Genomic DNA, 226,978 nt, shown 5'->3' on the forward strand with positions numbered 1-226,978 from the left:
CAGATGTGCCCCAAGGATGATACAGCTGAGTCTCAAGACACCACACAGGAAGAATTTGAATCATTGCACTGCTGAAAGGTTGCCTGCATGCTCTGTTCCACAAGCCAGGGGACACAGGTAGTCTTGAACAGCGCACTATGCACACCATGTTGCAGGGGATGGGAGGCACAGAAAAAGCATGGAGCAAGTTGGCAAGAGCAGGATCACTAGTGCACAATCCTTACACACTCTGCCAGTAACAAAACCTCCTCCACTATCTGTTCTGCTCCACTGACTCGCATATAAGCCAAGGGGTGATAGCCTTTCAGCACATTTTTTATGCCAAAAATTAGGCTTATACTAGAGTTTGTATAAATATATCAGAATCAGAATCATTTTATTTCGCCAAGTGCGACCGAGGTCGAACCCGGAATTGGTTGTGGTACACATGGCAATGGCAACAGACAATAGACAGTAACATAAGCATAACAAACATAACAAGCGAGACAGTCATAGAGAATAGCAATAATACAAGCAAGACAGGCAATAGTACAGTGAGACAGGCAGTGCCTACACATTTTTAACGGTCTATGGATAAGTAAGTTAGATGAAAGAGTCCAAGAAGAGCACCAGGGTAATAGCTGGTTCTTTACAGGCCCTGGCTCCAGTGTGCCTTGACCAGGCTGATTGGCTAAGTTGGCCTGAGCGACTGGCTTGCCGACGAGAGGCAGGAGTTCAGCAGGAGGGCTGCTTGGGGAAAAAGGTGTCCCTACGCCTGTTAGTCTAAGGGCGGGTGGTCCTGTAGCGTCGACCCGATGGGAAGAGCTTATATATAATTTATTTATTTTAAACAGAGGGAATAGGCCACATAAATCCTGCAGATATATGTCTGTGGTATAAACATATAGGGGATAAACTTTAGAATGAATGAGAACTGCTATAGACTTTGGCAGTGATCATTCAAACCAACAGGCACTCTGATTGGCTTTGGAAACACATGTTCCTATTCGCCAATCACGGACTGGCAGGACAGCAACGGGAATGTGCTGATTGTGCACGCGTGGTGGACACAAACAATCAGACGCTCACATCTATGCCTCTGATCCACAAGTGAATATGACAAAGGTAAAGATATGTGTAGCAGAAATCCAGAAGTGGTTAAAACAGAACAAAAATATATTGTGTTGTAGCCCAATTAACACCAAATTGTGCAAGGCAAATTCTCAAACCTATTAGTTTGATTGGTGGAAATCAAAAGTATAACCTTTGGAAATAAACATTTTAAATAAAAAAAAATGGTGTAACTTTGCTTTCTTGCAGTAATGTACCTATATGATAGTTTCCTCTCAACAGATTGAGGTGTCTTACAGCTGCTCACCACCTAGTTGCTGTTATCTACAAGTCCGACCTATTCATTTTCACACAGAAATTCCTACTGTAATGCAAGGATGCTGGGGAATGTAATCGCTCATCTATTGTTCTTGCTGTTGGGGGTGTCACATGATCACATTTGGTTAATCCTACCCACCAATTAAATTCCAGAAAGGAAAGCAAGGATGCTTTACCACGGTGGCATGTATATTTGGTTAGAGCAAAAGTTAATCTGTTCACACTTTGCTTCTATACACTGTTTATATGTATCCTCCTGATTGCTGTTAGATTTATGAGCAGCGCGGTGGTGTAGTGGCTAGCTCTCTCACCTTACAACGCTGAGTACACGGTTTGAATCCCAGCCATGGCACTATCACAGAGTTTGTACGTTCTCCTCATGTATGCGTGGGTTTCCACGGGGCACTCTGGTTTCCTACAATATCCCAAAAATATAAGTTGATTGGCTTACCCCAAAATTGGCCCTAGAATACAATACATACACTACATGATATAGATATGACTATGGTAGGGATTAGATTGTGAGCCCCTCTGAGGGACAGTTAAGTGAGAAGACAGTATACTCTGTACAGCGCTGCAGAACACATTGGCGTGATATAAATGCATAGTTACATAGTTCTTTGGGTTGAAAAAAGACATACGTCCATAGTTTAACCAGAGAACAAAGTACAACACCAGCCTGCTCCCTCACATATCCCTGATGATCCAGAGGAAGGCAAAAAACCCTTACAAGGCATGGTGCAATTAGCCCCAAAAAGGGAAACCATTCCTTCCCGACTCCATATGGCAAGGAGATAAAATCCCTGGATCAACCCCACTGGGCATTACCTAGGAATTATAGCCATGGATGTCTTTCATACGAAATAATAATAATAATAATTTTGCCTATGTTATGGCTTTTAACGGCAACCTGAAAGTGGTATTCTCGCAGCTGGCCACAAGATGGCACTCTTGTCAGTGTTTTGTTGCTGTGGTTGGGTATTGCAGAATATTGAGAGGCCATGTACAGATCTGATAGAAGTCAGAATACTTCTTGGAATTTAAAGGGATACTTAAGTCAACTGGAAAAAATGAGTTTAACTCACCTGGGGCTTTCCTCAGCCCCCTGAAGCCGATCGGTGCCCTCGCAGCTCCGGTCCGATGCTCCTGGACCCGCCGGCGGCGACTTCCGGCTTTGCCGTCACCGGCCAACAGGCATGGGAACGCGAGTGATTCTTCGCGTTCCCAGCCACAATAGCACCCCCTATGCTGCTATTGCGGTAAGAAGGCCGCAATAGCAGCATAGGGGGTGCTATTGTGGCTGGGAACGCAAAGAATCACTCGCGTTCCCATGCCTGTCGGCCGGTGACGGCAAAACCGGAAGTCGCCGCCGGCGGGTCCAGGAGCGTCGGAGCGGGGCTGCGAGGGCACCGATCGGCTTCAGGGGGCTGAGGAAAGCCCCAGGTGAGTTAAACTCATTTTTTCCAGTTGACTTAAGTATCCCTTTAACATACTTAAAGAGGAACTCCAGTGAAAATAATGTAATGACAAAAGTGCTTCATTTTTACAATAATTATGTAGAAATGATTTAGTCAGTGTTTGCCCATTGTAAAATTCCTGATTTACATTCTGACCTGTATCACATGGTGACATTTTTACTGTTGGCAAGTGATGTAGCTGCTGCATGTTTTTTGGCATTTGTAAACAACTGTAAACAGCTATTTCCCACAATGCAGCAAGGTTCACAGACAGGAAACTGCCAAGAGTACGTACTCAGAATTTCTTTGTGGGAGGGGTTTCATCACAATATCAGCCATACAGCGCCCCCTGATGGTCTGTTTGTGAAAAGGAATAGATTTCTCACGTAAAAGGGGGTATCGGCTACTGATTGGGATAAAGTTCAATTCTTGGTCGGAGTTCCTTCTTAAATTATAAGAAAAAGATACAGAATTCTCATTATTTGGTAATTTATTGTTGGTGCAAGACAGTAAGTATTCTTGAATGGCTGGATTTTGGGGAACAGGTCAAAATCCCCATCCACCCAACAAAACAGAAAAACTCACATTTCACAACAGCAGAAAAGTGCTCTGTGCGCTGCCAGTACAGACTGAGCACATGTAGTAAACTAGTATTGGGCCTGAGGTGGGAAGACATCCATAACCTTACCTTGCAGTAAGGCCCAAAAAGAAGTCCTGAAGTGTAGTCCTATGGAGACCACAACATTTGTGTGGCTACTGATGATGAAATTGGTCGTTAGCAAGTTCACATTAAACATTCTCTGCCTTTTACCTCCCTTTCCAAAGCTTATATATGATATTAAAGTGATTTGGCCCTAACTATGCTACCTGGAGTTTGTTCTGCTGCATAACAAATAGAAATTAAGTTGGATTTGTTTCTTTAAAAGTGAACAAACCCTAATCTTATCTGTGATGACAATATTTTTATCCCCTTACCTGAGCAGGTTACTCCCCATCAATGGAAGTAGGGAATTCAATGGAGATGATGTTGTCCAAGTCATGGTTGTGATGTCACACTACTAGTCCTTAGTGTTGTCCGGATCATGAACGATTCGGATCTTTGATCCAAATCTATTTTGTGAGTCGAATCATCCGAATCATCAAAATGAGTGATTCGGATCGTAAAAGGGGCGGGGCCTGGAGCGACACGCCCCCTCTCAGCGGGCAGCGGGGTCCTGGAAGCAGAGCAGAGATGGATCGCTCTGTTGGAGGGGAGCCAGGGACAGGTAGATGAGAGAGAGGGGACATGGGTGCCACTGCCAGATATGTGTAGAGCACACATACTGGCTGTAATGTGCTGCTCATTATAGGCTGTCTGTTCCGTAGCTGTGCACAGTGAACAAATTGGAAGCTTTTGGCTCAGCTCAGCACAGCTCAGTAACTTTGCAGGCACTGTGATTGCAGGGCAATATGATCCTCCTGCACTGCTCTAAACAGCTGCACTGCACTTCTGGGAATGCTTTGGGGAATGCTTTCTTTCACTGTGCGACCTTTGCATTCAAAGTACACAGATGAGCATATAGGTGAAATATATGTAAAGCATATGATTGCAGCATGTATTGTGTGCAAACAAACATTTCTGCTCTCTGCTCGTCCCTCCTCCCTTCTCTGTCCACTCCCTGCCCTCTGTCCATCTTCTCCCCTTCTCTGTGTGTCCACCCCCCTCCCCTTCTCTGCCCACTGCAGGGAAAGACCTGTCCTGCTATTCATTTCACCCCCGAATGCTTCTGTAGTAAAATGATCCGAGATTCGGATCAAAGATCCGGATCTTTTCAATGATCCGATTCGAATCATCCGGATCATTGAAAAGATACGAACTTCGCATCTCTACTAGTCCTGTTCCCTTTTCTGCAGTTTACCATTCAGCCTCAGACCCTGAGGGAATCCTGAAGGCATTCAGTACTACAGCCAAAGTAACCTTTTGGAATGGTTGTTGAATCCACACACAGCACAATTTCGATTGTATGTAAAATCGATACAATCAGCAAACTCATATAGAGATCGGGTTGTTGCCACCAATTTGCATGCGAATATGCAAATCTAACTCCAGCTAGTCCTGTAAGGAAAGTAACAGTTATCAGGAATCGTTTATTTCGCCAAGTATGACTGGGTCATGCCCGGAATTGGGTTTGGCACAGTACATTTGGCTCAGAAGAGACATTAATCAATAGCATAGAGCAATAGGAGCAGAAATTTACAATTACACATGTTAGTAGCAGACGGTTACATTTGCATTTCAATTTCATTTACATTGTATTACATTTGCATTTCCAGTTAACATACTAGAGCAGCAGTTGGCTCTGTCCGTGACAGTTCTATATGTCGTGGGGGGTGTCCTGATGGGAGTATGTGGAGGGAGTTCAGGAGTCTGACAGCTGAGGGGAAGAAGGAATTACTGTGCCTAGCCGTCTTTGTGTAAATGGCCCGGAGCCTCCGTCCCAATGGCATCGGACTGAAGTAGCAGTGGCCCGGGTGAGAGGGGTCGTTAGCGATCTTCAGGGCCCTCGATCTCAGTCTTTTGTTGTGTAGGAGGGCAAGTGAGGGGAGAGGTCTCCCAATGACCCTCTCCGCCGCCCTGATGACCCTCTGAAGTAAGTGCCTGTCGCTGGCGGTTGCGGCAGCGTACCAGACCAAAATGGATGAGCAGAGGATCGACTCAATGGTAGCGGAGTAGAAATTGGTCAGAATCTCTTGGGCCATGCCGAACTTCCTCAGCTGACGGAGGAAGTACAGTCTCTGCTGGGCTTTTCTCTGTATTGCAGTGATATTGGGCCTCCAGGTGAGGTCACTGGAGATTGTGGTGCCCAGGAGGCGGGCGCAGGGTACTCTTGCCACCTCCGTACCATCGATGTGAATTGGGGGTGGGGTGGAAGTAGACCTTCTGAAGTCAACAATTAGTTCAACAGTTTTTGCGGTGTTAAGCACCAGCCTGTTCTCTCTGGTAACTCTCTCGGTTCTCTCATGAAACTCGGGAGTCTTTGCAAAGCTATTCAGAACAAGCACTTAGACAAACGTTCTTTAATCATTTATTTTATAGGAAAATAATGCGTATGCATTATGCAACAAAAGAATGTGAGTCAGGCCGGGTGCACACCAGAGGAGTCTTTCTGAGCGTTTTGAGTTTTTGAAACCTCCTGCTAATGTTATCCTATGTGTCTGTGCACACTGGAGCAATGAGGTTTTGTAAAAAAAAACCCATAGCATTACATTGGGAAGAGCTTTTGAAACCTCTAGCGTTTGGGGAGCTTTTCTGGTGTGTCTCAGCCCTAAATCTGCTGGAGAATTTATGGCACTCTCTCCAGGGGGAACAAACAACCATTTCCTATGGAGAAGAGGCCTGGGCTGGTAGAAACACTGGTTCGAACCCAAAGTAGTACTCTGAATCAAACCTACAGTATGTGAGCTTATTTCATACACTGGACGCATTTAGCACAGGTGAATCCGTCACAATAGTGCCAACTAGCATGACTTTCACACCAGTGTCTCACAAGCCTGTGTAGGTGCCAAGGGTAACTGGCTGTAAGTTGTCAAGAGTTGGCTCTGACTTCCTGACTCACAGCTCACAGCACAGAAGAATGGTTGTTAGCCGCCTGGCTTGGTGAAGTTGTATGCTTCTGCTCAGAAAAGGTGGTCATGAGGTTTGAAATTCAATTCAAACTTTGAATCCTGTCACATACTTGCTGGACAACCATGAGCCTAGGAGTTCTGGTTCACCAGGAACTTGCTGGGTACTCTGTAACAACAGATGGGAAGGAGTTTATTCTGAGTCCTCCAGGACCTTATGGGTGTCTTCTTTCAGTTGTTTAGTTCACTGCCAGAATTTGGTATTGCTGACCATATCCATGTACGAATCTGCAGGTCCTTTCTCCAATACTTGTATTACAACTCTGTCAATGGATACTTGGCAATAATAGAGTAGGAATTAGTGAGAATGCCTCAGGAAAATGTCCTCAAACTTCGAGAACAACTTTAAAGAGAATCTGAAGTGAAAATAAACTTATGATATGATTTGTATGTGTAGTACATCTAAGAAATTAAACAATAGCAGCAGAGATATGAGTCTAATAATGTTTCCAGTACAGGAAGAGTTAAGAAACTCCAGTTGTTATCTATGCAAAACGAGCTTCACTGAACTCTCCGACTTTCAAAGTCGCAGAGAGCTCTGTCTTCTGAAACTTATTATCCCAAATGTCTGTCACTGTATTTTGTTTTTTCTGCAGAGAAAAGTTCAAAAGTTCATTAGCCTGAAATAATTTAGAATGCTGAGTGTAGTGTGTAATCTGCAAATATTAGAGAATGATGCAATGTTATAAAAAAAGATATTATTGAAAATAAAAATATGAGACTATTTTCTTTGCTACTAATGTTCTATTAATTATCCGTACTACACAACCAATTGATTATATCATAATTTTTTTTCCGCCTTAGCGTCACTTTAAAGGTCAATCAATAGCAAAGCCCCTATACCTATTAGAACCAACACATTTTCTAGGAAAGTGTAGGAGAACAGTGGCAACAAAGGGGGGGGGGGGGGGGAGTTCCAAAAGACCATTTTCCATAAAAATCACAGTTAACGTGTACCTGAGACAATGGGGATAGAAAAGTTTATACTTACCTGGGGCTTGCTCCAGTCCCATTAATTCCTTGTGCTCCCTCACTGTCCTCCTGGGTGGCTCCGTTCATCTGCAATCTTTCCCATTAGTAAGGCTTCATTCTGGCTGTGCTGCTTGCTCCTGTCACCGGGAGCGTTCTGCTTCTGCACAGCTAGCGCTGTGCAAGCTGGAACAGTGCTTTTCAGCGCTGCTACAATTGGGCGCAACCAGTGCTTGCCGCTGGTCTCCTCTGTCTGCACAGCAGCTTAGACACTCTCTACTTCCTGCTAATCAGGAAGTAGAGAGTGTATGAGCGGCTATGCAGACAGAGGAAACCAGCCGCAAGTGACCTTGCTCTGTCAAGAGGGGGGAGCATGGATGGGGGCCCCCGGGGATTGGGAGAGGTCGGGTGCCCCTCCCTGTGGCTCCCCCCTCCATCCACCTATACAGGGGGGGAAACCTATACCTAGCTAATCTATACTGGCTGCAGCTATACCTAGCTACCTATACTGAAGGCACCTATACCTAGCTACCTATATTGGGAGTACCTATACCTAGCTAACCTATACTGGCAGCACCTATAACTAGCTAACCTATACTAGCGGCACCTATTCCTAGCTAACCTATACTTGGTGGTATCTATACCTAGTTAGCCTATACTGGGAGCACCTATAGTTAGCTATCAATACTGGGGGCACCTACAGCTGGCTACCGATAGTAGTATAGATTCACGAGTCTACGGGGCAGGGCGCGCAATTTTTACACCCTCCCCAGGGGTGCAATTTAGCCTAGAAACTGCCCTTGATGAGCATATTGTAATCTGTACTCTGTATTATCAGCATCCGTGATCATATTGTGATCAGTGCTCAGTACTGCCAGCAGACCTGATCATATTGTAGTCAATACTCTACTGCCAGCAGCGGTGGTCAATACACTGTATTGCCATCAGCAGTGATCATATTGTGGTCAGTACTCCGTAATGCCAGTAGCGGTGGTCATATTGTGGTCAATACATTGTATTGTTAGCAGCGGTGATCATATTGCAGACAGTACTCTGTATTGTCAGTAGCGGTGATCATATTGTGGTCAGTACTCTTTATTGCCAGCAGCTGTGATCATATTGTGGTTGGCACTCTGTATTGTCAGCAGCGGTGATGAGTACTCTCTATGTTTAGCAGCGGTGATCATATTGTAGTCAGTAGCCTGTACTGCCCGCAGCCATGATCATACTGTAGTCAGTACTCTATATTGTTAGCAGCGGTGATCATATTGCAGACAGTACTCTGTACTCTCAGCAGCGGTGATCATATTTTGATCAGTACTCTGTATTGCCAGCAGGCATGATCATACTGTGGTCAGTACTCTGCATTGCCAGCAGCCGTGATCATATTGTGGTCAGTACTCTGCATTGCCAGCAGCCGTGATCATATTGTGGTCAGTACTCTGCATTGCCAGCAGCCGTGATCATATTGTGGTCAGTACTCTGTATTGCCAGCAGCTGCCAGCAGTGATTATCATATTGTGTGGTCAGTAGTTTGTGTTGTCAGAAGTAGTGATCATACTGTGGTTAATACTCTGCAATGAGAGGGGTTTATAATAATTGCAGGTCGTAACCAAGTAAACAAGTAATAACAGTAGTGATGGACACTCTGTGACACTCCCCCAGTATGGTGCTCGCTCAGTAGCAGTGTCAGTTTCTGCAGTCACAGTGGTAATATGGCAGGCAGGCTGACGTGCAGTGACGGAGGCTGGTAGCTGTGGAGGGCAGAGCTGGAGCTGCAGACAGACAGGCAGTGGGCAGTGATCAGTGTGGCTGGCACTGGCTGCTGCACTTTGCTCTCCTCCTCCCTTCTCTCCCCCTCCCTGCTCAGAGCTCTCCCTCTCCCCTTCTCACAGTCTCACACTCCCTCCCCTCCAGGAAGGCTCATGGCCCGGAAGAAAACCCAACCCTGCAGGAAGCAGAAGCTTCTCCTCCTCTGTCTGTCTGGGTCCCCCACCCCCCTTCTCCAGAGGTCTGTCTCCCCCCCCAGCATCCCCCACCGTGGAGAGGGGGTGACCCCCCAGCAGTGAGCAGCTGAGGGGAGGTGCCCGGTGGCAGAGCACACAGGTGAGGAGAGGAGGGGAGGGGGGAGTGACAGATACAGACAGATGGGCTCACATGTACATACACAGCCTCAGGGCCACTGGCGGGTAATTATAGACAGCCAGCATTCCAGATTAACCCCCTGCACGCTGACATGCACAGGTGTACCGGGTGACAGCACTGCATATACTCAGAGAGGCATAGAAGTCACACACTGACATCTGCATACACACAGCGTTACACACACTGACATACATATACACACTCACACCTATGCAAACACTCATACAGCTGCAACAGGGAGTAATGCTGTGCATACACCGACACACGTATACACACATAAACGCACACACTGACTTTTATACACACCCACTGACACATGTGCAAATTAGTATTGCTATGTTCACAGTGGTCGTTGCTTTGCGTTTCCTGTGACAGTAGGAACATAACGCAACGGATCGGGACGGCAGAGCTGCACGTTATGCTCGTGTTGCAACGCATACACTGAAGCATAAGTCAATGAAAATTATGCTTCACTGTTAGCCCGCACATTTAGCAGCAACGCAGTGCGTTATAAGGCCGCAACTCATTACACGGCAATGCGCTACAAAGGGGCTGTTGAACCACAACTCACCACTGTGAACGTGGCTTAAATTGTATGCAGTTAGACATATAAATACACACCCTTAGGCCTCGTTCACATTAGGCAACGCGTATTGTGCGTTCGGAACGCAAGCGCACCCGATCGCAAGCCTTCCGCGTTGCACTGCTGATCCCATTCTTTACAGTGGATGGGACCAGTAATGCGGTTCGACAGAAATGTGTGCAGCAGTGCGATAGCGCTAGTTTGAACGTCAGCAATGCTGTCTATGCACTTCTGATGTTCTTGCTGATCGCATACTATATGCGGTGCCGAAATGCGCACGCCAGCACAAAAAGTGAACAAGGCCTTACAGCTGCATTTGGTGACAGCTTTGCAAATACATTGTCAGGTACAAATATATACACAGTACCGACACTGACATCCATACACACTGTAGAGACACATGTAGCTGCATTGGTTAACAATGCTACGCACCCAATCACACACGTACAAATATATACAGTGTAGGCGCTAGTCTACTTTAGGGGACCCAGCAGGAAAACTCATAAGGAACAGTTCTCCAATCACAGCACCCTCCTACAGCACAAAGCGTTAGAATTGGCCGAATAGTGTGACGTAGTTAAAGGGATACTGTAGGGGGGTCGGGGGAAAATGAGTTGAACTTACCCGGGGCTTCTAATGGTCGCCCGCAGACATCCTGTGCCCGCGCAGCCGCTCACCGATGCTCTGGCCCCGCCTCCGGTTCACTTCTAGAATTTCTGACTTTAAAGTCTGAAAACCACTGCGCCTGCGTTGCCGTGTCCTCGATCCTGCTGATGTCAACAGGAGTGTATAGCACAAGCCCAGTATGGTCTGTGCCTGCACAGTATGCTCCTGATGACATCAGTGGGATCGAGTGCATGGCAACGCAGGCGCAGTGGTTTTCAGACTTTAAAGTCTGAAATTCCAGAAGTAAGCCAGAGGTGGGGCCAGAGTATCGGTGAGTGGCTGCGCAGGCACAGGATGTCTGCGGGGGACCGTTAGAAGCCCCGGGTAAGTTCAACTCTTTTTCCCCCGACCCCCCTACAGTATCCCTTTAACTACAACCTAAAACCTAGCAGTTCAAGAGGGTGCCGTCCACTCAATCATGTTGGCAGAATTTCCCTGTGAGGTTTCCTGCTAGGACCCCTAAACTAGACTAGCACCACAGTGTATACAGTCTAATATGCATATACACACACCCACATAGAGGTGTACTGGGTGACAACACTGCACACTGGTTAGTACATACAGTTGCGATCATAACTTTACATACCCTTGCAGAATTTATGATTTCTTAACCCTCCTGGCGGTACGCAGTTTACGTGGCTGCGTCTGCGGGAGGGATTTTTGTAATGAAACTTGTTGTAATAGTTGTAGCTAGCACTAGGCTAGCTACCAGTGTCCCCAAAGTCCCCCACACCTCTCTGATCAAACCGATCGCCGCCGCTTATATTTACCCAGCCGCAATCCTGCGAGTGCTGCAGCCTCTGCAATCAGCTTCAGTCTTTGCTATGGCGACGATCGGACGTGACGTCATGGGCAGTCCCGATCCTCCCCATAGCGAAGCCTGGAGCTGATTGGGAGGCTGCGCCATCCCGGTATCCCTGGGGGGTACTTATATCGGCGGTGATCGTAGGGACTTTGGGGACTAGAGGGACTTTGGGGACACAGTCTAGCTACAGCTACAACTATTACAACAAGTTTTATTACAAAAATCCCTCCCGGGGCCATGCAATCCTCCGCGGCGGCTACCCCGAGTGTAGGTCGGGGTTATCGCCAGGAGGGTTAACCATTTTTCAGAGAATATGAATGATAACTCAAAAATCTTTCTTTCACTCATGGTTAGTGGTTGGCTGAAAGCATTTATTGCCAAACAACAGTGTTTACTCTTTTTAAATCCAAATCACTGCACAAAGTACCCAAATTACCCTAATCAAAAGTTTACATACCCCAGTTCTTACTACCATGTATTGCCCCCTTTAACATCAATGGCCGCTTTAAAGGGAACCTTAACTAAGCGGAATATGGATGTTTCCATTTAAACAATACCAGTTGCTTGGCAGTCCAGCTGATCTCTTTGCTGCTGTAGAGGCTGAATCACACACCTGAAACAAGCATGCAGCTAATCCAGTCTGACTTCAGTCAGAGCACCTGATGTGCATGCTTGTTCAGGTGCTGTGGCTGAAAGTATTAGAGGCAGAGGATCAGCAGGAGAGTCAGGCAACTGGTATTATTTTAAAAGGAAAAATCCATATCCTTCTCAGTTTAGGTTCCTTAAGTATTTTGTAGTAGTTGTGGATGAGGCTCTTTATCTTCTCTGGTGTGGATCGGGTGTCTCGACACCCTAAAGGAAAAGGACACACACACACAAAAAAAAATCACGGGAGCCCAGATAGCCTATGTTTAAGTGGAGGGTTAAATGCCAATGATATAAAAAGACTACCCACAAAGGTAGGATGCAGTGGGGCAACCAACCACAGGAAGCACGTGGAGACAATTAACCAGACTCCTCTCTGGGTGTCCAACCTGGACTGGAAATGGTTGCTGTCTTTGATGGGAAATAAAAACTGCTCTCACAATGGTATCAATCATGTGAGACCAGACAAAACACCTCTCCCCACTGCGTGTGAGGGGCTATTACTCAGCACAATAAGGGAAAAGAGGTGCCCGGGTGTAAATAAAACAAAGTTAAAAACCAAGATAAAATTCAAAAGAAGGAGTGAGGTGGCTTACCTCAAAAACGACTGTCTCGTTAGACAAAAGAAAAGAAAGCAAACTTTTGTTTTTCGTAATATCTTAGTAAGGGGGCTTTTAGGACCATTGTAGTCCCTTACACACTCCAATGAGTTCTGGGTCACCATGAGCTTGCTGGTTAGTCTTTACCTCTCGTTAGACAAAGATATTTATTATAGCACAGGCAACGCATTTCACGGGTCTAAACCAGCTTCCTCAGGCCAGAACATATGAGCCGATAAAGCATTAAATGTCTCTTTCCAGGTGGTAAAGCTGCCTATTCTTCCTGGCAAAAAGTCTTCAGTTCCCGTAAATTCTTGGGCTGTCTTCCATGGACTACATGTTTGAGGACTCCTCAGAGTGGCTTCGTTATAATTTAGCAACTTTATGTTCCTGTAGCCAGTGATCGGTAGACTTTGCGGTAGACTTTGTTTTGGATCATTGTTGTATTGGAATGCCCAGTAAAAATTTTCAGAGTGCAAATTTTCATCCAGTATTTTTTGATAACGTACTGCATTCAGATTGCCATACATTCTGACCACATGTCTTATGCCTTTGAAGCTTATACATCCCCAAAACACCAGTGATCCACCACCTTGTTTGAAAGTAGGAATGGTGTATTTTGCATTATAAGCCTTGGTATCTCAATGTAGCATTTATGGTTGTGGCCACAAAGTCAATTTTAGTCTCATCACTACAAATGACTTTGTGCCAGAAGGTTTGAGGCTTGTTTCTGTGCTATTTGGCATATTGTAGGCAGAATAATTTGTGGCTTTTGCGTAGTAATGGCTTTTTATTGTGCATCTTGAAACTGCCACGCCACATTTTTTCAGAGAGTCCTGTATTTCACCTGAAGTTATTTGTGGGTTTTTCTTTGCATCCCGAACAATTTTTCTGCCAGTTGTGGCTGAAATTTTAGTTGGTCTACCTGACTGTGGTTTGGTTTTAACAAGACCCATCGTTTTTAACATCTTACCGGTAATTAGAGTTTGAACATTGCTGATTGGATATTTTCTTATATACCTTTCCTGTTTTATAGAATTCCGCTACCTTTTCCCGCAGATCCTTTGACATTTCTTTTGCTTTCCCTATGACTTAGGCCTCAATTCACTAAGATCATGCTGGAGATAAGGCAAGAGAAAATTTACCTCCACACAGTGAGTGAGTTATGTTATCTCTTCATTCCTTAAGTTACCTCCTCTGTAGTTAAGTTACCTCCTCTGTAGTTAAGTTACCTCCTCTGTAGTTAAGTTACCTCCTCTGTAGTTATTTTCACACGCAGTTAATTGTCTTTAACGTTAGACTTCTGGAGTTATTTTAAGGATTGAAGAGTTAATTTAAAGACAGAAGAGTTAACTTTAGGTTTGCCTGAGGTAAAATGTTTTCTGAATACTACATGCCTTATCACCATGGTGATAGCTCTAGAAACGTTATTAAAGACAGGAGATAAGCTTAGTGAATTGAGGCCTGAATCCAAAAAACATCAGTGCAGCACTGGATGAAAGATGCAAGTGTCTGTCAGGATTCCAGAAACACCTTGATCTTTTTATACACACCCACTTATTACAAGCAAACGGATCACAGGTGAAGATGGTCACCTTTAATAGCCATTAAAACAAATGTGTGCCAAGTTGTGTGCACGTTATCAGGCCAAATCACCAGGGTATGTAAACTTTTGATCAGGGTAATTTGGGTAGTTTGTGTAGAGACTTAAAGGGAAACTTAAGTCAAGTATAAAAAATGAGATTTACTCACCTGGGGCTTCCCTCAGCCCCCAGCAGCCGATCGGTGCCCTCGCAGCCCGCTCTGATGCTCCAGGACCCGCCTGTCGGCCGGTAACGGCCAAACCGGAAGTGTTCGCCGGCGGGTCCTGGAGCGTCAGAGCGGGGCTGCGAGGGCACCGATCGGCTGCTGGGGGCTGAGGGAAGCCCCAGGTGAGTGAATCTCATTTTTTATACTTGACTTAAGTTTCCATTTAAAAACTGTAAACACAGTTTGGCAATAAATGGCCTCAGCCAACCACTAACCATGAGTGAAAGAAAAGTTTTTGTGTCATTATTCATAGTCTCTGAAAAATGGTTAAGAAATCATAAATTGTGCCAGGGTATGTAAACTAATGAGTACAACTGTATGCACAAACATAAAAACACATGCATACAGGTGCAGTAGGAGGTGACAGTGCGAGACACACATTAACATTTATTATTATTTTTAACTTCTAAAGGGCTAGCATATTCCTTTTTGCTGTAAAGAGTAAGAAACAAACATGGGGTACAAAATGATACAGACAATGGTATACACAAAATATAGACCTTGGTACATATTTAATTATAGCGACAGATGTAACATGATGAACAAAATGTATAGCAAATTGCAAGACACAAGCTTGCAAGCTTACACCCTAAGGCTACTTGCACACCAAGACGTTGCGTTAGGTGCTACGTTAAGGTCGCATAACGTGCACCTAATGCAACGCATGGTGGTGGTGTGGGAGAGGACGGTAGAGTGAGCCGCGCTAGGCGGCTCTATCTGTATAAGGTCTCCCAGAGTGGCGCTGATTGGCCGGCGGGACCACGTGATGCGGAGCGAGACACTTCGCATCACGTGGTCCCGCCGGCCAATCAGCGGCCGCCAGTGCAGTGAATATTAAGAAGCCATGTGCGCGGCTACTGTAGCTGGCTCTCCCCGCCTCCTCTCCGCCCCCCACTGCGCATGTGCAAACAGTCTAACGCGGCTATAGCCGCTCTAACGCCGTAGCATGCTGCACTTTCGGCAGAACATGCAGCGTTACATGTAATGCAACATGGGCTGTGTGAACAGCCCACTTGTGTTACATTGCTGTGCGTTGGGGGAGCGTTACAGGCGCACTAACGTGCGCCTGTAACATCTTAGTGTGTAAGCAGCCTAAAGGTATAAGGAGTAAACAAGAGGTGGGGATAGTATACAGTATGTACACCTAGAGGCAGTGTGTTTTTAAGGTTTATTTGGTAAGAAGTATAAATATGCATGTGGTGCATGCTGGCACACCCATCCATACATGCTAACACTGAATATACATGAATACAAACCTTTATACTGTAACATTCTCTGTATAGTCTCATATATAGATGCACCAGCACTAGACATCTATATGGAATTCTGAACCCATGTTCAACTTATAACAGTACAACGCACACACTGACATCTATATACACACATAGGTACAATGACCTACAGTGATGCAACACACACTGTATACAGACATAGATACACAAATATACAGACATAACACACCTTTATCACAATGTATACACATGTATACAGACTCACACACAGTCAAGGAAGCAGAGGTCTGCTTCTTATTATTATTTTTTTAAATCCTTTTTATTTACATTATTTATCATTTCACCAACTTAAGGGGCCCATACACCTAACGATTTTCACTGTGATCGAATCTGCTGTGAAATCGTCGCGCAAACGTTCCGACCGAAATCGATCGTTCCCATCGTTCCTATCCGTGCAGAAGAATTCGCTCGATCGCCGGCGGTCGGCAGTGCGTCGATAGCGGCGTTCGTATGTCCGATGCAAAACAGCGGCAATGCATTACCTGTTCCGCCGGCGCGTGTCACCGCTGCTCTTTCTCCACTGGGCTCCAAGTCCGGCAGGCTTCACTTCTTCCTGTCCCGGCAGGAAGTTTAAACAGTAGAGCGCCCTCTACTGTTTAAAATTCCACAGACAGGAAGTGAAGCTGGAGCCGAGCGGAGACCGGGGGAATCGCGCCCGCCGGATCAGGTGATGTATGCAGGGGGACGGCGGCAGCGGCAGCTTCACAGATTGTGAATCAATTTCAGCATGAAATCGATTCACCATCTGTTTGCAGTAAAGGCAGCCATACGATCCCTCTCTGATCAGATTCAATCAGAGAGGGATCTATCTGTTGGTCGATCTGATGGCAAATCGACCAGTGTATGGCCACCTTATGACTATTCAGTGCAGATGGATCACATAAAATAAGATGAATAAACATAATATTACATGTTGGAATGTAACAAAATACTGTAGAGTCCCGTTATCCAGAACTCTGCTAACCAGGAGCCTCATCCAATCAGCGCAAATCACCAGCAATTCTTGCGGTGGGCACTAATGATCCCTTACACTGCTACTGCCAATAGAGCGCGCCCTAGTGGCTGCTGCTCTGCTCTGGCGCTTTGAGTCCGCAAGGAGAAAAGCGCAATATAAATGTTATTTGTCTTGTCTTGTCTTGTAATGATCAAAACTTACCATTTCTCCGTAATATAAGGGTCTGCCTATATTAGCCATTCAATATATTCACTCAGTTTACCCTTCTATTACATAGATTTGGTAAAATTGGATGAAATCGAGTGGATCATTAGTGGCCACTTTTACAGTGGTGCAGACCAACTTCTTAAGGTGACTACTAACGATCCAATTTCTAGCGAAAAATCGTTCGAGCGATCAGAAATTCTGATCGGAAGTGAAATCGTTCACTACACCATCAACGAACCAATCTTTGCTGCATCCTATCTATCACAACCAACAAGAAAATGCAAATTTTGGTTCAACGAAGATCCAATCGAACGACTTATTTTATAATCGTATGTAATTGATTGTGCCCGTCAATGGAGATTATTTACAACCAATCTGATCAGAATTTCTGATCGCTCAAACGATTTTTTGCTAGAAAGTTGACTGTTAGTGGCCACCTTTAGGTTGCTTGTGGGGTGGGCTCTGATGTGCTGAAATTCTGGGTTCCATTGCTCTGCCACGCTTAATACAGTTTCAATGACTGTATTTCAACATTTAATACAGAGCTCATGGTATGTATACAGAGTGGGGCACAGTACTGTATTAGCTGGGCCTATAATACAGAGCTCATGGTATGTATATAGAGTGGGGCACAGTACTGTATTAGCTGGGCCTATAATACAGAGCTCGTGGGGCATAGTACTGTATTAGCTGGGCCTATAATACAGAGCTCATGGTATGTATATAGAGTGGGGCATAGTACTGTATTAGCTGGGCCTATAATACAGAGCTCATGGTATGTATATAGAGTGGGGCACAGTACTGTATTAGGTGGGCCTATAATACAGAGCTCATGGTATGTATATAGAGTGGGGCATAGTACTGTATTAGCTGGGCCTATAATACAGAGCTCATGGTATGTATATAGAGTGGGGCATAGTACTGTATTAGCTGGGCCTATAATACAGAGCTCATGGTATGTATATAGAGTGGGGCATAGTACTGTATTAGCTGGGCCTATAATACAGAGCTCATGGTATGTATATAGAGTGGGGCATAGTACTGTATTAGCTGGGCCTATAATACAGAGCTCATGGTATGTATATAGAGTGGGGCATAGTACTGTATTAGCTGGGCCTATAATACAGAGCTCATGGTATGTATATAGAGTGGGGCATAGTACTGTATTAGCTGGGCCTATAATACAGAGCTCATGGTATGTATATAGAGTGGGGCATAGTACTGTATTAGCTGAGCCTATAATACAGAGCTCATGGTATGTATATAGAGTGGGGCACAGTACTGTATTAGCTGGCCTATAATACAGAGCTCATGGTATGTATATAGAGTGGGGCATAGTACTGTATTAGCTGGCCTATAATACAGAGCTCATGGTATGTATATAGAGTGGGGCATAGTACTGTATTAGCTGGGCCTATAGTACTGTATTAGCTGGGCCTATAATACAGAGCTCATGGTATGTATATAGAGTGGGGCATAGTACTGTATTAGCTGGGCCTATAATACAGAGCTCGTGATATGTATATAGAGTGGGGCATAGTACTGTATTAGCTGGGCCTATAATACAGAGCTCATGGTATGTATATAGAGTGGGGCATAGTACTGTATTAGCTGGGCCTATAATACAGAGCTCATGGTATGTACCGGTATATAGAGTGGGGCATAGTACTGTATTAGCTGGGCCTATAATACAGAGCTCGTGGTATGTATATAGAGTGGGGCATAGTACTGTATTAGCTGGGCCCATAATACAGAGCTCATGGTATGTATATAGAGTGGGGCATAGTACTGTATTAGCTGGGCCTATAATACAGAGCTCGTGGTATGTATATAGAGTGGGGCATAGTACTGTATTAGCTGGGCCTATAATACAGAGCTCATGGTATGTATATAGAGTGGGGCATAGTACTGTATTAGCTGGGCCTATAATACGGAGCTCATGGTATGTATATAGAGTGGGGCATAGTACTGTATTAGCTGGGCCTATAATACAGAGCTCGTGGTATGTATACAGAGTGGGGCATAGTACTGTATTAGCTGGGCCTATAATACAGAGCTCGTGGTATGTATATAGAGTGGGGCATAGTACTGTATTAGCTGGGCCTATAATACAGAGCTCGTGGTATGTATATAGAGTGGGGCATAGTACTGTATTAGCTGGGCCTATAATACAGAGCTCATGGTATGTATATAGAGTGGGGCATAGAACTGTATTAGCTGGGCCTATAATACAGAGCTCATGGTATGTATATAGAGTGGGGCATAGAACTGTATTAGCTGGGCCTATAATACAGAGCTCATGGTATGTATACAGAGTGGGGCATAGTACTGTATTAGCTGGGCCTATAATACAGAGCTCATGGTATGTATATAGAGTGGGGCATAGTACTGTATTAGCTGGGCCTATAATACAGAGCTCATGGTATGTATATAGAGTGGGGCACAGTACTGTATTAGCTGGGCCTATAATACAGAGCTCATGGTATGTATATAGAGTGGGGCACAGTACTGTATTAGCTGGGCCTATAATACGGAGCTCATGGTATGTATATAGAGTGGGGCACAGTACTGTATTAGCTGGGCCTATAATACGGAGCTCATGGTATGTATATAGAGTGGGGCATAGTACTGTATTAGCTGGGCCTATAATACAGAGCTCATGGTATGTATACAGAGTGGGGCATAGAACTGTATTAGCTGGGCCTATAATACAGAGATCATGGTATGTATATAGAGTGGGGCATAGAACTGTATTAGCTGGGCCTATAATACAGAGCTCATGGTATGTATACAGAGTGGGGCATAGTACTGTATTAGCTGGGCCTATAATACAGAGCTCATGGTATGTATATAGAGTGGGGCATAGTACTGTATTAGCTGGGCCTATAATACGGAGCTCATGGTATGTATATAGAGTGGGGCACAGTACTGTATTAGCTGGGCCTATAATACGGAGCTCATGGTATGTATATAGAGTGGGGCATAGAACTGTATTAGCTGGGCCTATAATACAGAGCTCATGGTATGTATATAGAGTGGGGCATAGTACTGTATTAGCTGGGCCTATAATACAGAGCTCATGGTATGTATATAGAGTGGGGCACAGTACTGTATTAGCTGGGCCTATAATACAGAGCTCATGGTATGTATATAGAGTGGGGCATAGTACTGTATTAGCTGGGCCTATAATACAGAGCTCATGGTATGTATATAGAGTGGGGCATAGTACTGTATTAGCTGGGCCTATAATACAGAGCTCATGGTATGTATATAGAGTGGGGCATAGTACTGTATTAGCTGGGCCTATAATACAGAGCTCATGGTATGTATATAGAGTGGGGCATAGTACTGTATTAGCTGGGCCTATAATACAGAGCTCATGGTATGTATATAGAGTGGGGCATAGTACTGTATTAGCTGGGCCTATAATACAGAGCTCATGGTATGTATATAGAGTGGGGCATAGTACTGTATTAGCTGGGCCTATAATACAGAGCTCATGGTATGTATATAGAGTGGGGCATAGTACTGTATTAGCTGGGCCTATAATACAGAGCTCATGGTATGTATATAGAGTGGGGCATAGTACTGTATTAGCTGGGCCTATAATACAGAGCTCATGGTATGTATACAGAGTGGGGCATAGTACTGTATTAGCTGGGCCTATTTGTAACAATGGGCTTGATCCACTAAGCCCATCGTGCTGTAACTGAGCAAGGTAAACCTTCGTACACTCGTTATTTAACCTCCCTGGCGGTAAGCCCGTGCTGAGCACGGGCTATGCCGCCGGGAGGCACTGCTCAGGCCCCGCTGGGCCGATTTGCATAATTTTTTTTTCGCTACACGCAGCTAGCACTTTGCTAGCTGCGTGTAGCATCCGATCGCCGCCGATCCGCCGCTATTCGTCGCGCTACATGAATTTTTTTTTTTAAAAAACACTACTTTGCTGCCCCCTGGCGGATTTTTTTAAACCGCCAGGAGGGTTAAACTAGTGCCACTTCCTGACGTGTCGCATTGACTGGCGGCCTCTTTAATCAGCAGCCAAAAACTCTCTTACAATTTCATGGGGGGGGGGGGGGGGGGGGGGCTCTGTCCATCATCCATGCCAAGCACTAGCAAGTGTCCACCTGGTGAACAATAGCAGCTGACAGGTGGTGAGTTCACCACTTTCAGCTGCTTGTGGAAAAGAGGCTTTAGGGCCCTTTTCCACTTCAAGAAAACCTGTAACTAAAAAACAAAGTTCCCCTGGGGGGTACTCACCTTGGGTGGGGGAAGCCTCTGGATCCTATTGAGGCTTTCCCCGTCCTCCTGTGTCCCACGTCAGTCTCGCTGTGCCCCTCCGAACAGCGGGGATGTAAATATTCACCTTCCCGGCTCCAGTGCAGGCGCAGTATCGGCTCTCCGCTCGGAGATAGGCGGAAATAACCGATCGCTGTCAGTCCGCTCTACTGCACAGGCGCATGTCTCCTGCGCCTGCGTAGTAGAGCTGACCCAACAGAGATCGGCTATTTCAGCCTATTTCCGTGCTGAGAGCTGCAACAGCACCCCCGCTGGAGCCAGGGCAGGTAAATATATCAAGCCTGGTCAGGTTTGTTGAGCCAGGATTGCGGGATGCTTTCGGGGAGCCAGCGCTGGACTGCCTGCAGCTACAGGGATGGGGGAAGCCTCATTATTCCCTCCACGAGTTAGTTTTTTTTTAAACTCCCATGGACTTGCGTTAAAATCTGGGCAAAATTGCCACGTTTGGGTTTTTTCAGAAAACTGCAATCGCAATCTATTTTGCAGTGATTTTAATACATTGGAAGCGCTTATTAAAAATGAAAACTGTTCATAAACTAGCAGCTGCACAGAAGAAAAGTTCAAACCTAGCAACTTGATGATTTTATGTGGACGGCGATGATGGTTATTATTATTATTATTATTGGTGTAATTTGCCTTCTTAAAACTGAAGGAAACTTGCAATAATTCAGCTTTTATGTGAACATTTTTGTTTCCCCAAATGCACCACTACTGAATACGCAAATTCTCTCTTTATGCCCCAAGCATCCAGAACCGCTGGTGTATAGCAAGCCTATAGCTTCAAATTTTACACAGCCACATCAACCCCACATATAGAAAGCCTGTTTCGGACTTTTGGTCCTCCTCAGTACATGGCAGGGATTGACATTATTACTTTTGTTTTAAAATGTTGCAAATGATCCCTCCTAGGTGCATGTTATGTTTTTTAATAAGTACAGCAAGGCACATTGGGCATCTTATTATCAAAAGTGAGAACCTAACACACTTAAAGAGAACCCGAGGCGGTTTTGTGAAATCCTATTAGGACACAGAGCCATATTCTGTATACAATGACCAGCCTCAGTGTTCTTCTATTGTGTGTTCAGCCCCCCCCCATTGGGGGAGCAGTGGGGTGGTGAGTGGCAGGGTAGAGGTAAAAAACAGGCTAGCGACAATCTGAGTGTCTGCTAGCCTGATGTTTTTTTAATGGGGGACAGCAGAGCCGGGGGAGGGGGGGGATATCTAGATGCACTATAGAAGATTACAGAGGCTGGTCATTGTATGCAGAATATACCTTTGTGTCCTAATAGGATTTCACAAACCCACCTTGGGATCCGAGATGAAAAACTAAAGGTAGCCATACACTGGTCGATTTGCCATCAGATTCGACCAACAGACAGATCCCTATCTGATCGAATCTGATCAGAGAGGGATCGTATGGCTACCTTTACTGCAAACAGATTGTGAACCGATTTCAGCCTGAAACCGTTCACAATCTGTGGTGGCGGGTCTCCGCTCTTCTTCTCCGCTCTGTCTGCTCTGGTCTCCGGCATGCTTCCCTTCTTCCTGTTTGGGGGAAGTTTAAACAGTAGAGGGCCCTCTACTGTTTAAACTTCCTGCCGGGACAGGAAGAAGGGAAGCATGCCGGAGACCAGACCAGAGCGGAGACGGAGAAAAAGAGCGGACACCCGGGAGTCGCGCCGGCGGAGCAGGTGATGTATGCGGCTCTATTGCGTCGGTCGTCGGGCACTCGAACGCCGCTAGCGATGCGCTCTTTACCCGCGGGCGATCGACGGTTATTTTCCGCACGGCGCGATCGACGGGATCGGACGGAATGGATCGAAATTCGGCGTGTAGCGTGAACGATTGGCAGCAGATTCGATCCCAGTGATCGAATCTGCTGTCGAAACGGCGGCAAATCGGGCCAGTGTATGGCCAGCTTAACTGTAACAAGTGACTTGTCTATCTATCTTATCTAAAGTTTAGATAAGCTTTAATAGTTTGATTATTTATTCCTGTAATACAATGAGGGCAGCCATGTTCTGTTTGTCACAGGCTGAGGGCTGGAGATGCTATCAGCTTGCCTGTGTGTAATGTGAAAAATTCAGTCCCCTCTCCTCCTCCCCTCTGCCTCTGAAATCTCTGGCTAGTAACCTCCTCCTCCTCCTGCTCAGACTGAGTTCCCATAAGCCCTTGCTACGGTGCTAAGGCACTGTAAAAAGCTGTGGGCGACGCTTGTTTAGTTTATAGGGAATTACGAGAATAAAAAAAAAGTATTTGGCTTGAGGAATGCCCTATAAACTATACGAAAGGAACACAATTATGCAATGAGTAAAAGTTTATCTCGGAACTGTAGTGAAAATAACATAATTAATAAAATAACTTTTCGTTAACAATATTAATTTATAGATTATTTAGTCAATGTTTGCCCACTGTAATATCTTTCCTGTCCCTGATTTACATTCTGAAACTTATCACTGGTGGTGACATATTTAGTTCTGCCAGGTGATCTGTATGGAACGTTCATTACTGAGAGTTCTATGCACAGAGGGAGGTATTGCTTACCGGGCAGTTGGAAAAAGCTGTTATTTCCTACAATGCAACAAGGTTAAGGCAGGGAACACACTTGACTGTTTTCGTGCGTGTTTTCTGCACAGAAAAACTGAAAATTCATGTTAATCAATGGGCTAGTTCATACTTAATATGTTGTTCATGCGCAGAAAAAAAACTGACATTCTGCATGACGACTCTGCACATTTTGTCAGTTTTCTCTATCAATTACATCAGCTGCTGTGAAAAAAATGCACGCGTTTTCCTGCATCAAAACACACTTGGTGTGCAGAAAAAGTATGCAGAAAACAGAAAGACAAGTGTGTTCCCTGCCTCAAAGACAGCAAACTGTCAGGACCTTGGTTATGACCTCACACTGTGGGAGGGGTTTCTACACAATATCAGCCATACAGACCCCCCTGATGATCTATTTGAGAAAAGGTAAAGATTTATCATGGGAAAGCGGGTATCAGCTACTGATTGGGATGAAGTTCAATCCTTCGTTAAAGTTCCTCTTTAATTTAGCTTTAAATAGCAATAGCTGACTCCAAAACAAGTGTGTGATATTACCAGACTGACACCAGCAGGCCTGCTGTATGTCAGAGAAGGTTCCGAGCATATGAAACATCACCACATGAGCGTCATGTAAGAGAGAGGACCAGGTGCACATTCTGGTCTTATTCCAGATCCAACAGGAGGAGTAGCCAAGCTACTCGCCAATACAGAGGCACAGCAAGACTTTCTCCTTTGTAGCTATCTACAAACCTCCACAGATCAGGAGCTTCAGGGACTCACAGAGCTGCTTCTCAGCCACACAGATCATGAACTCCCGCATTTCCATCTCTGCAGCCCAGCTCAAGGCTTCATAGAGCTTACCCCCCCCCCCCCCCACGCACCCAACACCACAACTCATAGTTGTTCACCTCCTCCATTCACTCTAAAGCAGATCTGAACTCAGAACTTCCTCTCTGCTCTAAAAATAAGCAACAGCATAATAACCTTTAAAGGAAAACATTTCTTTATTACAGCTGATACACACCCTGCAATAAATGTGCAGCCAGTTAAATCCCAAGAAAAGAGTAATGTAGATTGGCACAAGATGCTAAGGACTGTAGACAGGTAGGGGGTAACAGGTCACTCCAGCTGTGCCTCCAGACAATTAGAGTCGTAATCCATAAACTTTAGAACAGAAAGTATCCGGGCACCAGCAGCAGCAGTATGCTTAGTAAACCTTTAATGCATCCCCAAACCGCATGACATACAAAGTGAAATGCCTAACGTCGTTTCACAGGACAAAACCTGCTTCTTCAGAGGCAACCAGTAACTTAGTTAGGTAAGTAAGTTACTGGTTGCCTCTGAAGAAGCAGGTTTTGTCCTGTAAAACGACGCCAGGCATTTCACTTTGTATGTCATGCGGTTTGGGGATGCATTAAAGGTTTACTAAGCATACTGCTGCTGCTGGTGCCCGGATACTTTCTTTTCTAAAGTTTATGAATAAATGTGCAGCGTGTCCACTTCCTGCTTTCATGGAAGCAGACATAGGGTTAAGATCCTGTGTTTACTAATTACTGCCCTGCCGAGGCAGCCAACTGACACAGCTGAGAAATCAAATTACGTTTGTGATTAGTCACAAATGAAGGGGAATTAGGGCTCGTTCACATTGCGTTCCGCTCTCGTTAAGCTCAACACACACCATACAATCTTGGTTGTACAGATTTACCAAATCTATGTAGTAGAAGGGCTAACAGATTGAAAATACATTGAATGATTGATTGGATTAACTCTAAAGCCGCATCTACACGCGTAGATGCGGCCGCGATGTTCCTTATCAATCGAGCCGCTGATGCGGCTCGATTGATAAGATCCGACAGGACGGATCTTGCTTCCGCCGATTCCCTGCTCGCTCCCCGTGAGGGGACAATGGCAGGGAATCGAGCGGAAGATAAGCGGCGCCAGCGGGAACAAGCGGGGAATCGATCCGGCGCACGCACGGCGAGCGGGGATGCGGCAGGCACGTGCGGGGACGCGGAAGAGGCGAGCTGCCAGATCGCCGCCTCATCTACACGTGTAGATGAGGCTTTATACTACATGAAAGTGGTAAGATTGAACAACCAAGATTGTATGGTGTGTGTTGAGCCTTAGAGTTCGTGTTGGGCGTTTTTTGACACATTTTTTTTCTCCATTCCCGGCGCTTGCGTGGGCGTTCTGTTTTTGTGAAAAGCGCTTTTCTAAGCACTTTTCCCAAGCGTTTTTTTTTTTATTCACTCCCTGGCGCAAGTCAGGAAGTGAGCTCTTTGACCCGGAAAATAATACAGTGTATTTATTCTTTGAAGCGCGAACGCAATCGCCCCACAAAGCGATTTTGTGAGTGTTTAGCACCCTTCCTATACCTTCCATTGAGGCGGAATCGCCTCAAAAATGGTACAGGCATCGCTTTGCCGACCGCAAAGCGAGCGCAACGCACTGATATGAACCTTCATAGAGAATCATTGCACAAGCATTTTGGGGGCGATTTTGAAAATCACTTGCGCTCGAAAAAGGGCAAAAACGCCCCTAGTGTGAACGAGCTCTTAGACAGTAATGTAAGAGTGAACAGAGGCGCCAGCAGGATAAAAGGTTCTAAAAGGCTTAACGTCCCTCAGGAGTTGGTGGTGGACTCGCCTTCCCGAAGCAGACAAGATACCGTGAGTTTTATGACAACAGGTTTATTAATATACTCCAAAACAAACCGTGCAACGCGTTTCACGGGTATGTTCCCGCTTCCTCAGGCAATAAACAGATAGGAGTACACAGTATAGTCTCAGGCCCGGTTCACACTTGCGTTTTGATGAAATACTTACCGGTGGCACGGGTCCGTTCCGGTCTGGTCCGTTCTGAGAACTTCCGTTCGCCATCAGGAGGCCATCAGGATCCGGTCAGGTCACGTTCAGTTTTCATCCGGATCTTCTTCCGTTCTTCATGCGTCCTGGATCCGTTTCTGTTTTCAAAGAGGGGCCTGGAAGGTCTGGAAAAGCGCTGGAGTCCTTCTTGGGGAGAGCCTGCTGTGCAGACATCATCCTCCTCGCCCCTCAGGGCCCTGCGTCTGGATGGTCGGGTCCTTCCCTGTCCTCCGCTGTGTTCTGGGGTGGCTGTGGAGAGGCTGGGGGCTCTCCGGCGCTGGGTACATCCACATGGCCGCCTGTACCATAGAGAACCCCACAGGAAGTGGGGTAGGACGTCCGGATTTCATCCGTTTCCTCTCAAAACTCTTGTGCTGGATTTCTTATCCGGTCCGGCGGCGGTGGACGGAGGACCGGTCTGGAAAATTAAAGCAGGTTGGAAAATTCCGGACCGCAGACCGCGTCCAGAGGAACGGACGAGTGCGCACGGGTCCATTGATTAACATTGGTCCCTTAATCGTCCGTTCCGTTTGCGGACCTTGCGGTCCGCAAAACAATGCGAGTGTGAACCAAGCCTCAAGGTCACGAATAGCGCCTCTATTCAAGACCTTGAGGCAGCGGGAACATACCCGTGAAATGCGTTGCACTGTTTGTTTTGGAGTATATTAATAAACCTGTTGTCATAAAACTGACGGTATCTTGTCTGCTTCGGGGAGGCGAGTCCACCACCACCTCCTGAGGGATTTTAAGCCTTTTAGAACCTTTTATCCTGCTGGCGCCTCTGTTCACTCTTACATTATCAATATCCACCCCTGGTGGAGGGGTCAATCTCCACCTTTTTCCTTGATCTACAGAGAGTGACTTTTAATCCTGAGTGAGGACAGGTCTAATCTCCTCACCTGCCTATACATGTATATACTCACGTTTGTGAGTATATACAATATATACTTTTCATTTCCAACTCCTTGTTTTGCATACTACACTATATTGGGCTCTCGGTATTTCTTTTGTCTTTACCGAGCTCTTAGACAGGCTAAACTCTCCAAACACTTACAGGGTTCATTTCTCTATGTTTGCCTTCTGTCCTGTGTGAGAGTTCAGGTACACTTTAAGGACTCCACAAAGTCTTTGGAGATCTCACCTGTCCCAGGGTCACAACAGCAGCCCCAGCCATGGTCATGAAGGCCACATTCATCTCCCAAAAAGTATAGCAAAGTCCAGATCAAGTAAGCTCTTCTGGTTGGTCCTCTTAAAGTTACAAACTGAGCATAAAAAGGTTAAAAGATCCCACTGTAGGGTTATTTAATTTGTTTTCATAAAGACAGAGTGAGTGGAAGGTCTTACCTTATCGGTGAGGTTTAGTATGCAAGGTCCCTTGCAGGCAGTCTGTGAGCTGCGGTGCTAGAAGTTATTGGGCCTCTATGCAAGCAGTCTGTGGGGCCATAATGTAAGCAGTCAGGTGGGTCTCAGTGCAGTCTCTCTGTACACCCATGTGCAGGCAATCTTTAGGGTCACTTGCAGGCAGTCTGTGAGCTGCGGTGCTAGAAGTTATTGGGCCTCTGTGCAGGCAATCTTTAGGGTCACTTGCAGGTAGTCTGTGAGCCTCTGTGCAGCCATGCTGTTCAGATGTGTGCAAGCTAGTCTGAGGGCTCCTTATGTCAGGCAGGCTCTAAGCCCCAGCAAGTTGTCCTGTGCAGGTGGCATGTGAGACAATATGTTATAATAAATGTGGTGCCTGGCTGTAAGCAGTCTTGGGGCCTGTGTGGAGGTAATCTGCTGTCCTCTGTACCGACAGTGTGTGGAACTGTGATGTGGGCTTCTGTGTAGGCAGTCTGTGATCTGCTCTGTACAATGTGTGAAACCATGGTGTGGGCCTCTGTACGGACAATGTGTGGGACCATGGTGTAGTCTTAGCGCTCTTGTGTAGGCAGTCTGTGGGGCCCTCTACAGTGTGTAGGCAGTCTGTGGGGCCCTCTACAGTGTGTGGGCAGTCTGTGGGCTCTTTTACAGTTTATGGGACCATGGTGTAGGCAATATGTGGTCCCCCCATGTAGAGACAGTGTGTGGGGCCATGGCAATCTGTGGTCCACCCTGTACAGTGTGAGGAACCATGATGTAAGCAATCTATGGGCCCCTGTGTAGGCAGTCTGTAGGCCCCTTAGATTTCTGAGTAGGACAAGGAAAAGTGGGAAACGGGAAATAGTAGGTCTAGTTATTTGTTTACCATTATAGACCCTCTAATGATCTGTTTTCTTCCTCAGCTCCAAAATGGCGTCAGACCTGGGCAGCAGCCTGACCTCCATAGACTGGCTGCCTCAGCTGACCATCCAGGCTTGTGTGAAGGGCTCTCAGCAGGCCACTGGAGGACGGAAAGGGCCCGGCTCCCCTACAGACTCTAATGCCATGCTGAGTAAGGAGGAGGCCGCCGCCCATCGTGATGGAAAACCGCCTTACAGCTATGCCAACCTCATTCAGTACGCCATCAACTCAGCTCCTGCCAGACGTATGACCCTCAGCGAGATCTACCGATGGATCTGCGACAACTTCCCGTATTACCGTAACGCCGGGGTAGGATGGAAGGTGAGGAGGGCTGTGGATATGGTAATACGGTTATCTCTGCTGCATATATCCACCACACAGGGCTCTAGATGTAAAACATGGCTGATTCCAGCAACTTGACCCAACCAGCCTGACAGCCATGTTCACCAGACTATATAAGCACACCTAACAAATTCTTATCGACAGTCTTATGGAAACCGCCACAACCTGGAACAATTATTTTTACATGGGTTACACAGAACATACATTTCAAAATCTGGTCCTCGGGCCAAATCTGGCCTACAGAGACATCAAAATTGGCCGCCAGGTGGTTTCCCCACTTTACATCTAGATCACCAGGGAAGCCAGATAGGGGAGGGAGGTGGATAGAACTAGACACTAGGGAACTGTTTAGGGGTGACCACTAGATACCAGGAAACTTTATTGGGGATGGAGGACCACTCAACACAAGGGAACTGTATAAGGGAGGGAGGAGGGCCACTAGACACGGGGGAACTGCATAGGGGAGGAACACTAGACACCGGGGAACTGCAAAGGGAAGGGAGGAGGGCCACTAGACACCAGGGAACTGTATGGGGGAGGAGGGCCATTAGACACCAAGTGGCTACTAAACATTAAAGGACAACGAAAGCAAAAGAGCAAGAGAGATATAAAGGCTGCCATATTTATTTCCTTTGAGGGCCGTTTCCACTAGTGCGGCGCGATTTAAATGGGAAAATCGCGGCAACGAATCCGCATGCGGTTTCGTTGCCTTTTCTATGCGGATTTTCACACGGAATCGCTCGCGGTTTGCACGACGTGATTTTAACCATGTCAATGCCGGCAAGCATTGACATGGGTTTTTAAGCGGAAACGCACGCAGAAACACCGGGAAAACTGCAAGACTAAAATGCTTGCGGTTTTCCTATTACATTACATTACCGACGAATCGCGTGCAGGTGTGGCGTGCAAATTCTGATAGGTCTGCCGTGCAGATTTTTTCTGCACGACAAACCGCACAGAATCCCACACAAGTGGAAACGGGCCCATCCACTTGTATTGTCTATGCGAATCTGCATGCAGGAAACGCATGCAGATTCGCTCTAGTGGAAAAGGGGCCCTAAAGCATTACCAGTTGCCTGGCTATCCTGCTGATCCTCTGTCTCTAAGGGCCCTTTTCCACCAGCGCGTTTGCGCTGGCTGAATCTCAAAAACGCAAACCGCTAGCGATTTTACAATCGCTACGGTTTGCTTTTTAACATAGGAATCGCGGTAGGTCATTTCCACTACCGCGATTCGTTTTTGCCAGGAACGCGAACGCGCGGCGGAGCGATATTTGCCGCGATTTTGCTATGCAGTGCATAGCATAGCAAAATCGCGGCCGCGAACGTCGGGGAATCGCCGGTAATTGCGATTCAGCAATCGCTAGCGTTCAGCGTGAGCGCTAGCGATTGCTAGTGGAAAAGGGCCCTAATACTTTCAGTCAAGCATGCAGCAGATCAGATGTTTTATTGTCAGATCTGACAAGATTAGCCACATGCTTGTTTCTGGTGTTACTCAGACACTGCTGCAGCCAAATAGATCTGCAGGGCTGCCAGGCAACTGGTATTGTTTAAAAGGAAATGAATGTCAGCTTCCATATTCTTCTCACTTCAGTTGTCCTTTAGGGTTGGTCCGTGACTTGGTCCCAGTGTTCAATTTCGGCCCATTTTGTTTGTTTGGCACCCTTGACATAGTGCATTACTTTAAATTAATTATGCATTTAAAAAAAAAAAAAAAAAAAAAAAAAAAAGGTTGTAGAAAGAAATGACATTTTTGTAGGGGAAGCCCCATGAATTGTATACACACCCCTGTACCATTGCACTGATAGTTGGATATGAGCTAGTCTGAGTGGCGGTACTGGGAATTGTTACCTTGGACCCCTGTGTAACGCACAGCCTGACTCTTCATACTTTGTGCTTTGCAGAATTCAATCCGCCACAACCTGTCCCTGAACAAGTGTTTCAGAAAAGTGCCGCGGCCCAGAGACGACCCCGGAAAGGTCAGTATCTGCTCCTGGGGTGGTGGGGCTGGGAAATCTGAAAATGGGTGCATCACAGCTGACTGCTTAAAGGAAAACAATAGCGAAAGGGAAATGCAAACCACTTTATTCCCCAGTAAAAATGCTGTGATTTTCAGCCGTAACTTATACAGAGATCAGGTGACACCACTGATTGCATGCCTGTCCCAGGAGTGACTCCACTGGCTGCATGCTTGTTCCAGGTGTGACTGCACCTGCTGCATGCTTGTTCCAGGTGTGACTCCACTGGCTGCATGCTTGCTTCAAGTGTGACTCCACTGGCTGCATGCTTGCTTCAAGTGTGACTCCACTGGCTGCATGCTTGCTTCAAGTGTGACTCCACTGGCTGCATGCTTGCTTCAAGTGTGACTCCACTGGCTGCATGCTTGTCCCAGGTGTGAAGGACTGGCAGCATGCCTGTTCCAGGTGTGACTCCACTGGCTGCATGCCTGTCCCAGGAGTGGCTCCACTGGCTGCATGCCTGTTCCGGGTGTGACTCCACTGGCTGCATGCCTGTTCCAGGTGGGACTCCACTGACTGTATGCTTGCTTCAAGTGTGACTCCACTGGCTGCATGCCTGTTCCGGGTGTGGCTCCACTGGCTGCATGCTTGTTCCAGGTGTGACTCCACTGGCAGCATGCTTGTTCCAGGTGTGACTCCACTGGCTGCATGCCTGTTCCAGGTGTGACTCCACTGGCTGCATGCCTGTTCCAGGTGTGACTCCACTGGTTGCATGCCTGTTCCAGGTGTGACTCCACTGGCTGCATGCCTGTTCCAGGTGGGACTCCACTGACTGTATGCTTGCTTCAAGTGTGGCTCCACTGGCTGCATGCCTGTTCTGGGTGTGGCTCCACTGGCTGCATGCTTGTTCCAGGTGTGACTCCACTGGCTGCATGCCTGTTCCAGGTGTGACCCCACTGGCTGCATGCCTGTTCCAGGTGTGGCTCTATTGGCTGCATGCCTGTTCCAGGTGTGGTTTCACTGACTGCATGCTTGTTCCAGGTGTGACTACTGACTGCATGCTTGTTCCAGGTGTGACTCCACTGGCTGCATGCCTGTTCCAGGTGTGACCCCACTGACTGCATGCTTGTCCCAGGTGTGACTCCACTGACTGCATGCTTGCTTCAAGTGTGACTCCACTGGCTGCATGCTTGTCCCAGGTGTGACTACTGACTGCATGCTTGTTCCAGGTGTGATTCCACTGGCTGCATGCCTGTTCCAGGTGTGACTCCATTGGCTGCATGCTTGTCCCAGGTGTGACTACTGACTGCATGCTTGTTCCAGGTGTGATTCCACTGGCTGCATGCCTGTTCCAGGTGAGACTCCACTGGCTGCATGCTTGTTCCAGGTGTGACTCCACTGGCTGCATGCTTGTTCCAGGTGGGGCTCCACTGGCTGCATGCTTGTTCTAGGTGGGGCTCCACTGGCTGCATGCTTGTTCCAGGTGTGACTCAACTGGCTGCATGCCTGTTCCAGGTGTGACTCCATTGGCTGCATGCCTGTTCCAGGTGCGACTCCACTGGCTGCATGCCTGTTCCAGGTGCGACTCCACTGGCTGCATGCCTGTTCCAGGTGTGACCCCGCTGGCTGCATGCCTGTTCCAGGTGTGACTCCACTGGCTGCATGCCTGTTCCAGGTGTGACTCCATTGGCTGCATGCCTGTTCCAGGTGCGACTCCACTGGCTGCATGCCTGTTCCAGGTGCGACTCCACTGGCTGCATGCCTGTTCCAGGTGTGACTCCACTGGCTGCATGCCTGTTCCAGGTGTGACTCCATTGACTGAATGCTTGTTCCAGGTGTGATTCCACTGGCTGCATGCCTGTTCCAGGTGTGACCCCGCTGGCTGTATGCTTGTTCCAGGTGTGACTCCACTGGCTGCATGCCTGTTCCAGGTGTGATTCCGCTGGCTGCATGCTTGTTCCAGGTGTGATTCCGCTGGCTGCATGCCTGTTCCAGGTGTGACTCCGCTGGCTGCATGCCTGTTCCAGGTGTGACTCCACTGGCTGCATGCCTGTTTCAGGTGTGACTCCATTGGCTGCATGCCTGTTCCAGGTGTGACTCCACTGGCTGCATGCCTGTTCCAGGTGTGACCCCACTGGCTGCATGCCTGTTCCAGGTGTGACTCCATTGACTGCATGCTTGTTCCAGGTGTGATTCCACTGGCTGCATGCCTGTTCCAGGTGTGACCCCACTGGCTGCATGCTTGTTCCAGGTGTGACTCCACTGGCTGCATGCCTGTTCCAGGTGTGACCCCACTGGCTGCATGCCTGTTCCAGGTGTGACCCCACTGGCTGCATGCCTGTTCCAGGTGTGACCCCACTGGCTGCATGCCTGTTCCAGGTGTGACCCCACTGGCTGCATGCTTGTTCCAGGTGTGACTCCACTGGCTGCATGCTTGTTCCAGGTGTGATTCCACTGGCTGCATGCCTGTTCCAGGTGTGACCCCACTGGCTGCATGCTTGTTCCAGGTGTGACCCCACTGGCTGCATGCTTGTTCCAGGTGTGATTCCACTGGCTGCATGCTTGTTCCAGGTGTGACTCCACTGGCTGCATGCTTGTTCCAGGTGTGACTCCACTGGCTGCATGCTTGTTCCAGGTGTGATTCCGCTGGCTGCATGCCTGTTCCAGGTGGGACTCCATCCAGGCACTGGATAGAAACGATGCTCATAGTTTATATCTATTATTATTTTCTTTTAATGCTTTAAAAGTAATTAGCAGCAAAACCTAATCTGCATGCAAACTGCAACCAGTTTTGCATCAAATTAGAAACATTTGCAGTTCAGTGATCCTAAAGGGAACCTTAACTGAGAGGGATATGGATGTCTCCTTTTAAACCATACCAGTTGCCTGGCAGTCCTGCTGATCTCTTTGGCTACAGTATTGGCTGAATCACACACCTGAAACAAGCATGCAGCTAATCCAGTCTGAGTGCAGTCAGAGCACCTGATCTGCATGCTTGTTCAGGGGCTGTGTATAAAAGTATTAGAGACACAGAGTCAGGTAACTGGTATTATTTTAAAAGGAAAAATCCATATCCTTATCAGTTTAGGTTCCCTATAAATACCATAACTGGGCTCTGCCTGGGAGAACTGGCTGATCTTTATCAGTACAGCAGGAGCTGTAGAAACCCCTTCTGAAAGTGCCTTTAAATTTGAACTCTGTAACATTTTAGGGACAGTGGATGCACTTTTACTGATCTCGGGAATTTTAAGCTAGAAAAAAGGTGCTCAAACATAAACTGCATGAAAGTGATATAACTTCAGGGATTTTGTAACTCCTACAGGACCGCGTCATGCCGATGGGCGTGGCAGCCCCAGGACCGCCTAGCTCCGATCGGTGTAAGGTCCTGGGCTGGCTTTTGCAGGAGATCTCGCGCACGTTGCACGAGCATCTCCTGCTTGCGGCGATCGCTGCTAGGAGACTGTTAGACGGCCAAACCGCCATCTATTTACTCAGTACAGCGCTGCGCTCTAAGAGGGACAAAAGCTGCGATCTAAGAGGGACAAAAGCGATTTGCTGTGATAGGCTGAAGCCTATCACAGCCGATCACGCCAATTGGCTGGCGTGGGGAGGGAGGGGGGAATAGGAAATATATTTAAAAAATTACAAATATTTAAAAAATAATGCAATACATATTTAATTAAAAAAAAAAAAACACCTGGGGTGTGATCTGACCCCACCAACAGAGAGCTCTGTTGGTGGGCAGAAAAGGGGGGGGGAATCACTTGTGTGCCAAGTTGTGCAGCCCTGCAGCTTGGCCTTAAAGCTGCAGTGGCCATTTTTGTGAAAAATAGCCTGGTCTTTAGGGAGGGTAAAGCCTGTGGTCCTAAAGTGGTTAAAGGAGAACTGTAGCGAGAGGTATGTGAAGGCTGACATATTTATTTCCTTTTACGCAGTACCAGTTGCCTGGCTGTTCTGCTGATCCTCTGCCTCCAATGCTGGGAATACACAATGCGTTTTTGAGGCAGATAGATTATTATTATTATTATTATTATTATTATTTAGTATTTATATAGCGCCGACATATTACGCAGCGCTGTACAGTATATATATATATATATATATATATATATATATATATATATATATATATATATATATATATATATCTCTTGCCACTAACTGTCCCTCAAAGGAGCTCACAATCTAATCCCTACCATTGCCATATGTCTATATTATGTAGTGTAAGTACTGTAGTCTAGGGCCAATTTTTAGGGGCAGCCAATTAACTTATCTGTATGTTTTTGGAATGTGGGAGGAAACCGGAGTGCCCGGAGGAAACCCACGCAGACACGGAGAGAACATACAAACTCTTTGCAGATAGTGCCCTGGCTGGGATTCGAACCAGGGACCCAGCGCTGCAAGGCGAGAGAGCTAACCACTACGCCACCGTGCTGCCCACAGATAGATTGTTCGATAGATAATTTCCAACATGTCCGATCTCGCTTTCGATCGTTTTACCGCTCAATTTCTGATAGAAGTGAATGGAAATTGATAAGTGAATCGATCGGGAAATCGAGCGGAAAAACGAATCGAAACACGATCGAACGGAAATTCAACTGCATTGTGTATTCCCAGCATAATACTTTTAGCCATAGCCCCTGAACAAGCATGCAGCAGCTCAGGCGTTTCTGGCGTTATTGTCAGATATGACAAGATTAGCTGCATGCTTGTTTCAGGTGCGATTCACCAGGGCTGTGGAGTCGGAGTCGAGGCAATTTTGGGTAGCTGGAGTTGGAGTCTGAGTCGGAGGTTTCATAAACTGAGCAGTCGGGAGTCGGATGATTTTTATAAAACATCCACAGCCCTGATAAGTCGTAGACTAAGGAGGCGGAGCCATTTGGGTACCTGGAGTTTGAGTCGGTAGTTTCATACACTGAGGATTTTAAGTGGGATGATTTTTGTACAGACTTCACAGCCTCCTTCTGACTCGGGTGACTATTGGTTGCTCTATGTGTTCCCAGCATCATATCGCTGCCTTGCACGATTTCCAGCATCCTTAGCTAATGTGTGGGTTATTATTTTCCTGATTAATTGCGTGTTTTGCACATTATGTAAACAGTGTTTTTCATTTGATTCACTGACAATTATTGATGCTGATGTGTATGGTCTCATGCACTACTTTCTGCACTTTTATTGTGCTTTTCTCCTGGCGGACTCAAAGCGCCAGAGCTGCAGCCCGTAGGACGCGCTCTATAGGCAGTAGCAGTGTTAGGGAGACTTGCCTAAGGTCTCCTACTGAATAGGTGGTGGCTTACTGAACAGGCAGAGCTGAGATTCGAACCCAGGTCTCCTGTGTCAGAGGCAGAGCCCTTAACCAGTACACTATCCAGCCGCCAGCGTCGTGTTAAACCCGGGTTCAATCCCCGAGGGTGCTCTTTTATTGAGTGCCTCAGGTGATCATTCATACCAGGTTACCCTTCTATTATCTTCATGTAATATTATTCATATATCATTGTTGGCTTATATATTGCCTGAGAAGTCTGACATGTTTTTAGATGGTTTTATTCATATATAGTGTAATGACGTACAATAAATTGTTTATACGTTTTGCATACTATTTAAACGTGTAGTGCTGTTTTATGGGCCATATTCTCTCCTTGTTAGCCTCCACATACCTGTCGCTACAGTTGTCCTTTAAATTAGGGCGAGAGGCAGGAGATCTGGAGAACAACACTATTTGTGACCTTTTGTGACTTCTAGGGATCTTACTGGATGATTGACAGCTGCCCAAAAGAAGATGTAGCTCTGCCCCGCAGGAAGAGGCCACACCCTGACGATGAGGTAGGCAGGACATTGCGTGTGTGTGTGTGTGTGTGTGTGTGGATGGTGCTGAGGTGGGCTTGGTTGTGTGTGTGGGGGTGATTGTCACGTGGGTGAGATTGTGTGGAGGGGGAGATGGGGAGGGTGGTAAGGTGGGCCTGGTTGTGGGGGGATGAGACATGGGCAAGGGCTACCTTGTGTGTGGAGATGGGGAGGGTGGTAGAGTGGGCCTGGTTGTGTGTGGGGGTGAGGAGTGAGGTTGGTAAGGTGGGGCTGGGTGTCGACTGAGTCTGTGAGGGAAGAGTGGTGAGGTGAAAGTTCCGGTTTCTTTGCCTCTCTCTGCATGTGATTGGATGTTTTAAGTAAACCCGGCTTCCCATCCCCAAACACCCCAGAAAATCCCCTCTGTGTGTTTCTTGCAGCTCTCCCAGGATTCACCGGAACAGGAAGTGAATAAGAGCCCTCTGAGTACCACCAGCGAGGTGTCTGTCCCCCCAGAGACAACCCAGGGGCACCACATGGAGAACAGCTCCCCCCTCCCCAGCTACAGCCAGGTGAGCATCAACTTTCTAAACTTAAAATAAAATATCATTACCGCTATCTCCACTGAAAGCACTGCATGGTAATGTGTACATATAGGGACAACACCATTCAGAACCCGACGTTCCCTACGCAGAGATCAGGGCTGTGGAGTTGGAGTTGGGGCAATTTTGGGTGCCTGGAGTCGGGGAAAAATACTCCGACTCCTAATGAATTTAAACTATAATTAAAATAGAAAATATGATAAAATGTTCTATTTCTCAGATAATAGTCATAAATGATTTATATATACAGTAATAGCTGTGTTCAGTCCACAAAAATGAACTAAACCAATCAAAATGAGTTACTTGTGCTGCTTCAATGAAGCAGTTCCCGGTATTTTTAAAGTCATATATACACATCTGATTGTGACTGTAAATATGATGTGTACACAGGAATCTCTTATATATACTAAATAACATCTATGCTGTAAGTATAAAGCCTGATGTGTAGCCGTGTCACTAATAGAGATGGTCAATGAGATGGAAATAATTCTGCGTTGATTTTGATTTATGCAAATGTTTGCTTTGCTCATGAAATCAAATAATTTGATATGTTGGTAAAATTTGGTTTGGTGACTACGAATTAAATGGTACCTGCTGCGATGGATGAAAAGAAAAGTTTTATACATACCTGGGGCTTCTTCCAGCCCCCTTCAGGCCAATCAGTCCCTCGCTGTCCACCTCCACCACCTGGATCTTCTGCTATGAGTCCCGGTAATTCAGCTAGTCAGCGCAGTCCAGCCACGTGCCGCTCCTACAGCCAGGATCATTCTGCACCTGCACAATAGTGCTGCGCAGGTGTAGTACGCTCCCGGCGGCGGAGTGTGTGCATGCGCACTATGCCAGACTGGCTCAAGTACCTGGAGCAGAAGGTCCAGGTGGTGGAGGAGGACAGCGAGGGACTGATTAGCCTGAAGGGGGCTGGAGGAAGCCCCAGGTATGTATAAAACTTTAATTTCATCTGTCCCAGGTTTAACTTTGTTACACAGTAGTACTATACTCTACATATACACTCCCCACAGAGCTGCAGGGAATTCACTGAGAATGTTGTGCACATTGAACACAGAGGTGTTGTCTATCACCCATTAACCTGGTTCAGATTGTGCATGAAGAATGTGTAATAGAGGAAGAATCTCCTTATTCCCCTGCAGAGTACCTGCACATCACTCTTACATGTACCCACAGTTACATTGCCTAGGGCCTGATAGATGTTCTTTGTTCCTGTCTGTACCTTTTACAAGTACTCTGACCAAGGACTAGTTTTAGTCTATGACTAAAGGGAATAAATATGGCAGTCTCCATATCCTTCTCACTTCAGTTGTCTTTTAAAATTCCTAAGCTTTTGGCAGTTGAGACGAATTTCATGTTACATACTTTCAATCAACAAGTTTGTAATATGCAAATTAGAAGAGTCGGAGTCGGTGGAGTCCTAAACTGAGGAGTCGGTGGATTTTTGTACCGACTCCACAGCCCTGGCAGAGATGCAGTGATTTCAGTGTAGGATGCAGTGACCTCTGCATAAGGTGCAGTTATCTCTGTGTAGGATGTGCAGTGATCTCCGTTTAGGGTCAGGTGATCTCAGTGTAGGATGCAGTGATCTCTGTTTAGAGTGAAGTGAACTTATTCTAGGATCCAGTGAAGTATTCTCAATGCAGGATGCAGTGATCTCAGTTTAGGATCTGGTGATCTCAGTGTAAGATACAGTGATCTCTGTGCAATGATTTCTGTGTACGATGCAGTGGTCTCTGCACAATGTGCAGTGGTCTTAGTGTAGGATGCAGTGGTCTCAATGCAGGCTGCAGTGGTCTCATTGGAGTGTGTGGTGGTCTCATTGGAGCGTGCGGTGGTCCCGATGTAGGATGGAGTGGTCTCACTGCAGTGGTCTCAATTTAGGATGCAGCGGTCTCACTGCAGTGGTCTCAGTGTAGGATGCAGAGGTCTCATTGCAGGCTGCAGTGATCTCTTTGCAGTGTGCAGCAGTCTCAGTGGAGGGTGTCGTGGTCTCATTGCAGGAAGCAGTGATCTCAGTGTAGGATGCAGCGGTCTCATTGCAAGCTGCAAAGGCATCATTGCAATCTGGAGTGGTCTCATTGCAGTGGTCTCAGTGTAGGATGCAGTGGTCACATTGGAGGATGCAGTGGTCTAATTGCAGCATGCAGTGGTCTCATTGCAGGCCGCAGTGGTCTTATTGCAGGAAGCCATGGTCTCATTGCAATGTGCAGTGGTCTCAGTGAAGGATGCCGTGGTCTCAGTGTAGTATGCAGTGGTCTCATTGCAAGCTGCAAAGGTCTCACTGCAAGCTGCAGTAGTCTCTGTAGGATGCAGTGGTCTCATAGGAGGATGTAGTGGTCTTATTGCAGTGGGAAGTGGTCTCAGTGTAGGATGCAGTGGTCTCATTGCAAACTGCAGCAGTCTCAGTCAGTGGTCTCATTGTAGGATGCAGTGGTCTCACTGCAGTGATCTTATTGCAGGCTGCAGTGGTCTCAGAGTAGGATGCATTGGTCTCATTGCAGGATGCAGTGGTCTCATTGCTGGCGGCAGTGGTCTCATTAGAGGATGCAGTGATATCACTGCAGTGTGCAGTGGTATCTGTAGGATGCAGTGGTCTCATTGCAGTGTGCAGTGGTCTCATTTGAGGCTGCAGTGCTCTCATGTATGGTGCAATGATTTCTGTGGAGGATGCAGTAGTCTCAGTGCAGGATGCAGTGAACTCCATGTATGGTGCAATGATTTCTGTGCAGGCTGCAGTGGTCTCATTGCAGGATGCAGTGGTCTTATTGCAGTGTGAAGTGGTCTCAGTGTAGGGTGCAGTGGTCTCATTGTAGTGTGAAGTCGTCTCAGTGTAGGATGCTTGTGGTCTCATTGCAGTATGCAGTGGTCTCAGTGAAGCATGAAGTGGTCTCAGTGTAGGATGGAATGATCTAATTGCAGCATGCAGTGGTCTCATGTATGGCGCATTGATTTCTGTGCAGGATGCAGTGGTCTCATTGCAGTATGCAGTGGTCTCATTTGAGGATGTAGGATGGAATGATCTAATTGCAGCATGCAGTGGTCTTATGTATGGTGCATTGATTTCTGTGCAGGATGCAGTGGTCTTATGTATGGTGCATTGATTTCTGTGCAGGATGCAGTGGTCTCATTGCAGTGTGCAGTGGTCTCATTTGAGGCTGCAGTGCTCTCATGTATGGTGCAATGATTTCTGTGGAGGATGCAGTAGTCTCAGTGCAGGATGCAGTGAACTCCATGTATGGTGCAATGATTTCTGTGCCGGCTGCAGTGGTCTCATTGCAAGATGCAGTGGTCTTATTGCAGCGTGAAGTGGTCTCAGTGTAGGGTGCAGTGGTCTCATTGTAGTGTAAAGTCGTCTCAGGGTAGGATGCTTGTGGTCTCATTGCAGTATGCAGTGGTCTCAGTGAAGCATGAAGTGGTCTCAGTGTAGGATGGAATGATCTAATTTCAGCATGCAGTGGTCTCATGTATGGTGCATTGATTTCTGTGCAGGATGCAGTGGTCTAATTGCAGTATGCAGTGGTCTCATTTGAGGATGTAGGATGGAATGATCTAATTGCAGCATGCAGTGGTTTCATGTATGGTGCAATGATTTCTCTGCAGGATGCAATGAACTCCATGTATGGTGCAATGATTTCTGTACGGGCTGCAGTGGTCTCATTGCAGGATGCAGTGGTTGTATTGCAGTGTGAAGTGGTCTCAGTGTAGGATGCAGTGGTCTCATTGCAGGCTGCAAAGCTCTCATTGCAAGCTGCAGCAGTCTCAGTGTAAGATGCAGTGGTCTCATTGCAGGCTGCAGAGGTCTCATTGCAGGCTGCAGTGGTCTCATTACAGCATGCAGTGGTCTCATGTGTGGTGCATTGATTTTTGTGCAGTCTGCAGTGGTCGCATTGCAGGATGCAGTGGTTTTATTGCAGTGTGCAGTGGTCTCAGTGTAGGATGCAGTGATCTCATTGCAGCCGCAGTGGTCTCAGTGCAGGATGCAGTGAACTCCATGTATGGTTTTATTGCATTATGAACTGGTCTCAGTGTACGATGCAGTGATCTCATTGCAGGCTGCAGTGGTCTCAGAGGATGCAGTGGTCTCATGTATGGTGCAGTGATTTCTGTGGAGGATGCAGTGGTCTTATTGCGGTGTGAAGTGGTCTCAGTGTAGGGTGCAGTGGTCCCATTGCAAGCTGCAGTGGTCTCATTGCAGTCTGTAGTGGTTTTATTGCAGTGTGAAGTCATCTCAGTGTAGGATGCAATGATCTCATTGCAGAATGCAGTGGTCTCAGTGTAGGATGCAGTGGGCTCACTGCAGTGGGCTCAACGAAGCATGAAGTGGTCTCATTGCAGTGTGCAGTGGTCTCATGTATGGTGCATTGATTTCTGTGCAGGATGCAGTGGTCTCAGTGTAGGATGCAGTGGTCTCATTTGAGGCTGCAGTGGTTTAATCATTAATGTATGGTGCAATGATTTCTGTGCAGGATGCAGTGGCCTCAGTGCAGGATACAGTGAACTCCATGTATGGTGCAATGATTTCTGTACAGGCTGCAGAGGTCTCATTGCAGGATGCAGTGGTTGTACTGCAGTGTCAAGTGGTCTTAGTGTAGGATGCAGTGGTCTCTTTGCAGGATGCAGTGGTCTCATTGCAGGCTGCCGTGGTCTCATTGCAGGCTGCAGTGAACTTCATGTATGGTGCAATGATTTCTGTGCAGGCTGCAGTGAACTTCATGTATGGTGCAATGATTTCTGTGCAGGATGCAGTGGCCTCAGTGCAGGATGCAGTGAACTCCATGTATGGTGCAAAGATTTCTGTGCAGGATGCAGTGGCCTCAGTGCAGGATGCAGTGAACTCCATGTATGATGTAATGATTTCTGTGCAGGGATCTCATTGTAGGATGGTTTGATCTCGGTGTGGGGTCCAATAATCTCACCACATGGTCCAGTGATCTTGGCATTTGGGATTTCAGCACTGGTCTTATGGGTTTTTTTTTTTTTTTTTGTTGGTCTTTTTGCACATTGTTGGGGGAGGTTAAGTATGAATCATGAAATTTAGGGGTTGGAGCGCACTGGAAGTGTGTGTGTGTGTGTGTGTGTGTGTGTGTGTGTGTGTGTGTGTGTGTGTGTGTGTGTGTGTGTGTGTGTGTGTGTGTTTTTAAGGTTAGGGATGGGGCAGGGAAGACAGTTAAGATTAGGCAGTGAAGGGTGAGGGTGGTTATGGTTTGGCATCGGTAGAGGTTCTGTGTGAGAATAGGGTTAGGTTTCCGGACGCCCTTTTTGCATGCACACGGTTAAAGGGAACCTAAACTGAGAAGGATATGGATTTTTCTTTTTAAAATAATACCTGTTGCCTGAATCGCCTGCTGATCCTGTGTCTCTTAATACTTTTAGCCACAGCCCCTCAACAAGAATGCAGATCAGGTGCTCTGACTGAAGTCAGACTGGATTAGCTCCATGCTTGTTTCAGGTGTGTGATTCAGCCACTACTGCAACCGCAGAGATCAGCAGAGTAATCAGGCAACTGGTATTGCTTAACCCTCCTGGCGGTTGATTTTTTCTGCCATCCGTTTTTCTTTTGTTTCATGTAAAGCTACCAGAGTGGTAGCTACATGAAACAACACTAGAGGGCGCATGTGTCCCTCTAGTGCGATCGTTGCCGGCATCAATAGCAAACAGGGGAACGCGTATATAACGCATTACCCTGTTTGGCTTCTCCTGTCGCCATGGCGATGATCGGAATGACGTCATGGACGTCAGCCGACGTCCTGACGTCAGACGCCACCGATCCAGCCCATAGCGCTGCCTGGAACTCATTGGTCCGGGCAGCGCAGGGCTCTGGCGGGGTGGGGCTCTTACGCCGCTGCGTGCGGGCGATCGCCGCAAAGCGGCGGTGATCAAGCTGTGCGCGCGGCTAGCAAAGTGCTAGCTGCGCGCACAGCACTTTAAATGGGGCGAATCGGCCCACCAGGGGCTGAGATATCCTCCTGCGCGGCATAGCCTGAGCTCAGCTCGGGCTTACCGCCAGGAAGGTTAAAAGGAAACATCCATTTCCCGCACAGTTAAGGTTCCCTTTAAGTTTAGATAGTGGCAGGGTATGTTGGTGTGACATTGAGGAGGAATAGGCTTTTTTACGTCGGCAGTGATTAGGGATGGTCAATGAGATGCAATTAATGCTGAGTTGATGCAGGATTATGCAATTGCTGCATGCAAATGTATGCGTATAAAATTGTATTTGTATCTGTAAAATTGTTTTGCTTAAAGCGAACCTGAACTCTTGCACAGGACAGAATGACAACACAATGTATGTATTTAGAGAGTTTAGCCTGTCTAATTCCCCATCATGTGACTAATCACAACTGTAATTTAATCTCTCAGCTGCGTCAGCTGGCTGCCTTGGCAAAGCAGCTAATTTGTAAACACAGGATGGTAACACGATGTCTACTTCCATGAAAGAAGGAAGTAGACACACTGCATATTTATTGTAGGATTTGTATCAGCTGTAACAAATAAATGTTTTCCTTTAAAGATTATTATGCTGTTGCTCATCTTTTAGAGCAGAGAGGAAGTTCTGAGTTCAGGTGCGCTTTAAAGATGTATTGAATGACGACCCCCATAATGTGCTCTCTCTCGCCCTCCGCAGGCCACCCCAGCTCACCTGCCGCCGGACTCCCGTGCCGCCTCCTACAACAACGACTGCTACAAGTTTTCCTTTTCGGAGATCCCAGACCTCAGCTGCTCCTTCCGCAGCTTGTACCGCACATTGCAGGGTAAACAGGGTGAGGATGGGGGAGTAGTGTAGGGAGGAGCCCCCTGCTGGATGGGGCTGGTGAGGGGACAATAAGGTTGCTACACAAAAGCTTCTCAGTCGAATTATCTCACCTTACATATTCACTCAAAAATGATCTTTCCTTTAACAACTTAAAGCGGATCTGAGATGAAAAACTAACTATAACAAGTAACTTGTCTATATATCTTATCTAAAGTTTAGATAGTTTACACAGCAAATCTAGCTGCAAACAGCTTCAACAGTTTGATTCCTGTGATGCAATGAGGGCAGCCATGTTCTGTTTGTCACATTGTCACAGGCTGAGGGCTGGAGATGCTATCAGCCTGCCTGTGTGTAAATTCAGTCCCCTCTCCACTTCCCCCTCTACCTCTGAAATCAGTGGCTAGTAACCTCCTCCGCCTCCTGCCCAGACTGAGCTCCCATAAGACCGCGCTACAGTGCCAAGGCTCTGTGAAAAGCTGTGGGCGAGGCTTGTTTAGTTTATAGGGAATTAGAGTATTAAAACAAAACAAAAAAAGTATTTGGCTTGAGGAATTCCCTATAAACTATATGAAAGGAACACAACTATGCAACGAGTAAAAGTTTATCTCGGATCCATAACTGAGTTATGGTTTATCTCTCCTTATTTGCTTATCTACTGCATTAACTCTTTTTATGCTAGGTACACACCTTACGGTTTTCCTTTCAATAAATGCGTTCGATTGATAAATTCCGTCATTTCCGATATTCCTCTTAATCGTTTTACTGCTCGATTTCTCATAGAAGTGAATGGAAAAAGATAAGAGAATCGAGCGGGAAAAAAAACAATTGAGCGGAGAATGGAACGGGAAAAACGTATTGTGTGTACCCAGCATTACAGTTAAGGAGACAGATAAGTAAGCTTTGTGACTCAACCCCAATGTTGGGTAACTGAAATAAGCACAAAAGGTCTCCGCGCATCTAATTCACATCAAGGACTGTAAAGTACAGTATTAGGAAGCAAAATGCTATGTAAGTCATCCGTGGCTTCTCTATAAAAAGAAGAGCTAAATTAAGGGTCAATATAAAAAAGAAGCACAGTAATGAAAAAACAGTATGTTAGTGAGGCAGTATAATAAAGAGCCCTGTAGTAAGGGAGCGCTATAATTGTGGGAGTTATAATTAGCAACACTGGCTACTATAATATAGAGCACTATAGAGGAGAAACATGGATTGGGGGCTAAACAAAGAGGCTATTACCGTTACAAAACGTTTTTCGCCACACAAAATAAATCCACACTCCCTCCACTAATGCAGGGGTTCCCTGAGATCCAAAAGTTATATGAAAGCTTCCTCCACGGTGAAAAGTGTGAGTAAGACTGGAATAGAGACTGAGGAGGGAACCCAGTCTGGCCTAATAAGTGCAGGGATTAGCCAAGGTCCCCGGTTTCCCTCTCGCTCAGATCCAAAAGCAACTTTAAATTACAAAACATACTGTACACCCTTTAAGTGTCCTACGTGTTTCACCTCCTAGTGGAGGCTTTGTCAGGGCTGCTAGTGAAAACACGTGTCCAAGTGCCAGTGCATAAATATACAACCCTCCTCCCCCACAAAATTGATAAATGTAGCAACACCGTATCAGCCAGCATGGCCAGAAGCATCTCAAAGAAAGTGCGTAATGTTGCTTTATCAAAGTTCAAAACCTGACAAGAATCCATCCATGGAAGGCTAGTTGAGCTTGTGGAAATCAGTAAGCATTTGTTGTCTATTAACAACTGTTGGGAGGGGTAGGTGGTGTTATATGAAGGCTTATTTTCCATAGTGCAACTCTCTTCCTCTCTTCCCAGGGCTCTCTCCTCTCCCCACCGATATACAACCCCCTCCCCCACCATCCTCCAGCTGCTGCATGTACCAGCAGAATTCAGGGGAGTCCTCCTCGCTGCACCCCCACAGTGTCCCCAACATGAGCAGCCCCTCATGCTCTCACCACCACAGCCAGCACCAGCAGCCGCCCTATTTACCTTCCCAGCAGATGCCCAGGCCTGCCGCTCCCAGCATGCCTTTGGGTGAGTATGGAGTGACATCCCCCCCATCTGCAGCCTAATCCGTGAAATGGACTGCTTGCCTGACGCTCTACTGTTTATCCCACCTAGGACTGCCCAGCGATTGGTGCTCCAACCTCGACTCTCTGAAGGAGAGCTTCAAGATTGTCAGCAATCTGGATTGGTCCACTGTGGATCTCTCCCAATTCTCAGGTGAGGGAAAGCAAAGTCCTTCTTGCTCTATTCTATTTGTGTTTGTAAAGTTTATAGGTCAGTCAGGGAAGTATTGATTGTTTGCTACACTGAGCATACATTTTATATAGTGTATGTCTGCCTTTAGTTATTAATGTGGTTGAATCTAATCTCCATAACACACGGCTGGTAAAATAAATTTGCAATGTTATATGTTAATTTAGTTTATGTATCTTATAAGGTTCAGTACTAGAACTGCATTTTTTGTGTAAGGATGGATCCAAAAAGCACAATATATTCTATCCACAAACTTGCCATATAAGATCATTTTATCGACCCCTCTGCCTGTTTCTTCATCTTCCTGTTGTGCTGCTACATTTACTTTGGTTGATGCTTACTTTGGACACAGCTAAGCCTATAGTGGGAATACCGGTAACACTTAGAGGACACCTGAAGTGAGGGATATGCAGGCTGCCATATTTGTCCTCTTTAAGGGACCCTGAGCAGGTGATAAAAACAGAATTTACACTTACCTGGGGCTTCCTCCAGCCTATCGTAGGCCACGAGGTGCCCCGGCGTCGTCCTGGCTCCTTCCCTGGTCCCAGGATGACTTCAGCATTATGAAGCCGATTGTGGCATTACGCCAGCCAGCGTGAGAGTCTTGCTCATGCGCGATTCAATCGTAGAGAATGACACGTAGGCGGCCGGCGTAATGCCGCAATCATCAGCGTGCTTTATATTCAGTCCAACTTCGAACATCTGATCTGCATGCTTGTTCAGGCTCTACGACTAAAATCATTAGAGGCAGTGGATCAGTACTACAGCCAGGCAATGTGCATTGTTTAAAAGGGGAGTGTCACCATACAAATCAACAGCAACTGGTCTGAGTGTATTAATTAAGTTATAAAGATGCTAACCCTACATTCAAAACTTTTTCTGCTTTTATGGTTTGGAGTTATCACATACGGTACTTTAGCACTGACAATGAAAGGGCAAGTGCTCCTAGACAGTTGCATGCTGGGTAGTTCTTTTTATCTATAATATATTCCTCCTCTTCCATTTATTTCCCTGCCTAGCTGGAACACGATTCTCTGCTCACTTATGTTTACAAGCAAGGCTGAGGTGACTCAGGGATTGGAGGAGAAAAGAAAAAAGTTAAGGGCAGAAATGACATCAGTATTTAGCCTCAAACTGTGGGCAAAAGACATGGTTCCCACCAGGAACAGAATTCTCTCCATTTACTATATAAAATTCACTGAAATCAAAATGTGGACAGTACAATACATGTTATGTAAGTAGATCTTATATATATGTTTTTTTCCCTGGCATAGTATGGCTAATCCCACTGTTTTAAAAGGAACTAAAATGGCAGCCTTCATATCCTTCTCACTTCAGGTTTTCTTTAGTTACAGATATTTTTGTTTTGGTTTATCTCCATTGATCAGCTATCCTTGAATGATCATTTCATCTTCCAATGCCCAACTCTAATACATTATAATCTAGTTATAGTAAACTTCTGTATAGTAAACATTCGAGTATAGTAAACTACCTCCCCAGGTCCCGGACAGTCTCCATTATAAGTCTATGGGAGCAACATCTGGTATAGTAAACTCAGATATAATTAAGTTATGTAGGATAGCGCTGCGCCTACACCTGTAGCTGCAAACGCTGTTGAAGGATCCCAATCCCTTACTAAAAAGATACAATAATTAAGTAACAGATTGCGCTACTGTGGAAAAAAGTGGATGCTATATTAATTTTTTTTATTTGAATTGCATTAAAAATCAACCGAAGGTTGATAAAGGGCTATTGAGACCCTCTAGTGGCTGTGCAAATAGCAAACAATGAACAATAAAAAATAAAATATTAAAATGGATGTACTGGACACAATATATGTACATATATTAAAAATCAAAAGATATAAATTGGATAAGTGCACTTCATTTTGTTGCATAGCAGTTCCGGATGATGGCCCATTAATAGTTTCCAATTCATATATGGAAGCCCGAGAACATATAGAGGTTGTAGCAGTCACAAATCACACTTATAAAGTGAAGTATAGTTGATCCCTCAGCAAATGATGAATGATGAGGTTCCTGATACACCAAGGTGGATTCAGCACAAAAGCATAGGTAAGTAATTGGATCGATCTCACCCATAATGAACTTCCGGATAGCACAGCAGTGGTCTTCGCGGGAGCCACTCGATCTCACCCGCCCCGGCCGGCGGCAAGGGGAGAGAGACTAGACGGAAGGATCACGTCGGGCAAGTGTGCCCGGCTCCCCTGGAGGGCGGAGGGTGTCCGGATGGTAACGACCTGGCGCTGGTCAAGCTTCCGTCTTCAAAGTTGTTGTGTGCAGCCGCGAAGCTCCAGCTAACCTCCTTCCCCTCTAGGTGTGACGTCACAGAGGCAGCCAGTGGCTATGCAACAAAATTAAGTGCACTTATATTAAAAATCAAAAGATATAAATTGGATAAGTGCACTTAATTTTGTTGCATAGCCACTGGCTGCCTCTGTGACGTCACACCTAGAGGGGAAGGAGGTTAGCTGGAGCTTCGCGGCTGCACACAACAACTTTGAAGACGGAAGCTTGACCAGCGCCAGGTCGTTACCATCCGGACACCCTCCGCCCTCCAGGGGAGCCGGGCACACTTGCCCGACGTGATCCTTCCGTCTAGTCTCTCTCACCTTGCCGCCGGCCGGGGCGGGTGAGATCGAGTGGCTCCCGCGAAGACCACTGCTGTGCTATCCGGAAGTTCATTATGGGTGAGATCGATCCAATTACTTACCTATGCTTTTGTGCTGAATCCACCTTGGTGTATCAGGAACCTCATCATTCATCATTTGCTGAGGGATCAACTATACTTCACTTTATAAGTGTGATTTGTGACTGCTACAACCTCTATATGTTCTCGGGCTTCCATATATGAATTGGAAACTATTAATGGGCCATCATCCGGAACTGCTATGCAACAAAATGAAGTGCACTTATCCAATTTATATCTTTTGATTTTTAATATATGTACATATATTGTGTCCAGTACATCCATTTTAATATTTTATTTTTTATTGTTCATTGTTTGCTATTTGCACAGCCACTAGAGGGTCTCCATAGCCCTTTATCAACCTTCGGTTGATTTTTAATGCAATTCAAATAAAAAAAATTAAGCATCCACTTTTTTCCACCATTATAGCATCCACTTTTTTCCACAGTAGCGCAATCTGTTACTTAATTATCAGATATAATTAAACTTCTGTTATAGTAAACATGTTTTTATGCCCCAGCTGACTCTGGATATAGTAAAAAGAAAAAAAAAAGTGGGTGGTGCATGCGTCATATGTCAGTGTGAAACCCGCCTGCAGAGGTGTCAGAGCCACTCGCATTACAGATACAAGTGGCTTATCATGATTGGCAGCATTTTGAAGAGAGACTTCATGATTGGCTCATGTGTGAGCAGAAAATTTAGCAGGACACGTGCTGCAAGTCCCGCCCACGGAGGTATCAGAGCCACTCACAGGAAGCAGGAGGTTGCCTCTTCAGTGATGGCTGCAATTTTTAAGGAGCCCTGTATATTTGACCAGAAATTTGTCCACCCTGGCTATGTAGCCCTAAGGCAGTGATCTGCAAACTTGGCTCTCCAGCTGTTAAGGAACTACAAGTCCCACAATGCATTTTCCTTTATGAATCAGGACTGTGGCAATGCATTGTGGGGCTTTAGTTCCTTAAAGAGAACCCGAGGTGTGTTTAAAGAATGTTATCTGCATACAGAGGCTGGATCTGCCTATACAGCCCAGCCTCTGTTGCTATCCCAAACCCCACTAAGGTCCCCCTGCACTCTGCAATCCCTCATAAATCACAGCTGTGCTGTGCGGCTGTGTTTACATCTGTAGTGTCAGTCTCAGCTGCTCCCCCGCCTCCTGCAGAGCTCTGGTCCCTGCCCCCGTCCCATCCCTCCAATCAGCAGGGAGGGAAGGGATGCAGGCGGAGACTGCAGGAGGCGGGGAGAGCAGCAGACTGACACTGTAGAGATAAACACAGCCAGCTCTGACAAGCTGTTTGTCAGCAGCGTGGCTGTGATTTATGAGGGATTGCAGAGTGCAGGGGGACCTTAGGGGGGTTTGGGATAGCAACAGAGGCTGGGCTGTATAGGCAGATCCAGCCTCTGTATGCAGATAATATTGTTCAAACCCACCTCAGGTTCTCTATAAAGGGCATCCGAGGTGAAAATAAACTGATGAGAATTATATCTGTCCTCCTCCTAAAATGACTTTTTTTTTTAGATATCCCAGTTTTATTTTATATTTAAATATAGTTTTTAAGCTTTTACTGTTTCATTGTCTCTGCTCAATGACACCATCATTGAAGTATACCAGAGCTTAACCTCCTTGCCGGTCTAATTAATCCGGCAAGGAGGCAGCGCAGCACTTTTTTTTTTAATCATGTAGCAAGCCCAGGGCTCGCTACATGATAGCCGCTGAGCGGCGGCATCCCCCCACCCACTCCGATCGCCTTCGGCGATCAGAGTAAGCAGGAAATCCCGTTCAGAATGGGATTTCCTGCAGGGCTTCCCCGGTCATGGCGGCTTCCCCGGTCCCGGGCGGGATGACTCGGCGCGGCGAATCAGCGGCGATCGCATACTACACGCAGCTAGCAAAGTGCTGGCTGCGTGTAGGAAAAAAAAATTATGCAAATCGGCCCAGCGGGGCCTGAGAAATCCTCCTGCGCAGGTTACCCCGAACTGAGTTCGGGATAACCAGCAAGGAGGTTAAATCTCAAATCATCAAATCAATCTTAAATCAAATTTTTGACCCTTTTTTATCTCTTTCCTGCTCTGAGAAGCCATTTACTGACAGGAAAGTGTTTTATGGCTGTATTTACTTATCGGTGAGGTTTATACTGTAGTCTGACCCAGTCACGAATTGGACAGAAACTGTCACTTGCATACCTGATGTTTAACTCTTTCAGGCAGAGAAAGAAAAAAAAAACCAGCCTAGTTATTTGTGTGCTTAGCACTGTACATACCCATGTCTATCTCATCATGTCACCTCGGTTGTCATTTAACTACTTTAGGACCGAGGTGATTGAAATCTACGCCCTGTTGTGGTGTGCTCCTGGCTGGCAGGGCATAGATTTCAATCACTGCCCGCAGCGCACATCCGCCGTTTCAGTCGTTCCCTGCGGCCCGCCACTCAAACGCGACATCTCTCGCCGCAGCTCACAGGCTCTGCTTGTCTCTATGACGGCAGAGCCATGTGAGCAGGTCAGGAGCCGATTTTATTGGCTCCTGGTCATGTCCATCAATGTAAGCCGCTCCCATTGGCTTACATTGATAGACATGGTCAGGAGCCAATGAAAGTGGCTCCTGACCGGCTCACATGACTGCCGTCATAGAAACGGCAGAGTCTACTGTATGTCAGGAGAATCAACGTCTCCCTGTGTGCATATACTTCGGACAGCGGTGGGGGATGAGCAAGTGAGACAGGTCTGTGCGCATTGCTGGTGGTAGCAGCCGTGGCCTAGCGCCCATTTTTTTGGGCGGGCCTTTTTACTAGTAAAGAATAAAAGCCTTGGTGAGAATTCCCTATAAAGAGATGGGCTAGTCCAATGATGGCTAACCTTGGCACTCCAGCTGTGACAAAACTACAAATCCCATCATGCCTCTGCCTTCCAAGTTATGCTTAGAGCTGTCAGAGTATTGCAATGCCTCATGGGACTTGTAGTTCCACCACAGCTGGAGTGCCAAGGTTAGCCATCACTGGGCTAGTCCAAAACCTGTCGCTTCTGTCAGATTTCTACTACCAACTGTAAGTGACGGCAACGTAAGAGAAAATTAATTTATGGCTCATTTTACTCTGGAAAAAACGTACTTCTTATTTGTCTGTTTGCACATATTTTTGAATTTTACAATATATCGCCATAGTGCCGCATTAAGTAAAACACTGAGCCATATATAGTAATGTACTATATACACTAATGTGGCTTGCTATGGTGGTGGCCCAAACCATCACGAGGGAATTTCCCTTCTGGGCATGGAACCACGTCATGGAAGTTATTTTTTTTGTGATGGCAGAGGAACTATATGCTTGATCAGGGTTGGGTCATGTGATGAGAATGTCACCTGACACATTACACCTTTATGAAAAAAGATCCCATATCCTAATGTGAAAGCCTCCACTGTACTGCCAAATTACTTAGAAGAGTTTTTGGCTGTAGCAGCAGATTGATTGCTTGTGAGAATAATATTTTTTATAATAGCCTCTCTCAGGTAGAGGCCAGCTGCTCCATTGTCCTTGCAGATAACACTATCCTGCTTGCAGGGCCGTTTTTAGGCAAATTGCCTGGAATGCATCCCTGTCCCCCTCTGGCTCTTTCAGTCCCCCTGTGCCTCCGTCTGCCCCCCATGCCATCTTCTGTCCCTTGTACTACCTCTGGTCCCCTTTGCATCCCTGTTCCACTGTGCCTAGGCTCCTTCTGTCCCCCCTTGTGCTTCCTTATGGTACTATGTTCCCGTCCCCCTCCTGCACTCCCCCAGCTCAATATGTAAATGCAGAGTATAGCGCAGCAGAAGCTGTGCTCTCACCTCCCTGCCAGAGTGCAGCGCTGTGCCTATTTGACTATCCTGTCTGTCTCCTGCTCCCTCTAGTGCTGGCACCTCACTCTCCTCATGTAGCGTTTAATCATGCTACATGCAGTAGGAGATGCTGGGCACGAGGTCGAGCAGACAGACGGACGCACTGCACTGGACTCCAGCGGAGAGGTGAGAGAGCACAGCTTTCGCTGCGCTATACTCTGCAGTTACACACTAAGCTGGGGGACAAGATTGGTGGGTTGTTTGTATCTCGACTCCCTGTATTAAAGAGACTCTGAAGCGAGTCTAAATCCACTTTTTTATGTTTATTAATGTTAAGCACTATAAGCCCTGCTAAACCACCGCATCCCGCGGTAAAACAAGGGGTTTATAACCCCCAAATCCCCCCTGCAAAATCCACGACTTTCCTGCCCATGGATTTTGCTGTTCATGGAGGCAGAGCTTTGAGCGGCAGCTCTGCCTCCATGCGTGTCAATCTGCCTGTGGATCTCCGCCTCTCCCTGCCCCTCTCAGTGAAGGAAGATTGAGAGGGGCGGGGAGAGGCGGCGATCAGCTGGGATTGACGCGTGAAGAGGCAGAGCTGCAACCCTAAGCTCTGCCTCAAGCAGGAAGCTCTTCCCGGACTCAGCAGGGGGATTTAGGGGTATAAATCCCTCGTATTGGCGCTGGGATGCGGCGGTTTAGGAGGGCTTACAGTGTTTAACATAAAAAAGTGGATTTAGACTCGCTTCAGAGTCTCTTTAAGCGTCGACCTTATACACCACATATTTCTTAGTGTGTTTTTTGTATAGGACTCAGATACTGTAGGCGAGTCAGCCAAATAGTTATAAAGAGTGTATAAAGCTTACTGTATGTTGTTGTTAACTTTTGAAGGATAAACCATTCTATAAAGGTGTAAGTTGCAACTGTTAACCCTATTGAGTGCCCAATCCAATGACATTTCATGGAGTTCTCCTTTAAGGAATATGAAGCAAGAAAAGAAGAAATTGAATGTGTTAAAAATGAAGCAGTATAAACTAAGTTTTGTTATTGGTCACCAGACCTCATGGAGAGCCTGCGCCAGGCGGAGCTGAAGAACTGGAGCCTGGATCAGCACCACATCGCCAGCCTATGCGACTCACTGTCCCACCTGTTAAGCCACACCGGACTCCTGCCGCCGTCACACGGCCAGACATCCTCCTGCCAAACTCCCTGCATGCCCCCCACCACCAGCAGCTCCTGCGCATTGCAGGGAGCCAAGCCTGGACACACTATGGCAGGTGGGTGGTAGAGGAGAGAGGGGGGCTGGACATAGGGAACTAGGAAAGAGAATAGCAATAAGGCATGGAAGACAGCTAGGATGAGAAAAGGAGTGGGGAAATAGTTATCATGAAATGGACTTTGGAGAAAGGGGGGGGGGGGGGGGGTGTAGAGAGAAAAGAGGAAAGAGAGAGAAATAGAAATGAAAGTAGACGTGGACAATATTACCAAGACAGAGAGGAAGGAAGGAAAGAATGACAAAGTGTACCAGGGGTAAAACAAAAAAAAGTTTTGTACAGACCTGGTGCTTCTTCTAGCCTCATGCGCACGGGTCGCTCCCACACCGCCGTCCTCCGCTGCCTGCAGCTCCGGTATCGGGGCCTGTTAGTTCTGCCAGTCGCGGCCAGTCTGACACTAGAGCTCTCTACGTATCCCTCCGGCGATAGAGGGCGCACTTCTCTTGTGTAGACTGGCAGAAATGATGGGACCCGATACCACAGCTGCAGTAAGCGGAGGACTGTGGCGTGGGAACGATCCGTGCTCATGGGACTGGAGAAAGCCCCAGGTATGTATAAAAAAGTTTTTTTTTTTTTTTTTTTTTTTTTGGTCTCTGGTTTCCTTTACAGGGAATGTCCAAGCACAATAAAAAAATGAGTTTCACTTACCTGGGGCTTCTACCAGCCCCATGCAGCCATCCTGTGCCCTCGTAGTCATTCACTGCTGCTCCAGTCCCCCGCTGGCAGCTTGCCGTCCTCGGAGGTCGGCGGGACGCATTGCGTACATTTTTACGCATTCCCGCTAGTGCAGGAACATTAACACATACATTTTTACGCATTACTGGTTCAATGCATAAAAATTTACGCATTGAGCCAGTAACACGTAAAAATGTATGTGTTACTTTTCCTTGACCAACGGGAATGCGTAAAAATGTACGCAATGCGTCCCGCCGACCTCGGCAAGCTGCCAGCGGGGGACTGGAGCAGCAGTGAGTGACTACAAGGGCACAGGATGGCTGCATGGGGCTGGCAGAAGCCCCAGGTAAGTGAAACTCATTTTTTTATTTTGCTTGAACCTTCCCTTTAAAAGACAACTGTAGTGAGAAGAAAATAGTGGCTGCCATATGTATTTCATTTTAAACCAGTTGCCTGGCAGCCCTGCTGATCTATTTGGCTGCAGTAGTGTCTGAATCACTGAGGTTGATATGAGGATCTCTAAATTGGTAAAGCAGATATTTTCTGTTGTAAAAAAAACTGTAATGGAAAAAAAAAACCTTTATTCATAATTAATTGAAACAGTTACCTTAAAGGGACACTTAAGTCAAACAAAACAAATGAGTTTTACTCACCTAGGGCTTCCAATAGCCCCCTGCAGCTGTCCGGTGCCCTCGCCGTCTCCCTCCGATCCTCCTGGCCCCGCCGGCAGCCACTTCCTGTTTTGGTGACAGGAGCTGACAGGCGTCCCGCGAGTGATTCTTCGCGTTCCCAGAGACGTTTGCACCCTCTATGCTGCTATGTGGTATATGATATTTGCTATAGCAGCATAGATGGCGCTATTGTGGCCAGGAACGCGAAGAATCACTCGCGTCCCCAGCCTGTCAGCTCCTGTTACCGAAACAGGAAGTGGCTGCCGGCAGGGCCAGGAGGATCGGAGGGAGACGGCGAGGGCACCGGACAGCTGCAGGGGGCTATTGGAAGCCTCAGATGAGTAAAACTCATTTTTTTTGTTTGACTTAAGTGTCCCTTTAAGTCAAACAAAAAAAAATGAGTTTTACTCACCTGGGGCTTCCAATATCTCACTGCAGCTGTCCGGTGCCCTCGCCGTCTCCCTCCGATCCTCCTGGCCCCGCCGGCAGCCACTTCCTGTTTCGGTAACAGGAGCTGACAGGCTGGGGACGCGAGTGATTCTTCGCATTCCTGGCCACAATAGCACCACCTATGCTGCTATAGCATATATCCTATACCATATAGCAGCATAGAGGGTGCTAATGTGTCTGGAAACGCGAAGAATCACTCGCGGGACGCCTGTCAGCTCCTGTCACCAAAACAGGAAGTGGCTGCCGGCGGGGCCAGGAGGATCGGAGGGAGACAACGAGGGCACCGGAAAGCTGCAGGGGGCTATTGGAAGCCCTAGGTGAGTAAAACTTTTTTTTTGTTTGACTTAAGTGTCCCTTTAAATGCATTTAAAATCTTTGCCTTACCTGGGGATTTAAATGAAACATTGGGAAGTATTTATTTAGGGTGTTCAGCTAATAAATGTATGTTAGGGGACACTTGTAATGGTGACAGTACTAAGGGCATTTGGTAAACTGCAGCGCTTAAAAAGGATTACGGTACTTCAATGACGTCTAACTCAATGACTTTTTCAAATATGTTGTGTATCCTCAGTGGCCTCCTACGGACAGAACCAGCCCACGCCAGCCTCCTGTGCCCATAACTTTACTGCACCCCCTGGATACCCCATCCACACCCAAGCCCCACCAACCTACAGCCAGCAAGGTGAGAACTGCGGAGTGAGTGTTGTCTGATCATACAGGCCTGATTAAGCTGGCCATACACAACAGCCGAACATCTTACACTTAGGAAAATTGGCATGTACTACAGGTAGTCCCTGTTTATCAAAAGCGATAAGGAACGGTAGGTTTGTTCTTAACCTGAATTTGGTCTTAAATAGGAACTGTCGCACAAATCTTAAAATTTAAAACACATACAAATAAGAAGTACATTTCTCCCAGAGTAAAATGAGCCATAAATTACTTTTCTCCTATGTTGCTGTCACTTACAGTATGTAGTAGAAATCTGACAGAAGCAACCGGTTTTAGGCTAGTCCATCTCTCCATAGGGGAGTCCATCTCTCCAAAGGGGATTCTCAGCATGGCCTTTATTCTTTATAAAGACATTCCCCGAAAATCATTACTACAAAGATGCTGACCAGCCTCCCTGCTCGCTGCATGCTATTTTGGCAGTTGGATGGAGCAACTGCCATTCACTAAGTGCTTTTAAAAATAAAGAAAACCCTGAGAACCCCCCATGAGAAGATGGGCTAGTCCAAAATCTGTCAGATTTCTACTACTTACTGTAAGTGACAGCAACATAGGAGAAAAGTAATTTATGGCTTATTTTACTCTGGGAGAAATGTACTTCTTATTTGTATGAGTCTTAAAATTTTAAGATTTCTGCGACCGTTCCTCTTTAAGTCAGAACACTGTGCCATCTCTGTCCCTTGTACTTCCAGTGTCCCTCTCTTTGTCATCTCTAACCTCACTATGCCTCTCCAACCCCCTTTGTGCCTTATGTCCTCCTTGTACCTGTTTGTGTAACCCTCCCCTCCTGTGCTTCCTCAGCCCTGTTTGGCCTGCAGTGTATAATGCGTAGCATAGTCAGTAGCGCGTCTCTCCTGCTTTGGGCGCTTCCACGCAATGCATGAGCTCCGCTCTGTAATGAGGGAGAGTGGCTTGCTCATCGTAGGAGGCGCCCCTGGAGCAGGTGAGACGCACAAAACTGCTTCCGCTGTGGATCATACACCGCAAGCCAAACAGGCCTGGGAGAGCGCAGGGCAGGGAGTCTCCAGCGATGGTGTCATTGCAACGGGTCAGCAGCCATTCGTATAGGCCGGTCATTAGTAAGTCAGGTGTTCTTAAGTTGGGGACTCCCTGTATTCAGTTTGAGGTACATAAGGGTAACCGAGCAGCTCGGGGTGACCCAAACCACTAGGAATGTATAGGGCAGGGGTCCCCAAACTTTTTCGGTCAAGGGCCAGGCCAACATACTTCAGACTGCTGAGGGGCCGGAACATACATAAAATGATGTTGAAAAACATTACATTGAATCTAGATATGGATTCCTCCCAATCATGCCTGGAGGAGACCTCCCAGCAGCAGCCATTCAGTCATGTGGCGCCCGAAGAACGTCTTTGTGCACCAGACAGTGAAGCATACCTAGGTGACAACCTGCCGTCCAGTTGGACAGCAGTGTCACCTGATGCAAAATTAGATTGGAAGCCAACGAATGACTGCTTGCTGGCTTCTACTGTATGTGGATGAGTGGGGCCTGAACTGCTATTCTGTATGTGGGCCACATCTATAAGTTATACATTTTGTGTTTGGGGGGCCAGTAAAAAAAGCCTCGGAGGGCCGCATTCGGCTCACGGGCCATAGTTTGAGGACCACTGGTATAGGGGGGATAAAATAGACCGAAAAGCCCTCCTACTAATAAGCAATGCTTGGTGAAATTTGCCTCCTTAAAACAGAAGGAAATTTGCAATCATTCAGCTAGAAGTGAAAATTTGTGGTTACCCACAATGCACCACTACTGAATATGCAAATTATCCTTTTTCACCCCCGTAAGCAAGGCAAGCATCCAGAACCGCTGGTGTGTAGCAAGCCTATAGCTTTAAATATTATACAGCCACACCAAACTCACATGTATACAGCCTGTTTCGGGCTTTTGGCCCTCATCAGTACATGGCAGGGATTGATATGGCTGTATGGTACATAAGGGAAACCCTTTGTTTTCCAGGCATTGATCCTTTGTACTACCACTCTGCACTGCACTGTGTAATTAAATATTAGACATGATTTCAGCAAAAATCTTGTATAATATTGATGTTGCTGCTGCAACTGCTAGAGTTGTATTATTATTTCTGAGTTTTCAGCCATTATAGTTTTAAAATAATACATACTGTAATAAAAATACATTTCATTTGCCCAATTTTCCCCATTATTACACCTTTTAAATGATGTCCCTATCGCAATGTATGGCGACAATATTTTATTTGACGAAGGCCTTTGTTTTTTAGTTTTGATTCCATCACTAATTACAAGCACTTATTTGCAAAAGTAACAGTAATATCATGACATACATATTAACCACTAGAAAAAAAATTAGAAAAGCGCTTCACCATGTAACAAAAAGGTGCTGTATGCAATCAATGGGTAGGAGCTGCCCCTTCTATTTAAATAAACCAGTCCATACAGAAGGTAGCGCATACACATCCATAAACAAGTGGGCAATATAAAAGTTCATAGGTCTTCACACAGTTCAAATCTGCTGGTAGTTACTGCACAGCCTTCACTTGCTAAATCTTCCTACTACCTCCACCAACACCCTGTGAGCAGACACTTACCCAATTGACAGACCTCCACTCAGGTCTATTCACGCCTTGGAACACTTCAGGCCGTCCCCCACCACGCCAGGACAATGTATCACCAACACTCCTCCTCCTTTGCTCACAGCAGATAAGTCCCCATGCATATAAAACCTCAAAACAAATGCCTCACATAGTGTAAAACCGCAAACATTTATTGTGCTATAAAATCAGATTGCACTCACAAATTGCCTTCTTGTAGTTACAGCGTAGAGTTTGATTACGGGTTCTCCCAGTTTAGCTGGGCCCCGGCTGGCACTAGAAACCCTGCGAATGGAATGGCGTGCACATCCACTACCGCCGCAGGTTAAGACACCGCTCGTCCACCCTCGTGTATCTCCGCTTTCACTTCCACATCTCAAACCCCGGCGCTGGAAGACTGAAAGCTCTGCTCCGCCTACCAAGCAGGAGATGCGCGCACAGCCTGCGTGCAATCTCCTGCAAGCTGCAGCCCCTGGACTACGCCGATCGGCGTTAGACGGTCCTGGCTGGGGCTGCCGCCACGGTCATGCCCGCCGGCATGGGTAGTTAAAAAAAAGTTGAGTCCCTAAGGTAACTATTTATGTTTTTTTGTGTTTTTTTTTTTCAATTTCACTTTTTTTTAAAGGGTTTTATTTTGGTTACTATGGGAGGGCAGGTACAGTGTTAATGGGGTATTTTATGTATTTTTATTTAATTGAAGGTGTGTGGGTGCCATTTTACTGTTTGGCCGCTAGATGTCCCCACACACACTTTATTTACAGTGTGTATAGTTTACTGCATACACACATTACAGGATGTAACACATGTATACTTTACTTTCACTTTTCTCAATAACCACAAGCATCTGAATAATGCATGTAAAGGTTAATTTGTTTTAACCAATATTATGTATTCATTTGTATGCATATGAAGGAAGACTGTCCAACTTAAACCTCATTGTTTTGTATGTACAGGGTGGGCCATTTATATGGATACACCTTAATAAAATGGGAATGGTTGGTGATATTACGGTAACTTCCTGTTTGTGGCACATTAGTATATGTGAGGGGGGAAACTTTTCAAGATGAGTGGTGCTATCAGGCTTCCAGTGTCCGTAGTTTCAGGTGCTGCACATCCCGTATCTTCACAGCATAGACAATTGCCTTCAGATGCCATCAGTGTGTGAAGAGTGGGAGAAGAGGGTTGCATTGACAATCCAACACAATGGCCAGCACATTGAACACATTTTATAAGTGGTCAGAAACTTGTAAATAACTCATGAAAGAATAAAGTTGCGTTAAAACCAAGCACACCATTGTTTTTATTGCGAAATTGCTAATAAGTTTGATGTGTCACATGACCCTCTTTCTATTGAAAAACAAAATTTGGATTCAAAATGGCTGACTTCAAAATGGCCGCCATGGTCACCACCCATCTTAAAAGTTTCCCCCCTCACATATACTAATGTGCCACAAACAGGAAGTTAATATCGCCAACCATTCCAATTTTATTAAGGTGTATCCATATAAATGGCCCACCCTGTATATCATTTCATACAAAACTTGTACATCCCTTGTATACACTAAAGGGGCCCATACACTGGTCAATTTCAGCCATCCAGATCATCAAAATCGTTTTTTTCTGATAGATTCTATGATCTATCTGACAGGATGGAAAATCTGCTCCTGGAAGCAGATCGATGGCCCATTGAGTTGCATTGGATCTAATGGTCCAATAACGCATTTAGATCGATTACCAATAGATTTAATTCTGAAATCTATTGGAAATCTGTTCCTAGTGTGTGGCGCACATCAGATAGATTCCTATCAGATTTGACTTGACAGGCATCTGACAGAAATCTATCTGATGGTCGAATCTGCTGCAAATCTATAAGTGTATGGCCACCTTAAGTTTTCCAATCCTCTCTGTTTTCACAGGACGCCTCCCCCAGCGAGCTCTGTACCCACCCCCTCGCCCACAGCTCCGCCACCCGCACAGCAACGATGAAATTGAAGAAGACACCTTTGACTGGGACTCTATTGCTTAGAACCTCTGCACTCCGGCTCCCACAGGAGGCTACTAGAGGGTACTACAATCCTCCATGTGTATAGACCTATATAATTCTATAAATATATAAATATATATATATATCTTCGCCCGACAATCAGGGACAGAATGCCCCTCTCTGTGGACAAGGAGGGAAGAAAGAATGAAGAGAAGTACCCCCCTTCTCCCAGGCACAGCCATTTCAACCTCTCCCACCGCAACACCAATGAGATGACCTCGAGGACAGCAAGCGTTCCATGTGCTTCAATGAACTGGGCCTGAAAGGGGCCTTCTGGTGCCAAGGACTTGTGGTGTAGCGGTGGGGGAGGGCCCTCACAGTGCCTGCGGGGAAGGTGGGAAGATGCGGCTGACAGGAGCCAATGGGAATTATTTATAAAGCATACTCTTATTGCACAGCACAAAGTGTTATGGGGCATTATCGGCCATCTTGGATCTCTGACACTGGCGAGATCGCGCAACGACTCGGCCAGCATATTAACGGACCTGCAGATTCCAGGAACAGCACTTTTCAGACCGGCTGGATTGTCCATCCTCTGTCACCTTGTTTGGGTTTCACTGTGGATGTCTGTTAGGCGTACAAACCTTGTTGTGAAATTCATTCTTGTACTATCTGGCACTTGTATTGGCAAAGCTATTACATAAATGCTCTCTTGGTATATCTCAAACTCAGACCAATTAAATTTGAGGATGAGAGGGTAGGAGGTTCTAGGGATGGGTGGGGAACCTCCTGATAGCATTGTCACCTATGGGCTTTGAATAACATTTGATGTGTGTTGCATTTCTTTGAGTATGGTGTGTACTATTATATTGCATTGGAAGTACTTTTGTAATTCTAGTGGGTTCAATGGGAATGCAGCTCAGATGTGATTTATAGCAAAGCTGAGACGAACGCATGAAAAACATATAAACTTACCTGAGGCTCCTTCACTGTGTCACCGGGCCGCTCCAGTCGTCCCTGTGCTACTGTTAGTCGCGCTCCGTTGTGCATGCGCTCCGTTGTGCATGCGCTTGCTTGTGCTTGCTCCCATGGGCAGGAGCATTCTGGTCCTGCGTAGTACTACTGTGTAAGACAGCCTCAGGCAGAGCATGCACGACGGTGTGCTATTGACAGAAGTACCGGGACGACTAGTGGATGACCAAAAGCGACCCAGAGAGACTGAGGAAGCTCACTGCCATTCGTTTAAGGGGGCACTATGGCGAAAATTATGCTGTTCCATTATCCCCAGAATCAGTTGTTTAATAGGGACAGCATAATTTTCTCCATAGGGCCTGTGTTAAAAAAAATAAATAATAACTTCTAACACCAAATCTGCTTTTGTACACAGCTGACCTGCATCATTACATCAGCACTACATGACAAGGGATGTGACCGGGAACTGCTATCAGCCTTCCGCATCTTTGACACAGCTGATTTATTACTCGGCTTACACACTGCAGGCTCGCGTAACTAAATAAAAAGGCTGCAAATATTGTGAAGCTGGCAGGAATAGAACCTGTTTATTTAGTTTCTACATGGAAGGCTGATAGCGGGTAGGAGAGAGTATATAACAATCAGTCAGTCGGCCATCGCTCAGGAAGAACTGATGTAATGACGCAGGTATGCTGTGTAAAAGAGCAGATTTAGTGTTAGGAGCTTTTTTTTTTCTTTAAAACAATCTGTATGGAGAAAGTTATACTGTCCCTATTAAATTACTGATGCTGGGGATAATGAAACAGCATCATTTTCGCCATAGTTCCCCTTAAACTAGAAACTCAGTCACACTGAGCTGCATTTGCTCCAGATTTCACTAAGACTGGTCAATGAGATGTTAATAATTCTAGCTTGCATGCAAATTGTTATGCTGCATGGACCAATCAAATTGACTTCCTGTCGATTGTGATTGGCCCAGTTTTACGCTACATACAGTTTGCATGCAGGCTGGAATTAGCATCTCACTGACCATCACTAACAGACACATTGCACTTACCAATTATGGTAAGTGTTCACCTTCCTGGGGTGAGGTGACCTGATCAGTAGAGGACTCAGCCTGGCACAAGGTGGTCATTTTGTATTAAGTGGAATAAAAGTAAAAAGACAAGACAAATAACATTTATATCGCGCTTTTCTCCTGGCGGACTTAAAGCGCCAGAGCTGCAGTCACTAGGACGCGCTCTATAGGCAGTAGCAGTGTTCGGGAGACTGGCCCAAGGTCTCCTACTGAATAGGTGCTGGCTTACTGAACAGGCAGAGCCGAGATTCGAACCCTGGTCTCCCATGTCAGAGGCAGAGCCTTTAACCACTACACCATCCAGCCACTAAAAATATATATAAAATATAAAAATATATATATCTCAGCAGTGAGAAATCTGTAAGTCAATGATCCTCAAACTAAGGCCTGCGGGCCGAATGTGGCCCCCTGAGGCTTTTTTTTTATCGGCTCCCCACACAGAAAGACTCCGATTAGACCTACCGGTAATGGAGTTTCTGGTTGTCATCCGGGACAACCCGAGATCCGGTCCCGCCCAGGATCTGGGGAAACACCAAATCAAGAAGTTTAAAAGCCCCCGCCCTCCCTCAATCCTCAGTGCGTCTGAAAGTAAGTAGCCTAGAAACACCAAGGTGAAGGAAGAACTAGACACCCCTAGTGCCTAAAGATTCCCTATGCTCCTAAATAGCAGAAAGGTGCCGGATAGGAAAGGGAAGGGTTATAGACGTTGTCCCGGATGACAACCAGAAACTCCATTACCGGTAGGTCTAATCGGAGTCTTTCTCTAATTGTCATCCGGGACAACCCGAGAGATAGACAAGAAGTCTTTACTAAAGACTCACCTTAGGGAGGGACCACCGCCTGAAGCACCTTTCTGCCAAACGACTGGTCTTGTTGTGATAAAACATCCACTCTGTAATGCTTGATAAAGGTAGATGCATTTGACCATGTTGCCGCTTGACAAATCTGGTGAATGGTGGCTCCTGCCCTCTCCGTCCATGATGTGGATAAAGAGCGAGTTGAGTGAGCTTTAATGTTACTAGGAACGGGACTATCACTACTCTCATATGCTAAGGTAATGGTTTGTCTGATCCATCTGGCGATTGTTTGTCTGGACGCCTGCTGACCTGTATTCTTCCCTGAAAATAGGACCAATAGACTACTGGATTTCCTAAAGTCTCTAGATCTAGAAAGATAAACTAATAAAGATCTCCTAACGTCCAGACAGTGAAAAGATTCCTCTTTAACCCCCGCTGGCCTATCACAAAATGAGGGAAGAATGATCTCCTGAGACCTATGGAATTCAGATGTTACCTTAGGTAAATAAGAAGGGTCTAACCTGAGTCTTACACTATCAGGACAAATAATGAGGAATGGATCCTTGATGGATAATGCCTGAAGATCACCTAAACGTCTTGCCGACGTTATAGCAATCAAAAAAGCCAATTTCAGTGTTAGAAATTTTATATCAATCTTCTCTATGGGTTCAAAAGGATCTACTGTCAGTCTGTTCAGTACTAAAGACAGATCCCATTGAGGAAACATTTTTGACTTGGCTGGAGTTGACCTCTGTAAAGCTTTGAAAAAGTTCTTTACTAACTCCTCCTGCGCCAAATGTCTATCTAACAATATGGATAGGGCCGAGCACTGGACCTTGAGAGTGCTGGGAGCTAACTTCATTTCAAAACCGTCCTGGAGAAACTCCAGTACTGAACTGGTTAAATGCTGATGCCTCGCTTTAGCTTCACACCATGCTAAATAGACCCTCCAGACTTTGCGATAAATGCTTTGAGTTACAGGCTTCCTACATTTCATTAGAGTCTCGATAACTTTTTCTGACAGGCCCTTCTGTCTTAAGATTACCCTCTCAGGATCCAGGCTGCCAGTTTGAACAAATCTGGATTGGGATGGATTAGAGGCCCCTGGATCAATAGATCCGGACGGAGTGGGAGGGGCCATGGAGGTTGTGTTGTCATTTTCAATAATGTCGCATACCAAGGCCTTTTTGGCCATTGGGGTGCTATGAGAATTAGGCTCCCCCCTTCTCTTTGAAGTTTTAGAAGAGCTTGAGGAATTAAGACTGTGGGAGGGAAGGCATACCCCAGAACAAACCCCCAAGGAAGATTTAGCGCATCCAATCCCAGAGACTTGCTGCTTCTGTGAAGGGAGAAAAATCTTTCCACCTTCGCATTCTTTGGGGATGCGAAAAGATCTATCTCTGGTACACCGAATTTCTCCACCAGACTCTGAAAAACTTCTGGATGGAGTTCCCATTCGGCCTGGTTTACTTGCTGGCGGCTTAAAAAGTCCGCCTCCACATTGAGAGACCCCTTTATGTGGATCGCTGATAAGGACAGAACGCGAGGTTCTGCCCAGGTCAGAATCTCTGAACAGAGAGCCATGAGATCGACTGACCTCGTTCCCCCCCTGTTTTGCCAGATAAGCCACAGTTGTGACGTTGTCTGAAAATACTAGGACATGATTCCCCTGTATAAGCGACTGGAATGAAAGAAGGGCCTTCTGAACTGCCATCAACTCTCTGAAATTGGATGATTTTCTGCTGACCGCCTGAGGCCAACTCCCCTGAGCATGATTCCCCCTGGCTGTTGCGCCCCAACCCCAAGAACTTGCATCCGTAAAGATCTTTACTGGATCTATCTGTCTCCAGAATCGACCCTCGGTGAGATTGTGATTGTCCAACCACCAGAGTAGGCTGGATTTCACTGAGTCGGGAATAGGAATGAGTAGATCCAGGGAATCCTCTGATTTGTCCCAATTGGAAAGTAACAGGGATTGTAGCACTCTGCCGTGAGACTGAGCCCACGTCACTGCAGGGATCGACGCTGAAAATAGACCGAGGACTCTCATGATGTGGCGAAGAGAAGATCTCTCCTGAACCATCAGAGAATTTACCTCCGATTGGATTTTCAGGACTTTCTCTGGAGGGAGAAAGATCTTTCTTTCGATCGAATCTATTTTGTAGCCCAGAAACGTAATCTGCTGAACCGGCTGGAGCGCTGACTTGTCGTAATTGACAATCCATCCAGCCTGAGTCAGAGTCCTGATAACAATGTCCCGGTGTGAACACACCAGATCTATTGTCTCCGCAAAAACCAAAAGATCGTCTAGATATGGGACTATCGAGATTCCCTGGATCCTTAATTCCTTCATAATCTCTGCCAGGACCTTTGTGAATACTCGAGGGGCTGATGCTATGCCAAATGGGAGTGCCTGAAACTGAAAGTGTTGAACATGGGAGGGAGTTCGAATTGCAAACCTTAGATACTTCTGATGTCTGCAAAAAATCGGAATGTGCAGGTAGGCGTCCTGGAGGTCTATTGAGACGAAGAATTCTTTCCCCTGCAATAGACCCCTCACTGAATAAATACTCTCCATCCTGAATTTCTTGTAAATCAGAAAAGGATTGAGAGATTTTAGATTCAGAATAAATCGAAAATCTCCGCTGGCTTTCTTCACCAGAAAGACATGGGAGTAGTACCCCTGGAATTTCTCTTCCTGTGGAACTGGAATGATAACTCTTTTTTCCCGAAGTTTTCGAATTTCCCTTTCCAGGCCCCCGGCTTTCTCCGGGTCCCTTGGGAATGAATTTACAAATCTTCTCCGCGGGGGTTCGACTGAAAACTGAAGACGATAGCCTTCTTTTATAATACGAAAAACAAAAGGATTGGGATTTAGCTTCTCCCATTCTAACCGAAAATAAATCAGCCTCCCCCCTACTGGTAAAACGTCATTTATTCTGCTTGGGAGGATCTGTCCTACCAAGGACAAACCCTCCTTTTCCCTTTCCTTTAGGAAAGGACCATTTCCTCTGCACATTCCTATTTCTTACCTGCTCCTCTCCCTGTTTCTTAGGAACAAAAGGTCTTTTAGGCCTGGGATTCCTCTTTTTATTAGGGAATTGTTTCCCTTTCTCTGCCGAACGGGCTAAAATATCCTCCAGACCTGATCCAAATAAAAGATTACCCTCGAAAGGTATAGAACAGAGTCTATTTCTGGATGTCTGGTCCCCCTCCCAGGTTTTCAGCCATATTGCCCGCCGAGCCGAGTTAATTAATGCTGTGGTACGCGCAGAAACTCGAATGAGTTCCGTGACTGCGTCGGCCAAAAAGGCCACCGCCTTAAGCACCACCGGCAAAGAGGCTGCATAATCTTTAAGAGGAACCCCCTTAGAGATTTGCTCAATGAGGTTATCCATCCAAATTTTCAAATTGCGCGAAATGCAAGTGGCTGAAATACCTGGAATGAAGCCAAAGGCTGCTGATTCCCAGGCCTTTTTAAGTAGGGAATCTACCTTCTTGTCCATTACATCCTTGAGGACACCCGAATCCTCAAACGATAAATCGGAATCTTTGGAGTATTTAGATAAGGAGGCATCTAGCTTAGGACATTTTGTCCATTTATCAATCTCTGATTGAGAAAAAGGAAACTTTCTTTTAGATGATTTGGGTATAAATAAAGGTTTTTCTGGGTTCTGCCATTGGGAGATAATAATTTCCTGCAGAGTTCTATGAATGGGGAATACTCTCCCTGTAGCCTGGCCCAGACCTGAGTATACCTGATCCTGAGGTGTAATCTCTGGAACCGCCTCTTTGATCTGTTCCGTGGAGTATACAGCCTTTAATAGTTCGGAAGATTCCTCAGGAGAAAAGAGAAATCTAGGAGCTCTTACTAAATCCTCTTTCCCCGAATCCCCGGAACCGGGTTGCTCCCCTTCCTCTAAAGAGACTGACCCCGAACCATCCTCCCCCTCCTCCTCTTCTTCTTCCTCCTCAGCCCCCAAAATATCCACTACGGATGTGGGCTGTAACCCAACCCCAGAGGGTACAGTAGAAGGGCCTGGCAGGGGATCAGAGGGGGGAGGAACAAAGGATTCCTTAAATTTATCTAAGGTTTCCTGCATATTCTTATTGACTACCTCCATGACTCCCTTCAACAAGTTAGAGGTCTCTGATGCCACAATAGAGTCTGTGCACGCCTGGCAAACATTTCTAGGGGCATCCGGAGGGATCTTAGTGTTACACAACCCACATCTTTTATACTTGGGCGGAACATTAGATTTAGGATCAGTCTTTGCCTGAAATAAAACATACAAAGAAACAGGCATATAACTGAAAAGTCATCCAAGGTGATATAGATATGCATACGAAACACATCACCCTCCACTGGAGGACTTACCACCCCTGACCCGGATGGCTGCGTCTGTGAGGAGGACTTGGCTGCCGGTACTGCCACCTCCGATTGCTGCTGCTGTTGTGGCGGCTGCGGCTGCTGATGCGACATGCTTCCTCTGCTACAGAACGCTCGGGGAGACGCCAGGAACACGCTGTTTTTCCCTTCCTGGTTCCCCGTGATCCTGCCCTCTAGTGGTCACCTGACGTCAGTGCGCGCTCCGCCTCCCTTGCGCCTGACGTCATCGCGGAAGTTGCCGAAGCCCGACGCCGGATACGCCTTGCAGAGCCGGCGTCAGGCGAGGAGAGGAAAGGCACGCCGACCTCCAAACACCACTCGGTCGCTGCCTTCTATGCGCAGAAGGGATTGCAGTTGAGCACCCACCTCCGCAAGCGCTTTCCACTGCCCGTCCCTCTGCTTTCAATAAAACACCCTCTGGTGAGTAATACAAAAATAACAAACTAACGGAGCTTGCTTCCAACAGGTGTTTCCGCTGCGGAAACACAGATGAACTGAGGATTGAGGGAGGGCGGGGGCTTTTAAACTTCTTGATTTGGTGTTTCCCCAGATCCTGGGCGGGACCGGATCTCGGGTTGTCCCGGATGACAATTAGAGAAAATGTATTACTTACAGATGCGGTCAGCTACATCTTTAAATATTAGTGGTCCGCATATGGAATAGCAGTGGTGTCAACACCCATCCACATGGAAGCCAGAAAGCAGTAATTTCACTGTTTTACAATCAAATTCCACATCAGGTGACACTGATATCCAATTGGACTGCAGGTTGTCACTTGTGTATACTTCACTGTCTGCCCCATAAAGACTTCTACATCTTATGTATACTCTGGCCCTCCAGCAGTCTGAAGTATGTTGATCCGGCCCTCGACCCAAAACGTATGGGGACCCCTGCTCTAAGTAGTCCAGAGGCTTCCCCACCCTTGCACTATTACATCTGTACTGGGCATGCATGAGTACAGATGTCTCCTCCCTGGACGAGCAGCTTTGTTCTACTGGGCATGCCCGGACGGTCTTTGTGCATGTGCAGTACAGATGCACTCGTACACGGAAGAGAGCATTGCCATAAAGAAGAAGTTGTCTCAGGCAGCAGCAGTGGGGGTCAAGGAAAATCCAAAGTCATCCCACTAGAAGTACCAAAATCTTACCTCCTCCCCCCTCCCCACACACTTTTCCCCTTCTTTGCATTTGCTTTCGCATGCTATAATATGCAAGGTCTAAAACTAATTTACGGCAAAACGGTTGCCCTGTGGTATTTAGTTTGGGCAACATTTAGTATTATCCAGGGGGGCCACGGAGAGATGCCCCCATCAACCAGGGAACCACAGAGCTCCAAAGCCCTCTCACTGCTCGGAAACCCTGTAGCAGCACCCCGGAGGGGGAGGCTGGGAAGTGCAGGCGACCCCTCCAAGCGTGGCCAGTGGCGGTAAGAGCCACTCACACCCTCCTCCCAAAAAACAGGCACCTACCTTACAACATCCATGTGTATTTTTACCCTCGACCATATAAGCACGACTTGGGAGCAACACATGAAAGGGGAGTGAAGCATGGGCCACCCCAAGCTTGTGGAGCTCAGGGGTGGCTTCCACGCAACACATCCCGGGGAGGGGGGGGGGGGAAGAGGGAGGGAGGAGGACAGGCGCAGACAGCTCGCTCTGGGGCTCACACCACCTGCCTCCAAAGAAGAGAAATGTGGTAACAGCAGCAGCAGAGGAATGTGTGCATCAAACACCAAGTTCAAATCTGATATGTCTGGTGTGCAAATCTCTATCTTCTCAATGTTAAGCCTAGTACACGCCTTCAGTTTTTATTGCATTCAGTAGAAGAGCTTACCTACATAATCTGTTTATAGTATTCAAAGACTGTTGAACCTCACACTACATGGAGGTTGTAAAATTGGCTAAACAAAAGTGAAAGGGACTCTCCTATAGCAAAAGTATCTACTGTATATCTCACCTCCAGGACATAGCTGGCCACACATCCGATTTTGGTCTTCAGACTAGAAGTAGGATGGCAACTGTCTAGGACCAGCCTCCTATCTGCAGAGTAGACCATAAGTCAGGGATTCCTTAACAGTGTGCCGCAACATATGCCCCAGCTATGTTCCCCACTCTGTCTCCTCCCCACTTCTGAGATCAACCTCGTCCTCCGCTCCGTCTATTTAGAGCAGGGCTACAAGAAAATGGCCGCCGATGTCCACAAATGCTTACATTGGCAAACATTTTTTTTGTAGGCCTGCTCTAACTATACCCCAAGCAGAGGTAGAGAAGTGGGGAGGGAGACATTGCTGGAACGCATGGAGCTGGTAAGTGACCTGCTGTCAGCACATGCTACTGGGGGCACCTATAGCTTGCTACCTATACTGAGGACACCTACACCTGGCTACTTATACTGGAGGCACTTATGCTTGGCTACCTATACTGACAGCACATACACCTGACTTTCTGTACTGGGGGCCCCTATACCTAGTTATCTACCTACCTGTACCAAGTGGCTATATCGCGCGATGCAAGTTGTCATTGCTGTGTGATCATTCCAAATCGGGAAACGGGGTGGGGGGGGGGGGTGGAGGGGGAATGTATCGGATCAAACCGGGGAGCAACTGCTTGATGAATCAGGCCTTGAATGGCTAGCATTAGTGGTCATGGTTAATCAATGGTAGCCGACTAAATTCTATAGACATACCTCCTGTGCATACACTCAAGATTACTGCTGACAAATTTTGGTGCAGGGTGAAGCCAAAAGACAGCTCATCCTGCAGCTGGAAAACTCCCAGGTGGCGTTAACCACTTGAGTACCGCGGTGTTAAACCCCCCTAGTGACCAGGCCATTTTTTACTCATTGGGCCATTGCAGCTTTAAGGCCTAGCTGCAGGGCCGCACAACACAGCACAAAAGTGATTCCCCCTTCCTTTTTCTCCCCTCCAAAAGAGCTCTCTGTTGGTGGGGTCTGATCGCTCCCCAGTTGTTGTTTTTTTATGAATATTTTTTTAATTAATTTTTGAATAAATGTTACCTTTTTTCTTATTTATTTTATATCCCTCCCTCCCCCTGCCAGCCAATCAGCATGACCGGCTGTCATAGGCTTCAGCCGCTGGGAGACAGAAGGCATTGAAAGCCATTCACGCCAATTGGTGTGGCGTGGAGTGGTTCTGGGGCTGCCGGCACATTCACGCCAATCGGCACGGGGCGGTCAACAAGTAGTTAAAGCTATACCCACCGAGTTGTCGCAACTCGGGGTGGGGGGGGGGCAGTTAGATGCGTAATTCAGGCACTGGCTACTGCCTATTGGGCTGCCTGTGAACATGCTCTCTGAGGACCAGCATGAGGATGTACCCGGCGTGCATGCATTCCACTGGCAAGCGCCGTGACAGGCAGCCCAATAGGACATACTGCGCACGTGCAGTATGTCCAGGTCGATGGGTGCTGACCAGGAAATAGGGAAGGGCTGGAATAGCGGTCAAACCGATGAAGACACATGGCCACGGGAGGTGCGGTAAGCCTATGCGCACCTCCCAGCACACACGGTATCATTTTGAAATTTAAATGAGCGCCAAGGTATCATTTAAAGGGAACCTAAACTGAGAGGGATATGGATGTTTCCTTTTAAACAATTCCATCTGCCTGGCAGTCCTGCTGATCTCTATGCCTGCAGTAGTGGCTGAATCACACACCTGAAACAAGCATGCAGCTAATCCACTCTGACTCCAGTCAGAGCACCTGATTTGCATGCTTGTTCAGGGGCTGTGGCTAAAAGTATTAGAGACACAGGATCAGCAGGAGAGTCAGGCAACTGGTATTATTTTAAAAGGAACAATCCATCTCCTCAGTTTAGGTTCCCTTTAAACAAGACCAGTTGCCTGCCTATCCTACTGATCTCTAGCTGCAGTAGTGGCTGAATCACACTCTTGAATCAAGCATGCAGCGTATCCAGTCTGACTTCAGTCAGAGCACCTGATCTGAATGCTTGTTCAGGGTCTATGGATAAAAGTATTAGAGGCATATGATCAGCAGGACATCCAGGAAATGTGCATTGTGTAAAAGGAAATATGTCTGCCTCCATGTCTCTTACCTCTGGTCCCTTCTGATCATTTAAAAAAGAACAACTATGGAATAAGATCATTTACACTCCTAACAGCTCTGGCCCTAAATTGGTTTTGGGAGAAAAAATGCAGAATTGCAGCAGCATAGTAAAGCAACGTACAGATGCCAGATTAGACTTAACTGAGGCCGCCGTTAACTTGTGTGCCAATCTGTTGGCTCTCCTCCCCCACCATAGTAACAGAATGCTAGAAATGCTTCTGTATAGCCTCAGCCAGCACTGTTGCCTGCCAGGCAGCACTCCTCATAGGCGTATACGAGGCATTACTGATGTCTCTACATCAGGGGTCCCCAAACTTTTTCGGTCAAGGGCCAGGTCAACATTCTTCAGACTGCTGGGGGGCCGGAACATACATAAAATGATGTTGAAAAACATTACATTGAATTTAGGTATTGATTCTCCCCAATCTTGCCCAGAGGAGAACTCCCAGCAGCAGCCATTCAGTCATGTGCGCCTGAAGAACGCCTTTGTGCACCAGACAGTGAAGCATACCAAGGTTACAACCTGCCATCCAGTTGGACAGCAGTGTCACTTGATGCAAAATTGGATTGGAAGCCAACGAATGACTGCCTGCTGGCTTCTACAGTATGTGGATGGGTGGGGCCAGAACTGCTATCCTATATGCGGGCTGCTGATATTTAATGGTGCAGTAGGCCACATCTATAAGTTATACATTTTGTGTTTGCGGGGGGGGGGGGGGGGGTTGGGTGAATGCTATAGGTTATTGTAATTTCCAAATTGGCTGCAGTAGTGCCTTCCACTTCTGCTGTGGCTTAACAGACCAAAAAAAAAACAGTGCTTAAATAGAACCAGAGGTGGGTTCTAAGAATCCAATTAGCACACTGAGACCCATATGCAATTAACTTTTTCTCCTAACTTTTCTTCTACGTGATATTTTTACAACTTGTCATAAAATGCCTTTTAAGTCACCAACAAGCAAGAAAATACTCAAAGCACATTTGATAGTACTTTTACACCAACTTGTGGGTACTTTTACGATTGTAAAATGCTGAAAGTTTAGTTTACAAAGAAAATGAAAATTATCTCCTAGGAGATAACTCAGGTGAAAAAATGAATTGCATATAGGCCTGAGGCTGGGTCTGCATATAATACCCAGCCTCTGTTGCTATACTGTTTTCCCCCAGCCCCCCTCTGCGCTCTGCTGTCCCCCATAAATCAATCGCCGTACTGACGACAGCCGGCTGTTTACATGTGAAGTGCCAGTCTGCCGCTCCCCCGACTTCTCCATAGCGCCGGTCCCCGCCCGCGTCCCTTCCCTCCAATCAGCGGGGAGGGAAGGGAAGTGGGCGGGGACTGGCGCTATGGAGAAGTCAGGGGAGCGGCAGACTGGCACTTCACATGTAAACAGCCGTCGCCAGCACGGCGATTGATTTATGGGGCATAGCAGAGCGCAGGGGGTGACTGTGGGGGAGACGGTATAGCAAGAGGCTGGGCATTATATGCAGACCCAGCCTCTGTATGCTAATTGGATACTTAGAACCCACCTCGGGTTCTCTTTAAAGGATACCACAACTGAAATGTGACATAATGAGATAGACATGTGTATGTACAGTGCCTAGCACACAGATAACTATGCTGTGTTCCTTTTTTTCTTTCTCTGCCTGAAAGAGTTAAATATCAGGTATGTAAGTGGCTGACTCAGACAGGAAGTGACTACAGTGTGACCCTCACTGATAAGAAATTCCCCTTTTTTACCTCTTTCTTGCTCCCAGAAGCCATTTTCTGCTAGGAAAGTGTTTTATAGTTGGAATTTCTTATCAGTGAGGGTCACACTGTAGTCACTTCCTGTCTGAGTCAGGACTGAGTCAGCCACTTACATACCTGATATTTAACTCTTTCAGGCAGAGAAAGAAAAAAAGGAACACAGCATAGTTATCTGTGTGCTAGGCACTGTACATACACATGTCTATCTCATTATGTCACATTTCAGTTGTGGTATCCTTTAAGTGACTATAACTAAGGAGTAGAAACAAAGTGCTGAATACAGTTTTATAAGCCAAATGAGCTGCCACTGCAGTACAGCGTGCTTCCTCTCCTCTCTAGATTCAATTTAGCTGGTGGGAGGTGGGTCAATAAAGTTGACTACCTGATACCCAATGTAGGAAGAAGAAGAATAGATGCCAGACTACATTTCCCAGAATACCTGCATTACTGTATAAACCCCGTGTCTACATGAGGCAGTGGACTCATAGTTCAGGAAGTAGGTGGTGAGCAACTGTAAGACCTCTATTAACTGGAAAATACCGGTAGCTAGGTGCTAGATGGACAGGTTTCTATCTATAGCAAGCAGATCTACACAACGGGGTTTCTGAATTTGGAAAAATTTAGCTCCAAAGGTGATTCTGAGGTCTGGGTCCCATTAGCAGTGCTTAACAGGAGATAGCATAATGCTTGCGAATTGTGTAGGCTTCACGACTTTAAAAACAATCACCAGAGTGATCACGATTTGGCTCTGCAGCCATTAATGCGATTGCTCTGGGTTCACTCCCAAAATGCTGCATGCAGAGCTTTGCAATTGCAATGCTAAAAGAGGAAACATCCTAACAACAAGCACTGCAAACTTTCTGTCAGAGGGTCCCAGGCCTCTAAGTTTAAACTAATCAACATGATACTAGCTGTAGAATCTGCCTTTTTTGGTTTAGTCAGGCTTTAAAACACACATTCTTTAATTATAATCAACTTTGAAAAGTCATTTAAAAATGTGTTTTACTAAGGCCAGTGTCTGAATTATGGACACTGAATGCACAAAACAAAACAAAAAAACAACCTGCATTCGATGCGACAGATTATTGAAAGTCATTGGACTATTTCCACCTAATTCGAGAAATTGTGCACTCCTGGGCCCATATTATTATTATTTATTATTATTATGTATTTATATAGCGCCGACATATTACGCAGCGCTGTACAGTGTATATATGTATATTGTCTTGTCGCACTTTTTCTCCTGAGTTTTTTCCTGAGTGATACTTTCAAAAGTTGTGAATACAATACCTTTTATACCACCAGCAAGCAAGAAAATATGAAAAATAATTTTGATAGTACTTTTCTATTAACTTTTTGGTACTTTTTCCAATTGCAAAGTGCTGAAAAGTTACCGTATTTTAAAAAGAGGTTGAAAAAATTATCTCCTAGTAGAAAACTAAAAAAAAAAATGAAGCTAGATTTTATGTCCTGGGGCCATATGCAATTCACTTTTTCTTCTTAGAGGACATGTGCTTTCCTCCACAGAGAAACACAGCACCAACCCACCCTTGGAAACATAGGTGTGCATTATCCAGAAAGCCACATTGTATCTAGACCTACTGACTCCTAATGGTAACAAGCTCTAGAAGTCTGCATGTCTCTGCTCCCTCCCAGGCTAAAGCTTTGTACACAAGTATGTGGACTGTCACCAGGGATACAATCTCGATCCCTCGGGCGACAGTTTGGGGCTTGTGTTCTGTACAGATGCTTTGCTAGCCTGCAGGCTAGCGACCTATTTCATTGCAATAAAGGGGGCAGAGAGACAGTGGCATGATAAATGGGATGGGTTAAGGAGGAGTTGAACCAGCAAGCAGTAGAGATGAGCTTCTCTATTACGATTTCAAATTCTGAACTAAACGGTATTTTTACACTTGTGTGCCCTGTGTGTTAACTCACCCTTGTCGCTGCACTCCACATTGCATTTCATCATTCCAATACTTCCTCCTGCAAAGCCAGAAAGAGGAAGTATTGGAGTGCTGGAATGTGACGTGGAGTGCAGCGGCCAAAGGGGACGACAAGGATGAGTTAACCCCCTGCAGCAGCACATAAGTGTAACGCCTCAGTTTTGTTCGGAGTCCAAATTGCATAGTTCCTGCCTAGCGTCTGATACAGCACATCAGGGCCACCATACACATGCTAGATTCTCGGCAGAGGCAGCCAGGAACCATCTACCAAGTGTATGAAGCCTAAACCGATCAAGGCTGCCTCTGAAGCGGATCCAGTGTGTGTACATCAGCTCCAAATGCTGTGTTGAGGTGGCTCAGCTGAGCCAAGGATGTTGTTTTCCTACTCACCTCACTTGCTGTGCCGTCACTCCTCTGCTGCCTCCACAGCAACAGAACATGTTGCTAGCCGATCGGTAGATATGTCTGACTAGGCATACACAATGCAATCAAGAGATTAATGAATTACTTGGTCCATCACTCACACTAGTAGATATTAGACAATATCAATTGCACCACTGGAGCGTCTAGCTGTGTACTGCCCAATGTAGTACAAAGCTATGTCACCGTTGGTTGCATGCCTCTCCTGTCTGTACTGGATGAGAATACAGACAGTAGAAACAGGAGGTTTACTATTTTAAGTTCTATATCTACTTGGGCACCTCCCCAAATTTCTCACCCAGTGTAACCCTACACCTCTACGAGGTGCTGTTACCCACTACTTGTTGACCCAGTCCACCAGTAGACAGGACCACAGGAGGAGAGCGACCACCCAGATCCAGAAGGTGCCGGGATACCGAGCCAAAATGTTTTTTTCCCGCATGCACATACGGTGGTTACAGGACTGCAACCCATCTCTGTGAGTATAAATACCCACAATAATGACGATACTGCACCATAAGGGCTCCCGGTCTCAAACACAAGAAATCCAGCACAGGAGAATTGGGTGCAGCCGACGCCACCATAGACCATAATAGGAATCATGGCTATAGCGGCGCACAGAGTGTAACTTTGGCGCTGTCAGAAGACGGAGCTGAAGTTACATTTAAAACACTGTAATTCGGCTTCCAGCTAATGACATCATTCTCCATCATCCACGTCGACCTGGAGGGGGGAATAGTAATTAACACGGCCGGGACTTGTGCAGCAGCAGGGTCAGCCATATACCAGCTGTATCCTGCGCCCAAGTCTCCTGACGGCCACTTATCTCGTACGTTCCCGGTCTTCCTTTCTCCGTAGGTAAACAGTTATAGATTCCAATGTGAAGGGATCTCCTGTCACCTGTACCAATACGATACTCTCCTGTCTGTGCCCTTTCCCCCCCACAATGACATTCATTGGGAAATAACGGGCAAGATCAATCCACATTCGACTGATACTGATTGCAAAACACTTGTGCCCACTAGATGACATGTTTGCTTTGCAGCTGCATCTTTTTGTTCACAACAAAGCTTTGCTGGATACTCGCTAAACTCATCAACAGGAAGTGGTTATGTGGGCAACACCTAAAGCACAATAACCACACACAGAGATATAGATATAAATAATATATTTAGTCATAAAAACAATTATATACAGCACAAAGATATATACAGGCTAACAAACACTTTCTAATAAGGCAAGAATTCACCCTGCTGTATGTGTCACTGGCTTAAAGGAATACTATCGATTCACATATTTTTTCCAATTGACACAGGAATTGTTTGGGAAGTGCTGCTAAGTACTGGTGTATACATTTTAGTAGCAACTTCTTTGTTTACGGTTCTCAAAATACATTCAAACTTTACTGACGCCAAAACTGATGGCTGACTGAGCCATGAGGAGAGTGGAAATTCCCCTCACACTTGATCAGTTAACTCTATGTGTAGCTCTGTGTGTGACAGAGAGAGAGCTGCAGCTCCTGTGTCCTGTGTTTCTGACTGACCTGTCTGAAGAGAGCAGAGGAAATGTAACTAATTCTCACAGCTTTTTCATACTGTTTTTGCTTTCAGGGTTTGATATTTGCTTTCTGTAGTCTGATATGCAACTCTGGCTGTGCATTGAAGCAGACACCCCTTCTGCAATTGATTTGTCCCAATATAGCTAAATCCTACCCTCAATAAATTACAGTTTTTGCCTCTGATATTTAACACGAAAAGTAGGAAAATGTTTACACAGCGACTTAGACATTATTTGCACACTGTCATTTTAGAACACTTGGGTATCGATAGTATTCCTTTAAAGGGAGCGTGAAGTGAAACATAACATGACTATATAAACACACGTATCTACAGTCCTACTTATAAGTAAGAACTAGACTGTTGCTTCTTTTTTTTCTAAGAATCCACGACTGTAAAAGGCATTTTCTCTGCAGTCCAGGAAGTCTTAACGGCAGTGCAAGTCTTGTTGACTAGTTAGAGGTCATAAAACTCCTGTAGAGTTTAGAAAAAGAAAAAACACTTCTGAGTGCTAAGAACACGACAAGTTCAACAGTCTGAGATATGTCCATATTGGAACTGAAAAAAAAAAACCATTAAGAATTTGCTGTTCTGTTCTTGAGTCAGTCAAAATGTTAAAGAGGAACTGTAACAACAAATCAAAACCAGCCCCTGGTAGGCACTTACCTCAGGAGGGGAACCTTCTGGATCCTAATGAGGCTTCTCCCATTCTCCTTAGGCCCCTTTTACACTTAATCAGTTGCTCTCGGTTATAAGTGAAATAAAACTGATTTTCAAAGTAATGCCCATGTTTTCCTATGGCACAGTTCACACAATATTTACCTTCTCCGCTTCAGCGCAGTAGCGGCTTTCCGATGGACTCCAGCGGAAATAGCCGAGCCTGATCGGGTCCACTCTACTGCATAGACGAGAGTTGCCTGCGCAGCTAAGCGGACCGATCGGGCTCAGCTATTGCCACCAGAACCCGCCGGAAAGCCACCGCTGAGCCTGCGCTGGAGCTGGAAAGGTAAATATTTAAATGGCGGCTGTTCCGGGGCTGCCAGTGCTGGAGGGTGAAGAGGACGGGGGGAAACCTCATTAGGATCCAGAGGCTTCCGCCTCCCGAGGTGAGTACCCTGCAGTGGAAGTTTTCTTTATTACTGATTCTCTTTAAACTTCGATTTTTTACTTTTAAAACAAGAAGACGACTGTAGGATTCCAGGATAACAACAACAACAACAACAAATAACATTTGTAAAGCGCTTTTCTCCCGTGGGACTCAAAGCGCATAAGCATGGCTCCGACCATCGTGGTACAGGGGAAGAATTTTATAAATCTGGAAATGCCAGGCTAAACAGGTGGCTTTTCAGTCTGGATTTGAATAGCTCCAGGGATGGTGCTGTCTTTACTGGGTGTGGTAGGGAGTTCCAAAGAGTAGGGGCAGCATGACAGAAGGCTCTGTCTCCAGATTTTTTGAGGTGCACTCTGGGAGTGACCAAGTTTATAGAACTTGCTGATCTGAGGTTGTGAGAGGTGTGGTGCAGCTTCAGCAAGTCCTTCATGTATCCAGGGCCCAGATTGTGCAGGGATTTGAATGTCAGCAGTCCAATCTTGAAGAGTATTCTCCATTCTACTGGTAGCCAGTGCAGTGAGCGAAGGATCGGTGTGATGTGACAGTGGCGAGGCTGGTTTGTTAGCAATCTGGCAGCAGCATTCTGGATAGACTTCTTTAGGATAAAGACTATAGATACAACTGTTTATCCGTTTTGTTTTCACTTCAGGATTGCTTTCAATATAGGGCTACATAAAAAAATACAGCTTATTAAAATATAATATAATACAATATGGTTATAATAACAGTACAAAATAAAATGACTATTATTAGTAACAGCCGGTTGTGAGAAAAAACCCCTCTACATAACTGACACTCATACTCGGCTACACACACACTATGCGTTTCACCACACGGAACTAGCATGTTACATACTCACTCTTGCACCACTGGTATCTTTGCGCAGCACTTCCACACAGATGTATTTTTCAGACCCGCACACAGCCCATACCCGACCTGCTACTTGTTTCATTTGTGGGTTCTTCAACTTCCCCTGACCAGAGTCGAAGAAGGTTGGACTGGCTAACTAGGGAGAAATGGCAGCACATCCTAAGACCAGACTGTATCTGAATGACCAACAGAGGCGTTCAGAGCCCCCTAGAGGCAACATACACACCTTGTATTGTAAACATCCCCCATTAATGTTGATGTGCATCTGTTTTGAATGCAAGATGTGTACTCAGCCTATAACTAGGCTCTGCACATCTATGCTGGTAGTCACGCTTTGGGAAGCGCTGCCACCTCTCCCTGCCGGCTACCCAACTAGTTACCGTGCGCATTCCATATAGCTACCTGATCCGACTGAGGAGTCATTCAGCTCTGCCATCTCCTCATTCGTTCTGCTCTCTACATGGACGCACGCCTCTACCAAACGTACGATACCACAACCTAATCTACACACACCCTAATTTATCCCAGTGCTGCACATGATGTGACCCTGAACTGCAGGTAACTACCGGTACTTGTATCTTGCAAACTGGGTGCAATAGATGTCTTAGTATGAAATCTCCATTTATAAAAATAACATTACATTACTATAAATTAAAAAGTGACCTAAGTGGCCCGTACACATTAAAACACAAATACAACTGAGGAAAGACTTGGCATACTTTTCCCGTAAAATTAATAGGTAGATTGCATTCCACATACATGTAAGCCTGAGCTGCCATTCATCCCTATAGGAGGTGTTCTTGCAGGTGAGAACACTGTAACATGCCATTGCTAAATGTGACCGGAGTCTAAGGTAGTTAGCCACAGTCACATGACCGGTTGGGATGACAGGGTACACACATGACAGGTCAGTAGATTTGGCTATATTGTCTGTTATTGACAGCACCCAGCCAGGGTACACAATATAAAGGTAGTATAGCCATACATCCAGACCTGTCTTGTGACAGCACACGGCCAGGGTACACAATATAAGGTAGTATAGCCATACATCCAGACCTGTCTTGTGACGGCACCCGGCCAGGGTACACAATATAAGGTAGTATAGCCATACATCCAGACCGGTCTTGTGACAGCACCCGGCCATGGTACACAATATAAGGTAGTATAGCCATACATCCAGACCTGTCTTGTGACGGCACCCGGCCAGGGTACACAATATAAGGTAGTATAGCCATACATCCAGACCGGTCTTGTGACAGCACACGGCCAGGGTACACAATATAAGGTAGATTAGCCATACATCCAGACCGGTCTTGTGACAGCACACGGCCAGGGTACACAATATAAGGTAGTATAGCCATACATCCAGACCGGTCTTGTGACAGCACACGGCCAGGGTACACAATATAAGGTAGTATAGCCATACATCCAGACCGGTCTTGTGACAGCACACGGCCAGGGTACACAATATAAGGTAGTATAGCCATACATCCAGACCTGTCTTGTGACGGCACCCGGCCAGGGTACACAATATAAGGTAGTATAGCCAGACCGGTCACAATATAAGATAGTACAGCCACATAGCCAAACCGGTCATGTGACTGCACCCTGCCAGGGTACACAATATAAGGTAGTATAGCCACATATCCAGACCGGTCATGTGACAGCACCTTTCCAGGGTACACAATATAAAGGTAGTACAGCCACATAGCCAAACCGGTCATGTGACTGCACCCTCCCAGGGTACACAATATAAGGTAGCATAGTCACATCTACTGACCTGCCATGTGACTGAAACAATACAAGGTAGCATAGCCACATCTACTGACCTGCCATGTGACTGAAACAATACAAGGTAGCATAGCCACATCCTGACCTGCCATGTGACTGAACCTCGCCAGGGTACACAATACAGTATCAGGTTGTATAGCCACATACTGTATTTTGACCTATCATGACTGAACCCTATTACAGTACACAGTACAAGGTAACACAGACACATATATTGTTCCTGTCAAAATACTGGACTCTACTGGGGCATACAACAAAAGGTAGTACAAAAAACCTATACAAATGTCTCATGTGACTAGACCCTATCAGGGTATACAATTTTAGGTAGTATAGTCACACATATTGACCTGTCATGTGACTGGACCGTGCCAGGGTATATGATAAAAGGTAGCATAGCACGTAGAACTTTTCACAGTTTAGTCAGAATAAGTTTTGAGATTAAATAATAGATTACATGTAACCAAATCTGAATACTTATTCAAAGCAAAATGGAAGAGGGTACTAGAGATGATGTAAGCCCAACAAGGGCTAACTGGCAAATACTATCACTCTTAAAGGGGTACACACTGTAACAATGCTGACAACCACTGGTCTAGCAGACCCTGACTGTTCATCTGAACTCAGGAACTGCACACCACACACTGGCCAAATGCAGCAACCTTCATCCTCTGCTGCACACACCGTATAGAGGAACTTACAGTATACAACGTACACACCAACTGCACATCCTCTGCAGATGCACACACACTACGCAATATACACACACATTGCACATCCTCTCGGACGGTTCAAGGTAACATGGGGCCCTGGGCAAAATTAACCTGGGGGGCCCTGACAGACTCTGCCTTCCCTACCACAGGAGTGCAAGGAGCCACATACTGACAGACGAGTATAATGTCCGGACAGGTGAGTCACTACAGTGCAGAAGACTTTGCGGCAGGGCTGTGGAGCTGGTACACAAATCATCCCACTCTTCAGTTTATGAAACCACCTACACTGACTCCAGGTAACCAAAATTGCTCCAACTCCTTAGTCTAACACTTACGAGGGCTGTGAAGTTGGTACAAAAGTCACCCGAATCTGACCCCGTTTATGAAACCACCGACTCAGAGTACCCAAAAATTGCTCAGACTCCACATCGCTGTATTGCGGGTGCTCTGGGGACCACAATTAAGTTGTGGGGTGACATGGGGGGGGGGGGGGCTCTAACAGCACCCAGCTCAGGGCCCTGGGGTAATTGCCCAGGTTGCTCTAATGGTAGTGCCAGCCCTGCATCCTCTGCAGATGCACAAACACACATTACACAATATACACACAAACTGCACATCCCCTGTAGACGTACGGACACACGTTATTCAATATACGGACACACACTACACAACATGTAACACACACACAACACACACACACAGTAGAGAGTCTCGCACACTGTACACACACACCAATCTGTAACAATAACTTCCACTAACAGAGTACTAATGCTCTTCACAGACTGTTCATAAACAGAGATCATCATGTCAACATAATTTCTCCTCAGTGAAAATGTACAAAGATGCATATACTGAATATAAACAGGTGACTGACTGAAGTCTGATTGGCTGGTTGCGATCATGTGATTGTGCCTTTCTTCTCCTTCCCGTTCACGCCTATGCAGGACCACAATCAACCAATCAGATCATATGCTCCTTCCTGGATTTTCCTAAATGAGAATGTATGCAGACTGAGCTGATCACTGATGTACATTATTGGTCCATGTAACATATGCATTGATTGTCTTCACAAATGATGTGTCTCAGCAAATAAGTCTCCTATGTGAAGATTGGGAGGATCGGAGGTGGGGTTCCAGCTTCCACCAATCACAGGACTTCGGGCAACAGCAACGCCGCCATCTTGTTACTTGTCCTCTATGTACCGAGTCAGGTAGTGGGGAGGCCAAGACTGCGGTTCAGAGTGTCATCCAATCGGATTGTTTCTCTCTCAAGAACCTGAATGCGAGTGTCGGCAGTCACTGCAGCCAAGGAGCGAGTCAGATTGTGTCTGAGGGTCAGCAGGTCGTCGGTGGTGCGTGAGCAGCGCTGGATGTAGCGGGAGCGGACGTTGCGTTCAGCGTGTAGCTGAGATTTCAGCAGAGAGACCTGTGAGGAGACATTGTATCATGTAATATTCATTACTGTACATTGGTATCATATTGGGCTTACAGAGGCTCTACCACAAGTGGCTTCAGAGAAGAGGGGAGTCTACGTGCTGCACCAAATCCATAAACACAAACGCTACTATGTCTGCATTCTAAAAAGGTTACATCACTCGTAATAAGCAACTACTTCAGTTTTAAAGGATACCGGAAGTGACGTGACAGGGGCTGATGAGCTGCTTAGCAACGAAACACGTTGGGCGGAGCTACGTGCTAGTGTGTGACGTCATCGGACGCAGAACGTTTGTACTCGCGATTTCGGAACTATCTACAGCGGCTACATAGTGGCGGTAAGGCTGGTGCTTAATACAGCTTTGGACTTATAACACATACCGCTGTGTACTGGATATACCGATGTGTATTTTTTAGTTGGTTTTAATATTTGGCTCATACGTGCCATATGGCATTAAAGTGCAATTTATGAAGCAATCAGTTTTTATAAATAAATTAGATATTTTTACGCGATTGTTTCTTGTTTTTTTGGGGTGCTACAAGCTCATTACTGCTGGAGACTGGATTAGATTGGGAAGTGGAGGTGCTTAACCCATACACGTATCATGGAGATCTGACAAATCTGGTGAGTGGGGACAAGAAGGGGGGTATTGATCAGTAGCAGTGAATGTCCCAGATTGATGAAGTGAACTTACTTGTGTCTATGGGATCAGCAATAATTTGGCAATAGCACCTGTTATGAACTTTTAAACTATTTCTATGCAGCGCTTTAAACCTATATACAATACTGAATATTTGGCTTGTACATAGCAGGGTAGCGCTCTACATTATCTTTTATAAAATTCTTTGGATATTGGTTTATGTACATTATCTGGTCGAGCGCCAATCTAATTGTGATTATTATTCTTTATAAAGACATTCCCTGAAAAAGATTTATACAAAGATGCTGGCCAGCCTCCCTACTCACTGTACGTTTTTTTGGCAGTTGGACGAGGCAACTGCCATTCACTAAGTGCTTTTAAGAATAAAGAAAACCCTTAGAACCCCCCTTGAGAAGATGGGCTAGTCCAAAATCTGCCGGTAATGTCAGATTTCTACTACCTACTGTAAGTGACAGCAACATAGGAGAAAAGTAATTTATGGCTCATTTTAGTCTGGAGGAAACCTACTTCTTATTTTTACAGGTTTACATGTATTTAAAATTTTCGCGACAGAGGTCCTTTAAGGAGGTAAAGGAAACACCCAGACACCTATATGAAAGGCAGGGATGTCAAACTTAATAAGGTAAGGGGACAAAATCTAAAATATAGTCTCAAGTCACGGGCCAAATTGTTCAATGAATGTTAAATATTAATAAACAGTCTAAGACTACGTAAATGTCATAATTATAGAGGCCAAGGGGGACCTGACCCACTCACCCACCCAACATATAGTAGCTCAATGAAACAGTTTAATATTCATCTGCTCCATTGCTGCTTCAGATCTCCTCTGATTACCCTGACAGCCACACGCTCTATGCTACATACCTCAGGCTCCTGAGGCATGTCATGTGATCAGTAGAAGGGGGTGTGGAAGCACAGAGCATGGGGCTGCCAGGAAGAACAGATGAGACGCAACACATCATTGGAGCAGGTAAATATTGCACTTCTCTGCTGAGCTACTCTGCTATGTGGGGAGATGGTGTGAAGGGAAGGAGTAGGAGAGTGTGTGTGTGGTGTGTGGTGTGTGTGTGCGTGCGTGTGTGTGCGTGCGTGCGTGCGTGCGTGCGTCAAGTTAAACGGGGTGGTTGAGCAGGGTTTGGATCCAAGGTGGGAGGCCCATGCTAATTTTGTTGGCAGTTTCCTGTGCATTATTGCTGCATTGTGGCTCAAACTGCCAATGCTTCAATCAGGAACAGTCACCGGTGTGACAGGAAGGCAGCACGCTGTCTTTCTTATGCTATTTATACTGATGGACATTGGGAGCTCTTGAGGGCTACATAAAATGAAATAGAGAGATCCCAACACCACTACCCAAACCTTGATGCACCAGGGAGTCGACTAGCTTATCCCCTCATCCACCACAGGGTAACTTCAACAGAAAGAAAAAAAAATGCTGGGTCTCCACCTTGATTCGGCCTGTTTATTGCAAGTGTCACAGTGCAAAGCACAACGTTTCAACCGCAATGGTCTTTCTCAAGTGCTTACAGAACAGAAGTGCAAAAACCTATTTAAAGGACATACAAATTACATAAAACACACCCAGAAATGGGCGTGCACATCGCTTAAAGAGACAGGACAATAAATGCAAAAACTGAATGGATCATAGGAAACATCTCAAGCTATATGCTTCATTCATACCATTAGGGGTCAAGGTTCCTAACTCACAGATCCATCTGCTTTCTCTGCGCAGTAGTAAGATCTGTGGATCCACCCCTTCAATGTTAAACACTTTTTCCAATCTGAGATCACCCACTTTATGTCTTTTACCCTTTCTGTACACAGTACGGGGTGGGGAAGAGAAAACTTTGGCCAGTAACGGGTCAGACTGTACGATAGACCATGCACTCGTCAGGCATTTCCTAATCTCATTGGCATGGTTGTCGTATGTCAAAATAAACTGCACTCCATTGCCATTCTCCTTCCTATGCTTCTTCTGTCTCAATGCAGCTCTGTCCATTCTCAGTACTTCCAATGCAGTTTTTCTACTTCCTCCCAATAATGATAATTTCCTAAGGCAGTCAAAAAGAATGATAGAAGATTATGTAGAGAGAGGCTATTCTAGGGAGGAAGTAGAAAAAAACTGCATTGGAAGTACTGAGAATGGACAGAGCTGAATTGAGACAGAAGAAGCATAGGAAGGAGAATGGCAATGGAGTGCAGTTTATTTTGACATACGACAACCATGCCAATGAGATCAGGAAATGCCTGACGAGTGCATGGTCTATCGTACAGTCTGACCCGTTACTGGCCAAAGTTTTCTCTTCCCCACCCCGTACTGTGTACAGAAAGGGTAAAAGCATGCGGGACTATTTGGTGAGAGCGGACGTTAGGAAACCAAAAAATACTGTTGAGACGTTTATTCCTCGCCGTAAAGGTACGTTCCCATGTTTGGGGTGCCAGAATTGCTCCTCAATTATAAGGGGCGATTTCGTAAGGCACACCACAAAAGGCACGAAGTTAAAAATCATATAGCATATAGCTTGAGATGTTTCCTATGATCCATTCAGTTTTTGCATTTATTGTCCTGTCTCTTTAAGTGATGTGCCCGCCCACTTCTGGGTGTGTTTTATGTCATTTGTATGTCCTTTAAATAGGTTTTTGCACTTCTGTTCTGTAAGCACTTGAGAAAGACCATTGCGGTCGAAATGTTGTGCTTTGCACTGTGACACTTGCAATAAACAGGCCGACAGGCCTTAAAGGGACACTTGAGCCAGAAAAAAAAATGAGTTTTACTCACCTGGGGCTTCTACCAGCCCCTTGCAGCAGTCCTGTGCCCTCGCAGCCACTCGCTAATCCTCTGGTCCCCCGCTGCCAGCCAGTTTCGACAGGACTGGCCACGCGTAGCTTTCTCCGCATTCCCGACTGTAATTAGCGCTTTTGCGTGCCGCAACACACACAAAAGTTACGCGTTGCCCCATTACCTACGCATAGATATGCAGTAATGCGTACTTTTGTACGCGTTGCAGCCCGCAATAGCGCTAATTACAGTCGGGAAAGCGGAAAAAGCTACTCGTGGCCAGTCCTGTCGGCAAAAGCAAAACTAGCTGGAAGCGGGGGACCAGAGGATTAGTGAGTGGCTCAGGGCACAGGACTGATGCAGGGGGCTGGTAGAAGCCCCAGGTGAGTAAAACTTTTTTTTTCTGGCTTAAGTGTCCCTTTAAATCCAGGTGGAGACCCAGCATTTTTTTCTTTTTTTTCTTTCGGCCACATAAAATGGCAAAGAGGGCCGCATTCACCCTGCGGGCCTTGTGTTTGACACCTGTGATGTAAGGAGTAACTACCTAGGGACACCTTTACCCTCAGTAGAACCAAATAAGTATCTGTGTTGCAGTCACAAAACATTTTCTATAACTCAAACAGATGTCCAGTTGAAGCAGCCTTATTGTCTCTTTGGAGGTTTCATAAGCTGGATAAGTGAAAAATTGACATTTTCTCTGGAAGAGAAGAGCAACCAATCACAAAACACGTCATGCGATTTTTACTTTAGATTCTATTTGAGCGATTGATCAGATCAATATTCAGATCTGACATCGACTGGCTGTAAAAAGAATACCTACATACATGCGTATGCGATTTTTCCAAATTCTGGATTTCTGATAATTTTTCATACATACAGAACGATAGTCACTACTTCGATTGATAGAGCCAGTATTTTGACCAATATTTACCAGCCTGTCGGATCTGCTTCAAATCGAGAAAGATTGATTTCGAGCTGGAATCGGTTGCTGGCAATCAGTAGGCTGTACAATTTTTTGACTGATCCGATTTTTTTTCTCAATCAGAAATTAAATCTGCATGGTTTGAACCAACCATAAAATGTTTACACTGCTCTCATACTTCATCAGCATCTCAAATATTGAGAATACACATGTCTTGCTTTCAGTCTAAAAATGGCTAACAATTACTGCTGCAGACCAATCAGAAACAACTAGGGTAGCAACTAAAGGTGCCTACACAGACCTAGCATCACCTGTAGCTATTGGGGCTTTATCCCCATGGAAACAGTCCTGGACACGAGATTGTACAGATACTTCCCTCGGCTACAGGCCAAGCGATGTGTCCAGTTGCTATGGAGAAGGGGGGGTGGCCATGGAACTGTGCAGCACATGATGGATGTGGCTTCAGATGGGCAGAACAATACACTCAGCTGTTGCTATCGCTTCAAAATCTGGCGTCCTGGAACTTTATGAAATCTCATAGGACATCTGTACACACACTACATTCTCAGCTGAGATGGCTGCAAATGTCTTCCATCGGTTTTTGAGTGGTTGGATGGGCTGGTAAATATTCACCAATCGTACATATGGTGCTGTGTTTATGTGTGATTAATTCACTGACATACTGTACATGATTGCAGAAACTACATTGCTTTCCGAAAAATTACCAATGGATGGATCAATCAGCCACTAGAGTTTCTGGGAATCTGATGGTGTCTCCTCACAGGGTTAATATCTAGCATATATCAGGCTTCCATTGTGTTAAAATATCCCCTACGGGTTTACTGATCACATATGTGTCCTAACCTTTCCTAAATAAACCTCTCCTGCCTCCCCCTTTAGTTTCCCCCACCCTTTCCCCTAGAGGACCCACCTAACAAAGAGTCACTTACCTGTTTCTGTAGCTCTGACACTCTCCGCTGGTAGGTGGAAGAGTCGCTGGCTTCCTGCAGATAGAACATCAGAGTGAAAAAATGGTTAGTAGAGATTCAGAGACAACCCTTTTGCAAAGAGAAGACAGACATCACTATCCACAGGGAAAAGGGTTCCATGATTGGGTCCACAAACAAGTCTGTAGGTGCCTCATAAGCTTTTCCCAAGCTGTGTGAAGGAGGGAGCGCTAACCCTGCTAGTATTGACAGAAGAGACAGAGAGGCGGAGCCTCATCTGCAGCATCACTGATGGGTTTATATCTACAAAAGCGCTCATAATGTAATGTCCTTGCCAAAGTTCTATACAAAAGTACGTAGAGCACATACCATCTGGGATAGTGGAAACCCACACAAACATGAGGAGAACGTCCAAACTGTATACAGATACAATCCTGGTGGGACTGGAGCCCAGACCTGCAACCACTCCACCAGCGGTACTGTTAATATGAGTTGATGCCAGTTGTTCTTCCTGTGTTAGGAATAAGTCATGTGATATAGTGGCAGCCATGCTACTGACCTCTCTAGTCTTGTCTTTAGCGCGGTGAGATGCTTGTGGGCTCATCTTGTTTAGTTCTCTCCGGAGACTCCGCCTCTCGCGCTCCACCTGCATGAGATGAGACATTATCAGGGAGTGGCTCCTTGTGTCGGTATATTCTTGTACGCTGCCATTGCTTTTCCTTTGTAAGCTGTAATCTGCAGCTGCTAAGTCTGAATTTCAGGAGAATCACCCCTTGCTTCCTCCTTATCTCTGAGGTGTGTAGGATTCTGGGGGTTATTGACAGACTCATCCTGAGAGACTTCCCACACAGAATATACCGTGATGAAACTCAAAACAAGTCATATTAGAATGAAAAATGTGCCCTAAAAATATACCAATACCGTATAAATCATTTTACACGGTAACTAAAAAAAAACGTGATTACAGCCTAACATCAAATGCTTTAATTCTTAAAGGACAACCGAGGTGACATGATGTGATAGACAGGTATACACATGTACAGTGCCAAGCACACAAATAACTAGGCTGTGTTCCTTTTTTCCCCATCTGCCTGAAAGAGATAAACATCATGTATGTAAGTGACAGTTTTTGTCCAGGTCGGGACCGGGTCGGACCGGGTCAGACTATAGCATAACCCTTACTGATAAGTAATTACATTTTCCTCTCAGTAAATGGCTTCTGAGAGCAGAAAATAAAAAAATGGTCAATAATTCATAGATTTGAGCTCTGGCATACGTCAATGAAGGTGTCAATGAGCAGAGACAATGAAACAGTAAAAAGTTTAAAACTAGATTTAAATATAAAATAAAACTGAGGGATATCTAAAAAAAAAAAAAAAAGTAATTTTAGAAGGAGGATACAATTGTTTTTCTCATCAGTTTATTTTCACCTCAGATGTCCTTTAAAGTAAAACTATAGGAAAAAAGTGCCCCCATGGGGTACTTACCTCAGGATTAGGGAAGCCTCTAGTCCCTAACGAAGCTTCCCCCGTCCCCCTCAGCCAGCCGGATCCAGTGCTGGCTCCAACAGTCACTCACAATAATATATATATGTGCATGCACTAGCAGCTCTCCGTCCTGGCTTTGGCGGAAATAGCAGAGCTCGATCAGGTCTGTTCTACTGCTCATGTGCAGATGGTTCTCACCTGCACAGTAGATCAGCCCCAATCTGGCTCAGGTATTTCTGCCTGACCCCAAGGGGAAGCTGATACTGCACCTGCGTGAGGCTCCCGACAAGCAGCAAGAGGGCAATTTTCAGAGGACCCAGTGCTGGATCCCTTCTGCTGAGGAAGGGGGAAGCCTCTTTAGGATTCAGAGGCTACCTCACTGCCCCCCCCCCACACACAAGGTTAGTACCCGCTTGGGGCACTATGCCGGGTACGAGCCGATGTGCATCCTGGGGCATTTTTGTTCTATCCCTGTAGCCCAAGAGATGCCAAATACTTCAAGGCTTCCTCCAGCAGTTTTCATTTATGATCTGCAGCTGCTTCTGCATTGTACTGTAGTGATTACTTTAATTATACTTTTATCTTTTTCAGGCAGGGTGTAATAACAAGCTCAGTGGCCTGCAGTCTGCTGACATCACATGACCATGACCTGCAGACCAGTTAGTCTACTAACATCATAAGATGCACAGACCAAAATCTCTCTTGGAACTCTGTTGAGAAACCCAGCAAACCAGTTTCTCTGCTAGAGCAAGGATGTCTTGTTGTTAAACTTAAGTACATCAAATAAAAAAAACTTTTTCTCTCCAGTGACTGAAAAAAATAAGTTAATGTAGATTATACTCTTAGAGGATCCAGTTCTGCTTTCCCGTGTGAAGTGCTGAGGGCACAGCGATGCAGAGAAGCTGGGTGATCAGTACTCACCTCCTGTAAGGTGTTGCTCAGCCTGAAGTTATGATTCTCCAGTGCAGCCTTGTCATTCTCCAGCTGTGCCACTGTTTGGTGCAGCACCTGCAGCCTCCTCTGCAGAATATCACTACTTGCCAAGCTCTCTGTGTCTGCAGGTGAGTGACCCTGTACAATACAGAAACACATCCAAGACAGGCTAATCAGTCATGGGCAACTCACTCCACCTTCCGGTCAACTACCTCATTCATACAGCAAGGAAGTACAAAGATAACAACAATATTTATATCTATACATTACTGAAGCATGTGCGAAAACTAGTATAGGTAAATCCAAGGAGGTGATTCTAGAGGACAAAAGAAGGTCGTGCAGATCTGAGATTGCGGTTGGGTCGGTATCTGGAAACTTGTGAGAAGATGTACAGGGGAGAGAGACTGTGGAGATTTTTGTAGAGTTAAGAGTTTGAACTGGATCCTCTGGTTAATTGGTAGCCAATAAAGAGCTTGACAGAGAGGGGCAGCAGAGAAAGAACAAGAAGAAAGATGAATGAGATGAGCAGCTGAGTTCAGTACAGATTGGAGGGGTGCCAGTCGATTAGTTGGTAGTCCACAAAGTAGTATGTTACAATAGTCCAGACAAGATATTATCAGAGCATGTATTAACATTTTAGTTGTGTCCTGAGTGAGAAAAGGTTGGATGCGAGATATGTTTTTGAGTTGGAAATGACAGGAGCTGGTTAGGAAGTGAATGTGAGGAATAAAAGAGACATTTGATATTAGATGACCAGATGAGTGTGGAAAAGGCTGTGGAGTGCTCTGCAAGGTTTATAGCACTCCATAGCTACAGACTATTTATAATTGACAGTCAAAAACTTATTTGGCAGCCAGGCACCAATCCTCTTTACTACTGTGACTGCTAAAAAGCCTGTTTACTTTGAGGCACACTACACTATGAAAAACCTCATATAGCCATACACTGCTTTATAAGGGTCGGCTCTCATGATCCACAGTGGACTCGGCAGGCGCATGTAGATTATCAAAGATTTCATGCTGAAATTGACTGAAAATCTGTGTAGAGGGATTCAAGCAGATAGATCTCTTTCTGATCAAATAATGAATGGAGAGGGTTCTATCTGTTGGCCATAACGGCCATTGTAAGGCTGCCATGAGCCTTCTTACTAATTTTTAGACATTTTTAATAGCAAGATACTGAAAATGGTATTTTGAAGATAAGCGGCCATATGCAATTAACTTTTTCTCCTGAGTTTTCCGTCTTCTGTTTAATAATTTTTTAGCACTTTGCAATTGAAAACGCATCAAAAAGTGGGTATAAAGGTACTACAGAAATTATTTTGAGTATTTTCTTGCTTTCCGGTGATTCAAAAGGCATTTAATTCACAAGCTGTGAAAATATCACCTAGGAGTAAAGTCAGGTGAAAAAAATGAATTGAATATGGACCAAAATGAGTAAACCTCTCCTCAGAAGAAAGATTTATTGAACTAGGGACAGCTGTGCATGCAGTGGAAGTCGTCGGTTTCTAAGCACTGCCAGTGTTGTGGTGGTTTACAGCAAGTTGTGAAAAGCTAAACCTGTGTTGATTATATGTGTTGATTATATGGTTGTCTCTATTCATCTTCGAGCATTCACCTGAAAATGTTTTTGTTTCCCAAAAATGTAGCAAAAATGCCATCCCACCTTTCTATTCCTCTGCTGAGATTCCGGACCTCGAGTGTTGTGTCTCCAAGAGATTTCATCAGCCTCCATCTTCCTCAGGGCAGCTTCTGTTTTTTCAAGCCTCTTCCTTAGCGCCTCCTCTCTCCTACTAGCTTCTTCTCTCTCTTGATAAAGTACGTTAAGCTCTTCTTCCATCTCCAATATTCTTGCCTCATTCTCTGTGTATGGAAAGTTCATATCTTGGTCTTTCAGATTTTCATACTGGTTGTCCATGGCCTCTCTGTTTTCACCCGTGGATTGTTTTGCTTTGCCAAACCCAACCTGCTCCATCACAAATCCATCCCCAGGAAAATCTTTTGAGACTCTTGGTTCATCATGAAGGCTCACTCTTGTAAATACTTTTTCTTGGTCTACCGGTATATCTATATTTTCTAGCATAGGCTCCTCTCCAAATTCTCTTGTTCCCTCTAAAGGAGCGGTAACAGTTGCCTTCCTTCTGATTTTTTCCTTCATCTCCAGAGTTTCAGAAAGTTCTGCTATCTTTTGTGTCAGATAAATCTTCTCTTCATTACCATTTTTCTCTTTTTGTTCCATCTCTAAATCTTTTTCCATAATATCTTGACTAAGTTCTTCTACCTTCTCTTTAAGTGAGTTTATCTCCTTATTTGCCACCTCTGCCTCCCTCTCCTTCTCTGATATGACCCTTAAAAGATCTGTAATTTTCTGTCTCAGGACCAGCCGATCTTCTTCTTTCTGCATGTCCTGCATGCTCATTTCCTGCTCTTTATCAAACACAAGTTGCCTAAATTCACTTATCTGCTTACCCCTAAATTTCAGCTCTTGTTCCATCATCTCTATGTGTTTCTCCTTTCCTACAAGAGATTGGGAAATCTCTGCAACTTGATGTCTCAGTTCCTTCTTCCCCTCCTCATTACACCTGTCTTTCTCTTCAACCTCCTGTTCTTTTTCCCTGAGAACTGTTCTAATGTCTTCAGTGGCTTCTTTCAAAGATTTCATTTCACCTTCTACCTTCTTGATTTCCTTCACTTTCTCTTCTAGAGTTTGAGAAAGTTCTCTTATCTTTTGCTGCAGGGAGTAATTCTCATTTTCAGTCTGTATTTTTTCCTCAATCTCTTTATCCTTAACGGTCAGAGCTTGTGTTAACATATGTACCTTATGCCTCAAAGACTTCACCTCTCTATCAGTTTCATCAGGGTTTCTTTCTCTCTCTAGTAAAGCTTGTGACAGTTCCTTCATCCTCTGACTCAAGGTTCTTCTTACCTCTTCACTGTCACTTTGTTTCACAAAAACTTCTCTTTCTTTATTCAGCAGTTCTAATCTAAGCTCTCCTACTTTGTCTCGCAGAGCTTTTATCTCAATCGTTGCATCCTCAGCTTCTTGCTCCTTCACAAAAATATCGTGGGACAGATCATTTATCCTTTGTTGCAGGGACCTCTTTTCTCCTTCATTACGTCTCTTTCCATCATCCATCTCACGCTCTTTATCTGCTAGGTTTTTTCTGAGTTCTCCAATTTTTTCACTTAGAGATTTTACCTCTAGTGCATATTGGCTGTTGCCATTCTCCTTCTCGAGCAGAGCCTGGCTTAGCTCTTTCACTCTCTGCTGTAGAGATCTCTTTCCTTCCACATGCAGTCTCTTTTCCTCTTCTAACTCCTTCTCCTTAGCTGCCAGAACTAGTCTAAGTTCTCCAATCTTCTCTCTAAGAGTTAACAATTCTATTTTTGTTTCATCAGTTTCTTGTTCCTTCGCCAAAAGAGCTAGAGAAGCATCTCTCACTTGGTGCTTCAAATAATTATTTTCTTCCTCGTTCTGTTTCCTTTCCACATCTAGTTCTCGTTCTTTATTGCCCAGCACTTGTCTTAGGTCTTCAATTTTCTTTCTCAGGGATTTCATCTGAAGTTCTGATTCCTCTGCATGCTGCTCCTTCTCTACAAGAGCCTTTGAAATGTCTTTTATCTTCTGATTCAGGCTTCTCTTCTCTTCCTCACTCATTTGCGTCTCTCTTTTTAGATCTTGCTCTTTTTCTGCCAGGATAAGTTTGAGTTGTTCTACTGTATCTCTTAGAGAGTTCATCTCAAACGTAACCTCATTCCCTTCTCTCTCCTTATGCGTTAGAGACCAGGAAACTTCCGTTATTCTCTTCTGCAAAGCATTCTTTTCTTCCTCGTTTTGTCTCTCTTGTTCCTTAGCTTCCTCCTCCTTTTCCAGCAAAACTTGCCTCAGCTCTTCAATTTTTTCTTTTAAAATATTCATCCTGAACTCTCTGTCTTCCTCATCCATTTTCTTCTGTAGCAAAGCCTGATTAAGTTCTGTAAATCTCTGTCTTTGAGACATCTGGTCTTCTGACACCTGCCTCTCTCTGTCTTCCAATTCATTATCTTTAACTGACAAATTTTCTTTAAGTTCCACTATTTTCTCCCTTAATGAAGTAACCTCAACATTCTTCACCTCTGCTTCATGCTTCATATCTGTTAAGGTCTGAGAAAGTTCTGCAACTTTTTGCCTTAAAATGTTTATTTCCACTTCGCTTGCTTTTGCTTCCACTTTTATTTCTTGCTCCTTGTTAAGCAACACTTTTCCCAGTTCTCGGATCTTAGCTTGAAGAGATAGTATCTCCAGTTCTTTATCTTCTACTACTCTTTCTTTTTCCATCAAAGACTGGGAAAGTTCAGAAATTGATATTTTGTCTTCATGAATGTTTTTTTCCTTCTCAGTCACGTCCTTTTCCTTGTCCATCAAAGCATGTCTAAGATCTTGCACCTTCTCTCTCAAATCATTCATCTTTATGTCTTTCTCTTCAATTTCCTGAGTCTTCTCCATTAATGACTGGGAAAGTTGAGATACAGTTCGCTTCAGAGAAAACTTTTCTTGCTCATGCTGAAAGACTTTATTTTTAATTTCTTGTTCTTTTTGTACTAGGACTTCACCAATCTCTTTCATCTGCTGTTCAAAAGATTTAATCTTCTTGTCTGCTTCTTCCTGCTCTCTTTCTTTCTCTCTGAAAGATTCAGACAGATGCATAACTCTCTGGGTCAAATTTTGTTTGTTTTGTTTCTCTGTTTCACTTTCCTCTTCCTTTTCTTTTAGTACCTGAGAAAGAGCTGCGATTTTCTGTTTAAGAGTCAAAACCTCTCTGCCATTTTGTACTCTTTCTTCTACGGTCTTTCTGTCCTTGTTTTCTAGATCAAAATTAAGTTTATCTAGTTCTCTCTTCAGTTCCTCTATAAGCCTTTCATTATTTTCTACTTTGTGTTTCAAAGTATTGTTTTCACCTTCAAACTTTGACCTATTTTCATGTAACTCAATCTCCTTGTCCATTAAGGACTGAGAAAGATCTTGTATCTTCTCTCTCAAAGCATTGATGTCTCTCTCTAGATTTTCTTCCAGTTTTTCTCTTTCTTCAAGAGCTTTGGCTAGTTGGGTTTCTAACTCAGTTTTTTCCAACTTACATTCTTTGAACTCCGTTAATAAACTCTCCTTCTCTCTAATAGTTTGTGAAAGCTCATCATTTGTGTCTCGTTGACCCCTTTGCTCTCTCTCAACTTGGTTCTCCAAAATTGCAAGTTCCTCCTCTTTGGCTTTTAAAGCCTGAACACCTTCTAGTATTTTTTCTCTAAGTTGTTGTTCTTCCATCCTAGCTCGTCTCTGCGTGGATTCTATTTGAGATTCCAAGTTTTCTATTTTCATTTGCATTGTGAACCGCTCTTTACGACATTCCTCTATGTTATTTTTCAGGGACATAATCTGTCTATTCTTGTCTTCGATCATTAGTAACTGATTCTCCATCCGTTGCTGTTGGTCTTTGGAAATCTCTTGTAGAGATACGTATGCGGATATCTTCTCTTGCAAAGTTTTCTTGTGCAATTCCAAATCAAGTAGAACAGTTTCCTTTTCCACTTGAGCAGTCAGAACAGTCTCTTTCAGCATTTCTAATTCACTGTCTGTTTCTTTCATCTTCTCAATCTGTGATTGCAATAAGCCAAAACATCTTTCCTTTTCTTTAAAGCAGTCTTGAAACTTTTCATTTAAAGATGCAATGTCCTGTTTATCTAGTTCTCTTTTTAATTCCTCTACAAGCCTTTCATTCCTTTCTACTTGGGTGTCCTTCTCTTTCAAAAGTTCTAAAAGTTCTTTGACTTTTTCTTTCAAAGTATTGTTTTCTCCTTCAAACTTTGACGTATTTTCATGTAACACAATGTCCTTGTCCATTAAGGACTGAGAAAGATCTTGTATCTTCTCTCTCAAAGCACTGATGTCTCTTTCCAGATGTTCTTCCAGTTTTTCTCTTTCTTCAAAAGCTTTGGCTAGTTTGGTTTCTAACTCAATTTTTTCCAACTTACATTCTTTAAACTCAGTTATTAACCTCTCCTTCTCTCTAATAGTTAATGAAAGCTCTTCATTTGTGTCTCGTTGACCCCTTCGCTCTCTCTCAACTTCGTTCTCCAACGTTGCAAGTTCCTCCTCTTTGGATTTTAAAGCCTGAACACCTTCTAGTATTTTTTCTCTAAGTTGTTGTTCTTCCATCCTAGCTTTTCTCTGCATGGATTCTATTTGAGATTCAAAGTTTTCTATTTTTATTTGCATTGTGAACCTCTCTTTACGACATTCCTCTAGTTTATCTTTCAGTAACAGGATCTGTCTATTCTTGTCTTCGATCATCAATCCCTGATTCTCCATCTCTTGCTGTTGGTCTTTGGAAATCTCTTGTAGAGATACGTATGCAGCAATCTTCTCTTGCAAAGTTTTCTTATGCAATTCCAAATCAAGTAGAAGAGTTTCTTTTTCTACTTGAGCAGTTAGTGCAGTTTCTTTCAACATTTTCTTTTCACTGTCTGTTTCTCTCTTCAATTCCTCTACGAGCCTTTCATTCTTTTCTACTTGCATGTCCTTCTCTTTCAAAAGTTGTAAAAGTTCTTTGACTTTCTCTTTCAAAGTATTGTTTTCGCCTTCAAACTTTGACTTATTTTCGTGTAATACAATTTCCTTGTCCATTAAGGACTGAGAAAGATCTTGTATCTTCTCTCTCAAATCAATGATGTCTCTTTGTAGATGTTCTTCCAGTTTTTTTCTTTCTTCCTGAGCTTTGGCTAGTTTGGTTTCTAACTCTGTTTTTTCCAACTTACATTCTTTAAACTCTGTTAATAACCTTTCTTTCTCTCTAATAGTTTGCTGTTGATCTTTGGATATCTCTTGTAGCGATACGTATGCAGCAATCTTCTCTTGCAACGTTTCCTTGTGCAATTCCAAATCAAGTAGAAGATTTTCTTTTTCCACTTGAGCAGACCGAACAGTCTCTTTCAGCATTTCTATTTCACTGTCTGTTTCTTTCATCTTCTCAATCTGTGACTGCAATAAGTCAAAACATCTTTCCTTTTCCTCAAAGCAGTCTTGAAACTTTTCTTTTAGTGATGCAATGTCCTGTTCACATTCTTTTTTCTTTAGCGCAAGTTCGTCTTTTTCAGATTCACAAGCCACAAGTCTAACCCGTAAAGATTCTATTAGAGAGTCTCTTTCTTTTAACAGCTGACTTTGTTGATTTAAGACCTCTGTCATTCTCTCCTCTTCCATTTGACTTTGTTTTATACTCTCTCTTAATGTCTGGATTTCTGTCTCTCGCTCTCCCAATTTTTCCTGTAGAGCGGTCAATGCGGTTTCCTGCTTCATCTGACATTGCCGGAGCTGTTCCAGCAGACCTGAACGTTCTTGGGTTGCCTCCAGCGTCGCTAAAGACAACTGCTCCGAAATTCGCTCTTTTTCTATTTCAATGGATCTCAGTTCCTCATTTAGAGTATGAATTTGCTGATCCTTCTCTTCGGCAAGCAGACAGTAATTTTCTTCCAATTTCAAGGCACCCTCTCTTAAGCTTTCACACTCCTGCAGTCTTCTAGACAAATCAGACAGTCGTTCTTCTGTCTCTCTAACACTCTGAACCTGTTGTTGTAAGGAGGTGGTGGCAGTCTCTTTCTCTTGCTGGATAAGCAGCATGCTGTCTTTTAACACCTTGATCTCTCGATCTCTCTCTTGCACAGCCAAGCGAAGCTGAGCTACTGAAGTCAAAGCATTCTCTTTTTCTTCGCTACACTCCTGAATACTCTCTCTAAGCTCTGTAATCTGCTTGTCTTTCTCGTCTAGAATGCCAGCCTGATGTAACAATGAGGTGAGAGCGCTCTCTTTTTCTTCCTGACACTCTCTTAATGATTGCCTTAATATTTCCATCTCGCGTTCCTGCTCGCTCTTTAGAAGAAACTGACGCTCTAAATTTTCCATGGCGCTCTCTTTATCGCACTGACTTGTTTTCAGACTGTCTCTAAGTTCCGAAGCTTCAGTCTCCAGCTGTCTCAAGGAGGCATTTACTCTCTCCAGCTTGACCTGGAAATGTTCCGCCACCTGTCTCTCATCTTCCATTGTTACAAGTCGTTCCTCAGCAGCTCGTCTTGTGGACTTTTCCTCATCCAGAAGCTTTTTCATGGAGTCCAACTCTTTCTGTAAAAAACAAAGGCTTAAAATGAAACTCAAATTTTTACCAGAACAAAAAATTCTAAACAATAATTATCGTCACACATTTCCCATGTGTTAAACTTTAAAAGTTAACCTCTTCCTGATACAGCCTGTTGACATCTACATCCTGTGTGCTGTATTTGGGTCAGGGGCCCATTCCATAGCCTCCTGACCACGTGATTGCTGTGAACCAATCACAGAGTAAAAAAAAAAAAAAAAAAGGCCCTGACTCTTAAAGGGAACCTGAGGTGAGAGGGAGTGGGAGGCTGCCATATTTATTTCCTTGGAAGACTTGTTCTTCATTGGAAGACTTGTTCCACTTCACTAAATCCACTTCTTTAATAACATTGCTGGTTTGCTGAACAAATTATCAGATTGTCTTGTAGTTAATCACTGAGCAAATAAAGTGGAGAAACGGGATACAGGAGAAGCATTTAACCTCCATGGCGGTATTGACGGATATAGACGTCAATACAAAACATGCTGTGACACATTTTGGGAAGTTACAGGGGGGGGGGGGGGGGGAAAGGTTATGAAAATTTCATTGGATCACTTTTTGGACAGAAATCCTGGGGGAATTGAATGCCGGGGAGGTTAATACATATTTACTCTGCACAGACAACTGAGCACAATTTGATAATTTTAGAATGGCAAGGGCAGTTTTACCAGCTAGCTCTTGAGTGGAAAAGAAGCTTGTATAGTAACTTGGAAACCATTTAAATATTATTTTTCTATTAAGTTGTATGATGTGTTTAGGGTTTTAGACAAAAGATGAAATTTAAGTTTCATACCACTTTAAAGGGAACCTGAGGTGAGAGGGATATGGAGGCTGACAAATGTATTTCCTTTTAAACGATACCAGTTGTCTGGCAGTCAACCTGATCCTGTCTCTCTAATACTTTTAGCCATAGACCCTGAACAAGCATATGTAGATCAGGTACTCTGACTCATCAGACTCAGGCTTACTGGATCAGCCATATGCTTTTTCCAGGGTTTTGACTCAGACACTACTTATGCCAGAGGATCAGCAGGACTGCCAGGTAACTGGCATTGTTTACAAGAAAATATATGTGACAGACTCCATATACCTTGGGTTCCCTTTAAAGAGACACTGAACCGAGACTAAATCTCGCTTCAGCTCTCATATATAGCAGGGGCACGTGTGCCCCTGCTAAAACGCCGCTATCCCGCGGCTAAACGAGGGTCCCTGACCCCCCAACCCACCCCCCGCAAACCTTGGTCGGAAATCTGGTCGCAGATTAGCCCTTCCTAGAGGCAGGGCTAACGGCTGCAGCCCTGACTCACAGCGCGTCTATCAGACGCGCATCGCCGCCTCTCCCCGCCCCTCTCAGTGAAGGAAGACTGAGAGGGGCGGGGGAGAGGCGGAGATACGCGCTGACAGAGGCGCGTGGGGCAGGGCTGCGGCGGTTAGCACTGCCCCAATGCGGAAGCGCTCCCCCGCATTACGGAGGGGATTTGGGGGGACAGGGACCCCCGGTAAGCCGCGCTATAGCGGCGTTTTAGCAGGGACACATGTGCCCCTGCTATATATGAGGTCTGAAGCGAGATCTATTCTCGCTTCAGACTCTCTTTAAAGGACCTCTGTCGTGAAAATCTTAAAATTTAAAATACATGTAAATATACACAAGTAAGAAGTATGTTTCTTGCAGAGTACAATGAGCCATAAATTACACTTCTCCTATTTTGCGGTCACTTACAGTAATTAGTAGAAACCTGACATTACTGACAGATTTTGGACTAGCCCTTTTTCTCATGGGGGGGGGGTTCTCAGGGTTTGCTTTATTTTTAAAAGCACTTAGTAAATGGCAGTTGCTCCGTCCAACTGCCAAAAAAAAGTGTACAGTGAGCAGGGAGGCTGGCCAGTATCATTGTAGAAATCTTTTTCAGGGAGCATCTTTATAAAGAATAAAGGTCATGCTGAGAATCCCCCATAAAGAGATGGACTAAACCACAATCTGTCAGTAATGTCAGATTTCTACTACCTACTGTAAGTGACAGCAAGATGGGAGAAAAGTAATTTATGGCTCATTTTACTCTGGAAGAAATTTACTTCTTATTTGCATGTGTTTTCAATTTTAAGATTTTCGCGACAAGATTTTCTTTAAAGAGGAACATCAGCCTAAACAAACATACTGTCATTAAGTTACATTAGTTATGTTAATTAAAATAGATAGGTAATACAATCTCTTACCCACCCTGTTTTAAAAGAACAGGCAAATGTTTGTGATTTCATGGGGGCAGCCATCTTTTTGATTGAAAGGAGGTGACAGGGAGCATGAGACACAGTTCCAACTGTCCTGTGTCCTGATCATCCCTCCCAGTTGCTAGGCAACGAGAACAACATCATCGGAAATCCCATCATGCTTTGCACAGTATGAGGGGAAAAATGCCCGGGAAGTTTTCTTTGATGGGGTGGAGCTTAGCTTCTATGTAGCAAAAAATTAGGCTTAGGTAAGATAAAGTTCTGATGCTGTGAAACTGTTAAAGAAACACCAAGCCTTTTCAGTTCTGCTGAGTCGATTTTTAGTCAGTTGAAATTGACAGTTAAAGGGGCACTATTGCTAAATTCTTCTTTTTTTGATCCTTAAGTGTACATATGAGTTGTTGTAGGATTGATTTTTTACATTACTTAGTCTTTTACCAATGTATTTGGTTACTGGCAATAAAACATATTGAGGCATGCATTGACGTCAGTACTTTTACCTTTCCGACGCCAATGTAGCCTAAACCATTCTGTAGTAGGGAGGCATCTTTTACTGGATAGTGTGAATTCGTTATCTTACACCCCTCTGGCCATTTCAGTTATTATTCCCCACCTTGTAACTGTACTAACGAACAGTTACTGTACTCACAGCAGCCACCGTAAAGTGAAGAACGCTGCCTCTCCTCCGTGCAGCGTAAGTTGTTGCTGTGTGCGGATGCGTGGGAAAACATAGGCTGCCCGGCCGCCAAGGACCCCCTTTCCCTAAGCTGGCAGTGGAACGGACACCTATTGTTGTCCGTTTCCACGGTAACCTGACCGGCTTTCCGATCTGCGCAATGTAGCGGCGGCATCAAACAGCACTGCACCGAACAGAGCAACACACAGCTGCAGTGCTTTTGTGTGTGCTCTTTGATGCCGCCGCTACATTGCGCAGATCGGAAAGCCGGTCAGGTTACCGTGGAAACGGACAATAGGTGTCCGTTCCACTGCCAGCTTGGGGAAAGGGGGTCCTTGGCGGCCGGGCAGCCTATGTTTTCCCACGCATCCGCACACAGCAACAACTTAAGCTGCACGGAGGAGAGGCAGCGTTCTTCACTTTACGGTGGCTGCTGTGAGTACAGTAACTGTTCATCAGTACAGTTACAAGGTGGGGAATAATAACTGAAATGGCCAGAGGGGTGTAAGATAACGAATTCACACTATCCAGTAAAAGATGCCTCCCTACTACAGAATGGTTTAGGCTGCATTGGCGTCGGAAAGGTAAAAGTACTGACGTCAATGCATGCCTCAATATGTTTTATTGCCAGTAACCAAATACATTGGTAAAAGACTAAGTAATGTAAAAAAATCAATCCTACAACAACTCATATGTACACTTAAGGATCAAAAAAAGAAGAATTTAGCAATAGTGCCCCTTTAAGGTGAATCTCCAGAGGCTTCCAAGTACTGCAGGCCGATTTTAAAATAAAATGTAATTACTTATGCACAATATTTCGCTCTACTCTATCACACATAGGCATGTTGCACATTTAAATCACACATACAGCTGCTCATATAAGGGCCATTCGGGATTTGGGATATTTTTGTACAGCTTTTTTTCTGCATACTGCACATGTAGCTAATTCTATTGCATTTTTTGCACAGTAACGAAATCGCAAAAAAAATGAAATCATGTGCAGAAAACCCAAACAAAAATGAATTGCGATAGTGAATAATAGACCACGATATCACACGGTCAATGTGGCATTTTATTCTTTACTATATTTAATACTTGGACTGTAGCATAAAAAAGCAAAGTTGTACGCTGTTTATAGGGCAACTGTAATATGGTTTTCCCCCACTGGAGGGCAGTATTTGAAGGCAAGACAGAGCACAGAATTTGTGCTATTGATTCCTGTGCAGCCCAAACCATATGCTAGGAAGATCACATAACCGCAAGCGGCTTACAAGCACTAGACTAGTAAACTTGTCTCTGGTGCTGCAGCACTGTCATCTGATCCGAGATATCTCATGCGCAGCACCAAAAATGTTAAACTAAGGTCAGCTGGGTTGCAATGGCCAATAGGGATGGAATTCATGCTGATCACTAATTTTCGTGTATAGGTGGCCCTTAAAGCTAACCTGAAACTACATTTAAATAAAAAAGAAAATATATACATACATACATATACATATACACACACATAACAATAACAATAATATTTATACAGCGCTTTTCTCCCTGGGGACTCAAAGCGCTGTCATGCACATACACACACACACACACACACACACACACACTTATCTATGGAGAGAGAAGGCTCTGGGTCCTATACAGCCTTTACGTTCCTCTTCCTCTCCTGGTCCCCTTTTCTGGAGCTGTCAACACCGTTCAAATCCCCTGCCGTGGGAGGCTTTGGATGTCTTCAGGAGCCCGAGTGCTCCTGAGGACGACCGGCTCTGTAGTGCGCATGCACAAGAGTGTGCGCTTGCACATGCGTAGTACAGAGACTGCAATCTTCGGGAGCACTCAGGCTCCTAAAGACATCCAAAGCCTCCCGTGGTGGCACAGAGCAGTCTTCGACCTTCAGACAAAGGCCTCAATTCACTAAGCTTTATCAAACACTTAAAGGGAACCAGAGAGGAAGCACCCTTGTGTATTTTACCATGTATATCAGTAAGAACATTAGAGAAAACACTTACCATGCTCTCTGTTTCACCCTCACTGCTAAAAGTGTCTGTTAACAGCAGTCACAAGAATCCCAGACTGAGCAATTAAATCTGGCTTTGCTGGGAATGATTATTGCTGAGTCATTATAGCAAAGCCACAAGGGGGCAGGCTTGGGCTTGAAATAACACCACAGAAGACAGACTTTAGCTATAATCTTTCTGTAGCAAAGCTAGACGGAGCAGCCTGACTTCTCAGTCGGGGATTCTTATCAGACGTGATAACAGTCAGATTACACAGAGAACAATGAAACAAAGGGCAGATTAGGTGTTTACTGTCATGTTCCCACTGATTTATAAGGTAAAATACAAGAGGGTGCTTCATCTCTGGTTCTCTTTAATCAAACGTTTGATAATTTACCTCATGGGTAAAATCTAATTTTGAATTCACTAAGATGTTATATATGTATCATATGTTTAATCGATAAAACATTCAATAAATATATAACACCTTAGTGAATTCAAAATTAGATTTTACCCATGAGGTAAATTATCAAACGTTTGATAAAGTGTTTGATAAAGCTTAGTGAATTGAGGCCAAAGACTGCTAATAGGAGTGATGGCGCTGGAATGAGGAGAAAGGTAGACAAACAGGAAGAGACTTCCCTCTCCATAGGCAAGTACAAGTTTTTTTATTTAAATTTGGCTTAAAGTCCAAGGCCGAAATTTCAACCTGCAACCCAAAAGTACAACGGAAATCTACACAAAAGATGTTGGTTACCCGGACATGCTCCAGTTCCTCTCTCATTGCTCTCTCTGCCTGGTACTCCTCATCAAGCTCAGAGAGTCTCTGCGAGAGGACAAGGATTCTCTTTTGTGATGTTTCATTCTCCGTATACAGCAGGTTCAGTTCATCTGGAAACAAATATATAAAAATCACATTGTAGCAAGTCCATACAACAACTTCCTCATTGACCCTAATATCTGCAGCCCTTTATGCTTAAACAGGATACATTTGGGTTAAAGAGATCTGAAGTCTCAAGAAAAACTTCTTTGTATTTGTATTTGCCCTGCCTAAACCGCTGTATTCCCGCCGCTGTAATCTATCTAAATCCCCTCAAACTCCCTGGGGGGGGGGCAATCCGGGCAGCGCTTCCGTGAGAGGCAGAGCTATGAGCCGCAGCTCTGCCTCTCAGTGCGTCTATCAGCCCGGATCGCCGCCTCTCCCCGCCCCTTTCAGTCTTCCTTCACTGAGAGGGGTGGGGGAGAGGCGGAGATACGCGGCTGATTGACGCGTAAGGAGGCAGAGCTGCGGCTCATAGCTCTGCCTCCTATAGCAGCAAAATCCACGACCAAGAAAGTCATGGATTTCGCGGGGGAGAGGGAGGTGGGAGTTAGGGGGAATTTAGATAGATTACAGTGGCGGGGATGTGGCGGTTTAGGTAGGGCTAGCATATTAAACACATTTTTTAAATAAAAAGATGTTTTTTTCGAGACTTCAGTGTCTCTTTAAATGCCTGTAAAGTCATCTACTGCTGAAGACTTTTCTCCCCCTCGCTATGTATCAGTGAATAAAAAACTCAGCTCCCAGCAGCTACAACACAAGATGTAGTCTAATTATGTTATCTTTTACATTTATCTCTTTTTCAACCTATATATAGCATACCAATCCTCTCACCTTGTACCGTCTTCTTGGACTGAGTGATTGTGGCCACTTCCATTTCTAATTGGCTGCACCGAATCTCCAACTGCGAAGTTCTGTCCTGAGCTTCAAAGAGTGAATTGTCAAGCGACTGCTTCATCGACCTGAGAAACAAAGGAAACATGAGGAATATAAAGGGGCAGAGACAGACAGAGATGATGGAGAGGAAATTAGAGGACAGCAGATCACATATTTAAAAAAAAGTATTCAATGGAAATGGGGTTCAGAGTACGTCAAATACTGTGTTCCATATAAAAAAACTAGAACATAAAGAAACTGGTCCTGACTAGCGAAAATAAAGGAAGCTCGTGACAGACGCCTGTAATAGGCTCCGAGACATTTCTACAAAATCACAAGACCACAACCAGCTATCTACAAAGTGCTTGTATATAGGGAATGAAACCAACAATTACAACTAATGCAGGTGTTCAGCACCATTACGAGTAGCCATGTCAGGCTTCATGTGGTTCAGATGTTTCCTTCTTCAAAGGCAGAAGGAGGAAGCATTGGGGTCACGTGAAGAGCAACGTGGAACGCAACCCCGTGACTACTCAAGCAATGGTGCTGTGCTGACCAGATGGCTGGTCTGTGCCTAGGTCTGGCTGGTCTGTGCCTAGGTCACTGAAGACAAACTCAATAGAACATCATCCGAACACCTCAACTTTCCTACTGGAGCATGAAGCCACCAATCACATTACAGAAAACCTGCCAGTAGGTTAACCTAAATACAGAGTTAAATACAGAGATAAGAATGGCTTCTACAGCCAACTCTCAAACTGCAATCAGTGCATGGTATGAAAAGCCTGACACTGCCTTATACTATCCCAAACGCACACATTCCATACCCAAACCGTATTTTTTTTAATTTATAAGATACAGTATTTAAGGACAAACTTAAAGGGACTCCGAGCAGTGCAGAAACTATGGAAAGATGCATATCATTTTGAAGCTCTCTTTCTCCTCTTTCCAATGATATATAAACCACAGCCCTACGCCTTTTAGTTTTCTCTATTTTCGCGATTGAAATCGCGGCCGCTGCAATTTCAATCGCGAAAATAGTGAAAAATAAAAGGCGTAGGGCTGCGGTTTATATATCATTGGAAAGAGGAGAAAGAGAGCTTTAAAATGATATGCATCTTTCCATAGTTTCTGCACTGCTCGGAGTCCCTTTAAGTTTTCGTAATATAACAGCATTATCACCAGGGCTGTGGAGTCGGTACAAAAATCTTCTGACTCCAACTCCGACTCCAGGTACCCAAAATGGCTCTGATTCCTTAGTCTAATACTTAACAGGGCTGTGGATTTTGTACAAAAATCATCCAACTCCGACTCCTCAGTTTATGAAATCAACGACTCCGGGTGCCCAAAATTGCCCAGACTCCGACTCCACAGCCCTGGTTATCACAGTATCAGGTATTGTAAAACTAGCTTTGTGCATCCTGCAAGGCCCGTATTTTCTATCTGGTTGCTCGAGTTTTCGATAATGACTACTACAGTGGTTCTCAATCTTTTTGGGGGTGAGGGTGCCCTTGATGGCTTTTACATTTGTTCAAGGCACCCCTTGGGCAAAAACAAATACCGAAATGCCGTTATGACCCTAATTAGGCAGCTACATCCCCTAAACACTTTATTTTTCAATGAACCTTACCCCGCAAGGGAGGTTTGAAACGCAGTATGCCATTGGGGGCCGGGGGATCGGCATTGGTTACCTACGGGGGCTGCTCATGTAGCCCTCCCGTCCCTGTGAAGGTCGCCGTAACCGGCCGCAGTTCAAACAATCCGCCTGTGCAGTGTGCTCCTGGCCGCAATGCATGCCAGAAGATGCTATGAGCTGTAGTTTGTACCTCTCCCCGGCGGGAGATGTACACACATCTACATACTACAGCTCCCGCCATGCATTGCAGCTGGGAGTGGGTTACACAGGCAGATCCTTTGAAGAGTGGCCAGCTGTAGATAGCGATTGCTACCCCCCCCCCCCCCCCAGGGACTATAGGAACAGCCCCCCGTAGGTAAGCATTGGTGCTCCCCCAACGGCATATAGTGTAACGAACCTCCCTTATATGGTGGATATAGTAAAAAAAATAATAATAATAATAAAAGTGTACTGGGGCTCAGTGCCCTTTAAGGAGCATGAGGAGTGGTGGAGCAAACAGAAGGCCACTCACTGGCTGTCCTGTAGCTTCTCTCTCAGGTCCTGACACTCTCTCTCCGTCACCTCTAGATGCAGGCTGAGAGTTGATTTCTCCCTGCTCAGAGTCTCAGCATCCTTGTGCAGCTTTTCCCCCTCCTCCTCCAGGCGGTCCCTCTCCTGCACACAAAAGAAAGGGTTAAAGGGGAACTGAAGAGAGAGGTATATGGAGGCTGCCATGTTTATTTCCTTTTAAGCAATACCAGTTGCATGGCAGCCCTGCTGATCCTCTGCCTCTAATACTATTAGCCATAGCCCCTGAACAAGCATGCAGCAGATCAGGCGTTTCAAACTTTAAAGTCAGATCTGACAAGACTAGCTGCATGCTTGTTTCTGGTGTTATTCAGATACTACTGCAGAGAAATAGACCAGCAGGGCTGCCAGGCAACTGGTATTGATTAAAAGGAAATAAATATGGCAGCCTCCGTATGCCTCTTACTTCAGTTCCCCTTTAAAAGGTTTAAAGTGAACCCGCAATGAAAGTGATATGGAGGCTGCCATATTCGTTTCCTTTTAAACAATACGTTGCCTGGCAGCCCTGCTGATCTATGGGCTGCAGTAGTGTCTGAAGTACACCAGAAACAAGCATGCAGCTCGTCTTGTCAGTTCTGACTGTGGAATGCCTTAGGTCTGGCATTTATGATCACATACCTTTCCCCTGTACACATCACTATGTACTGATCTGAGACAAGCTTATGTGCTTTGGGTTCTACGGGAGAGAAGCGCTTTACAAATGTTTTGTTGTTGTTGTACTGTCAGAAATACCTGATCTGCATATGCTTAGCCGGTAGCCCGGCGACTGGTATTGTTTAAAAGGAAATAGATATGGCAGCCTCCATATAACACTCACCTTTGGTTCACTTTAATCTAACACAAAGCTATCACAAAACCAGTCACACCTGTATCAGGACAGCCTGCTTTTCTTTCCCCACTCCTATCAGGTCAGCCTGCTTCTCTCTCCCCACTCCTATCAGGTCAGCCTGCTTCTCTCTCCCCACTACTATCAGGTCAGCCTGCTTCTCTCTTCCCACTCCTATCAGATCAGCCAGCTTCTCTCTCCCTACTCCTATAGAGGTCCGCCTGCTTCTCTCTCCCCACTCCTATCAGATCAGCCAGCTTCTCTCTCCCCACTACTATCAGGTCAGCCTGCTTCTCTCTCCCCACTCCTATCAGGTCAGCCTGCTTCTCTCTCCCTACTCCTATCAGGTCAGCCTGCTTCTCTCTCCCCTCTCCTATCAGATCAGCCAGCTTCTCTCTCCCTACTCCTATAGAGGTCCGCCTGCTTCTCTCTCCCCACTCCTATCAGATCAGCCAGCTTCTCTCTCCCCACTACTATCAGGTCAGCCTGCTTTTCTCTTCCCACTCCTATCAGGTCAGCCTGCTTCTCTCTCCCTACTCCTATCAGGTCAGCCTGCTTCTCTCTCCCCTCTCCTATCAGGTCAGCCAGCTTCTCTCTCCCCACTACTATCAGGTCAGCCAGCTTCTCTCTCTCCACTCCCATCAGGTCAGCCTGCTTCTCTCTCCCTACTCCTATCAGGTCAGCCTGCTTCTCTCTCCCCACTCCTATCAGGTCAGCCAGCTTCTCTCTCCCCACTCCTATCAGGTCAGCCTGCTTCTCTCTCCCCTCTCCTATCAGATCAGCCAGCTTCTCTCTCCCCACTACTATCAGGTCAGCCAGCTTCTCTCTCCCCACTCCTATCAGGTCAGCCTGCTTCTCTCTCCCCTCTCCTATCAGATCAGCCAGCTTCTCTCTCCCCACTCCTATCAGGTCAGCCAGCTTCTCTCTCCCCACTCCTATCAGGTCAGCCAGCTTCTCTCTTCCCACTACTATCAGGTCAGCCAGCTTCTCTCTCCCCACTCCTATCAGGTCAGCCTGCTTTTCTTTCCCCACTCCTATCAGGTCAGCCTGCTTCTTTCTCCCCACTCCCATCAGGTCAGCCTGCTTCTCTCTCCCCACTCCCATCATGTCAGCCTGCTTCTCTCTCCCCACTCCCATCAGCTCAGCCTGCTTCCCCCATGGATATCAGGTCAGCCTGCTTCTCTCTCCTGAATGCCATAGCTATTAATATACATATCCAACCTGTCTCAGCTCAGGCTGTAGTCTGTTTCTCTCAGGTCAGTTTGTAACTTGCATGACTCAGTGTCACCACTATACACATCTCAGGTCACCCTATAGTCGGTCTCTGTTTCACCACTACGTACAAGTCTCACCTGTCTGACTTCAGCCTGCAGCCTGTCCCTCTCTCCCCGCACAATCCTCAGCTCCATTTCCAGGCTGTCTCTGGCCACCTCGCTGTCTTGCAGTAGGCGTTGCCTCCTGGCGATCTCTGCCCTCTCCTGGTCACGCTCTGTCTCACACACCTGCAGCAGCTGCTGGGCCATCATCAGCTGCCTCTCCACATCCTGCAGCGTCTCTCTCATAGACTCCACCTCAGCCTCCCTCTGTGTAGAAAAGCAATATGAGTGATGAGAGGGATATTACATCTTTATAACGCGCCGTCATAGAGAAAACTAGCCTGAAAACATGTTTCCTCTACATAGCGCGATCTCAGAGCAAAACTCCTGCGCGCCCCCTGCAGGTAACAAAGAAAGGCAGCAGTGAAATAACATCTTAAAGTGAACCAGAGACGAAGCACCCTCATGTATTTTACCATATATATCAGTGGGAACATTCGAGAAAACACCTACCCTGCTCTGTTTCATTCTTCACTGCTCAGCCTGCTTCTTATCAGCCCTGATAAAATCCAAGACTGAGTATTCAGTCTGGCTTTGCTCAGGAATCATAGCTGAGACTGTCTTCTCTGATGTCTTTTCAAGCCCAAGCCTGCCCCCTTCTGGCTCTGCTACAATGATTCCGCTATAATGATTCCTGAACAAAGCCAGACTGAATGCTCAGTCGGGGATTTTATCAGGGCTGATTAGAAGCAGGCTGAGCAGTGAAGAATGAAACAGAGCAGGGTAGGTGTTTTCTCTACTGTTCCCACTGATATATATGGTAATATACATGAAGGTGCTTCGTCTCTGGTTCACTTTAAGGAGCTGGGCATCTGTTATTTGTGACAGCAGATAATTTATGCATATTGTTTATTGCATCAGAAAATGATGGTAAGCTGAGGCTTTAAAGAGTACCTCCGGTCAAAATTATGTCAATGATGATGGATTGGGTGGGGGGATCTCAGGCTTAAATACTTACCCGATCTGACGCCACCGGGTCACAGGTGATACTCCATCCCCTCTTTGGTAGTGCATGATTCCAAAGACATCTGAAAGCTCTTCGGAAACCTCTGCTTGCATTGCCACGGCCCACCCCCAGCTTGGCAAACACCAATTAGGCAGCGGCTGCAGAGCTGTGGGCGGGCCACTGCAATGCAGATGAGGACGTGACCAGAGCCTCGGCAGCGATTGGCCACACCTCCAAGGGCGGCAGAGTGATCACTTATGCGGAGGGGTGCTGTCAGAACAGGTAAGTATTTAGCCCCAAACCCCCTCATCCTCCATCATTAAGACAGAGCCTCTCATGACAGGCTCTGTCATTTACATTAAGGATCTGCTGAGAACAAAGAAGAAGCACCCATTCCCCGTCCTACAGCATATAGGAATACATTCAGAAATGTGACTTACTAGCTGCAGTTCTCACCTGCTGCAGGAGGCTGTTCAGCTCCACTTTATCCAAAGACAAGGCTCGGTTCAGGTCCCCCATCTTGGCCACAGTGTCCTGCAGATCTTCCTGGTCTTTCCTCAGCTGGTTCTGCTCTACCAGAAGCTCAGCCATCCTCCTTTCTGCCTGCAGAGCAGCAAATTGTCACCATTGTAACTGCGGCTCCAGTGTTTAGCACTGTCAGGTAAGTCATTTTTACACCAACTGGTTAGAAGCCAAGCTACTGACCACTTCCAATGTTCCAGATTGTCATTCCTATAGGCTGAAATCTTCCTATAGGCATTTAGTCTTTGCCCTACCCCCTACAATCTGAGCAGCAAGATGATTTATTGTATTTATAATGCGCCAACATATTACGTAGCGCTGTCCAAACAGCAACTGTTGCCCCACGACAAAGCCGATGACCAAGATCCTGTACTAATCTGTTTCTGGTCATGTGATCAAAATGTCAAAACAAGATATTAAGCAGCAGAAGCCAATGTCACAAAAAAAAGCTAACATTCAAAAGATAATAAAACATTTTTTGCAATAATCCTCATCTTTGATCATTATTAACCACTTCGCATTCAGACCTTGTTTTCAACTTATTGACCAGAGCAGTTTTGACAGTTTAGCTATGTCCCTATTTAATCAGAAATAAAACTTTATCCCTACTTACGACACAGAAATGAAATATATATTGTTTTTTTCAAGACAAACTAGGCGTTCATTGTATGCCATTTTTTTCCCTCAAACAATTTTGTTTTCTATGAATTTTAATTGGAAAACAAAGAAGAAATAGAAAAAACGTGTATTTCCTAGTTTTACCAATTCCAGTTTAAAAATAAAAAAGTGCTACTGTAGATAAAAAACTCAAATTTTGTTTGGCTATTCTTACTGCTTATCACAAAACTTAGATTATGTTCCTGTCACAATTTATGGTGAAGATATTTGATTCTGAAATAATGCAACAGAGTGTGTTTTTCACTATAAAATGAGAAAATACAAGTATTTTTAATAGTAAAAATCAATCTCATTAGCTCAGGAAACTTATATTCCCATTCACCAATTAGTCCTGCATCAGATAGTACCAAAAATGTGCACAGGAGCAAGCCCAATCCTGCACAGCACTGCTTCTGCTACAAGACGTATATCTACTGACCTGTGGCTTAGATGCAGTCCCAGAGGACGTATATCTACTGACCTGTGGACGAAGTGGTTAAAACTACAAATATGTGTAATAATCCTTGCCTGTAATCATCATTACTAATAATCTGTGTCTGTAATCATCATAGGCATTAGCTGCACATATCTGCAATATTTCCTGTCGCTAATCACCATTAAAAATGTTCAGGCATTAACTGTACATATCGGCAATAATCAATGTCTCCAATGATCACTACAATAAAGGCATTAGTTATACATATCCACAATAATGCCTGTCTCTTATATCATTTTATAGACAGGCATTAGTTACAAACCTTTACAATAATACTGCTCTTTAAACACAGGAATTAGTTTCACACATTTTCGCATACACGCTAAGTCATGGGAGTGCGAGTTGAGCCCATGAAAGCAACTCAGACCAGGGACCCGCTTGCAGCACTTTGCCCATCGCTTGCATTTTTAAAAAACGCTTGCATGCAAAGTGATTTTGCCACGATTTTCATTTGAGGCCCCATTCACACTGGGAATAGCAAAACACTAGCAAAATCACTGGCGTTTTTCAATGCGTTTTGTGTTTCTTTAACATTGAAATACAGTTGCTCCAAAAGTGCAAACAAATGCTACATGCACCATGTTTGCAATTTCAGCAAATCTCTGGCAATCGCTACTGTGTGAACACTACCGTGTTTTCAAACTCTGGCGATTTACAGACAAGCTGAAATTGCTAGTAAAATGCGCCAGTGTGAATAAAGGCTCATACACACATCAGACTATAGTCTTTGGAAAATGAAAGATCACAGACCAATCTTACCACCCTTCATGTAGTATGAGAGCCATACTCTACACAGTCTTTTCTATGGAGCTGAACTCCCCATCAGAAAAAATCTTTGCAAGATGCTGCACACACAGATGCTGTACACATTCAAAAGATCAGTATCTGCAAAAGATCTGTTCCTGCCAAAGATCCGTTCCTGCAAATTGCATTCATAGTCTGATATCTGCAGATCGTCATACACACCTGGTTTAACAGACATTCATCTGTAGATCAGACAATCATCAGCAGATCTGAAAATCCATCCTGGTGGATCTGATCTGCAGATGAATGTCAGTTAAACAAGGTGTGTATGGTGATCTGCAGATCTCATAGACTATGAATGCATTTTGCAGGAATAGATCTTTTGCAGATACTGATCTGTTGCATGTGTACAGCATCTTTGTGTGCAGCATCTTGCAAAGATTTCTGTCTGATGGGGAGTTCAGCTCCATAGAAAAGACTGTGTAGGTATGGCTCTCATACTACATAGAAGGGGGTAAAATTGGTCTGTGATCTTTCATTTTCCAAAGACTATGGTCTGATGTGTGTATGAGCCTCAAGAGACTGTTTTTCAAATTGCAAACGCCAGTCAAAACATTCCAAAGCAAAGAAGAAAAGCCAGTTGGGCACCAGTCTCATATGCTTCAGTGAAATTTTAATCCAAGGAGGTACAGCAAGATAAAATTAAGAAATGAACAAAGATGGCCTGACAGCCGTTTCGCAGGTTCCCCCGCTTTGTCAGAGGCCTCTGACGAAGCGGGGGAACCTGCGAAACAGCTGTCAGGCCGTCTTTGTTCATTTCCTAATGTTATCTTGCTGTACCTCCTTGGATTAAAATTTCACTGAAGCATGAGACTGGTGCCCAACTGGCTTTTCTTCTTCGCTTTGTATTGAAGTCTATTCAACAGTGGTGAGCACAGTCCTTGTATCTTTGGTATCCAAGTGCTTTTCCAACGAGCAATGAGTGCCAGTCACCTCTCCTTCTCCTTGTGTATTAATGCCAGTCAAAACATTCCAAGTGGGTCCCAGCCTCATTCCCAGCTTTGGTTATAAATATGTAAGAACTTTGCAAACTTTTTGTTCCATTTACAGGTATTCATCTTCAGTCCAGCAAATTTGGTAAAATTTATACCATCTACCAAAGAATCAATATTTTTATTGCACTGTCTAAAGCCATATAACTGTATATTAGTGGTAAAGGCTCACTGAAGGCCCGGACTCCGATAAACAGTTATTGAAAATGTTTGGCATCTCTTAGGCCTTATCTACACGGTATGCCAAACATTTTCAACAACTGCTTATCATTCTCCTTTAGCGGGTGAAATGCTGGGAATACACGGTTCGTTTTTTAGCAGGTTAGATGGTTAGACAGATAATGGAACACAAAGAAAGAAAGTAGCTCTACAAGCACCACACTGGACCAAAATATAGAGATCAATCAAAAAATCATCTTTATTGTAACATCTCAAGAATAATAAAAGCATTTAAAAACAAGACCATAAGAACCATAAGGCGTTCCGTTCGCCTGGGGTCCCCTCTTCTCTCTCTTGTGCCACACCAACGTGAGTACTCTCGACTCTCTTACTACCCTTTGTTCCTTCTTGCTAGGTTGCACAGTTGTTTTATACTGCTCCAGGTATTCATCTCATTGCTGCTTCTGCACAGAGCGTTTATTCATCAATTCTTTGTTGCACGTTGTCACTTTATATTGTATACCATCCTGGGTATTCATATTACTTGCACTTCATTGTTTTTCTACATTTATACCTATTATATTCATGCATTTTTGGGACATAGATGTATTATTTATTTTTCATGTGGTTCATAGTTGTTGGGCACTTATGAGAGTTGTTCATTATTGCACTATGCACTGCAGTGTTATTGTTGCCAATTATTATCAGTGCTAGTGTACCATTTACCACTCTTGGGGACCCCAGACTTATGGTCTTGTTTTTAAATGCTTTTATTATTCTTGTGATGTTACAATAAAGATGATTTTTTGATTGATCTCTATATTTTGGTCCAGTGTGGTGCTTGTAGAGCTACTTTCTTTCTTTGTGTTCCATGTCACTATTTAGCTCATAGCACGCCTAGACCATATATACCATTATTATCATTATTACTTTTTCAGTGGTGCTTGTTTCTGTTTTTTGATGTACTGGTTAGACAGAATTTCCGACATGTCCGATCACCGTTCGATGGTTTTGCGGCTCGATTTGTCATTGAAGTGAATTGAAAACAATAAGAAAAACGAGCGGATGATAAGAAAATCAAGTGGCAAAAATGATCAGTGTATTCCCAGCATAAAGCCTCACCTACACGGTACAATTTTCCATCAGATCAACCGGTAATCTGATATGAAATTGCATCGTTTCTGATCAATAGATTTTGCATTGATAAGTACTCAAAATCTATTGCAATCCAAACTGACCCCTAAACGAGAAGTAATTAGGAGACTTGACAAAACATTCAACCCACTAAAAGCATCAATGGAACAAAGCAGGTTGATTTGGCACTGAATGACTAAACTGCAGCATTTACCTACAAGCACATTTTTAGATGGAGGGTTAGGATTAGGAAATAATGAAGGGGTAGGTTAACTTCAATTCTTAACTTTAGAAACTAAGGCTAGGTGCTCGTGGCCATGCTGCCCTCTGTGTTTGAGGCCTCTTGCACACTACATGCTATTCAGATTTTTCATACGATCCAATTTTTGATTCCGATTAAAAAACGTACTGCATGCTGCTATGTTTTTTAATTGAAATAAAATAAAAAAATAAAAAAATCGATCGTATAAAAAAAATTGGAATCACAAAGTGTGCAAGAGGTCTGAGTGTGGCCTCTCTCCTGCACCAGAACAGTCCACGCAGGCCCAATACACAAAGCATGAAGGAAAAAGCACTTTTCTCTTTTGTGCATCGCATTCAAAGCGATTTGCACACGATTTGAGGCCCCATTCACACTGGAAATCGCAAAACGCTATCAAAATCACTAGTGTTTTTCAAAGCAATTTCCCTGTGATTTTTCACTGTACAGGAAAGGGATTTTTTGTTTTTTTCCAAAGTACACAAGTGGCTTAGGACTGCTGGGCATGCACAGACCGTACTCGCACAGGTAAAGTGTGGCCACACGTGTACACGGACAGGAGCGCGGCCACAAGAACACATTCAACAATCTCTTTGTTGAACATGTTTAGAGGGTACCAGCGCCGGAACAGTGTGCACCAGGACAATCCGGATTATCCAGAGGCTTCTCTATACTGAGGGAAATATCTATTTTCACTTTGGGCTCCCTTTAAAGAGAACACGAGGTGTGTTTGTCAAATCTTAATAGGACACAGCGGCATGTTCTGTGTATAATGACATGCCTCTGTGTCCTTGTATTGCCAGCCCAACCTCCCCCCCCCCCGGCTCTACTGACCCCCCCCCCCCCCCTTAAAAAAAGCATCGGGCTAGCGACAATCTGCTGGTCACTAGCCTGCTATTTACCTTCAGCCTGTCACTCATTGCCGCTCCCCCGCCTCCTGTATTGCACGGCTCCCCATCTGTGCCCCTTCCCTCCCCGCCGATGTAAGCTTCCTCCAATCGGAAGCTAAGCTGTGACCCTGGGCTTCCGTTTGGAGGAAGCTCACAGAGGCGGGGAGGGAAGGGACACAGGTGGGGGAGCCGTGCAATACAGGAGGCGGGGGAACGGCATGGTGAAGGTAAATAGCAGGCTAGCGACAATCATGTTTAGGCAGCAATAGAATGGCACGGAGGCATGTCATTGTACACTGAACATGCCTCTGTGTCCTAAGATTTGACAAACACACCTCGGGTTCTCTTTAACATTAAAATGGGAGGATTAGGAGTTGGCATCAGAAATGTGGTTTTCATCATGAAGGGGAGGTTTGAGGTTGGGTGTTAGGAAGTGCGTTTCAAATGAGGGGTTCAGGTAAGGTAACAGGCACACAATAAAAATGACTAATATATTACATAATTACTCGGTCCCTCTTGGGTATCAAAAATAGAAAAAAAACTTTATTAAGGATTGGCATATGCTTGGCAACTCAGCTATAAAAACGATTAAAACTGGCCATAATGAGCGCACTTACACACACCCCACATCCTGACGAAGCTCGCAAGGGGCGGGCGCAACACGTCGAGGGGCGGGTGCAAATCCCGCAGCCAGTGAGCGCATCTAACCAGCCGCGGCTGCAACAATATGCATGGTGGTCTGGCGTCAGCTCCTTGTTAAGGCGAATGCGGATCAGGTAGAGTGGACATGCTGACCACTGAATACTGAAGGGTGCCGTTTGCTTATTGGAGGCTCATATACTCATAGGGGACCTGGTCGGCACAGTCTAGATTGCTGGACGGTGGACAGGAAAACACACGTGTGGTGAGATCATAATATGCCGGCATGAAGTATTGTTAACTGCTTGCAAGCTGAAGACTAACACTCACGCTTACTGCTGCAATAATCCTCTCCCCCTCTCTGAAGTTAAAGGACAGTATTGGTACCGGTACTAGAAGGGGTGAATGAGTGGGGTTGTATGCATGTGGGGTGTGTGTAAGTGCGCTCATTATGGCCAGTTTTAATTGTTTTTATAGCTGAATTGCCAAGCATCTGCCAATCCTTAATAAAGTTTGTTTTCTATTTTTGATACGCAAGAGGGACCGAGTAATTATTTAATATATTAGTAATCCCTTTCCACTTGGTCACTCCCTTAAAAGGTGTGGGTACATTTATGAAGGTGGTGGTTGAGATAGGCAGCAACCATATTAGACGTACACAATAAAAATGACACCACATAACCAAAGTATATAATGATCAGCAATGGCATAGCTGATACCCAGTGCTAAGTCCTCCTGTGTTGAAATCACAGATACACCAACCAATACGCCAGATACACCAATCCCCTGCACAGCACACTCACAAGTCATCACAAGAAAGCTCTGAAGACAATGACATTGTGGGTCACACTCAGCTGGTACAGCTCCTCCAGGTGAGGCTACCTTATGAAGTGCATTCTGAAGACCACAGTTCTCATCATGGAAGAGATCAGACTCCAGTCGAGAGCGCAGCAGCTCCTCACGTAGCAGCACAAGATCTTGGAGGAGGTCCGATCGTTCCGATTCCACAGCCTCCAGCGAATGCTGGCTTCATAGATGGGACAGAAAAGAAGGATGCTTGAGATACACTGTTACGGTCACAAATAATCTGTGGACAGCATGAATATCAGGTCAACAGGAGACCCCATTCCAGATGCTTCAAGAGGGCAACATCACTGGGCCGGGCTGCACAGAGATTAGCCTGTACTTTTTTTTTTAACTACATTGCATCATTCTTATGCAGTTTACAAACCACGCACCTTATTTTAAACTATGAAACAGAAGAGCTAATCACCCTTTGAACTTCCCTGCAGTAAAATCTTATCTGAATTCTTTGATGTAAAAGTGCTTCAGAAAAAAGCACTGTAGCTGACCCAAAAAAAAGTTTCACTTACCTGGAGCTTATGCCAGCACCCTGCAGCTGACCTGTGCCCGCTCCATCCTGGAACGATCATCCGGTCCCACGCTGTGGCTCACTTTCGGTGACTGAGCCTGTGGCCGGCCACTGGGCCTGCGGGGGCCTCTGTAACGAGGTTTTCACATACTGCGCAGGACACTCCTGGCGGCGGGAGCATGGACAAGGACATGAGCAGCCAGGACCACGCAGGCGCAGAGGAATGCTGACTTGTAAGTTGGCGAAAGTGAGCTACGACGGGGACTGGAGGATTGTTCAAGGACAGTGCAGGCATAAGTCGACTGCAGGGGGCTAGCAGAAGCCCCAAGTAGGTGAGACTCTTTTCTTTGCTAATAATGTTCTATTTCTTAGCTGTACTATACATACATAATATCAAATATATCGGCGCCAAGGAACAATGGAACCACCGCTGAGAAGAACAATGTCCAAAAGTTCAGAAGTCAGGCATACATCAAAGGTCAGCACAGGTTTAGAAAGTCATTGTATGTAGGGAATGATAAATTCTTCACCACAATCTATCAAATGCTCAGAGGTAGGTATCCGCCAAACATCAAAACAAGAAAAGGCATACCAGCTCCCAACAACCCACATTATAAGGTTGTAAAATGGCTCAGGTCACAGATAACGTCCAGGGAACACCGGACGTCGTGAAGATCCAGTGGACATCCGTATGGAGGTAAAGTTTCAGGAATTTATATAGGAAAACAAAAACTGCAATATCTAAGCGTAACCCGTTTATTTAGATAAAATGTCTTTAAAAGGCAGTAGATATAAAAACAATAACTAACACATAAGGGGCCCATAAACTGGGAACCCCGGAAGACGTCTGATGTTCCCTGGACGTTATCTGTGATCTGAGCCATTTTACAACCTTATAATGTGGAATGTTGGGAGCTGGTAAGCCTTTTCTTGTTTTGATGTTTGGCGGATACCTACCTCTGAGCATTTGATATATTGTGGTGAAAAATGTATCATTGCCTACATACAATGACTTTCTAAACCTGCGCTGACCTTTGATGTGTACTATACATACAACTGATTATCTCATAAGTTTTTCACTTCAGATTCCTTTTAAATAAGAAAATAGTAACTTAAAGATGTATCCTGTCTTCATGGAAGTGCTTCCTATACAGTATAAAAAAAAAATTAAAAAAAATGATGATTTGTCAACATAGATGAACAGATGTAAATTAAACTTATTGCCTTAATTGTGGTACTCACTGACTTTGCAGTAGCTCCTCCTTCATACTGTGAGCGCGAGATTCCTCCTCCATTTCCCTCCTCTGCAGTTGTGACCGCAGAAACTCCGCCTCCAGGGAGCAGCCATCCAGCTCTGACCTTAAAGATAGAACTTCCTGTTCCAGTTCTTCAATGTGGTGCTTATTCAACTCTATTTCCCGCATAGAGGACTCCAGTTTTAACTTTAGGATTTGTGTTTCCTGTTGTGACGTCTCCAGCTGGGACTTCAGAGAGTTAACTTCCTGCCCAGATACGTCAGCAAGGGATGACAATGAAGATAGTTCCAGTTTTGATAGCTCTAACTGGGACCTCAGGGACTCTATTATTTCTGTTGTTGAATTATCTTTCTCTACAGTATCATCCTGTGACTTCATCATGCTCACTTCCTGTGCCGAAGTCTCGTGATGTGACATCATCAATCTTGTTTCCTCTTCCTTTTTCAACTGCGACCTCAGCAAACTTACTTCCCGTTTTGCTTCTTCAAAGCTTGAGCTCATGTTGCTTGCTTCCAGCTTGGCCGTTTCTAGCTGTGACCTCATCATGCTTGCTTCCTGTCCAGTGGTCTCTAGCTGTGACCTCATCAGACTAGCTTCCCTTTCTGCTGCCTCTAGCTGTGACCTCATCAGACTGGCTTCCCGTTCTGTTGTTTCTAGCTGTGACCTCATCAGACTGACTTCCTGTTCTCCTTTTTCGAGTTGTGACCTCATCAGGTTACTTTCCTGATGAGCCCTCTCTAGTTGTGACCTCATTAAGCTTGTTTCCTGCCCCAACTCTTCTAGCTGTGACCTCAATACGTTTACTTCCTGTCCTGATGCCTCTAGATGTGACCTGTGCAAGCTTACTTCCTGTTTTGCAGAGTCAAGCTGTGACTGGAGCGAGGTTAGCACTGTGTCCAATGTCTGTACATTCAGCCTCCTCATAGAATCTTGCAGGGCTTCTCTTTCCAGCCTTATAGGCTGTTCTGTGTGTCTAGATGTCTCCAGTGATGAGAATGTATTAATCTCCATGGAAGTGTTCCTTTCTTGCTCAGACCCCTGTGTTGTTTTCTGCCCATGATCCCAGGTGACAATCAGGTAGCTTGGGGGCTCTGAAGGTCTGTGTGGCCCCTGTGGACGCCAGGAGATGAGTGAGGAACAGGAGGTTTGGAGTAGGCGGGAACATCTCGTCCAGTCAGCACGTACAGCAGATAAATCTCTGTCAGGATAAAACAACAGTTAGCTTGCATAATGTAATGGCCCATCTAATAAAATTATTAATGAGAGTACACCACAGCATTTTAATTTTAAGCCTTTCCAATCCTTTTTCCTGATCACCTATGACCTCCTCCCCCCCACACACACACAATCTTTTTTAGTGCTGTAGACAGACGTGGGTGATCGGGATAAGCTGTGGTGATAGCAATCTGGAGGGTCTGTACCTCCATGCACTAAAGCGATGAGGTGACCCAGCATCAGTGGTGAGGGGCTGGACCAGCACCAGATCCCGTGTTGTAGATCCGCCCCCACTATTGCATGTGGCCCAGCAGAATTGTGTTATAACGCTGCTTTGTGTGCTGCTAGAGAGGACTTTGCCCAACACTTTGATCCATATAAGGTATTGCCGTGACGGAGTAAATCCTGCAGCGACGCCACTAGTGATTTCCCCCCAAATGCGCCCACCTATTATTTATACTACGTGGCGCTGTGGCTGGGCATGGAGTCGGATGGGGATGACACTGATGCAGAACATTATCCAGCAACAGCGCCATCTAGCAACAGCCACTTTTCCTATGTCGGACTATGTCCACCATTGGACCTACAGAGGAAAAAAACACGGTCAGATGCTACGAAATAGGATTGGCAAGGGTGGCAGAGAGGAAACAGGGTAACCCACAGTCTGTGTTCTATCTGGAGAACCTGCTTTGCCAAATCATTTGACTACAATGAGTCTGGAGACTTAGAGGGGATAGAGAGATTTTAATATCCTATGGAACTTCTTTATAAAGTAGCAAGAGTGAAAAGAAACTTTGGCCTGTTTAAAAAAAAAAAAAAAAAAAAAGCTAATAACATTTTGTGATACTAGAATAACACCGAGGAGTAGCAGTGTTCCTTCTTTGGTCATCAGCTCTCATTATTAGACAAAGACACAAGACAAGACAAATAAGACAAATAACATTTATATTGCGCTTTTCTCCTTGCGGACTCAAAGCGCCAGAGCAGAGCAGCAGCCACTAGGGTGCGCTCTATTGGCAGTAGCAGTGTAAGGGAGACTTGCCAAAGGTCTCCTACTGAATAGGTGCTGGCTTACTGAACAGGCAGAGCCGAGATTCGAACCCAGGTCTCCTGTGTCAGAGGCAGAGCCCTTAACCATTACACCATCAGCCAACTGCTATTATTATTATTATTTATTGTATTTATAAAGCACCAACATATTACGCAGCGCTGGACATTAATTTAGGTTACAGACAAATATTTAGGGGTGACAAACAGCAATATGACAATACAGGAATACAAGAAAACCAGATCACACAGCACAGTACGAGTACAAGGTAATGCTTAGTCAGTCACTGGATGGAGCACGGAGATTAGGCAAGTTAGGTTCACTCAGATGCATAGCATGGGTGCACAGTAATGGAGGTGCATGATCAGATAGGACACAAAAGGAGGAGGACCCTGCCCAAATGCTATCTAGAGGGGAGCCGCCCTGGTGGAGTGATGGGAGGAGTGGATAATTCTGGCTGCCGCATTCATGATGGACTGCAGTGGGGCTATTCCGGTCATAGGGACACCAGACAGAAGGGCATTGCAGTAGTCGAGGCGGGAAATTATGAGGGCATGGATGAGGAGTTTGGTGGTGGCAGAGGTCAGGAAAGGGCGAATCTTACAGATGTTACAAAGGTGGAAGTTGCAGGACTTTGTGAGGTTTTTAATGTGGGGAGTGAAGGAGAGTGTGGAGTCCAGGGTGACACCCAGACAGCGGGCTTGAGAGGTAGGGCGAATGGTAGTGTGGTTAACAGTGACCTGCACATCTGGGAGGTCCAGGGATGACCGGGGTGGGAAGATCATAAATTCCGTTTTGTCTAGATTTAGTTTCAGGAACCTAGCGGACATCCAGGAGGAGATGGCAGATAGGCAGGAGGAGACCTTGTCCATGATAGTGGTGGATATGTCAGGGGTGTGGAGGTAGATTTGGGTGTCATCTGCATACAGATGATAGTTAAAACCCATGGAGGAGATAACCTTGCCAATGGAGGATGTGTATAGGGAGAACAGTAGGGGGCCAAGGACCGAGCCTTGGGGGACTCCCACTGAGAGGTGGTTGGGGGTGGACGAGGACTCATTGAAGGAGGTCGTGAAGGAGCGGTTGGAGAGGTAGGATGAAAGCCAGTTCAGGGCGAGATCGTGAATGCCCATGGATTGGAGGGACTGGAGGAGTAGGGGGATGATCTACTGTATCAAAAGCTGCTAAAAGGTCAAGGAGGAGGAGAATGGAGTATGTACCTTCAGCTTTAGCTAAGGCAAGGTCATTGACCACTTTGGTGAGAGCCGTTTAGGTTGAGTGGGCAGGCCGAAATCCAGATTGCAGTGGGTCTAGTAGTGAGTTGGCATTGAGGTACTGGGTCAGGCGTTTGTGAACCAGACGCTCAAGGAGTTTTGAGGCGAAGGGGAGGAGGGAGATCGGGCGGTAGTTGGAGGGTAGCGAGGGGTCGAGGGAGGGTTTCTTGAGCAGAGGCAGTACTGTGGCCTGCTTGAAGTCTGAGGGGAAGGTGCCTGTAGATAGGGAGAGGTTAAACAGGGTAGTCAGGACTGGGGCCAGATCCGTGAAGTGAGACTGAAGTAGATCAGAAGGGATAGGGTCAAGGGGGGAGGTAGTGGTATGGGAAGTCTGCAGTAGGTGGTTGACTTCCTCAGTGGTAGCAGGAGTGAAGGAGGTGAGGGGAGGATAGGGTGGAGGAGGAGTAGGTTGTGAGCGGGTGGGAGGTGAAGATTGAAGATTGGATATTTCCATGACGGCTGGATAGGATGGATAGGGTCACATGACAAATGTAAGTTAGCAAGAGAAAACTCCACTTCCTCACTAAAAGAAATGGTCCATCCGGTAGGTGGGAGGATGTATAGTTAGTGTCAGTAGCGACTGTACCGGCCTTTAAAGCGGGATTGTCACCATAAAAATCAAATTTTAACAGCAACTGGTCTGAGTATATTAAGTGATAAAGATGCTAACCCTGCATTCAAAACTTTTTCTGCTGTTATGGTTTGGCGTTATCACATACCTTAGGAGCACTGGCCCTTTAAGTGCCATTGCCAAACAGTTGCACGCTGGGGGTCCTTTTATCTATAATACATTCCTTATCTTCCTTTTATCTATAATACATTCCTTCTCTTTCCTCCTTCTAATGACTTAAAGAGAACCCGAGGTGGGAATTACTTTTACTATTGGGGCACAGAGGCTGGTTGTGCGCACTAAGACCAGCCTCTGTTGCCCCATCGTGTGTCTCCATGTCCCCCCTGCTCGCCGCTATACCCCCCGCATTGCTGGCGACACGCAGCGTGTCGCCAGCTCAATGTTTACCTTGCGCTGTCAGTCAGCGCTGCTCCCCTGCCTCCTCCGCATCGGCGCACCCGCCCGTGTCCCTTCCCTCCCGCTGATAGGAGGGAAGTGACGCGGCGGGTGGCGCCGATGCGGAGGAGGCGGGGGAGCGGCGCTGACTGACAGCGCAAGGTAAACATTGAGCTGGCGACACAGCCAGCAATGCGGGGGGTATAGCGGCGAGCAGGGGGGACATGGAGGCACACGATGGGGCAACAGAGGCTGGTCTTAGTGCGCACAACCAGCCTCTGTGCCCCAATAGTAAAAGTAATTCCCACCTCGGGTTCTCTTTAAAGGGGAACTGAAGAGAGAGGTATATGGAGGCTGTCATGTTTATTTCCTTTTAGACAATACCAGTTGCCTGGCAGCCCTGCTGATCCTCTGCCTCTAATACTATTAGCCATAGCCCCTGAACAAGCATGCAGCAGATCAGGTGTTTCAGTGGTTCAGACTTATAAGTCTGATCTGACAAGACTAGCTGCATGCTTGTTTCTGGTTTTAATCAGATACTACTGCAGAGAAATAGACCAGCAGGGCTGCCAGGCAACTGGTATTGATTAAAAGGAAATAAACATGACAGCCTCCATATACCTCTCTCTTCAGTTCCCCTTTAAGACAGTGCACTTCCTAGTATAGACCTCAGTGGGAGTGTCTGAAGACTCTGGGAGGAGGGCGTGTAACGAATACACAATTAGCAAGGGGAGAAAAAACTGAGGGAGGAAATGTCAGGAGGTCAAAGGTAACAAAGATGGAAACTGCCTAGAATAGGATGCTCGGCTTTTCCTTTATAAAATTCACAGGAATCATAATGCGGACAGTGCAATACATAAGTTATGTAAGTAGAATTAGTATTTATCTACTTATATATGTGTTTTTTTATTTCTAGGTTAGCATGGGTGTCACTTGTTCCTAAAACTTAATCACTCTACAAATATATACAGTATAATATCGTTATCATAAACGCCAATGGACCAGGAAAAGTGGTTTGCTATATCAGAAATGTACCTAGAAATGGCCCAGCATGCCCTGGTACATTCTCTGCTGCAAAGGAGCAACACTGTCCTCCCATTGGTGGTACAGTACAAGCACTTGCACATTTGGTGGGCTACAAGGTTAAAGAGGAGCCGTCAGCCATACTATCTTGGGGAAAAAAAAAATTATATATATAATATCAGGGAATCTGCTTGGCTCAGTGATTACAGCCTTTGACAGCACAGTCATGGCAACCACTTGGCTCAGTGATTTCCGCCTCTTACAGCCCAGTCAGGGCATCTGCGTGGCTCAGTGATTACAGCCTCTGATAGCACAGCCCAATCAGGGCAACCACTAGGCTCAGCGATTACAGCCTCTGAGGCCTGGTGCACACCAGAGGAGTTTTTCTGAGCGTTTTGAGTTTTTAAATCTGCTGCTAATGTTATCCTATGTGTCTGTGCACACTGGAGCAATGAGGTTTTGTAAAAAAAACCATAGCATTACATTGGGAAGAGCTTTTGAAACCTCTAAAAGCTCTTCCCAATGTAATGCTATGAGGTTTTTTACAAAACCTCATTGCTCCAGTGTGCAGAGACACATAGGATAACATTAGCAGCAGATTTAAAAACTCAAAACGCTCAGAAAAACTCCTCTGGTGTGCACCAGGCCTGACAGCAGTCAGGGAATCTGCTTGGCTCAGTGATTACAGCCTCTGACAGCACAGTCAGGGCAACCACTAGGCTCAGAGATTTCAGCCTCTTACAGTCCAGTCGGGGCTACTGCTTATCTCAGTGATTTTTGTCTCTCACCTTTCTGTCGCAGTTTTCAGTTCCCGAAAAAGGCGTTGAAATGAGACAACCTCAGTCCAGAGACGCAGGAGGCGGGAGTGTTCGCCTTGTATGCGGCTGTTGTACAGCTGGGAGAAGGAAGAGATGAGAGCACAGATCAGACCCAGCAAACTGCTCAGTCAACAAAGTAGACAAAAAAAAGGGGGAGGGATAGCAGTCACTCCATCCCCACGGCTACGCATGTCACAGCAGGGGGGTGGGTTCAGAGATGGGGGAAATAAGAAAATTAGCAGCAATTGTAAGTCTGCAGCAATGAAGCCAGCAGCAACTGGTTGTGGCACCAGTTATTTTACATGTTTTATTTTAGAAATAAACTTAAAGTGTACCTGAATTGGAAAAAAAGAAAAAAAAAAGTGCCCCAAATAAAGCTTTCCCCATCCCCCTCGCCTCCACCGATCCAGCGCATGCTCCCGTCTGTAAATGACTGCGGCTGCACAGGACACCTGCACAGGAGCACTGAGGTGGTCTGGATCGGCTTTTTACGCCGGGTCCAAGTAGCTACAGTGCAGGCACAAGGGCCCATATGCAATTCACTTTCTCACCTGAGATTTCTCCTAGGAGATAATTTTTCGATTTAAAATAATTTTCCAGCACTTTTCAATTTAAAAAGTACCAAAAAGTAGGTAAAAAAGTACTAGCAAAATTATTTTCAGTATGTTCTTGCTTTCTGGTGGCTTAAAAGGCATTTTATGGACAAGTTTAAAATTATCACCTAGGAGAAAACTCTGGTGAAAAAGTGAATTGCATATGGGCCAAGGATTCCTCTGCCTGCACATTGCATCTGCACTTGTTCACAGACAGGAGTGCGGCCACGAACTTCCATCGGGTCCTGCCATCCAGCGGAGGTGTCGAAGAGGATGTGGGAAGCCTATGGAGAATCCAGAGGATTCTCTCTACCGAGGTAAGTATCTAACTTTGTATTTAACTTTTTCCCCTACAGATCTCACAGGTTTGCTTTAACCTCCCTGTTGGTGATTCTTTCCTGATTTTACGGTACAATTTTTTAAATGTGCTTTTAGACTCTAAAAGCAGGAAAAAAAACATACTGCAGAGATCAGTAGCAGCAGCCCCTGCACAGTCTCACCTTCCCAGGATTACCAGTCCCAGCAACTTTTTCCTTTTACTCCGAGTCAGACTCAGGGTTACCGCCAAGGTTAAAGGACTACTGAAGTGCAGAGGATATGGAGGCTACCTTATTTATTTTCTTTTAAGCTGCTGCCGATCCTCTGCCTCTAATACTTTCAGCCACAGCCCGAACAAGCATGAAGCAGATTAGGCGTTTGACATTATTGTCAGATCTGACAAGATTATCTGCATGCTTATTTCTGGCTTTTCAGACACTACTGCAGCCAAATAGATCAGCAGGGCTGCCAGGCAACTAGTATAGCTTAAAAGGAAATAAATATGGCAGCCTCCATATACCACTCACTACAGTAGTCCTTTAAAGGATACATCCAGGCTCCAAAAAAAACAAAATCTACTTACCTGGGCTTCCTCCAGCCCCTGGCAGCTGTCCTGTGCCCTTGCCGCAGCTCCGGTGGCTCCCTGTCTTCTCCACTGCAGAAGCCGACCTCACCAGGTCGCGTTCAGGGTTGGCTTCTTCTGCATTCCACTGCGCGGGTCACGTGGTCTGGCCGACATCATCAGGATTGTACTGCGCAGGCGCAGAATTACTGTGCCTGCACGAAGACCGAGAACCACCGGAGCTGTGACGAGGGCACAGGACGGCTGCCAGGGGCTGGAGGAAGCCCCAGGTAAGTGGGTTTTGTTTTGTTTTTGGAGCCTGGACCTTCAGAGAATCTGTATTGTTAAAATCACACAAAAGTAAACATACCAGTGTGTTAGGGGACATCTCCTATTACCCTCTGTCACAATTTCGCTGCTCCCCGCCGCATTAAAAGTAGTCAAAAACTGTTTTAAAAAGTTTGTTTATAAACAAACAAAATGGCCACCAAAACAGGAAGTAGGTTGATGTACAGTATGTCCACACATAGAAAATACACCCACTTCACCAACAAAATTGTCTCCATCCGCCAAGAAATATCCAATCTCCAATCTTCACCTCCCACCCCCTCCCAACCAGCTCCTCCTCCACCCTATCCTCCCCTCACATCCTTCACCCCTACTACCACCGAGGAAGTCAACCACCTACTGCAGACTTCCCATACCACTACCTCGCCCCTTGACCCCATCCCTTCTGATTTACTCCAGCCTCACTTCACGGAATTGGCCCCAGTCCTCACTACCCTGTTCAACCTCTCCCTATCCACAGGCACCTTCCCATCAGACTTCAAGCAGGCCACTGTACTACCCCTGCTCAAGAAACCCTCCCTCGACCCCTCGCTACCCTCCAACTACCGTCCTATCTCCCTCCTCCCCTTTGCCTCAAAACTCCTGGAGCGTCTGGTTCACAAACGCCTGACCCAGTACCTCAATGCCAACTCACTCCTAGACCCACTGCAATCTGGATTTCGGCCTGCCCACTCAACCGAAACTGCTCTCACCAAAGTGGTCAATGACCTTGCCTTAGCTAAAGCTGAAGGTAAATACTCCATTCTCCTCCTCCTTGACCTTTCAGCAGCTTTTGACACAGTGGATCATCCCCTACTCCTCTAGTCCCTCCAGTCCTTGGGCATTCACGATCTCGCCCTGTCCTGGCTTTCATCCTACCTCTCCAACCGCTCCTTCACGACCGCCTTCAATGAGTCCTCGTCCACCCCCAACCACCTCTCGGTGGGAGTCCCCCAAGGTTCGGTCCTTGGCCCCCTACTGTTCACCCTATACACATCCTCCATTGGCAAGTTTATCTCCTCCATGGGTTTTAACTATCATCTGTATGCAGATGACACCCAGATCTACCTCCACACCCCTGACATATCCACCACTACAATGGACAAGGTCTCCTCCTGCCTATCAGCCATCTCCTCCTGGATGTCCGCTAGGTTCCTGAAACTAAATCTAGACAAAACGGAATTTATGATCTTCCCACCCCGGCCATCCACAAACCTCCCAGATGTGCATGTCACTGTTAACCACACTACCATTCGCCCTACATCTCAAGCCCGTTGTCTGGGTGTCACCCTGGACTCCGCACTCTCCTTCACTTCCCACATCCAAATCCTCACAAAGTCCTGCAACTTCCACCTTCGTAACATCTGTAAGATTCGCCCTTTCCTGACCTCTGCCACCACCAAACTCCTCATCCATGCCCTCATAATTTCCCACCTTGACTACTGCAATGCCCTGCTGTCTGGTCTCCCTATGACTCGAACAGCCCCACTGCAGTCCATCATGAATGCGGCAGCCAGAATTATCCACTGCTCCCATCGCTCCACCACGGCAGATCCCCTCCTAGAATCCCTCCACTGGCTTCCTATCCAGTCCAGAATCAAATTCAAGATACTGTGTCTGACCTACAAATCTGTCCACAAAACCTGTCCAACCTACATTTCCGATCTTACTCAGAGGTACACACCTAGCCGCTCACTCCGCTCTTCCAATGAACTTCGCCTAACCGCCCCCCGCATCACCCAGTCCCATGCACGCCTCCAGGACTTCTCAAGAGCTGCTCCAACACTATGGAACTCCCTACCTCCACCCATTAGGGCAGCCCCCTCCTTCAACATCTTCAAGAAAGCCCTCAAAACTCACCTTTTCACTCTGGCCTACTACCCCTCACAAGTGCTCTAAACCTACAGCTGAACTCTGGTCCCCTACCGTTCGTGTCCTTACCTCTCCCTTTAGATTGTAAGCCTTTGGGCAGGGTCCTCCTCCTTTTGTGTCCTACCTGATCATGCACCTCCATTACTGTGAACCCATGCTATGCATCTGAGTGAACCTAACTTGCCTAATCTCCATGCTCCCCTCCAGTGACTGACTAAGCATTACCTTGTACTCATACTGTGCTGTGTGATCTGGTTTTCTTGTATTCTGTATTGTCGTATTGCTGTATGTCACCCCTAAATATTGTCTGTAACCTAAATTAATGTTCAGCGCTGCGTAATATGTTGGCGCTTTATAAATACAATAAATAATAATAATAATAATAATAATACACAAGCAGGCTGTATACAGCCTTACTTCTGAATCTCAAGAGATCACTTGTGTGTGTTTACCTTCTGTCCCCAGCTTCTCTCATGCACTGAACATTACAGGCTTCCTGCAGACAGCTCTACCTATGTCGTTAATTCCTCAGTATGTGACAGACAAGCTCCTTTCCCAGCCTCCAGAGGAGGATTTTTATCCAGCTCTCTTCTATCACTGATAAGATAGCAGAGAAGCTGCTGGCTTATGTAAATAAAACACACACTGGAGTGTGCATAGAGGAACAGTTCAACACTGAAGAACTTGGCAGCCTTCCAGACACAGGCCGACAAGTCTGACAGGGGAAAGATACATTGATTTATTACAGAGATGGTTATAGTAGAAAGAGCTGCAGCAGGCCAGATCACATTAGAATAGGTTTAGGAACTTGTAGGAAGGTAGAAAAAACGTTGTAATTTTTGTTACAGAGTCACTTTAGGGTTAGGATCATTGAGAGAAAGGCAAGGATGGGTCTATGTTTATGGTTAGGCACAGTCACATAAAAGTTAGGGTTAACGTACAAGGGGACAGGATTTAAGGAAGTGTCTGTGGAAAGGACAGACATCCCAGGCACTCCTTGCAACTAGGTGCTAGGAGGACACTTGATTGTTGATGCTGCAGCCAAAAACCAACCTGAACAGTTGTGCACTGCCAACATTTTCCTCTTACCTCTTTCTCAAGCAGCCATTCTCCTTCCTTCCTTTCCAATTCCTTTATGGCCCCTGACCAATCAGCTGTTAGCTTTTGCAGATCTTCCCCCAGCAGCCTATTGGCTTCTTGCGTGTGTGTCAGATCATCCCTGAGCAGAGCATTGGTGGAAGCAAAACTCTCACACCTGTAGAAGGAATGGGGCGAAACTGTGATGCCGGACAGGCCAAATTCCACCACCGGTCAGAGCTGGGTACTCTGTTTATACAATACTGTAACATATAACGAAAACATGAGGATAACTCTGCATGCATTGAGATATTTGTAACGCAAGTATTTCTAAGTAGGGACTACCTGTACACTGAAATATCCCATATACCATGTGCAGTAAGCACAGTGGCAACTGCTAATCAGTGGCTGTTACTGCTGCTGGCATAGTGGCAGCTGCTAATCAGTGTCTGTTACTGCTGCTGGCATAGTGGCAGCTGCTAATCAGTGTCTGTTACTGCTGCTGGCATAGTGGCAGCTGCTAATCCGTGGCTGTTACTGCTGCTGGCATAGTGGCAGCTGCTAATCAGTGTCTGTTACTGCTGCTGGCATAGTGGCAGCTGCTAATCAGTGGCTGTTACTGCTGCTGGCATAGTGGCAGCTGCTAATCCGTGGCTGTTACTGCTGCTGGCATAGTGGCTGTTGCTAATCAGTGGCTATTACTGCTGCTGGCATAGTGGCAGCTGCTAATCCGTGGCTGTTACTGCTGCTGGCATAGTGGCTGCTGCTAATCAGTGGATATTACTGCTGCTGGCATAGTGGCTGCTGCTAATCAGTGGCTACTAATGCTGCAGTAATGGCTGATAACCTACAGGCGAACAAAGGGGGAGGTAGAGCAGTGACATAAGGTGGCCCCAGCATACCGGCTGCATAGATTTAAAGGGAAGGTTCAAGCAAAAAAAAAAAAATGAGTTTTACTTACCTGGGGCTTCTACCAGCCTCATGTAGCCATCCTGTGCCCTTGTAGTCACTCACTGCTGCTCCAGTCCCCCGCTGGCAGCTTTCTGACCTCGGAGGTCAGGGCCACATTGCATACATTTTTACGCATTCCAGCTAGTGCAGGAACAAAAATTTACGCGTTGCACCACTAACACGTAAAAATGTATGCGTTAATGTTCCTGCACTAGCGGGAATGTGTAAAAATGTACGCAATTCGGCCCTGACCTCCGAGGTCAGAAAGCTCCCAGCGGGGGACTGGAGCAGCAGTGAGTGACTACGAGGGCACAGGATGGCTGCATGGGGCTGGTAGAAGCCCCAGGTAAGTGAAACTCATTTTTTTTTTTGCTTGGACCTTCCCTTTAAAGGAGGCCCAAAGGGGAGGGGGAAAAAAAAGTTTCACTTACCTGGGGCTGCTACCAGCCCCCTGCATCCGTCCTGTGCCCTTCGCCTTTCCTCAACCATCCTCCGCTCCCCTGCTAGTTTTGTTTTTGCGGACTCGGAGGGCCACTGCGCCTGCGCGGCCCTGGCCACAAATATCCTTCTTCCTACTCTTACTATTGCAGAGAACGTAAAGAAGGATATGCGTGGCCAGGGGCACGCAGGCGCAGTGGCCCTCCGAGTCTGCAACGAAACTAGCTGGTGGCGGGGAACGGAGGATCGTTGAGGAAAGGTGAAGAGGGCACAACAGCTGCAGGGGGCTGGTAGAAGGCCCAGGTAAGTGAAACTCATTTTTTTTCCTTCCCTTTCGATTTCCTTTAAAGGGCAACTGAAGCAAGAGGGATATGGAGGCTGACATATTTATTTCCTTTTAAGCAATACCAGTTGCCTGGCTATCCTGCTAATACTCTACCTCTACTACTTTTAGCCATAAACTCTAAACAAGCATGCAGCAGATCAGGTGTTTCTGACATTATTGTCAGATCTGAAAGATTAGCTTCATGCTTGGTTCTGGCATTATTCAGACACTACTGCATCCTAATAGACCAACAGGACTGCCAGGCAACTGGTATTGTATAAAATGAAATAAATATGGCAGCTTCCATATATTTCTCACTTCAGTTGTCATTTAACAACTGTAGAGAGCTTTGGGGCCACAAGAAAAGGCTCAGCGGGCCACATTTGTCCCCCGGGACAGACTTTGTACATGCCTGCTATAGGATGATCGGGGGGCTCTGCTACTCACCTGTGCTGCTCTTCCTCCAGACTCCGCAGAGCTTTCTCCAACTCTAACTCTCCACGGCTCTGAACAACAAACGTGACATCAGCATAAGGAAGAACTCTACTGGGCATGTAACCACAACTCTATTGTATACACAACTTATTTCCATAATACATTCACTTTAAATCAAAGACTTAAAACCTTGTGCAGACTATGAAAAGTAAGTAATCCTAACTAAAACTGAAAAGTAAGACTTAGGGCCCTTTTACACCAGCTGTGCTTCTGGTTGCGTTTGCGATTTTGCAATTGCACTGAGATTACCATGTTGTCCTAGTGACCTTGCAATTGCCACATTGCAGTACCCTTTTTCCACCGATGCGGTTCGAATTTTTGCCAATCGCAAAAGTGTTGCATGCTTCATTTTTCCCCATCAGGAATCATAGTAGCAGACGCGCCTGCTGTAAATAATGGAAATTGTGATTGCCTCACAGCTTGTTTGCTACTTAAGGCCCTTTGCACACTTGCGCGCTGTGTCGCCCCGCGTTACGTTTCCCCGCCGCAAGAGCCATGCAAGTCTATGGAGACTTGCACAGTTCACACGATGGGACGCGGAGCACCGGAAGTATCAAAGTCTCCACATTCGACGCAAAATCTGCAGCCCTTTATTGCAACGGGCGACACAGCAAGTGTGCATGACAGGAGCTCGGTGCATTATAGCACACATGCACGGACCGACAGGAATCCCAGCAGGAAGTATGTCACTAGCTGGGGGATGGCGATATGCATGTGACCCTTTTGCAGCAAGGTGGAGCAGGGTTATATGAAGGCTGGTTTCTAAGGTGTGATGCGGTGGTTGTATCACCACTAATGGGTGTGCAATGGGCCTAAAGGTTTGGTGCACAAATCTATATAGCATATGTCTTCACTTTGAAATTGCAATTTAATATGTTTTGTCAAGTTTAGTCTGTGGTGGCTATAGCATTTTTTTCCAGGTATCTTGATTGAAACACCATGCTACGTTGTGTAACATTACATTTACAGACAGAGCTTCAATTCAAAGGCTGTTCGATAACAAAAAGCAAGCCGTTAAAGTACAGCATTCGGTATTTTAGACTTGTGTGTGTTAATTCATCAATATTTTCACAGGTCCGGTAATTTACGGAAGCCCATTGACAAAATCCTTGTTCGGTAACGGTTCTCCATGCAGTGAGGGCATTACAATAAAAAGAGGCATCCCCAACATCCCTTTAGATGTGCATGTTATACTGCCTCTGCTCGCTCTGAATCTGTTCTGACTCATTAGTCTAAAGCTGGCCATACACTGGCCCGATTTGCCGCCGTTTCGACAGCAGATTCGATCACTGGGATCGAATCTGCTGCCAATTGTTCGCGCTACACGCCGAATTTCGATCCATTTCGTCCGATCCCGTCGATGGCTCCGTGCTGAAAATTACCGTCAATCGGCCGCGGGTAGGGAGCACGTCGCTAGCGGCGTTCGAGTACCCGACGACCGACGCAACAGAGCCGCATACATTACCTGCTCCGCCGGCACGACTACCCCCGGTCACCGCTGCTCCGTGTCCGCGCTGGTCTCCGGCATGCTTCAGTTCCTCCTGCCCGGCAGGAAGTTTAAACAGTAGAGGGCGCTCTACTGTTTAAACTTCCTGCCGGGCAGGAAGAAGTAAAGCATGCTGGACCTGGAGACCAGAGTGGAGTCGGAGCAGCGGTGACCTGGGGACTGGAGTCGCGTCGGCGGAGCAGGTAATGTATGCGGGCGGGCGGGGGGAGCGGCGGCAGCACCACCACCACCACAACAGATTGTGAACGGTTTCAGGCTGAAATCGGTTCACATTCTGTTTGCAGTAAAGGTAGCCATACGATCCCTCTCTGATCAGATTCGATCAGAGAGGGATCTATCTGTTGGTCGAATCTGATGGCAAATCGACCAGTGTATGGCTACCTTTAACCACTTGAGGACCACAATGCTAAACCCCCCTTAAAGATCAGGCCATTTTTACCGAAATGGGCCACTGCAGCTTTAAAGGCCAAGCTGCAGAGCCACACAACACACCACACAAGTGATTCCCCCTTTTCTCCCCACCAACAGAGATTTCTGTTGGTGGGGTCTGATCGCCCACCAGATGTTTATTTTTTTTACTAATATTTATGGTTTTTTTGTTATACATTTTTGTATTTTTCCCACCATCCTTCCCCCGGCCAGCCTATCACAGTGATCGGCTCTCTCTTGAGCCCCAGGGGGACAGCCGTGTCTCACGGCTGTCCCCAGTACAGCACCGCCTTAGACCGCAGCGCTGTACCCAGTAAATAGACGGCATTTCGCCGTCTTACAGTCTCCCGAGTGGTGATCGCTGCTGGGAGACTGAAGGCGGGGCGGAGCTTCGCCTCCCAAGCAGGAGATGCGCACGATCTCCTGCAGTAGCCGGCCCTAGGACTTGAGGCCAATTGGCGTTAGGCAGTCCTGGGGCTGCCGCCACAGTCATGCACATTGGCGTGACGCGGTCTTCAGGTAGTTAAAGGATACCCGAGGTGACATGTGACATGATAAGATAGATATCGGTATGTAGAGTGCCAAGCACACAAATAACTATGCTTTGTTCCTTTTTTCCTTTCTCTGCCTGAAAGAGTTAAGCATCAGGTATGTAAGTGGCTGACTCAGTCCTGACAGGAAGTGACTACAGTGTGACCCTCACTGATAAGAAATTCCAACTATAAAACAGCTAGCAGAAAATGGCTTCTGAGAGCAGGAAAGAGATGAAAAAGGTCAATAGTTCATAGATATTAGCTCTGGCGTACTTCAATGAATGTGTGTTAAAACTTAAAAAGTATATTTAAACATAAAATAAAACTGGAATATCTTAAAGTCATTTTGAGGAGAAGGAAGATAGATACAACTATTTCATTAGTTTATTTTCGCCTCGGGTGTCCTTTTAACATTTTATTCAATTGCCACAGCTTACATGAACTGCCAACAAGCACTACACATGCCCTGCTTACGTGATTTTTCCCACTAGTTCCACTGCAATTGAAGCAGGAACTGAAGGGGTTAACACTGCCGAAAGGTGGAAGGAAAATATCTACTGTCCTTTTCTCTCTGCTCACTGCCTGGGGGGGAGTGAAACTAGACCCTCCTGCCAAGCCTGCTTGAGGAGACAGGGGCTGGCAAAGGAGAGAACTGTCCCTATTGGCTCTCTGAGGTTATCAATCAGAGGGATATCCACACAGAAGGCATTCGAAGCTGGTTACTGACAGAGGAGAGCTGGAGGCAATCACCGCACATGATTCTGTGCGTTACCGCCTGCTGTAACATTGATGAATTGACATTTACTGACATGTTTTGAGGTATTTACCGCACAAGTCGGTAATTTACCTCACTGCTCTGTAATTTGAGCTTTTCATGCGGTAACAGCCTTGATGAATTGACATTTTCTTAAGTGCCCGGTAAAGTCAGCTGTTGATGGTAATGCTTGAAGATTTGAAGCCAGAGTGTGTGTCTCTCTCTGTCTCATATTACCTGGCTCAGTTCCTGACTCAGCTGCAGCTCCTGATAGCGATTCCTGTACTGTACAACCTAGCAGAGGGAACAGAATAATGCAAACACTTACAATTAAAGTATACATAATATCGCAGTGCAACAGAGGCCCCTGCACAATAGAGAAACCTTTATAAACAAATGCAGTACTGACTCAATCAGGAAGATAATAAAATATTGCCATTTTTGTAGTACCACAAGATTACAGATGAAGGGCAAACATTTCAGGCCCTGCCCTTTCCTCTTGTGCCTCAGAAAGCAGACTGCCCTTTCTGCTGAAGCCACGCCTCCATAATAGACAGCCCCATTCGGGACCGGCTGCCTACCCCCCTTAAGGACCAGGCATTTTACATGCAGGGCGGGGGGGGGGGGGGTGTCAGGCAGCCGAATCCCTACTGCGGGCGCGTAGGTTTGGTCCCCCCTGGGTGGCTAGGTGTCCCCCATACTGCTGGCAGACTTTAATCACCTCCCAGGCTCCAGCGATGAGCAGCTGTAGACACCTCCACTCTCTCTGGCTTCCGAACTCGTACTGACACTATGTCCCGAGTTGCGGCTTGATGACGTCATCAAGCCGGGACCCGGCACTTAGCGTCAATACAGCAGGGATGCCGGCTGAGGAGAGCGTTGACCGTCGGGGGAACAGCAGGAAGGTGAATGGATCCTCTTCCCCCCCCCCCCCCCCCGCAGCTCTGTACGTGATCACTATGACCCGTCGGCGATCATAGTGATCACGTGATCAGCAGCCATACGCCATATGGCTGCTGATCACTGAGGGGAGATGTCAGCTGTCATATGACAGCTTAATCTCTCCTCTCCCGTGCACGCGATCACGTCGGGATGGTTCGTTAGTGCAGACGTTGAATCAACGTCCAGTTAGGAAGGCAGCACCCCTTGCTGGACGTATGCTTCAAACTACGTCGGGCCCCAAAAGGTTAAGGGGAACCTGAACTGAGTAAAAATTATTTAAAATAAACACATGATGTAGCTGCAAATGAATATTACATACTTACCTCACCGTCAGTTCCTCTCAGAAGCTCATCATTTTCTTCTTACAGTGAACCCTACCAGTTCTGACAAGATTTTGTCAGAATTGAAATATACGAGTTGCTCTCAGTTACATATCAGCTGCTGTCAGTTACAACTGAATGTGAAACGTAATGTCCATGTTTCCCTACAGCTCAAGTGGGCGATATAACAGTTTAACAGTGTGCTGACCAGAAAGATGTTATGGGGTAATGGCCATTTTCAAAATGGAGGACAGAGAAATGCATTGATTGCAGTGGACAAATGGGATGCAGAAGAGGAGAAAGATTGATGAGCAAGACTACATTTATTTATGGGAGGGAAGTATGACCTGTGCATGTTTATTTTGACTTTTTATTTTCAGTTCAGATTCTCTTTAAATACTCTTGCTGCAAAAAAAAACAACATTTTTTTTGTGTTCTATAAGCATTAGCACTGTAAAATGCATTGCTAGTAAATGCTTTTAGAAAAAAAAATGTCCCTCCTCTTAGGTTTAAATTCTCGTTCAGTCCAGAAGGTTTGCATATTCAGATTATACAGTACAATCCAAAATGCCTTTGTTTGGTGTCAAAGCACAAGCAGTAATTCTGCTCTGGGATTGTTGCTTTTTGTAACACAGGTAGGTACAGAACAGATGAATTCCTTTCAAAATATTCACATTGCTGCTTTGCATCCTGAAATGAATACACACACATCATTTCTAAGCTGTATTCATTTTTGTATGTGATAGACCTGTAAGCCTGGTACCATCTCCCCCCACCACTTACCCACCAGCCGGCCCTGTTGCATGCGTCCTACAGCGCATGACCGCGACCGCTCTGTGCACGACGTCATGCACATGATGCTTTCAGAAGCGCAGTCGGGCCAGCAAAGGCCCGGTGATGCCCCAATCCGATGCCGGAGGGCTTTTAGAAGCAGCGGAAGGGCAGAAAGGAGAACGGGGGGGGGGGGGGGGGGGGAGGGGCGGTGGGCATCAGGACAGCTCACCATACATGCCTGCTCCCTGTTTCTCATGTGTGCTTTCGGCTCTGGTATCCTTTAACCTACTTACAGCAGTTAATACAATAGTAATGTGCATATTGTACATGGAGAAAACTTTATGTATGAAAAAACAGGGCTGTGGAGTCAGAGCAATTTTGGGTACCTGGAGTTGCAGGTTTCATAAACTGAGGAGTCGGATGATGTTTGTACCGACTCCACAGCCCGGGTAAGTATTTGACTAAGGAGTCGGAGTCTTTTAGGGTACCTGTAGTTGGAGTTTTTATAAACTGAGGAGTCGGAGTGGAGTTGGATGATTTCTGTAACGACTCCACAGTCCTGTGAAACATTGTAACAAGTTGTGTGTAAGTAGGGGACTGCCTATATGTACACACACAGTCTGTTAATCACACAGAAGGCTTCTCAGTTTCCAACAATGACTCCGTGATGGTGCTTATTTATGGCACCATGTCTCACATAACACACACATGAAAGTTTTGTGTCAGTCACCTTGGACTGCAGCTTCTCCACCAGCACCGCCTGTCTCTTCTGAGCTTCCAGAGAGTTCTGTAGCTCCTTCTGCAGCGCCAGCCAATCCCGGCCAAGCTCCGCCCCCTGCGTCATCCTTATGTATAGTGTGTCCACCTAAACGTAAGAGCAGATGTGAGTCTGACGTAGAAATAACAGCAAGGTAAACATCATCCCTATATTAAAAGGGGAACTGAAGTGAGAGTGATATGGTGGCTGCCATATTTATCTCCTTTTAACCACTTCAGGACCAAATGAATTTTCACATATCAGCACTGCTCCCATTCATTCGCTAATATCTTTATTACTACTAATCACACCTAAATGATCTATATATTATTTTTTTTTCAGGACAAGTTAAGCTTTAGTGTGCGATAATTTTGTTTAGTAATTACCTTATTTTCAATGCATTTTAAAAGGAAAAGTTGAGAAAAAAAATTACATCCATTATAGCTTCACAATAAACAGTGCTAACTATAAGTTACACCCACTAATTGTATTTGCTTATTCATCCTGGTTATAACAATATTTAGATTATGTTCTTAGCACAATGTATGTTGTATTTGAAAATAAAGGTGTCTTTTTTATCAGGGCTGTGGAGTCGGTCCAAAAATCCACCGACTCCGACTCCTCAGTTTAGGATTCCACCGACTCTGACTCCGACTCCTCTAATTTGCATATTACAATTTTGTTGATTAACAGTATGTAACGTGAAATTCGTTTCTTAAGCTGGCCACTAACGGTCCAATTTCTAGTGAAAAATCGTTCGAGCGATCAGAAATTCTGATCGGACGAAAAATCGTTCACTACACCATCAACTAACCAATCTTTGCTTCCTATCTATCACGACCACCAAGAAAATCCAAATTTTCGTTCGGCGAAATTTTTTTCACTCGTTCATAATCGATTGTGTCCACCAATGGAGATTATTTACAACCAATCCGATCAGAATTTCTGATCGCTCGAACGATTTTTCGCTAGAAATTGGACCGTTAGTGGCCAGCTTTAACTGCCAACGCTTAGGAATTTTACAAGACAATTGAAGTGAGAAGAAAATGGAGACTGCCATATTTATTCCCTTTAGTCATAGACTAAGGCTGCTTACACACTAAGACGTTACAGGCGCACGTTAGTGCGCCTGTAACGCTCCCCCAACGCACAGCAATGTAACACAAGTGGGCTGTTCACACAGCCCACGTTGCGTTACATGTAACGCTGCACGTTTTGCCGAAAGTGCAGCATGCTACAGCGTTAGAGCGGCTATAGCCGCGTTAGACTGTTTGCACATGCTCAGTGGGGGTCGGAGAGGAGGCGGGGAGATGCAGCTACAGTAGCCGCGCACATGGCTACTTAATATTCACTGCACTGGCAGCTGCAGATTGACCGGCGGGACCACGTGATGCGGAGTGTCTTGCTCCGCATCACGTGGTCCCGCCGGCCAATCAGCGCCACTCTGGGAGACCTTATAGGGATAGAGCCGCCTAACGCGGCTCACTCTACCGTCCTCTCTTGCAGCACCATACGTTGCATTAGGTGCACGTTATGCGGCTTTACCGTAGCACCTAACGCAACGTCTTGGTGTGCAAGTAGCCTACAACTACAAAACTAGTCCTTGGTAAGAGTACTTGTAAAAGGTACAGACCGGAACAAAGAACATCTATCAGGCCCTAGGCATTGTAACTGTGGGTATATGTAAGAGTGATGTGCAGGTACTCTGCAGGGGAATAAGGAGATTCTTCTTCTATTACACATTCTTCATGCACAATCTGAACTAGGTTTATGGGTGATAGACAACACCTCTGTGTTCAATGTGCACAGCATTCTCAGTGGATTCCCTGAAGCTCTGTGGAGAGTGCATATGTATAGTACTACTGTGTAACAACGTAAACCTGAGACAGATGAAATTACAGTTTTATACATACCTGGGGCTTCCTCCAGCCCCCTTCAGGCTAATCAGTCCCTCGCTGTCCTCCTCCGCCACCTGGATCTTCTGCTATGAGTCCAGGAACTTGAGCCAGTCTGGTGTAGTGCGCATGCACACACTTCGCCGCCGGGAGCGTACTACACCTGCGCAGCACTATTGCGCAGGTGCAGAATGCTCCTGGCTGTGGAAGCGTCACGTAGCCAGACTGTGCTGATTGGCTGAATTACCAGGACTCATAGCAGAAAATCCAGTTGGTGGAGGTGGACAGCGAGAGACTGATTAGCATTAAGGGGGCTGGAGGAAGCCCCAGGTATGTATAACACTTTTCTTTTCATCTGTCTCAGGTACCCTTTAATTTGTAGTCACCAAACCAAATTTTAACATATCAAATTATTTCATTTCATGAGCAAACAGAGTGCATACATTTGCATAAACCAGCATCAATGCAGAATTATTTCCATCTCATTGACCATCTCTATTAGTGACACGGCTACACATCATGCTTTATACTTACAGCATAGACGTTATTTAGTATATATGTTACGGCCAGAACCCGAAGTTTGGCCACTTCTAGTTCTGGCCGGCCACTTCGGGTTCTGGCCGGCCAATGCGCGAAGTGGCCGCTGCGCTGCGGCCAATGTTAGAAATGGATTGATTCCTCTGAGGTTAATGTATCTTCTGCGCCGCAGCGCAGCGGCCAAACGTATAACAACTTCGTTAATTTATTGCAATTCAGCCGGCGGCAATGTAAAAATTCAAGCCGCCGGCTTTTTCTCTGCCTCTCTCTCCTTCTCCCCCCCCCCCCCCCTCTCTCGCTCTTCTATGGGCAGCCGGCGGGGACACGCGTGGCCCCCCTCCGGAGTCGTTCGTCGCGGCAGGGTTATCCTGCCGTTCTTGCAGAGCGGGTGCTGGCAGAAGCGATGTCTGCAGCCTCCCCGCTCTGCTGCCCTGGCGCCACGAACGACTCTCGGGGGACACGCGTGTCCCCCGCCAGCTGCCCATAAGAGGAGAGAGAGAGAGGCAGAAAAAAAAAAGCCGGCGGCTTGAATTGTTACATTGCCGCCGGCTGAATTGCAATAAATTAGCGCAGAAGATACATTAACCTCAGAGGAATCAATCCATTTCTAACATTGGCCGCAGCGCATAGGCCACTTCGCGCATTGGCCGGCCAGAACCCGAAGTGGCCGGCCAGAACTAGAAGTGGCCAAACTTCGGGTTCTGGCAGTAACATATATATGAGATTCCTGTGTACACATCATATATACAGTCACAATCAGATATGTATATCTGACTTTAAAAATACGGGGACTGCTTTATTGAAGCAGCACAAGTAACTAATTTTGATTGGTTTATTTCATTTTTGTGGACTGAGCACAGCTATTACTGTATACATACATTATTTGTGATGACTATTATCTGAGAAATAGAACATTTTATCATATTTTCTATTTTAATTAGTTACAAATTCATTAGGAGTCGGTGCATTTTTTTCCGACTCCAGGCACCCAAAATTGCTCCGACTCCACGACTCCGACTCCACAGCCCTGCTACTTATCACGGTTAAAATGTTACTACATATGTCTACATATGCCAAATTTGATCATATTATTAGAAAATGACTTTTTTATGTTGGATTGAGTTTGTCCATACCTAGTTTTTATGTGATGTATGCCCAAGCTTTAAGACACACCAAAATGTATTCTACAACTCGTCTCGGTTAAAAATGATACCATATATGCCTCATTTACTAACAAACTGATGGTGCACTCTCCACAAATACACTGGACGTTTATAAAACGTCCAGTTGTCATTGAGTGGTTAAACAATACCAGTTGCCCGGCTGTCCTACTAATCTATTTGGCTACAATAGTGTCTGAATCACTCCAGAAACAAGAATGCAGCTAATCTTCTCAGATCTGACAATAATGTCAGAAACACCTGATCTGCTACATGCTTGTTCAGGAGCTACGGCTTAAAGTATTAGAGGCAGAGGATCAGCAGGGCTGCCAGGCAACTAGTATTGTTTAAAAGGAAATAAATATGACAGCCTCCGCAGGTGTTTTTTTCTATGCGTGGAAACGTGCCCTAAAAGTGCCTTCTTATCTTTTCTGTATGCAAATATCTGGGTGAGAGAACACTTAACAAGAACTTAAGCATTTGTTTACATGTGATAAATACACAGCTCTGGCCTTGTGCATGCAATTTCCCATCAGATAGACAGGTCGATCAGATTATTTCCAACAGGTCCAATCTGAATTTTGAACATTTTTCTGATTGATTTTCCCAGGGCTGTGAAGTCGGTACAAAAATCTTCTGACTCCAACTCCGAATCCTCAGTTTACGAAACCACCGACTTCGGGTAACCAAAATGGCTCCGACTCCACAGCCCTGGATTTTCCAATCACTTCTATACAACATCGCTGGGCCAACACTGCCAGACGCAAAGTTAGCTGTGTAGCTGACAATGCGATCTGTTGCTATACGGGGGAGGGGGGGGGGGCAAGACAATGGGAGTGGCACATACATGACATCACATGGCAGGCAGGAGTGCGTGAGGACAATGGAGTTAACCGCTGCTTGGCGAAGGTGGTTCCTCGGGCTTGAAAAGTCATCAGAGAACACAGACTCCGCTATAGTGATTCCTGAACAAAGCCAGACTGAATGCTCAGTCGGGGATTTTATCAGGGCTGATAAGAAGCAAGCTGAACAGTGAAGAATGAAAGAGAGCAGGGTAGGTGTTTTCTCTAATGTTCCTACTGATATATATGGTAATATACATGAGGGTGCTTCGTCTCTGGTTCCCTTTAAGACAAGTATACCGTATTTTCCGCCGTATAAGATGCACTTTTTCCCCCCCATAAATGGGGAGAAAAATGCCATGTGACATACAGTGAATGCAGGGAATCCCCAAATTACAAGCGCTGACCTGCTGCCATGTCAGGGATTCCCTCATGTAATTAGTGTAGCATAGTGAGTCCCGCTCCCTCTCTGTTCTCTCTCCTAGTGTGTGGGTGCTCAACCACCCACCCCCAACCCAGTGTAATTAGCAGGTCAGCTGCTGTTAATGACCTAATCCAGCGGCTCCCGGTAATCACATATCTGTCTCCTCTCTCGGGGCTCCCCCTAGTGACGTCATCAGTGAGAGAAGAGACAGGTCTGCGATCACCAGGAGCTGCTGGATTAGGTAATCAACACCCGCTGACCTGCTAATTACACCAGGGGGGGAAGGAGTGGAGATACAAGGGGGAGGGGAAGCGAAGAGGGAGCAGCGCTCACTGCGCTACACTAATTACACCAGGGGGGGGGGGGGGGGAAGAGACACCCGCGGGCAGGGATCAGACCACATGGGGGGGGGGGGGCCGTGAACACTTACAGGGCACACTGGGAAGAGAATGGGAAAGGGGACAAAAAGGGTGAACAGAAAGGAAAATACTGGGGACAGAAGGGGACACAGGACGACAGCAATTGGGGGAGAACATCTACAAGACGCTCCTAGAACATGGACTAACCAAGTTTATTAATTAATTTTTTTCCCCGAGTTTTTGCCCTCTCATCCTAGGTGCGTCTTATAGTCCGGAGAGTCTTATACAGCGGCAAATATGGTAACTGCTGTCCTAATATAATTCATTATAGGTGGGAGGAAAAATGTAGCCAGAATGACTAAATCTATATTTGCAGGGCTGTGGAGTCGGTACAAAAATCCACCGACTCCGACTGAGTTTAGGATTCCACCGACTCTGACTCCTCTAATTTGCATATTACAATCTTGTTGATTGAAAGTATGTAACATGAAATTCGTCTATTAACTGCCAACGCTTAGGAAATTTAAAAGACAACTGAAGTGAGAAGGATATGGAGACTGCTATATGTATTCCCTTTAGTCATAGACTAAAACTAGTCCTTGGTAAGAGTACTTGTAAAAGGTACAGACCGGAACAAAGAACATCTATCAGGCCCTAGGCAATGTAACTGTGGGTACATGTAAGAGTGATGTGCAGGTACTCTGCAGGGGAATAAGGGGATTCTTCCTCTATTACACATTCTTCATGCACAATCTGAACCAGGTTTATGGATGATAGACAACACCTCTGTGTTCAATGTGCACAACATTCTCAGTGGATTCCCTGCAGCTCTGTGGGGAGTGCATATGTAGAATCTAGTACTACGGTGTAACAAAGTAAACCTGAAACAGATGAAATTAAAGTTTTAGACCTTTCTCCAGCCCCCTTCAGGCTAATCAGTCCCTCGCTGTCCTCCTTCGCCACCTGGATCTTCTGCTATGAGTCCAGGTACTTGAGCTAGTCTGGCGTAGTGCGCATGCACACACTCCGTCGCCGGGAGCATACTACACCTGCGCAGCACTATTGCGCAGGTGCAGAACGCTCCTGGCTGTGGAAGCAGCATGCGACCGGACTGCGCTGACTGGCTGAATTACCGGGAATCATAGCAGAAGATCCAGGTGGTGGTGAAGACCAGCGAGGGACTGATTAGCCTGAAGGGGGCTGGAGGAAGCCCCAGGTATGTATAAAACTTTTCTTTTCATCCTTCTCAGGTACCATTTAATTCGTAGTCACCAAACCAAATTTTAACAACATATCAAATTATTTGATTTCATGAGCAAACAGAGTGCATACATTTGAATAAATCAGAATCAACGCAGAATTATTTCCATCTCATTGACCATCTCTATTAGTGACACAGCTACACATCAGGCTTTATACTTACAGCATAGATGTTATTTAGTATATATAAGAGATTCCTGTGTACACATCATATATACAGTCACTATCAGATGTGTATATCTGACTTTAAAAATACGGGGACTGCTTTATTAAAGCAGCACCCCGGTGCTAAATGATCAATCCCAGTGGCTTTTAAGCCACACACACACACACACTGCAAACTGGTGTCAGCATTGCGGCTCTCCAGCCGTATTGCCAAAAACAGGGCTTCAGGGAATACTGCATTACTATGTTGATACCCAGTGACGCTCACTTACTGCCAGTCAATCGATGTGCGCAGAAGCGTATCGTAGAAAATACACTTTCACGCATGGGCGACGCGTAAAACCTGCGGCAGGTTTTATACACGCGCCACCATAGACTTACATGACTTCCAGTCTGCCACACGTCGACACAGATCCGCGCAGTAACGTCGTTTTGGAAGTGCGGCATATTGAGGACTTCTGGTGCACCGTGGATAATATGAATTTACCCATAGACTTTCATTAGACTAACGTTAAGCTGCGGCAAACTGCCACAACGCCATAGTGTGAGTGGACCCTGAAAGTCATCCCAAAGCTTCGTTTCAGATAAGAACAATACTGGCAAAAAATTCCCCCGAGTTCCTACCATTTTCACTCTCTTCCTCTTACAGGATGACTACAAGCTGCACAGTGATGGTTATTCTCAGATTTCGGTGTTCTTATCTTGATGGATTACAGTTTCTCAGCTTAACATGTCATGTGTGCAAGTGAAGTCATTGCTGGTACACCCTAGTGTGCGTCACTGTCTAAGTACTGAACATCTATCACCATTAGGGCCGGTTCACACTAGAGCAGATGCAGAACGAAACCGGTAAGCGCATCCACTAGGTGGATGCATACAGTCCTTTAGAATCCACTTGCAACAATTTTCCCATCCACTCCGCGTCAATCACGTCCGCCCATACGCATCACCGCTCACCTGTCCCGCCACCACTGTTAGGTCCATCTATTCAGCCCAGAGGCCAGCAGAAGCATGGGGCTCTCCATAGGCTGCATCAGGCAAATTCTCCCTAACAGGGAGAATTTACATTGGTCCTACATGAACCAATGAGAATTCTACCTGTTGCTGAGAATTCCCATTGGTCTTTTGGAGCCCAATGGAGATCCCCCATACTAATACCAGCCAACGGGCTGTGTACGAGGAACCGAGCGGCAGCAATAGGCAGCGGGACACAAGTGTTATGTCATGGCAGCGATCTAAACGGGCAATGGGGATGCGGCAACTAGCCTAGTGAGAATAGACAGTAACCGTTCCCATAGGCTTTCACTGGACACATTTTCATCTCCGGTCTGGGAAAATGAGCAAAGTTGAGACTCTGCGTTCCATCTAGTGTTCCGCTGCAAGCAGATCTGCGTTTTTCAACAAGTGGAAGCAGATCCTATTTTAAAGTGGATCCGAGATGAACTTTTACTCATTGCATAATTGTGTTCCTTTCCAATTGCTTATAGGGTATTCCTCGAGCCAAATACTTTTTTGTTTTTGTTTTAATACTCTAATTCCCTATAAACTAAACAAGCCACGCCTACAGGTTTTCAGAGAGCCAAGGCACTTTCAGACAGTAGCAAGGGCTCATGGGAGCTCAGTCTGGGCAGGAGGAGGGGGAGGTATTACTAGCCAGAGGGAGGAGGAGGGGGGGGATTAGGTTTTTTTGCTCAAGATGCAGATATTCCAGCCTCTGTGTAATGTTTACAAATAACATGGCTGCTGTCATTGTATCACAGGAAGAAATAATCATATTCTATTAAAGCTGTTTGCAGCTAGGATTTGCTGTGTAAACTATCCAAACTTTAGATAAGATATATAGACAAGTTACTTGTTATAGTTAGTTTTTCATCTCAGATACGCTTTAAAGAGGATCTGTAACCTCGAAAAATCCCCTGGGGGGTACTCACCTCGGGTGGGGGAAGCCTCCGGATCCTAATGAGGCTTCCCACGCCGTCCTCTGTCCCACGGGGGTCTCGCTGCAGCCCTCCGTGCAGCCGTGACGTAATATTTACCTTCCTGGCTCCTGCGCAGGAGCTCTGACGGCTGTCGGCTCCGAACTACACAGAAATACCCGATCGCCGTCGGGTCTGCTCTACTGCGCAGGCGCAAGTTTCCGGCGCCTGCGCAGTAGATCGGACCCGACTGAGATCGGGTATTTCCGTGTAGTTCGGAGAGGAAAGCAGCCACAGCTCCCCCGCTGGAGCCAGCAAAGGTAAATATTGAAATTAGGCAATATATAAAAATTGCGAGCAGATCAGTTTTCCTACACCACTCCGGGTAGGGAGGAGGGCGCGACCAGCCAAATGAGAATTGTAACATATAGAAATCCTGGACGGCCCTTCACGTGTTTGGAAAGCTTTATTAGTACAAAAAATAATTTGATCACACAGCAGCTGGGTTCCCCTATTAAAATCATTAAAACAGATCAAAGACAGAACTGGAGGGAGCGCTCCTTCCTTGTTACACCACCTCTCACTGTCAGGTTATTGCAGCCGAAGGTCGCCCAGCCTGAGCCTATGCCAACCCTGGCTGCCACCGATACAGTGAGTGTATAGGTGGACCCACCACCGACGCACACCCTGAGGCCTCTATGTCACAGCAGCTGCCCTGTTCAACTTATGCTTCAAACTGTCCCTGGATGACTGTCTGCTGGTTTTTCAACCGCTCAATAACCGCCGCCGTCTCTCAATTGCTTATTTCCTCTGTTTCAGCATCAACCCTATGTGTGCACTGCTTCTTCTTCTTGCACTTGAGATGGCAATGATTGTACGTTTACGTGGGAACAGTCCTCCATAACACATTTGTCATATGCAAACCCCGCAAGGCTAAGTGGTGTGACTCACGGCTCCCTGGGTGGGATGTTTCAGGGGAGGGTCTCCTCGTTCCTTGGCCGCTGTCTTGGGTGGTTAATCACGCTGCCGATCAGCACGGCTCCAGCTCCTAAGAGCGAGCCCCTGTGGATGCTAGACCGGCCAATGCGTGCATAGTCCTTTCCGTGTGCGGCGCCTGGTCATGACGCGGAAACCGTCCTCCTAGCGTCCGGGGTCACGTGAGCGCTCACTGCAGTTCTGGCTCCTCCCGCTGACGCGTTTCGCCCCGCCCACGGGGCTTTGTCAAAGCTATGGAGGGTTGTACTGTGTGATTTAGGTAGTCCTTTTATTTAAAAACCTCAGGGGGTTGGGCTTGTCGAAGAGGACATAAATTCTCTGATACCTATCTTCAAGAGGAATTAAATCTTTCCCACATTTTCACAATATCAGTATAAATGCCTCTGCATAGCTATACAGCACTTATTTGTTGCACAGTAAATTGAGACTCCCCATATTTCTAACGCTCCAAACAAAGGGATCACGTTGTTTAAACATAAATATTGGGACTGACTCCACTGTATTTAAAGGGGAACACCGCCGAATACTACAATAGTATTTCATCTTGCCTTTTCAAAGATGTATCAGAGTTCTGTGAGTTTCTATAAGAAATATGCCAAGTTCAAGTCAGTGTTCAAACCCTGAGGGATTCGTGTCCCCAATCTGTATATCCAGGTGGCTTCAATCTTATAAAGATCGTTCTCAATATCTCCACCTCTATTTGAGACTTTCTGTTTAATTATTCCTTTGAAGCGAAGACCCGTGGGTCGTCCCCCGTGGAAATCTTGGAAATGCTGCCCTAGAGGACTTTCCTTATCTGCCTCCTCTATATTGGTCAGATGCTCACCTATACGTTTTCCAAGTTTTCTTTTCGTTTTTCCGATATACATAAGACCACAGGGGCACTCAATACAGTAAACAACTCTTTCAGTTGAACAAGTTATCAAATCCCTGATCTCATACGTTTTAGTATTGTTTGCATTTCTGAAGACTTTTGTTCTTTCGGCATAGCTACAAAGCCTGCAATTGCCACAACTGAACATTCCCCTGCTTTTTGGGTAATCACTCAACCATGTTTCTTTCTTTTTACTATTGTATTCCGACCTTACTAGTTGGTTCTTGAGGTTAGGGGCTTTTTTTGCTGTCATGTATGGTCTTTCTCCTATGATAGAACGTAACCTGCTATCTAGCATCATCACATGCCAATGTTTTTGCAGAAGTTCTTGTAGGCTGGACCAATGTGAACCAAAAGTGGTCACAAATCTTAGTGGTTCCTCCCTCCCCTTATTGGGCATGTCTGATTTGGATCCTGTTCTAATCTTATCCAAAATTTCTCCCCTTGGTTTTGACCTTATCCTCTCTTTTTCTCTTTCTAGGAGGTCCAAGGGATAACCCCTGGCTAATAACCTCTTCTGCAGGTCTTCTGCCTCCACCTCGAAGTCACCATCCGCCGCACAGTTCCGTCTCAATCTGTGGAACTGCCCACCTGGTATGGACCTTTTTTGGCAGGGGAGATGGTGGCTCGAGAAATGGAGCAGAGTGTTGCCCGCAGTGGGTTTTCTAAATGTGCTGGTTGTCAATCTCCCAGCTTCCTTTTTAATGGTCAAGTCAAGGAATGTGATTGCTTCTTCACTCCAGACATAAGTAAACTTCAGATTTCTTTGATTCAGGCCCAATTGGTCAACAAATTTCTCCAGAGTTTTTACCGTTCCCCGCCAGACCAGGACCACGTCATCTATGTACCTCAGCCAGAGCCGTACATGCTCCTGGAAGAGGCACATAGGGTACACATCCTGCCGCTCCCAAAGGCCCAAATGAAGGCATGCATATGCCGGGGCGCAGGATGCCCCCATCGACGTGCCCCTGGCCTGGCGGTAGAACCGCCCGTTAAAGGCAAAGCAGTTGTAGTTCAAAAGCAGTTCGAGGGCTTCAAACAGAAATTGATTATGGAGAGGTGAATCCGGGAAGTGCTCTTTCAGGTAGAAAGCCACCGCTGCAAGTCCAATCTCATGGGGGATTGAAGTATAGAGTGCCTCAACGTCACTGACCAAGAGGTCCTCCTTGCTTACTGCAAAACCGTCCAATGCTGCCAAAACTTCGCCGGTATCTTTAACATATGATGGAAGCTCCTCCACCATTCCTTTCAGTTTTCCATCTAGAAATTTCCCCAAGTTCTCCATTGGTCCCCCTATCCCCGAAACTATCGGTCGACCAGGGGGGGACTCAAGACTTTTATGGACCTTAGGGATAATATAGAAAACCGGTACCCGAAACGTGCTGACTTCACAGAAATTGGCTTCCTCCTTTGTGAGCACTCCCAACATTTTTCCCTCCTTGACTAGACCATTAATTTTCTGTTTGATCATCAGGAAGGGATTTTCGTTTAACTTCTGGTATGTGTTAACATCATTAAGGAGTCTATAACATTCATTTTCATAGTAATCAGCCGACAGGAGGACAACATTGCCCCCCTTGTCACTCTCTCTTATAATGACATCATCCCTTTGTTTTAATCTTTCCAATGCCTCCCTTTCCCCCTGCTTTAAATTATCTTTCCCTCTTAGTGGTGTCCACTTAACTTTATAGAGATCCCGTTGTACCAAATCCCTGAAGGATTTAAGATTGTGGTTCAAGGGTGGCATGTATTTGGACTTTCTCTTTGCATCCGTGGGGTTTGGGTTCAAGATCTCTGATTCTATCACACAAACACCTTCATTGGTACCTTCATCTTTCAAGGATTCCAGGTCTCTCAAAAGAGCCCTGTCATTGAGGTCCATCTGGACCCCCGACATGGTCTGATTTTGGATGGAATTTTGTTTTCTCTGCCCTTCCCCAAACATGAGTTTTAGGGCGGCTCGCCTTAAGAAAAAACAGAGATCCCGATATACTGTAAATTCATCTCCCCCACAAACCGGTGCAAAAGAAAGTCCCTTACTCAACAACGACATTGTATCCTCGTCAAGGGAAATGTTAGCCAAATTAATTACATTACTCCCCATTGCTATTACTTCTCTTTCTGCACCTTCGCCGATTGGGCCCTTGTCTTCCTGTCTGGTTCTCTCACTTTCTCCTTCTCCTTGTCTTTCTGTTTGCTCTTGTCTCTCTGTGTTTTTAGAATCCCTTTCCCGTTGGGCCCTTCCACCTCCCTTTCTGCCTCTTCCTCTTCGTCTATGTCCTCGTCTTCGGTTTCCTGTTCTAAAAAAGACACCCCTTTATCACCCCCCAACTCCTCCGGCCTTTCTTCAGTATGTTTCCGATTTAACAACCTATTTCTGGATCTACTTCTAGGTCTCCCTCTTTTGCACTCATAGAACTCACCTTCATTCCAGGATTTAACGTCCTCATGAAATTTTTGTTGTTTCTCTCTCTTAATTTTCGCTTGATTTTTATCTATTTCCATCTTTAGTTGTTTATTTAATTTGTCAAATTTAGCATGTGTTTGAAAGATATCTAGACTTTTCTTGCTTTCCTCCAGTTCTACCCTAAGTTCCTTAAACTGTATCTTTTCCTCTTCTACTATAATTCTCATAATCTCAATACCTCTCTTAATGCATTTCTCTTTCCAAACGGCCATAAATCTAGGATTATGGAGGTGGCCTGCAGGGATGATCCGTTCTCTCAACCCCCAGGGAACTACTTTTTCCCTGATATAAAACTCCAAGGTTGAAATGTCCCATTTCCTTCTCAAAGATTTCATCATTATTTTTTTGTGTTCTCTAAACAGGGATTCAATTTCTACTACCACTGTACTGTCCCCTTGCTCTTGACTATGCTCTCCAAAGGCAGTTTCAATGTCCTGCTCCAACTCTAAAGTTAAGGTATATGCCATGTTGTTAATCAATACAAAACCAACCGTCCTAATTTAAAACCACCGATGGGGTATTCAAAACCAACCTGCTGTGTTGATCTCAATGAACCTCGTATGAGGGTTAATTGGGGTCTGCTACAAGCAAAAAGTGCGATTAGTTTAGGCAATATATAAAAATTGCGAGCAGATCAGTTTTCCTACACCACTCCGGGTAGGGAGGAGGGCGCGACCAGCCAAATGAGAATTGTAACATATAGAAATCCTGGACGGCCCTTCACGTGTTTGGAAAGCTTTATTAGTACAAAAAATAATTTGATCACACAGCAGCTGGGTTCCCCTATTAAAATCATTAAAACAGATCAAAGACAGAACTGGAGGGAGCGCTCCTTCCTTGTTACACCACCTCTCACTGTCAGGTTATTGCAGCCGAAGGTCGCCCAGCCTGAGCCTATGCCAACCCTGGCTGCCACCGATACAGTGAGTGTATAGGTGGACCCACCACCGACGCACACCCTGAGGCCTCTATGTCACAGCAGCTGCCCTGTTCAACTTATGCTTCAAACTGTCCCTGGATGACTGTCTGCTGGTTTTTCAACCGCTGTAACAAGGAAGGAGCGCTCCCTCCAGTTCTGTCTTTGATCTGTTTTAATGATTTCTATATGTTACAAATATTGAAATTACAGTCGGGCCTGTCGCCGGCTGTTCAGAGGGCTGCAGCGAGACCCCCGTGGGACAGAGGACAGCGTGGGAAGCCTCATTAGGATCCAGAGGCTTCCCCCACCCGAGGTGAGTACCCCCCAGGGAATGTTTTTCATGTTACAGAGTCTCTTTAAAGAGAATCTGTATTGTAAAAAAAAAAAAAAAAAAAAAAAAAAAAAAAAAAAAAAAATCGCACAAAAGTAAACATACCAGTGCGTTAGGGGACATCTATTACTCTCTGTCACAATTTCGCCGCTCCTCGGCGCATTTAAAGTGGTTAAAAACAGTTTTAAAAAGTTTGTTTATAAACAAACAAAATGGCCACCAAACCAGGAAGTAGGTTGATGTACAACATGTCCACACATAGAAAATACATCCATACACAAGCAGGCTGTATACACCCTTCCTTTTGAATCTCAAGAGATCATTTGTGTGTTTCTTTTCCCCTGCAGTTCTCATGCACTGAAGTTTCAGGCTGCTCGTTTCTTCCTGCAAACAGCTTTGCCTTTGTCTGCAATTCCTCACTATGTGAAAGCCCAGCCAGCTCAGAGGACGATTTATCCAGCTTGTAAAAGATAAGAGAGAAGAGAGAAGCTGCCCTAATCTAAATAATACACAGGCAGTGTGCATAGAGGGGCCTGGAAGGGGGAGTTCATAGCAGAACCACAACACGGAAGAACTTGGCAGCCTTCCAGACACAGGCCCACAAGTCTGACAGGGGAAAGATACATTGATTTATTACAGAGACTGTTATAGTAGAAAGTGCTGCAGTAAGCCAGAACACATTAGAATAGCTTTTGGAACTTGTAGGATGATAAAAAAACAGGATGCAATTTTTGTTACGGAGTCTCTTTAAAGTGAACTTTAAGTAAAAAAAAAAAAAAAAATTAGTTTTACTCACCTGGGGCTTCCCTCAGCCCCCTGCAGCTGTTCGGTGCCCTCGCAACCTTGCTCCAATCCTCCTGTCCCCGCCGGCTACTTCCGGTTTCGCCGACAGGCTGGGAACGCAATAGCAGTATAGAGAGTGCAATTGTGGCCGGGAACGCGAAGAATCACTCGCGTTCCCAGCCTGTCGCGCCTATCGCCGAAACCGGAAGTAGCCGCCGGCAGGGACAGGAGGCTTGGAGCGAGGCTGCGAGGGCACTGGACAGCTGCAGGGGGCTGAAGCCCCTGGTGAGTAAAATACTTTTTTTTTTTACTTAAGGTTCACTTTAAACATAGGATCCACTTCCTGCATTTAAGCGGAGTTTAAAAAAAAAAAAAACCTCCCGAATAGGTACATTTTTTTAAGCAAGTGTGAACCGGCCCTTATTCCCACTGCTTTATGAAGGGTAGAAAACTTATTCCATGGTTTTGTTTCAAGCACCAGTATTTATAGTAAAACTGTATTTTCTGTATTTGCATAGAAGCAGCAGACAGAGTGGTGGGGTGAACCAGAGAAGGGATTTGCAGAGATCAATAGAAGATGAGGAACCAGAAAGGAGATTTGCGGTGGTGGGAGGAGCCAGTGTAGAGGTTTGAAGAGGAATTGTACATTCAGAGCGGTGGGAGGAGCCAGTGAAGAGATTTGCAGACAGTAGTAAATGAGGAGTGGTTGGAGCAGCCAGTGTTAAACGCCACTTTGAGTTGCAGGATGTGGACAGGTTTGGCACCCGGGCGATCCATAAGTTGATTCTGCTGCTATTCTAGTAATGGTTCAAGCGACCGACAAGCCCATGTATCCGATGTCAGGCAATCCCTGCCAGTGCCGGATACCACGGACTTTGCTGCTGTTGTGCAAGCCTACAAAACTTTAAAGGGACACCTGAAGTGAGAAGGTTATGTAGGCTGTCATATTTATTTCCTTTTCAACAATACCAGCTGCCTGGCTATCCTACTGGTCCCTCATGCATTAATAAGAATCACACACCTCAAACATGCAGCACATCCAGACAGACTTCAGTCAAAGTGGCAGCACTTAGGACCACTCTTGTACTGCTCACCTCAGTTTGAGATTCTGAAGCTTAGAGCATCCCATAGGTCAGGCACGGACAAACTCGGTCCTCCAGCTGTTACGGAACTACAAGTCCCACAATGCATTGCAAGAGTCTGACAGCCACAGTCATGACTCAAAGGCAAATGCATTGTGGGACTTGTAGTTCCGTAACAGCTGGAGGGCCGAGTTTGCCCATGCCTGCCATAGGTAATGGAGCTCCCAGGTCACATAGCAGTGGGAAGTGACTGCATGCAGTGCGTTCTCATACCACAACACTACCTCTGCCCCATGAACGGTGCATAGGTGGGTGCATTGCAGTGGGGTAAGCCGCATTACAAAGCGGCCGTTATACCACAATGCTTTGAACGGGCCCTTTGGCTAGGTAAAGAGGGTTAGGCATAGGTTTGGGAGCTAATCTAGTTGAGGTTACCCACAGCTGCTTCCTGCTTGCAGTTATTTGGTTCCTTGTTCACACTTCTCTGGGCATGATGTTCCTCCTTGGCGCACACTGCACACTTCACCAAAATGCAGAGAGCAACACTTAACGCCCGATTTGTAATACAAAGATGACCCAACAAGCAATGTTATCCACGCCAGCCAACCAACCAACCAAATAGGTTTTGTAAAGCCGTGTCCGAAGCCTAGTGGCCAAAGTCCATGACAAAGGATCCTGGTGTGCAATTTTAGCAATAGGTTTCCTGCTGGGTCCTCTATTTCTTAACAGTGGTCAATACCAAATTGCTGCAAGCTGGAAGCAGTCGGTCTATGGCAGTTTCCCAGTGGATCACCTCAACTAGACTGGCTCCCAGGTTTATATTAGGAGTTGGTAGAAAGAGGGTTAGTGTCAGGGGAAGGTTATGCAAAATTGATAGAATTATCATTTATTGTATTTATAAAGGGCCAACAAATTATGCAGCGCTGTATAATAGATAAATGGGTTAATACACAAGGTAGGACATACAAGGAGCTCACAACAAAACAAGATCATGGAAACAATTTGATAACAGTAGTTCAGGGTCTTTGATCAAAATAGAGACTGTTCTAGTCCACAAGAGGGGTGACAGACAGTAAGATTGCATCATCAAGCTGGAAACACTTGTGAGGGGGGCCCTGCCAGAGGCTTACAATGTTAGGGCTAGTTCAAACTGGGTGATCGCCAGCAATCAGCAAAGTCCTGCTGCTAATGCAAGTCAATGGTAATGTACACACTAGCGATCATCAGCGAATTTGCTGAAATCTCAAACATGGTGCACGCAGCATTTTTGGATCAATTTTGCAATGTTAAAGAATCACAAAAACACAATCACTCTAAAATCACTTTCCTGTACAGTGAAAAACAGCAATTTTCTGATCACCGGCGATCTGCAAAACACTACCAAAACACCCAGTGTGAACTGGCCTTAAAGCAGATCCGAGATGAAAAACTATAACAAGTTGTCCATATATCTTATCTAGAGTTTAGATAAATTACACAGCATATCTAGCTGCGAACAGCCTACCGTAATTTAATGATTATTTATTCCTGAGATACGAGGGCAGCCATGTTCTGTTTGTCACAGGCTGAGGGCTGGAGATGCTATCCACTTGCCTGTGTGTAAATTCAGTCCCCTCTCCTCCTCCCCTCTGCATCTGAAATCTCTGGGTAGTAACCTCCTCCTCCTGCCCAGACTGAGCTCCCATAAGCCCTTGCTACAGTGCCAAGGCACTGTGAAACGGAGCAGTGCTTTTCAGCGCCGCCATAGACTGTAATGGGAATCAGTCTATAGCGGCGCTCAGTGAGTAACGTCGGCTCCGTCAGAAGACGAAGCTGAAGTTGCTTAAAAAAAACACAATAATTCGGACTCCAGCAATCGCTGAAAGCCGAATTATTTCATTACCCCACTACCCATGGCAGCCTGGAGGGGGAATAGTAATTAATACGGGCCGGACATGTGCAGAAGCAGGATCAGCCATATACCGGCTGAATCCTGCGCCCAAGTCTACCGGCGCCGATTTCAAATGTACGCCAGTGAAAAGGTGTGGGCGAGGCTCGCTTAGTTTATATGTTATTAGAGTATTAAAACAAAAACAAAGAATTTGGCCTGAGGAATGCCCTACAAACTATATGTAAGGAACACAATTATGCAATGCGTAAAAGTTTATCTCGGATCCACTTTAAGGGGTGGAGGTAGAAACAAGAGGTGCGTCTGTTGAGGGTGCCCAGCAGAAAGTATAATACGTTCTGATGTAGGGGGGGGGGGGGTATGCGAGTATGAAAAGCTAAGTCTTGACTTGAGGGCTCATTTGAACAGGGCTGTGGAGTCGGTCCAAAAATCCTCCGACTCCGACTCCTCAGTTTAGGATTCCACCGACTCCGACTCCTCCTCCTCTAATTTGCATATTACAATTTTGTTGATTAAAAGTATGTAACATGAAATTCGTCTCTTAACTGCCAACGCTTAGGAATTTTACAAGACAACTGAAGTGAGAAGGATATGTAGACTACTATATTTATTCCCTTTAGACTAAAACTAGTCCTTGGTAAGAGTACTTGTAAAAGGTACAAACCGGAACAAAGAACACCTATCAGGCCCTAGGCAATGTAAGTGTGGGTACATGTAAGAATGATGTGCAGGTACTCTGCAGGGGAATAAGGAGATTGTAAACAGACAACACCTCTGTGTTCAATGTGCACAGCATTCTCAGTGGATTCCCTGCAGCTCTGTGGGGAGTGCATATGTAGAGTATAGTACGGTACTACTGTGTAACAAAGTAAACCTGAGACAGATGAAATTAAAGTTTTATACATACCTGGGGCTTCCTCCAGCCGCCTTCAGGATAATCAGTCCTTCGTTGTCCTCCTCCACCACCTGGATCTTCTGCTATGAATCCAGGTACTTTAACCAGTCTGGTGTAGTGCGCATGCACACACTCCGCCGCCAGGAGCATACCACACCTGTGCAGCACTATTGCGCAGGTGCAGAATGTTCCTGGCTGTGGGAGCGGCATGCGGCCGGACAGCGCTGACTGGCTGAATTACCAGGACTCATAGCAGAAGATCCGGGTGGTGGAGGACAGCGAGGGACTGATTAGCCTGAAGGTATGTATAAAACTTTACTTTTCATCCGTCTCAGTTACCCTTTAATTTGTAGTTACCAAACCAAATGTTAACAACATATCAAATTATTTGATTTCATCAGCAAAGAGAGTGCATACATTTGCATAAATCAGCATCAATGCAGAATTATTTCCATCTCATTGACCATCTCTATTAGTGACACAGCTACACATCAGGCTTTATTCTTACAGCATAGATGTTATTTAGTATATATAAGAGATTCCTGTGTACACATCATATATACAGTCACAATCAGATATGTATATCTGACCTTAAAAATACGGGGACTGCTTTATTGAAGCAGCACAAGTAACTCATTTTGATTGGTTTATTTCATTTTTGTGGACTAAGCACAGCTATTACTGTATATATACTGTATATATACATTATTTTTAATGACTATTATCTGAGAAATAGAACATTTTATCATATTTTCTATTTTAATTACAGTTACAAATTCATTAGGAGTTGGTGCATTTTTTCCCGACTCCGACTCCAGGCACCCAAAATTGCCCGACTCCACAACTCCGACTCCACAGCCCTGCATTTGAAGGTACTAAAGATGGGGGAAAGAGTCTGAATATTGGTAAAAATTTCTGATTCCATTAACATTAGCCAGTACCCAATCATAGAATATCAGTAATATTATCAACTAGTGACCTAAGCCCCATTAAAAACAGGCTCTACGTCTGTCACCGCCACACACGCACGCCTTGCTGGCCCGCCCCAGTGGCTGTCAGTGCTGGACATGCACAGTAGCGCAAAAGCACTGACGCAGTGACACTTGCCTTTTATTAGGTAGGATATTTGATTTGCGGCTTCACCAGGTGCCCAAATTACCAGACAGGCGCTCTTTTGAGCATACACATCACACAAGAGCTGCAGGCAAATGAAAGCCACAGTCAGCAGTGAGGTGAGTATAGCTGGCAGGGATGGCTAATGAGTATCCACATGTATTTGCCAAATCACTATAATCATTATTATATCAATGCAAAACAATAAAAATACTAGATATTGAAATGATCATGCAACACAGCCTAATGCCAGAGCAGCAGAGGGCACAGCAAGCCAGAGGCACCACAACTCCCAGCATGCTGCCAGCCCTCAGGGACCTGTCACGGCGCACCCAGCCCTGCACGCCATCAGGCACTTTTCTCTCTCACCCCATTTTGAATCTCCCTCCAGCCCGCGCCGCCCGTCCCGGAGCTCCGATCGCTTCTGATCCCACCCCCAACCAACCGCTTCCTGCCCCACTGTCACATGACCCCACTCCTCCCGCTCAACGACCATGTGATGTGATGTGACGACCATGTGATACCCCCTCTTCATAAGGGATTCCAGACTCCTCCCACTTCTCTCGGAGAACCGCTACGCCCCACCTCCTCTGGCTGCGACACATATTAGGCCACGCCTTCTAACAAGTTTGTGTCGCCTCTTATCTCCTTTTGCTCCTCCTCTCGAGGCGTGGCTCTCCCCGTTACTCTCTGTCTGTAGTGGCGTTGCAGTTGCAGAGCTGTCCTCGTGTGTGGTGCTGATGGGCGTGGCTTTCCTGCTGGTTTTCGTTCATCAGCTTTCTGTTGTACATATATAGTTACAAGAAAGCACCTTTCTCTGTCATAATTGCAGGCAGTTTATAATTAGGAATCAGTATAGACTGTCCCTTACTTACGCACAGGGGGTTGTTTGTAAGTCAGATTGCTTTGTATTGTACATATTGGGATGTGTGAATAAGTGATTTACTTTGGTACTTATCCGTTAGCCGGGCGCAATTAGGTGTCGCTAATTCCATTCATACTTACTTCACGTAACAAAAGTGTGAATGTAACCGCCACAGGTAGCGCTAATTGCATTCATAGTTAACGTAACAAAAGTGTGTTAACCTCCCTGGCGGTTTATTAAAATCCGCCAGGGGGCAGCAAATACGTTTTTTAATGTCTCGCTACATGATAGCCGCTGTCTCGCTACATGATAGCCGCTGCTCAGCGGCATCCCCCCAGCCCCTCCGATCGCCGGAGGGCTTCCCCCGTCGCCATGGCGACGGGGCGGCATGACGTCATCGACGTCGTGACGTCAAAGGGGAATCCGATCCACCCCACAGCGCTGCCTGGCACTGATTGGCCAGGCAGCGCACGGGGTCTCGCCTGGGGGGGCCCTGCATCGCGGCGGATCGGCGGCGATCGGGTGAGACACGCAGCAAGCAAAGTGCTTGTTGCGTGTTTTAAAAAAAAATTATTCAAATCGGCCCAGCGGGGCCTGAGCGGCGACCTCCTGCGGTAATGGACGTAACAATGCGTCCATACCGCTAAGGAGGTTAATGTAAACAATGGAATTGTGTTTTAAGTGGCCGTCTCGCTGCGGCCAAATGTATTGTAAGCTGTGAGTTAATGGAATTAAAATGAAGCCGGCGCTCTCCTCCCCCTTTGCCCTCTCTCTTCTATACAATACTGGCAGCCTGCGGGGACATGCATGTCCCCCCAGAGTCGTTTGTCGCGGCAGGGAATCCTGGTTGTTTGCTTGCGACGAACAACTCTGGGGGGACACGGGTGTGTGTCCCCCTCCCCCCGCTGCCAGTGTTCTATAGAAGAGAGAGGGCAAATTCATTGAATTCAATTAACTCACTTTTTGATAATACATTTGGCCGCGGCGAGACGGCCACCCAAAACACAATTCCATCGTTTACATTAACACACTTTTGTTACGTTAACTATGAATGCAATTAGCGCCACCTGCGGCGGTTACATTCACACTTTTGTAAGTATGAATGGAATTAGTGCCACGTGCTGGATGCGCCCGGCTAACGGATAAGTACCTTTACTTATTTTTGACATACAGCTTGAACAATGCTTTCAATTGTTTTCAACAACCTTTAAACCAGTAAGGAGCCGCTCATCTCCCGAAGCCTCTCACGGAGGGGGATTTTAAAGGGGGAGTCAGTGCTGGAATGAGCAGACTGGTGAGAGGAACAGGAAGGCTCTATAGACCCAGAGCCTTCCCTCTCCTTAGGTGAGTATCTGGTTTGTTTGTTTTTCCGCAATTGCTTCAGACTCACTTTGAGGCCCCATTCACACCTAAAATGGAAAATGCAAGCGTTTTGCTTTTTTGTGCACTTTTTTTCCCTCCTCTCGGTGCTCCACTTCGCGCTGCGCTTCTGGTAAAATCGCTTTTCTAAGTGCTTTTCCAGAGCGATTTTATAATTCACTACCTGACGCAAGTCAGGAAGTGAACTCCTTGACCCGGAAAATAATAAATACAATGTATTTATTCTTAAAAATGCTCACACAATCGCTGCACAAAACGATTTTGTGAGCGTGTTTTTCCTATACCTTCCATTGAGGTAAAATCTCCTCAAAGATGGTACAGGCACCGTTTTGCTGATCGTAAAAGAAGCACTCAGCTTTGAACTCTCTCATAGGGAATCATTGCACAAGCGTTTTTAGGGTGATTTTGAAAATCGCCTGCGCTTGAAAAAAGGGCAAAAACGCCCTTAGGGCTCATTCACTCTAGGGGTATTTTTAAGATTTTTTAAGCGCTGGCAATTTTCAAAACCGCCCTGAAAGCGCTTGTGCCATGATTCTCTATGAGAAAGTTCACATCTGAGCGGTTTGTTTCCGATCCGCTCAGATAAGCGGTGCATGGGCCATTTTTGAGGCGACTCCACCTCAATGGAAGGTATAGGAAAAACGCTCACAAAATCGTAAGTGTTTTTAACTTTTCCGGATCAAAGAGTTCACTTCCTGACTGACGTCTGGAAGTGAAAAAATGCAATCGCTCTGCAAAAGCGCTTAGAAAACCGCTTAAAGAGAGTCTGAAGCGAGAATAAATCTCGCTTCAGACCTCAGAGTTAGCAGGGGCATGTGTGCCCCTGCTAAACCGCCGCTATCCCGCGGCTTAACGGGGGTCCCTGATCCCCCAAATCCCCTCCGTAATGCGGGGGAGCGCTTCCTGGTTGGGGCAGGGCCAGGGCCGGATTTACAGCTCAGGAGCCTATAGGCACAGAAGTTCTGGCGCCCTAAACTCCGCCCCTCAGCAAAGGCCACACCCCCAAATGTATGCCGCTTGAAAATGGACCAATCAAGTCTCACCCAGGTTTAAATTGATTGGTTCCTTCTCAAGCTGCATACTTTTACCTAATCATGCATAAACTGAACTATTTGCATCTCATTGATCATCCCTAGTTTGGAAGGTAGCAGGTAACAGATGACAAGTAGTGATAAATTGTGGCCTAGGCAACAAACCTTTTTATAAAGTACAGGGTGGTGCACAAAGCACCGTCCCAGTTGCTTGTCATAAAGGCAAGTATATAGGCAAATGGTGGGCAGCCTATAGCCAAAGGTCGCCCTTTGCACTGGCGAGGACCTCGGGCTGAAAACTGAGTGCAGAGCTGCTGCGTGTCATCTGCAAGGGGCTGGAGGAAGCCCCAGGTAAGTAGAGCGGTAGACCCATATTTTTGCCAGATGACCCCTTTAAAGCCTAGACAAGGACCACCCTTCCCAGATCACTTTGCCCAAACAGCCCCTGGCCTAGGTATTAATACAATCCCCCCCCCCCCCCCAGGCAAACTGCAGCCTGGACAATAGCCATTCCATTAAACCCCCCCCCTTCCCCCACGCAATAAAGCATGCTAGTTTAAAGCAAACTTGAGAGGTTAAATACTGTGGGATATATACTTACCTGGGGCTTCCTCCAGCCCCATGTAGGCCACAGGCTCCATCCCTGTCCTCCGGGGCCGCTCGGTTGTCCCCTGGTCACCTCTGCACGTGTGTCTTCCCCAGGCAGAGAACACTCCCAGCCGCAGGAGTGTGACAGGGGTGCATACACAGCAGGGTTGTACATGCGTTGTGAAGCGCAACTGGCCAATTTACGAGAGGTAACAACGGAGCGACTGGTGAGGGCATCGAGGAAGCTCAAGGCCTACATGGGACTAAAGGAAGCACCACTAAGTATAAAATGCTTCAGTATTAATGCTCTCAATAACACTTAAAAAAAACACACCTTACACACCCACACAAGCTCACAGTATACACACACACACACACAAGCTCACAGTACACCCCCACAAGCTCACAGTATACACACACGCACACACAAGCTCACAGTACACCCACACAAGCTCACAGTATACACACACACACACAAGCTCACAGTACACCCCCACAAGCTCACAGTATACACCCCCACAAGCTCACAGTACACCCCCACAAGCTCACAGTATACACCCCCCAAGCTCACAGTACACCCCCACAAGCTCACAGTACACCCCCACAAGCTCACAGTATACACCCCCACAAGCTCACAGTACACCCCCACAAGCTCACAGTACACCCCCACAAGCTCACAGTACACCCCCACAAGCTCACAGTACACCCCCACAAGCTCACAGTACACACTCCCCAAGCTCACAGTATACACACACACATAGCTCACAGTACACACACAGAGCTCACAGTACACACACAGAGCTCACAGTACACACACAGAGCTCACAGTACACACACAGAGCTCACAGTACACACACAGCTCACAGTACACACACAGCTCACAGTACACACACAGCTCACAGTACACACACACACACACACACACACACACACACACACACACACACAGAGCTTACAATGCACACAGTACACACATACTCACAGTACACAATACACACAGCTCATAGTACACACACATTCTCACCAATGTCAGCAGAGACTGGCTGCATCAGTTTTCTCTGTGTCCCCTCAACTGAGCAGAATGCTGCCACTGGACCTGTTCCTCCATTCCTGCACAGATTCAGCTGAAAGGGGGGAGGGGCGGGGCAGAGTTGATCAGCAGGCTACCATAGCGGTGATCCTTTTTCGGCTCACAGGAATATGCTGCTGAGGCAGCTAAGCAAATGCAGTGCACGCTGGCTGGTCACAATGTACACACACACAGCTCACAATACTCACACAATCACTTACTCCACAACCAGCAGACTGGCTGCATACATTTTTCTCTGTACATCCACCAGGTACCAGGGCACTGTGTCAGTCACACATGCACAGACAGCCTCAAGCCCCCAATAGTATACACACGGCGGCGGGGCGAAGTTGAAACTATAAAGTGCAGGGCTATCTCATGAGTCCTACCTACAGGGTTGTTTCCTCCGCATCCCCTCGCCGCCTGTCACTTGAAAACAACACATGCTGATTGCTGATAGACAGGAGAGGGGTCGGCGGGGCGGAGCTTCTTCCCTACCCGTGCTACTGGATTCATCTTCCTCCTCTCTGTCCCCCTTCCATCGCACCGGCAGGATAATTTTCGCCGGTAAGTGATGATTATTCATGCCCCGCCTCGCCCACCCACGTGCTTTATCAAAGTCCCAGCCAGGAGGACTCCAGGGCAGCAGGGACAGATAATCGCGCAGCCCCCCGCCGCCTATGCACGCAGCAGCTGCTGTTAGTTGCACTTGCAGCGCTGCGTGCAGACATGAATCCGGCGGCCAGTGGGCGGGGAGAGCGGCACATAATTGTGTGTGCGAGTGTCACTAGCCGCCCGCCCCTCACTGTAGCCGCACACGTGGCCGTCGGATCATTATGCAAAGAGAAGGAGGCGGGCGGCGCTGGCATTAGTGTTGCTTTTTCAGCCTTTTCATCTTAAAGGGACATGATTTACACCCGCCCCTTGTCCAATCAGGCGCCTGTAGGCACGTGCCTAGTGTGCCTTATGGTAAATCCGGCCCTGGGCAGGGCTAACCGCCGCAGCCCTGCCCCACGCGCGTCTGTCAGCGCGTATCTCCGCCTCTCCCCCGCCCCTCTCAGTCTTCCTTCACTGAGAGGGGCGGGGGAGAGGCGGCGATGCGCCGCTGATAGACGCGACTGGAGGCAGGGCTGCAGCGGTTAGCCCTGCCTCCAGGAGCGACCAAGTCTGCGACCAAGTGTCGCAGTGGGGGGTTTGGGGGTCAAGGGACCCCCGTTTAGCGGCGCTATAGCGGCGGTTTAGCAGGGGCACACATGCCCCTGCTAACTATGAGCTCTGAAGCGAGATTTATTCTCGCTTCAGAGTCTCTTTAACAAAACCCTCCAATGCACAGAAATCTGGAAAAAAATCGCCTCACAAAACTCCCAACGGACACGCGAGCGGAACGCAATGGGAAGGAGGCCTAAGTGTGAACGAGTCCTGAACCACTTAAAATAGTTTATTTAATACTGTAATCACCCAGCCCTACCATGAAGCTGAGAGAATCAAATGATTCATAGTGCACAATCTAGGGGACCAATGGCCCTATCTGTATGGCGGAGTGCAAATATTCAAACACGCTGCAATTAGTGCAGAAAACTGGATTGGGTGCATTTAGCTGAAAAGAGCCCTAAGCTTTCTCTGCCTTTTTTTTGCTATGTGCATTGCGGTGCCAAGTTATTTTGCGTTTCTCCCAGCCTAATGCAGAGCGGCGCAAGGAGTGCTTGATATTTACCTGATCTGGCTCTCTTCTTCCACCTCTGAGCAGTGGTGCAATGTTGGTATCCTCCTTTGGTCCCTATCACATGTCTTATCATGTGGTCGGAACATGGAGGATGATCTCAGCATTACAGCGCCGCTTGGTGGTGAAAGAGGAGAGACGATCCTGCGTCTGGATTAGGTAGCTATCAGTCGCTCCATGCACCACTCTGCATTTAGGGCCCTATAGGCACACAGGGGCGGATTGCAGCTGCCCAGAATACCCCCTCAGACTAGGGCCAGTGCAGTTTCTTCCAATACGCTCTCGTCTCTCACCTTTCCAGGCCTATAGCAGGACCTCTGTGCCGGTGCCCACCTCCTGCAGGTACACCACCCCTGCACAACCGCAGTAACTAGCACAAATGGAGAAGGCACACAAATGGCTTCAGTATTGCACTGTATTGAAAAGCATGCAGAGGCACGCTCGACATGTTTCGGGTGGAGCCCTTCCTCAGGGCCGGTGCAGTGTCTGGGGACAGCACAAGGTGAGACACCAGAATTACTGCATGTATCCTGCAGCTCACAGCACTGCCCTCTTTCTTTCCATGCTACAGCTGACTTTGTATGGACAGCAGTGTGTGTACAGAGCATGGAGCAGCTCTGGGGAACTTAACAGAGTCAGGTATGAGCAGAGACCTGTGCCCTGCTGTGTGAATGCTTCACTTTCCCCTTCATTGCCATTGTCGACTGTCCTCATTATTATCTGTATCCTTACTGATCCTGATCGATTCAATTGTCGATCGGGAGCAGATCGGACATTTAGGAAATAATTGACAGATCCTGTCAGTCCGACAGAAAATTGCATTATGTGTACCCAGCATGATGTCCTACCATATATTATACTGTATGGTTCTTGGCTGAGAGAGACCTTTCAGGAATCCCCCCACTTGAAAATCCTGGGTTTGCCCCAGGGCCCGTTCACACTAGGGGCGCTTTCCGCCTTTTTTCGAATGCAAGCAATTTTTAAAATCGCCCACAAAATGCTTGTGCAATGATTCCCTACGAGAGAGTTCTCAGCAAACTGGTGGTGCCTGTACCAGTTTTGAGGCGTTTTTGCTACAATGGGAGGTATAGGAAAAATGCTCACAAAATTGCTTTGTACAGTGATTGTGTTCACGTTTTTAAGAATAAATACATTGTATTTATTATTTTCCGGGTCAAAGAGTTCACTTCCTGACTTGCGTCAGGGAGTGAATTACAAAAATTGCTTAGAAAAGCGCTTTCTACAAAAACGCAGTGGGCAGTGGAGCGCCGGGGGAGAACAGCGCACAAAAACGCAAAATGCTTGCATTTGTGTTTTCATTTTTAGGTGTGAATGGGGCCTTACTGTGTGGGATGCAGCCTGAGTACAGCCAGCTGCATTAGCCCTGCCCCAAGTTATCTTACACTAGATAATTCGGGTGGGGCTGCTAAGAGGCTAGGATGCTCAGTATATGATTCTAAAGATTTTTAACAGAGCTATCTGACAGAAAGAGAAATCAACATCAATGAAAGTCAAGGGTAGGTACACACCATACCATTTTCTGTTAGATTTTATGTTATGCTGGGAATACACAGTTCGTTTTTGAGCCATTTAGATGGCTCGATAGATAATTTCCGACATGTACGATCTCCCGTTTGATCGCTTCACTGCTCGATTTCTGATAGAAGTGAATGGAAAAAGATAAGAAAAACAAGCGGAAGGTAAGAGAATTGACTGCAGAATCCGAGCGGCAAAAATAATCGAGCGAAGAATCGAGTGCCAGAAATGAACTGTGTATTCTCAGCATTATGCTGGGAATACAAGGCTCCATTTTGAGCCATTACGATGGCTTGATAGATAATTTCCGACATGTCCGATCTCCCGCCCAATTGTTTCGCCGCTGGATTCCGGCATCCAGCATTAGATTTACCTGCCAGATAGATCATTTCCAACATATTCTAACCATCTATCTGCCTAGCAATTGGGAATTGTTCTACTCAGCAGGAGATAACCAGAAGACAATGCACCAGAGATAATGACCAGTCTCTACAGAAAATAATCTAACGAAAAATCTAACAGAAAATTGTATGGTGTGTACTACTACTAGGCATAAAAGGAAAGGTTTAGCTGGGTACAAAACTTTGCATCAAAGAGAGCACGATTTGACGTAACATCCCACGTGCTGTGCAAATATTGAACTATTTGAAATTCAATCGTATACGCTGGAAAAGGAACAATGCTCAACCCAAAATACACCAACTATAAAACGTGCCATTCTTTCATTAAAGGGATACTGTAGGGTGGGTCGGGGGAAAATGAGCTGAACTTACCCGGGGCTTCTAATGGTCCCCCGCAGACATCCTGTGTTGGCGCAGCCACTCACTGATGCTCCGGCCCCGCCTCCAGTTCACTTCTGGAATTTCTGACTTTAAAGTCAGAAAACCACTGCGCCCGCACGCCCGTGTCCTCGCTCCCGCTGATGTCACCAGGAGTGTACTGCGCAGACACAGACCATACTGGGCCTGCGCTGTGCACTCTTGATGACATCAGCGGGATCGAGGACACGGCAACGCAGGCGCAGTGGTTTTCAGACTTTAAAGTCTGAAATTCCAGAAGTGAACCGGAGGCGGGGCCGGAGCATCGGTGAGTGGCTGCGCCAACACAGTATGTCTGCGGGGGACCGTTAGAATCCCCGGGTAAGTTCAGCTCATTTTCCCCTGACCCCCCCTACAGTATCCCTTTAATAACTACAGCTAAATCAGGGCTATTGTGTAACAACTGACGACAATTATACTTCCCCAGAACTTTATAAGTTTCTTCTGAAAAACAAAACAGATGCCTATGGAAACGTTAAAGCTAACCAGCACAACATGCTGTCAATGTTACGTAGTTTGGTCGAAAAAAGATATCCGTCCATCGAGTCCAACCAGAATAATAAAAGAAAATAAAGGAGAAGGCAACAGTGCGTTACCGGTAAACGTCTGTGTTAACAATAGAAGCAGACATTTCACCTACGCTGGCTTTTATTCATTACAGGCACTGTGTTCGAGTCTGGGAACACCCGTTTCCCTTTCACCAATCACGGAACGGCGGGATTGCGACGAAGGGGAATGAGAGCGGCGATCGCGAACGGCTGCGGTAAGTAAACAATACGCATATCTACACCCTTGATTTACAAGTGAAGTATAAAGGGAGCGTAAATATGCGTAGCAAAGATCCAGAAGTAGTTGAAGCGTACCTGAGACGAAAAAAAATGTATACATACCTGGGGCTTCCTCCAGCCCCCTTCAGGCTGTTCGCTCCTTTGCTGTCCTCCCAGACCAGCTCGATCCTCTACTAGCCGGCCCGGTAATTACTCCAGTCGGGGTGAGCCGGCGCATGCACAGTCCGGCTGACTGAGAGCTCGCCCCCAACGCTGTGAGCATTATGCGTCTGTGCAGTAGTAGTGCACAGGCACAAAACGCTACCGATTACGGTTCGAGTGCAGTACGCTCCGACTGAAAGACTTAACATGCTGGTTAGCGGAGGATAGAGTCAACCCAGAAGGACAGCGAGGGAGCAAACAGCCTGAACGGGGCTGGAGGAAGCCTCAGGTATGTACAATTTTTTTTTCTTTATTAGGTTTCCTTTAAGGCTAAGTTCACAGGGCCAGATTAATCAAAGCATTACCGACAGTTTTGTTCTTCTTAAACTGTCCTTACCAGCAGGGGGAACTGTTCTGCACATTGTTAAAGGACTTACGAGCCCAAACCAGTAAAAAAATGTCTTTACCTGTATGAAGTTGTAAGGCACGGAGGACGCCATCAGCGCCCTCCGTGCAGCTCCGCCGGGTCCCCGCTGCCTTTGCTCCCCCCGGCCGGACCCGACCCCACAGCCCGGGTCGGGCTCTCCTTCCTCCTCAAATATGGCCGCCGGAGGAGGCCGCGGCTGTGCAGTCCGCACCGCCGCGAGTGCAGCTGCGCAGCTCTAGGGCCTCGCTCCCCGATCCACGCTACGTAGCGTGGATTGGGGAGGGAGGCCCTAGAGCTGCGCAGTCGCACTCGCGGCGGTGTAGACTGCGCAGCCGCGGCCTCCTCCGGCGGCCATATTTGAGGAGGAAGGAGAGCCCGACCCGGGCTGTGGGGTCGGGGTCGGGCCGGGGGGAGCAAAGGCAGCGGGGACCCGGCGGAGCTGCACGGAGGGCGCGGATGGCGTCCTCCGTGCCTTACAACTTCATACAGGTAAAGAAATGTTTTTAGTGGTTTGGGCTCGTAAGTCCTTTAAGAAGCTTCCCAATGCTTTCTTAAAGAGACTCTGAAGCCTCTTTAAAATCCTTTTTTTTAACAATCCTGCTTAATACATTAGTCCTATCTAAATCGCCGCATTCCTGCGGATGTAAACTATCCCAATCCCCCCTAAACCCCGGGGTTGATCTGGGCAGCGCTTCCGTGTGAGGCAGGGCTATGAGCTGCAGCCCTGCCTCACACGGGTCTACTAGTACGGATCGCTGCCTCTCCCCCGCCCCTCTCAGTCTTCCTTCGCTGAGAGGGGCGGGGGAGAGGCGGAGATCCGCCGCTGATAGATGCGTGTGAGGCAGGGCTGCGGCTCATAGCCCTGCCTCGCACGGAAGCGCACAGGGGCAGCAAAATCCACGACCAAGAAAGTCGTGGATTTTGCGGGGAGAGGGAGGGCGGGTTAGGGGGGTTTTAGATAGTTTACAGCCGCGGGAATGCGACGGTTTAGGTAGGGCTAATGTATTAAGCAGGATTGTTTTTTAAAAAAAAGGATTTTTAAGAGGCTTCAGAGTCACTTTAAGTGAAGGGAGATTGTGGCAGTTCTGAGAGTTTTCCTTAGATTAAGAACAGTGCAGAACTGTCCCTGATTAAGAAGTGGCTAATACCACTTCTTAACCCCGCAGAGCAGGTTTACGCTGACACCTCATAGCTTCCTTTTTAACCCATTCGCGTTCCGTCGTTTTCACTTGAGAAATGTTCACCTCCCATTCATTAGCCTATAACTTTATCACTACTTATCACAATGAACTGATCTATATCTTGTTTTTTCCGCCACCAATTAGGCTTTCTTTGGGGGGGGGGGGGTACATTTTGCTAAGAGCCACTTTACTGTAAATGCATTTTAACAGGAAGAATAAGAAAAAAATTGAAAAAATTCCTTATTTCTCAGTTTTCAGCCATTATAGTTTTAAAATAATACATGCCTCCATAATTAAAACTCACGTATTGTATTTGCCCATATGTCCCGGTTGTTACACCGTTAAAATTATGTCCCTATCACAATGTATGGCGACAATATTTTATTTGGAAATAAAGGTGCATTTTTTCCGTTTTGCATCTATCACTATTTACAAGTTTAAAATAAAAAAAATATAGAAATATTTCATCTTTACATTGATATTTAAAAAGTTTAGACCGTTAGGTAAATATTTACATGTTTGTTTGTTTTTTATTGTAATGTTTTTTTTTTTTATATTAAACATTTTATTTGGGTAGTTTTGGGAGGGTGGGATGTAAACAATTGGTTTATAATGTAAATCTGTGTTGATTTTTATTTTTTTTTACTTTTAGTTGTAGTATTACTTTTTGGCCACAAGATGGCAGCCATGAGTTTGTTTACATGACGTCACTCTAAGCGTAACACACGCTTAGAGAGACGCATGGGGGAGGTGACAGCCAGAAAAGGTGCAGCTTCCGAGAGAAGCTGTCGCTTTTTCAGCGGGGGAGAGGAATCAGTGATCGGGCACCATACCCCGATTCACTGATTGCCTGGCTAATGAACCTCGGGCTGGGAACCAAAATAGGTTAATTTACTGCCGTCTACCCACATTCATTTGTTACTGAGGTGAACTCCCTTTCACCCTGGTGATGTTTATTTGTTTAAGAGAAGGACGGGAATTGTGGAGGAGTGTGTGGAGAATTGACTGTTTAGAGCATGTTAAAAATGTGTGTAAAAGACAGAGCAGACATGGGGATTATTTGAATGAAAGTTTAGGAGAGTAATTACAGCCTGGGCTGCTCATGTCCCAGATGGATAAACAAACAAGTCATACACTGTTGTGTTCTTTTCTTCTGAGACACTGTACTAGCTCCTCCTCACTTAGAACAGTTTAGGAAGGAAACAGCACCATCTAGTGGCTTCTTAAGGTGCCTGAGACAGTTCTGCACGGAGTTCTACAAACCTACCAGCATTTTGTCTTAGACACTCTTGATAAATCTGGCCCACAGTGCTGTGTTACGGTGCAGCATAAGGCCACATTGTAATGTGCGCTGAGACACTGCAATGCACCACCTATGTGATGTTCAAAGTGCGGAGGGTGCATTGCGCTATAGCACCATGCGGCATCCTAACGCACTGCATGCGTTACCACACAACAGTGACAGTGAGCCATACTTTTTATTGACTGTGTGCTTCATTGTACGTCACTGTATGCGCAACCCGTAGATAATGTACAGTGCCTCTTTGCAGTGCAGTTGCATTGCCTTCCCACTGTTACGGAGAACACAACACCCACTGCGAACCTAGCCAAAGGGTCCTTTCACACTGAAACCATTGCATTTCCTTGCAACTAACTAGTGATGGGAATTCCGGCTCTTCTCAGAGAATCGGCTCTTCTGAATCGGCTCCCATTAAAGAGTCGGCTCTTACGGCTCTGAATCGGCTCTTCATTAAATGTCACCAGACACCACTCAGAATCGGAGTAAAAGCCCCGCCCCCATCTCCATGACTGCTTATCTGACTGGGGCAATCCCTCCTGCTACTGCTCTGCTCCCCCCATACACTCCTACAAGCTGAAAGAGGAGGACTACATCTCCCAGCATGCCTCAGCGCCCTTTATCACAGAGCAAAGCAGAGCTGTGTGGGGCGGCTGAGGCATCGGCTCTTTTAAAACTGAGAACCGGCTCTTGTCTTTCGCAGCAAAGAGCCGGCTCTAGAGCCGGCTCATTCACGAACGACCCATCACTACAACTAACAATATCATCTCAATGCAATGCAATTATATTTCTATGGTATGTTTGCATTGGGTATGGGGCGGTGGGCAGGCACGTGCAGAGGGGGGTGCGCTGGGTGCCCAGGCATCCCCCCTTTTAAAAATCTTCAAAAAAGGCCCCTCTCGCTGTACAAAATAAGCTCCGCCCCTGATCACGATAAGCCCCACCCGTGGGAAGCTCCGCCCCCACCTGGGACACTTTCAAGTGAAGAGGCCCAGACAGGAATCCTAGTGTGGCATACTGACCTCTCCCTCCACCTAGCACCCATACTGACCTCTACCTCCCACAGCACCCATAGTGACCTCTCCCCTCCACCTAGTACCCACAATGACCACTCCCTCCCCTAGCACCCACAGTGACCTCTCCATCCACCTAGCACCCACAGTGACTTCTCCCTCCACCTAGGACCCATACTGACCTCTCCCTCCCCAGTACCCACAGTTATATCTCCCATTACCTAGCACCCACAGTGACCTCTCCCTCCACCTAGCACCTACAGCGACCTCTCCCTTACTCAGCACCCACAGTGACCTCTCCCTCCACCTAGCACCTACAGTGCCCTCTCCCTTACTCGGCACCCACAGTGACCTTTCCCTCCATCTAGCACCCACAGTGACCTCTCCCTTCACCTAGCAACCACAGTAACCTCTCTCTCCCCCAGCACCCACAGTGACCTCTCCATCCACCTAGCACCCACAGTGACCTCTCCCTTACCCAGCACCCACAGTGACCTTTCCCTCCATCTAGCACCCACAGTGACCTCTCCCTCCACCTAGCACCTCCAGTGACCTCTCCCTCCCCCAGCACCCACAGTGATCTTTCCCTCCCCCAGTGACTACCCTCCTGTCCCCTGCAGCACCCACAGGGACCTCCCATCCCAAAAGCAGCACCTACAGTGACCTCTCCCATTGCCAGCGCCCACAATGGCCTCTCCCAATGCCCAGCATCCACTCCCTCCTCCAGTAACCACACTGACTTCTCTCAGCACCCACAGTGACCTCCACTTCCTCCAGCACCCATACTGATCTCTTCCTTCCACAGCACCCACAGTGACCTACCATTCCCCCAGAACCCACACTGACCTCTACCTCCCTTAGCAGCAACTATGCCATTCACAGCAGCACCCATAGTGACCTCCCTTTCCTCCAGCACCCACAGTGACCTCTACCTCCCCCAAGACCCACAGTGACCTCCCACAAAGGACCCACAGTGACCTCCCTTTCCTCCAGCACCCATACTGACATCTACCTTCCACAGCACCCACATTTACTCCCCCCCAGCACCCAAAGTGACCTACCCTTCCCCCAGCACCCACACTGAGCTCTACCTCCCCCAGCAACCACACTAACCTCTACCTAGCAGCAACTATGCTATTCACAGCAGTACCCACTGTGACCTCCCACACCCTGCACCCACAACAATCCCACCAATATTCAGCACCCACATTACACTCAACCAGTAACCCCCACTATGGCAAGCACCCAGTACTTGCACCCTGCACCCAATACTCACATCCGGCCTCAATATGGCACTTAGTACTTGCATCAAACAGCCACATGACACCCAATACCTGCACCCCTTCACCCTATAGCTGGCACCCAGTACTCACACCTACATGGCACAGTACTTGCACCCAGCCCCAACATAGCACTCACTACTCACACCTGCACACACAGCCTCCTCATGGCACCCACTATCTGCACTCACATAACTAATACTAGCACCCAAAGTACCTGCACACAGAACCCACATAACACACAATGCCCACCCATAGCTAGCACCCAGTGTATGCATGGCACCAAGAATTCACACCTATGTGATACCCAGTACCTGCACCCAACACCCACATGGCACAGTACTTGCATCCAGCCCCAACATGGCACTCACTACTCACACCTGCACACTACCTTCACATGGCACCCACTATCTGCACTCACATAACTAGTACTAGCACCCAAAGTACCTGCACTCAGAACCCACATAACACACAATGCCCACCCATAGCTAGCACCCAGTGCATGCATGGCACCAAGTATTTGCACCTATGTGATACCCAGTACCTGCACTCAACACCCACATGCTTCATCTGCAGTAGTTCCAGCTGCACCAAGCCTCCACTTAGTGCCCAGTACAAACACCAAGCACTCACATATCACATCCAGTACTTGCACCCAGAACTCACAAGGAACTGAGTACCTGCAATCAACACCTACATGATGGTTGATACACACCCATACAGCCAGAATCCACATGACACCCTGTGCAGCACCCAGAACCCACATGGCACCCAGCATCTGCCTTTAGCATCCACATGACAACAAAAACCCCACTAGCCAGCACCCATCACCCATATGTCACCATGTACTCACTCCCAGTACCCACTTGGAACTCAGTATTTGCACCTAAGACCCACATACCCCTATAATCAACACCCACATGGCACAGTACTCACATGTCACCAAGTTCCGAAGCCATTATATGCACCTAGTACCCGTCCATGGCCAGCACCCAAATAGCACCCAGTCCCCATCCTTGGTCCGAACCCATATGAGACTCGGTAATCTCCCATGGCACACATCCAGACCACATATGGCACTCCCTACTCACTCATGTCCAACACTCACATGGCTCCCTGTACCAATTAGCACTCACATGGCACCCACTATTGTTTATTACCATCTGCTACTCATTCAGCACCCAATACTGCATAGCACCCACTGCAAATAAAAACCCAATACAAACTGGACCTTGGTACTCACAGCAGCTTGACACAGACTGTACTTTGGCATCTCGGCACCCACTGCAACTTAGCACAAAGTGAACCTTTGCATCTTACCATCTACTGCATCTGGGCACTCACTGCACCTTGGCACTTACTGCAGTTTTGCATCTACTAATGCTTAGCAACCACTGCATATTGGTAACCACTTCTTCTTTGCCTGAAAAGAAGCTTGGGTGCTGATCAAGGGGGACAGAGGTCCCAGTAATGAAAGGCGAGTCCGTGCCTCCACTGTGGGCTCCACTGTGCCCACTCTAACCCACTCTAACAGTGGGCACCTACCGCTGCTGATTTGAGGGTGGTTGCGCCAAAATAGTTGGTTGGAAGGAGACACAAAGTCTGCCTGATACTGCTATAAAGGTGTGTGTGTGTTTGGGGGGGGGGGGGGTGGATTAAGACTGCTTTATGCTTTCTGTAGAGGGGGTATTACATACACAGTTTAGCACGATTTATCGATTTCAAATTTGAGCACCACCCCCTTGAGGATCCTCTGCATGGCCCTGCCTCTTCCTGCAGCACCCACACTGACCTCTACTTTTCCCAGCATCCACCCGTTCCCCTCATAGCTGGCATCCAGTACTCACACTCACATGATTGCAAGTATCTGCACCCAGGCCCAAAATTGCACCCAGTCCTCACACCTGCACACAGCTTCCACATGGCCCCCACTATCTGCACCAAGCACCCACTTAACCAGTACCCGCACCCAAAGTACCTGCATTCAAAACCCACATGACACCCAATGCCCTCCCATAGCCAGCACCCAGTACAGGCATGGCGCCAAGTATTTGCACCCATGTCGCACCCAGTACCTGCACCCAGCACCCACATGACATCCAGTACATGCACCCAGATCTTACATGGCACTAAGTACTTGCAATCAACACCCGCATGACACTTGATAGCCAACCATAGCCAGAACCCACATGAATGACACTCAGTACTTACACCCAGAACCCACATGGCACCCAGCATCTGCATTCAGTACCCACATGAAAACCAATACCCCCCTAGCCAGAAACGAGGAGGGGGGGGGGCATGCGGGGGAAGGCATTGCCAGGCCCCTTTTTTAAATTTGAGCACCCCCCACTTAAGGACCCTCTGCACGGCCCTGGCGGCGGGTTCCAACAGGGTAACGCACTGGTGCTTGCTGACATTTTCTGCTATAACTACTTTGAAATCAGGAACTCCTGCAGCTGAGCTGACGTTCTGTGGAATGCTGTCATAACCTGCTCCTATTCTTCAGAACATAACGTGTCAAAATGGAGAAGTACTGCTTTTTTTTCCTCACATGCATGCTTGTATTTTGTATATAATTTAACCCCACAATGACCACATCCATATTTGCAATTCATAACTCTTTTGTTGTTTACATTCATCTCAATTTGGATTTTTTCCTATGACAAATGGGACTTTCTATTATTAAAAATGACATAAGTATCCGCTTTGTGCATTTTTTTCTCAAAGACCCCATTGATCCATCCAAGCACAAATAACCCAATACTTACCGTATTCAGCTACAAGTGTTTTTAAAGCAGACCTGAACTCAGGACTTCCTTTCTGCCCTAAAAATAAGCAACAGCATAATCACATTTAAAGAAAAGCATTTCTTTGTTACAGCTGATACAACTCCTGCAATAAATCTACAGTGTGTCAGGTCCACTTTACAATATTGTCGCCATACATTGTGACAGGGACATCATTTAAATGGTGTAATAACCGGGATGAATGGGCAGATAAAATATGTGCGTTTTAATTACAGTAGCATGTATTATTTAAAAACTATATGGCTTAATACTGAGAAATTATTTTTTTAAAATGTTTTACTATTATTTTCTTATTATTATAATTGTCTTATTATTTGCTTATTATTCCTGTTAAAATGCATTTAGAATAATTCTTAGCATAATGTACTATCCAAAGAAAGCCTTTGTAAGATCCACTGGCCGCTCATGGCGGCGGAATGCCGAGAGACCCACTTTGAGGCGCAAGCCTCTGGGTCTCGGCTTGTCTCTGACATCACATGGTGCTCAGCTCCCATTGGATAAGCGGCCGACGAGCTCCCAGTACGTGCTCCGCCGCTGTAAACTATAACCACGTGTGCATCGCGTGTCAGCAGCTCTGCTGACACGCTCTCTGTGGATTGGTTACTTTGGATACCTAGTTTCTGATTGGTTTAGTGCTAGTATGAATGTAAGGTGAGCGCCCTCAGTTATCGCCCATGATAGCCTATGCTGGGCTTGTTGCTGAGATTGCGCTCACACCAAGTACTTGTTTTGCTGAGGACTTGTGCCTGTCTCTTGACTAAGCTTCTAGATTGGATTACATGTTACCAACCCGGATTAGACCTAACCACGCTTCTGTATTGGATACCCTGTTACCGACCCGGCTTGTTAAAAGGATTCGCATGAACGCTGCCTGCATTGACCCTGGCCTGATTGACCTTGCATCTGTCTAGTGATATACTTCAGCCATTCCCTGCTACCTTGTCTTTGTCTGGATTGCTTCAGCCTATATGCCTCAGGTGACTATTCAGTATACTGTGTTGCATTGCATTGCTGTGTTTGGTGATTGCTGTCTGCCAGCCTGTATGCTACATCTGCCTGCAGGGTATTGTAGTTTGTATTAGGCAGGAGCTTTCACAGGTGTTAGGGCTGGGTTATATGTCAGTCATATGGGCATACAGTCTGACTCACAGCAGGTGACCAGACAAGCCTGACAGCCTTATTGGTGGTGAAAAAATAACAGCTCACAGAAGAAATACTCAGTTTAGAACTTAAACATAAAAGCTCCCTTGATCCGGAAGTCCTGAAAGACTTGAAGGAGCATAGAATTAAGCTAAACAAATTTCTCCAGGAATATGCCAAACAAGCAGCACGTAGATGCCAAAACCTTTTTTATATCAATGGGAACAAATCTGGCAAAATACTTGCCAAAGCGCTTAAAAACAGATGCAAAGAACATATGTTGCGCAGATAATAGATAATGAGGGAAGGAAGATATTATTCTAAACTATATAACCTAGAAAGCCACTATAGTAAGAAAGAAAAACAGACCCTGATAGAAACAATTAAAGGATATTTACACACAGCAAATCTCCCCAAACTAGAAGATGAGGCAATTACAGAACTTGAATTGCCCATCTCTGAACAGGAGGTTAAAAGTGTCATAGCAGGGATTAAGATAGGTAAAGCACCAGGCCCAGATGGGTTTCCAGCTGATTATTATAAAAAGTTTAAGGACATTCTGGCCCCATACCTATGTAAACTCTTTAATGCATTGGCAGAAGGCAAAAGAGAACTTACATTTCCAGCGCAGTCTTTAGAATCCCACATCTCTGTGATACTAAAGCCAAATAAAAAAACCATCGACATGCGGAAGCTATAGGCCAATTTCCTTATTAAGCCTTGATTTAATAATCTTCTCCAAAATTCTGGTCAATAGGATTGCCCCTCATATGAACCATCTCGTTCACTGGGATCAGGTTGGCTTTATACCAAACAGAGAAGCAAGAGATAACACAATCAGAACCTTGGATTTGGTCCAGCTCATCCGGTCACGTGGAGTCCAGGGCATGCTCCTTTCCACAGACGCTGAAAAAGCGTTTGACCGGGTGGGCTGGGACTGGATCAGAGAAGTGTTGCAGCATTCCAACATGGGACCCAGAATCCTTTCCTCTATTGGAGCGTTATATACACTACCATCGGCACGTATTAGGGTCAATGGGGTCCTTTCTGATCCACTGAACATAAGAAATGGCACCAGACAGGGCTGCCCACTCTCCCCCCTAATCTTCGCATTAGCATTAGAGCCGTTCCTCTGTCATATTAGGGAAAATGGAAACATATCTGGTATTAAAGTGGGAGACACTGAACATAAAGTAGCTGCATACGCAGACGATTTGTTATTTTACATCAAAAACCCAGTAACAACACTTCCCAATCTCCTAGAGGAGTTTAAAAGATTTGCATGTGTCTCTTACTTCAAGATCAACGTAGATAAATGTGAAGCATTCAATGTGAGCCTACCTGAAAACACTAGGCAGCACCTGGAATCTTCATTTCCCTTTAGATGGAATTCTAAATGCATAAGATCAGAGCAGGGACAAGGTCCTCAAGCACCCAAGGCTGAGACGCCAAAGTGCACCCCTCCATCCCTCCCACCCCAGCTGTCACTCACTGATTGCTGTTAGACTAAGAGGGCCACAGGGCCCACAACCTCCCCAACACCTTAATATCTAGTTATCTGGCTTGCAGTCACTGCTATGTATCCCCTTTTCTTATTTATTTCTGCTTCATACACAATTAGGAATGACAGCTGAATGAATTGTGCGCCCCCTCCTACACTGCGCCCTGAGGCTGGAGCCTCTCCAGCCTATGCCTCGGCCCGGCCCTGCAGTTGGCTGAAGGTGTAATGGTTAAGGGCTCTGCCTCTGACAGAGGAGACCAGGGTTCGAAACTCGGCTCTGCCTGTTCAGTAAGCCAGCACTAATTCAGTAGGAGACCTTTGACAAGTCTCCCTTACACTGCTACTGCCAATAGAGCGCGCCCTAGTGGCTGCTGCTCTGCTCTGGCGCTTTGAGTCCGCAAGGAGAAAAGCGCAATATAAATGTTATTTGTCTTGTCTTTGTCTAAGATATCTGGACACTAACATTTCAAACTCCTTGAGAGAAGTCTTTGCCTTAAAGGGATACTTAAGTTAAAAAAAAAGATATTTACTCACCTGGGGCATCCCTCAGCCCCCTGAAGCTGTATGGTGCCCTCGCAGCCTCGCTCCGATCCTTCTGTCCCCGCCGGTGGCTACTTCCGGGTTCGGCGACAGCCACCGACAGGCTGGGAACGCGAGTGATTCTCCGCGTTCCCAGACGCTATATCACCCTCTATGCTGCTATAGCGTATAACATATAGCGTATAACATATAGCGTATAACATATACGCTATAGCAGCATAGAGGGTGATATAGCGGCTAGGAACGCGGAGAATCACTCGCGTTCCCAGCCTGTCGGCGGCTGACGCTGAACCCGGAAGTAGCCGCCCGCGGGGACAGGAGGATCGGAGCGAGGCTGCGAGGGCACCATACAGCTTCAGGGGGCTGAGGGATGCCCCAGGTGAGTAAAAGTCATTTGTTTTTTTACTTAAGTATCCCTTTAAATTTTCCTCCGATTCTAGGAATGCTGACTGAAGATCTTAAAAAATGGGAGTTGCCTCAACTCTCTTGGCTTGGGCGTATAGCAGTTATTAAAATGAATGCAATGCCTAGATTGCTCTACCTATTTCAGACCCTTCCTATTACTATCATTTATAAAGAATATCTTTGGGTGTAATCCTTTATAACGTGAAGGATCAAAACACAGTCCTCTTTTGGGGCAATCCACCTTGCCCACCAAGACTTATTTGTTACTTTAGAAAAGGACTATTGAAGCTAATGCAATTTTAAGGATACAAAAAAAACTTTATGAAAAAGCTTTATTGACACATGTAGAAAAGTATAAAAACACACGGTTCTTCAATTTCAAAATGGTAGGTCTTCAGAAACACATAAACATAGTTTGGTTTTGCTCAATAAGCGGTTGTAGCTTTACGGGTATTTAATATCAAGGCAACGACACATGTTCGTTTCGGGCTTTTATATAGATTTGTATGTGCCCTTCATCAGGCCGTGATACCCAACTCTACAAATAAGAACAATAGATAACAACACATTAAAATCACAAAATACATTTCCTCAGACACGACAAAAAGATTGTCGCAGAAAGGGAACCCACCACCAGATAGGGTTTGTAACGTGTACACCAGGTTCAATCCAAGAACCTACACGCCTGGATACCCTAGATAGCATATTCACCTAAAGATAGAGTTTGTGATATGTACACAAAAATCAAGCCAGGAGTTATAATGCCTTGAAAATGTGTCAAGATGAAGATAGAATCAGCAGAGAGGATAAATACCAAAGAAAAAGTTCTCCAAATGGACCAACACGGAAACACATTATGAAGGCTAGTAAATATCAGTCCTCATATTCTCGGTGATACTGCAGATCATCAATAATCGGGTATATATCTGCATTCTCGGTGATACTGCAGATCACCGGTAATCAGATCCTCTCTGTGTTACACCGATCGTTACAATATATATATATATATATATATATATATATATATATATATATATATATATATATATATACATATATATATATATATATATATATATATATATATATATATATATATATATTCGTTTAAGTATATATATATAGCGCTGACATATTACACAGCGCTGTACAGAGTATATAGTCTTGTCACTAACTGTCCCTCAGAGGGGCTCACAATCTAGTCCCTACCATAGTCATATGTCTATATCGTGTAGTGCATGTATCTTATCTGTATGTTTTTGGGATGTGGGAGGAAATGGGAGTGCCCGGAGGAAACCCACGCAGACACGGGGAGAACATACAAACTCCTTGCAGATGTTGACCTGGCTGGGTCTCAAACCGGGGACCCAGCACTTGCAAGGCGAGATCGCTAACCACTACGCCACCACGCTGCCCAATATATATATATATATATATATATATATATATATATATATATATATATATATACTGTATATATATATATATATGTATATATATATATATGTATATATATATATATATAAATATATATATATGTACAGTGGTGTGAAAAACTATTTGCCCCCTTCCTGATTTCTTATTCTTTTGCATGTTTGTCACACTTAAATGTTTCTGCTCATCAAAAACCGTTAACTATTAGTCAAAGATAACATAATTGAACACAAAATGCAGTTTTAAATGATGGTTTTCATTATTTAGTGAGAAAAAAAACTCCAAATCTACATGGCCCTGTGTGAAAAAGTGATTGCCCCCCTTGTTAAAAAAAAATAACTGTGGTTTATCACACCTGAGTTCAATTTCTGTAGTCACCCCCAGGCCTGATTACTGCCACACCTGTTTCAATCAAGAAATCACTTAAAGAGACACTGAAGCGAAAAAAAAAATATATAATGAATTGGTTGTGTACTATGAATAATTACTAGAAGATTAGCAGCAAAGAAAATATTCTCATATTTTTATTTTCAGGTATATAGTGTGTTTTCTAACATTGCATCATTCTCTAATATGTGCAGATTACACAACACTCTGCATTCAAAATGATTCTTTCAGAGCAGTCTGTGAACTAATGACCTCTCCTCTGGCAGATAAAAGGAAAACTGTTCACTTACAGTTGAGATAATAAAAGTCAGAAGACAGCCCTCTCCACGACTTTGAAAGTCGTAGAGATTAATGGCTTTTTTGCATAGAGATAACAACTGGAGTTTCTTAACTCTTCCTGTACTGGAAACAATTACACTGATGTATCTGATCTTAATGTTTTATTTCTTAGCTGTGCTACACATACAAATCATAATATCATAATTTTTTTTTCGCTTCAGTGTCTCTTTAAATAGGAGCTATCTGACACAGAGAAGTAGACCAAAAGCACATCAAAAGCTAGACATCATGCCAAGATCCAAAGAAATTCAGGAACAAATGAGAACAAAAGTACTGTAAGAGATCTATCAGTCTGGTAAAGGTTATAAAGCCATTTCTAAAGCTTTGGGATTCCAGCGAACCACAGTGAGAGCCATTATCCACAAATGGCAAAAACATGGAACAGTGATGAACCTTCCCAGGAGTGGCCGGCCTACCAAAATTACCCCAAGAGCGCAGAGAAAGCTCATCCGAGAGGCCACAAAAGACCCCAGGACAACATCTAAAGAACTGCAGGCCTCACTTGCCTCAATTAAGGTCAGTGTTCACGACTCCACCATAAGAAAGAGACTGGGCAAAAATGGCCTGCATGGCAGATATCCAAGGCGCAAACCACTTTCAAGCAAAAAGAACATTAAGGCTCGTCTCAATTTTGCTAAAAAAACATCTCACTGATTGCCAAGACTTTTGGGAAAATACCGTGTGGACCGACGAGACAAAAGTTGAACTTTTTGGAAGGTGCGTGTCCCGTTACATCTGGCGTAGAAGTAACACAGCATTTCAGCAAAAGAACATCATACCAACAGTAAAATATGGTGGTGGTAGTGCGATGGTCTGGGGTTGTTTTGCTGCTTCAGGACCTGGAAGGCTTGCTGTGATAGATGGAACCATGAATTCTACTGTCTACCAAAAAATCCTGAAGGAGAATGTCCGGCCATCTGTTCGTCAACTCAAGCTGAAGCGATCTTGGGTGCTGCAGCAGGACAATGACCCAAAACACACCAGTAAATCCACCTCTGAATGGCTGAAGAAAAACAAAATGAAGACTTTGGAGTGGCCTAGTCAAAGTCCTGACCTGAATCCTATTGAGATGGTGTGGCATGACCTTAAAAAGGCGGTTCATGCTAGAAAACCCTCAAATAAAGCTGAATTACAACAATTGTGCAAAGATGAGTGGGCCAAAATTCCTCCAGAGCGCTGTAAAAGACTCATTGCAAGTTATCGCAAACGCTTGATTGCAGTTATTGCTGCTAAGGGTGGCCCAACCAGTTATTATGTTCAGGGGGCAATTTCTTTTTCACACAGGGCCATGTAGGTTTTGAGTTTTTTTCTCACTAAATAATAAAAACTATAATTTAAAACTGCATTTTGTGTTCAATTATGTTATCTTTGACTAATAGTTAACGGTTTTTGATGAGCAGAAACATTTAAGTGCGACAAACATGCAAAAGAATAAGAAATCAGGAAGGGGGCAAATAGTTTTTCACACCACTGTATATGTATGTATATATGTATATATGTATATATATATATATATATATATATATAAGAAAAAAGCAAAGAGTTGCAGCACACTTGCTCTATTTATTGAGCTTCACAAGTGATATACAGGCAAACAGTTTCGGCTGTCCCCAGCCTTCATCAATGCCAAAAGACAAATGCATTACAATCCATTTATATACCCGCCCATACAGGTTAATTAGGAGTGACATCACAAAGTGGACCACCCATTATGGGGATTAACCCTCACAGTCCAAACAGTGTTATAATCACACTTATCTGGTGCTAATAGTCCATAGGTCCACATGTACAATCTGTAATTCCAATCTTCATCCGGTCATGGTGTATACCAAGTAATATCAACATCAACATATAGTATACCTAAAGAGGGAGAGGTTACAAAAATAAATGTAGATCAAAATCTTTGTTGAGACCATTAGGGAACAAAGTTCCCAATCTATCTATCCACATAACTTCACGTTTCTTTAAAAGGAGAATACGATCTCCCCCACGCCTTTGCTTGGGTATATGGTCTATGACCATGAACTTAAGGTCACTATCCCTATGTCCCATTTGTCTCCAATGTTTAGAGACTGGCAATTCAGATGTCACAGACCTGACAGAGCTCCTATGCTGTGCAATACGATCCCTGACTTTTTGTGTGGTCTCCCCCACATAGTGGAGACCGCATGGGCAAGTTAAGAGGTACACAACATAGGAGCTCTGGCAGGTCAAAAAGTGTCGAATATTGTAATCTCCACAAAATGTGGAACCCTTAATCATGTTGGTGCATTCACTGCAGGTCAGGCAGGGGAAAGACCCCAAGCGCTTTGGTCCCAAGAAAGTTTCACCTTGTTTCACTATAGGTGGGCAATCGGCCCTCACGACCTTGTTCCCTATTGTTTCATTACGTCTGTAGGCCGGAATGGGAGGCAAATGAAATTCCTGTATCTCAGGGTACGCACTACCCAAAATGTGCCAATGCCTTTTGATGCATGCCAGCACTTTATTGGAAAGGCCATGGTACTGGCACACAAAGGGTAGGCGTGATCCCTTGGTTTTGCCTATGCCCGAATCCAGTGTTTGATCAGGGGAGACAATTTTCTCCAACTCCTCTTGTAACAATTCTTGGGGATACCCACGTGTTGAGAGCCTATCAACCATCTGCTGTCTCCTATCTGCTATCTTAGATTGATCGGAAACGATCCTATCGACCCGGAGTAATTGGCTCCTGGCAACCGAGCGGAAGACAGCAGGTGGGTGGAAGCTCCCAAAACGGAGTAATTGGTTTCGGTCGGTGGGTTTCTGATAAAAATCAGAAATAAGTGCATCACCTGCCCTTTTGATAGTGGTGTCGAGGAAATTGATCTCCACTTTGTCATAGACGATCTCGAACCGAATGTTCTGATGGAACTGGTTAAGTTCCTCATGAAAAGCCAGCAGGGGTCCAATGGGGCCCCTCCACACCGCAAATACGTCGTCTATAAAACGCCACCATACTAGACAGTGTCTAGCGAATAATTCATTACAATATACGTGCGACGTTTCAAAGCGATGCATAAACGCGCCTGCAAACGAGGGGGCCACATTGGACCCCATCGCTGTGCCGCGTTGTTGGAGATAAAAATCCTCTTTGAACAGGAAGTAGTTGTTATCTAATACAAAATGAAATAATGTTTGAAAAAAACTCAATTGGCATGTATTATAACCCCCTGTCATTTTAATGAGATCCAAGCATGCATCAATACCCTCAGACTGTGGGATCGATGTGTACAAAGATGCTACATCCCAACCAACCAACCAAATTTCATCTGCAGTGTTGAATTTCAAAGCTGACACTTTGGCAAGAAAATCAGATGTATCCCTGATGTAAGAGGTGGTGCCCTTAATAAGGGGGGAAAGTACCTTATCCAAGAGTGTGGCACTGGGGGTAAAAATTGACCCAATGCCTGCCACTATTGGACGTCCTGGTGGTCTAGTGGGGTGTTTGTGTACCTTCGGAAGGGTATATAACACTGGTGTAACAGGATTTTGTACAAAGAGATAATCACTCAGATCTCGTTCTATTGCATGATTGCGTACAGCGTCATCCAGGATACTACGTAGAACCGTTTTGAGCTGAGGGGCGGGGTTACCTGGCAGTTTACGATATACCCTAGTATCAGATAATTGGGATCTAATCTCACTTTCGTAATTAACAGTGTCCATAACTACCAGGGCCCCGCCCTTGTCAGCTGGTTTAATAATAATGTCCCTCCGCTTGCTGAGATTGTTCAGGGCTGTTTTTTCTTCCAGACAAATATTACTCTTAGAATAATCTCTTTTCCCACTCACAAGTAAACGTTCAACATCACTTGTCACTTTGTCTACAAACATCTCTACCCCTGTATAGGTGGTGGGTGGCATAAACCGACTCTTTGAAAACAAATTAAATTGTTTGCAGTTCAGAGTAGTATAAGAGGCAGTCTTTGTGACGGCAGGACGTAATAGAAAGTGGGTTTTAAGTCTTATCTGTCTGAACAGCCTATACATATCTTGTTTTAGAGTAAATGTGTCCATATTGCATTTAGGAATAAAGCCAAGTCCTTTATTAAGGACACATACCTCTTCCGCAGTTAAGTCAGCACTGGAGAGGTTCATGATGGCGTTTAGCGTCTCTGGCTCCGCGTGATGCGGCGTTCCACTGGTTCCTGGGATGATGCCGGAACCGAAGCGGGTCCTGTGATGTTTGCGCCCGGGCCGGTGGTGGTGTCTCCGCCTCTCCGGCTGCGGCGGCCGCGGCGCACGCTCCGGCCTAAAAAACGGCCAGTAGAAGGAGACGATGATCCGGAGGTCGGTAGTGATGAGGAGGACGATGCACGTTCAGTGCGTGACGTACGCCAACTCCGCCCACTGGTGGCCTGCCAATGGTATACCTCGTTTCTACGATAGTCCTCCTGATCTCTTTCAAGTTTGGTGCGCTTGCGCTGTTGTATTACCAGGCGTAAATCCTTTAGTGTTTTATCAAGTTTCTCCTTAGTACTGGTAAACTCCTCTGGTGTCAGAGTGTCACGGAGCTCCGCTTCAGCTTGCGTAGTACGGGCTTGCAAGTCTGGCAACTCCTTCTGGATAAATGCAATTGTGAGTGTGATCAAATCAAACGAGCACTTATTCAATATTTGAGCAAACAGTTTCTTATACTCCTCCGAGTCAGCAAACAGAGTGGGAGTCAGCCTCACTCGTAGCCCCCGTGGTATATGACGTAAACGGTGGTACTCGGCCAAAGTAATGCAGTGTAATTCCAAAGCAAGCTGGCGTTTTAGCAACTTCTCCCAGGTTCTGGTATTGACAGTAGTGGTCTTTTGTGTCAGGAAATCTCTCGATCCGGATACCTCCGTGTGTATCTTCACAGTCTCCTCCTCTGTATAAGAGAATACACCACCGGTATGAGTGGAGGGTGCGGGATCCATGTATCCGGTGTGTAGCACGCTGATACAGGGCAGCCCTGTATCAGCGTGCTACACACCGGATACATGGATCCCGCACCCTCCACTCATACCGGTGGTGTATTCTCTTATACAGAGGAGGAGACTGTGAAGATACACACGGAGGTATCCGGATCGAGAGATTTCCTGACACAAAAGACCACTACTGTCAATACCAGAACCTGGGAGAAGTTGCTAAAACGCCAGCTTGCTTTGGAATTACACTGCATTACTTTGGCCGAGTACCACCGTTTACGTCATATACCACGGGGGCTACGAGTGAGGCTGACTCCCACTCTGTTTGCTGACTCGGAGGAGTATAAGAAACTGTTTGCTCAAATATTGAATAAGTGCTCGTTTGATTTGATCACACTCACAATTGCATTTATCCAGAAGGAGTTGCCAGACTTGCAAGCCCGTACTACGCAAGCTGAAGCGGAGCTCCGTGACACTCTGACACCAGAGGAGTTTACCAGTACTAAGGAGAAACTTGATAAAACACTAAAGGATTTACGCCTGGTAATACAACAGCGCAAGCGCACCAAACTTGAAAGAGATCAGGAGGACTATCGTAGAAACGAGGTATACCATTGGCAGGCCACCAGTGGGCGGAGTTGGCGTACGTCACGCACTGAACGTGCATCGTCCTCCTCATCACTACCGACCTCCGGATCATCGTCTCCTTCTACTGGCCGTTTTTTAGGCCGGAGCGTGCGCCGCGGCCGCCGCAGCCGGAGAGGCGGAGACACCACCACCGGGCCGGGCGCAAACATCACAGGACCCGCTTCGGTTCCGGCATCATCCCAGGAACCAGTGGAACGCCGCATCACGCGGAGCCAGAGACGCTAAACGCCATCATGAACCTCTCCAGTGCTGACTTAACTGCGGAAGAGGTATGTGTCCTTAATAAAGGACTTGGCTTTATTCCTAAATGCAATATGGACACATTTACTCTAAAACAAGATATGTATAGGCTGTTCAGACAGATAAGACTTAAAACCCACTTTCTATTACGTCCTGCCGTCACAAAGACTGCCTCTTATACTACTCTGAACTGCAAACAATTTAATTTGTTTTCAAAGAGTCGGTTTATGCCACCCACCACCTATACAGGGGTAGAGATGTTTGTAGACAAAGTGACAAGTGATGTTGAACGTTTACTTGTGAGTGGGAAAAGAGATTATTCTAAGAGTAATATTTGTCTGGAAGAAAAAACAGCCCTGAACAATCTCAGCAAGCGGAGGGACATTATTATTAAACCAGCTGACAAGGGCGGGGCCCTGGTAGTTATGGACACTGTTAATTACGAAAGTGAGATTAGATCCCAATTATCTGATACTAGGGTATATCGTAAACTGCCAGGTAACCCCGCCCCTCAGCTCAAAACGGTTCTACGTAGTATCCTGGATGACGCTGTACGCAATCATGCAATAGAACGAGATCTGAGTGATTATCTCTTTGTACAAAATCCTGTTACACCAGTGTTATATACCCTTCCGAAGGTACACAAACACCCCACTAGACCACCAGGACGTCCAATAGTGGCAGGCATTGGGTCAATTTTTACCCCCAGTGCCACACTCTTGGATAAGGTACTTTCCCCCCTTATTAAGGGCACCACCTCTTACATCAGGGATACATCTGATTTTCTTGCCAAAGTGTCAGCTTTGAAATTCAACACTGCAGATGAAATTTGGTTGGTTGGTTGGGATGTAGCATCTTTGTACACATCGATCCCACAGTCTGAGGGTATTGATGCATGCTTGGATCTCATTAAAATGACAGGGGGTTATAATACATGCCAATTGAGTTTTTTTCAAACATTATTTCATTTTGTATTAGATAACAACTACTTCCTGTTCAAAGAGGATTTTTATCTCCAACAACGCGGCACAGCGATGGGGTCCAATGTGGCCCCCTCGTTTGCAGGCGCGTTTATGCATCGCTTTGAAACGTCGCACGTATATTGTAATGAATTATTCGCTAGACACTGTCTAGTATGGTGGCGTTTTATAGACGACGTATTTGCGGTGTGGAGGGGCCCCATTGGACCCCTGCTGGCTTTTCATGAGGAACTTAACCAGTTCCATCAGAACATTCGGTTCGAGATCGTCTATGACAAAGTGGAGATCAATTTCCTCGACACCACTATCAAAAGGGCAGGTGATGCACTTATTTCTGATTTTTATCAGAAACCCACCGACCGAAACCAATTACTCCGTTTTGGGAGCTTCCACCCACCTGCTGTCTTCCGCTCGGTTGCCAGGAGCCAATTACTCCGGGTCGATAGGATCGTTTCCGATCAATCTAAGATAGCAGATAGGAGACAGCAGATGGTTGATAGGCTCTCAACACGTGGGTATCCCCAAGAATTGTTACAAGAGGAGTTGGAGAAAATTGTCTCCCCTGATCAAACACTGGATTCGGGCATAGGCAAAACCAAGGGATCACGCCTACCCTTTGTGTGCCAGTACCATGGCCTTTCCAATAAAGTGCTGGCATGCATCAAAAGGCATTGGCACATTTTGGGTAGTGCGTACCCTGAGATACAGGAATTTCATTTGCCTCCCATTCCGGCCTACAGACGTAATGAAACAATAGGGAACAAGGTCGTGAGGGCCGATTGCCCACCTATAGTGAAACAAGGTGAAACTTTCTTGGGACCAAAGCGCTTGGGGTCTTTCCCCTGCCTGACCTGCAGTGAATGCACCAACATGATTAAGGGTTCCACATTTTGTGGAGATTACAATATTCGACACTTTTTGACCTGCCAGAGCTCCTATGTTGTGTACCTCTTAACTTGCCCATGCGGTCTCCACTATGTGGGGGAGACCACACAAAAAGTCAGGGATCGTATTGCACAGCATAGGAGCTCTGTCAGGTCTGTGACATCTGAATTGCCAGTCTCTAAACATTGGAGACAAATGGGACATAGGGATAGTGACCTTAAGTTCATGGTCATAGACCATATACCCAAGCAAAGGCGTGGGGGAGATCGTATTCTCCTTTTAAAGAAACGTGAAGTTATGTGGATAGATAGATTGGGAACTTTGTTCCCTAATGGTCTCAACAAAGATTTTGATCTACATTTATTTTTGTAACCTCTCCCTCTTTAGGTATACTATATGTTGATGTTGATATTACTTGGTATACACCATGACCGGATGAAGATTGGAATTACAGATTGTACATGTGGACCTATGGACTATTAGCACCAGATAAGTGTGATTATAACACTGTTTGGACTGTGAGGGTTAATCCCCATAATGGGTGGTCCACTTTGTGATGTCACTCCTAATTAACCTGTATGGGCGGGTATATAAATGGATTGTAATGCATTTGTCTTTTGGCATTGATGAAGGCTGGGGACAGCCGAAACTGTTTGCCTGTATATCACTTGTGAAGCTCAATAAATAGAGCAAGTGTGCTGCAACTCTTTGCTTTTTTCTTGTATACTCTTGTGGGAATTGGGCCACCCCAGTTGCGTGCACACACAGACGATCGGATCGTGATAGCTGCTGATCCCTCTGGACTATATATATATATATATATATATATATATATATATATATATATATATATATATATACATATATATATACATATATATATATATATATATATACATATATATATATATATATATATATACACATTATACATACTAAATGGGTGGGACAGGCATCTGGCTATATACCGTGTTTTTCATACCATAACACACACTTTTTCTGCCCCAAAAGTGTGTGTGTGTGGGGGGGGGGGGGGTCAGTGCATCTTATGGTCCAAAGGTGTCCCCCATAAGTGCCCCCTCTGTCCACCTATGTCTCCCTGTGCTGTGGTGTTCTGCTGTCATTGTCCCCCTGTGGTGTCCTCCTATGTCCCCTGTGTCTCCTCGTCCTGTGCTCCATTTGTCCTTCTCCTTTGCCCCGTGTCCTCCTTCCTCTGTCCCGCTGTGATTCTCTCGTGTCCTTATGTGTGCACCTGCTCCCCCTTGCAAATAATATACCCACCGATCGGGTAAAAGCAAATGCTGTGGCAGTAGTTGATCAAGGATGAGGACATCCAAGAAGCCATTCATTGCTCCCTCCGAGGCTCTTGTCAACTTCGGGACAAGGCACAGGCAATCAGTGCGGGAGCTCTGCAGTGTCACAAATCAATCCCGGCCGCCTGCTCTTCTAACAGGATCAGATAGTCTCAGAGGAGAGACTATGGCTCCGTCATTGGGCCAATCATTGCACTCGCTGCTACTGCTACTAACAAAATCTCAATGGCTGTTTGGCCAGGGATCGCTATACAACCACAGTATGGCTGTATAATGATCCTCCTATGCACGAGGTTCAAGAGCCCCTTGTCCATGTTTTGGACAAGGGCTCTGGGGAAAAGGGGAGGCTTGATCACCCCTCTCCTCCAGAGCCCCCCATACCATGGACCATGCGGGCTGGTACATCTCAGAATGCAGAGCCCCACGTGGCCGGGGCTCCGCATCCTGGCAATCTCAGCCTGCACGTGGGACAAGGAGTTACAGAGGCTCGAAAGGGGGGACCCCACATCATTTTTTTTCCCACACTCTTAATATTTTTTCTTACATGTATTTTATGCAAGTAAGAATGTATGTCTATCTTATATAGGAGTGTACAATGCCAGTATAATTAAAGTCGAAAATTAAAACCATAATTTAGCATTATACACAAAATTACGACTTCAGAATCAAAACCATAATCCATTCCACTAGTAATTGAAATGACAAGTATAATCGAAACAGTATGTAAAAATGACAGCGAAGTTACTTGAAGTTGAAACCGGCCATTACGAGCTTCACTATTGCTGTATGATAAGGTGCCTGCAGATAGGAAGATGCTAAATTCAATTATTTCAAAACGTTTGCAGCTGATTGCAAGATTGCATTCCTGTGAAGCTGAGTTAACTTTTCTTGAAAACCGTCTAGCTATTAATCATGATGGGGTAGGAAGTTGAGTAATGCATCTGACATACAGAGAAGAGATCCTAAGTCCCAGGTCCTCATATATTGTAAACACTACTGGCGCGGGAATTGTGCTGTACATCAGAAGACAGGTAAGACTCAATCTTACCCCTACAATTAGTATTTTATGGGTCACCAGTTTCTGTCCGGTTTTTATTGGTGTGAGTTTTGCTAAATTACAATTGGGATTATACTCCCAAAACTACATTTTCAGTAACTAAGGTGGCCACGCACTATACATTTTTAAAAAATGTATTTTAAATTCAAGGATTACAATACATTTTTCGGATTGACTGTAACATTTGAAAAATCTGACCAATGTACCATACACATGCGCTCAATTTTTTCCCAATTATGAAAAAAAAAATGATTGAAAGCTGAGAAAATAGCGTGGGTGTATATATTAAGAAATTGCCAATCTACCCTACACCATTCAATTTTCTTAAAAATTGATCAGAAAAAAACACCACTCCTGATCGGAAAAAAAATGGGAAATGCTTTCAAATGTTCTTTTATATAACTAAGAGTAGTTACTGAAATGTTAGTTTTGGGAGTATAATCCCACTGCAAGGATACCATTTTTATGAACATTTTTTCTTTTCATCAATTTAGTAGATTCGATCGAATCTACTGGAATCGAATCGATTGGAAGTGATCATATTGATAAACTGGCTATTTACACTAGACTATATGATCTTTTACCATATTCCTTGTCCTTTTCCTAACCTTCCAATTCTCCTCTGAGTATTTCTTACCTTATCCCCGCTTGTTCCTTTATCTCTTGCCTTTCACCTGCCCCAAACTAACTTTATTCTCTAAATTGTCCTTACTTTCTTTCATCCTCCTTTGGAAAACAGTACTAGCCTTACCCCGACAGCCTTCCATGCTGTCCTTTCTGTAATCCCAACAGATCCCCTCCTCTTACTAACCGGCCCCTTACCTTCAAGGCTGGCTACCTACTTTTTTAATACTTTCTCAATTGCAGAATGCTGAAAAGTTAAAGAGGAACTTCAGCCTAAACCAACATACTGTCATTAAGTTACATTAGTTATGTTAATTAAAATAGATAGGTAATATAATCTCTTACCCACCCCGTTTTACAAGAACAGGCAAATGCTTTTGATTTCATGGGGGCAGCCATCTTTTTGGTTGAAAGGAGGTGACAGGAAGCAGGAGACACAGTTCCAACTGTCCTGTGTCCTGATCATCCCTCCCAGTTGCTAGGCAACGAGAACAACAACATCAGAAATCCCATCATGCTCTGCACAGTATCAGGGGAAAAATGCCGGGGCAGTTTTCTTTGATGGGGCGGAGTTTAGCTTCTGTACAGTTAAAAATAAGACTTTGGTAAGAAAAACAAAGTTCTGATGCTGTGAACCTGTTAAAGAAACACCAAGCCTTTTCAGTGCTGCTGAGTAGATTTTTAGTCTGGAGGTTCACTTTAATCTCAGAGGAGAAAACTTAGGAGGAAAAAGTGAAGTATTCAATTCCTTTTTTTCCTCCTTGGTGATTTCATTTTTCATCTTCTGTTTAAAAAAAACAAAAAACTTATACAATAAAGTACCAAAAAGCATGTGAAAAAGTACTGTTAAAATTATTCAGAGTATTTTCTTGTTTGCTGGTGGCCTAAACAGGTTTAAACCTCCCTAGTGACCAGGCCATTTTTTACAATTCAGCACTGTGCAGCCTTACGGCCCATTACCACTAGAGCGGAAACCGGGCCGGATCCGCAGAGTTTCCCCACAGGCAAATAAAGCGGGGAAAATCTGCCATAGGGAATAATAGCACCTCGGCCGAATTGCTTGCGCTAGCGATTCGGCCGGCATTTCCTTCCGAAGTTGTGCGGGAGGCTGCGAATCCCATAGCCGTGCATGGCATGCCTGATGGGATTCGTCTGCGTGCCCGCAGTCCCAGAAGTGCCGCCGCGCATCTCGCAGACGCGTGTGGCACAAGTGGAAACAGGCCCTGAACGGTTTATTGCTCGGTCATACAACTTACCACCTAAATTATTTTTACCTCCTTTTCTTGTCACTAATACAGCTTTCGTTTGCTATTTGATTGCTGCTGTGATTTTTAGTTCTTATTATATTCATCAAAAAAGACAGGAATTTTGTCAAAAAAAATGATACTTTTAACTTTCTGTGGTAACATTTTTCAAATAAAATAAAATTTCCATATAAGTTTTTGTCCAAATTTATTGTGCTACATGTCTTTGGTAAAAAAAAAAAATCCACTAAGTGTATATTGGTTTGGGTAAAAGTTATAGCGTTTACAAACTATGGTACAAAAAAGTGAATTTACGCAGTTTGAAGCAGCTCTGGCTTTTCTGACTTTTCACACCTGTCATTTTTCTTGAGGTGCTAAAATTCCAGGATAGTATAAATACCCCCAAATGACCCCATTTTGGAAAGAAGACACCCCAAGTTCATAGAAGATTTTTATTTTTTGTCACAAGTTAGAAGAAAATGACACTTTGTGACAAAAAAAAGTTTCAATTTCTGTTAACTTGTGACAAAAAAAAGAATAAAATCTGTTAATGACTTACCATGCCCCTCTGAGAATATCTTTGGGTGTCTTCTTTCCAAAATGGGATCATTTCTGGGGTGTGTTTACCATCCTGGCATTTTTTTTTGGGGGGGGGGCTAAATTGTAAGCATCCCTTTAAAGCCTAAAGGTGTTCGTTGGACTTTGGGCCCCTTTGCGCAGCTAGGCAGCAAACAAGTGTCACACATGTGGTATCACCGCACTCAGGAGAAGTAGTATAATTTGTTTTGGGGAGTGTTTTCACACATGCTGGGTGGGAGGAATGTCTCTGTAAATGACAACTTTTTTGATTTTTTTTTACACAAAGTTGTCCATTTACAGAGATATTTCTCCCACTCAGCATGGGTATGTGTAAAAATAAACCCCAAAACACATTATACTACGTCTCCTGAGTATGGCGATACCACATGTGTGGCACTTTTTTTGCAGCCTAGCTGAGCAAAGCAGCCCAAAGTCCAATGAGTACCTCTAGGATTTCATAGGGCATTTTAGGCATTTGTTTTTCAGATTTCTACTCACAGTTTAGGGCCCCTAAAATGCCAGGGCAGTACAAGTACCCCACCAATGACCCCATTTTGGAAAGAAGACACCCCAAGCAATTCTGTGAGGGGCATGGTGAGTTTGAAGATTTTATTTTTTTTGTCACAAGTTAACAGATATTAATTTTTTTTTGTTTTTTTCCCACAAAGTGTCATTTTCTGCTAACTTGTGACAAAATGACCCCATTTTGGAAAGAAGACACCCCAAGGTATTCCATGAGGGGCATAGTGAGTTCATAGAAGATTTTCTTTTTTGTTCACAAGTTAGAGGAGAATGACACGTTGTGAGAGAAAAAAACAAAACAAAAAAAACCCAACAATTCCTGCTATGAACTCATCATGCCCCTCAGCGAATACCTTGGGATGTCTTCTTTCCAAAATGGGGTCATTTGTGGGGTCTGTTCTGGCATTTAAGGGTCTCCGCAATCACTACATGTATGGCCAAGTATTAGGAGTTTCTGCTATACTCCTTATATTGGCATATGGGTAATGCACTTTTTTTCCCCGTTCAGCCTCTGGGCTGAAAGGAAAAATGAACGGCAAAGATTCCTTTATTCGCATCAATCAATGTGGATGAAAAAATATCTGCCAAAATTACAGAATTTTTTCCACACCAGCCTAAAATCCCTACACAGTATTGCATGTAGACCAGGAATGTTTTGGTAGAATTATAATTTTTGTCTTCACAGAGTATAAAAATGTCACAAGAAAACAATGATCCAAAATTTACCATGATAAAGAACCAAGAACATGTCTTCACCATCCTGATATTCACAATCACCACTCTTGTCGGGATTCCTGGCAATCTTATGGTCCTTTGGGTTACCGGAATGAGAATGAAGAAGACAGTAACCACCGTTTGGTACAGGAACCTTGCTCTAGCCGATATCATTTGCTGTCTGGTTTTCCCATTCATCATCCCTTTGTTCATATATGGCAAATGGATTTATGGTGGTACCCTTTGCAAGATTTTACCTTCCGTCCACATCCTCAACATGTTTGCCAGCGTTTTCACCCTGATGGCCATTAGCATTGACCGTTGCATCTTGGTTGTCCGGCCTGTGTGGGCTCAAAATCACCGCAACCTATGGATGGCAAGGATGATATGCGTAGCAATTTGGGTGTTATCCTTCTTGATGTGTCTGCCTGGTGTGCTCTACCGGAGAATTTTCACCGAAAATAACACTACGCAATGTGGTTATGGTCGTGAAATCTACAATAATGAATCCAATATCAGCGATCAGATGCATGTGACTTATCCAAAAGCTACAGTTCATTTCACACGCACAATTTTTGGTTTTCTGATTCCATTCTGCATCATTTTTGTTTCTTACGCCTATCTATCCAATAAATTAAAAAACAGCAGATTACTAAAGGTGCAGCAGAAAACAACAAAAGTGGTATTTGTCATCATAATAGCATTTTGTGTAACCTGGGCTCCATACCACATAATGAGTGTGATTGTATTGTACACTGAGAAGAACAGAGTAGTCGCCTATCTAGTCCTTCTCTCGCGGGCTTTGGCCACCTTCAACAGTTGTATGAACCCCGTAATTTATGTCTTCATGGGGAAGGATGGGAAAAGCAGAGTGCGACACTCTATTCGTCGGGTGATGGAAAATGCATTTGCGGAAGAGGTGTCGAAAAGAACCAATCCGAGTGGGACCAGAATCTCAACTGATGAAAGTGCAAACTCAGTGGTCTAGAAGCTTACCTACATATCCATTAAAAAGAAACTTTAGTGACATAGTAGAATGTGGTAAATTATTCAGAAAATCCACTTTTATGGTAATTATTCTGGTTTTCGGCATCAGAAACACTTCCTATATCTATGTTTTGTTTTATATTAGTATGTAGCTCCACCCTCCCAATGATGTTTAGCTGAGGCTGTTAGTAATACAGAATTCTTCTCCCAGAGCATTCTGGGAGATCACATGTTATTTCTGCTGGCTTCAGTACATACAGTAAACAAATATTCTGCAGTGATGCACCTGCCAGCTGTAAAGATGTCACCACCTGTGATACATTTTAGAATGTACGGTAAGTCAGGCTGAGGACTTTACAATGGGCAAACAGTGACCAAATAATTTTAAAAAGAATATTGTAAAAAGTTATAATCAGTAAAGTTCTTCTTTACCACAAGCCGCTCAATATTGGATTTTTGGCATTGGCCTCGTAACTTGGCCACTTAAAGATGAACGCCAGTGAAAATAATGTAATACAAAAGTGCTTTATTTTTACAATAATTATGTATAAATGATTTAGTCCGTGTTTCCCCATTGTAAAATCTTTCCTCTCCCTGATTTACATTCAAACATTTATCACATGGTGACATTTTTACTGCCGGCAGGTGATATAGCTGCTGCTTGCTTTTTTGGTAGTTGGAAACAACTGTAAACAGCTATTTCCCACAATGCAACAAGGTTCACAGACAGGAAACTGCCAGGAGTACCATGGTCCTCAGAGTTTCTTGTGGGAGGGGTTTCACCACAATATCAGCCATACAGAGCCCCCTGATGATCCGCTTGTGAAAAGGAACAGATTTCTCAGGTAAAAGGGGGTGTCAGCTACTTATTGGGATGAAGTTCAATTCTTGGTCACAGTTTCTCTTTAAAACAAGTCATCCATGTAACAACAATATTCCATGGGACTTGATAGGACACAAACAAAAGTTTATTAGGGACATGTCCTGCCATTAATAAATGCATGCAAAGACAGTAAGGTCAGTAGGATACTGGCTAAAAAAACCTGCAAAAGTCTGGGGAAACTCAGAGGCGTAGCTATGGGGGGGGGGGGGGGGGGGACAAGAGGGAGACATATGTCCCTGGGAGTAGCACTATGAGGGTGCTCAGCACAACTCTGAACCCCCACATGAGTGAGAGGCGGCTCGCTGGCTGCCCGAAGTGCTTCTCCCTCTCTATCTGCAGAGGAGTGCAGAAGCTTTAACAGTAGCAGAAAATGCGGGGCACATCTGGCTGTCTATTGGGGGGCACATCTGGCTATCTAAACGGGGGGAAGAGGGGCACATATGGCTATCTGAAAGGGGCATATCTGGCTATCTGAATAGGGGAAGAGGGTACATTTGGCTATCTATAGGGGGACGGGGGCACATCTGGCTATCTACAGCATCTATACATTTGACTCCACCCATCACCAGGACCACATTCTGATGCTTGGCTACACGCATTTTGTTTAGAGGGTAACCCAAAAACTGGCTTTGTTCCTGGGCACTGAAAACCCTAGCTATGCCTCTGCTCATAAACATAACTCCAATAAAGTGTCCTGCATCAGCTACCACAGGGACTTATACTAATGTGCGAAGTATAGCAAAACCCTGTTGTGGTCACCTGCTAATGATCAAGATAATAATAATAAAGTGCATACCTCCCAACTTTTTGAGATAAGAAAGAGGGACACCTTTAAGACACTCCCTTGCAACACCTCTAACCACGCCTTAACCACTCCCCTAGTAATGCGTACCACAAAGAATTCATAAGTTATAGACGTAGTTTAATAATCCTTTTGTGTCACCACCCCCTTTTTCTATATTGTAAGCCTTTGGCAGGGCCCTCCCTCCTTGTGTATTATACTTGATTGTGCACTATACCCACAGAATAATGTGAACTTGTATTATTAGCACTACCGCTCCAGTGTATGATCTGGCATTGTATTATTACCTGTACTGTGTTGTGTATCTTAGTGCTTATTACCTGTATTGTGTTGTCGGTCACCCCTGTTATCATTGTCTGTAATCTTATGTATTGCACAGCGCTGTGTAATATGTCGTCGCTATGTAAATCCAATAATAATAATAATTCAAACCACACTGGTCCTTTCTAACATCCTTCCTATTAACATTTGAAAACAAAAAATATATCATCTTAAAGGGAGGGGAAAAATGTAGCGCTAGAGTTAAAAAACACATTTAGAATAGAAAACTACATATATTTTCCCAAAGACCTATTCACCAGCCCTGAAAGAGGGACAAATGAGGCCGACAGAGGGATTTGGTTTCCAAAGAGGGACTGTTCCTCTGAAAAAAGCACAGTTGGGAACTAGGAATGTACAGCGCAGAAATGAGGATGCAAATAAGCGTACTCAGTCTTCCGACTCTGTCCTGTGCTCCCTGCCTCGTCCCGACCTGCTGCCGCTGACCAATCACGTAGCAATGGGGGGTTCCAACTGGGAGTAGGCAGAAGTAGGTGACTCCTCCCCTCTCACTTTACACTGCTCATCATTATTAGCAGAAGAGGGCAGGATGGCAGGAAGGTGAGTAGAAGAAGAGCTCCTTCCTTCTCCAGTGACTCTAGCACCAAAGACTTTCATCCACTAAAGCTGGGGAAAATGTAAGTATTCAGCATTTTCCCTAGCTTTAGGGGTCACTGTTACTGTGAGATGGAAAGGGACCAGTAGGTACGTACATGCGGAGCGTGGATCCTGGTAACCTGATTATTGTGAAAGCTTTGCTCTGCATGCGCCCACCGCTACAGCTCCCCTGCCTGTCTACCTATACCTGACTGCCTATAATGGGGGCACCTATACCTGGCTACCTATTCTGGCAGAACCTATACATAGCTACATATACTAAGTGTGCACACAATAGGCTTCCACAGAAAATCTGTATTAGCAGCATACAGAGGCACACAACATGTTTCGGGCGTAGCCCTTCCTCAAGTGTGAGGAAGGACAATGCCCGAAACATGTTGTGTGCCTGTAAGGCTTGGTGGTGTATTCTCCACAGTCAGCATGCAACGCATGAGCTGACGTGGAGGAGGTACACACACTAGCACAAGGAAACAGGCTATCCCTAGTATAGTGGAGGGGAGGACTGACTCCAAAAGGAGATTGTGGCGCACAGAGCCGGTGCAGATCCGACAGCCACAAACAATACTTTTGCGATAACGTCTCAGCGCAAGGTAGCGCTGAGCGCATAAACCAGAACTGAGGAGATCAGGACAGGTAGACAGAATGAACGCTTGCTAGCTAGCCGCTACTTAGTGACAGCAAGCGTCCACAACAAGACAGACTGGAATGAGGCAGCCAATGCGTTAGCAGCGATGGCGTGCCTCACAAAGACAGGACAGGATAGTCAGGAAATAGCAGGATCAAGATAGATGAACGTAACACAGACAAAAATACAAGCAGTATGTTTTCCTAGCGTATTACAATTACAGCTATCAATGAAACTATTTATAACGTCTGACTAACATATGTATATATCGGCAATGAACCGATATATGACATAAGCAGGAACACTGACTTAGACTGGAGCAATACAGGGAACAGGACTCAGAAGGATTCGCTATCTCTTCGCAGAGATGAACGCAATTCACAAATGGTAACAGAACAGGATTCAGAAGGATTCGTTATCTCTTTGCAGAGATGAACGCAATCCACAAACGGTAACAGAACAGGATTCAGAAGGATTCGTTATCTCTTCGCAGAGATGAACGCAATCCACAAACAGAACCAGGAGCAGGGTAACTACCTCAGCACGGGTGGTCACGGTACGCGCAACCTACCAAAACGTGCTGGAAGCTGACTAACTGCACACAGGATATAAACAGTTCGTGTACGTATACATCAGCGACACTGATGTATCAACGTAACACGAATACAAGGAAAATAATAAACGTGCTGGTATGCATATATATTGGCAATGAACCAATATATGATGCAAAGACCAGCAAAGTATATTTAGAACAAGAAACACGATCGGGGGCTGAAGCGACAGCAAGACAGGCTTAAACTGAAGCTATGAAAACCCGAGGAGTCCTGCAGGAAGCAGATCTTTATACTGAGGTCATCCAATGGGAGCAGACATGCAGATTCCCACACAGGTGAATGATAATCAGTCACAAGCTGACAGCAGGGAAAGGCAGACAAAGCTATGCAGCTTGCATGGAAAGAGATCAAAACTGCCTGAGCTGCAGCACTACTACTTCCAGCAATACCGGCTGCAGCAGCGATCATGACAGTACCCCCGCCCTTAAAAGCGGATTCCAGACGCTTTTCAAAACTGAAATTCCCAACAAAACATTCTGACTGATAATTCATGATGACCGGGACAGCCCGGCAAGACCAAATTCCAGAATCAGTCCCCACAAGACTGGACCCATCAGAACCAGAACCTACAGAACCATGCCCATCAGTACTACAAGCCCCAGTGTGACACCCATCAGAACCATGATTTCCAGAAGAAAGCCCTCCGAAACTCCGTGAGCGATACCCACCGCCTTCCAGGAACCGTTCAAAAACGCCAAAGCCTTTGCAATGCCCACCGGAACTGTCTTTACCAACACAAAACCCACTGTTGAACCAGTCCAAGGCACCAGGACAAGTTTTCTCAGAGACCTCCCAGAACACCTTGAAGCTCCAAAGAGATCCCCATAGGTCAGAACGCCCCTTAGGCTCACATGGAGAACCATCAAGAACCCCTATGGAACCTAGGGCAATTCCCGAGTCAGGGCCACAAGGACAAACATCAAGATCAGGGCTTTCAGGGACCAGAACCATCTCTGGGCATGCAGGCAGACTGGCAACATCAGAACATGTTCCCACTAAGGAAGCATCAGAGCACGCTAACACCTTAGACACACTTGGGCATTCTGGCACACAAAGAAGATCTGGGCACACTGGCACAAGAGAAACCTCTGGGCATGTCAAGGAACTGTGAGCCTCAGGGTCAGCCAAGACAGGACCAAAACCAGGACTGGCCAAAAAAAATTCATCATGACTAGACTTCGCAACTACTGGACTTTTACACGAGAATGCAGGATCAGACTTAGATGTCGCTGATTCCAGCAAAGTCAGTAACAAATCAGATTCAGGGGCACTAACAAGACAGGACAAATCTTCTGATGTATGCACTGAATAGTGTTGGGCGAACAGTGTTCGCCACTGTTCGGGTTCTGCAGAACATCACCCTGTTCGGGTGATGTTCGAGTTCGGCCGAACACCTGACGGTGCTCGGCCAAACCGTTCGGCCACATGGCCGAACTAAGAGCGCATGGCCGAACGTTCCCCGAACGTTCGGCTAGCGCTGTGATTGGCCGAACGGGTCACGTGGTTCGGGCCCGAACGCGCTCTGATTGGCCGAACGGTCACGTGGTTCGGGTAAATAAATACCCGTACCACGTCATATCTCCTCCATTTGTCTGTGGGTTTAGCTTTGGGTAGGCAGGCAGGGTAGTTCGCTCTCCAGCCACGCTAGCCAGGGTCCCCCTCAGTCATTGTGTGTCGCTGCTGGGAACAGTAGTACACCGCTCGCTCAGCCACACTATATATAGCATTGTTTACTGCCACTGTGTACCTCGCTCAGCCACGCTATATATAGCATTGTGTTTTCTGACACTCTGTGTACACGGCTTAGCCTGACTAATATAGCATTGTGTGTACTGCCACTGTGCACCTCGCTCAGCCACGCTATATATAGCATTGTGTTTTCTGACACTCTGTGTACACGGCTTAGCCTGACTAATATAGCATTGTGTGTACTGCCACTGTGCACCTCGCTCAGCCACGCTATATATAGCATTGTGTTTTCTGACACTCTGTGTACACGGCTTAGCCTGGCTATATAGCATTGTGTGTACTGCCACTGTGCACCTCGCTCAGCCACGCTATATATAGCATTGTGTTTTCTGACACTCTGTGTACACGGCTTAGCCTGACTATATAGCATTGTGTGTACTGCCACTGTGTACCTCGCTCAGCCACGCTATATATAGCATTGTGTTTACTGCCACTCTGTGTACACGGCTCAGCCAGACTATATAGCATTGTGTGTACTGCCACTCTGTGTACACCGCTCAGCCAGACTATATAGCATTGTGTGTACTGCCACTCTGTGTACACGGCTCAGCCAGACTATATAGCATTGTGTGTGCTGCCACTCTGTGTACACCGCTCAGCCAGACTATATAGCATTGCGTACTCTGCCAGTCAGTGTGTATATTGCTGGGATCAGTAATACTCCACTCACCGCCAACCACTATATGAGCTCACCATGAGTTCCTCAGAGACCTCCGCTGTGAGCAGCACTCCCAACAACAGCAACAGCCAACGCCCCACGCAAGCTATAACATCCACTACAGCAGCCAGTGGTCAGCAGCAGCCCTCTCCGGAGGAGAATGTTGTGTCCATCGGTCCGTCGCCAGAACGATTAATGAGGGCTGCCATTGAGGAGATGATGGGGCCTGATGTGGAGGAGGAGGTCGGGCTCAGGCCAGCATCCCAAGTTAATGTTGAGGACGATGAGGGGTCTGTGTCTGGGGATGTTGGGGTGGCAGAGGTGGTGGGTGGGTCAGACTCAGGAGAAGAGTTGTATGATGAGGATGATGATCGGGACCATCTGTATGTGCCTCAGAGTCCGACCCCGGAAAACATGTTGTATCGTGTGTTTAGGTACTAAAATCTGCGTTCCCACTTCCCAGTACTGCCTGCAGTGCCCGGGTCCACGGATCCATATAATTTTTTGGGCAGCACTATCAAACTGTGGTATTATGAGTGAGTTGCCATGGTCCTTCTGTGCTGCCTGTCACACTCACCGTCTGTCTGCAGATGGATTGTTCAACACAGCTACGCCATCTGACATGTAGTCCTGGACCTTGACCATCTTCTCTAGGCGATTGGTGTTGGAGGACGTGGAACTGCCCGATTGCTGTTCTGTGGGCTGCTGCATGGGTGTCAGAAAATGTTCCCACTCCAAGGACACTGCCAATACCATTCCCTTTTGGGCACTAGCAGCAGCTTGTGTTCTTTGCTACCCTCCTGGTCCTCCTGGGTTTGCTGAAGTCAGTCTGTCGGCGTACAACTGGCTAGAGAAGGAGGAGGATGTCAATCTCCTCTCTAAAGTCTCCATCCTCAAGGGCCTGCTGGAATTGTTCCATTTTTGACCTGTCTGACACTTTCTTCAATCAGTTTTTTAACATTGTGTTTGTATAAACTGGGTATAAACCCAGTAATTGGTGTTGTCCAGATTCCAGAATAATGAATAATAATGAATAGTGAATAATGCGCGGGCCGCGTTCAATGCAGTCTAGCATGAATTGAGCCATGTGTGCCAGAGAGTCCTGCCAGACTCCTCTATCTTCATGTTCTTGTAAGCGTTGTGATTGTTGTGATGCACCATATTCCTCACCAGCATCACTTTCTTCCTCTTCTGCTGTCCTTTCCCGCTAAATTGTGGAAGTCCAACGTGCACCGCTCTGTCCCTCGGCAGTGGGGGCATCCAATTCCTGCTCCAACTCCAGCTTTTCCTCGTCCTGTTCTTTGTCATAGCTGGGACCAGCGTTTCCTGAGGCAGGTTGCCTGATGTTGGTATCATCACGCTGATCGTTTTCATCTTCAGAATCCCCCACTTGCATCATGCCAGCGGTTTCCATCTTCAACATTGATTTCTTCAGTAAACACAGCAGTGGTATTGTAATGCTGACTGTAGAGTTGTCACTGCTCAGTCACGCAACGTGGATTGCTCAAAATTTTGGAGGACTTGGCAGAGATCCAACATGGTGGCCCAATCAGATCCACAGAAGCTTGGTAGCTACTAGCTGCTGGAATGCACCTCGGCACTGCGCAAAAGCGTGCTAGCATGTGCAGCGTAGAATTCCAGCGCGTAGGCAGGGACATCACCCAGCGAGCGATGGTGCGCTAGATTGAAGCGCTCCTGCATCTCTTGGTGAGTCCTTCAGAAGCGGTACTGGACTTTTAACAATGTTTTTTTTTTTTTCCTTCAACAGAAGATCTGCCACGTTGGAGTGAGGAGGACGCCGCCGACCCCGACACCAAGCTGAACCCCGGCGAACTCCAAGCAGAGGATCTTCAGGAACCCTCAAGGCTTTGAGCAAGCTGAGGAGGATCAGCAGTCCCGACGAGACCTCTCCTCATATGCGACTGAGTGCAGTGGAGCTCCCCAGAACAACCTCTCAGTTGTCACTTTGTCACTGGTCACTTTGTCACTTTGTCACTTTGTCATTTTGTCACTTTGTCAGTTGTCACTTTGTCACTGGTCACTTTGTCACTTGTCACTTTGTCATTTTGTCACTTGTCACTTTGTCACTTGTCACTTCTCACTTTGTCACTTGTCACTTTGTCATTTTGTCACTTGTCACTTTGTCACTTGTCACTTTGTCATTTTGTCACTTTGTCACTGGTCACTTTGTCACTAGTCACTTTGTCATTTTGTCACTTGTCACTTTGTCACTTGTCACTTCTCACTTTGTCACTTGTCACTTTGTCATTTTGTCACTTGTCACTTTGTCACTTGTCACTTCTCACTTTGTCACTTGTCACTTTGTCATTTTGTCACTTGTCACTTTGTCACTTGTCACTTCTCACTTTGTCACTTGTCACTTTGTCATTTTGTCACTTGTCACTTGTCACTTGTCACTTTGTCATTTTGTCACTTTGTCATTTTGTCACTTTGTCACTTTGTCACTGGTCACTTTGTCACTTGGTCACTTGTCCAGATGATCTCGGTACACCTCCTGAGATTCAAATTCCTGCACACATTGCTCTGGGATTTGGGTGTGATGAATGATGCATCTAACTGGCCACCGGAGGCAATTAAGGCCTTCAAAACATTGAAAGCAGCTTTCTGTTCCGCCCCCATTTTGCGTCATGTTGAGTTGTTGACGTCATGTTCATCCTCGGCCTCGCCTTGCATTTCAGTGCGAGGTGCATTTTCCACAGAAAAAGGTTGTGAATCCGGGCACAACATTTGTGGCTGTTCCATTGACCTTTCACAGGTAGAAGATTGTGGGGGTGGGAATAGCTCCTCCGAATAGCCCATTGTGTCCTGAAAACTACTCATTGCATTGCTTTGCGCACACATTTTTTTGTCCTCATGCAAGGCCTGAGTTGCACCTGAAAGCGTGGCCTTCTCCTCCTGCGCCTCCTCCTGTTCCATCACGTCTGCTGCTGCTGGGTTAGCGTTGACGCCCGGTCCCTGTTTATTGAACCTCTTATCTTTATTACATTTATGACTGCATGGCGGTAAAAAGCATGCTATCCGCACGCTTCTTGTCCTCATGCAAGGCCTGGGTTGTTGTGTCTCAAAAAGCATGGCCTTCTCCTCCTGCGCCTGCTCCTGTTCCATCACGTGTGCTGCTGCTGCTGGGTTACCGTTACCGGTCCCTTTTCCTGGAACCTCTTCTCTGTATTACATTTATGACTGCATGGCGACAAAAAGCATGTTACCTGTGCAAAGAAACATGACATTTTCCACATTTAAAAGACAGTTTTTCCTTTGAAACTTTACAATCAATTTTCTCAAAAACTATAAGCTCTTTTTCAAATATTTTTTTCCTCTTGTACCCACTCCCAAGGTGCACATACCCTGCTAATTTGGGGTATGTAGCATGTAAGGAAGCTTTACAAAGCACGAAAGTTCGGGTCCCCATTGACTTCCATTATGTTCGAAGTTCGGGTCGAACACCCGAACATCGCGGCCATGTTCGGCCTGTTCGGCCCGAACCCGAACATCTAGATGTTCGCCCCACACACTAGCCCTGAACCAGATAGGGACTCCACAACTACCTCTGGACTGGACAGAGACTCATCTAATACACTGGATTGGAGCTCATGAGGCGCTGCAGAACAAGTCAGTATTGCAGCAGCCCCCACTGGACTAGGCAAAACTGAGGAATTCCCTGGACAGGAAGGGGACTCTGGAACCTCTGCCACAGCGGCCAGAGAACCAGAATCTTTCAGGATACAGGGCTGGGTTTCAGGAACACTCATCAGACCGGACTGAAATTCTGAGATTTCTATTATTTTGACCAGAGAATCAGAATTATCCATGCTACAGGGCAAGACTTCTGAAACATTCAGAGGACAGGGCTGGAGTTCCTCGGCTGTTACAACACTGGAGAGGGACTCAACAACATTGGTTAAATCAGACTGTGTACAGGGCAAGGTATCTAACACACTTGCTGACGAGGACAATATTTCAATGGCTTCTGCTTTGCTGGGCAGAAATTCATCAAGTTTTATTAGAGCAGACTGTAATTCCAAAACAGCTGCTAGACAAGTGAATATTACTGCAACACCAACTGAGGTAAGCAGTGCCTCAGACTCCTCTGCTAGAGGGTTTGAAGTATCCAAAGTACTGGGTGAAGCATAAGACTCTGCGACCACAGCTTCACTGGACAGGATCACTGAACAGTCCATATTGCAGGGCAAAACCATGGAAGCACCTGCTGGACAGCATAATGATTCTGTGACCTGAGTTTCATTGGAGAGATCTACTGCACAATTCATGGTACAGGGCAAATTTACTGGAACATTTTCTGAACAAGGTAATAATTCTGCGATTTCAGGTTCACATAGCAGATGCTCTGAGCTATTCACGATACAGGGCAAATTTACTGGAACATTTTCTGAACAAGTTAATAATTCTGCGATTTCAGGTTCACATAGCAGATGCTCTGAGCTATTCACGAAACTAGAGCGAGGTGTAGAAACAGGAAGATCAAGACACAATGTTTGCGCATCTGAATCACAATTCATTTGTAAAATTGGAAAATTCAGATGCTGGGGTTCTGAGGTTTCTAGACAGGATTGCTGGGACTCGGAAACTGATGTAGTGCATCTATTGGCATCTGCTGGATCAGACAGGAGTTGAACTTTATTAACACAGGTAATTTCTGCAGAAGTGTTTGCAGAGGCAGGCAAGATTTTTCTGGTGTCTGTTTCACTGAACAAAGACTCATGAGTACTGGCTAGACTGGACTCGGAAGTCAGCAGGACCTCTGGATTCTCTGCTGAGAAATTTGCGCAGGGCAAGGTTAAGAATGTATCAGTGGCTTCTGTTTTACTGGTAAGTAACACTGAGTTATCCATGGTACAGGGTGGAATTGCAGGAACTTCAATTTCACACAAAAAGAGCTCCGAATCACCTGCTGAATCAGCGAAAGGTGCTGAAGCAGGCGGGTCAGAACGCCATATTTGCGAATTCGGAGTCACATAAAAATCATCCAAAATCAGTTCCCACACATCAATCAAAGGAGCCACACAGTCATACCTACACACACCAGTCTCTATTAGGTTATAGGCTGACTTAATGCATGCATTCAATACCATTTCACTTTTTGCACTGTAAAATTGACAAAATGAACTTGAATCATTCTTCCATTCACAGACCAGGGCTTCCATCTCTCCCCTCTCGAATGGAGGATCCCATGCATACTTAACAGCGAAACATTTAGGCTGATCACAGTTGGCAGATATGATTGTGGCAGGCACATGTATAGGGTTAATTAGCAGGTGATTGGCAGATTCCTTATTCTTAAGAATCTCCAATACCTGTAGCAAGTGTTGAACTGTAGTGTATGCAAACTTCCCTTGGTTCACAAATAAGTTGATTTGTTCAATACTCTGTAATATCTCCTCATAATCATACTCAGATAATTCTTTTAAACAAAAATCTTTATTTTCCCTAGCCAGGGAGGAAAGTTCATTAGTAGTCTCATAAGTCCATTTAACTCCCCTGAAAGACAATTGCATTTCATTATCTGTTAATGGCAGAATCTCATTATAGGTCTCAGTCGCTAAGGATAACGACTCTGCAGATCGGACACGTTTCTTAGAACGTTTGCGTTTGGCCTTAGACCCTGCTGCCTTTGATGATTTATTCAAAGCTGCAGGAAAATTATCAGGAACACTCTCTGCTTGCTGATCATTTTTGCAAACAATTGAAGGAGAAGCTGATTGGCCTGCTGCCAGGAGTTCATTTAGAGGAAAAGGCAATGGATCTATGCGCAACCAGTTATGGATCACAAACGCTAGAAATTCCAGCGGTCTCTCTTTCAAATCGGAATGATTGAGAACATCAAATGCCCACTGAAACAATTGCCCTTTAAACAAAATATAACTTAGTTGGAGTGCCCAGGTTGAAACAGGAGTCGCTTGGAGATCGGGATTGGCCAGGAACCTGGCACATTCAGAGAAAAACTCATTTTCTGTTTCAGAGTTAAGTTCTTCAAATTTCTTAAAGGAACAGGAACCATAATTAACAGTGTCATACTTTCTGGGAATCCCCCCCACAATGGGGATTGGTAATGGGGTTTTCATAATGTAAGGCTTGGTGGTGTATTCTCCACAGTCAGCATGCAACGCATGAGCTGACGTGGAGGAGGTACACACACTAGCACAAGGAAACAGGCTATCCCTAGTATAGTGGAGGGGAGGACTGACTCCAAAAGGAGATTGTGGCGCACAGAGCCGGTGCAGATCCGACAGCCACAAACAATACTTTTGCGATAACGTCTCAGCGCAAGGTAGCGCTGAGCGCATAAACCAGAACTGAGGAGATCAGGACAGGTAGACAGAATGAACGCTTGCTAGCTAGCCGCTACTTAGTGACAGCAAGCGTCCACAACAAGACAGACTGGAATGAGGCAGCCAATGCGTTAGCAGCGATGGCGTGCCTCACAAAGACAGGACAGGATAGTCAGGAAATAGCAGGATCAAGATAGATGAACGTAACACAGACAAAAATACAATAAGTATGTTTTCCTAGCGTATTACAATTACAGCTATCAATGAAACTATTTGTAACGTCTGACTAACATATGTATATATCGGCAATGAACCGATATATGACATAAGCAGGAACACTGACTTAGACTGGAGCAATACAGGGAACAGGACTCAGAAGGATTCGCTATCTCTTCGCAGAGATGAACGCAATCCACAAATGGTAACAGAACAGGATTCAGAAGGATTCGTTATCTCTTTGCAGAGATGAACGCAATCCACAAACGGTAACAGAACAGGATTCAGAAGGATTAGTTATCTCTTCGCAGAGATGAACGCAATCCACAAACAGAACCAGGAGCAGGGTAACTACCTCAGCACGGGTGGTCACGGTACGCGCAACCTACCAAAATGTGCTGGAAGCTGACTAACTGCACACAGGATATAAACAGTTCGTGTACGTATACATCAGCGACACTGATGTATCAACGTAACACGAATACAAGGAAAATAATAAACGTGCTGGTATGCATATATATTGGCAATGAACCAATATATGATGCAAAGACCAGCAAAGTATCTTTAGAACAAGAAACACGATCGGGGGCTGAAGCGACAGCAAGACAGGCTTAAACTGAAGCTATGAAAACCCGAGGAGTCCTGCAGGAAGCAGATCTTTATACTGAGGTCATCCAATGGGAGCAGACATGCAGATTCCCACACAGGTGAATGATAATCAGTCACAAGCTGACAGCAGGGAAAGGCAGACAAAGCTATGCAGCTTGCATGGAAAGAGATCAGAACTGCCTGAGCTGCAGCACTACTACTTCCAGCAATACCGGCTGCAGCAGCGATCATGACAGTGCCTCTGTATGTTCTGTATGCTGCTGATACAGATTTTCTGTGCAATCCTATTGTGTGCTGTCTCCAGTCCTTTGAAGTGTACTGTGTAATTTCAGGGGTGGTGTACCTGCAGGGGTCTGGCACAGGAATCCAGATCTTAAGCTATAGACCTGAAGTAGTAAGACGAGTGTTCTGTGTTCACCTGGCTAGCGACACTGGGGCACCTATACCTGTCTATCTATACTGGGGGCACCTATACCTGGCTAGCTATACTGGGGCACCTATACCTGGTTAACTGTACTGGGGCACCTATACCTGACTACCTATACTGAAGGCACCTGTGCCTGGATAGGTACCTACAGTATACTGGGGGCAACTAAACCTGGCTACCTATACTGGGGCACCTCTACCAGGCTACCTATACTGGGGGTACCTATACCTGGCTAGCTATTCTGGAGGCACCTATACCTGGATACCTATACTGGGGTGCCTATACATGGCTACCTATAGTGGGGGCACCTATAGCTTACTACCTTTACTGGGGACACATCTGGTAGCCAGGTACTGGTGTCTCTAGTATAGCAAGCCAGGTATAGGTGCCCCCAGTATAGATAGCCAGGTACAGGTGCCCCAGTATAGGTAGCCAAGTATAGGTTCCCCCAGTATTGGTAGCCAGGTATAGGTGCCCCCAGTATAGGTAGTGTAGTATAGGTGCTCCCAGAATAGATAGCCTGGTATAGGTGCCTCCAGTATAGGTAGCCAGGTATGAGTGTCCCCAGTATAGGTAGCTTGGTATGAGTGTCCCCAGTGTAGGTAGCCAGGCATACGTGCCCCAGAATAGGTAGGCAGATATAGGTGCCTCCAGTATAGCCAGGCTTTGGTGCCCCAATATAGGTAGCCAGGTAAAGGTGCCCCAAGTCTAATTAGCCAGGTATAGGTGCCCCACAGTATAGGTAGCCAAGTGTAGGTGCCCTGAGTATAGGTAGCCAAATATAGGTGTCCCCAGTATAGGTAACCAGGTATAGGTGCCCCCAGTATAAGTAGCCAGGCATGAGTGCCCCCAGTATAGGTAGCCAGGTATAGGTACCCAGGTTAGGAGGCGCAGCGGCGGGCGGGTGCATGCAGAGCGGGTAATAACAATACTCACATTTCCAGTATCCAGAGCTGCATTTACTTACTTCCTGGTCCCTTGCATTCCATCTTACTGTAACAGCGTCCCATAGGGGGTACTATTACTATGGGATGGAACGTGGGACCAGGAAGTAAGTACATATGGTGCAGGACCCTGCAACGTGAGTATCGTAATAACACATGGGAAAGACTAGCGGGCCCTACAGGAGCATGGGCCCAGCCAAGGTGGCGACCACTGCGATTGCAGCCATTATGCCACTGGAAAGGGTTAAGCCGCTATCTTTCCTGTAGAAGCAGAGCTCTCTGATTCACAGTTGCTAATAACAGCTAATTGGACCCTTTGATCTAGCTAAACAAACACAGAGAACACAGTGCAGTGGATTTCTACAGCAACCATGCGGAATGAAGACTTTTCATTGTGTGCTGTGCAAACTTTAAGAATGCGTGTAGGCGAAAATGAACTTGACAGCCCTCTGAGAAAAAAAAATTGGAAAGTACAACATTAACTTCTTAGATGAAAATCTTACTGCACGTGACCACTTCCCCTTTTCTGAACTGCATCACCAGTAATGCATCCTGACAACACAGGGTATTGGCATTCATGTTTGTATAGAAAATAAGCTTTGTATGTTCTCTTTATCTAAATAAAAATAAAGTTGCAGAAAAAAATTTATTTTATGTACAGTATAAATATGAACATTTCATGTTCAGCTTTGTATTATGCCTGATGAAGAAAACTAAAGGGGTTTTGAAACCTTGTTTTTTTCTGTTGATTGAATTGGCCAATCGATGGCATTATCCACAATATAACCACTTTGAGCTGTTTAATCATTGATAGGGATCAGGGAAGGAAGCTATGTGACATTTAATAGAGAATGTCACTGCCTTGGGTATGTAATAGGCTGCTGGAGTTGGAATAGTGCTGAGCATCGGGCACTGGATAGTGTACTGGTTAAGGGCTCTGCCTCTGACACACGCGACCTGGGTTTGAATCTTGGCTCTTACTGTTCAGTAAGCCAGCACCTATTGGTTGAGGAGACCTTGGGCAAGACTCCCTAACACTGCTACTGCCTATAGAGCTCACCCTAGTGGCTGGAGCACAGTTAAGTTGGGGGTTGAGGGCCCCTACAGGCTCTGGGGCCCAGAATCAATTGCCCCCTTTGGTTCAATGGAAGCTCCTGCCCTGTGCCCCCGCCCACTCCCTTTGACATATGACCTATCAGATGGCACTGCTACTGATCGAGTGCAGTGTTGGCCCAATGATGGTGCCATGGTCCCACCTGCGAGATCATCTGTACCAGTTAGGAGTAAAAGGAGCAGCGGGTGGGGTTGTGATTGGCCAGCCTTGTGCCAGCACGATTCTGGGATGTGTGGATCAGGAGAGTAGGAAAGCAGAAAGGAGGCAGGCGCCAGGTGGGCCAAACTATTTGTCCAAATACTGCCCCCTAGATTAGTCACAGATGAGGGGGAATTAAACAGGCTAAAATCTCTAAATGAATACAGGGTGAATTTTTCTGTTTTCCTTCTGTCCTGTGGTATAGGTCCACTTTAAAAGGAAATAAACATGCCAAACTCTTTGGGCTGGTGCACACCGGAGCGGTTCTGGAGCGTTTTTTAAAACGCTTGCAGGGAGAAAACCGATTGGCTAATGAAAGTGAATGGGATATTGCACACCAGAGTGGGTCGTTTTTTCACAAACGCAAACTCGTGGGCTGCAGCATTTTTTAGATTTCTGAGGTGTTTCTGCCTCAATGTTAACCAGTTTGGCCTATCTGGATGAGCTTCCTCGTCCAGATAGGCACTGCTGCTTTCCCTGCGTGGTGCGCGCAATCGGGCGCGCTCCCGCGCGCGCACCCGCCGCTAGCCCCCCGATCAGTGAATGGGAATATAATTCCCATTCACCGATGTAACTTCCCCGCAGAAATACCGACGCTTTCTATCCAGAGAGCGTGGTATTTCTGCCCCCAGGAAACTTGTCCTCTGCATTTTAGTTCCTGGATGCGAGATCGTTCGCATCCAGGACTTTTCTCACTGTGGCCATCTTGTGGCCAAATAGTAAACTGCACCCACATACATTTTAATACAAACAATTATATTACTTTACATTTAAAATTAGCAGTTTCCCTCTCACACCAAAAATTACTGACATATTTTTTATAAAAAAAAATACAATTAAAAAAAAAAAAAAACAACATAAATAATTACCCAAGGGTCTGAACTTTTTAAATATGCATGTCAAGAGAGTATGTTATTATATTATTTAAAATTATAAGCTTATAAATAGTGATGGACGTAAATTGAAAAAATGCACCTTTATTTCTAAATGAAATATCGGCAACATAAATTGTGATAGGGACATCGTTTAAACGGTGTAATAACCGGACAGATGGGCAAATAAAATACATGAGTTTTAATTACGGTAGCGTATATTAATTTCAAACTATAATGGCCAAAAACTGAGAAATAATGAACTTTTTTCATTTCTTTCTTAATCTTCCTGTTAAAATGGATTTGGAAAAAAATAATTCTTAGCAAAATGTACTACCCAAAGAAAGCCTAATCAGTGGCGGAAAAAACAAGATATAGATCAATTCATTGTGATAAGTAGCAATAAAGTTATAGGCGAATGAATGGGAGGTGAACATTGCTCGGATGCATGAGATTTTCGGCACTACGGTGCTGAACCGGTTAAAGTATAGGAAAGTGGAAAACAGCTCTGAAAAACGCTAGATCAGAGCGGTTTTCCAGGCGTTTTTGTTACAGAAGCTGTTCAGTAACAGCTGTACTGTAACAATATTTGTAATCTGCTACACAAAAAATGCTCCAAAAAACGATAGGCATGTTTAGAAAACGTCTCTAAACATGCCTAGAATCGCTCTGAAATCAGCTTCAAAAACCCCTAGCGTTTTGCAGATCTGCTAGAGGTTTTTGGTGTGCACTGGGCCTCTATCCCTCTCACCTCAGGTTCCCTTTAACTAAGTAATGGACCCTTAACCGTTCCTCCCACCACTCGACAAATGGAGGTTGTTTGTTGATGCTGTGATTGCTATGATGGGTTGGTCCTGTCTCTGCATTTAAAGGGGTTCTGTGTTGGTCTGGAAAAGCAAAAAGTGTCACTTACCTGGGGCTTCTAACGGCCTGTCCTGCGTCGTCACTGAAGAATCCTCCGTTCCCCGCCGCGGGTCACCATCCAATTATTCATCTAACTAGATGAATGTCACTGCGGCGACGCATGTCTTCGCTCCCGCTCGCGTATCTGGGAACTTTCTGCGCAGGCGCAGTGCGAAGTTTTTTCATACTGCACCTGCACAGTAAGCTCCCGGAGACGAGAACGGGAGCGAGGTTATGCATCGCCGCAGTGACATTCGTCTAGTTAGATGAATAATTGGACAGTGACCCGCGGCGGGGAACAGAGGATTCTTCAGTGACGGAGCAGGACAGGATACCAGCAGGGGCCGTTAAGAAGCCCCAGGTAAGTGACACTTTTTGTTTTTCCAGACCAACACAGAACCCCTTTTACTAAGCTCTAGCTGGCTAATAAACAAGAGATATTAATCATACTGTATGAACTGACTTTCTATGTACATTTCAGATTTCAGTGTCTAAACTAGGCCAGTCCTAGTGCTGTCTGCCCCCTACTGTTTTCAGTGGCAGTGTGTGGGTCTATGAGAGCAAGAAGTTTTAAATCAGGATGCGGTACCATTTTTTGGTTAACTTTTTTTTTTTTTTAACAGTTAATTTTTATTGATTTTTGTTAAAGTTACCAAGCAAGAAAACCAGTAACAGACAGTGCGGATACAGTTTCCTCTATAATAAAAGTTACAGTATCATAACATGTATATAAATACAATGGGCAATAACATAATAAAATATTCAGCCAATAGTAATTATAGCAATAAAGTCCTGGTGAGACGTACAGGTAAAAATACCAGCAAGCGGAGGAACCGGCTCGCACTGAGAAGAGAAGGTAAAGAAGGGGCCATGAGTAAAGAGCTTCTGCAGATGCCTGGCCCGTAGGGAAGAAAGAAAAGAAAGGAGAAGGAGGAAAGAGAGTTTTCCCGCCTACCCCCACCCCGCCACCCACCCCGCCCCCAGCACATCTAGCACCTAGTTAGTCAATAATAGGAATACATTTGTCATTGGTAGGATCCAGGATCCTGTTCTCCCATTTACCCCACACTTTATTAAATTTTTTGGGACATTTCCTGTTTAAATAGGTAGTTCTATATGGCGGTAAAGCCATGTTAATTGATTTGGCCCAGGTGCCAACAGTTGGAATAGAGGCCTTTTTCCAAAATTTTAAAATTTCTTTCCTTGCTTGAAAGCATAGTATTTTAAGCAATACTTGTTTATGCCTTGAGATATTGACCGTTTCTAGCTTACCAAGGAGCAATAGGCCCATATCTAGAGGTAACGCTGTCTCTAACAGAGTATTAATAGTTAAGAGTATACTTTTCCAAAAAGGGATAATTGCCGGACAGGACCAGAATATGTGGATAAAGTCTCCTCGGTGTACTACACATCTCCAGCAGCTATCTGAGTGGGTAGGGTTCATCCTGTTCAGTCGTGCAGGAGTAAGATATATCCTATGTAAGAATTTTGCTTGGATAAGTTGGTCACTTGCGGATATCACTGTTGAAGGAAATTCTTCTAGGATTATATCCCATTCCTTATCACTAAGGGAGGGGATATCTCTCCTCCATTTATAATAGCATTTTTCCAATCTAGGGTTATTAGAGTTTAACAGTGTAGAATAGATGGCGGAGAGGGTCCTCGGAAGACTCTCAGTTAATAGGAGTTTTAATAGGAGTTTTTCTTACTTATCTGTTTGCAGGTCGGGTGGTTGAGAGCCAAACTGTGATCTATAAGCGTGGTGGAGCTGTATGTATCGGAATAGGTATTTATTTGGGAGATCACATTGGGTCTTGAGCGTATTAAAGGTATGGATAGAATTTTCGTGTTGTATGTGGGATATTTTTTTTATGCCATATCTCGCCCATATGATTGGGTCAGGGATGGTGGTAAAGTGTTGGAGAGAAGGGTTGCCCCATAATGGCGTGAAAGGAGAGATAGTGCCTGGAGCTATGAAGGGAGCTCTAGCTGCTTTCCATGCCTTCCATGTGGTTGTCATGGCTAGTGTGGTTTGAGGGTTGGCTTTGGGACCCCTGTAGGGTAAGTTGGTGAGCTGTTCATAGGAGCCCAGAATTGCCGCCTCTACATTTACTGCTGGGTTCGTGTCTTCTTGCGAGAACCACCATCTGATAGTGACAAGAAGGGAGGCCCAATAATATTTTTGAAGGTGTGGAAGGGCTAATCCACCCCTAGATTTAGGGAGCTGCAGTACATTTAGTGCTATTCTGGGTTGCTTACCTGCCCAGATAAAAGTGAGAATAATTTTGTCAATTTTCTTGAAGAGGGCGGAGGGGAGCCAGACAGGACATTGGCGAAAGAGGTATGTAAACTTAGGTAAAAAAAATCATTTTAAGGAGATTAATCCTACCTATCAATGAGAGTGGAAGTTTATTCCAGATTGCGCACCTGGATTCAAGCTGGCGAATGACCGGATCTATATTAAGGTTCTGGTATGTGGTAAGGTCACTGGTCACTTGAATTCCCAAGTACTTAAATTGGTTTACTATCGATAGTGGAGAGTTTAGATTAAGTAGTGAATTGGACATAGCATCTATAGGAAACAGTAATGATTTGTCCCAGTTGATTTTAATACCGGAGAAATCCCCAAATTTCTCGAATAGATGGAGTGCTGCATCCAGGGAGGAATGGGGATAATTTAAGTAGAGAAGTACGTCGTCTGCTTATAGAGATATTTTTTCGTGTAGGTTGCCGATCAACAATCCCTTCACCAGGGTGCAATGCCTGATTGTAGCCGCGATGGTCTCCATGGCTAATGCGAATAAGCCCGGTGACAGGGGACAGCCCTGTCTGGTGCCCCTCCGCAAACAAAAGAACTGCGAGATTGTGTTTCCTGTTTTTGGCTTTAGGAGAGTTATAAAGTAATTGGATCCACTTAATGAAATTGGTACCAAACCCAAATTTTACGTAGCACCGCCCACAGATAATCCCATTCGACTGAGTCAAAAGCTTTTTCAGCGTCTAATGACGCTATTACCCTCTGGCCCGCATTAGAATGAGAGGCGACAATATTGGTCAGCAGCCTACGAATGTTGATGTCAGTGCCTTTACCAGGCATAAAGCCTGACTGGTCATGTTGTATCAGTTTAAGGATGTATGTATTTAATCTAGTGGCTAAGATTTTGGCTAGTATTTTTGGGTCCGTGTTTAGGAGGGAAATTGGCCTGTATGAAGAGCATTTACTAGGATCTTTCCCCGGTTTGAGAATTACTATTATTAAGGCTTCTGCCATAGAGGGCGGTAGGGAGTTCGTATCAAAAGAGTGTTGGAAAGTAGTTTTTAATTTGGGAGCTATAAGTTTAGAGTATTGTTTATAGTATTCTACGGGGAATCCGTCCAGACCTGGGGTTTTGCCAGTCTGCATACTAGCAATGGCATCGGTTACCTCATCAAGGGCGATCGGAGCTTCGAGTGCTTCAACGTCCTCTATGGGTAGTGTAGGTAGTTCTATTGCTTCTAAATCATTGTCTAAGGTCGCAGCTCATTGTTGAAGCCGACTTGAGTATAGTGTAGAATAAAATTGGAGAAACGTTTCGTTAATTTCATCCGGGTCAGTAATGTTGCTGCGTGAGTCAGAGGATATTTGTGATATTATGGTCATATTCCTAAAGTCTTTAGAGAGCCAGGCCAGCATTTTCCCGGCTCGATCTCCATGCTCAAATATCTTTTGTCTTAGGTCTAGCAGGCTTTTTTTAGTAGTATCTATTCTGTAAAGTTCTAAATTGTGCAATGCCGTTTGCCATTTCTTATAGATGTTATTATCTTTAGTGTTTTTATTGGTTAACTTAAAAGAAAAGGAGTAAGCATTCGTTCAGCTAATAAGCCTACTTCACACTCGATTCCTGCCTGCTGACAAGATGATATAACAGGCAGCTCATATACTCTGGACATTAAAAGAAATGTCATTGGATGCCTTAATTACAACATCAGGAGGAGTTCGGGTTGTTATAGGCTAAAAAAATTGTGGCATTATAATTTCTTGTGCCGGTTAGAGATGATCAATGAGATGCAAATTCTTCCAAAATTATGCACATTTTTATGCAAAGGTATGTAGTTTTAAAATGGACCAATCAATTTAAACCCAACTTCAAATTGATTGGTCCATTTTCAAGCTGCATATATTTGCATAAAGTTGAATCAACTTGGAAGAATTTGCATATCTGTGATCATCCCTAGTGCTGGTACGGTGGGTTTCATATGCCACAATTCTTTTTAGCCTCTAACAAGTATTATATGTACTCTGCCTAATGCCTGGCACACACCATGTAATTCCTCGCCAGATACATGGTCCAATAGATAATTTCCGACAGGTCTGACAGGTATTTTTCTGATCAGAAAATTGATCAGAAAAATAATCGGAAATCAGATCGGACCTGTTGGAAATGATCTATTGGATCATCTATCCAAGGCCGGGCCGAGGCAGAGGCGAGAGAGGCTCCAGCCTCAATGCGCAATGTAGAAAGGGAGCGCACTACTCACTCAGCTATCATTCCCATATTGAGTTTGAAGCAGAGAGAAATAAGAAAAGGGGATACATGGCAGATAACTAGAGATTAAGGTGTTGGGGGCACTGGGGTGCCTCTTACTCTAATAGCAATCAGTGTGTGACGGCTGGGGTGGGAGGGATGGAGGGGCGCACTTTGGTGTCTCAGCCTTGGGTGCCGGAGGACCTTCTCCCGGCTCTGCATCTATCTGGTGAGAAATTGCATGGTGTGTACCAGGCGTAAGTTAACTTTTGAACTCTGGATTTACGATATCTCCTCATCACTCTGAGTCTGTGGTATGTGATGTTTAAGCAAACAAGTGGTCTTATCTATTTGTCATAAATTAGCTAGCATCCCTGTGAGACCCTCTTGATGTTATTAACCTCCCTGGCGGTATGATTATTTCTGGATTTTAGGGTCTTTTCTGAACATTTCAGACCCTAAAAGCAGGAAAAAAAATAATACTGCCAGAAAGCCAGCAGCAGCCCCAGCACAAACTCACCTCCCTGGGATCCAGCGCTGCAATTTTCCCTCCATCCTCTGGGTGGCACTTTAACTCTGTAGTGACTAGTGAGATCACTGACGGCAATCTCACCAGAGTGATTCAGAGTCTCCGTGGAGAGGAAGTAGAATGGCTGCCTGCGTCTGGATCCTCTGGGAGGTGTGTAAAAGCGCCCGCAGCGCTTCATTGCTTTGCATTGAGCTCTGGGTTACCGCCAGGGAGGGTAAAGCATGTAATGACATTTAGTTATGTTTGCAAAACAACGTATCTCCATTTAATGTCTACTGTATATAAGCTGCCTGTTGCATCTTGTCAGCAGACAGGAATCGAGTCTGAAGAAGGCTTATTAGCTGAACGCTTACTCTTTTTCTTCTAAGTTAGCCAATAAATGGTATCACCTTGATTCAAAAGTTTTTGCTTTTACTGGTGGCTAACATGGTACATCACTCTACTACTGCTACTACTGGGTCTTTTAGAATGAGCCACCTCATGGCTAGTGTAATAAGGTAGTGTGGTAAAGGCCCTTTGAAGGTGTTCACTGGCCTTATGCTGGTTGTGGCATCCTGCGACATACTTGAAAGATGTCTTTATCTTTTGCAGGCATCTGATTTTGCTGTGCAGAGAATTTAGCTGAACTAAGCAGTTTAAAGAGACTCTGTAATTAAAAAAAACCTTCTGGGGGATACTTACCTTGCCCTTCCCCTGTATCCAGCGCTGGCTCCCCCGAAAGGCCCTCGACAAGGCTTGACAAGAGGGTGAAGGTGTCGACAATATTTACCTACCGCAATCCTGCACAAACACACTAGCGGCTCTTCATTCAGTTAAGGCGGAAATAGCCGAACACGATTGGATCCACTCTAGTGCGCAGGTGCAAAGGACTCACGTCTGTGCAGTAGAGCGGATTCATCAGGTTCGGCTATTTCCACCTTAGACCCGAACGGAGAGCCGCTGGTACGCCTGCGCTGGATCGTGGTAGTTAAATATTTACCCCACCACTATTCGGGGGGTCCCGGCACTGCAATGGAGGGACAGAGGAGGACCGGGTGAGCCTTGTTAGGGTCCAGAGGCTTCCCCCTCCCGAGGTAAGTACCTCCCAGGGGCCCTTTTTTTATATAGGTTTTCTTTAATCAAGGGCTCAAACTTTCAGCCGTATGTGCGCTTACATACCTGTGTATGCCCATTATCATTTTTAGATAGCAAATTGGACCAGCACCAAGCAACTCAATTGCAAATTGACACAAATAATGATTGATAATATACCAGAATGTGCTAAGGGTACATTAGACTAGCTAATAAAACAAGAGAAAAAGATACCCATATAACAGCACCAGACTGACCAATTATTTAGCAAAACTATAACAATAATCTTTATTTGCACAAAAATTCAACCACAAGATATAAAACCAATTAAAACATCACCAGAAGGTGAACAAACAGTTTCAATAAAGATAATAGGGTAATATCAATATAAATCATTCAAAAGGGCCAAAAAGCAACAAGCTCCTCTATAATTGCATATGAAAAAGTGTGAACCAGGTAACAAACACCAATGTTCAATATATGTTAACAATAATTAAAATGCAAGACCTCAAAAATTGCAGCAAATAAATAAATAAATAAAAATCCCAAAAAGGGAAGGTGATGGCAGCAGGCTGGAAAAAGTGTATGTATTGAAAGGAAAAAAAGAGGGTAAATACTGAATAAATATACACAATATAATTAGATACATTCTTGTAATGTAGATGATTATTTATATGCCTCTCTGTTCAAAATTATCATATATTATATTTTTCTAATTATATATTTTTTCTAATTATATTTTGTATATTTATTCAGTATTTACCCTCCTTTTTCCTCACTAGATGGCAGCAAAGTTCCCTTCGTACCTACCAATAGACACATACTGTATATATCGTACTCATTTATTTTTGATTTTCCAACTTTTTCCCTTTTTGGGTTCTTTTTCTTTTCCTTTTACTTAATTACCCTCATTTTTTCTTTGCCATTTATTCCTCCCCCCTTTTTCCTTCTTTATGCAATTTTAGATGTGCTGTAAGTATTTTCCTTATAGCAAAGATGGACTCAGCCAACCAAAAGCTTCTTTCACATGGGGTGAATTCACTGCCTGTCAGCTGCTCCCATACTTTGGCTGGGCTCTTGCTAGTGCTAGGAGAGGCGGCCAGCACAGTGAGTCACACCTGAGCGTGGGCTTGGCCATGCTCTCCTGACTGGATGTTTGGCTCCCTCTCCTCTTAGGGCCCTTTTACACTTAATGCGTTGGTGTGCATTAGTATGCATTAGTACGGGTTGGTAGGCGTTTTTTCCATAGCAGTGCATTGCAAAAAAGATTTCAGTTAAAACGCGTAGTGGGAACTGTGCCATCGGAAAACATGGGCATTACTTTGAAAATCAGTTTTCTTTCATTTTTAACTCGAACTGATTACGTTTAAAAGGGGCCTTAGGGCCTTTTTCCATTACCCTGCATTTTGCGATTTGATTCCGATTGCTAACGGATCTCAAAACGCAAGGTACATTAAACTAATGGAAACAGCAGGAACAATTTTCATTAGTGCGTTGAGATTTTGGTCCAAGCGCAATTGTCGTCCTGCGGCGTTTTGTATGTAACTGAGGTCTACTATACTGAGTATAGCAGCTCAATCGCAATCATCACAATCACATAGTGGAAATTGAAATATGATTGCGATTGTTTCATAGTGGAAAAGAGCCCTTACTGAGTCAGGCTTACTCTGTCTTCTGGTTGCTCCTGCTATCCTGTGCCCACCACCCTTCAGGTCTTTGCACCTGCACGTAATCGACAATATCATGTCCCGCCCCAACTGCGTGTGAGGTGTAGTTGCCTTGGGAGGGGTTTGCGCATGTCTTTGGGAACCAAAAAGTGCTTGGAGGAAACTACTGCACGGATAAACAGCTACTTCCACCAGAGCGACATGAAGAATTGGGGGCTAAGCCAAGAAGAAAGGAAGATATTTTGTTATCACCAGTGTTATATTCTAAAAACAGAAATAAATTATGCATGTGTGTGAATGGGCCCTTACTTCATGTTTCTGCTCAAAACATTAAAAGAATTGTACTTGTTTCTGTACCATTTCCTCGCTATAATGTGGGTGCTTTTTCTTCCTCTTTCTCTCAGTTCTTGCAAAATTCTCTCCTGTCTTCTTCCAGCCTTGCCCAGTTTCTATGGTTTATCAGTTGTTATGGGTGATCTGTCCATACAAGGAACCAGAGGCGTAGTTAGGGTTTTCAGCATAGTTAGTCAGTTTTTGTGCCCGCCTTATGACAAGATGCAAACCATGAGGGGGTCCATCATGCTTTCTTAGAAATGTCTGTTTTAGAATAATTTCCTGCATGTCCCATCTGCACCTGATCAGACATGCCAGAAATGATCGATTTGACCCGTTAATCTGACAGGAAATTGCATCGTGTGTACTGTAAGATCCTTAGAGGGTCTTGCAAGGTATGGCCCTTATTACAGCCAAAGTGACCAGTGTTTCAGTCAAAGATTATGTGCAGAGTTCTCTTTCTATACAGATTCTAGAAGGCCAGGCAGAGAGGGGAATAGAAGAGAGAACATTACAGGGAATACTAAAGGTCAGAACGCAGTATTATCTATGGGATGTGCAGACTGTCTGTCTGAGCCTGCGATGGCCAATGCCAAACAATGCCTGGTGTTTCTAAACACCAGCTTCTAAGTATTTAGGGTACAGGGCATCGGCTTCGCGCTTGCACACTAGACGGCTGTCAATCACAGAGTTCTATAGGCCAATAGCAAGCCTTTAATAGGGGTGACATCTGGAACCCGCCCATATCCCACCTTCGGGGGCGTGTGGTTAGTTAACACTTGTGGGTCTGGAGGTTTTTCCATATATAAGATAGATCCTTATAGGTCTGGGTTAGCGCGCTCATATTAATCTCAGCTTTGCTCAATATCCGTATTATTACCTGCTGATGTTTGCTTTGCTTTGTATGTTTTTCAATATAAATTTGTAACCAAGATTGTATCGAGTATCCCGGTTGGATATAATAAAGAGTCTCTTAATTGGCTCTGGCGTTCCAAATTCTGTGGAAATCTGCTACCGGCTGAATACTTTCCTAAGGTGATAAGGACCAGCGCTAATGCTGTCAGGTAGTCACATACAGAGACTAAATATTTGATTTCTACATGTACCAGGCATTAGAAAGTTGGGAGATACGCAGAAATACAAATGATCTACTTTGCTGATGCAAACATGGCAAGCTGGGTGAACAAACAAAACTCCGGGGCAGAGAGCAGGAGGAAGCAGGAGACAAGATCAAATCCTTCCTCATTCTTTCACAGACTTTTCGATAGGGAGGCATCAGAAAGTAAACCCTGTAACAGTGCCCCCAGATGCTGCGCCCAGGCAGAGCCGGGACAAGGTCCTCCAGCACCCAAGGCTGAGACCCCAAAGTGCGCCCCTCCATCCCTCCACCCCTCCACCCCAGCCGTCACACACTGATTGCTATTAGACTAAAAGGCACCCCAGGGCCCCCAACCCCTTTATCTCTAGTTATCTGGCTTGTAGTCACTTCCATGTATCTCCTTTTCTTATTTCTTTCTGCTTCAAACATAATTAGGAATGACAGCTGAATGAATTGTGCGCCCCCTCCTACACTGCGCCCTGAGGCTGGAGCCTCTCCAGCCTATGCCTCGGTCCGGCCCTGCGCCCAGGGACAGCTGCGCCCGTGGACAGATGCCCCTCCTTGCGCCCCATAGATACGCCTCTGAAGGAACCAACACAATATTTGGTAAAATAGCCA

The 226,978-nt window shown here is 45.5% G+C and overlaps 3 protein-coding genes and 1 long non-coding RNA gene across 13 annotated transcripts; 3 read left to right on the forward strand and 1 right to left on the reverse strand.

Annotated features, from left to right (window-relative positions):
* Nucleotides 1-8,906: 8,906 nt before the first annotated feature.
* On the forward strand, nucleotides 8,907-62,449 carry FOXJ2 (forkhead box J2). Of its 4 annotated transcripts, none has more exons than XM_068255218.1 (11): nucleotides 8,907-8,930; nucleotides 29,132-29,450; nucleotides 31,375-31,449; nucleotides 37,171-37,251; nucleotides 37,653-37,784; nucleotides 44,446-44,581; nucleotides 46,398-46,616; nucleotides 46,704-46,805; nucleotides 54,416-54,634; nucleotides 56,999-57,109; nucleotides 61,655-62,449. In XM_068255218.1, exons 2-11 carry the CDS (start codon nucleotides 29,139-29,141, stop codon nucleotides 61,762-61,764), a joined length of 1,497 nt encoding a protein of 498 aa, XP_068111319.1. In that variant the 5' UTR covers nucleotides 8,907-8,930; nucleotides 29,132-29,138; the 3' UTR covers nucleotides 61,765-62,449. The 4 variants fall into 4 exon arrangements, with proteins under 4 accessions (XP_068111319.1, XP_068111318.1, XP_068111316.1 ...); XM_068255217.1 differs by lacking the exon at nucleotides 8,907-8,930 and adding an exon at nucleotides 9,196-9,563; XM_068255215.1 differs by lacking the exon at nucleotides 8,907-8,930 and adding an exon at nucleotides 9,582-9,646.
* Nucleotides 62,450-78,301: 15,852 nt separating this feature from the next.
* LOC137534985 (centrosome-associated protein CEP250-like) lies at nucleotides 78,302-166,380 on the reverse strand. Of its 3 annotated transcripts, none has more exons than XM_068256743.1 (18): nucleotides 166,219-166,380; nucleotides 140,964-141,098; nucleotides 138,435-138,491; nucleotides 134,927-134,985; nucleotides 132,778-132,943; nucleotides 127,987-128,093; nucleotides 121,619-122,830; nucleotides 119,887-120,031; nucleotides 112,909-113,055; nucleotides 111,483-111,713; nucleotides 109,249-109,391; nucleotides 107,060-107,187; nucleotides 106,163-106,296; nucleotides 94,014-100,496; nucleotides 92,337-92,486; nucleotides 90,488-90,574; nucleotides 89,932-89,985; nucleotides 78,302-84,613 (listed from the first exon to the last, which is right to left on the reverse strand). In XM_068256743.1, the coding sequence occupies exons 2-18, from the start codon at nucleotides 141,075-141,077 to the stop codon at nucleotides 84,395-84,397; spliced, it is 9,636 nt and encodes a 3,211-aa protein (XP_068112844.1). In that variant the 5' UTR covers nucleotides 141,078-141,098; nucleotides 166,219-166,380; the 3' UTR covers nucleotides 78,302-84,394. The 3 variants fall into 3 exon arrangements, with proteins under 3 accessions (XP_068112844.1, XP_068112843.1, XP_068112842.1); XM_068256742.1 differs by lacking the exon at nucleotides 166,219-166,380 and adding an exon at nucleotides 165,785-165,870; XM_068256741.1 differs by lacking the exon at nucleotides 166,219-166,380 and adding an exon at nucleotides 161,266-161,324.
* Nucleotides 89,434-92,221, forward strand: LOC137534988 (uncharacterized). The gene is made up of 2 exons (XR_011024389.1): nucleotides 89,434-89,602; nucleotides 92,007-92,221. It is a non-coding gene; the product is annotated as an uncharacterized lncRNA (long non-coding RNA).
* Nucleotides 161,651-199,320, forward strand: LOC137534987 (C3a anaphylatoxin chemotactic receptor-like). Of its 5 annotated transcripts, none has more exons than XM_068256744.1 (5): nucleotides 161,651-161,787; nucleotides 170,565-170,666; nucleotides 179,603-179,817; nucleotides 194,475-194,602; nucleotides 198,283-199,320. In XM_068256744.1, exons 4-5 carry the CDS (start codon nucleotides 194,507-194,509, stop codon nucleotides 199,297-199,299), a joined length of 1,113 nt encoding a protein of 370 aa, XP_068112845.1. In that variant the 5' UTR covers nucleotides 161,651-161,787; nucleotides 170,565-170,666; nucleotides 179,603-179,817; nucleotides 194,475-194,506; the 3' UTR covers nucleotides 199,300-199,320. The 5 variants fall into 5 exon arrangements, with proteins under 5 accessions (XP_068112845.1, XP_068112847.1, XP_068112848.1 ...); XM_068256746.1 differs by having other exon boundaries at nucleotides 179,694-179,817; XM_068256747.1 differs by lacking the exon at nucleotides 194,475-194,602.
* The last annotated feature ends 27,658 nt before the right edge of the window (nucleotides 199,321-226,978 follow it).

Source organism: Hyperolius riggenbachi, chromosome 10 (assembly GCF_040937935.1).
Source record: "Hyperolius riggenbachi isolate aHypRig1 chromosome 10, aHypRig1.pri, whole genome shotgun sequence".
In the NCBI taxonomy this organism is placed as follows: Eukaryota; Metazoa; Chordata; class Amphibia; order Anura; family Hyperoliidae; genus Hyperolius; species Hyperolius riggenbachi.

What these genes read in the sequence shown, in the direction of transcription:
- FOXJ2 (XM_068255215.1), top strand. Translation starts at nt 9,615, where the DNA reads ATGTACATACACAGCCTCAGGGCCACTGGCGG. An exon ending in CGCTCCCAGCATGCCTTTGG is followed by an intron (nt 46,617 to 46,703) that starts GTGAGTATGGAG and finishes TATCCCACCTAG; the next exon opens with GACTGCCCAGCGATTGGTGC. An exon ending in GGATCTCTCCCAATTCTCAG is followed by an intron (nt 46,806 to 54,415) that starts GTGAGGGAAAGC and finishes ATTGGTCACCAG; the next exon opens with ACCTCATGGAGAGCCTGCGC.
- LOC137534985 (XM_068256743.1), bottom strand. Translation starts at nt 141,077, where the DNA reads ATGACGCAGGGGGCGGAGCTTGGCCGGGATTGGCTGGCGCTGCAGAAG. An exon ending in GAGGAGCTACTGCAAAGTCA is followed by an intron (nt 120,032 to 121,618) that starts GTGAGTACCACA and finishes CCATCTATGAAG; the next exon opens with CCAGCATTCGCTGGAGGCTG. An exon ending in TGCAGGCTGAAGTCAGACAG is followed by an intron (nt 109,392 to 111,482) that starts GTGAGACTTGTA and finishes TTTTGTGTGCAG; the next exon opens with GAGAGGGACCGCCTGGAGGA.
- LOC137534987 (XM_068256744.1), top strand. Translation starts at nt 194,507, where the DNA reads ATGCATCTGACATACAGAGAAGAGATCCTAAGTCCCAGGTCCTCATAT. An exon ending in TGCTGTACATCAGAAGACAG is followed by an intron (nt 194,603 to 198,282) that starts GTAAGACTCAAT and finishes TTGTCTTCACAG; the next exon opens with AGTATAAAAATGTCACAAGA.